We start from the raw sequence: 223,459 nt of genomic DNA on the forward strand, positions 1-223,459 counted from the left end.
TCGGACCTTTAGAACTGAGGCAAACTCACACCCGGACGAAGGGAGCTCTGAAGTCCTGCAGCTTGCAGACTGCAGGCACCTACTACGGCTGAGCGCAGCCAGGTGCTTCGAGGAGCCCCGCTCAGATACTGCACTGATTGGGAGCAAATGTGCGCCCACCCCCGTGCCCAGCACGCAGGTGTCCAGCAAGTGGGTGTCTTTTTAAGCTGGAATAAATACAAACGACTAACTTTAGCTCATCTTTCCGACACGACTAGATGAATGGACTGTTTTTTTTAGGGTTTGATTTTAAAAAGGCCTTTTGAAAGAGTTTTCCTGCCAATTTCTAGAAACTTCTACACTTCACTTCAGGCTTAGGAGCATTTCTGCTCGAGCTGGGACTGCTCGCACCGCCTAATCAGCCGCGCAGGTCTGCAGGATGCGCTCTGCTGTCTTCCCTCGCCCCAAGCCCACGCTCACGTGCGGTGTTTGTCAGCACACCTTAGAGCACAGAGCTCTCGGGCATCACTCTGACATCTCCCGGCCGCTCTCCCTCCGCAGCGCTACCGTGAGCTGAGGGACGGAGCTGCGGGCACAACGCCGGTTGCAGCCGGGGAGGGCTCGGCCGCCCCCGGGGGGACGGGCCGCGTGCCCGAGCTGCAGGCAAAGCCGCTTGGCCCGTCTGTTTTATTTTTAGCCGGCAACGCGGCGGGCGGGGCGGAGGCAGGGCGGGAGGGAGGAAGGACCGAGGCGGCACCAGGCGCGGGGTTACCGCAGGCGAGCCGCAGCCGCCGGGCTGTAGAGCTCAGCCGCCCGGCCCCGCCGCGGCAGGCAGCGGCACAGGCTGCGGCGCTCCCCGGCCGGCTGCCCGGCGCTCATCGCGGCTCCCCGATGGCCAGCCCCGCGCTGGAGCTGGGAGAAGCGCAGCCCCCGCCCGACTTCCCGCAGCCCGAGCCGGCGTTCGGCGAGGCGCAGAAGTGGATCGAGGTAAGGCGATGGCAGCGCGGTGTGGGCGCCGTGCCGCAGTCCCGAGCTGCCGCCTGGCCGCGGGGCTCCGGCGGTTCTCGGAGCTCGCGATTTGCGCTCTGCGGCATCCGCGCCGCAGCCCCCACGCCGGATTTAAGCCCTTAATCGTATTTCCCTCGCCCGCCCCCTGGCTCGGGCTGAGCGGGGCGGCCGTAAACAGCAGCGCAGGTGCTGGAGCCGACGCTTCTTCCCGGGCTGGGGGCACCGGGTCTCCCCGGCCCTCCTGGAGACCAGACCCCCCCGGGGCACCCCCGGCCGCAGAAGGGCCGCGAAGGTAACGCAGAAAGGCGCGTGGTGGTGGGGGTGCCCGCATCTTCTCCTGTGCCGCTCCCGAAAGCTGAGGGCGATGCGGCGCTGCCCCGCGGGTCTCGCTCGGGGTTTGCTCGCGCTGTAGAACGCGCAGACGGGCAGGTGGAGGTGAGATGCTGTAGTTCAATATTTTGGCATGTAACAATAGCGACGCTTTGAGTAGTTCCGCGCCGTATTGCTGGTGCAGAATACCCGCGAATGTGGCATAAACCGAGATAGCCGGGTAGGAGATCCCGTCAGCTGCAGGCTTTGAGTTTAATCTGCGGCTTTAGGTTCTGCTCTCCTGCGGTGGTTGGGCGAATGGTTGGTAAAGTCGCCGCGACTGTGGGACTCCTACATTCTCAAGTATATTCTCAGAAATAATGGTTGACTCCAACGTCATCTGAAATGGCAGTGCTGTGTCAGGCATTGACATAGCTGGCCAGTTGCTGTAGACCAGAGAGAGGACAAGTTGACCAGAGATGGGAACATAGAGGAATGGGGAAAGAAGGACTTCTGTGCCAATGTACAGCTCAAGGGAGAAGTGCAGTGTGTGCAGACAGCTACGTAGGGCAGATGAATGAGGTGGTCCCCGTGTATCCTTCCTTACAACAGAGGAGCAGGAGGGAGGCATGTGACCCTGCTCGGTGCGCAGCAGCTTATGACTGTTGGTTCTGGCTGCTAAGGATGCCAGGAACTCAGCAGCAAAGCAGGTCGGTAGGTAACGAGGCTGCCAGCAATCACTCCGGGCATGATGATAATGAAGGGAGTGTGAGCCTTCCTGTCTAGAAGCAGCGCATGTGGGTCAGGTGGAAACCTCCCTCCTTGGCAGTTCCCTGTCTTCCCAAGTTCTCATGCCTATGCTGGTGTGATGGGGCAGGTAAGAGGAATAGGAAGAGGCTTAACTCCTTGATGCTGGCCCAGGAGAGCCATGTGGATAGAGGAAGCTGGATGTAACCTCTCACCCTTCCTTACTCACTTTTTTCATCTTCTCGATGCATGGGTGGCAAACGTGTGTTGTGTGTGGTGAGGCTGTCAGCTGCCTGTGAAGCAGGTGTGGTCCCATGTGTCTTGTGCATGGTATTTCCTTTTGTGTTAAGCTCTGAGGTATGAGGGTTAACACCTCTTAGAAAAGTGCGGTCAGTGTTCACCATCCTAAATCTGGGGGACTTGGACTGAGCAAATGGTGTGGAGCGTGATACATTAGCCCAAGGATATTGAAAAGCAACATTAATTGTGACATCCTAAGATGTTATCTGTTTATTGTAGGTATTAAGCCCCATTGATTTGAGTGAAAACCAGAAATAGGGTTGTGCCATGCCTGGCTGCTAGGTCCACCTCGTTCAGCTTTGCAGTTGTTCCTCAGCTGTCTATGTGCTGGCCCAGAGGTGTTAGCAATCCTTGTGTGTGTGGTGGCCTCCAGCTCAGTGGTGAGCATTTACAAGGATGTCTCTCTCAAATGAAAATAAAACAAGCAGCAACTGCAGTAATCTGGCTGCTGATGTCCTTGGTATGGGATGTGGAGGATTGGCAGTGAGGGTGCTAGCAGAGATCTTGGAGTCTGTCAGACAGTAGAGCAGTGCCACACAAGGAAGCTGAGGCAGAAACACGCAGATCTGAAGCTGCACGTTGTTATTGGTAAGGAACCAGCTGTGTGGTTCAGGGATGGATCCTCATCCAGTTTAAATATCATCCAAGTCCTGTCTCTGCTGCAGCAGCATTCTGCTAGTCCAGGAGCAGGCTGGGCGCTGCACAGACAAGTGCTAAGGCTCAGAGTGAGTGTCCAAGAGGCCTGCCTTTGCTCCTTGGCATTTGATGTTTCACTAGAGCGTGTCAGCTGGGTGCTAGAAGTCATCTTTTTCCTCTCTCAGAGTTATTCCACTCTTTGAAGAATAGGAGAATCCTTCTTGCAGTGAACTGGGTGGTTCCTCATAACAATTCCATCCCCTTTGTGCCTCCCTTGAGCTATGGAACAGAAGCACTGAAGTCCATCTGAGTGTGCAGAAGGGCCCGAGATCTGGATGTGGTGGTGACAGGTCTGATGTGATCTGTGTGTGACAGGAGCTGGGATGTGGGGATTCTGTGGACTTTCTGCTCCAATCACAAGTCACTGTTGATAGGAAACCAAAATTCAGCCTTGCTCACATGTTCAGTTCTGCACAAATATCAGCCATACTTCCCCCTGTGTAACACTAAACCAGTTCTATTATTTTAGTTTGACTTGGCATGTGCTACTTACACAAAGAATGCCCTCTTAATGATAAAGTGAACCATATTAGTGGCACTCAGAAGACTTAAAATAAAGGCACCAGATGAAAAACCCTGCAAGGCAGCTCCATCAGCCTGCATTATTAAAGGTGCAGTATCTCGTTTCAATTAACACAGCTCAGTTTCACTGAAAGAATGTATCAGCCTTGTAAAGTGTAGTGGCTTACTAAAGCAAAATAACAAATCTAATTTAATCTAATGGCCCATAATTTTAAAATGTCAAGGTTCCCAGTGTGTTTGCTTAAACTACAATAACTGATGGTTGAAAGAACATCTGTATAAACAGTCGTTCTTGCTGCAAGGATTCGTAACAGCAATACAGTAATAAAGCCACATTTAATACTGGTGCAGCTCCTCAGGGTATTGTTATCTCCTCATCGCCTCATTAATATGCTCTGTCCTCATTGTTGAAACTTGGTTCAATTAGGGATGGCTTTTCCATAGACTTGTATTCCTTAGAAACTTTGCCAGCTGATAAGAATGCTTCCTCTATTGTTGTCTGGTAATAATAAACAAGGCGTGCTTTCTGTCCTCTGTGGTCAGTGTTTGACTTCACCATTCCCTATAGATGTGCATGGGCTAACGTGCAGTAATTTCTAACTCTGCCACTTTCATATGTATTTTCCTGGAGAGTTGTGTTGTTAAGAAGCTTGTGAGCCAGAGGGGTTTGTTGGTTGTGTGGTTGTTTTTTTTGTTTTTTTGTTTTTTTACCTCCAATAGATTTCTCTGAAGGCAGCAGCTTTAAGCTGGTTGCTTCCAGAACTGGGGCCAGGTGTATTACTTGGTGCTTCTGGAAGTGCCCTTTTGTGCAGAACAGCCATGCTACCATCTGCTCCACCATATCTAGAGGCAGTGTGAGAGGTATAAAAACAGTGATCCGGGCAAGTAAATTTCATGTTACTGTCTTGCCTCAGGAGTCTGGAAACAAGATTTTGTTAGGATGTCTCTCCCTTCTGCGGATGTAGTTCTAGAAGGCTGAAACTTATGTCTCCCATTGCTTAAAAGTCAGTGGGAGTAGCTCATTGACAAAATCATATATGATGAAGGAAGTGGATTGGGTTATCTACTGAAGGTGTCTAGAACCTGAGGAATACACACGTAGGTTTATATGGCCTTCAAAATGATTGGTGTGCCCTGACTTGGAGGAATATCAGAGATAAAGCTCCTTCTATTGAACATACTGGTTAAACCTACTCATTGGCTACGTATATGAGAAACTTGTCTCTTGCAGGATTGTATCTAGACTATCTATCAACTCTTCCTTTGCTTTCAAAGGGATTTTAAGATCTTTGATTACGGACTCTAGTCCCACAACCATGGTGCCCCCGCAAGACTGGGACCATCAGTCTTGTTGATACTCAGGTATAGATTAAATCCAGCAGATGTTTTCTGCAGCAGGCAGCTCTGGAGAAGCCAGTCTGACTGCCTGTGAAAGTATCTGAATGCAACCACTCACGTGTAGAAAGGTGCAATAAGACTTAGGACTACATGGTTTTATTAAGCAAATCTTGTAGGAAAGTTGGTGAGTTATGCTGCAAACAGTGCCTACAGCTGACTTTTTTTTTTTTTTTTCAGTTTCTAGTCTTTCCTGTTTTCTTTGTGTTTCTTTTTCTTCTCTTACTGGAAGAGTGTTTTACTTGTGTACTTTACATAATGTATTGGGAATGAACTTAAAGGGACAAGTGTAGTTATCTATGCCAACAGTGCCTGACCTGGTAATACTTCAGGTCTATAGCTTTGTACAATGAAGGTGTCTGCCCTGCTGGTAAGAGGGTCCAGCTTGTGGGAAGGCTGCTGTATGCAACCCCAAAATCTACTGGGGAAGTATAGCAGAGATTCTCAGTTACTTCAGTTACCTTGAGCTTTGAAAAATAGCTTCAATTGACAGATTAGTATCCATCTTGGCTGTCTTTAAGCACCTAACTTTATAGCTGATATGTGCTAGTCACAAATCCCTCATCATGGTGGAAGTTATAAAGCCTAGTATTAAATGTGGAGGTTGGCAGGCCAGCCTGCAGCAGAGGGGTTGAGCTTGATGGCTCTTGGTGTCCCTTCCAACCCAAGCCATTTTATGATTGTATGAGGATGTTCCTCAGAGTGGAATAAACTAATATGAATGGACCAGCTGGCTAATCTGTGGACAGCTAAAGTTAGATTAATATTTCCCACAATGTTTATAAGTCAATCATAAAGAGTCAAAAGATGGATGTGTGTTCAGAGTAACTTTACTGCAGTTATTATGACTGGGAATGGAATTCTTCATTCTTTCTCTACATCTCCAGGGCAGCATTTAGTGAGGGCAGATGAGGCTGATGGGGTGCTCTTTGTTCTGGCTAGGTCAGTCATTCAGTGGAATAAAAACTAAATTGTTTTAAAGGGTTGGAAGTACATGTCCAATCTCTGATGTACTTAACCATCACCTTCTGGAAATATTTTCCTCCCCTAGTTGCATGGCAGCTGTGTGTCCCGTGTACATTGACCCAATTCCCTTGTCATGAGATCTGTGTAAGCCATGTTACAAGTAGTGCGTAACACAAGGGTGAGAATAGTGAGAACAACACTATTGATAAAGGGATAATGTCAAGAAATGTAGGGTTGTGCTGCTAATTTCCTTAGGAGAAATGAATTCAGTTTTTTCATTACTAAAACTCTAAAATAGGTAAAAGATCTACCCTTAAAAACCAGAGTCTGGAATGTCTTTGTCTAATTGGTTGCAAAGATCTGTTGGATGCAACTATTCAACCTCTTTCCACTTGTTCTGCTAGTGTTAACTACATTTTTTATTTTAAAGAAAATTATCATCTAGAAAGCTGGAATCTTTCTTAGCTTGGAGAATAAGCAGATGATCAGTATGGCAGAATTGTTTTCTAGAATGTATTAGTCAATCAAGGAAGAGTTATTTCACACCAGGTTATAAAAGCTATATTATCTTTGGTTTGTAGAAACTGCCAGTCCATGAGCTCTTCATCCACCGATGAACACTTCTATGTATTAGTATTGTAAATATCCCAACAAGAACAGTTGTATAAGAATAGTACAATAAAAGCAAAATTTACTGGGGGTGAAAGCGTCATTGGAAAGAGTGCTTGATAAAGCTGGATGGGGGAAAGTGTGAGCATTCTGGCATACAGAATGTGAAGATCTCAGTTTTCCCTCCTTCAGTGTGTCATTTAAGAATGAAACTACTGAGCTCCCTTGCTTTACTCAGTCCCCTCGGTTATGATAATTACAGCTACTATGGTACTATAATATCACAGTTAATAGCTGAAACCTCTTCAAGCTATGGCAAGAACAGTATCAGGTGAAAGGGCTGCACCACATGCCCTAGAGGTAGGTTTGTAAGAATGTGATGAACTAGAACACACCCTGACTTAAACTGCCTCTTATTTATTAAACAGAAATGTACTTAGTGTACCTGGGACAGGCTGAATGACCCTTTGCTGTGGTGCAGTGTGTGGGGAGTGGCTGCCTGGAGAGGGCCTGGGGGGGACCAGCAGGGCAGCAGGCTAAATATGGGGCAGCTGCGTCCTGGCAGCAGAAAGGATTGATGTAAGTTGATGGAAGTGGTTATTTGTTTGCTAGGCTACACCTGCGATACTGCATCCAGTTTTGGGGCCCATGGCACAGAAAGGACATTGGGACATTGGAGAGAGATTGGCAGAGAGCCCTGGAGCTGGCTGGGATTGGAGTACCTTCCCTGGGAGCTAGGCTGGAGAAGAAGTGCATGGCAGGGAGCCTAGTAGCTTGAGGCAGGTTGTTGAGAGGACAGAGACATGGGGCAGGAGAATGAGACACCTGTCACACACTAAAAGAGGAAAGGTTCTAACTTAGCAAAGATGCTTCTCCTTACTTCATGAGGACAGCTGAGCATTGGTGCGGGCTGCCTATCCCTGGGTGGCTTGATGCCCAGCTGAAAAGAGCTCCAAATGAGTAGCTCTGACTGACTTCTGCCCTGGTGTGGGGAAGGAGTTTGGGCTTAGAGGCCCTCAGGGACCCCAGAAACCGGAATAATTCTGTGGGTCTGCGGTTTCTTGAAAGTAGGTGAGTGAATGTTGCTAAATTTTATTTTTAATCCTGCTTTATTGGATGCTTACAGTATCACCACATTTAAGCATCTATTTACATGAACAAGATCTTCTCTTCATGGAGGCAAAACTCCTGTGGCTTTTGATGAATGTTTTCTAGGTACGCTACTGACTTTCCTTTGTGGGAACTCCTCAAGGCAGCATAAAATGTATTTGGCTTCCAATCTAACTACTTCTACTAAACCTCTTTTATCTTAGAAAACTAAACATGAGTGGTTGTCTGGCTTGGTGAGATTCTGTTATTTAATTCACTTTGCATAGCTATTATTGACCAATAAAAAATGAGCTCCACTTGCTTTTTGGGTCTTGAGGAGATGATGGGCAAGCTTAATTCTTGAGAATTTGATTGTTAAATCCTTAAGTGGTTCTTTGTTTGTGGTATTAATTGGTTATAATAATCCTTTGCTTTCATAGATACTCTGATCAGGTCTACTATAACTTGCTCAAAACTGTTAACTCTTTTATATAATATATGTATATATAATGTTGTAGATAAAATTGTGGATGTCCCTCCCTGGAAGCATTCAAGGCCAGGCTGGATGGGGCTTTGAGCAGCCTGGTCTAGTGAGAGATGTCCCTGCCTATAGCAGGGGTTGGAACTAGATGGTCTTAGATTTCCCTTCCAACCCAAACCATTCTATGATTCATTCTATGAATGATTCAAAGATTGTTGGTAATAATCTTACCTTAGCAGAAGGGCTAGCTTAACGATGCAGTTATTAACAATGCTTGATCCTCATGTTAAAATTAATTTAAAATACTCTAGTGACTTCGATGTTAGAGAAAGGACAGAATTCTCTTAATTTTGTTATTTGAAGAGAAGCCTTGTTGTGCTACGTTCTGCCGCTTTTGGATATCTTGCCTAGTGTCAGAGACAGTTTGATTTTGAAATCAGCTTTGACAAGCTAAGGTTTTAAAAAATAATATTGCTGTGCCTTGTTGGCTCCGGCATCATTGGCAGTGATTCATGGGGCACTTTACAGACTGAGGAGCTGCGTGATGGAAAAGCAATTCTTTAACTCTGCTTTCTACAGTTGAATGAGTAGGGTAAAAGGGAAATTATCTCCATTAATCTCGCCTTCACAGACATTTCTCTATGATCCTTGTTCATGCTGGAAATAGCACAGGAATTCTTCCATGTTGTGATCCCACAGTGAGTTTCAGGAACAACATAAAAGGAAAAATTCTTTGTGACGTCTCTTCCAACCTCCAGAATCTCCCCACCTTCATTCCAGCCCTGTAGTTATTTACAAGCTACACAGAAAGTGGCCGTATGTGTTCAGTGTGCTGCAAAAAAAATGTAAAAGTCTTCTTCCTGAGAATACCTTACTACTGTTTCCTTTCCTTGAGGCATTGGTCAATTTTTAGTTCAGTATTGCAGTCATGAGCAGTGAAGTCTCTGGACAGATTAACATATTTCATTTTTAAATTAGGCTGTTACCTGCTTTCTGTTCCTCATCGTACTTTGCTGTGATTCAGGCTTTTCTCCCCAACATGAGGATTTGAAATCTCTAAAAAATTAATAACAAGTAACAGTTCCCAAAATTGATGTCAGTTCTGTTACATCCAACAAAGGTGCAAATCAATGCCTTTGGCTTTAGGAACTAACAGTGCTTGGTAGCATCACGTGAAGTTGCTTATACAGGATGGGACTGTTGGAGATATTGTGATCTGAAGATGAAAATAAATAAGTGTATGTTCTAATACTGGAACTTGCCATCTCCAAAGGTAGCAGAGTTGAAGGGGAAAAAAATCTCGAGCAACTAAAACTAGAGAGCCAAGAAACTCAGCTGAATTTGTACTTCAAGAACAGGCTGCAGATTGGCACAAGTAGTGGTAACCTTTACTCTGACTTGAAGAAGCCTTTCTTTTGCGTAAGAGTAGGTTGATGCCCATAAATAACTGTTTGCAAGTGGGAGGAGAATGGTTGCATGGCTACAGAGGACACAGGGCTGAGATTAAAATCTCTTCATGGTGCTTTGCTTTGCAAGCAGTATGTTCAGAGAACTCACAGGGCTGCATTATGCCCTTATAGTTCCAGCAGAAGGTCATGGCTCTGACAGAATGTGCAGGTCTTCTTCCAACATCTCAGAACAAATAGAATAGGTATGGATTTGGGGGTTACACTTTTGTTATTTTCCCTCCCAATTTGCTACTTGGCAGTGAGTATCTTCTGACTGGGTTTGTAGAAGGGTAGGGAGGAATGAGGAGAGATAGAAGTGGCTGACTTGTCTCTGTGAGGGCATCATAGGCAGGGATGGCAGTGTCCTGAACATTCAGCTGAATGCCTTGTGAGTAAATGTTGTTCAGATTCATTTCAGTGGGCTAACTTGCATGTATTGTAACAGAGAGGTCAAAGCTTTCTTTAAGTCCAGAAGCATAACTATAAACAAGTAATCTAAACAGGGGGAAAAAAAAAAATGCAAGTATGTAAAATTCTTCTGTTTCTCTTTTTCCTGAATCTGATGTGTGGTTTTTTAAGGTGGTGGTGGTTTGGAGAAAACGGAAGTCCTTATTTTGGAGCACACATGTGCAGTGTGCATCTTCTGCCAGGGTTTGGACTGACTGAAGGTAGCCAAGGGAATGAACTGTTTTCCAGAAAAATGGCACCATCAAGGTAGAGAAAAGTCTCAGAGTCAGTGAATTGTAAAGGTGACTCTCTCAAAGCTGAAAGAAATGATACAAACCCTTAGCCTTACATCCCACCCCTCCCAAAACCAATTCTTATTTTGACAAGGGGCCTTCAGTTTTGGAGTAACATGAAAAAAAGGCATAAATCAACAAAGCTCAAGCAACTCAAATTATCTTTTATTAGAAACAGCTTGCCTTTCTATGGAGAAGCAGAAATACCCTCGAAACATTTTAATTACGAACATGCAGATCTCCAGGCTTGCTGGGGCTGTATTTTCTCCTCTCAGATCAGTGCCACCCTGCCTGCGCTGCCCTTTGGCCAAGTGCTGGACTGATGGCCACCGCTTCTGGGTGAGCACTCTGCCCATGGACACAGGGAGCTGCACGTCTCTGTGGGACAGTGTGGCACACAGCCACGTCTGGCATGGAGGTGGTGGCTGCTGCACCACGCTTCCTGGCATCCTGAGCTTCTTAGATTGGCGTAGCACAGCTGAGGGGTCAGACATGCCCTGTGTGAAGGCAAGTGTAAGGGGAGCCGGGCGTTAAAAATAAAGCTGGTGGAGCTGCAGAGTAATTTCACCTCCCTCACATACCTCTCAGTGATTATTTCTCTTGGATAGCAGCAGCCACTTCCATTCGCAGAGGCGCGCTCCGTGCTGTGCTCTGCAAAGAACATCACATGGAATTAATTGCAGCTGCCCTTCTGAAGGATGTGCTTCAGTTGGTGCTGGAGTTCTCTCAGAGTATGCCAAACAAAAAGATTTGTCATTTAAAACTGTCTCTGTAATAAATACTTTGCTACTTTGTTCCTTCCCGTCATTTTGCTTCTCTTGACTAGCTTCAGGGGAGAAAGTAAGCAAAACTGCTGTAAATGGCTGTGGGATAACCATGGAAATTCACAGGGGTAGTTCTGAGACAACATTCCTGGCAGTTTGAGTCTTCCAGAGCTTGGGAGTCTAACCATTAATTTCTTTTCATTGTAGTTTGCTAGTCTCTCTGAAGTAGTAATGCAGTATAATAGGTTTAAGTCTTTGGTTTTTTTTTTTGGTTTTTTTTTTTTTTTTTGGATTTCAACCAAGACACTTGAGAGCACGTTCTAGTTGTAGGCGCTTCTGGTGTTGTGGTTCCCCACTTTCCTTTCAGCATTTGTTAGTTTCTCAGTGCAATGCTTAAGCCTACAATGCCATACAGGCTTTTCTTTTTCATTTTAGAGCTGTGTGGAGGAAACTTGCTTTTTAACTTCCCACATGAAGGGCCTTGAGGATATCAATACATTAAAGCCAGAGCAGACTTCTTCAAAGTGCTGCGATCTCAAACTGTGCTGAAAGCTTTTGTTTTCTGCATTTTTCCTGTTCTTAGCATCTCTCAGGAGGAGGAATGTAAGGGGTTGTCTGCACAGGGGAAGGGGAGAATCATGCCCCTGTATGGCCTGAGTACATGCTCTGTATGACTACGAGAAGCAGGCTACCAGAAGTAGCACTGCTGGCAGCCTTGGCACAGGATGGAGACCTCAATGTGAAAGTTTTCCATGGCTCATGCTACAAGGGAATAGGTGCTGCTGAAGAGCAGGGGGTTGGTGCTGACTGTGGGTAGTGAGTGTTTTCCAGTATATGCTTATGATAGGGGTGCTTCAAACAGAAGTGAAGCTTCAGGGTAATAGCATCTATTGCTATTCATAGGGTCCTGGAGGTCTCCTGGAGTCCAGCAGCTTCTAAGAAGTCAACATAGTGATTCTGCCACTATTTCTAACCTTAGTATACGGTGGCAAGCTCTGACCAGCTTGTGGGAAAGGGATGGATGGCAATTGATGCAGATAAACTGAACCACTTTAGAAAGAAAATGAAAGCTTGTTATTTTCTTTTAGGATTGAGAGGGAAGAGGTAGGTATCTGAAACACCAAATGGAATAGAGGAGCAAAACATAAGCTCCTGTTTTGTTGTGGAGGAAGAGGCCTTCAGATGTAATTACAACTGTGTACAAAGCATAAGTGGTTGGTAAAGCAAATATGATAGTGTCATTAGATCTGTGCCTGGCGGAGGGAGATTTGTTGGTACTTGGTGTTTACTTAGAGTATGAAAATGAAAAATGTGTTAGAACAATGACTCTTCTACGTGTAGAAAGCCGTTAGTCCAGGGAGAAGAGTGTATTCTCATGCCCTGTGTTCTCAGCCAGTATACTGTGCAGTTTTCCGCAGGACAATGGCATGAGATGAAAGGAGCTGCAGTCTGATGATTTCTCCACGTGCAATTGCATGTATGGATCTCTTGAAAGTATCTACAAAAAACACACTCAGAGCAGTGTGTGTGGATCTGCAAGATTGTCCTTCTCCTCAGAACTAGGATTTCTTGATACCAGAAGCTGTTGGAAGGAAAGAGCATATGTGGGAATTTCTGTACTATATTAAGTATAGCCTTTGCTCCTGGTGCTGTGATGGAAGATTTGGACTAATAAAATTGAGAGAATCATGACTTTGTTCTTGCTAATAAAGCAGAATGACTTTCTTGCTCATCAAAGCCCATCTAACTTTTGGATGGCTCAGTGCTTTGGGCCATTGTACTCACCATTTGTGGGGGCAAATGTGTGGGAACTGCTGAATCACAGCCTGAACCTCTGATTGATCACCTGAGGTGAGCAATGAGTCAGCCATGGGAGCACAGGTGAAGGCAATTCTCCTGTGCTGCCGGAAGGGTGGAGCCTGGCTGCACCTCTCCTAGAGCCATTTAAGAGCTGACTGCCAGTGGGAAAGGATCTCTTCTGGAGATCCCTGCTCTGGAGTTTTGCAGCGAGCCCAGGATGCAGGTAAGCTTTCTATCTATTCTCCTTTTTTGTTATTATAGTCTGCTTTGCCAAACTCTCTTGTTTGTTTCATAATTAGGACATCTTTATATTAATTAACTATACAGAAAGGTTGGGGGGATTTTGCCTTCTGTAAATGGCTGCCAAGGAATCTGTCAGTTAACACAGAGCAGATGAAGTGGCAAAAGGTGCATCTTTGTCATGTGGATGCTGCCAGTTGGCTGCATACTATGTGCCCAGAGTGTTTTAGATATCTTTATGTGGAAAAATGACTATTGCAAACTCTATGGAGTAACTTGTGTTTAATCATCCATTCTCCTTGTATCTTCTGGTGTGTATAATATCAAGATTTTTCTTACTGTTCCTGTGTTTTGGCATAGGTGGATTTTTTTATTTTTTTTTAACAACTGTCAAACCTGCTTCACCGATTGAAGAGCTACCATAGGAACTTGAGTAAAATTCTTATGTAAGACTTTTGTTATCTCTTATTACCTGTACTGTATGTTGGCACTTACCCAGGTGTGGGTAAGGTCTTGGCTCAGAGCTGCTGCTATTCCTGGAGCTTCTGATGAATGCATTTGAAATATCTTTATCCTCTTTCAACACTGGGGCAAGCCAGTCCAAATCTGATGTGGGGGGGGGGGGGGGGCGGGGAGGAGTTTTGTAAAGGGAAAAGATTAAGAGGAGGGGATTTTGGATAGAGAGCATCAAGAGAAGGCAACCTATAGTGAATGGGCACTTCAGAGAATATAACCTAAACCAGGCATTTTCTAATTCATTGTAAAATTATAGTTGTTGTTTATTTTCTCCTGCTCTGGGGGAGGTCTGGATGGCAGGCTTGATCACGATGCAGGGGAGGTGCAGGTTGTTCTGCTGGAAGTATGAGATTGCCATGCTAGTTTCAGTAAGATGTTCAAAAGATTCTCAAATAGCTTCTTTGGTAGACAGATTCTGTGAAGTTGTTTCCTTTCTTAATAGTTCTTTTGCACCAGCGTTTAGTATGCTTTTCCGCATTGAGAATGAATATGTACTAGCTTACTACATCTTCTCTTTGGAAGAGACTTGTATACCTCTCAATTTGTTCCTGGAGTTATGCTGCTATGTTTCTGAAGAGAACAGTTGTTTCCTTATGCCATCCTCTCTCATACTCTCATTTTTAATGCAGAAGATGATGGCAGATAGTAGTTAAACTGTGGTGTTAGTTCTTGCTCTTCACCTTGAGGTTGGCTTGAAATGTATTGCTTTCCAATTGTAGGCAATTGTTCCTCTATTCAAGATGAGCAGTGTAGCATCCAGGCAGCTGTTTTGCTGACATTATTCCCAGTTAGTTATTCACTTGGATTAAAGGCTTTCTGCTGTCAGAACTCTTTACTGGGAGCATGCCGTCACTTAGCAGACCCATTAAACAACTAATTCTGCACTGCTTAAAAATTTTTCACCTGTCTTGCATCCTTTGTATTTAGAGTTATAACCTCTCTGCCCTGTGGGCAAAGAGTACAGAGTTACCATAAATACCCTTTTTTTTTTTCCCCACCTCTTCTCTTTCCCACAATATTTTCAAGCCAAGAACTTAAAAGCCAGACTTTTGTTCAGCTTTGCTTGTTCTGGGGCACTACAGATACTGTCTGTGTGCTTGAGGCTCTGTATACAGGTGTTCCACAAACACTTAGTGAAGTCTTTTGGCAACAAGGAAGTCTCTCTCAGCATGTATTTGTATTGTTCACTTCCTGAAGACTGTTATTGTAGCTTCCATGGTTAGTCACATAGGTAACATAGTCCTGGGAAGACAGTTATTTTAATAGTGGTGTTGATGCTGCCAGTGCCTTTTCTGTGACTGTGTGCAGTCGGTGCTGATCAATGCCCTCCTCCTCATCTCTCATGGAGGTGGCACCATGTGTTCTTGCCAGCACAGTTGGGCCAGATGTAGCTAGAGGGAAGCACTTCTTGGGTTTTGCACCCTTGGTACTCAAATGATCATTCCTCTCTCTTCTCTGCTTCTTAGCAGTTACCTGGAAGTTACCTTGTGTGCTATTGTGTGGGAGCTCCAGTTTTAAGCTGAGGTACAAGTGTTCCTCCTTTAATTAAAATCAAGAATCAGTAATTTAATTGGAGCTGGCACTGATCCGTGCTGGATAGAGAGGTTTTATTTCCTTATGTGTTGTTTTGCTGCTGATCAGCAGATAGAAGGAAGATCTCTGATTCAATCCATGCCCTTAAAGCATCAGTTTCTTTTCTAATACATTTTTCACTGGCCTTGGATCTCTTGCATGATGAAGAGAATGTATCGGTCTCCCACGATCTGTATCTGATTTCAGCTTTAGAGACACGTATTCTCACATTGTGTCTGTATAATGTTCAGTAAAAATCTAGAGAGAATTGTGATAATACCTTTAATTTTTATCAAGCCAACACCCTTTCCCTGGCCTCATCAATTTGTTCTGGTTTATTCTGCTGCCTGAGTGCACTGAATAAATTCTGTATGCTTCTGGTGAGCAATTCTCTTGTGGATTTAATCATAGGTGTGAAAGGAGAAGAACAAAGGTGGTTTTCATTATTAGGAAGAACAAAGCCTTGAACAGAAAAGAACTGATGGCCCTTTCAACAAGAGATAAGTTTCCAGTACTCTGTCCAGCTGATGTATGTTGTATTTTTAGACTTCAAGTTTGGTTTTTAAGCTAATATACATTTGGAAAATATTTGGGTAAGTAGGTATGTGTTTATGAATATAATCTGACACAAAAGGATTCACTCTGTAGAAAGAAAGAATGGTGTTAAATCATATGTTAGTAATATTTCCTGCTACTCTGTTCGTAATACAAAAGTACATTTTGAAACTGAAGTCTATAAAAAGAAAACTGAATTGTTTGCTTAAATTTCATGAGCAAAAAGACTTAATATGTAATTATTGAGAAATGGATAGATCATGGCTTTCTGGGCCTTTGCATGGCATTCTCCTTTGCTGAATTTGTGTGCTACAGGCATTCCTGTGTAATTCTTCTGTTATGAATATCACCTGGAGTTTGACAGCCTTCAACAGTGGCTCAGGCTGGAGGCAAGATTCTATCTGCATGTGACCTTTTTAATTATTAAATCCTGGATTGAGATATTCCATAAGTGTGTGTTTTGGTAGAGTATGTTTACTCATTTCTATTGGTGGTGGTGATATCTCATTTCCATGTTGAGACAAGGCACTCTCTGGCTTTGTCCTCCCACACTCAGATTTTAGGGTCATGCTTGTAGTGTGATAGAGTGACTCCTGGTTTGTTGTTAGTGGTTTTTGTTGATTAAAGTTATACCTTTTAATCCTTTACAGAAGATGTGTAATTTAGGAATTCAGCACACTTCATAAGGATAACCTTGCTATCTTCTGTTAGGTTAATAGAAGCAAATTTCATCGCCCGAGGATAAACAATCAGTTATTTGGTATGGGAAAGTAAATGACTTGCATTTCTTAGATACATCAGTTTATTTTAAATTACTATTGTATTTTTAATCAATTATAGTGAATTTTATTACCATGCAGAATTGAGGATGGTTCAGTGTATTCATCTTAGGATACACAACTTTCTACACCAATAGACCTTTCACATTTACTGTGCAGAAAATCCAGCTTGGTACCCTTTTGAACAGCAGAAAATGTAAGAAAATGGATGAATATTAATGCAAATAATCATTTCCTGTATATGTAAATATCTCAGCAGTGTACAGGCTGCTGCTGGAATTTTAGCTTCTGCTAAAACCCAGTCAAGCTATTTGACTTCAGGGCAGCCCAAGAAAGCTTCTCTCAGTCTTTTCCCTCTTTTTTTTTTTTTTTTTTCCTTACTGTTTTTCTTTTGAGCATCTGCTTCCTTTGACTGTTTAGTCCTTTGGCCATTCATCTCCTGCCTGGTGCTCACAGCATTTGTTAGATTGAACTGCACATAAAAACTTAAAAACAGACAATTACCAAAAGCACTTCTGTATTCCTGCTATGGAAATAGATGGGTTTCTATTTCACTCATGCAATACCCAGAGTCTTGGAATCTGCTTTCACTGAAGACTGCTAAACATTCGTGAAGTGAGGGTTATTTGAATAATTACATTTGCAAGTTTCTGTCTTCAGCCTTGGAGAACATGATGAAATTTGCAGGGTCAGGGCTGCTAAAAGAATAGAATATTGTTGTCTCCGCAAGCTCAATTCCCCTTCATGGGCATGCATATTAAATACATGGTCACTGCTGTCTTTCTTCTGAGTATCTCTTTAGTGAACAAAATGAATGGTGCTGCTCTTAATGAACAGCTATTCAGTGTTTCACTTTCTCCTTACTGTTCAACATGCAGTCCTGTGCCACGTTTACTATGTGCTATTCAAACCAAATCCTGAGGGCAGAATTCCTGACTTTCTCAGACTCTTTTAGTGCTCATCACTACAGTATCTTTGCAAAAAATGTACTTTGCAAACAAGAGTCTTTTTCATGTCATTATTGGCACTGTGATGTGGAGAACATCAATTTGAGACTGTATTCTAGTTTGCAGCTCCTTAGACCTTGCATTCTTTGCAGCGTAGTTGGCATTCTGTAGCATTATGGAGGCAAAACTACAGCTCTCTTCTATGCATTAGGATGCCAGATGCTCCTAGTAAATGAGGGATGTGTGACTAGTGATCAGCTATTAAGACCTTGTTATAAATAACTTAATAAGAAACACTACTGAGTAGTGTAGCAAAAGCCACTATAGTCAAATCTCAGAGCAAGATACGTGATTATTTGACATATAAAATTATCTCTTCAGCTGCCTGCAATTCTTTCCTGCTTGTGCTCCATACACACAAATTATATGAGCAAAGAAATGTCATTGTCCTTGCCTGAACTGTTTCTCTGTAAGGCTCTCAATCTGTCTCCTTTGATGTGATACTAAATGACCTAATGAAGTTTTCTTGCTTTAATATCAGCTCTTTATCATTCTCAGGCAGTTTCCTTGTCTCCTGTTTTCTTGGTGACATTCTTCCTGTGTCTCAGTGGACTGTGTGCTTTGAAGCTGACGCTGACCTGAATGAGAGAGCAGTGTGGGTGCTGTGGCATCACAAGATTTGGAAATGTGTTCCAGTAAGTGAATCCTTACTGGGTCTAAGTGGAGGGAAGCAAAGCTGAAATGCCTTCAGCTAGAATTATATTTTTTTTATTCTACCAAGGTAGAATCCTTCTGCTCTGCTTCCCTTACTAACAGCTGCTGTAATTATGAGTATTGTTTTGATAAGCATTGTAGACCCTCTGTCTTGACCTTCCTTGATAAAGCCCATCAAAGTTATTTTTCAGTGTGACTCACTGTATGCATTTCATCTGGAATATTTTTCATCTTTATGATTGCTTTCTGGAAATAAGAAGTCATGAGTTAGGAGTCTGTACATTAGGATTTTGGAATGACCTTCAGTAATGGAGTGGTCTGGGACAGACTAGTCAGTAACATCTGTGCTCTTGTGTGGAATCATCAATTCCTTGGTATGCAGGTTGTTGGAATTCTTTGGCTGAAATTCAGAAAGTGGAGGTTAACGGATCAAAACTTGTCTGTCACAGAAACTCTGGAAATATACTGTTAATTTGTCTTGGTGGTGGATCTGCTTGATATCACTATGCTATTCTAAATCTGCTTTATCTCAATAACATCTTCACTAACTTGTTAAAATAACAAAAAGTCAAGCTGTAATGAGTCATTTTATACCCATCATTCTCATGGCTAAGGTTTGTTTTTTTTTTTTTTTTTCTTTGAAATCTAACACATTTTGTGGCAAATTTGAAGTAGGGATCTATTTTATTTTTATTATTTTTTAAATCTACAAATATCACTTCTTTTGACACTAGGGGGATGGTTTTGACTCAAGGGGAATGGTTTTAAACTGAGACAGGGAGGTTTAGGTTAGCTATTAGGAGGAAGCTCTTCATTCAGAGGGTGGTGACACACTCGAACAGGTTGCCCAAGGAGGTTGTGGATGCCCCATCCCTGGAGGCAACCAAGGCCAGACTGGATGTGGCTCTGGGCAGCCTGGTCTGGTGGTTGGCAACCCTGCATATAGCAGGAGGGTTGAAACTAGATGATCATTGTGGTCTTTTTCAACCCAGGCCATTCTATGATTCTGTGACTCTACTATGACATTTAAAAACTGCATAAAGCTATTGGGTACATTGAACAAGAACAGATGCATATAATTTTTTTGTAGTGGTGTGTATGGGAACTGTTGGATCATAACCTGAACCAGTGATTGAGGTGAAGAGGCATAGGCAGCCCCAGAAGCACAGGTGGAAGCAAGTTACCTGTGGGACCAAAAGGGGTCATCTCCTCCCTAACCTCCTCTAGGGGCTGGCAGCCATAAAGGAATGATCTGTACTTGGGACCTCTGAAGGCTGTCTAGTCCAACTGCCCCGCAATGCAACAGGGACACCACAGCCAGATAAGGTTCCCCAGGGCCTTATCCAGCCTTGCCTTGAAAGTCTCTAGGGGCAGAACATCAACTACACTAGGTAACCTGTTCCAGTGCCTCACCACCCTCACTGTAAAAAATTTTTTCTTTATATCTAACCTGAATCTACCGTCCCTGAGCTTGAAGCCATTTCCCCTTGTTCTGTTGCCACGGACCCTGCTAAAGAGTCTGTTTCCTTCTTTCCTGTAGCTCTCCTTTAGATACTGATAGGCCACTATTAGGTCACCCCTCAGCCTCCTCCAGGCTGAACACTTCCAGGTCTCTCAGCCTGTCATCACAGGAGTGATGTTCCATTCTATGGATCGTTTTTGTGGCTTCTCTGGATGTGCTCCAACATGTCTACTTCTGTACTGAGGACTCCACATCTATACATGATCAACAAGTCAATTCAGTATCACAGGAGTATGATCAAGAGTCCAAGCAGTATGTCTGGTGTGATCCAGAATACAACAGTATTTTGAACTTTTGAACTTAAAACACACTGAAGTTCACAGTTATTAGGAATTTGACAAAAGGTTATTTAAAGAATATTCAATCTGAACCAGTGTGCTTGGGATTTCTTTTTTTTGTCTTCATAGTACTACTTTGAACATGTACCAGTGTTGTCATAATACAGACTGTTCAGTGCATTTGAAAGGACAGTACTGTCTCAACATAAAACCTTTCAGTTAGAAAATTTCTGGAGTAAAATTGATGCAAACTGTTGATAAGATCATGTTCTTCTATTAGCTGGTGATTATGTTCCACCATGATACTGGGAGATCTAAAGAGGTGTGTGCCAAGAGCGTAAGTGTACACACATCCACACCCTACACCAACCATACATTTAAAAATTATGTCACCTTTCCCTCCAGCTAATTCTTGGAATACTCTGGAGACAGTAAAGCAGTAGTATCGAATTGAGGTCCAAGGTTTCTTCAAGTCTTGCCTTGGTGACTTGTCAGGTTGTAAAACATTTTGGCTATGTGGAGGGTACATGACGACGCGCTTATTGTTACAACAAAAGCTTGTTTCTTTCTTTTTAAATCTGCTTTTGCGCTGTGATTGTAACGTGAACTTATCTCCATAAAGGCTTCAGGGAATTGGGAAAACTGTATATTTAAGTTTTAGGATGTCATTATAAGAATTCTAGTACCATTTTCATAAGACATGCTGATAAAGGAAATGTTATCTGTCTGGCTTTGAAGCATAGGGTCTACATCATACTAGTATCTTTTGGTGTGCTGGCATGAAATCATCTCTCAAAACAATAGCTGCACTATGACAGTGGGCAGAAAGAGAGGATAGACTCCCAAATGAGGGCACAAGGAAGCAGAATGAAAGTTTTGGCTGGAACCCTGGGAAAATGCTTGCAGCTAGTGTCTCTTGTGGAAATGAGGAGAAACTTGAGAATTTAGCACAAGGTAGCTTTGTGCAGGTTTGTGTTGATGGCAAGGAGAATGTGGAAAGTTGCATGGCAGACACTTGATAACCAGGCACCAAGAAAAGTATCTTATAAAACTGAGAAATGCCCCCTTTTTCCCTGAAGTAGCTGACCTTGAAGTTAGGTTGGAGCTGGTAAAATGAAGCTAACCAGAAGAGGATTAAGCAGATTTTTCAAGCTGGGGTGTGCCTACTGCACTAACTTGATCTGGACTTCATTTTATGCTAACTTTAGAAAAAGCCTCAAATATAGTAAAAAGGGTAGCTGTATCCTGCAGATAAGAGTGCAATTATCATAACTGAGTCTTATTTCTTTCCCATTCCTTCATATACGTGAGCACCATTAGGCTTCTTATTCTTTAAATTGTGGAAAAAAGGCTGCTGACTATATCTCTCTGTGCTTTCTTGAGTGCTACTGCAGAAAGCCTTGGAGAAGACAGGCACGATTTACTAGTCTGTATGTAATTAACTTTAGCCTTCAATTTTTAGAGTTTGGGCTGTAGAATGTTTTTGTGGACTCAATAGATTTTTAACAGTGATGTCTCTGAGCAGATGATCTCATAGAATGAATCTGAAAATATTATGACTCTTCTGAAGTCCTATTGAAGTTTTTATTTAATTTTATACTAGAAGAACATAAAGCTTTTGCAGTTAAAAATAAGTAAATAAAAGCAGTGCTTTACTGACATATGATATTGAGTTCACCCATTTGGTATTATTGAGGATCCAGTTTCTAAGTACAAATATAAATGAGGAGCAAATAAGCAAGCAGGCAAGTGTGCATATAAAGATTTGCAAAAATAACTCTTGTAACAGACCCAAATTTGAATAAATTGATTCAGGTTTTTGTCACATCTTAGCACCTAGAGACTTTTTTTTATAGTATGTAAATGTAGTAAATAAAATAATCTAAATATATAATTTTTCCTACTCGACTTTCTCACAAATAAGATTTCAGGTCACTTCAACTAAATATTCGAGTTTTATGTAGAATAGATTTTTTTTGGTGTATTGATTTATTTATTTATTTATTTATTTTTTTAATACTCAAAAAATAGGGTGTCAAAGCCTAAACTTGTTCTATCAGTTCAGAGACTGGAGATTTTTGTGACTGTCAGATCATCATCTTCATCTCACAGGAAAATGAGTTTGAACATAACAGTGTTATGACATTCAGTTGAAGTTCATTTTGGAAACGTTCTCATTATTTATGAGTCAAAGCAGTACGACACACAGAGCCTGAAGTGGGATTCTGATTGCTTTTATTCCATCCAGCCATATAAGCAATGTTGAATATGTAAGTATGCGACACCTTTTACTATTCTCTGCTTCCACTCTTGTTTCAATCTTTTTCTTGTACATCTACTGATCAAAATGAGCCCCTTAGAATTATGAGGAACAATTAACTGGCATAGATCTCCTTATGGTTGCTGGACCCCAGAATGGGCGCAGCTATTGATGTGGGCAACCAGCAAGCCTCTGGCCTGACTCTTTGCTGTTCAGAAGCTTCCCAAGTGCTCTTGTGGCATGGTGCCTTTGACAGTGCCTGGATACCTCAGTAAAGCTAAGAACCTGCTATTTGCAACTCTTTCAGCCACACCATTGAGCCTATGTGAACTCCCTTGTTTTTTCTCCTGCTATTATTTTCATGCATGTGGTTTTTGGCCTTGCAACTGATATTCCTATGAGGCACATTCCCAGGGGGGTAATTCCTCCTGGTGTGAAAATCACCCCACTTTCTCTCTTTTTCATTATCTCTTGCTTTGTAGGTGTTAGCCTGTGTTAGAGGGGAAAAAAAAGGCATTGCACAACAAAGTATTTGAGTCCTTAAATACTTGATACTTGATGATATCTAAATACACAGGCAATCTTAACAGCTAATCAGCGTGCAGCTCTTTTGCCACTAATTTACATTCTCCAGTCAGCACTAGTAGCATCCTCCATGGGAACAACCACTGGGCTGTTCGAATTTTGGTGGACATTATGTAGTACTAAGCGAAAAAGCATGGCAAAAATCTTAGTGGTTTTTGGTCAGGGGACTCTGACATCTGGTGGGAACTGTGTAGAGGCCAGGAATGCAGTGAAGAATAGTAGCATCAAATCCTAAATAATCTGATTCTTTGTCGTCTTGTGGTTGCATCTTGATGTCTGGATTTCCAGTGGTAGTGGAGTCAAGCTTTCCTGTGAATGATGTTTACAGACACTTTGTGCTACATTTAAGGAGTGTTAGTACAGTTCTGGCTATTCCCTATGTAGGTGAGGGGCTGACAAGATGTCATCCTGCTGCTCTGGTCTGTGCCCCTCTATGCCTCTGCAGCTTGCCTACATTCAGATGGCCAGCAAAAAAATCCCACACTTCTTCTGTTTAGTTCAAAGATGAGAACAAATTATTTGGCTGGGGAAACAAACAAACAAATGACAACAAATAAAAGGACTGCCGGAGTATGATTGAAATATACACTGTTTCAAGGAAACTGAAGACAATTCCATCCTTTTCTTCTGAACATCAGTTGAAACAAAGTGAGTTTCTGACACGGACTCAGCAGATGCCCGACAGATGCTCTGTCTCAGCTCTTGGGAATTGGTAGTTTGGGCTTTTTTGTCCATGTGGCTTTTTCCTATATTTTTTTTTTCCCCTTTTGTTTTCCTTTCCCCTTGAAGGGACGATTATGAAACTCAAACTCTTGAGTATCAAGGTGTTCCTACTTGCAGTTGTGTTTGTATGCGTGTGTGTTCATTAAGCTATCCTGAGCAGTCTCTCAGAGGGCAGCTGAGGTAGTCTTGCCTGGTGCCAAGCCCTGCATTGTGCTCCTCCTTTGATGTTGCTTACAGCTGTTGGGCTGAAGTGTCTCAATTAGCTGTAGAATTAATCTGGTGTTTCTTTTTCTCTTTTGCGGTGGACATCTTCAAAATAATTCAGGTCTGTGACTTCTGACTATATCACTCTTTCTGTCCTCTAGCAGTAAGCCTTTGCAGCAGGCCCAAATGGCTTCTTTCTTATGGACAAATTTAGGAACTGCTATCATGTTGCTTGTAGTTCCTGGCACGCAGTAACTGGTAGATCTGGGAACAAATGTCTGTGCAATGATATATTTGATACCATTTGAACTATGGAATGCCACTCCACCCTCAGCCCCAGTTTATTTCTCCATTTCCCATCCCCCTAGGTCTTATGGAACTGCCTAATGGTTTAGAATTCTGACAGCTCTTAAGGATGACAAAGTCCAAATGTTTTTCCAAAAGATGGAGAAAATGTTCTATTTTCAGAACATGACACTGAAGCTTTTATTACAAAAAAGTTAAGTCCTTCAGAAATTCAAAATATTCAGGTTATAAATCTGGCCTCTGTAGTAAAGTGGAGTCTGTAGCGGACACGTGTTGAATCTGTGGTGTGAAAAAACACAGTGAAACTGCAGTTACTTAAGCTCTGGTCCATGATGTCTTGCTTTCCTGTGGGATACTGGAAGCTTTCATAGCTTCTCCCTTTGTGGCTGATACTGTGCCCCTTGCAGTTTCTAGCTCTTGTAATTTAAGCAGTGGAGAAACAGAAAAATAGAATCTTGTTCACAAGTTTACAGTCCCAAATAATTCATTTTAGGAAGGACTTCTACCTTTTTTTTTTTTTTCCTTCTCATTTCCTATTTGTTCAGTATTAGCAATGTGTTCAAAGCAAGTGTTTCTAAGTTATGACCTTAGGAAATATGAGTGCCAGCTGTATTGTGTGCATTGTCACTTAATAATTTTGAAATTATTAGTAGACTGATTTCAAAATTATGGTTTTCATTCATTTCATTACACTCAGCCTTACATGGCTTACTGATAAAGTGGTAGACATAAGGGTATGTTGGGGTGAAGTATGCCAGGGGTGAGGTAACGTGGTTGCATTTGACAGGATGTATACTAACTCAAGGGAGGGCTTGATTCAGACTGTTCACTAGTTTTTAAGGCTAGGAGGCCATAGAAAATGGAAAATTGTTTTTCTTTGAGACATTTGATCTATAAAATGCTGAAAGAGGACATTAAGAATGGAGGATGTTGTTGGAGAATGTTCTGCATGTGGTTCCTGTCGATCTTTCAGATAGTTGTTGGTTTGTTGTTTTTTTTTTTTTTTTTTCTTAGCTGCTCTTCATGTTTCAGTTTGTTCCTATCATGAATGATCTCTTGCAGTGTACTACACAATCTCTCACAGTAATGGCTTTTGGGAGTTTGAGACTTGAATAAAAATCAGACTTGTGGGGGATCCTGTGGTCATGAAGGTTTCTGCTGCTCGAAGCTGGACAGCTGAGGAAAGGGCAGCCAAGCTGTAAACAATGGATTTATGTTTGCTCTATGACTGTAAACGAAAACAATTCTTTTAAGCTGGACTATTGCTAAGGTTTAACTTTCCATAAGTCATATCTCACCAGTACTTGCCAGCATTTCTGGCCAGATGCAGTACAATGGCTTATGTCCTCTGGAACAGAATTTGGAGGCCTTATATACTTGGATGCTTCGCTTATTTCTGGCTGCTATGAAATGTCATCATCAAACTTATGCATTAGGCTTTTTTCAGTTGCACAGGTCAAAACACACATTGGCATGAAGGTTCTGTGGAATAGGGGGCAGGAAATCTCACTGGACAGGAAAAATGGCAAATGATAAAAACATCATTGCAGTGTTGGTCTTGATTGTTAAGCATTGGGATTGGAGAAAAAAAAAGTGGCTTTTGGTTTGTATTAAATGATGTTAAGGTAAAGGAGCAGAGTTTATTTGAGTATATATATGTGAGACTTTCTCAGGAAAGAGGCTAAAATTGCCTGCTGCTTTTTTCTGTATTATAAAATCACCCATATTTATGCGCTTAAATATTTATAATACTGTAAGTGTATATAAATATACAGATGCTTTGCTTCTGTTCCATGTTTGTAATAATGATTAGCACCTTCAAGTAATCAATGGAAAGGAAAGTTTGAAGAAGTGGTTTTTCTATTGTACTGAAGAAAATCATGATATGGAAGTAAATAACACATTATTGTAATCAAGATAATACTTCTGTTACAGATAATGTTATCATCTCTGCCTTATAAGCTACCTGATATTGTGTAAGGAGTCATGACTAGGAATTATCCAACATTCAGCATCTGTACTGTGCTGATCGTTAGACATTTTAAGCATTCTGTGTGAAATTACATCTCTGTGGTGTTTCAGAATATTTGAGAGAGCTCAGAAAATGACCTCAGTGGCAAATAACTTGAATAGTCACTTGATTCTTTGAATTTCACGTATACTGATGACTTGCTGTTGTTGTTGTTGTCCCCAGAGACTTGTACAAGGCATGAAAAGATCTGGAGGAGGAATGTTGTCCTGCCAGGAAAATTTTAATAATTAAAGCTATTTCACAAGAGCAAGGGACTGAAAAAATATTTGCATGAAGGTTTGGGGTTGGTTTTTTTTTTTTTTTTTTTTGTGCCTGTAGAATTCCAGTAGCTTTAAAAAATTATGCTGTTCCTTGCTTATTCCCTCCCAAGTAGTTTATGGCATTCATTAAAATTAATCTTGACTTTGACTTGGCACAGAAGTTTTCCATGAAGAAGAACTGAAAATGTAGGAAGATTTGACTGCTAAATACCCTACTAATGTAGCTGAGAACTAGCTGAAGAAGGCACAGGGTATCAATAGATGCGGGGCACATTATTTGTCTTCCAAAACTTTTTCTTTTGCTAACAGAATTATTTCAAATACCGCTCCCATTGATTGTTTAGACTCTCCTTCAGACCCTTGGTGCTGCTTCAAAACCAGAAATGGAGCAGTAATGCAAAAGTCTAAGTGTAAATAGAGCTAGGGAGTTGTCTGGCTTTCTTCTTATTACAAAATTACATTTTTTAGACTCAAAGTTTAGAAGGAGGCCTCCCTTTTATAGGACATGAAGTGAAGCTGGCTGTGACTTTCAGATCTACCCAAACTCTTCTATAAAACTATAAATAGGGTGCTGTCACCACTGAGATTCTTATGGGAGTGAAGTTGAAGACAGTCTCTAACATGCAGTTGCTTGTGATCAAAGTAGTTATTTCTTTTGCAGTCTGGTGCTAAGAGACATTTACGAGTATTGTTTTTGCCTCGGTTAATGTAACCACTGCTTGAATCAGCTTGGTAGCGTGACTTAGGCCCTCTGGTGATGCTTTGTGCAGAGCAGAGTCCTGCCAGGTGGATTAGAGCTGGGAACTGCTCTCATGGTTTGGCCCCTAGGATATTCTCCCACTTGAACCTGAATTGGCTTGTTATGTGACGCAGAGGTCGGTCAATGGGGAGAGCAGAGAGTGCTCTGTAGGGTTTTTTTCTAGTCCTTAACACTACAAGGAACATAGTTGGCCTCCCTTAGTCCCCCCACCTTCTGTTTGCGTATTATAGTCACACAGCTGCATAAAGAAAATCAGATCATCTTGCTTATTGCGTATCTACAGCTAGTTAATCAGATTTAAGAGAGGATCCCACTTATCTTCACAGGAGGTGGGTATAGCATGTCTCAGCTTTGAGTTGTTTCTCATCAAACTGGTGTGATGCCACTTGGTAGTTCCAATGAAGAATACCTGTCTGCTGTATTTTTTCATATTAATTTACTGGTTTCGGTTTCTGAACCAAACTTTTACTGACACTTCTGACACTTTAATTGAAGTAAAAACAGTCTTAGTATTTAGTGACTCATTTTTGCAGCTCCTTTTGTGAAAGGTAGGAACCCTTCTTCTAATGTTCTGTCTCTTTCGCACCTTGGTTCAAGTTGGAGTTAAGGACATTTAATGTGTCTGCTGTGTGGATTTCCTCAGTGTAGGGACTGAAAGCAGATGTGTGAGATGCTTATTCTCTCATACTCACAAACATGCATACAGTGCTAATGAATTTTGACTATGCCACAGATGATGCAATAAATCTATATGGCAGGTTTGGGAGTGTTGCCACTCGTAGATATATGCTATGTTACATCCACCTTTCTTTCTGTTCTCCCCTCTTCCCAGTGTTACTTATTTTTAAATAAAAGGCATATCAGAATGACAGCTGGTCATGTCAGTAGGAATGCTTTCTTTTTCATTCTGTGACTTAAAAAAAAATTTAGAGGAATTCCTTTTTTCTTTTTTTTTCAGTTGTGAAATGAGTTAGCTGATTGTATTCATGTTACCATTACACTACCTTACCATAACACTTTCTTATGGTACAGAATGAAACCAATGTATAAGCTTTGGTGGATGGCATTGTTTTGTTTTTGATGTGGAAGCAGTGCTCTAAAGAATTTGATTAAGTAGAGTTCTGTATTGAAAGATTAACAACATCCCTGGCAGCAAAGCTTAAAATGACATAATCTTCTGTCATTCATTTCTGTTAGGTTCATCCTTTATGTAATACTTTTGCTATGGACAAAATCACTCTTGAACATGGAGAGGCGAAACAAACTTCTTACATAACTTTCATGGCATTTGCTTTTTAACTTGCTTCCTGCAGCTTAGGCAGTTTTCTGGTCTAATTGAGCTCTCAATTCCATGTCAATTTTATAGTAAAGGCTTTGTAGTAAACATGCGTCAAGCATCCTAAGCTGCTTTTATCATTTAGAAAATCAGTTGTTTTTACCCTTCATTTTCATCCTAGGATCCTTCCCATGTTCAAACAGCACAGTATCTGTGCTGTGCAGGTTGCACTCTTTTTCTGTGTTAGCACTGCTGCTGTGAAGCAGAAGAAGGAAGCTGCAAGCCAAGAAAATACTGATGGAGAATTGACTTGGGACTTTGTTGTGGGTGAGGACTGTGATGAACGGTTTGGCTATCTGGAAATCTTTCAGATAATTAATGAGTCATACCACGCAGGGTCCCGTGTCTCACTCCCACCCATAGGCCGACAGGAGAAACACACTGTAATTATGTGTGGTGAGTCCAGGCTTATTTGATGCACAGCTGCTGTCCACTGCCAGTGAGCTCTGACTGGGGATTGCATGGGGTGGATACCAGTAAATGCTCTGACACTACTGCTGTAGCAGTCCATGAACTGTTTTAGTTTCATCTAAGAGGGGGTGCTTATTTGGGGCTTGATTTCTCTTGACTTTTAATTGTTTCATGTAGAATTTGGAGTGCAATGCAACTTAGGCATCAAGGGAAAGAGAGGATAATAATGAGCATGAAAATCTGCCATAAAGCATACTTGAGTTTCTGTTGTCTTATCAAAATTATCTCCTTAGAGGTTATACAAGTTCTGTAGCTAGCAAAGAGTATATGAGGAATTTAAAAGGTGCTGGGTTTTTTTTTTGTTTGTTTGTTTGTTTTTTTTTTTTGAGCAACAGAGAGCACTTAAAATTCTGTACCTCACACACTGCAAAATTCTAGGAATTCCTACTGCCACAGAAATTTCAGTGAACCTGATGTTCTACTGGACTTTGCTCTCACCTGAAAGATTATAATGGCTTGTGTATATGAATGACATACAGCTGTTGTAATATGTGGAGGGGATATTTTGAATGCTTTTTTCTGATCAGCTGCAGTATTTTCTTCTGCTTGCTGAATCCAGTAGCCTATGTTGAGTTTTGAATAAGCAGTTTTTCAGAGTTGATTTTTTTTTTTTAACAGTATTTCAAGCTAGGACTATTATTTGCAGTTGGTTGCATTTGAGTCATATCATGAAATAGACTGTCTCTTTAGCGTCTAATAAAGCATAACTAGAAATGCTTGGTGTAATGAGCATGGTTGGAAACTTTAACAATGTGATAAGCAGATATAGATGATCCCCAGTGCAAAATTATGCTTAAACCGATTGAGCAAAAACATTCTAAGTGAATGATTTAGCCCCAAATCCAATAATTTCATAACTTTATTATCTAAAATTGTTTCACCTTTCTCATTTTCTGGATACTGACTGTTGACATGGATTTGTGATGACTTCTGGAGAAAGTGCCCATGGCACAAGATTCAAATAAGTAGCTGAGTATGCAGTTTCAATTTTCTTGACACATTGGGAAACTTATATGAGCAAAATAATATTCTTTCTGAGAAATTAATGTGAACAAGTAAAAAAAAAAAAAAAAATCCAGAACTTCATCCAGATTTGTTCTCAGTGTTGTATGGCAGGAAAAAATGTCTGGCTTGTTGAAAGGTTGACTAATAGCATATTTTCTGTTGGAGAAAATAGAAGGCAGGTATGCTGTGAAGGGGTACAGGAATTGCTAAGAGTATAGGTGAGAATATCTTTTTTTCTTTAACCCAGGAATTTAGCTGAGAGTAAGCCTTATGAATTCTCTTGAACTTGGTCAGTAACTGGAAAACAGCAGTGTCTGCTTCATGCCTAGTGATGATTGCTAAAGCTTACAAAGAACAAGCTTCAGTAGGAATTGCTCACACAGCTGTCACAGCCAGTGCTTACTGATTATAGCACGTGTAATACTGTAATAATGCCTTGAGCAAATGTCTTTTCTAGTAATACAGTGAGGTGGCCCTCTGCCCCCTGAGAACCTTGCCCACACACTGAATGATCTGGTTCTTTGTTGGCCATTTCCCTACTGACCTGCAGTGCTAAAACAAAGACACTCTAAGCTTAATACAACAGGCCTAGTCAGCTGTGGGAACAGTACAGAAAGTCTCAATAAACTGTCTCAACCTGAAATCTCATTAATAGTGTTGGCTATAATGTGACTAGTATGTATGCTCAGCTCTGAAGCTCAGTTATTGATCCCTGTGCCTTCTGCAGTGGTTTTGTCATCAGAGAAAGGAGAAAACCTGAATGCTATTGAAGGGGAGACTTGCATATGCATCCCTGGCTTGGAGCCTGCACCTGTGGTTTTGGAGCCTGTGTTGGACATTCAGATATAGCCAAGTTTTCTCCAGAACAGCTGTTCTTATAAGATTTAGAACAAGAAGAGGAAATCTCCCAAGAACTGCTGATTATTGTGAAACTTCTTGCCATTTTGGCAGAAAACTTGCTTAAAAAATTAAGGACAGAACCTTAAGTGCTTAAGTGCATAAGAAACTTTACACACCCTAGTGATTGTACTGCACTGAGAGTACTTCCATCTCTGTGCAGAAAACTGTTGCACTTGAGTGCTTGCAGGTTCAGACTTGATTAGTTTTTTGTTGATGAGTATAACATTCTTGAAACTTCAGTCCACAGATTGAAGACATGTGGGCAGGAGTTTTCAAGTCATGAGAATATCAGCAACTGGAATACAGACAGAGTGTAAAACTGGATGCTGAAAGTATTTGTATATAGAAGTACTGGCATCAATAATGTTCGGGTCTCAAATTTGGGAAAAGAAAACAGTAGTATCAGATGCTGTAAGTTATATGGAACATCAAGGAATGGAAATGCCTAAGTTTTCTTAGGTGCCTGTAAGCGGGGTTGTCCCATTTAGGTAGAGCTGCCAATGGAGGAGTACTTTAAATGAGGTGAAACGTTGGTAAGAATCCTATTCCTTGCCAAGAGTCTGAACTTAGCCAGTGTAGTCAGCATTGAGAGAAAGCAACTCCTAGGGATGTCAAAAGCCAGGTTAAGCCATTATTTTATGTGGCTACACTACAAAGTAAGCAGTAATTGTCCATCACAATGAGTGAAAATGAGGAAGTGACTTCTTACTACGCTGATCATACTCAAGGGTAAGAAGTGACAGTGGGAAACATAAAGATGAGGCATCAGTGCTGGTACTGAGAGGGGGTCTGAAATTGGAAAAGGTGGGCTTCTTCATTGTTTGCATAACTGCATTTAGGAAGAGCTGTTTGTATTTGCTAGACTGAATAAAGATCTTTAACAAGAAAACAAGTCAACTGTGTTCTGAAGGCATATCTTATATGTTGTTTATTCTTTGAATTGAATATGGTGAGTTTGTAATTGCACTACTAGTTACTGTGGTGCTTGAGATATTAGTTTTATGTAGAAGTTCATAAGAGTAAGATCTAAGATTATTTTTACTGGTACTGAGATGTTAGAATAGTCTAGCTAGGCACAACTTCTCTCTCTTTTTTTTTTTTTTTTCCTTTCCCACACAATATAGAGGCATATTTCCAAAACACTGTACTAATGAATGTACTCATTTAACATGCAGTCTAGTATTGGATTTGGGAACTTTCTATGCACAGATGGAATTCTCCCCCAACTCCTCCAATGAACAGATGAAGTGAGAGACAAGACAGGCTTCCTGGATTTCCCAAGGGTTTTCATTGCTTTTCATTGCTTTTGTAGAGGTAGACTGGGCTTTTGTCAATCTTCCATGTCTGAGTTCAGAGTAGTCTGTGGCCAAGTCTGGTCTGTCTTGCTTCTTGAGTTCATTTTCTGAATATATGTGGCTTCCTATTGCAGACCTGCAATAATAATAATAAAATAAATAAAAAAAAAGCCCAAAACACAACACTTCTTAAAATGTGAAATGTTTGCAGCTAAAGCCAACTTGTGGAATTGCTCTGAAATGAGACAGCTTAGCCGCTCAAAGCACATATATATGGAGTTGCTTCTTTCATGCAACTCCTTGAAGTCATTGCAGGGTTATTTTAGTCCAAGATATTTATCTTTCCAAGCCAGCGAAATTTACTGCAGGAGTTACAGGTTATTGCTTCATTTGGCTGCCCCAGTCACATCTTATTTACTAAATTCTATAGGGGTGTCAGCAGAGAATCTCATGAGATGAGGGTGTTAGATTGACCGATGGAGTGGGAATGCTTAACTGGTTTTAATACAGTGGGGGTTAAATGGTAGACAAGACAGAAAAAGCCTTGTCTAGAGACAGTGTTATGTTAAAGCAAAATTTTTACACTAGTACACAAGAAGTAGGAACTAGTGGGGATTACTTTATTTCAGTATTGCAGTTATTCTGCAGATGTGATTCATTGGGATTTTGCAAGCTTCTTTCCAAAATGAATCTAGCTGCTCTGGTTTTTACAGATGATTTTTTTCTTTTGTCTGTGGAAGCATGTGGTATCAACTCCAAAAAAGGGAGAAAAAAACAAAACAAAAACCCCAAAAACTCCTTTACTGCATATTGCCGTTAGCAGTAAATGGTTACCAACTGTATAAACAATAAAAAAACTTTATGAATGTCTCAGTTTGCATGTCTTAGTGTGTAGCGCATCTCTTAGCTTTGAGTTACATGAACTGAGACTGTTATATGGGTATCAGGAAGTCCTGATCGAATTGAAATGTCTTCATGTTGTTGCCCAAGATAATTTTCTATGAGTTTACAGTATAATTGATGCAGTTCTATTTTATCTGAAACGTTTTCCGGAGCCTTTGCATTGTGATGGAGACAGCACTTTGTCCACAGATATATCCTGTGCTTTAGTCTCATCCATTTTTCAGAGGAAATTCATGGTTTGTTATTCCTAAACAATGTTTTAAGATTGAAATAGCGTATATATGTATAGCATACCAATTTTAAGTTTAGCAGGATGTCCCATTTTCAGCACTCTGAAAAATCTTAGATGTACGTTAGAACCTGTTTTACCTCTCCAGCGATTCTGGATTTTATCTGCAGTGAAGTGAAAGGAAAGCAAGAGGCAGCCAGCCTTTTCATCTGAGTGCGGTTTGTCCCTCTGAGTCAGCAGGACTGACTGTAGTGTTGACCTAGTGGTTGGGTTGCCCAAAATCCCATGTAGCCTGATCTTGAGCATTTCCAGAGGTGAGGCATCCTCAACTCTGTGCAGTGCCACTGCACCCTCTGAGTGAAGAACTTCTTCCTTGTATCAAATCTAAATCTATCCTCTTTGAGCTTAAAACAATTACCCTTGTCCTGTCACTATTGGCCCTGGTGAAGAGTCCTTCTCCATCTTTACTGCAGGTCCCCTTCAAGTATTGGAAGGCCACAGTAATGTCTCCCCAGGACTTTCTCTTCTCCAGACTGAACAAACCCAGCTCCCTCACTGTGTTTTCTTCTGAAACTGATTTAGATTTATTATTTGAGTGGTATTTATGTGAATTAATTTTCTTGTAGTCTTAATGCGTGAACTTTAAGCTTTCTGTTGTACCATTTGCACGAGTATCTTTTGGTAACGTAGCAAATTCAAGACTTTCTCTTTTTGGTTGTTTTTAACTAAATGAAAATAAACAGTCAGCTGGCTATGTAATGACATCAGAAAGTTCACGTAAGCCAGGAAAATGTTACACTCAGTTAACTTGAAAAGATGTTCTTAAAAAATTCTGTTCTGATGGAAGAAACAATCCTGCCTATGGAAGGAAACTGCAACATGGCTGTTTTTTATTGTTATTACGTTATTTTTTTAAACTGAAGTCTTAGCAGACTTAATAACAAAATGAATTTTCAAAATTGTGTAGCTTAAGTAGTTTCTTTTGATTGTGAATGTTTACTTTGATGCAAAGGTATGAGTAGTTTAACACTGCATAGTGACTGCAGATGGAGTTGAGAGGTTAAAACATGATTCCTAAGGTGAAATACTGATCTATCTATTCATCTATATGTCAGCAGTTGGTGGTAACAGCTGTTGGTTATCACTTGCAGAAATCCTCCCTATGACTGCACGTGTATTAATAAGAGGAAATTTACTCTGAAATTCTTTCTTCCTGGGTAGCCTCCAATCCATTCGTACTGTATTCCGTGGGATCTTTAAGATTGCACATTAATTTGTAAGACTAATTATGCTTGTAAATGTGTCTAGAGAATTTTGTGAACTGTTTGCTAATACTGCATGCTAGAGATATTTGTGTGAGATTAGGGGTGAAGAACTGTCACCAGGGAAACGTAAATCCATTTCTTTCTATCCATCATTGTGCAGAAATGCAGTTGAGGAAGAATGTTGCGTGAGAGAGGCATGTTACATCCCTTTTGAATAGAATGGTGCTCCCATGAATGGAAGATGGACCTTTAGAGATGCCCAGAGCTTTACCTCTTGTAATCTATTACCTTAACGTAAATATTCCCATATATGCAATTTTGAAAGGGGGAGGGGGAATGTGATTGCAGTCTTGCCCCCTCCTAAAGCAATATATTATTTTTTTTCACAAAACAAAGAGCATGAGCATGTAGAAGTGCTGTCACATCTTGAAATGTATAGGAAGGTTGTGTTGACATTTACATTGATGCAGAGCTGTGCTGGAATTATTAGGGATCTTACTGAGGATGGAACAGCTTTCCCATCATTTCTTTCTTTCAGTACTGTTTTCTTTTGTTACACTTTTCCTGAGTTGCACCCCAAGGATAGCTTTTTTTGTGATAGAACTGTAATAATGCTGTGGTATGCTTTGCGAGAGTAGAAAACAGGAACAAACATTATTCCCACAGCAATTTTGCAAATGCAGATCAGATGACTAAAGTTCCTTATTTATTTATTTTTAAGCCTCTTTGGCAAGGATTTATAGGTTTTAGCACTAACAGCTATTTTGCCAGGTGTCAGTAAAGATTATGCATTCTTGAAATTCTCAGTATATTTCACTGCTATCTGTGCAGTCTGCTTTGAACTTCCAGTTGGATGTTATGTGTGGAGTAACTTTCGCTAGAAGGAAGGTAGCTTGGGAAATACTCAAAGATTGCGTGCTACAAGAGATTGCTCCTGTGCATAGCTGCTCCAGAAGTCCTCTTAGAGGGGTGCATGTGTGTATTGAGTCTACTTACTGTCATACTGTATCTTACTGAGTATGGTGTGAAGTTTCAGTTCTCACCTTTATTTTGACTCTAGTACAGCTGTCTTTGAGCATAAGCTCTAAGTATGTCTAGGGCTGCCTGGGGAAGTCACTGGTTGAAAAATAGTATTGGTAAATGTGTCTGAGTTGAAGTGTTTTTATTCTAGACTAGCAGAGATGCAGACGTGAAGCCTCACTGAAAAATGCCAAAGTATGTATGCCCTCTAACAGTCTGGTCAAGCTAAGGATAAGATTACTTTGCAGGGAGCAAAAACCTAAGAAAGTGGAAAGCATTGTCCATGAAGGCCAAAACCAAAGCTAACCATCTAAAGTGCTTGCAGCTCTTTGAATCATGGCCGTATGAACCATATCAGTATCAATGTCCAAGCAGAGGAGTCTGTCATTTGAAATGTCTGAAGGGAAAAAGTCCTGTTTTTTTTAATAATATAAAGAAAACCTGCTCACAGAAGATAACCTTCATATTTAACTTTTCCTTAGTACATGCTTGGCCTTAAAAATGAACAACAAAAAAAACTACACATGACCAATAGTTAAGCCCTACTGCAGCTTATTTGTGCTCTCCAGTTTTTCAGAGGTCCAAATCTAAGCATTCATACAGTTTTCTCATCAGACAACTGTATTTCAGAATTCATAGAGAACATAAATATACCAGACTTCTTCCACTCTGACTCCCCAACAACTGCACACAGGCTCTGTTATTTGAGTATTGGACATCTGGACTCTGTTTCCCTTTGTGACAGTCAAATCCTTCTGAAAATTCCGTGTATGCCAGAGATCAGGATCCTCAAAATGATAAACAAAGACTATGTTGTCAAATTCCATGACTGCCTTTTTCATTTCTTCTTTCCCATTTTCTTAAAAATACTGAAAAGCTAGACTGACACCAGTTCATATTCCTTATGTACTTAGCCTAAGCTCTTCAGTTTCCTCAGAATGCAGATGGTTGCTAAAGGTACCTGGGACCTCTGTGGAAGTCCTGCCTGAAGCTGTGCCCTTGGAAATACAATGGGTTGACCCTCTGCATTCTAAACAACTGGTTGTTCTTTGTGTTGTGTAAGAAGAGCAATGTGATAACACCAGTTTCCAAAAACTGTTAACTTACTTTGTCTTTTCAAGTGTAATCATCGTGTAGTTTCCCATATGATGCAAATGCATGTTTCCTAGAAACTGCAGCCCACACCGCTTGTTGTTGTTTCTGAGTTTTTGATACAGATGTTGGACAAACTGACTCCCATAGTGGTTCTGCCAGAACTGCTGCTTGGGAAGAGGGAGGAATAAAGTTTTGGTATACAGTTGCTGATGACGGTTTTGGCAGCATCAACTACAAAACAATTATATTTAAAATTGTCATGATGATAGGGTGCATAGTAGATCAACTCCCTTGGGCTACAGGAGAACAGACATCTGCTTGCTCAGGAAACTGGTGGGGCTATCCTGTAGGAGGTTACTCTGAAGGAGAGAGACCCAGGGAGCTGGCTGGTCTTCAGAGATAATCTTCTCAGTTCCATTTCTCATTCTCTTTTTCTCTGAGTGCAGAAAGACTGGTAGTTGTCAGTGAGTGGGGAACACGGAGAAAGTGTACAGAAGGTAAAACAAAGAATGAGCATGCTGTCTGGGAGGAATAGGGCAACTTTACCTGGGCAGGCGGCAAACAAACAGAAAGCCAAAACTGAGCTGGAGTTGAGATGCATGGGGGATGTGAATAGCAACAAAAAGGTTTTCTACAGTGCACCGGCAGTGAAAGGAAGACTCTCTTCTGTCACTGAGAGGTCATGGTGTCTGGGAGAGGTCCACTCAGGCTGGAATTGGCAAATATCAGGCCAGTCATCATGAAGGACAAACAGACCTGGGGAGGCCAGCCTCACCAGGAAGATTATGGCAGAAACAGATCTAGTAGTTTCAAGTTACTTACAATCTGTGTTCCTTTATATAAATCCATTCTCGAACTAAGAATGTTCTTTGAATCTTTCTATAGGCATCTGCTGAGAAGATTCTGTGTCTGTAGGTTTCAGTCAGGAAGCTTGCAGGCTTTCAGGCTGACTCATCCTAGTCTACCTTGTTACATGCAAATATACTTACACTGTGTCTTCTGAGATCCCACGCCTGTCCTTCTTTCCTTACAACTGTTGGCACTCATCCAGCTTCCTTTGTATCACAGCTTTACCTTTTGCTTTCTACTCAACTGTGCATCGTGCCAGTGTCCACAGCCCGTTGCTTAGCAGGTTCTTTACGTTGGATTTACATCCACTGACGGTGCATAGTGTGTTTTGTTAAGCTTTGTATGGTTTTGTGGTGGTGTCCTTTTATTTTTTAATGCAGGGGTAGATGTGCATAATGCATCTAATAGATTGTGCGGTGCCGAAGAGAACTGCATCCTGTGTTACTTAGGTCATTAACTTGATCCTATGAGTATTATTATCATCAGCTGAGCTTGTCCAGCTTCACAGCTGCTTTGCACAGCTTGGTTCTGTTAGAGGCCTCTGTTTCAAGGGAGAAGGGAAAGATGAGGAAGAACATAAAGCTCAGAGCATGGATTCTCTGGCTTCTGTCCACAAGCAGTGTTTGGGAGGCACTGGGAGAGGCACTTCACCAGGCTGAAGATTTCAAACGCTCAAAATTGTCATTTATTTAGTAGAACTTCAGAATAAGGAAGAGAAAGCTTTCCTTTTATGAGGAAGCAATAACTCTCTTTAAAGAAAACCTCTCCATTTAGAGCTAATATTTTTGGATTCGTGCTTTAGTCAGGTCTGCAACACAGATACGAGAAGCTTTACATTTGGGAAACAGGAGATGTAATTCTGTGTGCAATATATGTCTTAAGAGGCACGAGTTCCAGAGCTCAGGCTGCATTCCATGCTTGGACTTCTTTGATGCCTGATATTTAAAACTACTGTTGGTTCCATGGCAGGTGAGCTGTAATGGCAAGTGATAGTTTTCATTACAAAACAAAAGAAACCTTATGTTCAGTGCAAACATCTGTTTATCCAGCTGCTGCTGTTAAGATGGTGACTGGTACTCTCGCAGGAGCCAGTGGGAGCTGCATGGTGTTGTTTTTCAGCCACTGGAGTGTTGCATCCTTATGTCAGCTCAGACATCTCAGGGACAAGGTGACTGCAGAGTCCTTCTGTGAGCTGATTGTGGAGCTTTGCAGCGGAGTCTTTCTGTTGTCTAACTACATCAGCCTTTTGGTTAGGCGTTTTATGTATTTCTCATAACCCTCCTGTAAAATTTTTCAAGAGGCTGTGATACTCTCCTCACCTTCCCTCTAGCCTATGGATAAGGCTTCAAGTATTTAAAAGCAGCCAGACTGGTTCTTTGGAAAGTGATTTCATACATGCTAAGTGATCCATAAATTGGTTTATTTGTTAGAAAATGGGACACGAAGTGTAGTGAAGGCATTTATGTCCTCAGCTGTCAAGGAGAAAAGTAACTTCTGGTTGTCATTTGGGGGAATTATCTTATTCTTAGCTTATCTAACTTGTTGAGCCTTCCTCTACTGGAGGCTTGACTGTGCTTCACAATTTAATCCTAACACAAGTGCGGCTTCATTTTCCAGTCTTGAAATACTTTGAAATAGTTCTGGGAAGACACGTACTGCAGCACAGAAACCTCAGGGTGCAGGACCAGAGAGGATGGTGTCCAACAGAAACTCTTGCTGCTATAGGCAGCTAAGGCATGTAAAGTCTATAAAATGATAAGATCATCAGACGTCACCTTCAAAGTAAGAGGAGCAATGAAGCAATGTGCAGAAGTGTTTTCTCATAGTGAGATGATAGCTTGGAAACTAGTATTACCATGGGATTCTTCTCATAAGAAATGAGAATGAATGTGCAAAGCAAAACTCACAGATGTGTGTACAGGCCATGCAGTCTTTTCCATGTAAGAAGAGGTGACAGCTCAGCCCCAAATTCACTGGAACATTCTTAGCATTAGTTCTAATGGGAAAATAGAAATAGACTGTGTCTGATAAGTAATTGAAAATCACAGAATCACAAAATGTCCTAAGTTGGAAGGGACAAAGATCTATGAGTCTAACTCCTGGCTCCATTACCCCAAATCCTTCACCTTCTCTTTGCCTGCAGCTTCATCCTGCACCCTTCATCCCACATCCTTTATCCTTGAACCTTCATCACACTTCTGCCACCATATCCTGAACAGCGAGGTGATATCTGTGGCCGCCTAAGCTTTTGTAGTAGGACATCCTTGTCTGGGTGAGCCAACCATCAAAATTGGCCCTGATGAAGCCTGGCTGTGCAAATGATGCAATGACCCCCACGTTCTGTGTGGCGGAAGCTACCCAGGCACAGCTGTGTCTTGCTGGGAGCCCAGGGTAGGGCCAGCCCAAAAGTCTCTTAAATCCTGCTGGAGGCTGCTAGTAGCTCAAGTATAAGACAGTTAAAAGTATTATGTATGTATAAAAATTGATTACGTACCATTTCTATTTAGATTACATATGTGTATGTGTGTGTATATATATATATACTTTTTTTCTTCTTAAACAGTATTATGAGCAACAGCCTCATAAAGCCTTTATTCCCTGACTCCTTACTGGGCAACATTTTCCAGTGGTTGGCCAGCTGGCTTTTGATTCCTGAGGGGTAAGGTTATCTTTGTCTTTATGTTTCACATTTTCTTGTAACCACTGTAAATTGCAACACAAACGAACAAACAAAACCCCACAACAGTATTTACTGCCTTGCAACTGTGCTTTTGTCTTCAAGAGTGTGATGCTTGCTGCTTACCACACACAACTTTTTTGCTGCTGTTGTTTCCCCAGCAGGCAGGCGGCTGTGTTAGTTGATGAGCCAATTTGCTCCTAGTGGATTAGAAGGACCTGTCTGAAGCTACTTATGGAGGAGCTGTGTGGAAGATATGCTTCTTAAGGGGTTAATGATGTGGAATTGCACACATAATGCTAAATGATTGTGCTGTATGCGTTCTCTGTGAATTTTCTCACCAATAACAAAAGACTTTTGCTTGTGTGTTAGAATGGTCTGCAGACTAAATGTACCCTGTTCTTTTAATTGGGTAGAAAATAACTCTGCTAATTCGAGAAAACAAGAAAGCAGTTGGTGCTACATGTCAAATGACAAACCTGTTACAAGAAATGTAGTTTATCCTTTATATACATCAGCAGAGTTCTAGTATGAACTCATCTAACTCAGAGTCATTTCTGTCATTTTGCAGAGACTTGTATGAGAAGGCACCCTTACCTGAGATGCATTAGTGTTTACTGTGGACGCTAAGGCAGGAGACGACTTTGTCTAAAAGAATGATTGATGGGAGTGATGGGAGAACAGTGGATTTTCTTTAGCATTCTAGCCTTCCTCCAGCGGAAAGACCGCTAGGGAAGAAGAAAAGAACAGCATGTTTCACCTGCCTTCAGTCTGCATGGCGAAGGGAAGAGCTGGATGCCCTTTGCAAAACTGACAAAGTACTTGACAGAGGGAGGGTCACAGACTTTTAAAATCATGTATATCCCTAGCTTGTACCACATTGACAAGAGCAGCTGGCTTTGTAAGCTGTTATTAGGGATGATTAATTTCATTAATGAAGGAGGCTCAGGAGGATGAAAATGCTCCTCTAGCATAGTTTTATTCATTTTATGCTGCTGTTGAGTAAATAATCACATTTGATGATTCCTAGGAAAGCATCTCAGTATCCTGGTAAAATTGCTTAATCCTTTTAGCTTTGTTCTGCAGAGTGAAAAGCAAGTTGGTGGTGACAGAGTACATCTTACAATGCTGCCTTCTAAATAAAACATTTTGGAGAGGATGGCACATCCTGCCACACTGAGCTCTTGTGCATGAAATCTGACATTCTGAAACCTTTTACACAGTGTTATGTGAGCAGACAGCTGTAGGTGATGGGTTCTACCACACAATCTATTATCTGTATTGTGTCAAAGCTCAAGGAATATTTATATATTTGACATAACAGTTAAAATGCTTGCTTCTCCATCCTGTGGCTTAGTGGCCTAAGAGTTCTGCTGATACTTCTTTGTACGTGACGTTTTTTTATAATGGTTTTGATCAAATATGAATGGGAGAATGGAGGTTTGCTGCTAGCTTTGCATTCACTCATTTATCAAACTAAATACTGCGTTAATATAACATTCTTTCAGAAGAAAAGCATTTTTTTCAGTGTGAGATCTTCATATGGAGTAGAAATGAGTTCTTAATAATGAGAATTGATCAATCTATGTCTGTTGTTTCAGGAGGAGGCTGTTCACTGACTTTGTTGCTAAGCACAGAAGGAATCGTGGTCTTCAGTGGTCTGTGCTAGATGCGTGTCGTCATGATCTGCTTCAGAGAAGAGGCTCTTGTAGGTCCTATAGTGAGCAGAACAGTACTGAGTAAAAAAGCAATTTCAGAATACAGTGCATCAGTATGCATCTGCTTACATGTTTTTTTCTTAGATGAAAAATTGAAGTATAAAAATATATCAGAGCTATATCTCTGAGAGTGCAGAATTGCAGAAAAAATTGTGATAATCGAATAAAAAAATCATTTAAAGATAAAGAAATTAGAGTGCTTTCCATCAGGTTTACTACAGGAAGAATAACTGCTGCCTGGTAATAGCTAATGTTGAAATATTGCTATGCAGTTTTATTTAACCAAAACTTGAGATATTTTGAGTTCAAAATATCTCATTCAGCTTTGAAGAAGGGTGCTAAGAAGTGCTTTGGCTTCTGAGGGCCTTCCGGACTATCAGTTTTTTCAGCAGAACATCTAAATGAGGCAAATGGCCACACTGGAATAATGCAAGATAAAACAGTATTTTTATCTCAGTGAAGAAAGAAATGCTTATACTCTTGTACTTAATTCCTCCGGAGGGCTTTTATTTCAGAAAGTGATGTGCAAACAAGCGGGATGTCTCTTGTTCTCAGCTTTCTGAATTTTGACTAACAGGTTAACCCAAATGTATTCTGAATTCAGGCATGCAAGTTAAGTATGATGCTTATGTCAACTCTACTTTGACCTAAACATCTACTGAACTTTGTAGCTTCATGAGAGTGTGAAAAGCAGTACTGTAAAATGCAGGAGCTGATATGAGAAGTGGGAACACAAAAAATGTGAGAATATGAAGCTGGCGGTTGGTGTCTCTTTGGTTTTTAGTTAGAACTGTGGAGCTCTTTTTCAGAGACTATTAGTAACTCAGATAGCAAATGCATATTAGTGCCCAAAACATGTTTCATGTTGTTTACATTCTTTCTATTTACTTATTTTTCCTGCATGACCAGTGGGAGCTTCAGAACAGAGAGCAGTTTGTTTTGAAATGTAGATGACTTTTTTACAACAGAATGGCCATTGTATTCTATATAGAGAAATAAATCTTAGCTTTCTATTTGTTTGTATCATTAAAGGAAACTTATGGATAAATACCCAGTTTCCAGAAGTTGCTTATTTTCTAATGAAGAGTACATTGGAGGAACTTTGGTATCTGTTTTTTCAGAACTGTTGGTCCGATTCTTGCATTCTTTTGTGTGTGTGTCCTACTTAATCTGACAGTTGTGAGCAGTTTTTGTTATAAGAAGGTGCCTCCATTTCTAATAAGGGAGTACATATGTCTGCAAATTGGGTGGCCTGATTTGTGCAAAGGAACTGTATTACATGAGTGGCTGGTCCAGAAAAATAATTAGATTTTAAAGGCTGGTGAGAGGTGCATTGTTTTATAAAACAATATGCTGATTAAATGAGTAAACTCAAAGATAACATTTAACAAAAAGTGTGTAAAGTATAGTTATTAAGGTTGGAAAAGGCTAAGATCACCAAGACCAGTCATCAGCCCATCCCCTCCATGCCCACTAACCAGGTCTCTCAGTGCCACATGTATACATTTTTTGAACACCTTCGTGGATGGTGATTCCACCACCTCCCTGGGCAGCCTGTTCTGATGCTTCACCACTCTTTCTGACAAAAAAAAAAAAAAAAAAATTTCCTAATATCCAACCTGAACCTCCCCTTGTGCAACTTGAGGCCATTACCTCTTGTCCTGTCACTGTTAGGAGAAGAGGCCAACCCTCACCTTACCACAGCCTCTTTACAGACAGTTGTAGAGAGCGATGACCCCTTGAGCCTCCTCTTCTCCAGACTCAACAATCCCATTTCCCTCACCTGCTCCTCGTAAGGCTTGAGCTCCAAGAGGAAGATGGGGTGAGGTTGTACAATGCATTTGATATGTTGAAGTTCTTTTTTGCCTGAGCTAAATGGCTGGAAAATAAACCCAGATGCCTGTAAGTCTCATAGCTCCAAGAGACATTGTTTAAGTAGAATGCCTGTTCTTTTCCTCCTGCTGGCTTTCGGACGTTGCAGGAGCCCATTACAGACCCTCAGGGTCAGTCTGGCAGTGGCTGCCAGGTATACCCTGCAGCTGGGCTGCCCTTGGGTAGAGGCGGCATGGCACAGGTGTCCAGTACAAGCCAGGGTGGCAAACATGGCTGAGAGAGCTGCTGGGTGCAGAGATCTGGCTGGGGCTGGGAGTCTGACTGGGTGTTCTCTATTTCCCAACTATTGGATCAGATAGCTGCTTTTATCTTGTGCCTTGGCCATATGAGTAATTATGAAATGGAAGGGGAAAATGGCCTATCCAGAGCACTTACACATTTTGTGTGGCTCTATATAGATTACAAGTTGCAAAGATGGATATTCCTAAACTTTACTTACGGGACAGAATTTTTGCCCTCTGTCCCAACAGCCAAAAAAAAAAAAAAAAAAAAAGACAGTTTTGAGGAAAATGCAGAAAAAGTATTAGTTGCAGGAAGCATTGTTTTAATCTGAATTTCATAGATATGTGTTTATCAAGTCTCACTTTTGGCTGTTTTGTTTTTTTTTTCCCTGGGCTTTCTGCTGAAGAAAAGTCAGAAGTTTAAAGCCTATTAGCTCCTTTTCAAAAATAAATTAAACTCTTAAGCAGAATTTTGAAATAAAGCTTTGGTATCTGTTTGTTAAATCAAATGAATATTAAAAAATTCCAAGCAAACCACAAACAGTTACATGGGAAATACTAAAAAGAAAAGCAGCTGAAATGTTTCCAAACACATTTTTAAAGTTTAAATTTGTTTTTATTTTGTAGCTTCCTTCAAAAATATTCTGTGCAGGTTGTGCTTGCTGTTGAAACCAATCGATTTCATCACTACTTTCTGCTTTACTTGCCACCTGGTATTTTTTTTCTTTATAGATTGAATATAAAAATAGCATTTAATGTTTGCAGTTATCATTATTTAGCATGAGAAGTGGCAGCCTTTGATACCAATGAGGTTTAAGTTTGGCTCGAGTCAGCTGCACGCTGATATGCATCCTGTTTAGTTGCACACACATCACAAACAGGAACTCAAGCTTCCAATAGTTAGCAGTGTAATCTAATTGTTTCAGTAATGCACGTGGAGATCACAGTCTTGGAATGGACTGTGAAACCATTGCCCTTTCCACTTCCTCTCCTCTCCCACACCCTCCCCAGTTCTGCTAGGAGCTGGTGCCAGTAATTCTCATCTCCCTCCTACCGTATGGGATTTGGTCAGCCTAAGGGCTGGCAGGTTTACTGCTAATGTTTCATTTATCCAAGCTACTTACCAACAGTCACATGTCAAGTTATGATTTTTTAAATTCTAAGAGGTACTGTTTTTGAGGTCTTTCTCTAGGTACTGATCACCCATCATTAAGGTGACTTGGAGTAGGTATTCAAGCTGTGCCATATTCCAGAGGACTTAGAGAGAATTCTGATTTCTTAAGCATGGGAAAAATAATTTTAGTGGCATTTGTTTATGCTAATCATTTAGTCAGCACACACCTTATTTTGTTTACTAAATATCTTGCTAAGAAGGGATGATTTTGTTTGTTTTGATTGTGAGACATGCAAGTGTGAGTCCCTGTGAGGCTGCTCTGTGAATTTGCAAACTGATAGAACCTGTAAAATGTGTTAGCTGGAAAGATTCTCAAATCTGGTGAATTGCTGGATGTTCTTAGCTGCGAATCTGTAGTATGAAGATTTTAAAGTCTTTTATAGGGAGAGATATAATAGATTATAAATAAATACAGAAGTGATTTCTGTGGGTAAAGCCATTAGGAAGATATATCAATGAGTTGGGGAAAAACAGCTGTTCCTAATAAAATCAATATAATCAGGAAAACCATTATTAAATTTATTTCTTTTTCCCTATCTGATTTCTTTTGCTACAAGAGAATGGAACAAAGGGTTTTGTTTATTTTAGGGCACTTAAAGAAGCAGCAAATCTCAACCTTTTTGCACTTCAGGAAAGCTGCTAGCTGCAGACAGTAGCGCCTTCTCTAACATAAATGGCCTGCACACAGCTGAACTGCTTCATGCAGAGGTGGTCCCTATCAAGAGCTGAGCGGGTTTGTTTCCACTGATCTGAATAGATGTTGGGATAGTTTTTATTGCTTTGGCATCAAAGGGATATTTAGCTAGACACTAATTTCTACTTCTGAGTGGAAATGCTTTTTGTTACTCTTATTACAAAACTGGGTAAAACAGTGTGTTATAATAGCATATAATAATAACAGTAGCAAGAGGAACATTGTCAAACAGAGGTGAGCTGGTACATGGGTTGCAACAGCAACCAGAAGTGTGTTGAAAGAGTCAGTGAAGATGAAGGATTCTGTGAGCTGACATTAAGCATGGGCAGAAATGAGCGCTACAAGTTCATCTCCTTCACTCAGTATTGTGACAGGTCACCTGGATGCATCACCTTGGATTGCTGTTGTTTATATATGTTTTTACTGCTCATTTTCCACATGTGGTTTATTTCGTCAGAGTAAATCAAGTACAACAGTCCTGGGTGCTGCATGATCATGTAGGTCGTTAACTTTCACAGAATAGCTTGGGTTGGAAGAAACTTCAAGGATCATTGAGTTCCAACCCCCCTGCCATAGGCAGGGTTACCAACTGCTCAATCACGTGTACATCAGATAGCCCAGGGCCCCATCCAACTTGGCCTTCAATACCTCCAGGGATGGGTATCCACAGCCTCTGTGGGCAACCTGTTCCAGCATCTTCAAGACCTTGCCTTACATATTAGAAACAACTTCTGCCCAGCTTGCTCAGTTTTACAAAGGTTATGTTGCGGAAATTGTAGTAGAAAGAAAAAAACGAATAGCAGATCTGGGCATCTAGAGGTAACAACCTGCTTCTACTCAAGAGCTCTGCAAAAGACATCATCATCTGTTGGTGATGTAGCAAGGGACAAGCTTTTTTTTAATTATTCCATTTGCCTGTTCAATATCATTTCTTAATTTTGGCTTTAGACAGGGCTATTCCATCTTGTCCTCCTGCATGAAGCAGGAATGAACATAATTTTCTGTAGAGTCAAAAAGAATGCTATTAGAATCTGAGAATCTCTGGTAGTAAGGCAATTAATCTGCAGTTTGTCTCTATAGAATGTCACTTTGGTTCTCTCAGAAATATCCTCAGTCCATTTTCTTGTACGGGGTTAAGCTGGGGAGGACAAGAGAGAAAATGACACAACTGAATCACAACAGGATGTGGTTTTGTGGAGCAGTTCAAGAACCAGTTGTGATGCTTTCACCCTGACGGGAAGCTGAACACCATGCTGCTCTCACTCCCTCTCCATACGAGAAGAGGTGGAGAAAATACATGGAGAAGGGCTCAAGGTTGAGATAAGGACAGGGAGATTGCTCACCAATTACCATCATGGGCAAAACAGATTAAATGTAGGGAGCTTAATGTAATTTATCAGTTATTACTAACACCCTAGAATAGGGAGAACTAAAAGAAAACTAAAAGCACCTTCCCTCCCCTATCCACACTCTTCTACCTCCTCTCCTCAAGAGGTGCATGGGAGGGCGGGCTGTAGTCAGTGCTTCATCTCTGCTGTTCCTTTGTGGTCAATCTCTGCCCACGTAGCTCATGGCTCAGCACTGCTCAGCAGTGGGTCCCTTTTGGAGCAGCTGGAGCTGGCTCTGATCTGACATGGGGCAGCTGTTGGGCTCTGCACACAGAGAGCACCCTGCTACTGAAACGTTGCCAGGTAAACCCCGTACAACAATTCCAGCCTGGGTGGAGGGTGTGCTGAGCATTATTCAAAACCAGGCTCCAGTTGCCCAATATTTCATTTGCATTCACTTGCCTGGTTCAAATTGCAAACCATGCTACGTAAAACCAAATTCTAAAGTGATCTGTCTGGTTTTAGACCAGTAACCAAAGACCACAAAGTAACCTACTTTTATTAGTCTTGGAGAAAATTCTAGCGTTTGTTGGCTTGTGGTTTGGATGTGAAACATGCAAAATATTATTTTTTCTGATGGTGAATCTTTTTTTTTTTCACAGTAACAGACATCCAATTTTGTTCCATTATATAATGATTCTTTGGGTAAGCCGTAAGAATATAGAATTAACTTTTGAGGCACAGTTTAATTAACCTGATAGATGTGTATTGATGGAAATGGCTTGTGTAGTTATGCAGTGTTTGTCCATGAGAACAGAAAAAGAATAACTGGAATGAATGCTGTAAGCCCTATTCTTGTGTTCCTAATGTTTGGACAAACATGGGTTTTGTAGTTTTTGGACTTGGCAGCTGTACTTTTCTGTCAGGAGTTAACTTGCACCAGAAGGATTTCTGTCTAGCTCCTCATGCGTTTTCTCTTGTTTTAACAGAAAGCTGATGTGGTGCAACACCATGCAATCAAATACACCTGCACTGCTTGCTCTTTCTTCCTTCCCATTTACACCTTTCCAGCATTACCTCTGCCATCCACTGGGCAAGGCAGCAGAAAGGTTATTCTCCTCTCTTTTAATGTACTTTCATTAAATTTATTTGCTCACATGTAAGTACTTGTAGTATTAAACATTTCTACCTGCTGCTGTTTGTTAGAGGGAACAATACCTCCTTTTATTAATGAGGGGTAATGAGTGATGACTATAAGCAAGTATCACTTGAAGCTAATGGGAAGAAAATCTCCAGCAGTTCTCTAAAGTGTGGAGTCAGAGTTCAGAGTATGTGAAAGGCTACAAATGTGCTGGACTTATTTGGCCACCTTTTGCAGCTGATGATAAAAACAGATGGTTGCAGTGTGCTGGTATTCCTATTTTGGCTAAAAAGACCAAGCTTATGCTCAGATACCTGGTGCCTTTCGTCATGTACAAAAACAAGAATGGTAGGATTGATACCAGGAAAAAAAATAGCTTTTAAAACAGATTAACTGGTGTAGCTAAGTCAGGCTGTGCTGCTGGTGTATCAACAGATCAGTCTTGGCAAAATAAGGTTGCTTTTGTGGTGGCCTCTGCAGCTCCGTGAAACACTTCAGTATTCTGCCCATAGTCTTGCAGTGAAAAATTAGAAAATGTATTCAGAAACTGGATTGGTCATTTGGATGGAACTGTCTTTTCAGTGAGGTGTGAACTGATTCTTTTGTAGCAAAGAAACGTGTGTTTGTTGTGTTTTCATAGCCTTGTCTTTCTCTAGAAGTGGAGATTTTGATGAAATTGGGAATATTATCTTTTTCATGTGCTTTTCCTCCTTCTCATGAGAAGCATTAAATACGGGCTCTTAATTCCATATAACAGTTTGGCGTCAAATGGCTCTTCCCACTATTTTGCCTTCCTCCTGTCTAGTGGGACAATATTTAGAATAGAGGTTTTAGAATTTGCACCTTTCAGAATTAGCTCGTTACACAATAAGCTTTTAATTTTAGCCAGGGAGAAAGAACCTTTGAGTTCTTCCTGAGTTTTGGTTTTTAAAATATCACGAGTTATTATTTTAGATTTTAATGTAACCTTGGTGTACGTAGAAGCAGAAAGGATTGAACAGACTATAAGAGCACTTGAATTGAACAACAGAGCTCCTGCTGCCATGCAGATACCTTTTCACCTTAAAGAACAAAGGGAGATAAATACACCTTCCTATGAGTGAGTGCCTTCTCAAATGAATATTTTGTAGTGTTCTCCAAAAAATGTTGGCTGATTCACTGAATATTGGTATTATTTAAACGTGTAGCAGTGTCAATTTCTTTTTCTCTTTTTATCTTTTTTTCCTTTTCTCCGTATCTTTTTCCTGAAAGTTGTCTATAATTTTGCTTGTAAATTAGAACAAACATTCTTATTCTGACAGATGAAATTCTTAGTCGGTCTGAACGTGTGAGAACAGTACTGACACATTAGGAGGAAGTTTTTCACACAGAGGGTGGTGATGCACTGGTACAGGTTGCCCAAGGAGGTTGTGGACGCCCCATTCCTGGAGGCATTCAAGGCCAGGATGGCTGGATGTGGCTCTGGGAGCCTGGTCTGGTGGTTGGCAGCCCTGCACATAGCAGGGGGTTGAAACTTTATAATCATTGTGATCCTTTTCAACCTTGGCCATTCTGTGTTTCTATGATTCTATGATTTTTCTGTTTGTGAAACAGCAGTACTCTTCCACACTAGGAAGTACAGCATTACTGAAGAGTGCCACATACTTATGCTTTCTAGTGGGGAAAAAAGTTTCTGATTATATTTATTTGCCTTTGGTTTCTTCTGCTATTTGAATAATGTGTGAAAGTCAAAAGTACTCAAATTATTTAGTGAAATAACTTGAATAAATTTTCTTTTTATGTTGTTGTATGAGGAATGAATTAATAGATAGTTTCGAGATCTTTAGATTTTTTAAAAAAAAATTTATTTCAGGTTTGGAGACAGTTGCCATTTGTACATGAATGCTAAGAGATACATGGAAAAGATATTTTGTGACAAGGAACTTCAGTCATGCTTTTTCCTTTGTTTTTGGCAGATGGAAACTGTGAATTAATTCTGAAAACTGGTTTGCTTTCCAGCCCTTATAATTTAAAGATACCTTTCAGTACTGGATTCCAGTGCTGCACATTCAGTGTTGTTGTGGAGTTGCCCTGCTGGCTCAAGTGAGGTCCTATGGATTGGTGGTGTAGTAGAAGCATGAAAACGTTCATGGGACAAGTCTGATTTCTGACAGGGCTGTGGCCAATTCCAGAGATTTTTTGAATTGTAGAAATGTAGCAAATGTTTTGAGACTTTCAGTTCTTACTGTTTAAGTTGGAAATGTTAAGCATGTTTTTAATAGGCTCCTTTTCCACTATTAAAGCATTACAGTGAAATAATTACATTCCTTTCAATCCATTTCAGACCTTACATGGCTTCCACTAACAGTAAAAATAAAAGTAACAGCAATTAAAATAGTTGTTAGATTTTCTTTTCTTTTCAGGAATTTACTTGCTACAAGGCTAAATAAGTGAATTTTGTTGAAGGCAGTTTCTTTTATTCCTGTCTGTATTTGAAGCAGATGCTTAATCTGATGGTTCCCAGTGTTTGTTTCACACAGCAATGAACAGCAAAGAAAATCATTCGTATGATAATGCAGTGTTGCTTGTTTGTTTCTTGAGCCTTGGTCTGGGTTTGTCATGGCTTCGAAGCTGCTGCTTCTGGAGCCGTAGCTACAAGCGTGCTGCATAATGGATGAGTTGGACGGATGGAGGCAGCAGGTGTTCCTGTAATGGAAAAGAGCAGTGTTTGTTATTGTTGTAAGCATCATCAATCCTGCTCCCTTTCTCGCTCTGTTTTCAGTGTCCTCCAAACAAAGACTCCCTGTATCTGGAGCAGCAGGGGAGAAAATAGCAGTAATCTACCCTGTGTAGTGTTGCTGTTTTGTATCTCAGGGGCAGCCTTTAAATGGATCTTGATTTGATGCTCTGGATCTATAAGTGGTGTGTTTATCATTGCAGAGGGACAATGATACAGATTTATGAATTATACTTAGCAGAAAACTCTATAAATGCCTACAAATAACTGTCCTATTCCAGCTAAATAGGATGAATGAAAAATAGGTTTCAGTTCTAGTGCTCATTGCACACTGCAAGATGGTCTGCTCCTGCGGGACTGATGTGCTGAAAGTTAGGTCTAAACACTCTTCACTTGGGAAAAGAGTAATTTTCAGGGAGAGCAGAGGGGAGAGAAAATTTTGCAGGAAGGGAGAAAAGGAGATTCTGCTGCTTAGTTTTGTTCAAGCCTACCACTGATTGTGGAAGTGTGATTACAAGAGCACTCTGGCATTTGAAATCTTACAGTACTTCATTTTCTATGTAAGGCAGTCAAGTTTAGCGTTGAATCATGTTAGCTTTGGGAGAGACTTGCTCAAATGCTTTGGTTCATTCTAGCTGTTCTTAACTGTTTCTTCTGTCTGGTGCTGTAATGGAAGCTCTAATTGCCTTCTGCAGAGATGTTACCTCTCAGGACACTGAGGGTGTGGAGCAAATGGGGGTGAACAGAAAACCAGTTTCCTTGAGTAGAGGCTGCAATAGACTTTCTGTTCAGAGTATAACGCCATCATCATTTTGAGAGAAATAGTTGTTCCATCTTACCACGACTTATTATCCTTTCCTTTTCCGTTTCTGCCTTTTATGGCACTGCTCTCTTTGACACAAAGGATGTGCCATCCTTTCCAGTTTTCTTATAAGAAGTGAGGAGAGAGGGAAGGTGGTGTGTTTTTTTGTTGTTTTTTTGTTGTTTATTTTTCAGTTGCCATACAATGGGCAAAGTGAATCAAAGGGTCTTTGCCTGTAGATTGCAGCAGCCTGACTTAGGGTCACAGTTTTATTTCTGCAGGAGCTCTTAAGGTTTCAGTAAATCTACACTGGCCACTGTAAGTCTTTCTCTGGATGAACTTCAAACCTGTGTTGTAGCCATGTCTCTAGTTCTGTCTCTGGCCCTGTCCCCTTTTAGTGAACTGCTTTGGTAAACCTTAGACCCAGTTTATCACTTTGCCACTCCTAGACTGTAGTTGTTAGCATCACCCAGCTTTGCCTGATATGCTCAGGCCCTGTGTGACTGTGTCCTGTTTTGAGGCTGGGTGTGATCTGCTGTAGGTCCTTGCTGCTCTCTTAGCACTGTGAGCCTGGCTCCACCCTGGCCTGGTGGCCAAATGGTGCTTAAAAGCTGGAATATCGTTCAGAGGGTAAATGCTTTTCCTTAGCTTGTCTCTATGGAGGCAGGAACAAAAGCTCACTTAATCTCATAATAAATCTACTTCCAACAGGTTATTAATGAAGACCTCAAATGTGTATGACCAAATTAAGGTTATCCTTTTTCTGCATTCTGTGGTTTTTGAAATGAGCATTTATTTTTCTTTTCCTGTTCAGAAGCTGATAGCTCTGCATTTTATTTTTTTTTGCACATGGCTGTAAAGTTATGGCATGCAGTTCCTTTCCTGCTGGAGAATGTGCCAGGTGATGAGAGAGAGAGTCTGGAGGGAACATTCAAGGAGCTGAGATAGAACGCTCAGAAGTGTTATAGTTTTTCTCTCTTTTTTGTTTGGAAGAAGCAAAGTTTTGCAGTTACTCTTGATATTAGATAAAATCTTTTCAGCTTTTAGCACTGTCTATGTGAAATGACTTATTTCCCATAGGCAGTTTCTTGCTTTGCTTGCTTTGGGCTTGTTTGCAGAACTAGATCTTTAAACATCTTGCTGAGCTACACTTTTATATATATATATATTTAAATTGTACAGACTGTAAATGGGACGGTTTACATATGGACTTGATATGAGTTTAAATTTACAAGCTTCAAGGTAGACTGGTGCCTAGTGATGCTCATCAGTGGCATTTCAGAGGCCCCACTGTGACCTAAAGGCATAGTGTCATCTTTAAATGGTTGGTTAAATTCCATGATGATTGGCTCAAGTGAGCACCTGATTTCTTCAAAAAAGGAAGCTAGTGTCTCTTGGCAGGCATTTTTCATTGTGTAATTACTGAATTTTGCAGTCTGTCAGTTGACGGCGGCTAATGACAAGCTCAACTTGCAGCTTCTTGTGTTCCTGTCTCTGTCTGGCTTCTAGTGTGTGTGATCTTGAAACTGCATGTTCCTGACACAAAGCAATGCACTGGTGTCAAAAAGTTCAAGTTCTTTGTCCAAGAAGCAGCAGACCAGTAAAACATAATTGCATTGGTAGTATAAAATAGGTTAAAGCAGTGTGAAGGGGTGATTAACCAATCTAGATTCTGTAGTGATGCCTCTCTTCATTGCTTTGAGGGAGAGATGAGCCATTGAGCTCAGTTTGGAATCTGCTGCTTGAGTTTTTGCTCTGTCTTTCCAGCTGTAATTAGTTGTCAGACAGCCCTGAATCAGAAGTGTGTGAAGTTCTAGGTTCTCTTCAAGCTGGAGGAGAGAAAATATAGAGTTTTACTAGCAGATGTCTTGATTTCAGCATTTAGATGATGCAGTGTAGATATTCTGGAGGAATGTTTTTTCAAGCATCTGTGGATTTGCTGCTGTCAGATTCAGCAGCTAGGAAGTGGGTAGAATGGGTGCAGGTTTGGGTTTTGTCTTCTAGTTCCTTGCGCTCCCAGAGATGCCCAGATGCCTGATTTCCTGTTTTGTTGGATAGTTGCTAGTGTAATCAACCTTAGGCAAAGGAAAAAATTTCTGCAGACCTCTGCTAGAAAAGGCTTTGCCTGATTTAAAAAAAAAAAAAAAAAAAAAAAAAAAAGAGACTGTCTTTTTTAGACTAACAGCTACACTGAGTAGCCAGAGTGGCCAGAGCTTGAGTTCTCTTTCTATCAGCACTGGTTCCAGCTTCAAGAAATACCATATTAAGGAAACAGTGAAGTTGAAATGAATACCTATTGATTTTAAGAGTAGATGCCTATGTAGACTTTTTCTTTCTACATTCATCAGAAGAGGAACAATAGCACGGCAGTGCAGGTGTTTGTACTGGCAAGTCTCAGGGAATCATAATAAAGAAGTTGGAAAATTTGTAGTAACTTTATCAGCCTTTCATTTTCCAATGAGCAGACTGTTTAGCCTGGTTCAGTAAGAAAATAACAAGACCCTGAAGAAAGGTAAGCCTTTAAGGTGTTTGCGAGAGCTAGTGATCATTAGTCATCTGCTCCTTTTCCCTTCAAAGGTGTGGCTAGGAACTTCCAAGAAGGACTGGTTTGCCCTGAAGTGCAATGGGCCATAATAAAGGGTGCCTCAACTTACTTAGTCGGCAGCCAAGAGGGAGCCTCCTCTAGGTGCTGGAGTGAGGCCAGGCTCTGTGGGAATGGCTGGGATGAGCTTTAACGAGTGCCTTGCATCAGAGTTCATTCTGCACTGTTGTTTTATGTTGTTGCACTTGTTGAGTCTACGTGGTATGTGCTAATCCTGGTTTCTGCTCTTCTCACATGCGTGTGGGTTTGTTCTTAAAGAAAGCGCTGCGAAACTACAGGATGTATCGTTATGGTTAGATGCTGCTGTTATCAAATAAAAGTTGTTTTCCTGAAGTAATACTTAATTTCTCCTTATTCTCCCAAAGAGAGGATGAATAAGCACCTGACTGGTAAATCTATGCAAAAGCCTGCAGCTCCCCCTTCTTTAAAACATATTGCTACTTAAAACAGATGATGGCTCCTACAGTACAGGAAATAAGGGTGGTTTTTTGTTGTTGTTGTTGGTTGTTTTTGTTTTTGTTTTTTTTCATAGATGCCTTATCTTTATTGTTTTAAGCTATAAAAAGATTCCTAAATTGAACCAGTGATTGAAACCAGATTTCTTAGGGTATTCTCTCATGTCTGTTGCCTAATATCTAATTTTGACAATACTGCATGAAGTGTACAGATAAGAAGTTAGTTACCTATATAAAGAAAAAATAATAACAAAAGATGCAATAGTAATTTACTGGCTGTCAAATACAAATTTAATGTAGCAGATGACCTGATGCTAGCTGAAGGGTTTAGGAACTGTTCTGCAGCCAAGAGAAGTCTGATGGAAGTTGTTTTTAAGTTCTCTCCTGCTGCTCTTTGCTCTTTCTCTCCACAGAATATTCAATGTTTAATTAAACATTTTCTGTTCCACCCTGCCCCTAAGGGAAGGCTGATACGTTTGGCAATGCACCTGAGCATGTATACAAACAGAACAGGGAGAAGAGATGAAAAAGGAGCCTGCAACTCCATATGTATAATACGTGTATTACAAATGAAGAACTTCAATACAGAAAGCTCTAGTGATGCGTGGAATTAATGAAATCAAAACCTTCTTGGACTTAATTTTAAAGCCTTGGATAGGTAATAGTTGCTGATGGCAGTGGTATGTTAATGGAGATAGGAGAAATTGTGATGCCTGTGCTTTATCAGCAGCAGTAAGCCTCATTCACCTGCAGTTGTCTTCTCTCATTGTGCCTTCGCCATTCAATGGGCAGAGCTACAGGGCAGATTTTCAGAGGCAGATCTCTCTTGGTGTGTTCTAAAACAACAAGGAGAGGTTGTCAGAGACCCAATAACCTCAGGACCCAAGTCACCAGAACAGGGGCTACTCTGTGGTTATTCAAAGTCACCTTGTGATTTGTCTTGAGCATAAGCAGAGCTCTGTTGTCTTCCTCTTGGGGGGGAAGAAAAAAAAAAAAAGTTTAATAGGAAGAGTAGAGATGGAGTGGGAGTTTGTTTTACTTTTCCCGTGTTTCTTCTGACAGGTTTCTTAAATGAAGTGCTAAGTGAACCTGTTGTTTTTTGTGCGCGTTAAATATAAATGTGAGTCCATTCTTAAGATCAATTGTTCACTAAACTGCGCAGAGGAACTAAAATTAAAAAAAAAATCAGATGTTACTCTTGATGGAAAATGCACTGATAGGATCCTGTAGCAAAGAAAAAATTCCTTTTTGTGGGGGCTTAGAACTGGGAGTGTGTTTGTGTCAGTTGCTATTGTTCTTTCATGCTGAATGTTGACTGTCGTCTAACCCAGCTGATAGAACTGTAGTGACAGAGGGGATTTTAAAGCAAGTAGAGGAAAATATTGATTTCTTAGATTTTATGCTATTGTTACTAGGAGAAACAGAATCCCTATAAAGTGTGATAAAGAGAAAGTCAGCTCTCTGTCACTTCAAAGAATGGTGTGGAGCAAGAGAGAACAAAGGAGACTTCAGAATGGCTAGTTAACTTTGCAAACTGCAGTTAAACTTCTGTAACCAAGAAGTGGGAGATCTGAAGATAAATGATATCAAGTGCTTTCTTTACAAGTTAATCTTACTACTCAGGTGTGAATTCTTATTCCCCTGCGTTCTTGAAACTTCAGAGCTCTGTACCGCAACATTTCAGGTGGTTCACTGATGGCTGCATTAGCCATTCTGATCTCATGCAGACTTTGTCCAGAAATCCACACCAAAGATACTTAAGTTCTTCACCCTTTTATTGATTTGATAGTAAGTTACCTCAACACTGGATAGCCTTGTGAAGCTTTCTGCAGAGTGCTTGTTATGATGCTGAAAGATAGGTACACCTGGACCAAGATGCGTTGCTCTGTGTTCATGCAGTCTTCACATTTCTGTGCTGGCTTCTAGCTCCCTCATGACTTTTATATATATAGCTGCTTAGAGCTGGCTTATATTATGATAAACATTGTAGCATTGATGTTACTGTAGCAATTTAAATCTCTGTTCTTTTCAGTAGAGAGAGAGCTCATACCGAGATGTTGCATTGTGTTTTCTTTTACAAACAGAGCAAAGCTTGTCAGAAGCAGGAGCTGGTGAAGGTTCTCCTTCCATTCAGTTCTTGTTCACAAATGCAAAGCAGACTTTAACTTCATCAGCATTGTTTAGTTCGGTACTATATAAAAGAGGAATTTAATTTGCATTATTGTGTTACTAGCTCAGATGTAATTCTGGAAATTAGGAGATAGGAATTTATTACTCTGGAAGTGCCTATCCTGTCTGATATCTTAAAAACAGCCATACATCATCTATTGGTGACTTGTGTTGCCTGCTGCTTATATGATCCAGTGCATCCTATTTACATACTTGTGATTGTTCAAGCCTTACTTTCATACCTCCCTGAAATAAAAGTAGCACGTATTCTGGTTTTGTGATGTGGACTTTTTTACTTATATCAAAATTGATATGAGAGGAATAAAAAGATTGTACAAAATGGAAATGCAGTGCACTTATAAAAAGAAATGAACAGCCCACCAAGTATCTTGAAAATCTGTTCTTTGCTGTCATAGAATCATAGAATCACAAGGTTGGAAACAACCTATAAGATCATCTAGTCCAACCGTATCCTCATCACCATTGCCACCACAAGCACTAAACCACATCACGCAGCACGTCATCCAGAAGCCTCTTGAACACTGCCGGGGACAGTGGCTCCACCACCTCCCTGGCAGCCATTCCAGTGCCTGACCACTCTCTGAGAGAAACAGTTCTTCCTTATGTCCAACCTAAACCTCCTCTGATACAACTTGCGGCCATTGCCCCGTGTCCTGCTCATTGCCTGGGAGAAGAGGCCAAATCCCTCTTCACCACAACCTCCCTTCAGAAGGTTGTAGAGTGCAATGAGGTCTCCCCTGAGCCTCCTCTTCTCCAGACTGAACAATCCCAGCTCCCTCAAGACTTGTGCTCCAGACCCCTCACCAGTTTTGTTGCCCTTCTCTGCACACGCTCCAGGGCCTCAATGTCTTTCCTGTAGTGAGGAGCCCAAAACTGAACACAGTACTCGAGGTGCGGCCTCACCAGTGCTGAGTAGAGGGGGATGATCACCTCCCTGCTCCTGCTGGCCACACCATTTCTAATGCAGGCCAGGATGCCGTTGGTCCTCTTGGCCACCTGGGCACACTGTTGGCTCATGTTCAGCTGAGCATCAACCAACACCCCCAGGTTCTTCTCTTCTTCACACTCATCCAGCCACTCATCCCCAAACCTATAACACTGCATGGGGTTGTTGTGCCCAAAGTGCAGGACCCAGCGCTTGGCCTTGTTAAACCTCATCCCATTCACCTCATGTTTCACAAACTCTCAAAAGTAATGAGTAACAAATACCTCTCACTGCTGTGTCTGTATTTTTGTTCACTGCTTTATGTGCTGTTTTCAGGCATGCACATAGAAAATCAAGATAGCTATTTTCAAAGTGTTGTCCGTGAAGACCTAGTGTTTATTCATCTACTGGTATCTTGTTGGCTGACATACATTTCACCTGAGGACATCATCTGCTAATTTGATGCCTTTCTTTTTCATGCCCTTAAGCTGTTTTGATACCAGAGGCTTTGCAGGCTCCATCTTATGGAGCACTAGCAGCAATAAAAAGTGCAAGGAAGGAAAACAATGTGAACTGAAGCTTGGTGAAAATAGAGTTGTGTAATATGGCACTGGTTAGTGGCTGGATGACAGCCACGAGAAATGACATAGATTTAGTGGCATGCGTAACTGCAAAGAACAAAGGAGTTAATCAGCAACAGTGCTGTATGTAAGAAGCATTACTGTGTATAAATGCATATTAAAATTGTTGCCTAAGCTTGTGATAGAGGGTCAGCCTGCTGTGGTTGGGTGTCCTAATATTCCTTTTGTAATAACTTTTGAAATTCATTTTAGGTTTGCTTTTCTGTGTTGCTAAGTGGTAGTGAATCTGAGAAACACATCCGGCAGTGGAATAATGGCTCTGTTTGAAGATGCTTGCAGCTTTTTAGAGAGGAAAATATTATCCAGATGATGGAAAACAAGAATTCCTCCTCACATAAATGAAGCACAGTAATATATTGTTTCACTTCTATTCTCTATTTTTGCATTACAGTATGATATGGAAAGACAACTCTTCCTATCAGCCTTACAGAACTTATTAAAGTGTCAGGCTTTTCTTTAGGACTGGTTCTCAAGGTACAGCTTTTTCCTTTTAAGACACTTGTAACTTTTGGGCTCCTGCACTGCAGAGAATTACAATGTGCTGACATTGCAGCAGTGAGTAAGGAACTCATCACTGGATCTTGCTTTCCCTGGGGCTGCCAAAGTGTGTTTGTCCATACCTGTGACATGGTTCAGTTCTGAACATCAGTTCTCTGTAGTGTGAAAGCTGGTGGCCTAGAAGTCTGTTACTCCATTATTCATTTTTCTGGACATGGCTGCAGATGTACAGCTTTCTTCTGTCCAGTATAGCTTGGCAAAAAAGCTGAGCAGCAGCAGCACAAATATGAGTGCTGCTTACAGCAGTCACTGTAAGAGGATAATCTGGTGGGAACAGAACGGTGCTGAGATCATATTCACAGTATTAACATAGGCCTGTGAAGCATGCAGCAGTTTTGTAATATCGTGGAAACACATGTTTTCCATGTATATGCATGCATGTATGTGTGTGTGTGCACATGCCAGGAAATGGAACTCTAATTTCCTCTGAAAAAAATGAATACAGCTGTCTTCTTCCTTTCAGTCACTTTTTGGGTTTATATTTGATATTTACGATGTCATCTTCACACTCACCTTGAGTTTTTAGCCTTTATCTGTTGAGCTTTTCATGCATGTTAACTAGCTGAGTCAGGAGACTTGTAGCTGATTAATGTTTCCCCTCTGCAGCTGGGGCATCTAGAACAGGCATAAGCCTCTTGATGCCTCATTTACATCCAGTTCCTTTTCAAACAGGCTTGCACTGTTTCTAGACCTTCCCATCTTTCTTCACCTGCTGTCAGTTCTTGTTGTGCCTCTCACTAGAGTTGTTGTTCCAGCTGTGTATTTCCATTTCGTGATTTTATTCACGCAGCCAGATAACATAATACTAAACCCTCCTACATCAGCAGTAATGACAGCAATACTCATGGGATAGCTGTTGGCAGGTTGATTCTTACTTAACTGTATTAACAGTTTTGGTACTGCTCCCTGGTGGATCTGGATGTTCAACAAACACACACAAAGATTGAGTTCTGCAGCTGGAATTTTTGATGTTGCTTTATGTTGAGGAGTGAAATACAGTGACTACTATCTCTTTTTTTTTTTCCCTTCACAGGGGTCTTCCCCTATGAAATAAGTTTTATTGAAAGAATTCTTCCTATTCTCTCATATTCTGTACTTTATTCTATGCATGAAATAAGTATCGGTTTTGATGTGCTCAGTCTCTGGTTCATCCCAAATGTTAATGATTATGTTGTTACAATTTCCCTCTGTCCCAGCAGATCAAGATTAGAGATGAAACTCTAGGACTAGAGATAGTTTAGGTGATTTCCGACTGGCAAATTGTCTGGTTTCTGCTGAAATATGAGGGCAATCCAGTGCATTGTTCTACTTCACATATTTGAATAAAGCATGATTGCTGACTTAAGAGTGTGAAAGAATTTGAGTTTGTAAATTATCATATCAGTTTGTGGGGTAAATTCTTTCATACTGAAAAAAGAATATGTTTATAAGTAAGCGGAGGATTAAGCTTGAGGCTTCATATTTGCACTTCAATTAAAAAAAAAAAAAAAAAGTGTTGTCCTCTGTCTAAGACTGTGTAGTCACAACCAGCATTTGTGAAGCTAGTGCAGCCGCTAATCCCGTGGGAAAGTGCCAAACTTGTCAGCTTTTATAAATTGCTGTCTTTATGACAGGAAACTGGGAGGGAAGGGTCTTGTATCTGAATGGAACAGCAAGGAGAAAGCTGGTATGTCAGGCAGATGTATCCCCGAGCCACTGTTCTCTGTGGCGAAAGCAATGCCAGGAGCACGGGTCTTGTTGAAAGATTGGATGGAGTCCATGAGAACTCAGTGAGCATCCGGTAAATGTTTTGACTGGATGAAAAGGAGGCTGGAGGAGAAGACCTCTTGGAGAACAATTGAAAACAAGGCGGGCCTTCTTGTTTCTTTTGTTCCTAGCATGGCAACTATTTTTACATATTTGTTGGTAGCAATAGTGTGCTTTCTCTACCTTTACCTGAACACATCATAGGTGGTAAATGGTTTGAGACTGAGTGTCAAGCCATTGTCAACATGGCAGTGAGTCATACACAGGAGTTCTATCATGCTTGTAGCATCTGCACCTTCAGGCAACGTGAGGGTTACTGGATGTTTCCTTGATGGCCTGCCTCTAAGCAGCAGAGGCTAGCTTAAGAGTTTTTTACACAGAACATACCCCCTGGTATAAGCATTCCTGACAGGGATGAGTAGGTGCCTAAACTTCAGCTTCCACTGAGTTTATATTCACCCTCACAATTTGTGATGTGAAATGTTTCATATGACAAGGAGTACTGCGGAGAGTGTCTGAAGGGCTACAACAGCGTTTCTGGTTGGATTTGCTTATTCCATAGAGGTGACAGATTAAAGACCTGAAGTTCAAGTCCAATGCAAATTTTTTAACGTGGTGCAGAAAAGCAGCACAAATACATAGGTTGTCTAGTTTGTCTAAATACATTAGTTCTGAAATTCATAGTGCTTTAGAATAAAATTTTCAAAATGTTCTGAAGGTTTCGGTGTCATCTTTGGGCTTTTTTGTTTTTTTTTTTTGTTTTTTTTTTTAACATCAAAGCAACAGCTCTATTATAATCTGTAATTGCATTAGCCAGAGTGGATACTTCACTCTGTGTTAAGCAGCTCAGTGGAATAGGAAGGAGGAACCTGGTTGATATACACGATGTAGCCCTTTGGCAATGCCTATCAGGTTCAGCTGCTTCCTTTGCAGCAGTTGCTTTATCTGTGTGCTATGAATTGCTCTTGAAAAGAGCACCTTTTAATGTATGCCACTCTTGTTTCCCTCTGTGTTTTTGCAGCAAGTGACTGGCAGAAGTTTTGGTGAGAAGGACTTTCGTTCTGGATTAGAAAACGGCATTCTTCTGTGTGAGTAAGTAACACAGTTTTGAATCTTGAACACATTCTTGACTATAGATGAAATGAACTTTAGCTAGTATGTCTGATTGCTGGTTTCCTTTTGCAAGTTTTGACATTGTGCATGCTGGTTATTTCACTGCAGCATCCTTTCAGTGCCAACACTATCTTGTTACAGTGAGAATCAAGATATGGCTTAAAGAAAACAAGTTTTACAGAGTGCTTCCCTCACTCCACCCCAGCTCCTTATTAGAGTTATGTAAAGTGAAAATGATGTTTTCTTTTTGGTTTCATTTTAAGACGTTAACCGCAGATTGGCTAACGGTGTTCCACACGTGCCTGCAGATTTCTCCGCTCCGGTGAAGTGTTTTGGACCAATGCCAGGTTCAAGCACTGTCAAGGGCTAACCATCTGAGCACCATCAATACTCAGCTGCTTTTATAGTTTCTGGAAAGTTTATACATCCTCTGAATTTTACCTAAAGGTGTGTTGGAATGATGTGTTTTGTAGTTTTTGGACAGGCGATGCAAGTTGGCTTCTTCATGTTTCTCTCTGTGGTTTTAACAGCAAGTTTTTCAGCAGTCTTCCAAAAACATGTGACCTCAGATGCCAAAGCTAGTGACTTTAAAGAGAAATTTGGAAGTGTGCTCTATGCCCCTAGATCTTCGAAAATCCCATGCAGGATGTCAGGAGTTTCGGAGAATTAACTGACCTGAATCATATGTATGCACTATTTTCTTTCCCTGGTAAGGCAGATTTGTCAATGAAGTGGGTAAAAGCTGTCTTTGCACACCAGAAGGATTAAACTTGTGCAGAAGAACTGAGTGGATATTGAAATTTATGAAAGAGATCTCTTGAGACACTTAGCCAAAGCACTTCAGCAACTGTTTTTTCTATACTACAAAAGGAGCAAGAGCATGGAGTTTGTTTTCAGTAGTATGGTTGAGGTAACATTCTGTAAGTCAACTGTAGGTAGCTTACGACAGCTTTGAAGCTTACTTATGCAAGTACTGCTGTATATCTCACAGGTGTAAGTAATCTTCAACTTCAGCAGCTAAAGAGTGAAAGAGCATAAGGGAACTGATCTTGTTTATTGTAGTTGCGTGTCTTTGCTGAGGAATGAATGGCTTTGAGAGTAGGGAAGTAGTTGTTATCGTTGATCAAATGTGTAAACTCAGGAGCAGCATTGTGTCCACCTCTCTGTATGGAAGGGCTGCCTCTTATACAAGGTCTCACTCTCCAGTGTTCAACAGAAGTCACCTCACAATGCCCTTTAGTAGATAAAATTCTACTAGGCTACAAAGCATTACCAAGATAGCTTCCACTTTGGCCTTGCTAATGATGAACAGTTTGAGGCCAGCAATAAAAACATGCTCCTTGCTGCTTCTGAGTTCACTGTATGAACTCAGAAACTTGGCAATATAACACTGAGAACTCTTAATGCATTTTTGAAAAGAACAAACTTTGGCCTCTAATTTTTTATCTCTTGCTTTGTGGAGCATTGCTAGTAAACTTACCACAGGCAGTGTCTCCCTTAACCTCGTTTGTCTCAGCTGACCTCAACAAGTAAATGAAAATTGTATCTCAACATCTCTAAGAAGCTGCTGAAGGCAAGAAAGGAATTCTAGGTGTTTCAGGTTTCTGAAGATATAAGAAGTCATTACCTTTAGCCCAGTTTATCTGATTTGTTACTCAGAAGTTTTAGGAAGAAGCTAAACTTGTCTCAGCTTACCCCCGTGGAATGGCACTAATTGGTAATGCCATTGGCTGACAGCTCTGCTGGATGTTTATGGGTGATGCTTGTCTGAGCTTGGAGTAGTGCTAACTTTCATGTGTTTTTTTTCAATGTTCTTGTTTATTATCGTGTTTTAAGATGAGACCTGAAAGTGAGCCTGGGTCCTGAGGGAACACAGCAGCAAGAAGGCTGGGAACTAATGTCAACAGGTGGAATCTGTCAATGTGCCAGGACTCTCCCAAATCCTGCTCCGGGCAAGCTTTTTGTACATAAAAATGGAGGGGAGGAGAGGTTGGCTCCATGGCAGAGTCCAGTCTGATAACAGTTGGACTAGCCATGTGCAAAATGACCTAGGGGACATCTTTGTCTGTCTGCAGCAGGTTGCTGGAGCCTTATGTGCAGTAATGCCCGGCCTCGCTCCAGTTAGTTGCAAAGTCTGTGGCCTACACTTGTTCAGTGCAGGTTCCTGTTTCAGCAGAGCAGTAACAGAAATCTTTCCCTCTTTTGTGTGCTCCTTAAAGGGATATTTCAAAACCTGTAGTGGCATTCACAAGCTGTTTGTGGCATTTCCCTTCTGTGCTGACAAACCCTAGACTAATAAATCTCTCCCAGCTGTGGTTCTGGCAATTAGCACACTACCGAGATGTCAGTGCTTGAGGTACTACTGTAGCAATCTACTGCAAAGTCTGGCAGACATCGTTATGCTGGTTATAAATCACTCATTCACATCTGAAGGAACTGGGGCTGTTTAGTCTGAGGATAAGGAGGCTGAGAGGAGACCTTGTTGCTCTCTTCAAATACGTGAAAGGTGATTACAGTGAGAGCAGGGTTGGTATCTTCTCACTGATGACAGGTGACAGGACGAGAGGAAATGGCCTCAAGTTGTGCCAGGGGAGGTTTAGGTTGGATATCAGGAAAAACTTTTTTACAGAAAGGATTGTTAAGCACTGGAAAAGGCTCCCCAGGGAGGTGGTTGAATCAGCATCCCTGGATGTGTTTAAAAACCATTTGGATGTGGTGCTCAGGGACGTGATTTAGCAGAGGGTTGTTAAAGTTGGGGTAGTGTGGTTAGGTCGTGGTTGGACTTAATGATCTTTAAAGTCTTTTCCAACCTGAGCGATCCTATGATTCTATGATCTAGCAACCATGCACATATTTCAGTACATGAAAACTAATATAACTGTGCCTTGCCATCAACATGGGCTTTCGGGAGGGCATTGTGCTCTGGCATTCTAATTAATGGGAAGCATCACACTCAAGTTAGCCACAGGCACCTGAAGACTCTTGTGCCTGATTCCCTGGTAGTGTTTGCATGGTTGCTGGCATCTAGATCTGGCTTCATTATGATACTTTTAAAGCTTGTTGCACTCAGTTCAAGAGCATATTTAACAATGCAGGATGCCATAAAGTTACACGCTGACAGATGGGAATAACACAAGTTCTTCCTTCTTTCTGGATTTGAAAGCCCACTTGTACAGTTTCCCTGACAGTACCAGCTCTGATTGCTCACCCAGCTGTGCTCAGAAGCCAATGACTACCACTTCTGTTTCTCTGAAATGATTTATTTCATGGCTTTGTAGCAAAGCTGTCTGACATCAGTGCAGATGGTGACTTCAGCAAGGGGCATCAACACAGATAGGAGATGCAATTCAAACTGTTCTTTCTTTATGTATTAAAATGTTACATGCAAAGACTGAGGAGCTTCCTGGCTGCACTCTGCATGAATAGGTAAATGTTCCATGCTGGGGACATGACAGGAAACAATTTGATGGAGGAATACAGCATCAACAGCAGCAAATACCCCTTGAAATCTCGATTTCTTCTCAGGCACACATTCTTTTTCTTTTAGTTGGTTGGTTTATCCTATTTTGTTACTGTTACATAGTTTTGATGTTACAGTTTGACCCAGGTATCATAAGAAGCTAGAATTACCTCAACAGTAAATTAGTTTGTTATTTAGGGCTGAGTGTTGCTATGCTGCATGTTCAGGCATCAGAATGAAAGTTAACTGCAACAGAAAAAGTATATGCTATCTTCCTTCACTTGTTGTACTGATATTTTAGTATCTCTCCTTGTCCTGTCCTTCTGCTGCAAGTTTTTTCCTTTCACGTTCAGAAGTTAAAGAGGATGTGAGGTTTGAAAAATCCAAGTTATTTATTTGCCTTAATATGACTAGCAAAGGGTGAAAGTTCCTAGTAAGTAGAGAAATATAACAGGAAGCATTTATTGATAAGCAATTAACATCATATTTTCTCTCAAGCTTTCTCTGGAATCAAGCCATATGAGGAGTCCAGCCACAGTGTAAGTTTATATCAGTGTTAATGAGATTCTAATGTCAGGAGTAGGACCAAAAGGTGAAGTTCTAATGAGTAGCAACAGTTGGGATGTGGACTGTAGACAAAGGGCCTTAAACTCAAAACAAATCCAGATTCATATATCTGCACCAGTGATTTGTCTTTGCAGTTAAGTTAAGCAGTGTCATGCTAAGAGGTATTAATGTAGATTCTATATGTAGAACAGATTATCTGCGTGTCTGCTTTGTCTGAGTACAAATCAATTTATAGCAGTAAATGCAGCCGTAGTAAGTCTGATTTTTCTCAAATGTGAAAGTGCTAACACATATTTAACTTTATACCTTGAAAAGCATTAATGCATAAAAGTGAAGGAGTAATAAACATACATGATCAAACATAGGTGCCACTTGTATGTGCAATTCTGGATACCATTTTATGAGCATTTTCCCACAGTTTTTTCTTTTTTCTTTTTTCTTTTTTCTTTTTTTTTCCAAGGCATTTATTTTGTAGATTAGTACATAGTGTTATGTAGCTTAGTAAAATGTGCAGAAACAATGTTTATTGTTTTTAGTTAGCACTATGACTCTGTAACCTCTACTCTCTTTTGTGAAAGAACAAATATAGAGGTAGTTTATTGCTCTTAGTCTTGGTAAAATTGGTAACAAACAGTGATGGAGGGAAAAATTTTATCCTTTTTCTTGTGCAAGCAAAAGTCCAGGAAGGGCCCTTACTTTCAATTGTGCATGCTCTTAAAAAAAAGCCTGCAATCTTTTTTGTACTTTTAAATTTGAGGGAAAAAAAAAAAAGAGAGAGAGAGAAAGAAGTTAGTAATATACATAGATTATTTGAAATTAAAGAAAAAAGTGAAGTGTGATTATAAATGTGCATGAGCTGAAAGTGATTGTGATTAAGATTTACTTAATGGAATTTATCATTTACTCTGTCATGAGAATAATTTTCTTCTATAAATAAGAAATCTCCTTGGCTTGTGTTCTTTATGTCTCTGGTGATGAATGAGCTATTTATTCTCGGAGAGCAGACTTTCTTAAGGCTTGCATCATGGCTATCATGCATCTGACCAAGCTTTGGGCTGGCATGAATGCTGTTTTCACTAAGAGCTGGATACGTGCCAGATCAGTGCAAGTGTAACGCTATGGAATAGAAAAACTTCGTTTCTGAGTCAATGTGGTGTTAGGTATGGAACTTTATTTCAGAGCAGCTTTAGTTGAAAGTATGGCATTTCGTTTTGGCTCTTGAAAAATCGGACTCTTCTTGCAAGCTAATGTCTTTTATTTAAAATTACCACTTATGGAGACCTGGGGAAAATAAGTACGCAGTTACTTTTGTAGATTGTAAGATTTTGGTATGTTGTTTTACTTATCTGTCACTGGTAAGAGCCCGACATCAATTCAGCACTCAGCTGTACAGTGTACAGTGCAGATACGTATGTTTAATTAAATTTTGTTTGAATTTGCTATTCCTGGAAGCCAAGAAGGTATTTGAGTTTCACAAGCGTACTTGAAATTTTGGATGTGTCCCATGCCTTAAGGTAAGAAGGGATTGGTGTTCTCCTGCAGTTTTCAGGCTATTGTAAAGCCAAAACATAATCAGCATTGTGTATTTGGCATGGCTCCAATTTAGAGAAACGGGCCCCAAGGCTCATTAAACATTGAGATTTTGGTTCATGTGAGGACATCTGAAGCAGTTTTATATGGACCCGAGGTTTTTCATCTGTAAGTTTTACTGCAACATTAAGATGATGAGCTACTTATTAGTATAGCTTAGTTTGAGGGGTTAAGGGTGATGGAAACCATAATGTTTAGCTGTGTGCATGAGAAGGAAAGATACTGTTTGCATGAGATACTCGAGTGCTATTAAAATGGCCTGTCTTTGTAATTATGTTGAAAAAAAAAATGCATCTCAGCAGACTAAATAGTGGGGTTTTTCCAGTGCAAGTTTGTGATTGACAGAGCAGAAGGCTCTGGAACACTGATCCATTCAAACTGAGTTTTGCTGAAGTGCAAAGCAAGGTAATCCTGTGAGAGGTTTCAGCTTTCCAAGAGTGTATGCTTAAAAGCTTGTTTTGAATAAATGCTTTGAGAAATTATCCATTCTTGTTGCTATCTTGTAAAATTGAGAGTTGTAAATGTGTAGGTATATGAGATGTTCTACGTGTCATTCATTGTGGTCGTAGGTTCTGTATAAATAGTCCTTTTAAAGGCACAATCTTCCCTGTTGCCTTCTTGAGCTGCTTTGCAAGACCTCTGTCTTATTCCTATTTCTAGTTGGCAGAGTATAGCCTGTGTTATGCTGTGTTTGGCTTGACTTTTCTTAGTCCTACTGGTTTCGTAGTTATTTATTCTCTTTTCACTTATCAGACTGGACTGTGAGGCCCTTATATGACAAAGGCAGTTCTGTCTTGCATGTTAAAAAAGCACCTTGTTCATCTGACGCTAAATAAATAATAACAGGGACATCATTAGCAATCACTCAAGAATGTTTTCCCCAAAATATTTTTGTGACCTCAAGAACGACTCTGTATTTTGAAACTTCTTTGCTGCTTCCTTTGCAACAAAATCTTGTGACTTTTTTGTTGTCTGCACTGTATCAATGTGTTTTGTTCATATTTAAGATCAACAGTGTGTTTTCTTCATCTTTTCAACTATTTTGGGCATGTTGGAGGCGCCACTTATAGCACAGGCTTAAAATCTGTAGATACTAAAACTGTCTGCACTAGTAATTGTCAAGAGCTGAAAAGCTGTTTGTTAAAATATACATTTGTAAAACTTAATTTTAAATAGAGAATTGTCTCCTTGAAAGTTTACTGTGAATAGGATTTAGTTGATAGGATTTCCTGAACTCTCAAATATGAAATACCTTTTTGCTTTAAGTGTAGGTCATTAGTCAGCTTTTCTTTTTAGGAATATGATCTGCAGTTTGAGCTAAGAACTCTGTTGGATACATACCCATCCAGCCTGGATTCATCTGTGAACCACACATCATTTCAACCTTTCATTTTTCCATTTCTGAAGCTTATTCTCCGAAATTTTTCCTCTTAGAAGCTAAGTCTTCTTGGAGGCTGGATTTGGCAGCCATCCTTTGAATATTTTCTTAACTGACGCTTTCTTGCAAGAATTTCATGTGCAGTTGTCTTGGTGCTTTTCAGATCTTTTTAGATCTTTTATCAGCTGTTGCCTGAAACGCCTTCTTTTCCTGGCAGAAGCCTTTCAAATTCTTAACCAGTGATAAACAACCCCAGGAAGGTCTCATAGGTTAGTCACACAGCGGCTAGTACTGATTTCAGCCTGTCTGTCCTACTGCAGAGATACCTTATCTCCTGGAATTTCAAGCCTTGGGGACGGTACCAAATAGAGCAATTGATTCTCCACATACGTACCAGAGCTGTTTTTCACAAGGGGAAGGAAGTGACCTACCTTCTCCCTATAAGAGTGGGAGAGGATCAACTTTCCATTGCCTCTGTGCCCTGATATTTTCATAAGGTAAGGCTGTTCCTATGCAGTCTTAGCAAGCTGCACCTAAGAGCTGACCACTAAAGGATCTAAGTCAGTGCCTGGTTGAGAGAAGGGGTGGATGGGATGGATGTGTGAATGTTGTGTTGAAAGTGGAAAGAGAACTTTAAGGAGAGAAGTGAAAAACAGGGCTGACTTGTCTCAGGACAAGTGCATAAATGCCAGAAAAGCTGGACAGAAATCCTAGCTGAGAGTTTGAAGGACCTTGGTAATGAGTTAGGTGTGTGCATGCAGGGACTGCTGTTTTACAAAGGGAACCTGTAGAGCTTTGGTTTTACCCTGTGTTGGATTGCTGTTTTGGGGGGGTTTGGTGGGATTTTATTTTTTTTTCCATCATATTATATTTGAATTCTTTTCAAGAACTATTCTGCCTCATGTATTTTCATTTTGCTATGTTTTTTCTTCTTTTACTTTAAAATGTTCCTTGAGATTTCCTTGTCATTTGTTCCTTTTGGTTATGTCAGAGAAGTACAGGATATATCAGAAACCAGAATTCCCTCAGAAGGAAAAGTATGTTCTTTCTTTTTCTCTTCATATCAATAGCTTTTAGCAACAGTAGTAGTTAAGACTCCAAAACGTTTACTTTGTGAAGCAAGTTGCCTGTTGCAAGTTTTTTTGAAGTCCTTCATAACCTTGTTTTGACAGTCATCTCCAATATGCTCGTGGGTCATTAAACCCCAGCAACCAAAAAAGGTCAAACTTAGGGAAGGTACCTATGATCTCCTTTTGAGAACAGCACTGAAGGGCACTGTTTCATAGTGTCTATTCCCTCACAATTTCGTATCAGACCTTAAGTTAGCAGTGTCTTACTGGAGGGGAAGGGAAAAAGGAAGAGTCACGGAAGACTTAAAAATAACCTTTTTTTTTCTTTTTTTTTTGCTTTTTCTTTTTTCTTTTCTCAAGACAACATAGGACTTGTCCTACTTGCATCTGGTTTTCTAGATTCTTGGTTACAGGAATATGAAATATATGAATATAGTACCAATACATTAACAAAAAATAAAAATCCAACTTCTATGCTTCAACTCTGACAATTTAAACAGTAGTTTACCAACTTCTACATAGCAGAATGCAGTACGTGGTGATGTAAAGATTTTGTTGTGTCTTTAGAGGATGAAAATCTGCTTGTGGGTTTTCTTTGTTTGAAGAACTCAACTGTACAAAAACCTGAACTAATAGATGTGTGCTTGAGAAAACCTGAGCTTGGAACTTGTGGACCTTTCTTTATCTTTGAGGAAGAACAGGAGGGTTGACATTTACCTTAAGAGCAAACTGCATGTCTGCCTTTGATACCCTCACAGGGATGAAAATACCTGAACTTTGATAATTTTTACTGCACAAGGAAAAGGACTGCTTCCTTGGAAGAGAAAGTGGGAGACAGGGTAAGTAAGAGCTAAGAGGTTCTCAGAGAAACAGGTGGTCATTCAGAGTCTGAGTACGATTTGGTATCTGTCTCAAAACTTCTCTCTAACTCTGCCAGCAGGGACCTTGGTGACTTCAATAAACTGATCACCATTGCTGATCTGGACATACTAACCAGATGTCTGAGGCAGAGGGTTGTATGTGTGTCATCAGTTTTTGTTCAGCTGGTGCTTTCAAGCTTTTTCCTGCTGCAAGAACAAGTGAGTGGCCAAGTCATTGGAAAGAAAAAAGTTAGAGGAGGCTTTCATATTGTGAAAAATAGACGACACACTTTTTAGTCTCAGTTTTTGTCACATGCTGGCAAAAGTGATGGAACTAACTTGTCTAACCTGACTGCAAGACAGAATCTTAGCACTTTGAGTTATGTTGATTTCCTGCCCTGTGACCTGAAAATGATAGGGTTAACTTGTGTAATAGAGGTAAACTTGTGAAAATAAAGCATAGAATACTGTGTATGTGATACACCAGATGTGGAAACTGATGGATTCTACCTTGTTCCTACAACATTTGTTCTGACAGAAGACTATGAAGTTGTTTTGTTTCTTTTGGGGGTTAAGGAAGGATGTTATCTCATAAGATTTTCAGATGACCCATGTGGCTGGACAACAGATGCTGGAATTGTTCCCCTATCTGTAGATGCCTGCAGTGCAATCATCTAGCCTTGCTGTGCAGTTAAGTGCAGAAAAAATACCTGCTTCTGGTTACAGTCATGTCATTTCATTCCGGATGCCTGCAGTCCATTAGCTAGAGCAGTGCTTTGCCAGGTAGCATTTGCCAAGGTTTCTGAGTGGTTCTAGTGGATTTTTTATGACATCTTATTTGAGTGGAAGGGAAAGTACTGCAAATGGCAAATATTTATAAGCAAATCAGATCACGCTGTTGTGGTCAGGGCTATGGCTGGGAGAGTGACAATGCCAAGAGCCGTAGCTGTAGAGGTCGTGCAAATAGAGCCAATGTAGTGGGGTTGTAGGAAGGGTTAGGCAGCAAAAATTCACTCTTCCATGAATTTGTTCCCTGGGGGTCATGTCTTCGACTCTGAATGCACCTAGGGATAGGACTGGGAGCATCACAAAGCCTGGAGCTGCTGCTATGGCAGGGCTGGAAAGGGGCTGCTGTAGGAAGGTCTGGATCAGAAAGCATTTTCCCAACAGCAAGATTTGCCCCTGGGTCAGACTTGCTTAGGCCAAGTCTGCAGTGCAGCATCGATGGGTATTTTGTTGGCTCTGTATTTTCACAGAAACCTGCTGGAGTTGATAGAATTTTACGTATCAAGACAGATGCTCTATATGAGTCCAAAGAGCACAGAAAAAATTAGTTTGTGTGTGTTGGCTTGTGCAGGAAGTGGTATGTTTGGTAGCTCTCTTGGAGAAATGAGCAGAGAGCATCTATGGGACTGAAGGCTGACACTGTGACATTGTGTAAACTGCTCAGCTTCTCAGCCAGGCTGGTGGCTGGGCAAGCTGGCGACACTCAGTACTTTGGCATCGGGACTGTTGCTCTAGATGAGGCAATAATTTAGAAGCAGCCAGACTGCTCTGGAAGAAATCTGCCTTTGGCACATTCTGCAGTGGGCCAGTCCTGGAGGTTTTAGTGCCAGACCATTTAGAGATGTTTCCAACAGGAGGTAAACATTTTAATAATAGAGACCTTTCTTCCTCAGGCTTTTCCATCCTGCCCTGGCCCATTTCCTCCCACTTCAGACTCCGAATGGTGATCTAAAGTGTTGTTTATTCCCTACTCTTTTCCTTCCTCTTGTCTTACCCCTCCCCCATATCTCACAGAGAACCCTGTACACACTAGTCTGAAAGTTTGCTGGGAACAAGCTTTGGCTTTGAGGTTTCCATTAAGACCTCTTTATTTTACTTTCTATTGTTGTTTATGGCATTTGATGTGCTCTTGCAGTATGTGTTATTGTGCCTGGTATATTCACATATTAGTAATAAAGAAAATTGGATACTTTTGTTAATATATAATTTTTTCCTTGGGACAGAATAGCCGCTGTAGATTGAAGTCTCAACAGAAGTAGAGTATTCAGAAAGTGCCGTGAAGAAAAAGAAATCTCACATTGCTTGTTGCAGCAGCTGAATGAAAAATATTGGTTTATAGGACTGCTGCTTTGCAAGTCTGAAAAATAAGTTTGTGCATTTGGGGAAAACAAAGTAATTTTTGTTTGTCCTCTCTGCAATAAAATTACAATCATAGGAAAAGAAATGTATTATTATTTCTATGCTATTCTATGTACCTAGGGGTAAAAAAAAAAAAAAAAAAAAAAAAAATTGTTGGGTTTTTGATATGAAGTATATTCTTTCATCATTTGTTTTCTAGGATGTGAGAATTCTAGATTTTATCATAAGCAAAAGTCGGGAGTAGTACAGCAGTTTTTATGAAGTTGAGTTAAAGTTTCTAACTGCAAAAAGATTTAAAAAATAAAATAAAAATTGCTCCCCCACCTCAGCTCATCTGAATGCCATTTACGTTGTGTTCTTTGCCACTCATGGTTATAGTAGGCTGCTGGAAAAGATGGTTCCTGAATGGTTCCTGAACCACTGTCAGCACACTGGGAGATTTCTTCTGTTTCATTGTGGGTACTCTGATCTGTAGAGTTTTAAACATAGTCCTTGATGTTGATCTCTTTCAAGATCTTGAATTTGAAGTGATTATCTTGATCTGATGATTTTCTTCTCAATGGTTGGGATGGAATTTTCATCCTTTAGATAAAAAGCATGAGATTTTCATTTGGGAGAAGAGTGGCAGGGAAACACGGTTTGTAACAAGAGGAGTTTATGATGAAAATGCCTCACCCTGCGGTATGGAAACTGTCAGGCTATTCTTCCTTGGGATACTGAGGGCATTTTTCTTTCTAGCTTTCCTTCATTTCAGTGATGGAACTTCAGATATGTTTGTGCATTTGCAAGAGAAGACAATGGGAAGAATCTCTTCCAGCCATACTGAAATGTTTATATGCTGGGAACAAATATTTGATAATTTGGGTTTTGTGATTTAGCACTCATAAATACTCCTTTCTCATAACAGGTTGCTGAATGCTATAAAGCCAGGATTGGTCAAAAAGATCAATAGACTACCAACCCCCATTGCAGGTTTGGTGAGTATATCAAATGGAGAAAAATCTTTTCCTGCTGTTTTTTTTGCACTTTGATTTCATGACTGTGTGATTTAGGTAGCAATTATTTCTGTAATTCAATTTACTGAAATCTAACAGTGCAGTACTGTGAAGACCTTCCTGTCTTTTTCTACCAGAAGTGGAAAGTACTCAGGAGGAAGGTTGTATTTTTAGAGTAAAATCATCTTGGTTACATGCTCTCTCACTTGCATGTTTTTCAAATGATGATCACAAAAAGATAACTTTTTGGAAAGAAAGGCAGATATATTTGTATATTTTGTCTCATCTGCCTTTTCTTCAGAATGCCACTGTCTGCAGGTAGCATTCATTGCAGGACTATCTAGGGAACCATTTCACGGTGACTTGAAAGACAGAATAAAAGTTGCCCATAATTTGTAAGTGAAAGCAGAGGGCTGCAGAGAAGGTGCTTACAGCCTGTAAGGGTTCTGAATCTGCCCCTTAAGGCACTTCACTTCCAGTTGGTGCTCAGGAGGTTGTCTCAGAGTGGCAAGGTCCTGTGCCCACTGCTAGGAAAGAATGGGGGGTAGGAACAGACGCTGGGTTGAGTAGGATTAGTGTTAGAAATATGGCTGTAATTATTTTTTTAATTTATTTTTTATTTGTATTTTTGCCTGGAGATGTGGCTGGGAATGAAAGATCCTCTTGGACATGTGGAGGGTAACCATCCTCATTTTAGACTAATGATACCTTTGCATACATAGATCCTTTCTGTTTCAACTCTACTGATGTTTTAACTTGGTTGTCTAAGATTCAGAACATATTATTTGTTGATATTTGAGATCCTTTATGAAAAGCACTAAAAAGTTTCAGAACCTTTAAGGCTGGGTCCCTCAACCTGTAGCTTGACAGGCACGTTTCTGCATGAATACTGCATGATGTTTCCTGGTGTGCTTTTCTTTTGTCTCTAAAATCCATCTAGTTCTTTTTCATATTCCATCCCTATTGAAAGGTGTATTTGGGATAAATTGCTGCAAAAGATACCATTAGAGCAATTCTCTTTTCTTTTCCTCCCTTTTATACAAGACTCCATTTTTGTTACAACTGTTCCAAGAGCACGATATTGAGTTTCATTGCTTTTTTTTCCTTGTTCATGATTAAAATCCCAAAGGTAAGTTGGTTGTACGAGGGAGGTCACGGAAAAAGTGATTGTGTTGCATTCTTCTCATTTCTTGAGATAAGTCTAGTGTAAGATGTATGTCTTCAAAGCAGCAGGAAAGTAGTGATTTTCAGACAGCAGATTATTAATTTTAATATTTTTAATTTTAATATTAATTTTTATACAGCAGATTAATTTTATGTTGGAAGGTGACTTTTCTTTTTGACCTTCGTACCCGCATCCTCTAGCTTCACTAATTATTTTGCTGAATATTTTTCCTAGTAAAGTAGTTCTAAATTCTAAATGTTTTCCCTAGTAGTTTTCCCCTAATAAAACAAGCTATTAGAGAAGTTTACTTGTGCCTCTGGCTTTTTGAATGTTACTTATTTTCCTAATGCATGTTTTTACCTGCAATATGTTTTCTTCCAAACACGGATAGCCTTCCAAATGGGGCTTGCTTTTAAACATGTCTTGCCCTGTACCTGCTGACACTTTTTGCCATTTTTACTTAGTGGGGGGTAAGTGGCTGCTTAAATGATCGTGTGCAAATTTTAAATGATTGAGTGTTCTACTCTGTTGAAATGTATTTATGGCATAATGTTTTAAAGTATAGATATCACTACTGTGTTTGAGCATATTGTGTATTCTTTTCTCTCACCTGTACCGTGTCCGTATGCTTGAAAAAAAAATATTGACATTACTTTCTAGAAACAGTTATAGCTCTTAGTTGGCTGCATATGAGGAACATTATTTATTGATGAATTTTCTTTATTATCTTAGCTTCGGTTGACTTGACATGGTATACATTAACTGTTCCAGTTATTTCACCTCAGTATGTGTGATTTACTCCGGTGCTCACAGAAATGCCCTATGAGCATAGCTATTTTATTTGCTTTGAGTAAAGTGTGTGCTTTTAAATTTCTATCCTTCTGCCTTAAAAATCTAGCTTAATCATTCTATTTTAATTTTATCCCAATAGCTGATATAGTATATAGCAGTATAGAGTAAGTATATAGTAGTGGAGGCAATAGATAGATTTTTTTTTTGAGAGAACTGCAGTTAAAGCTTAAGAGTAATTGTAAATTACACACTGTTATTTTTATTTCATCATTAAGCTCCAGAGGCATAAGCAGTCATACATAATGTTGCTTTGCAAAATGTCTGCTCAAATCTAGTTCAGTTCTCCAAGCCCTAGACTATTTTTCTCCTTTGTTATTGTAAGGACAAATGAAGATGTACGCTATATTGAAGGAGAGAGAGTAAACTCTAGGCATGTATTGTAGATATGCTGAAGCATTCGTCTGGGAATATTGTCAGCTGAAAAAAAAATTGCCCATATTTAGTGTTTGAGTGATTTCTTATAATGCTACTGTGAATTCTTATGTGCAACTGGTCTACTGTTGACAGCTTAAATTGTTCAAACTTTTCCTGGTGTTTAAAGCTATATGAATCCATAGTTACTCTGAAAATCTTACCAGTGATTTCCTCATGTGGTTTTAGAAGGAATGGCTTATTTTGCAGACCTTTTGTATACCAGAACAGCAATCATGTTAGCAAAATTTACTGGTTCATAGTGTTGTAGCGTTAGAGCGAGGACCCAAGGATTTGCACACCTCTGTAGTAAGTGCAGGCCATATAAATAGACAAAGATTATCTTTGTCTGGTTGCAAGTCTGAGTCAGGATGTGGATTGTATGCAACATTACATATAAAATTACATATGCTCAGCTTGGCAGGCCTGTTTGTAATTCGCTTTGATCTCCAGAAGCGCCGACTGGTTCTGTTATCACAATAGAGATGATGCATTGCCTTAATGAAATAAAAGATAGAACCAATGGCTTAGTGTTCAGACTTACTGTGAGCAATAAATTTGACGAAATGCTTTCTTATTCCTGCTCATTATCCATTAATCCAGAATGCTAATGCTCCCACCAAAAAGGAAATTCACAAAACATCTAAAACACATATTAAACACGTGTAGGAATAACAGACTTTGCTGAAAGAGCCACGTTACCAGAATAAATTTTCTCATGCTAGAAAGTGATACTTAACATCTATTTTTAGGGCTGTCAACTTTCCAGAAGTATCATTTCATGTATTTAATTGCTGGAAAAGTATTTTGGTCACAGTGACGGTTTATTAGAGTACAATGAATGTGATTACGTTGAAAGTGATTTTTACCAAGCCAGTTGCAGTTGGTTTCATTCACTTGGTAGGACATCCATAGTGGACACAACTTGTTTTTAAGGTTCCTTCCGACAGCAATGTTGTACAACTGTGGAATTGTATAGTCTATGAAAATAATGCATTTGCAGCATTTTAGGTAATTAGGTAAGCACTGCTCTCTAATGCTAACTATCCTTTTGCTTAAAAAAAAATCCTACTTCTTGCTTCCTGTCCCTGAATAATATCACTCTGTGAGAAAAGAAAATGTTTCTGCCTTATCTTTTGTTTGATAGGGTTTAGAAGAGTTTATAGCATTACTTCAGTTCCTTGACCAATCCCCACAGGAGCTGAGACACTTCAGAGACTGTGTGAAAGAGTCTCACATATAATAGAAGGAAGTAGCCAAGACAAAGTTAAAGGGCTAAACTTCAGCTTGTATCTTGGCTCATGTTTCATCACTACTGAATAAAAATCTGTTTACTGTGGTATCCGGTTTTCAGCTTGCGTATGGGCTTCATCCTTGCAATATTTGTATGATTTAGCAATGGAAAAACAAAACAAAACAAAACAAAAAAACAGTCCTGTGAAAATCACCTGCTTGAATAGTTATTGCACAAAGGTGAACGGAATTCTAACTTACTGTTTAGAAAAAGCTTCCTTTGAAAACAAGATTTTTATTTTTATTTTTTTTCCCCAGTGATTCTTTTCCTAGGAAGTTTCTTTTGGCAAAATATTCTCTGGGAAACTTGCTATGAACCTTATTAAGAATAGTTGTCTGTCTGATGGTGCTGGTGATTTGCTTTTATGCTGTCCTGTTGCATAAATCGATGTCATTTGGTGTCTCAACAGTATTTGAGAATTGTATTAGCTTTCAGGAATTTGTACTTTGAATTATGTTCAGAAAATAAGGTTATTTTTCTTCATGCAGATATGAACCTGAAAATACAATTACAAGAGACAGATATACCATAATGTTGTCAAAAATGATTTTAGAAGATAGCGAAATACATGAACTTCTAACTGATGTCTGTTATTTTTTATTAATCTTTCCAACTTGTACTTCAGTGGTGGTGTTTGTTTCCTTAAGGGAAGAATAAGAAGACAATTTTCTTAATTTCTCATTCTCCTTATAGCACCTCCTGGGAAGAGACAACTTCCATTGTAATATCTAAATTTGTAATACATGATAATTTCTGTTTTCTTGTTTTGTACTTTTGTTATCTGCTGGACAAATTCATTTGCTAGTACAGTCGTAAAATACAGAAGTCTTGCTGTGTAAGTTGTGGTACATGAGAAGTAAACAGAAGCAAAATTTCCCAACTGCCTAAAACCAGTAAGTTCTTGGCACTCATATCCCAAAAGCATTTTTGTGAACATTGATGAAGAGCAAAGCATCAAGCATCATAACAAAGCTCTGTGCAAACCATCCTGCTATAGCTTTTTTTGGATCTCTTTGTAGTAGTTAGCTTCTGTTCACCTCCTGTGCCTGCCATCAGTTCTGGTGTCTGAGTGTTTGACTAGAACAATACTTAGGGTCTGGCCAGTGGTTTGGAACAGCACTGTGTGCTTTGGCTCATCATATAACATAATGTAAAACGACACTACATCAATAATGTCCTTGGGAAAGGAAGAAAAAAAGTTTGCATCAGTAATGTCTTTGTAGGCTTATTCCTCCCCTCCCCCAAGTTTTCTACACTTCTCCTTTGAATCAACTTTTCATTTGTTTTTCCACCTACTTGATTTGGTGTCATCTGAGCTGGGCAGATTTTACCTTACGAAGTTCTTGTTTAATGAATTTAGCTGTATGACATAGTGATTTCTAAGTTTTATGAAGAATACAAAGTAAACTAGCAGGTGTTTCTTAACCAAACTGTTTGTTAAACTGGATCTGTGTAGAACAATCCATCTATGGTGATGGTACAGTTAAGTCATAGAAAAAGATGAAAACACCCATCAATTCAGACTTGGCAGCTCTGGGAAGACACAAACCAATAAAAACAAAAACTTTAAACTGAAATTCAACTGCTGGTTTTAGACTTAATTGAAAGCACATATTGCTTCCAATTAACATGCAAATGCTGTCCAGAAAACATTGTTTTCTTCCATTTAGATAAAAAGTTGTGAGTCAAATGCAGAGCATAATGTTGGCATTTTGTTTCACATTTTATGGGTTAAAACGATTTTATTTGCTGTGCTGTTATATTCGGTTCAGAAACTCACTTACTTTTGATGCTGAAAACTAATCATCCATTTGATCCACTGCTGCGCTTGGGTTGAGATTTTGTTGATGACTTCCAAGTTTGGACTTTAATGACTTCAAGAGTACAGATGTAAGAGAGGCTAAAATAATAAGAGGTGAGCCATCAGAAACCAACTAAGCAAAGAAGGAGAGGTGAATTATCCCATCTTATTTATCTGTTTGTGATTAAGCTGAATATAACTGTAAACCCCAGGTTCTAGCAGTTTTCTGTGTTTGTTGTGCCACTCTGTCTGATGAGCTGGCCTGAGGGACCCTTCTGGCCCTAACTACCAGCTAGACTGGATGGCTGGAGGTAGAACCTGGAGTGAGGGGCACCTTGCTCTGCTGGTTTTGAAAAGGAGATTATTCAAGTTTTTCTGTGCTCTGTGTACTGGACTCGCAGACCAGCCTCTCTGCCCTCCTGAAGTCCCCTCCTGTAGATGCTTCTTTGGCAGCCATGTTACAGCACTGGGTAAGCTAAGCTGCCTGTTGGCTGCGATCCCTACTTGCAACTCCAACAAGATTGCCTGTTTCTGCCATGCTTTCTTCCACTGTCCCCTATTAAAAGCTGCAGTCTGTAATACAGCACCCCGAGCACCTCACATGGTTTCTTTGTTGGTTAAGGTGGCACAAGCCAGTGTGTGGAGGTTTGTAGGGCACATGCTGTGCACCACAGCCATAGGCAGGTGCAAACATAGTTGTGTGGTCAAAACCTGTTCCAAAACTAGATGGGTTGGGATTCAAAGGTGCAGCTTAACAGACAGCTTAACCTCTGTCCTGAGCCTGTTAAGCACTGCCACGGGGAATGTCACGACTTGCTTTGGCCAAGTGCTAATAATATGTGTAAGCTCTTTGTGGGAAGGATCATCTGCTGGTCTGTTTTTGTCTAACACCTCACCCCATGAGTTCTGCTCTGCAGCCAGGACTCCTAGACAGTATGTTAATACAAATAATAAATAACACTTACAAAAATACCACAGGCATTCCTGTGTCATTCACAGCCTGTTTTTAGACTGCTCTCCCAACTTCTGTTTTCAAGTTTGGCTTTAATTGATAATTGATATAAAAGATATTAACAATTAACTTTATTCACATTATTCACATTCACAAATAATTTAAAATGTTGGCATGCAATTCAGAAGGAAGGAGAGCTTTTTGTGTATACAGACCTGAGAGGATGGCTGCTGTGAGAGCAGTTCCTTTCTGAATTTTTCTAATGTTTCACATTGATGGTTTTCTTGCTCTGTGAGGGGTTAGCTAACTCCCACACCTCAGAAAAGAGAGTTCATTTGAAACCAAAGGATCTACCTGTTTGGGGCTGTCAGGTGACTTCACAGAGATGTTTATAAGCTATACAAATAAAGACTTTGACTAATGATTGTTTACACTCTTTGTTTTGTTTTGGTTTTTTTGGACACAGTATGTTTAAAAAAGTGAAGGATTCCAAGCATAACACTTGAAAATAGCAAAAACAAGAATACTATGGCTGCTGAAAAACTAATGCTAGGTAGCTGAAATGTGAACTTGCCCTTATGGCACTAAACTAACCTCTACCATAACCTCTACTTTGCATTGATTTGTGTTGGAGGGCAACGGGGGTGGGGGGGGTTGGGGGGGAGGCAGCTGGTTTCCACCAGTAGCTCATTTGCATCTGTGGAAAGTGCAGATCGACTACTGCATTAATCTTGAGATTCAGCTCCTTCTGCAAATTCAGCCATGATTTGTACTGCATTGGTTTGCTGGCTTTAGTCACGTGACTGTTTTAAAAATGACAAATTTTTAAAGAACAAATTTCTAGTATCTTTAAGTACCAGAAGAATGATAGTTTCACCTAATGCCAGGAGATGCTGTCCCTTCTGGCAACCAGATGAACTTCCATGAGCTTAAAGCAGTTGCAAGGCTGTTGCTAAAGAGTTTAAACTTAGATGCAATCCTGAAGTTATTGGTCAGAATCTAAGGACATAGGGACCTGGGAAAGTCTCAGACTGAAATCTCCAGTTTAAAGGTTGTTTGTGGTTAAAACTGTAGTTAGTATTCTTGCTTCCTAATTCTGGAAAGCCTCTCACAGATTGGAGCCTGTAGGTCTGTGCTATAAATACAGTCTTATCCTCAACTGTCTTTTTCAGTGACATGCAGCCTCAGCACTGGGGAGCAGCTAGACCCTGATATTTATTTGTCAGAGTAAGAGCTAACTGTAGTGCAAATAGAGTTGATCAAAATGAAAATATTTGCTGTATTTACTGCTACCCCTCAGTATCTGTGATGTCGTGCTGCCTGCCATGTGATCAGATACATATCCCAAGGAATTTTGATAGCTGATGGCAGTGGCTTTTGGGATAGGTAAAGGAGGGCGCTTTCCAAATAATTCCAACCAGATCAACCCCTCCAGGTGAGCAGGGACAGAGGTTTCCTTGCTGCTGGCAGATCTGCAAACTGCTGGTGGGACAGGGGGCTCAAATTCTCTATTCCCAAATGCTCCTGGGACAAGAGAGCCAGGGCAAATTAGCAACGGTCTGTTGGGACCCCAGCCCTCGCATGGAGGATGGAGGAGAAAGAATGCTGCCTCTAATCTCCTTTTTGGCTGTGGATCAACTTGCCAACGTGAATTCTGTTGCACTTTCCATCCGCTAGCAACTGTCTGTACTGTTTCTATGCAGAAAACCTTTTCTGGTGGTGTGAGCAGATTGCTGTCAGATGCTGCGCATGTCGCCAGCAGGAGCATACGTGCTGAAGGCAGATGATGGGACGTGTCTCCCTCCAAAGATCACACTGCAGTTGTTTTCCTGGCTTCAAACAAACAAGCAGAAAGACCAGCTAGTAGAATATTGCCCAGGTGCCTTAAAGCTCCATGTGCAGAGCCCAGTGCAATTCTGAAGTCTGGTGCTGTAGTCAAGAGTTCATAGAGGCTGTCACTGAAGTCTCCTTGCCTTTTGCATTCCTCAGTGCCCCTGGATTGAAGCCACTTGCTTCCTGCTTGGAGCGGTATTCTCCAATTGTAATGTACTTCCTCTTAATGTCCAGAGGTATAATGATACAATTGCAAAGCTGTTAAAATTAATGCTGCGAAGGAAGCAGCTTAGTTAATTGCTTGTGCAAAAAAATTGCAGTGGTAGGCTGAGCTATCTCACTGAGGCACATCAAAGCCATTAGGTGTTAACCATTTGAAAGCTGTGTAGCCTTGTGCTACTGTGTGGAAATCTGCTCCACGCTTTACCTCCAAGAGTTACGCATTCATTTTTGGACAAGCAGTATAAGTAATGGTCTAGGTAATTAATACTGCAGTACAGAGGCAATCCTCTTCTGTTTGGAGTGGTGTCCTGCTAAAGTCCTGGCTCTGTTACCACTTTTGTTTGCTGCTGCCTCCTAATCTTCATGCACGAAATACTGTTACTGAGATGTGAATGTCTGTTTCTGTTTGGGGGCAGTACTGTGCCCTGATTTATTACTGTGAAATGTGTGAAAAGAAGGTCTCTTTTCAGACTTCAAAATGAGGGATGGAATTGAACTTGCTAATTGTGTGCATGCATGCATCTGCTGAGTTCAGCTTAACTTTTTTCAGTCTGTTCTGTATGCTGCTTCTTCACCTTGGTGTTTCTCTTTGAATTGCGCTAGTTCCTATGCAGAATTTAGAATTAAACTTGTGTTTCCCTATACAGCCAACTGTTAGCATGCTACCCCCAGCTCTCCTCCTTTTTTCAGCTGTGATGTGGGCTTTGCTGCCTCTCCTTTTACTGTGGCAGCTAGAGAAATGTTAGCAGACTTAATATATGGTATCGGTGTGCTGGGCTCCTCGCTGGCCTGAGTGCCAGATGTGAACCTCACCCTTGCACCTGTTGGAGGCAACAAACTTCAGGCCATAGATTGATGGAACTGAGGGTATTTTGCTCACACCTTGCCTTATATAACTGAACTGGGTGCGTGTTGTGTGGCTGGTTTCTGCAGCCAGCAAATCCCACTGGTGTTTCCAGCTGTCTCTGGATGTTTCTAATGCCTTCTCTGAGCAAATGATGCCTCATTGCTGTTGTCCTTTGGATACTGTTTTTAGTTCAGTTGGAAGGAGGCTTGCTGTTTTTTTCCAAAACCAATCCCAACTTTGCAACTCTTACCTAGCAACACCTTTAAGACCTTCGGGTACTGGCTGACCATGTGCAATGCTGGTTGGCCTTCATGTCCTCATCTTCACATTCAAGCTCCAGTGATGTAGTTCTAGAGGGTCTTGGAAGCTGCCTGATGGAGGCCTGCCTGCCAGATACGTGACACACATGAGGAGAAGGAGACCATGAGTCATATAGATGAGAGCTTAGGTGTCTGTGGGATGTACATGTACCGTGCAGGCAGCAGCTAGCTCTTGGCTGACTAGAGGAGGGACTCAAGGTCATTTCGTCAGCTGCAGAACTGTGAAGCAGCTCTGTCTCCTTGGTCAGTAATGCATGGATCAGGAATGCTGCTTTGTGGTTTTTGTTGTTGACCTGGCTGTCCTTCCTGCCTCCTGTCCCCTCCTGCCCTCAGCAATGTTGGTGGGTAGCACTGTTCCCAGCTGGGTCCAGGTCCCCAGAGCAAAGCCAGCGGATCTGCTGGGTAAGAGGTGTTCATGTATTACTTTCTGGAGTTACAGCTATACAAAGTATTACCACCACTATACAATATATCCTCTGTTATTTAAAAGGGAGGATGGTGAATAGGATCAGCTATTTGAGGTTTCAAGTAATCCAGGGTAATTTTCAGCGTAATTAATACGTGCCAGGAATGTGACCCTTGCTGGGATAACAAGAAGATCTGGATAACTGAGGTGATAGAGTACAAGTTGTGAAAATAGTGCCAGAAAACTGTCTGCATAGGTCAGTTGCACAACCTAATAAAACTCTCAACTGTTGATGTAGAAAAACAGTTTATACAGCTTTTGCCTGACATGTGCAGAAGTAGAAAAATCCTTTCTCTTTGTACAATTCTCGGATGTTTTCTTTCATTAAGTTTCTTCTGTTATCTCTGAAGAGGTCAGAAAGTAGTTGCTTCTTAAACGATAACAATTTCATGAAAAACATAACTTGAAATGCCCTGAGAACACCACACAGTGATCCTGACATGATCTTTTGCTGTACTGTTTGCTTTCAAAGAAAATATAAGCAAATTTTGATAAAATAAAAGTCACTGCAGACTTGATAATATATATTAAACACAATATATGTAGATCTCTCAGAAAGTAGTGCCTCCTATGTATTTCCATGGAAACTGCAACAGATGTGAAGAGCACAGTAACACTGATAGTGCAAATTCTCAGCTACAAAACACTATTTTTCAGTGCAGTCACCACCATTAGCTATGCATTTTTGCCAGTGATGGACAAGAACCTAAATGCTTTGCTTGTAAAAATCTGCTTCACCAGAGTTGACCCACTGTCACCACTGCTGAAATACAACACACACCACCTCACTGTGCTCACATCCACTGTTTAGTCTCCATAACCATTCAGCAAGTGTCAACGAATATCAGTGGGTGCCATTTTCTCTGCATGGAGGAACTCAGTGATACCCCTTTATATCATACGTACTTCCACATCGGATCCCCTTTTGTCAGACTGCCCCTCTGCTGCCATCTGTCACACAGCAACAAAATGTAGTGGGATATTGGCAGGAAGGTTCAACCTCTACTTCCATAGCATCAAATTCCGCCTCTGATGTTGTGGGCCAACATAATAAAATAAGAGGTGTTACTTTCAGAGCAACCGTTGTATGTTCTTTGATTAAACAAATTATGAACAAATGCAAGAATTTCGTCAGTCATTAGCAAAATTAGTTACAAACTTGCCAACCATGAAGAACATTTCCCAGCAATTGTTGTCTGAACTTCTGTAAAAGCCCATGAAGAGGTAGAAATTATTGATAAATGCTTTCTTTTTACCAAAAGGACACGTGACATTTGCTACTGAAGTCAGAGTTTAGTAACAATCCTGTGTTGAAATAGAAAAGAAAAAATGTGACTGTTTGTCTTTGGGGTCTGGATTTTGTTTTGGTCTGCTTTTTTTTTATTTGAGAAACAGGTAGGCCAGCTTCATCTTCCTTCTTAGTGTTCACAGTAGTGTTGTATTTTTGCAGTGTTGAAGATGAGCTGAGTACAGTTTGGTATTTCAGTGAGCAAGAATTTTAGACACGGAAGAAATGAGTTAATTACATCCTCTCAGAGAAGCATTGCTGTCACTCAAAGGTTTGAGTAAGCAAGGTATTATGTGAATTGTCTCGGGGTCAGTGATACTTTATCTTCATAAATATCCCACCGGTTGTTGCTTGCTCTTTCGTTCTGTCTATAAACAGCCGAAAGAGCAGAAGTCAACCCAATGCTATGATTAGTTTGAAGGAGTTAAGGAGCTATGAGGGCTGTTCTGAAAGCAATGCTTTCTATTTTATTACGTTGCCCAGGCTGTTAGAGTGGTTCTACTGAAATTTAGAGGAAGCTACTCATAACCATGAGGACTGCGTGAGAAGGTGTAAATTCCCAAATCTGCCTAGAGTCAGCACCCACAGTATTAGAATAAGTTGGCTAGTTTCCAGGAGTGTTTGAGACCTCAAATGCTCTTTAGTCCTTACTCTCTGGTTGATCATAGATTAATCACTTGCTTTTTTAAATACTATTACCCAATCTTTTGAGCCACTCAATCCTGATTAAAATTTACTTTCTAAAATACGATCTTAGAGAGCTGAAACTGCTCGGATTCCAGACTTTCACATATTTATTTTTTTTATGAACTTGCTAGTCATTGCAATCATGCTCTGTGTTTTCACGGTACTTCCATAAAAATTCTTTTGGTTAGTTTTATCTTCTGAATTGTCATTCACATTGCTTATTTCATTCTTTTTTCTGAAATTTAATGAGAAGTATTAGTAATCCAGCACTTAGGCATGCATACAAACTATTATGTAAGCAAACTGAAGATCAAAAAACTTCGCAGGTTGCTGTCAGTATTATCCTTTGCAGCTTCTAGTGTGATTTATTCTGCTGTATAGTGATATACAAGTATTGTTTATATGCTGTGTATAAATTTGTCCTTTACAACTATATAATATGTATTAGAGGAACAAAATTGCCATGCTCGGGTTAGGAAATAAATGGTCAGATAGCTCCACTTTACTTTTATTTTTTTCGGTGGGGATACATCCATTGACTCTGTAAGCCCTATGTGGCTCTGTAGTAGGGTCTGCACGTGGAAGAGCTGATGAGCTGGAGCACAGTTCTGAGCCTGAACAAACTGCAGCATTCAGTCACAGCATCGTGTACCGTGTCCTGTGTATATTCCCTAGCCATTAGGAAGGCCAGTGTAGAGGTTTTTGCCAAAGGCAAGGCTGGCCTTGAAATGATTTTGGGTAGTCGTGTGTAACATTTGCATTCTCCAGAAATCTGCATCTGCAGGAGAAGTTTGGAGATGTAAGCTGGCCTGGGGCTCTGCAGTGCTTTAAATCAGCAAAATTGCTGGCGATTTGTGTTGGCTCTGAAGTCAGTACAGCTGCTTTCATGGTCCATGAAGCTTTGGATAATCTTGCAGGACTCTGCTGCTTCTGCTGTCTAAATACACCTCTCTCTGATCAACTAACTGTAGTCTAAGTGCCTCTGTTGAGTAAAGAAAAAAATGATGGTTGCCTTAAGTTTACCCTTTTCCTTTATATGCTCTTATCAGCTCAGGAGTTGGAAGCTTGCTGTTTGTAAGATTCATGAGCATCACTGCTAGCCTTACTCACAACTGAAGTGTAAGCATGGTTTGGTTGTTTTCCTCTACAAACAAAAGGTCATCTTAAGTCTAGTTAGTGCGGAAGCTATGATATAATCTGAAATTATGGGAATGATTTATCAATGATAGCTGATTTTTTTTCTCCTTTCTTTTCCCACCACCAACACACATGACAAGCTATTTCTCTGCTCTCACCCCACAGTTCCTGTTGGTAGGACTTGGTGTAATATGTATTCCTTCTCCTACTCTTGTTACTTTTTGCATTCTTGGAGGAGAATTGAATGTAGCACTACACCTAAAATGTACCTCCGGTGGGCTCACAGTAAATGAAACAACAGCAATATCTGTGCTGTTTGAGGAAGTGTCTTTTTCTGCTTTACATACCACTGCCCAGAAGAACCAGAACCATTCTGAAAGAGCTGGGAGAAACCCTTGCAATTGGAAGACACTGTATTAAAGAAGAGTTTCTTTCTTTCCTTTTTGATTTTATACCCACAAACTTACAGAAATTCTTAAATACTGTATATTATTGCACTACTTTTTATTCTTCCTGAAAGCTTAGCCTGCAAACTATTCTGCCATCCAAATGCAGTCCATGATTCCTGCTTTTCAAATAGAGCTTCAAAAGTATATTTGCATGGTCTCTGTAGACTTAATCAAAAGTAGTAATTTAGGTTGGCTGTTCTGCATAGTTCACCTCAATTTGCAGTTACTCTAGCTTCATGAGCAGCTGTGTTGTTTCTCAAATTCCATCTAGGGAGGGCTTTACTAGAGGCTGAAAAGGGATGGTAAGTAAATTGTTGCCAAGCTATTGGGTAGCTCATCTTGACTTGAATGTTTACTGTAAAAAATCCCAAACTGGAGATAATCAAGATGACTGTCAGTTATGGAAATGTTATCTGAACATCAAATGGATGTTTTCAAATCTGAGAAGGAAACAGCAGATAAATGGTGGTGGTACTCAATGATTTAGGCAATTAAAATACATATCAAAGTTCAGAGTAGGCGCTGACTTACTCAAGATCTTTTTGCACAGATATTTTGGTTCTCTGTAAAACGTACTAGAAAGAAACTGAATTATTTCCTCCTTTTTCCTTTTATTCTAGCCATCTAAAAGTGAAATTATTTAATTATTTTTTTTTCTAACTGAAAGTGAAAATGTTGTAGGCTTTCCAACTGGAATGTTGCGGAACTTCATTCAGTATAAAAAGTCAATTAGGAAAAAGAAATGTTATTTGGACTTGAGCAGCTTTTTTTTTGGTATTTGCAAGGAAACCCCAACCTGTACATTAAAGAAGTCCAGTATGTTTTATGTTATGTTGGCATGAAAATGCAAAGCTGTGAGTGGGGGGAAATGTATGTCAGGTATCATGTAACGGCAGCAAAGAGATTTCTGATGTTTATCAAACCTTGAACACCCCAGATTATTAAAACATATTCCTTGGCAATAAAGAGTAGATGTTTAATTTGAAACAAGAAGAGGAATTTGTTGCTTTTTTTGCAGAGGTCATGAACTGAGCAGGAATGAGTCCTCCTTGGCTGTTTCACTATTTTGCTGTTTGCCTTCGGGAATAGAGATTTGGTCTGATCTTAACAACTACTGCCAGGCCTTCAGCTCCCACAGGCAGCTTTACTGTGTCTTTTGAGGCCCACCTACAGCAGCTGTAGTTAGATTTTGGGATGCAGAGGCCTCCCAACTGCTCTGGCTGTGGAGTATCCTGAACCTTGCATAGCTGATTGCTGTCTTTGCTGAGAGGAGTCCAAGTGCTGGCCAACTCTTCCTGCTTGCTGGAGTTAAAGAGAAGATAGCTTTGTTTAATATATCAATCAAAAGAGAACATATCTTGTAAAGGAAAAGAACAAGAATGTGAAGTCATGCTAATAGTTGCTGCTATTAGAAAAGATGAATGGTGTGCTGCATTCATTCACCTTCAGAAGTTTCACGTCAAATTGTTCTATTTTAAGTACCTGTTTCTTATGTACCTTTGCAGTTTCAAAGCTTAAAAATATACTGTATGAAACTTCTGCAGTTTTATGGCAATGGATTTCCAATGTTATATGCTCAGCTAGTTGAGACAGATGCAGCAAAGCCTTCTCCACCAAGATGCACATACTTTTATAAAAATCCTGTATTTTCCAAGACTGTATGACTTGAATGAGATGTGCTTCTGTGCCTGAATAGGAAGACAGTGTATAAATGACAAGGGTAGAGTGTGTAACCACAGTATTATAGAATCATAGAACATCTTGAGTTGATATGGTTGATTAGGTTCCCATGTTTCAGAATATTGTCAGGTTTAAATCTTCCTGTTGCTTCTTTCCAGTTACTCTTTTTGTCCCTGCTATCTGCTTTGATTATGGAGAGAGAAAAACTAAAAACAGTCTTTGTAGTGATGACAAGTTGAGAAGCATTTTTTCAGATGTGCTTTAAGTTACTTATGCTAATTCATTACTCAATGATGATAGATCACGGTAGTTCAAGTAATTAATCAGACACACCTTGTCAAGTGGAGAGGCTCATGATGCACAGATTTTTCCTAGTTTTCTTTTTCCACTAGCCCTACTGCATCTCAAATGACCTGTGACAAGCTGGATGTCATGGTTCAATGAAGTAGGCAACAGTCCTCTTCCTGGAAAATCAGGTTATTTTCTCCACAGTCAAAATATAGAGAGCAGGCATTGGATAACAGTGTCCTGAAATATCAAATGTGATAAAATGATCCCCTGTAACTTGAAATTTGGAGTCAGAGAAAGAGAGGTTGACTTTGTGAGAAAATACAGTATTTTTAATAGATCTACTAATATATTTAGGGCAAACATGGAGAAAAATTTAGTGCGCGAACTTGTTTCACATAACTAATCTTCATTACTACTGCAGTACAACATCTTAGCAGGAACCACATTTATAAATAGCTTTTGAGAAACATCTGTTGTGCTGTGGCTTAGCACACGATTGGCAGTCGGGAGAGGTAAAGGTTTGTTCAGCAGTATTTGACTGTAGTTGATTGCTGTCTGTAAAAAGATGTGTTTGTGTTGGAGGATAAGCTGTTAGCAGTGTTCCTTGAGATTACTCCCAGGGGTGAACTTTTTGGGTATGTAACTCAGGAGGTAATTCAACTTCATTCATCTATGAATTCCTTCTTTTCATACGCAGATTGATAAGCTTTCTTACTGTGATTTAATAGTTGTTATGATTTATAGCTCTAGTTTTAAAGTCAGTGTATTTTAATTTAGTCAAAGTTGTTTGGGGATGACTGCCTCTGAGATCTTTGGAGCAGACTGACATTCTGAGCACTTTTCTTAATAATTCATTGTGTCCTGACATTAAATCACACAAATAAATCAAACAGTGAAACCAGCATTTTCTTTATAGCTGTGAATTTCTTGCCCATTTTCTTGTAGAGCGCAGTCGTGAGAGAGCTGCCCCATGGGTGCACTGAGAACCGCATGTCCAGTTTCCCCAAGAAGACGTTCAGAGGAAAGCAGTGTGTCACTAGGCTCATGAAACCTGTGTTTAGGTTAGCCATGTTCCCGGCACACATAATGCAGTACCTAAATGTAAGAGTGAAAATGAAGATTGAATTTGTATTTCTGACTTTTTCCCCCTCCTTCAGGTAGCACAAATATTGCCAGGAGGCTGGTAAGAAGGGATATGCACCACAGATGCTGAGCTTCGGTTTGCACGTTGCTGTTGTGATGTTTCTTTCATTCTCTTCTTTTTTGTATTTCTCTGGCCAACCCTCTCTGCAGTAAATTTTCTACTGATATACTCCGTAGCCCAAAAACCAGAACAGAGCCTGGTAAATAACAGTCCTTTCAATCATAGTAGAAAGAACCAGGCTTTGGTTCTTTATGCTTTTATTTTCTTGGTGTTTTCCCTATCCTGGTATTTTTACCCATAAGACTCTAAATTTGCAAGCTGAATTCTCAGAAGAAGCCTTGGAGTGCTTGGCTGCACTTCACTGCACAGGAGCTTGTTTTCAACCCTGTTTTTGGTGAGGTTTATTATCAAAAATGTGTAAGGTGGCTAACAGAAGTCATGAAAATGAGGCCCAAACACTTAAAAACTGAGCACTATGATCTGGTACTAAACAGCTATGGAAGAGGAGGAAAAGGAAATTTTGTCCACTTTCTTGGCCTTAGCATGGCTGTTACCATAAAGTATGGCATCAGATATGCACCTCTTCTCCAAGATAGGGTGGATGCTGACATGTGGCTATGATTTCATCAGCATCAGAGCCAGTGAGTAGTCTGAAAATGATTAGGGATTTTTTTTCTTGCCTGCCTGAACTCTAATCTTCATTGCTGTAAACAAAGCCCTCTTACTCTGGGTGTATCTTGGGTCTGGCAAATCTGAAGAACTATGCATCATCTGATTGCTCTCTCCCCCCAAACACTAGGGTGCTGACTGAGCCCCTATTTGTTTACATGCTTTGTTTGTGCCTTGGTATAATGACCTGATGCAGTGAGATATTTGAGGACCTGCTTAATCATTGAAGTCATAGGGCCTGTGCTCATACTGCATGCTCCCCTCTGACTCCCATGTGGTTTGCTCTAGCCTCTTGAGTTGGAGGCTGCTCTTGCTCCTGTTCTTTCAAATGGACCCCCTTCTCTCACCCTCTTTTCCTCCCTGTTATATGTCCCCTTTCCTATCCATAGTTTCTTCCCTCCATATACATCATACCATACTGCTCATGTTTAAACTCTGCAGAAATAAGATATGCGATGTGTTTCGGTCACCCGGTACCCAGCATGAGGTTTTCATTGCCTGCCCTGGACCATTTTGTATTTTTGTGCCATTTTGTATTTTTGTGTTTGCCTTTCATTATGCATGGCTATTCCTTTTGGGGGATTTTGGTTACAAAATTTGGAGGAGACACATCCCCTGCTTGCTGACTGCCCAGAGAGGAGCAGGAGATGGCTTGGTGTTCTCTGCCAGGACAGTCCTCAGTGCCCATTGGCTGAGCCTTCAGAGCTACTGCTGGTCAGGCTTCCTTGCTGCTGCTTCTCCAGGCATGCTTGTCTCTTTTCCCTGCTACTTCTCCAGCCCCACCTTCAGAACAGTGCAACTTCATCTTTGACCACTGTGTTATTCTTGTCGTTTTAATCTAATCATCACAGGGCCTATTTTTTTTCTCATAGAGGCTCACATGGTTCCAAGCCCGGCAGTCATTTTCTCCTTTGCCCTTCTGCTGTTTTCTCTTTGTCTGGGTGCTGGGGAGTGCTGCTCTCAGGAAGGAGAGGAGCCAGCTCCTTCTTGTCCTGCCTGCATTTCTTAGTATTTCTGTTGGAGCATTTGAGACACGAACAGAGGTGGGTGGAGGTTTTATAGTGCTCACAAATGGCAGCTGTTCAGCCCGGGCTCATGGCTGTTGCTGCTGCAGGTCAGGAGGCATGGAGCAGGGCTGGTGAGTTCTGCTTTCCCTCCCTGCTCCCAAGGTCACCTCTCTCCTTTTATCGTCATGTTGTGTTTGATCTTGGTTAGGTGAGGCTGGGATCCTTTGCGGGAGTTGGGGGTTACCCCCCCCCTTAATGCCCCAATAGGGTTTGCCTTCAGGTCTGCTCTGCTGCAGTCTTTTATCTTTTATCTAGGTTCCTAAATGGATGTGTCCTGGCTGTGATCAAGTTGCTTCAAGCTACTGATTTGGAATCCATCACAGAAAAAAGTGTTTGGTGAAAGTGTTGTTTTACTGTATGCACAGTGTACATCCATACTCCGTATACAATAAAATATATTCAGGGGAGTTGGACTAGATAATCTGTAACGGTCCCTTCCAACTCAAATGATTCTGTGATTCTATATATATGAAAAATTCTTGTTTTTTCTTGTAAAAGTTCCTGCTGGGTGGATGTGGATCAAGTGTTTGTATGTTTTGTTTCAGCCCGTGAATCCGTCAAGATCCGTCACTTTTACATAAATAAATGATCGTCATTAATTATTTATATAAAATGGAGACATGAGGGAATGAGGAAGAAACGCTGAGAGTAAACACGAGGCTCTTAGGAGCCTGAATTTGAAATTGCTCAGAAAAGCAGTTTGGAGATGGATATTTTTAGAAATCTGCAATTTATTTTGGAGCAGAGAAAATTTCAACATTCCAGGGATGAAGAAGGCCACCTGTTTGGCAGCAGCTGTCCCACTGAGCCGGGCAGTGCTGCTGGCAGCTAATCATATCTCCAGCACTCAGATGTGGTGTGCATGTGGCGTTTCAGCCGTTGCTCTGTGCAGACATATAGCTCGGTTTTCTTTTGTTTGCCCTGCATTTATCTGTGCATCTCATCTGGGCTGTGTTGTAGTGCATCTGACAAATGATCATTCCACAGCAGTAAGCTGCAGTTCTGGTTTGCAGTGTGGATACAGCAAGAATACATAGTATACTATTGTGACAGATGAAAGCCGTGGAAGTGGGCCAAATTCAAGCAGTTTTCCATTGCATCTGATCAGCAGATCCTATGGAGGGAATTTGCCTGCTGTGAATATTTGATTCTCACTAGCTCAAACTATCTTGTGTACTGGCAGTGCTACTGTGTGAATTTGTGGTGGCTTTCCAGGGTGTCTGTCCTACACAGCTGCCAATTTCTGCTGGCTCTTATAGGGTTTAGGATTCGTGCTCTACTTTGTGTGTTAGGAAAATTACCTAATGCAGTATAATGATCGTGTCCCTTCACACCAACACAGCACTGAGGTTATCCATCTTTTAAAGAACAGCACAAACAAAATGGCAGGTGTTATAATCTCCCTCCTTCCACCATCATGGAGGTGCAGTCCCTCTGCCTTCAATCCTGCATGCGTTATCTGCAATTGGTTGTTCTCTGTTCTGACACTGAGGGCAGCAAAAAATTGATAACTCTTGCATTTCCTGTACTTATAAGTAAGTGACACTGCATGAAGTGCTGACCTCATCGTGACTGTCAGGACTCTGCTTAGGCAAGCACAAAGCATTTGGTTTTTATTGTCAGTGTATCCTCTGCTTGTGTCCTTAATCTGTCACCACACTGAAGCATTTCTCTTCTGTAATCAGCCTGTTTGTGCTTGAGGTAATTTCATAGATAAAAGCTACTTTTCTGCTTTAAAATCTTGTGCGATTAATGGAAGAAACTTAGGCTTTAAGCTCGCTTTTCCACTTGGTGTACAAGGACAAAACCAGAAGAAGGTGATATAAGGGAGTCTCTGAACAGTGTCATGAACCCAAATTACACAAAGCCAGAGGCAGCTGCAGGTCCCCAGGGCACATAGTGCACGATGTGCTGACCGAGTGACTGATGCTTCATCTACTCCATTTCTGTCACTGCAGCCAGGAACCACTGAGAGGAAGGCACTGACACCTTCCTTTAGTGTTTTGAGAGAATCATGTGGTACTGCCTTGTAGGAGGGAATTCGTTTTGGTCACGTTGCCCCTTGGGGCAGTGAGTGTTGCTTCCTGAGCCCACTGTAAAGGATACAGTCCTGCTAACTGAGGCATGCCAGATGACTGCAATCCTTGCCACTGCTCTGCGACCTATTTGCACGCCTTGTTTAACTTTGCCAAGTTGTAGGGAGCTGGACACGCACACTAGATGTGTGTTTTCAGTCCTTTGTGTAAGGTAAGAGTGTTTTAGATGCACTGCTACTTGTGTATGCAGCACCCTTTTCCTTTTTCAGCAACAAAGAGGTGCTACTTTATAAGGGACTACAAAAAATGTGTGGTTAGAGCTCACAGATACGGAGCTGTAATTTCTCTCAAAAGATGTAAGCAGAATTTTCTGAGAACTGAAGAAACCAGGACTTGGCCAGTGAATTGTGTGCTAATCCTAAAATAAAAGCCTTCCTAGGAGCTAAGTGTTAGTGGTAAGACTCCTTTCACTCTTCAATGGTTTAGGGGTGTTGTTCTCCAGCATCTCAATGTAAATACAAAATACAGGTTTCAACTGTACTGAAGCAAGCCAGGAAATGTTTAGTTTTGCAGTGTTGTGAGGTACATTTTGACTTGGGGACCGGCAAGCTTGACCTGAATATCTGTCACCTGTAAGCAATTTTTGTTGTCACTGTTTAGTCCTTGGAAATAAATTGCCAATTTTAGAATCACTAACAAAAACTCTGAAACTGTTAACAGAAGCAAAAACTTCTTTCAGTGCTCACTGATCACATCTTGTTGACATCCATGGTTATTCATGCCAGAATAAAACACCAACTGTGTAAGGAACTGTTTGTGTGATGGTGCTAGTGACTGTTGGCAAATGTTTTTATGATGAACATCAGAATGTAAGCGTGTACAAGAACAGGCGTAGGGTTATGATACTGTTTTGTTGTGTTTTGGGGTTTTTTTGAGAAGTGGACATTTGTTCATCAGCAGCAGGACTGTGTGTCCAAGCTAAAGGGCTGCCAAATGACTGATACTTTTGCTACTGCTTATCATAACTTGGATATGAACTTCTGGCATAAAAATGGTAACAATTAGTTACCCTTGGAGTTTCCCCTCCCTTGATTGTTTTCTAAACTTATTGGGTTACTCTACTGTGTGTGTCCTGTATATTTTTGTTAGGAAATGTTGTTGGCAACTTTTGTTTTAAAGGCTTTTGCATTTTATTAGTTTTACACATTGCTCCACCCACCACTTGGAACTGACCAGAACTGCCCGCCTTCAAAGGCTAAACACAAGAGTTATTCATGTTGCAGTTGGAAATACTGTGGAAAAATTATAATGCAAACAGCAAGCCAGATGGAGAATTTTACAAGCATCTTTTCATGTCATGAATGATGCTGTCTCTCAAGGTTATGGGCTTTCTGCTCTCTCAACTGCTATTTCTTTCCCTCTGGCTTTGTTCCAGAGCTGTTAAGTTTCAGTCAGAGAAGAAAGAGAGATTTGGACTCCTCTAAATTTCTAAGTCCTTATTTCTGTGTGGGGTGGCTGGTGACAGCAAGCTTTGTGTGTGAGAGTGCTGGCATGCAGAATCCCCGCGATTAGCATGCTGATGGCTGCTCCCTGCCAGGCTGTGTCAGGGGCACACAGACAAAGCCTTCCACCCAGCATAGGGAGGGCTTTGGTCTCCTGCTGAATACACTGAGAGCTACCCGGTATCTTCTGGCCTTTCCTTCCTCATTTCTATGGAAGTGGAATTCTCTGTTGTTCAAGTGTCACCACGCACATGGTGCTCCTCCTCTCAGTGCATAGGGTAGGATGCCTCCAATTGGAATTTCTACATGAGAGGCCTTAAAGGATACCAAGCTGTGTGCTGAGGCTTCACTTGTCTGCCCATCTATCATTGCATCTGCCGATTGAGCAGTACATATATCTAATAATTTGTTCTCTTGATCTTCAGCACTTATCTTGCATATAAAAGCTTCACTGGTTCTATAAAAGGGTGGTGGTGTACATGCATATGTGTAAGTATAAAATATATAGTAGACATATGTGCACACAAGCAGATTTGATCGCCTCCACACAAACCCATCTGTTATCAGCCCTCTTTGGTTTCAAAGTGGTTTGTATCAGATCGGGCTTACTCTAACAGTAACAGTCGGGCTTACTCTATGAACAGTACTGCAAAGGGAGGAGTTACTTCTGCTAACAGGCGGTGGCTGTCTGAAGTGTAGCTTCAAGCATCTATTTGTGGAGAGACCACGTATCTCTGTTTCCAGTGAGTGATTAAGTTCAGAGGGGCAAGTGGGCAGTTGTGTGTAATGGGAGTAACTGGTTTGAGTTTGTATTGACATACAACACATTTTATGAACTGTTTGCTTAAGTGGTGGATGTTCCACATCTGTCTTAATCACTTGTTTTAGAAATCCAGTTGTTTCTTTTCTGGCTTGTAACACTGTAACACACTGACAGCCTACAACAGTAGGTGAGGAAATTAGGAGGGCCTTTTTGTTTAAAGAAATTGCCAACATCTGGGTTTGGAAAGAGAAAACAAATTTGTTGCAGTTATATTTGGGGGGAAAAAAAATAAAGTTTTATTTAATACTTGTCTGGTTTTCAAACATAACCTATACTGACTTCCTAAGTTATGTAACTGGCAATGGCTTTGCTTCTTCACTTAGCTAACAATGTGACTCTTAGAGAGCTGTTACTGAACTGGGGAGATGTTGGTTTAATAAGATGACCTTTGCAACTGAAGAAAAGTTAAAACTGTTTTTGTGTGTGTGTGCCTCATTTCAGGATAATATCATCTTATTCTTAAGAGGCTGCAAAGAGCTGGGACTTAAGGAATCTCAGCTGTTTGATCCTGGTGACCTGCAGGACACCTCAAACAGAGTAGCTGTCAAGTAAGTACAACAGCAGTTTGTGATTAGCCTGTTATAATCTCACATGCATGCAGTTAGATGGTAAACATTTGAGAACGGGCAAAGAGGATATGGAACTGTCATTTGTATAAAGCAAATAGGAAGCTGAGGTTTTTGAAACCTTCAGCACTGGGAATAATACATTGTTCTCTTCAGCAGCCTTTCTTTAAAGGTTATTATATTTTTTCCCAGAGAAAGCAGCCACAGTTCTTTTAAAATACTGGTTTAATTTAAACAATGAGATTGTATGGGACTTAAGTGGTTTCCTGAGTCTAAATTGATGGCATTTTTTTGTCTATCCAACTAACAAACTATGTAAGCTGGGGGAAAAAAAAAATCACTGCTCTTGTTGCATAACTGTTTTGAAGATGCCTTATAGGACATTTGTGGGCCTCTCAGACTCTACAAGATGCAGACAGTGAGAATGGTTTGTTTATTTTCTATCAAGAACAGTAAGTTGTGACACAGTATTAGGGCTGAGGACTTCTGTCTAACCTGTATGAATTGAAAATGCCCTGATTCAGATAATTCTTGCCAAAGCCACACACCTTCTACCACATGGATTACCACATACATGCTAAGGGGTTCTCCTTCTTAATAACTAATTCAGTTCAAATTAGCAATGGTTTGTACACTCTTTGTGAGATGCTTGTATTTTGAACATTTGATTTATGAAGTGATGTAGAAGACAGATGTGAAACTGGCACAGAAGGAATTACTGGTCTTGCTGGAGGTAGCACAGAACAGTCTTTAGTCATAGTCTGTATGGCCCTAGATTGAGGGCCTAGATTAAACAGAAAATGTTCCTTTCAGGGAAGATTTTGTTATCATGTTGGAACAGAAGAAATCAAATTGTATTTTTTACTAGTTCATTCTAATGGCAGTCAAACTGCTCAGCCCCAAAAACAAAAGCACCCAACACTGCTTCACAGAATTAACAAGATACATACTTGTTATCTAGGTGTTTTCACAACATTTTTAGATGTGTCATGTAATATAAAAAAGTTATTGCTCTATAGACAGGGAAATACTGCGGAGTTGATTGAATGATCTTACTTCATTTGGCCAAAGTGATTGCTAATGAAATCCTGGTCAGACATATTCATTTTAGAAAAGTGTATGGAAACAATTTACTAAATCTCAGCAGCATTCTAGTTTTTTCCCCTCTGGCACTGAAAGCTGGGCAAGTTTTCATGGTGTTCAAGTACTGTCTGGGAAAATTCAAAGGTTCTGAAAATCACATTGGCTGCTTTCTTTACTTTGAGGAACAGTCTCCTACTTTTTGTTCGCTTCCAAGTTTCTGGCTCTGGTATATGCCGTTGAGAGAGGACCATGTAATGAGTCTGCAGCGAGCTTTCCCAGCCTTGTTCTGAATCTGGTGACACTGCCATGTTCTTCATGACATCCTGTGAAATATTGACCGTGAGTGGCTGCAGAGAATTGCAAAATAGTCCCTAATTTCCAGATAGAACCAGAGATAAATGGTCCTTATAAGAAGCTGCATCTTTAGGAGGTGAGGATAGCAGAGCATCTGGTAGCAGCTCCAGGGAGATCTACCCGCACGTAAACCTTTCCCACCAGGAATAAGAAACTGTAGAGTTGCCTCATCCCACAGCTGACTGTGATGCTCAAGAGATGTGAAGTGGCTCACTGGCATGGATATCTTTCCCTCATCAACTCTTCAGAGAAAGCAGCTATGGAAATGAGCCAAATGTTTTCCCAGGACTGTCCAAGTTCACACTGAGTAGCTGAGTGAGGTGTACGAGCCAAGTCCATGACTGTTGCAAAGAAATATGTTCAAGACTGTCTTCATCTAGCTAGATCTCAAAGTAGGAAGGTGATTTTTTTCCCCTCTTTGAAGACTTTTGGGTTATTTTTGTTAAACACAGTAAAAATTGTATTATTGCACATGATTAATGTAATGATGATTTTTAACTTTTTTCATATAGGTGCTAATTGAAGTATGTATTAGACCTATTTTTTTTGGATCATTTAACTTATAAAGGTTATGAGCTAATGCTGCAAAGAATTTCATCCTGATTTGTTAAACAAGACTTTTTTCCACTATTTTATTTTAAAAAGTAGGGCTGTTTTATATTTCTTACCATATATGTATCCATTGATAAAATTTTGGCTTAAAAAAAGTTATCAAAAACTCTTGGTTTTAGTTTTGCCTATATTTAGGCTTTTGTTATTCTCACAGATTTAAGTTAAGTATTTTTGTTTTTTGTCAGGTAACATTTAATGCTGGGATGGATCATATTATATAGAAGGCAACTGACAATTCTATTACATAATAATAAGGAAAAAATCTGTGCTAAATCAGAAATATTCTTTTTTCAGCACTTAAATGCGGTACACATTTTCTTTCTTCCTTTTTTCTAGTAGTATCTGCTGAATTTTGAATTGTTTCTTATGGTTATGCAAACTTTCTGCTTTATTGTTTCTGCAAACTTCCATTCTTTTTGATGAAAACTGGTGCCCAGTCTGAGTTCTAGAGTGTACATTCAAAGCATAGAATGTACTTTACGCAGCAGGTTCTGTTGTAAAGGTTCTGTCTGTGGCAGGATCTTTATTGCTTCATCTACCTGCTTTGTTCTTTATATCCTCAGAAACACCTGCTGTATTTCATTGATTTCCTTGGAGTCATATGCATGTTCTGTTGCTTTCAGAATCTATACGAGTTGCGTGATTTATCACTGAGCAAAATCTAACTTCTGGATAACTGCAAAGTTGTTTTTAGCAGTGGGGACTTTGGTCTTTTTTGAATGAATCAACAACACAGTTTAAAAGAAATATTTTTGGCACTGCCCTACTTCACTGTGGGATTGTTACAAACACATTTTCTTTTTGTACTTCCAGAAGTATCATTTAATGATTGAAATAATGGTGACAAAATACTCCCACTTTATGAATACATGAATGTGTGAACAACATCTTCTTAGCTTTCATGTCTTTCTAGCTAGCAGAAGCATTCTGCAGACTTTCATTGGGGAAAACATGATCTGCTGCATACATGCTTTTGAAAAATGGGTCTGCATTCTGATTTGTTTTCTTTTTTTTTTTTTCTGTGTGTGTGTGTGCATGTGCAACCAGGAACATTGACTGTAGTAGGAAGCTGAAAAATGTAAGTATTTGACTTGGAATATTTTTTTGTTGGGTATATTTGACCTCTGCTAGATTTTCTGTGTCAGAAAAAACAAGTATAGTTGAGTATTTCTGATATGTCCTCCTGCATACAAATCTTAACTGGGTTGTACTGGAAACTTAGGTAGAGCTGCTATGGCAGAGCAGCCATCTTTGGTTAGATAAGGAAGCAAACCATCTGACCTCTGTGCTGTCCATTGTAACTTTCACCAGAATGGTCTGATTCAGTCGTGAGGCTACGTCCTTGCAGCATTACCTGAATAAAAAGAAATTTGTGCAAAATATTTTAAATGAAGCAAAATGGTCGTTAGATCTGCACACCAGTCTTTACTAGCTTTCCCATTCTTCCAAATTAATATTTTCCCAGAAAGGCTAATTCCACTGAACTTTGTTGTTGATTTGAACTAATGGTAATGATAATAGATTCTGTAATTGTTAAGTAGAAAAGAAAATGGCTAAACTTCGTTAGAGTCAGAGTTAGTTATTCTTCCAAAGCTTAACAAGCTGTCTCTTCTTTATAGGCACAGAAACTGCTATAAATTCAATTTTATATTTAGCTCATATCCCTATAGACTGCTAAGAAATGCCAAGGCCTTTTCCTAATAACTTTTCAAGCTAGTAATCATGACTGCAGGTAAAAGAAGAAGAAAAACAAAAGAACAATAGTCTTTCCCACCAATATTTAAGTAGTATCTTCTGCATCTAACACACCAAGTTATAGAAGAAGAGTTTAGCTTTGCCATTTTAGCACCCTTATGGGCACTGGCTGTACGTATTTGTATAAAGGTAAAGTTCCAAAATTGTCCTCTACAATGTGTTTGTGGACAGCATATACTTTCAGTGTATATTTTCCAGGTGCATATAAATTAAATGCAGTCTCGGCTGGCAGCCAATCAGAATTGCTCGCAAATATGACATTATTTGGGGGGAAAAAGCCACAGATAAGAACAGAAGAGAGTGATCAAATGCTAGCAGAAAGAAATAGAAATACCACAACTTTCACCAGAGTACTGAGCAGCCAAATGAACTGGACAGCTTCCTCATTGCTATAATATGAGGTTTGCAAGTGTTTTCACTTGAGAACACATACTATAAGAGATATTACATAAATTTGCTGTTCTATGTTGAATGGTGTTTGTTGAATGAAAACAGTTCAAATACTTTTTTTCCCCTCAAAAGACTAAAAAAACCAAAAAAGAGTATTGGCAAAACTACCTCGTTTTCCTCGTGGCAGTAGTGTCACCATGTATGCACTTCTTAAAATGAGAAGAAAAAAAAAAAAAACTTTGAACTGTATTAAAAAATTTATTCTGCAATTTCACGGTATGTGTATTATTTATACAGTGTACCATGGCTGTGTTTTCCAACGGGCAATTTGCATGATACTCAGTGCTGTCTAGCAGGGCCTCAGCTGCAGCGCTGTGTGGGACTTGAATAAGAAATGGGGACGTTAGAGAAAGTTGGATGAAAAAAGGGCAATCAGAAGTCTAGTAAATGTGACTGAGGATGGAAATACTGAAGGAATTTGGTTGCATGTTTTAGGGAAGAACAGTACCTGTCACTGCATCCCCTCAGGTTGTCTTACATCCCTTTCATACCATGTTTTGTAGTATTCATTATACAGACCTGTCAGTACTTAAAATACTGTATTTCAGTTTATTCAGTTTTTGGAAGATTATTAATAGCAATTGTTACAGACAATTACAGTTTAGTATTGGTTGCACCAGCTTTCCACACCGAAATATTTCCTGTTTATTCTGCAGTTAAATGCTTTGCCATGCCATGGAATAGGCAAAAATAATGAGCATTATATGAGAAAATGCTGTAAGTTCTGAGGTGTTAGACATTTTTAACCAATCCAAAACAGTGACCTGAAATAATTTTGATGAGCAGTTTCCAGTTCAAATTGCTGTTTCACAGGTTCTGTTAAAGATATTGCTGCCTGATAACTGCGGACACATGTGGGTCCATAGAACTGTTTGCTTTCCTTGCATGACATAAACGTCACTGCTTTTGGAGGTGCTGAGTTTGACCATCCTAGGCACCTTAATGTCTTCTTCCCTAAAACAATCGCTGCACTGATCTGATGCACTGATGTTCAGTTCAGATCGGATTTCTTTTGCTGCCTAAAGGAGAGAGGGTACATAAACATTTGAAAGTGCAATTCTTGGCATTTCTTCTCTGCTGGTTTTGAAGTGACTCTTGTTTTATGGATAGAAATAAAGTCAGAACTTGAATGAAACCATGAACTCTTTCCCATTTAGTATATTAGAAACAATCAGATGTTCATGGCCTTTGATTAATCTTGCACTGAGCATTTCTTAAGCTAGCAGAATACTGGAAGTAAATGTTCCCATATCATCCGGTAAAGTACATTAAGATGATTAAAAGTTGAACTACCTTTTATTTCCTTGAAATAGGTAGAAATACATTTCAGATGTTCTATTTATTCCATTAGTTGTAAGTGTTTCAATTAACAACCACTAGTACAGGTACTCTTTAGGTGTTTGTTTTTTTCCTGTTGCATGTACAAATAGGCATATTTGCAAATGTCTTTTCTGGACAGTTTCAAATTTCTTGCCTGGTTTTTCTATTCAGATTTATTTTTGCTGTTTACTTTCCAGGCAGACATGACAGGACCATTTTTTATAAGAAATACCAGGAATGTAATGTATTAAATTACATCTTCTGCTGGCCTGATTGAATTTGCATAGTTGCCTGATGTGTTTATGCCTAACCATCGACAGGTTCTTCCCTTTTAACTGAGATTTATAACAAAATCTTGTGCTACTGGACAGTTTAGAATAAATGAGAAATGCTTAAGGGAAGTAAATTAAGCTAAGTAACTGTGAAGATGGCTTCAATTAATTCTCATTAACTTCTACAGGTATTAGTCACCATTTATTGGCTAGGAAAAGCAGCAAACAGCTGCACATCATATAGTGGATCAACCCTGAACCTGAAGGAGTTTGAAGGTTTACTGGCACAAATGAGAAAGGTATCTATCTTTTTGTTATGTTTTGGGAATAAAAATTTAGTTCAAAGGATTACTCCCATAAATAACATGTTTGTTGCTAAACGTAAGAGAAGTGGTGGATTTGAGTACAAATTACTTGTAAACCCCCACCTCCTTTGAAAATGTTTCTGATTGTACCAAGCCATAAACATGACTTTCTTTGGCAGCCAGCTTTGTGGTGATATTAATGTTGCAGCAGTTGATGTGAAACAGGGCTTGAGAATTGTCATCTGGCTCTGTCATCTTCATTTCCACAGTTTTTGGTTTGAATTATTTTCATTTATGACATAGAGCTTTAGCTAGAAGAGCTGAGACTCAAAAGTAGGCTGGTGGGACTCTGCAGAGAAGAGATTTATTTTCTTTAAAACATTCATTCTCAGACAGCTCTTTCTTTTTTAAGTTGTAACATAAAGCATCAAATCAAAGTATCTAAATAAAGCTGAAGGGTAGAAGGAAGAAATTATGCTTTACAAAGGGCATGGTTATGGTGAACCTGTGTTTTGGCAGACCCTAAATTCTGACTGAAAACATATTTGGTGGCTTATGATGAGCTGAGCTCTGTTGGAAAAGAAAAGTTGCTGTTGCTGTAGAGTGATCTGGGGACTTATGGCTGAGCCCTACAGCATGCCTGCAGCCTCGCTATGGGATGCAGCCTCAGCAGTGGTTGGCATTGGCATCCATTTATGTATTTTCTGGGATTGGAAGCAGCAAGCAGAAGACACCTGGTCCTGATGTTACATATGTTGGACATACAGCTCATGAAGTAGCGTGCAAGTACCTTCTCCGGTCCTCAGACAGCTTCCTGCCTGCCACTTCCTTCCCATCCCACAGGTTTGGGGACCATGGGAGACTATTTTCACATTGTCATCACTGAACTCTGAACTCCTGCATCTGCACCAGCTGCAGATCCTTACTCTTGGATTTCAGAGGGCTGGCACTGGGCTGCCCCTGGGCAGGAAGAGATATTTGGCTGATTGATATCAGTTTTTACATTTTCTACATTCTAGTGTCAGGAGGCTCTCAGATTGATAACGTCTCTGTTTTTGAGCACAGAGCAATGTGAAGGAAAAGAAACATTTCTCTTTCTCTGTACGGGTTTGTTTTGGTCTTCATTTGAAAGGGCCTTCACTATTCACTCAAGACTTCACAATACAGGAGCAGTACAACTGAGACTAAGCACAAAAGAAATTGAGCTAACACTTGAGTTGTTTTCTGCTCAGTGCAGGAAGGAGCAGTCCCCACTCCAAAGTTTGTAATCTGGAAGGCAAAACAAAGATAACCATCAAAGCTAAGGCAGAAAAAAGTGCAGGTTGATGGAGTGTTAGTGGAGCGTGGTGCTACAGGTTATCTTTTAATATTTAATCGACAACATGAGGCTCCTTTTTTTCCATGTCATTTTTACTCACCTAACAAATCATCTGAAGGGCATTTGGTGGGACAAAGGCACAGGACTCCAGAGGAAGAGATCTCAGCAGAGCTCACAGCAGAGTGCCTGGCAAGCAGGGCAGAGCCTGCAGGTTGAAGACAAAGCAAGAGACTGGGACTTGATTTGTTGCAGATGTTGGAACTGGGAGCAGAGCAGAGATCTCATAAAAGCTGAAAGCTACATACTCCTGTAATGTAAAAACAGAACATTTCACCATCCTGAAAAGTCTGTTCAGCTGGTGCTGGTAATGAGGGTCACTGGCAACTCATATTGAGTTCTGCTCCTGTTCCCCTGCGGTATTCCGTATCAACTGTCGTGGCCTTTTCTCTTTCTAAATTTGAAGAGGATTTGGTTGTAAAATGGAACATGTTAATCATGCTGTGTAACACTCTGATGTTCTTTATAGCTGAGCTTGAGTGCTGAAAAGGCACTTTATCACATTCTCTACAGGCAATTTTTTGCACAGAATTTAATAATTAAATCTACCATAAATTCAGTCTGGTTTGGTTCTTCCACTATAAATCCCCTCTGCTCTCCTTTTTAAATAAGGAAATCAAAAGACAGCTAGATGTAAGTTGTCTTGGATTAATCTTTTTCTACTTCCCATCCTGAAAAGACTATTCATTTCTAATTTTATTCGTACTGCTCTGTTTTTAATTTCATTAACTATTTGGATATGTGTCTCTGTTAGTTTTAAACTGGAAATTCCCAATGACAAAACATTCATAGCTTCTGATTATATTCGGGGGGTGGAATTTCCTGCAGAAATACATCTTCTATTGGACAGCCACCCTTCTGCTACTGCAAAATGACATGCTATACCGTTGCCATAGTATGGTGACATACTATGTTTTTAATTCGATAAGGTGAAAAGCAATGAGCTGTTCTGAGCTATCAGTCCTGCAGATAACCACTTTCTTTTTCCCACTGACAACATCTGGGAGATGACGTTCGTTCAGGGCAGGACAAGCACCCATTTGTGAGACAGCATTTGGCTGGGAGGGATGTTTGCCAAGGGGAAGGCATAAAGGAAGTGTTTGCAGAAGTCTAGGATACCATCGTGGTGCCTGCCTCCTAATTCCTGGTGAGCTGCATGCGGAATTAACATAAACAGGCTTTTGAAAGAAAGGCCTGCAGAACTCATTAGTTCACAATTGGACTGTTTTCAAACTCTGGAAGATAGCAAGCACAGGACGGGGCTTTTTTTGCCTGAGTTTAAGTCCTGTGGCTGCTGAGCATTTCTGTGTCACTCAGACACAGTAGTTCGGGAAAATGGAAGTGTGCCTGAGGACTGAGAATAGCTGATTGGTATGAAGAGCCGAGGGGATTTAGGGAATTTGGATTTTAAAAGGATTTTGGATCATGTCACAAACAGGGTTTGATAGGATTTCTAGTTTTGTTCTTGGGTCTGTGTAACCCATGCAGATTTCTAGGAGACAAATCTTTGTTGTCTGGCATTTCTGGCAGTATTTTAACCCATGTGCTAGGCAGGAGTAGGGAAGGAAATGACATAGGGTTCAATTACTACTTTGTTAGATATGTTTTTATTTTAGAACATATTTCAATTTTGTTTGCAATGAGGTTACTCACTGATGTTATCACAGGTTAACTTGGTCTTAGGTGTCTGCTGCTGTCCTTAACATGGTATTTTGGCAGCATAATAGTGATAATAGGCATTCATTGAGCCTTCTTCCTGAGAAGTCTGCAGGATGGTGAGTCTGCTTTCTGCAGTCCTCGAGCCTCCTGTTTGTGTGTTCCTGCAGTGCTCTCCTCCTGTAGTCACTTCTCCAGCAAATGTGCTTTGTCACAGGGGTGCCAGAGCACATGGGGATGTTTGAGGCTGATCTCGTCATTGGCTGTGCCAATGATGGGTAATGCCCGGGCAGTCAGGGCTGGTGGGAGCTGAACTGAACATAGCTTTTGTGCTCCAGTGAGTGGTGACCAGGGGGTGCTTCTTAATTAGGAATTAATATTCAAGTGCTTCTGGAAGGAGAAAGAAAAACAACAAAAAAAGCACATTCCAACCTCCTTGGGTCACAAAATGTCAGTCTGATAATGGCACCCACATTTTTGACTTTGCTTACTGTCGAGGGAAAAAAAAAAAACAGGTTTATCTTTGAATAAAAGTTATTTTTGTTTTTCTCCGCCCGTGCTATTGTAATTAATGTTAAGACACTCTCTAAAACAAGGGATTTATTATAATACAGGGGTGAGGATGGCTTCTATTGACCTTTTTCCTCTGCTGGAGTTTCAGTGTTTTAGTATGTGCTGCTTGCACTGGAAAGAATTTATAATCACAGGGCTGTCAAAGACAACCATTGTTCTCACTGCTCTGAACATGTGGGTCAGCTACAAGCGCTTTCATATCCCCCAGAGCCAGGAGCTGGCAAAGAGTAAAGAGCACAACTGAATTCTTCTGAGGCATCAGGAAAAGCATTTTGCATATTTTTCATTGCTGATTGCTTCAGAAAGACATCCCTCTTTCATAACAGGAATTTCTCTTCAAGGTAGAGGGAGGCTGGGGCACACTGCTTCATTATTTTGCTGAGCTGAAGCAGCAACAACAAATGCTGTCTGCTGGTGTCCCAGCCAGATACAATAGATAGGCAAGGGGAGGGGGAATCCTTTGCAAAGCAACAGACTTAAACCTGATGCAGGCGTGATGTTAGAATTGTAGTACTTTTGTTGCTGCTATGGACTATGAACGACAAGTCACGTTTCAGGTTTCTCTTGGTTTTGATCACTTTATTGACTTGGTTGTTGCAACTTTTTCACAGCTTATAGATCTAATCTAATATGCGTACTTGGCTGTTAATTAGCATAAAATTGGGTTTATTGCAAGCTTGCACTTCTGTTTTGAAGGGGAAAGGGGACAGAAAGCAAGGAAATCTTTTTCAGGTGAAGAGGTTTTTATTTGGAAGATGCTGCGTTATCTGATGTGTAATGAATCTCATTGGTATGTAAGTGGCTTCTTTCTGAAGAGGTACCTACTGTACTTCATTTAGGAAACAGAGGATATTGAGAGCCCAAAGCGCAGCATTCGCGACAGCGGCTACATAGACTGCTGGGACTCGGAGCGCAGTGATTCCCTCTCCCCCCCGCGCCATGGCAGAGATGATTCCTTTGACAGTCTGGACTCCTTTGGCTCCCGCTCACAGCAGACACCATCCCCAGATGTAGTGCTCAGGGGAAGCAGTGATGGTGAGTACTTGTCGCCACGAGGCATGCGTTGTCTCTGGAGTAAATGTGCCTTTCAGAAGCTGGGCACAGCGTCTGAATTGCGCTAATCCTGCAGGAGAGCTTCACTGTGAATGCTGATTTGTGCTCCCCGAGGTTCAGATGACTTTGCCAACAGCTAACTTGAAGTCTGCCTCAATTTGGATAGCAGAGTTTTGGAAAATGAGTTACATCATTGCAGTGTAATTTTATTATTGGGATAGTGCTTTTCTGGGTTATGGTGTAAGAGGATGTTATGCAGACTCATTTTAACTTTTAAGCTAGGCTGGAGCAAGAAATAAAAGTGCAGGAACAGGGGAAATATTGAAGCGAATAAAATGTTGCCTAAATAAACCCTAGACAGATAAATGACCTAGAAATATCTTGGAAATGTCTGATACTTGTCTGAGCTTTGAAGTCTGATATAAAACATGCCACCAAGTGCCATGTGTGAGCTTTCATGATATTTAGAAAACTGGGCAACTGAACAGCTCCCAGCATCAGAGCTGTGGCCATATCTGTACCCCTTTGAGTCCAGGTCTTGCCTGGCAGATGGTATGCTGCTTCTCCATCTTTCTTGTTTGATTCCCAGATGCTTCCTGAGGCTTGCAAATACAGCATGCAATGTGGGGAAGGGTATTGTAGAGGCAGGTGTAGAGCATGCACTCAAGTTGCCTGCGTTGAGCAGGATTCTAGGTCAGAACAAAGGACGCTTGATTCAGACTCCATCTGCTTGATTGCATTTATGGTGAACGAATGAGTAAGTTGAACATCATCAGATGAAGTTATATTCAATGCATGAATCACTTCTCCTTAGTAATGTTATTAATTTAATAAAAAAGGAAGGTCAAAAAGATATTTTGGTAGGAACCAGATGTTCATACTGCTTTTGGCAGCGTGAAGGAAACTGGTGCTAATCATAACCGGATGCCTGAGAGATTTCCTGAGGTGATGGGGAACTCCTTAAAACCGAAAAGTTGGCAGGGAGGGCCAGTAACACAGATGGGTTGTAAAGGAGCTATGGGGAAAGTATGGTTACATTCTGCTGCTCAGCTGTTTTGAGTGGCATGTGTTATGTGACTGTTGCTGGACAGCCATCCAGAGCCAGCCACTGGGACTGATGGCTTGAAAAAGCCTGTGACCCCTCAGACACAGAACTAAATTCAGTCTCCATGTTAGAAGCCATTTTTCTGCCTTCCTAAACAAAAGTGTGTTGTTGGCAAATAGGAGCACCTTGCTTGTCCTAATTGAAAGCGTTGCTTCCTTCTGACTTCTTCCCTGCCTGTTGGGAGCTGCTGGGCAGCCTGTTACACCCCTCCTGAAACTGCTTCCAATGAACTTCTGCTGCGTTAGCAGGTTTTTGTAAGGTTTTTTGGTTGCTTGTTGCTGTAGCTAAGACATACTGTCTTGTCACATTCTTGAGTCCATAACAATCACAAGATAAGATGCAAGCGTACAAAGCTTGTTCTTAAAAATTCATCTTTAACCATCTCCAGACTGGGGGTGCATACAGATGTAGCATGCATGTGTATGGCTTATTGTGAAGACTCTTTCTAATGCATCCCATTTTCCCTACTTGCTGCTGCCATGACTTCACAGCTGTCTCTTCCAAGAGTTGCAGCTGAGGTGTCGCTTGGCTGACCTCTTTTCTATCTAAACTCTCCCTTGCAGCCCCAACAGGCCAGTGTTTCACTCAGCTGCATATGTTTGTTGATAGAAATACTATATATGCAAAGCTGGAGGGAGGAAAAGATACTCTTCACTTTGCTTTTCGCAGATAGGATCTTTATAAACCTAAGAATAGGAAGTAAAATGAAATTATGATACCTTGTACTCCTAGAAAAAAAATGGATGGAGATCATGTAAGTGATTGTAAAGCAGTGATGAGTTAAGCTAGAAGCGTTAAGTAGTACCACCTTCCCTGTTGCCACTTGTGATCAGCATCTCTGTTCAGGTACTGCTCTGGTGTCCTACGTGGCCTCTGTCACTTGGCAAAAAGAAACAAGACTAGTGACAGAGCAGAACAGTGTGTTAAAATCAGTAGAACTGCAATCTGACCTGCTCCAGAGTCACTGATGTATCCAGGAGCATATAAATCTTTTGCGTGGCTGGCAGTTGTGCACAGTGCCTCTTATGAACTCATGTAGGTCCCTTGACACACTGTTGTGTGCAAATCTGTAGTATATAACTGCTTGTTATGGGCTGTGGAAACTGGCTGCTTCTTCTGCTTGGAAATACAGAAGAACAAAATGAATGTTATAAATGTAAAGCACAGCTGCATCTTCTACTGAGTGCTCTGGCTTAAAGGGATGATTTTTTTTTTTCTTTCAAATCTCAGCTGAAAATAATTTTATGAGTAAAAGATGAATAATTAAATAAGCTGCTTTCCTTTGAAGTACCAAGTGTGGATATGCTTGTAGGCACACAGCTAATGAGGAATTTGTCTGCTACTGTGATTATCTATTCCAGCATTTCTGTCCGCTTCTTCAAGACTAGTTTCATGCAATACAAAAATAAACACCAAAAGGAAGAGTAAACAGAATAGCAAATAATGTGAAGGGATCTTCTCACCTACTTTGAGGTCCTCTATGGCCCTGCTTAATCTAATGGTATTACAGCTCTTCAAACCTTTGCTGCCCTCAGACGTTTGTGATTTTGTGGCTGTCTCCAATTTCTGCTTAGACATAGGCAGAGGCTGCCAATCACAGTGCTAGCTGTCATATGCTCTTAACCAAAACTGTCCAAGCAAAACCTTTCTGACAAAAAGTACATTGTGAATTTTGTCTTTCTAGTTGATTTCCATTGTGTCGTCTTGTCTTGTTTTACTGTTCCCTTTCCTTCTTCATCTCTCTCCATGCAAACACTGAATCATGAAATCTGCTGTAAAAGCTCTTTGCAAATAACATTCCTGCCATATTTAGACCTCTATTCCTTCACCCTGCTTTGAATTACATGCAAGCTACTTGTGATTTTTATGACTTCATTGTTTTCAGTTTTTCATGAGGTAGCTCAGTGAATTAGCTAGTAATTTATTAGCACAGTGAATTAGCAAGAGGACACAGTCTGGGTGGCTTCCCCCTCTCCCCAGGCAGGGAGAACAGCTATTGCATATGCTAGTGTTGCCAAGGGGCCAAGTGCCAGAGAGCCAGCGCTCCAAAGCTGGGAGAGCGTTTGAATGCTGGTGGGAGAATTGGCTGTGTGTTTCACTCACTTTCAGTCTTCAGATGAGGGCCTGTGATGAAGTTGCACTTCTGGGAGAGAACTATTTGTACAGCTTGTTTGTGAATTACTTTAAAAGGCTCATGATTGTGCAGGGAATCTAGTGAATGTCTACAAAGTACTTTCCAAAATGTCTGTGAGGGCAGTTCCACTGGAAATGCTCTTTAACATATTTGCCCTACCCTTGGGGAGTTCTATTTGCAACTGTATTTTCAAGCTGAAAAACCATTTTCCTCACCTTTGTGAATACTGTTTTTAAGTGGGTTGTGAATATCGGGAAGCTTACTTCATTTGTACAAAATAATCTCTGAGTTCTGTTCATCTCCCACCTTATTCTCTGCAACTCTTTATTTTTCTCTCACCTGTTTTCCTTGTCAACAAGTATTATTCAGTCTTCGCAGAGCTGCTCTAACCCACAAACTCTACAGCTTTTCCTTTTACATCTGAGGATGAAGTCTCTCTGTTTTTGTACTGGACTGACTAACCAGGTGAGGCTGGAGACAGACCACCTGAGTCTTCTGATCTGTAGCAGCTGATGCTTATTCTAAAATTTTGATCTAGGATGATGCTGTGCGCATTTAAAGTGCATGCAGAAACATCCACAGATCCCTGCCATTGTGGTGATGCAGGGTGTTTGAGCTTGGGATACGGAATTGTAAGTCTAGATTCAAGAGAGTGAACCAGGTCAGGTGTACCCATACGTGCTGCCAGCAGTCAGTTGGACATAAGTCAGGTAAGCTGCTCTAAGTGTCCTGTGTGAGTAACAGATCTGGACTAATGTGACCCAGAGTAAGTTGGAATATCCTGCATGGTGACCTGTGGCTGAAGTTTTTCAGGGGTATGTAGGTACTGCAGCTTCTACCTTCACTAGCTGATTTTAAAATGCGAACACAGATAAAAAGAACTTCAATTATTGGTGCTCACATGCTGTCATTTTTTTTTTTTGTTGACATCTCCTCTGATTTATGATTTTTTAAAAACCTAGATGGAAAAGAAGAGAAGAATGATTATTTTCTCCTTCCTCACTAGGGAGAGGAAGTGACTCAGAAACTGACCTGCCACACAGAAAGATGCCAGATGTGAAAAAAGATGATATGTTGGCGAGGCGGACCTCACACGGTGAACCTAAATCAGCTGTGCCTTTTAACCAGTACCTCCCAAACAAGAGCAATCAGACCTTCTATGTACCTGCTCCACTTCGGAAAAAGAAAGCTGAACGAGAAGAGTATCGAAAGAGCTGGAGCACTGCAACTTCACCACTTGGAGACAGACCTTTCAGGTAAGACTGGCCTGTTCAACTTCTCCCTTCCTTGGTGATGATGGTTTAACCCTTAGCCAGTTTGTTGCCTTTTCACAAGATACGTGAAGTGCCTTGCACTGTAATAAATCTCTTGCTGAGATGGTACTGATAAACTGTAGCAATTAGTGAAGACGGTAGAAAAGCAAAGAGTGAAAAATCCTTGTCTCGATGTCAGTATTTTACTATACGATGTACTGTATAACTTGTGTTTGACAAGATATTGTTTACAGTGAATATCATGATTGTGATCTCAAAATCAAGGCTGGATGAAAATATTGTGGATAACCTGTTTCAGTTCTCAAGACAGTTGCTCAATACCAGATGATACTGATAAGTAATATTTGATGTATCTAATCAAAATAAGTAATGTTCGTGCTGTGGGGTTTTTTTTAATTGATTTGTTTGTTGTATCTTAAACATTGATATGGTTTATGTAACTGTGACTGTATGCTTCTGCCTGCTGTTTTTGTCAACTGATATTTCACTTCTGATTAGGCTGTAGAGCAACTTCTGGTAAAGAGCATTATCATCTTCCTGCCTCATTCATCAGAATATTGTTTGATTTCTTGATAGAAACTGAATTTGCTAATCTATGTACCAGGCACAACATGCATTAAACTACCTTGTATGTATAATTCATTAGCAAACCTGAAACCATAGAAGAAGAACAAAGTGAAACATCAGGACTGTGTGAAAAGGAGAAAATGGGCTCCATGGCTCCTGAGGAAAGCCTTGTTAAAATACAAGCAGATTTGAATCAAAATGAAGCAAATTCCATAGACCAGTCTCCTTCATGTAGTGTAAAAGAAACAACATCACTCAAGGGAAAAGATGAAGCAGAGATCAGAAAGTTAAGAAGACTTGAACAAGCTGGCATTAAGGTCATGTCAGCTGCCCAGCGCTATGGCAGGTTAGCCCAGCAGTGTGGGAATTTGTGCACGCTTCACATTTTTAGGATTGGCTGTAGTGTGGGCTTCCTCAATCCATTGCAGTTTTACTTCTCCTAACAAAAATCCAGCGTGCTAAGCACTCACATGGCTAGCCTTTTAGTGAAGGTATTGGTATGGAAAAGCTTGTGATGTGGCAGTAGTGCATTGGAGAGTTGTTTGATGCTAACTGTGTTTGTGTTGAGTGGTTGAATTATGTTACAGCATAATGTAAACAAACACCAAGGAAACTGCTACACAAACTACTTGTCACTTTCTACTTAATGCTTTCTTGCATTTAATTAAAAAAACAAACATGTAAATGTATATTGAAAATGCTTTCCTTGGGCAGAAGTTTCATAGACATACTTGCTGGCAATGCAATGTTTTAGTTTACTGACTCACACTTCTAATGTGGTTAATATTTTTAGCTGTGTTAATAAATGTTGCATTTATTTTTAAAGGCAGGAACTGTAAAAGTACAGTGCTTGTTAATACATGTACTAGTTAAAGCATGGACGCATAGTTCAGCAATCATGATTTGACTGGCTTTGGCATAGAGTATCAGTAGTTATTCACTTATTACTTGCATTATTTATTTTTGGATGTAGTTCAATTTGGTTGTTTCCTGTTCTTTAACTGAATAGCTGAATGATGGCTAGGCTCACTGCCCATGCCTTTTCATGATCTGATGTCAAATCCTCATGGGGATGGCCTGCATAAACAGAGTTTTAGCATGTCCAAGGGGTATGCTCTAACATATGATGAAAACGATTTAGCTAAAGGGTGAGTATCCAAGTGTCCTCCCATCTGAAACATTTTCTTTCGAATTGTTAAGGAAAATCTTCATCACATTTCTATTCTGATAGAGGCAATTTCCTGAGATCCAAACTGGTGAAACATGGGGTGAAACCCTGACAGTGAGTAGTTTAGCAGATGCTGGTCTACAATCTGGGCTTTGGAGTGTAGCAGTAGTTGAAAGTACAGCTCGTAAGTTATACAGCTTGTTTGTAGATACAATTAAGCTTGTCTGCAGCCTTATGCATGTCACATAGTCGTACATCCTTTTCTTTGGTCACTCAGAAGCTGTCAAGAGCCAGTGTTTGCATGTGTTTGTGGTCTACTACTTACAAAGACAAATACTAATAAGGAGTAAGTGTAAATTATAAATTAGTCCCTCACTAAATTATAAATTAGTGGCTCAGTTAGTGTGCCAGTTGATGTGGAATCTATAAACCAGTAGACTTCGAAGTCCAAGTCTGTGTTGTTCAAGGTGATCTGTAGCATTAGCTCATGTTTAGCAGTTCTGCACACAGCAAAAAGCACTATTTGCATTTGCATCAGGAGGATGTGCGCCATATTAGTTGAGAACCCCTTTTCCAACCCTGCATTTGATCCTCTTTCTTCTTTTCCAAGTAAGAAGTGCATGTATGCAAATGTTTGGGTCTCTTTGGCATAGAATTGATCTTCTCTTTCTTTGGACAGTCCATTGTTCTGTCTCAGTTGAAGGAAGAAAGAGCAGGTATAACAAGCATGTTCTCAGGAAAAGCAAATCCTGGAATTCGGCAGCTTGGAGAAGGAGGAGCCACTGGTTTTCTACCCAAGCCGAGAGTCAAGAGCAGAGCTTGGCAGCCCAGGCTTCACTGTAATGAAGTAGAAGCCTGTTCCCAAGGGCTGTAGAAAACGTACTGAAGAGGGACAGAGGTTTGGAAAGAACAAGGATATGTTTGTGAAAATGGAAGACTAACAAGTGAGGGAAAGAGAAGAATTGAGTGGTGATACTTGAGGACACAGCAGAGGGCTTGATCACCTTTCTTAACGCCTCATTCTTATTCCCTCTTCTTTGAACTGCTCAATTTCTATCTTTTTGGCATCAAATTCAAATTTCTGTGCACTAAGGGCACCGAATAGTTCTAAGTCTCTCTTAATTCTATACTGTGACCTTTTCCTTTTGCTCTTCCAACATCTTTCTACAATGTCAGCTTCTTTTTTTTTCACTTGAGGTGCTCAGTTGTTTTCCACTTGTTCTGAGTTGTTTACAGGCATTTTCCTCTCAACTTTTTGACTTCTAGATGACACCGGCTGTGACTTTGTGTTCTAGGAGCCATCTAATTGTTCCCTAAGCTGAAACTCAGCGGGGATGTTTCTGGGTTCAGCACAGGAAGAACTTGAACTTGTATGCAAATACATTGTTTGCTCAGAATCTAAGTACTTATCTCCATTACTGTAGTACTTTGTAGGAAAGGACTCAATCGACAAATGCATGCCAAAAGGCATTCATCCTTCCCAAAGGAGTGTGTCATCTCTTTATAACACAATGTTTTGTTGCCATATGATCCTCCATGCTTGGCTGTGGATCTGTCTCTTATTTACACTCCCTAAAAAGAAGAGAACTTATAGATGACGGAGAAGGGGAGGGAAGGAGAGAAACGTGAACAAAATCAAGAGTTTTTGACACATTCTTTGCAAAAGGAATGTGGACTCTAATTTTGATGGTGCATAAGCATGCAAAAGCCTCTCATTATTCTGACATGCAATACAAGTATCCACGAGCCTATATGGGACCCTGTTCCATGGAGCACAAACACCCAGGGTCTGACACTCGGGAAGGTAGCAGCTGCTGTATCAGCATGGACCATGTGGTGTTTCTGTGAGGGCTGGAGCTGGGTGCGCAAGCACAACTGGCCAATCTGTAGTGAATTCTGATCCACTGCAGGCTTCGCAGCAACACTCTGCTTTCTTTATTGCAAGTTGACCCTTAAAAGTACTTCTGGAACTGTCACACACTGATTCAGGAGACCCAAAAATGTCACAGCTTATCTCTGACTCCAGTAAAAACAAAATGTAAGTGAATGGAAAATATTATTAACCTAGAAACTATTGTGGAAGTCTAGTTATGTAGGAAAAGCTGTAAGTTGTTCAGCTACTCATTACAGTGACTCACAGTTGTTATTTTTTGCAAATTTTAAGTCCCAATTTGTTGGTTGCTAAAAACACTAAAAGTGGCTAAAAATGCTCTGTAGCATTGGTGGACATGAGACTGGAAAAATCTATTTGTTTTTTACTAAAGAATCACTTGGTTACACTTAATCTTAGAAACTAAAAGCATGAAGGAATGCCCTCAACCTACCTACACAAATAATCATTCATCTTCAGATCTTTACTTAACAAGTAAATGTAAACATGATTTAATGGAGTACTATGTGATTTTACACATCTTGTGTGTCTGGAGTTCTGAAAATTGTTTCCAAATTGTTAGTTTTAAAAAGGAAGGGTAGTGGAACGACTAGTAAAGTCCAATGGAAGATTCATCAATTTAATCATATTCCCTGGCTTACTTGGCAGAACAAGTCCAAGTGCATATAACTGGTACTTGTTCTCTTTTGTGCCTAAAACTTTCAGAAGAACAGTTCATCTACCTTAGATTAGTGTATTTTCTCTAAAGCTTTCATAGTGGGTGAACCAAATTTCATAAGCAACCATAACTTGAAAGGCAAACTTTTTTTTTTTGTAACTATTATTTAAGCCTCTTTCCCCAGTAGTCAGTTTGTACTTCCAGTATTGCAAGTGTGCAAAACAAAGTGAATTTGAGCACATTACAGCAGTGTATTTGTAACTCATTATTTAGGATTGAGTGATGTGACATACCTGTTCAGCTGTGAAATTTGAACATGAAGATAACCTTGTAGGCCTCTTCATTTTTGTGTTTGCAGAGACAACATCCAAAGTAAACTACTGACCATGGTTTACAGGGGAAAAAAAGTAGAAGATATTGTTGTGAATGGAAGGGATTGGACAGTACTTGAGTATGGAGGGTTGGAAATCTGGAGCGAGAGTTGAGATATTTGCAAACTACCAAATAGCTTTGTGGAATATTCTAATTCTTGAAATTGGAGAAATATTCGAAATATCAGTGATTACAATTTTGGTTTCAGACAGGAGAGTCACCTAGCTCTTGCCATCTGTCTCTTCAGTTAAGAATATTGGCTGCTACAAGTTACAATAAGCTTAGTCTTTCTAGGCACCAGCTGTCAAGGGTATTTGTGGTAATCTTCAGTAGCAACAAGGTAGTGGTGTAATTTCTGAGCAAGGCAGATGGCCCTGTGCTCCAGAATAATGTTATCGCTAGCACATTGAACACCCTATTGTATATCAGCATGGGAGCTGAGGGCTTATTTAGGGGGGCAGGGGAGGGTGGTTAGGGGAAGAATTATGTGTGGATGTGTATGAGAAGAAAAAACAGTTAGCAATATATGGGCATGCAGCCTCAGAGATTACTCAGATCTTAAAAATAAAATAATTAATAAATAAGCTGAGCCTAAGTTCCAAACCTTGGTATTGCAGGATTCAGCAGTGTTGGCTGGGAATCGGGTATTTGCATTGAATCTTTTTTGCTTTGAGGTGTTTGAGAAGTTTAATAATGCCATTCACAGTACTGCATTCAGTGCATTTTGTATGGTAAACTAGTTCTTACTGTTTCTTCTAGCTTTAGCTAAAATAAGTAAAGGTCCAACATGGTTTATTTTCTGTGTGAAGTCCTTGTAGATTTGTAACCTGTAAATGATTCACTTTATTTATAACAAGTCTCTGCCAAGTCTAACAGCAGCTTGAAGCGCATTTGATTAACTGTGCTTGTGTTATGACCTGGAGATGCCTGTTGCCACTCCCCTCTCCTTCCCTGGTGCACCAGGAGCTTTCTTTAATTTTGATTTGTGTCAGTAAAAAGCAAACAAGTGAAGACAACGGAAGCACCCCAGACATCATCCTTCGCAGGGAAAACCCCTTCATGACACGTTACCAAGGGAAGGATTCTGGTTCAGAAGATGAAGCAGCAAGCAAAGTTCCTGATTTAGAAAAGGATGACTTTGCCACTCGGAGAGCCAGGATGAATCAACCCAAACATGTAGTTCCATTTAACTCCTTTATAATTGGACCCTATACACAGAAAGATAAAAGTAAACTGGAAGACAGTAAAAAGCCGTTGAAGGTGGAAAAGCAGGAACGTGCAAGGTGTGCATTCATGTTCTTTCTATTATAATGCTTAATTTCACAATGCATGTCACTGGGTAGGGCTTAGAGCTGTCTTGTCTACAAAAAACTGACACAAATGCTTTATCAAAAAATGATCAGGAAATAGATATAGCTTACCTACTGTAGCTTTCTATCAGAGTATCAATACCAGGAGTGCTTAACCTGAGGCAGCTTATGAGTGTGACTAGTGTAAAATAGAAGATATGCTTTGTGTGTCCGTGCCATCTTTTGCTGAACATTTTAGAATCATGCTTTTGAGTGCAAGTTTTTCATCTAATGCTTTTTTTTTTTTTTTTTTTTTTTTTTTAATACTCTGCATGAATCATGGGCTCAGATAAGTCTTAAGTTAATGCACTGAATACCTGTACCTGCTACACAGACTGAACTGTCACATATAAACCTGGTATTTCTTTTATGGTAATGCTTTTGTAAATGAAGCACGGCTTAAAGGTTTCAGCCTAGAAAATCTCTTCTTTCTTCAGATCAGTGATACTAACCTTTATTAAGTTGCTGTATATAAGTATCTGCAAGGCACCCATCTTTTTCAGGAAACAAGTATTTTGATTATTTGTGCAAAGAGAAACGATCCTAGATAAGACCACTATATACACATTGCATGGGGAACTTGATTGTAATAACTAATACATTCCAAAAATTCTTTTAATATCTAGTAGCTCTTTTCAGTTATGCAAAATCTGTCTCTTGGTTTCTGGTTTGATTATATTAACATTTTTCAATGGGTGGTTTGGCAGGGCATCTGAAGAACTCACAACCATATTTTAGTATTCTAATGTTATTGACATGACTCTAAGATCAAAGAAATTCTCTAGTATGTTTGCAGGCAAAACTTGAATTCAGTTTGCTAATAATATGCAAATGACATATTTGTAACAAATCAAGAGAAGGCTTATTACAGAAATGCTTAATACAGTAATAACTCCAAGATTTCTGTTGCTTGAACTAGAAACAGGAGTCGTGCAATGAAGTGATCTCAGTGGACCATGAGCAGAGCAGTGTAGATGAAGTCATTGGATGTTGAAACTCTTATGTTTACTTCCTAAGCTAAATGTAAAAATAATCTGCTATAAATTTTTTCTTCTTGTGCTTTGAACCTCTTCTATTGATACTGACTTATCATTGCTCCTTCACAATGTCTTTTCTTGCTGAAATGGAATGTGTTAAATTAGAGGAAGCCAGGTGCACATGGCATCAGCAAGACAAACAGTGACATGCAAAGAGAACCCACCTCTGCAGACTGAGAAGAATAAGTCAGAGGAGGAAGAACAGGTGAAAGTAGTTGATGCTGAGAGAGATGATTTGGCTAAACGGAAATCTCAGTGTGTCTTTCCTCACCTACAAGAAGATATGATTTTTGTGAATGCCTCTATAACAAAAGCAGATCTGGAGACATGGAAAAGATTGAAACTGTCAGGAGAGCCCAGGTATAGTTTCTCCCTGTGGACGACAGGATTGGCACTGTAGGATGAACACTGCATGTTCGTTTTGTCATGGTCTGTTTGTGTGCATTTGTGTTTTTAACCTTGAAGATGCCTTGATGACAACCAGTCTTCACCTATTAAAATTTTCATGAGGCATCCAAAAATCCTTGTAGGAGTGCTATCTATCATGAAACAGAAACGTGTCCATTATTTAGAAAATTACAGTAGTTCCCCATTGAGCTTTGCTCTTAACGTCATCTCAGCAAAGTTTTCATTTTGTCTTGAGAATCAGTCTGCTCTGAAGCTGCTGTAATCTGAACAGCACAAAGGTTCACATGGCACTGCTAAGTCAGTAGCCTGATGATGCTGCTAATAGAGCTGTCTGCAGAACATGGGGCATTGTATCTTGGGAGAACTAACTGAGAATCACAGAATCATTAAGGTTGGAAAAGACCTCTAGGATCATCTAGTCCAACCATCTACCCACCAGCAATATTGTAAACCGTTTCCCTAGGTGCCACATCTACCTTTTCTTAGGTAGATGTGACTCCAGGGATGGGGACTTTACCACCTGCCTGGGCTGTCTGTTCCAATGCTTCACCACTTTTTCTGAAAAGGAATGTTTCCTAATATCCAAACGGAACTTCCCCTGATACAACTTGAGGCCATTCTCTCTCATCCTGTTGCTGTTACCAAGGAGAAGAGGCTCACCCCTACATCACAACCTCCTTTCAAGCAGTTGTAGAGAGCCTCGTCTTCTCCAGATCAAACAATGCCGGTTCCCTCAGCCGCTTCTCCAGACCCTTCACTAGCTTTGTGTCCTTTTCTGGGCGCTCTCCAGGGCCTCAATGTCTTTACTGTATTGAGAGGCCCCAGACTGATCAGCATCTCTTTGTCTTAATATGTCTGTACTGCGTTTGAGACCTGAGCTAATGTATCTACATGGCATCTTACTGTAAAGCAAGATGCTGAGTAAATATGCCATTACTCTTTGTCACTGCAACAGTGTCTGCAGGAGCCTTGTCATATGGCATCAACATGCTTATATCACAAGCTAAGGCTCCACAAAGGGAACTGGTAAAAAGTGGTTATTCTAAGCTATTTCCCTGTGGAGATGGACCATAATGTATGCAGGTGATTTGTGACTTCAGGAGGAAAGGGTAACAACTCCTGGGCTTCCTGTTTAGGCGCATGCCATTTTCCAATTAAAGGTAGCCATCTGTTCAGGCATTCTGTTAACAATGTGAGTACTGTATGTAATTCTAGCTCTATTACAAACCACCAAAAATCAACCATTCTCTCATCTCAAAGATATTAGTAATCTCTCCATTACATTTGAGGTCAATTATTAAATTATTATTCAAATCAAGATTCAGTTCCCCCTTCTCAAGATGGGTGAATTGCCCTTCGTGATGCTCTTGTGCCACTGGCACCCCTGCGTGACAGGTGGGGTGCACTGGTGCTGCCGTCCCAGGTCTGTGTGGACTGATAAGGGAGCTAAAGCTTTATCAGGACAAAGTCCCTGTTTCTGAGTGGGCCATGGCTATCTTCCTTCCCCTAAGCAAGGGCTTTCATTAATGTAACCCTGGAGTTTTCCCAACAGGTCCATGGACTTTATCTATCAGATCACAGTGTGCCACACCTCTTTTTATCTGTGTCCTTGAATTTTTAAAAAAGACCCTTTTAAAAGCTTAGGGGCATTTAATTTGCTTTAGTCTGGGGTCTCATTTGGGATGAATTCTCTTATTCCTCATTCTGACTAGTGAAGAAGATTGCAAATGTCCCAGTGACACTCCACCAGCAGCTGAAGTCACAGTGGAAGCAGCAGTCCAGGATGATTTTGCTGTCCGCAAAGCCAGAGCAAACAGAAAGGCTGGTAGCCTCAAGCAGAAATTTGTGCATTTTGGGCCGGTAACTGAAATTGATCAGCAGAAGTGGGACAAGCTCAGTATCGGCAGAGCTTCACGCAGGTGTGAAGCAGAAGAAGAAAGCGGGAAAGACAGAGTGAAGGTTCACTCGGATGTTGAAAGCTCTCTTCCAACCACTTCTGGCAGTCTCCAGTTTGCTGAGCACAGTGATGCAGTATCTAAGCCACAGAATGAGCCCAGGTATTTGGTGTGGCTTAGGATGCACTGCTGAGCTGGAATCTGGACCTGTTCCCACAGGAGGCTGGGCTGCATGGGGGTGGCACATGCCTAGGAGCTGCTTGCACGCACAGCCCTGTTCAGAAGGCATCTGATGCTTTCCCAGCATCATAACATGTTTGGAGTTATGGAAAACAATGCTGTGCATATGCCTTCCAAGCATTTACCTCAACAGCTCTGGCTAGTGGTGAAATCGCTGGTGTCTCAGAAGCTGAGCTATCTTTAAAGCTTTCTGCCTCATGATCTTCAGCAGTATTTCTCTGTCTGCTTTCACTGCATTAGGAATTTGTTGCTCAGCTTTCTGGCCTCACTGCTGTTCAGAAAATGCTTTCTTCAGTCCTAATGGATTTACTTTCTTTTTGAAGATGTAGTGCTGTAAAACTAAGGTGTATTTGTGCTCTGTGTTTCTGGCATTTATCTGGAGAGAATGACAGCTCAGGGAAGTTAACATATTAACAGAGCCTAAATTTATTTGGCTTTTCTTTAATTGCTTAGTCTGCAGCTATAGCAAGATTTTTTTTTTTAATGAATGCATTTAACAAGCAATTCTTTCCGTGAAGTTTGTGTGCTTATAAACCATTTAGCAAGCTGAGTTGAAGGACTCCTCCCCTTTTGTTTCATTTGACCTGAGAACATTTTGTCTACCTCATTCTCTTCATGACCCCCTCACTAGTGAAGTAGCGCAGCCAGGTACAGATGAACATTGCAGGAGCATGCCATCACCTGTTGCTACTACTGATGTCATCTCTGAGAAACAAGCCCTGTGCAGCTCAAACAAACAGCAAGAAAGCACCAAAGAAGACAGCAGTGCACATTTACCAGACATTGAGAGAGACGATATGTTGGTTAGAAGGATGGGGACCTTTCAGAGACGCACGACTAGCACTGTTCCAATACATTGTCCTCCTCTGTCAGTAGCTCAGGAGAAGGATTTGAAGACTTCACGGGAAGCAGAGAGGTCAGAGAACAGAAGCAGATCACTCTGAGCTTCATGCCTGGTTTGTGTGTGGTGTGAACTTGGATCAGTCAGCAGTGTTATTCCATTCTGCATTCAGCCTTTAAAGATGTGTTTTACTCATTCATCATGGCATGTGTTCTGTTTTATGAAATTACTTACAAGAATGTATCCTATGAACATAAAACAGTCTGCTTTCTTTCATAATATTTAAATACTTCAATTGTTAATTGCTGCTCAGCATGAAAACAGTCTTTCATCTTTTGGGGGGATTTTTGCAATCCATGGTGCTTTCCCCAGAGTTTTGTGCCAATTTCTAAGAGAATAATTCCTTGCATATATTTTTATGCAGTCTCCAGCTTCTAACATAACACCTACATAAGTGTGGCATTCAGAGTAGTTTCCTCTTGCTCTCACTCCTTGCACTGTAGTTAAAGATGCCTAGTTGTTCATCACCCTGCAGCTGTGTTTTGAGTAGCAGTACCCCACATTGCCTCAACAGCCGCTTTCCTTTGGGCTGTACAAGTGAACATTATCATGGAACAGTGTCACTTGTCTCTCTGAGCAGTACTGTAACGCAAGAAGAGAGCCAAGAACAGCTTGAAATCCCTCCTCAGCAGAGTGGTGGAACAGAAAACAAAGTGAAGTTTCCAGATCCGCAAAGAGATGACATGTTGGCCAGAAGAACTGGAGCTTTTCTAAAACAGCCGGGGCCAAGTGTTAAGCAGTTCCTTCCCATGCCATTTTCAAAGCAGCAGAATAAACAGGGCACAGCTAGAGAACTTGAAAAGAAAACTGTGAGGTAAGAAATTCTGTTCTCTCTTTCCCTTGCAGTGAGTCCTGTGGACTGTTTGTCGAGATCTCTTGATCTGGAAGAGTTGCTGTTGGCCCAGCAGTCATTTCTTCTATACTCATCCTTGAATCTATGCTAACTCATTCTGCTCTAGTAAGCAATGTAGGTTTTCTGGCCTTTTTGGTAGAGCCTTGTAAAGTCTTAGACCAAAGAGGTAGCGGATGCAAAATTCTAACAGCATGTGAAAATAGGTATTTATGTAGCAAGATTGTGTGACATTTGTAGAGGTTTCTATTTAAATAGGTGCTAATCATTAAAAATATTTCCAGCTAGAAACAGAGGTGGTGGATACAGTAGATGAATGTTTGTCTATAGCTTAGATAGTGTCAATGACTCCTAAACAAGATAAGAAAGTTCTGGAATTAGATTCCTCCTGGTAAGGTTTGGTGTCTTTGTTTAGATGAGCAGCACAGTGTGGGGAAGATGGAGGTTTAAGCCTTTGGACAGAGCCATGTGTTGGCTGTTTGAGCTATGTGCAAGCAAGACTGGAAAGTTATCGCTCATCAGCCTCTTCAAAGTGCATGAGAGAGGAAGGATACACAGATACCTGTGCATACATAAATGGAAAATAATGTGCAGCTTAGCCAGGAGTGGCTTGGTGTTGAGAAGACCTTCATTTGAATAGCTTAGTTAAAAAACGTTCTCAAAATATGAATCTTTAGGAATTTTATGTTACTGGCATAGAAGAATGGAAATGCAAGCATTTTGCTCTAATTGTTTTGTGTACCTAAAGCTGTGAGTTTGTAGAATTTTCTTATTAACTTGCAGTCACACTTTTCATTATGTATATGTGATTTTTCAAATGTTGTTTAATACATTTCTTTGCACTGCTGCCTTTGGCTCACTCAGGCCTGAACAATGTCCACAAGTCTGCATTACTAGCTCTGGAAAACCTGTAATTCTACCTCAGCGAGAGCAGCAGCAAGGGCAGGAAAGATGCAATCTCCCTTCTGCAGGACAAGAGGATACTGTGTGCACTGCCCAAGTGGGTGATCATATCCTTAATGAAGTCCACCTTGATCAAACATCTAAGCTTCAGGTGGTTCCTGAGGAAAACAGAACTGAAACATTGTCATCCAAGGATGAGCATCTGCAAACGTGAGCTCTGAATGGTGTGAATCACGCAGCTTGTACACTCTTTGCTCTTCTACTGTGTGTGCACTTCAGAATTCAGATTTTGCATTGCCTGGTGTGTTTTCAGTCCAGACTAAAATCCTGTATGTCTGTACACACTTCGAAAAAACAAAAAGAGTATTTGTGTAATGTTTTCTTTTCTACAACTAATGAAAACAAATATTTGATTGCAATATTTGTGCGCATACAAGAATCGCTTATGAGTAGCAGAAGTTCAGCCAGACTCTGCTGGGCATCTCTAGAGATGCATGTCTTGCTTTTTTGTGATCAGAAAATATTGCAGTGTTGACTTTTGTATTTGATGTTGTTTTATGATAAATGCCAGATACGGACATGTCATTTGCATGACAGGCACTCTAAACAAGACAGGCACTCCAGTGAATGACACTGACTTGTGTATTACCAGTACCTTTTTTCAGCTGCACCAAAACAAACAAAAAAAGGAAATCGTATGGTAATGTTGATTTGAGCACTGCTGTGGAATATAACCATTAAGTTTTGTCTCCATTCATCACATATGTGGCACTTTAATGTAAATGTCAATATATTGTCTACTTTCAAAAACTATTTTCTACATCCACTTTAGGTATACTGTAGCACATTTTTATAATGGAGATATTAGGCAGGGATTAATGATGTTTTTGGGCAGTCTGACCTTTGAATGATTAATAAGGTAAGTGCTGTGTATTGAATAGACCATCTCTGAACAGTATGGTACATTTTCTTTTGGTTTGCTTTACCAGGACAGGTTGGATGTTCGAGGGACTGTTAACCAGATTTTATGGGTCCAGTTGCAATTAATATATAATGTGTTTATCAACGCTCTAATTTTATATTTGGTCTTGTAGATTCGGCCCCAGAACTGCTGTGTCTGATGACGCAGAGTAAGTTGTCTTGTGTTCACAAGATTCTCTTTTAAACAACTTACACTGCATGCTTTCCAGTCTTCCTACTAATTTAAAATGCAGTTGATGCCTCATAATTATTTTGCAGTGTTTCAGCAAATAAATTTTTCAGAAATGTACTGAAAAATGGAATGCAACGTGGCTTACATTGCAGCTAAAAATAATTTATACATAGAAACTCATAAAAACTGAGCATAACACCAATGTGCAGCTATTGCTTAAAGCATTATTTCTTCTCTTTTTTTTCTTTTTTTTTTTCCTTTTTTTTTTTTTTTTTTCTTCTCCTGAGTTTTCATTGCCTCTAATCCACTGTAGGTTAGGAGATTTGGGTTGAACTTGGACTGGGTATTGGAGGGAAAAAAAAACCAAGTGTGACCTATAACGAAGCCCAAAGCAAGATAAAATTCATTGTGATCTTCAGAATAATTGTCAGGAATACAAATTTTCAGCTATTCCATTATTGTATATTAAAGCTTTCTTTTGAATTCTTCTAGGTTGGGTTTACTTTAATAATACACTAAACTTTACTTCTTTAAGCTTCTCACCTGTGTGCTTTACATTTAACCAAAGGAGTAGGTTGGGGGCATTTATAGCAATTAAAACTTTCGTCTGTGGATGAATATGAACAGAATAATGTATAGTGTTACTTAAAAAGCCATGTTGGAAAATTACAAAGTACAGGAGTTCAGAAGCAAAGAAATAATTAAGAACTACTCACATAATGTGTCTTTAATATCCTTATTTTGTTCACAGAAATGCATGCACCTTTCCTGTCTCCCAAATTAAATCAGAAAATAAAATGGCATAGAGGCTTTTTTTTTAGTTTACAAGATCTATAGTGTACAAGTGTATCTCTTTCATGCTGTTCAAAGCCTGTGTCCACTGCCCATAGAACCAAGGAGTAAATATAATTATTTTCAAGAAGCAGAAATCCTATCGATCAAAATGAGAGATTAGATAGCATAGCAACACAGAATTGTGCTTTACAGTGATGCCTCTCCTGCCATTTCGTAGAGCATTACCTATCTCATTGATTTGCTTATTTGTTTCCCCACAGTTTTGCATGCCTGTATTAAATGGAAACATGAGAGAAAGTATACATGGAGGCATCAGAGTGTTTTTGGTTGTATTATTTGAGAGTAGCGAAGATATGAATAAATCATATTGTTTATTTCACATGCATTTTGTTTAAGAAGGCAAAACAATACATGTTCAAGCCTTATTGTCATCCTTTCCAGATATGCCACAGTTTACAGAGCAACTGTTTTCCTAAACTGCCTGTAAAGTTCTTACAAATGTAAGATTGCATTTTTCCTTCTGAAGTACTTGCAAAAAATCTAATATAATGGGGCTCACAAGTAGGAAAAATAAATTGAACTGACATTTTAAATGCTTCCAAAATGTTTGTCAAGTCTCCTTTGAAAACTGTGACTTGTATTCAGCCCTAAACTTGGAGCTATTCCGGATACATAACCGGCAGCAGAACTGCCATGTTAGACTAACCAAGTTCCCGTTGCTGGTTGGTCACCACCAAATTGTGTCAGCAACCCCAGGGCTGTCTCCAGCTCCCGAAAAGGCAGTCCTCAGCATAAATTGGAGTAAAGGAGACAGCCCTGTCTAGATGTTGTGATTGCTTGGAGTCCTCAGCCTTTATTAAAGGCAGAGGACAAGTGTGTGAACACTGCAGGAGGGCAGCAAAGGTGGCTTGTGGTTCCCTCTTTTCTTTCTCTGCTCCCAGACTCTTCTGTGGCCTTCTGTCAGGTTTCCAGTTCCTGTTGCTTTTCAGTGCTTTTCCTGTTGTGTTCTGCCCAGCCTATGAGTTAGAGCCATTTTGTGTCCAGCAGGGGCTGTGCCAATATTCTGGGGCATCTTCGTTTCTCTCCAGATTAGACTGAGCGAAATGGAGAGAGAAAACTCTCTCTGTGATATAGCTGAGCACTCTGTTCTGTGGCAAACTGTTGGCAGTACAGTCTCCACTAAAAAGGAAGAGGCACAGAAGAAGGTTAATTTCATGTGGTTGAAATTCATGGATGTATCTCTTCTCCTTGGAGTTGCCTTCCACATACCTAGCATGTTGTTGCTGATCGGTCCCTCTCCCATCTCTCAAAGAGATCCTTTGAATTTTGCTGGCAGTGTGACAGCCCAGTGTTCATTTAGGCTTAGACTGACTTTATACTTTAAGACCAACATATGAATTATAGTGGACTGAGAATTTTGAGTATTTATTTACTGGAGTCTGATCCTTTAGCCATCCTGTCTCTTTTTTATGTTTGGTTAGGGTTTTTTAAATCTTACTGTGTTTATAAATGGTAATGCAGCCACATAATAAATGCTCTGCATAAGTATTTTAACATATTCTTATAAAAATTTTTGCCATATTTCTCATTTTTTGAATTAAATAGTCTGACCACTCAAGTCCTTGAGGACGTTTTTATTCAATACTTACTTGGACTTGTTTTTTTGTTGTTTTTTGTTGTTGTTGTTGTTGTTGTTGTTGTTTTCAAAAAAAGAAGCTCTATAGCACCGCTGACAATAACTGTAATTTGAAAGAACAAAGTAGTGTAACTTAAAAACAATCACAGTATTCCAAAGAATCAACCCTTCAAATTATAGTGTTGGTTTGCACAATGTTTTTTTCCCAGATCTTTGTCAGAACAGCATATCTGATACTGGTCAGAAGAAAGGCCTGTTTCATCCAGACAGTGTAGATGCTATTCCAGGAGCTTTGCAGAAGATTTGTGATTATGAGCTCTGTATTGTTAAATCTCCTTATTTACATGTATGCTCTGTGCCTGTTGATCTGGCATGTGATTGAAGGAAGAAGTAATTCTATCTATTCATGCAGGTGTTGACAGACTGGAGACATTTATATCTTATATAAACAATTTGTAAATTATATAAAAAAGGGAGAGGAAGAAATGATGTTGGACTCATAGTGAAAGTCTTCTGATGGAAGCTATGAGTTCTGGCCTCTGGTTTTCTTCTGTAGATGAATTTGCATGGCAGAGAAATCTGTGTAGGCCATCTGGTTGGCCTTTTCCCCATGTTCAGGAAATGAGGTGGATCTTGTCAATGGCTGTTAAGTGTTGGTCATTGCAGGAAAGAATGGATTGAGATGACTCCTTCAAATTGCTCCCCTGGGGAGGCAGATTTGCACAGTAACATGTTACTGGAGCTGCTGTTTGGTTGAACCTATCTGGTTGCTAATCCATGGCAGTGAAAACCCAGCAGCATGAGGGAATGGCTAAAACAGAAGGTGCATATGGGGATGTAGTGTATGGCTTGATTCCTGGGGTAGGTTAAAGCCTTTTCCAGGGTGCCTTTTGTATTGCACTGTCAATAGCTGTAAAGTCTTTGTTCTGTTATTTTTGCTTACTCCAAGTGAAGGTGGGGAAAAAGAGAAGCAAAAAATTAGCTTCTCATTGGAATGTCAGTATACCTGGCAGAGAGTATTTTTATTTTTATTCTCCCACCCCAGATGACAGAGGGCTCACACCCTCTGCAGGAGCAGTTATCAGCACTTCAGGTCCTCTGTTTTCTCCTACTCTATGCGAATGAAATATTCTTTGATATGGGGGAGTGGTACGAGAAGGGATCTATACAGTCAGTCAGACCTGGCAGGCACAAAGTGGCAAATACTTAAGACTAAAGGTTTTTCCTTAGTATGAGTTTCAAATGCACTTAAACTGGAATAAATCCACTAATGGGTTGTGTTAATGTATCTCCCAACTTACCTTACTAGTCTGCAAAACAGAACTGAAATTTAAATGTTCTTTAGTAGACTTTCAGTTTTAAAAACAACAAAATTTGCAGTTTCTTTGGGTTCTATTTCTTCAGAGTACTCCAATCCAGCCCTGAGCAATGCAACTCTTAAAATTACCCACAGAGAAACCCAAAGAAGTGTACCCCTCTCAGCATTCTTTTTAAGGGATGAAGCATGGTAGTGTGCTAACCTTACCTTTTGTGCTTGAAGGCTATAGGGTGTGTATTCTGTCTTGTGTTTCTGAATATATGCCCACTAACAGGATGGGATCTGTGCATGTCCTTTTCTGTCCACTGTCCAGACCTTTCCATTTCCCCTGAAGAGTGAGTTGTTCACATCTTTGCTTGCCTGAATATAAATGCCAGCTAAATACATGTATATACAGCTTTCAGTGTCTATTCACTTCAATTACTGTGTTCACACTTGCCTACAACTCTTCTTCATTTGGTGCTTCTCCTGCTAGTTTGCTCACCTACAGCTGCAGATAATCATTTGGAAACTGCTGTGAAGTCACCTCCTGTGGAACTGCATGGCTTTTTCTCCCCCCTTTTTGCTTTTAATGGCCCAGCTGAGGTCATGTCTCACTAATAATCGGTAGTGGGGGGAACTAGTAAGTACATTATCTTCATGTGAAGATCTTTAAATAATATGAATGATGGTATAGTATCAAACCATGACCTTTTTTTCCTTTAACTCTCCAAAGGTCAGAAACAAAAATAGCATGTGTATAAAGAAACTGTTTTGTCCCGAACACAATTGTTTGTTGTACAGTCAGCTTTCCCTTTGTTAGGTCAACCTATGAACAAGTTGCTGCTGATAGCATTGAGTTTCTTTGAGGCAGGGAGGGGAGAGGAGGCAACATGCTGTGCGCGCTGCATGTGCTTCTCTGGGCGGGCTCTCCTGGTTCCTGTAGCAGTAGCATTTAGCCAGCCACACTACCCATGATGTACTTCTCAAGCCTCTCTTGTTTTACAGTAAAATGGAAGCTTCTGTCTGCAATATAGTTGCAGTGGGTCAGTGAGAACCCAATAGGAAACATCTTCAAAAACTTAAATATTCTGAACCCACCTCTGAATAGGATAATTTTAACAAAAGCCACTGTCAGAGTTTTATGGTTAGAAATGCTTCACAGTGAGAGACAAAGTTGCTGTTGGCTAACAAAAACAAGAGAAAATTGAGGAGTACAGTGCCTGAAGTACTGCGTGGAAGTTGTATGGGTGCTAATTGATCTTTCTCAGGGATTGCTGCACTGGGAGCTCCGTAACAGTGCAGGTGTCTGATCCTGCTGCAGCACCCTCATGTGGCTTTTGCTCTTACAAAGCTGAAGAAGTATAAGATTATAAATAACACTGTGCTTCTTATTATTCCCTCTTTGTTTAGGAGCGTGAGCATGTTTGACATGAGAAGTGAGGAAGAAGCCATGGCTCAGCCTCACAGCAAAGCTCGCCATGAAAAGCTGCAGAATATACACAACCAGCTGAAGGAGGACGAGACCAGGTGGCAGGATGTGAGTGTACCACTGTGTCTGCAATGCTGGCATTAGGGCCAGCCAGCTAGGCAAAAAAGCAAGGCTTGCTAAATCTATGATTGCTCTCTCAATCAGAACTCTTTTTTTTCATTTTTTTCAGTGCTTTGTTGAGAAAAGCATAGAAGTTCCTATTTTGTTGTACTTTACAGGACACACAGATGAACCAGCTCTTTTGCTTTTTAAGAAAATGTAATTAAAATCTAAAATCTGATTGCATAAAAATGAAAGCAGAACACTCCCATTTGGTAACTTCTCAAATTTTTCTAAGTAGAAAATTCCTGAAGTGTCAAAGTGATAAATATATAGGTTGGACTTGGCTTCAATAGATTTGGTTACAGAAAGATTTTCCATCTTATTCAAGCAAACACATTCCCCTTTAAGTTAGATACACCTTGCTTGCATTGCAAGCCCTTTCCAAACTGTCTTTATTCTAAGCATTTTTAAGTTGTCGTGGCAATTTTGCATTATCTTCAGTAAACTGAAAGCATTAGAAAAACATTGTTCACAATTTGCAGGCAAATTAGTATCAGAGCTTCAGCATCAATCCTGTTAGTTCCTAAAGACTGATTTTAAATGAGGAATATTGGAGTTGCTTTTCTTCTTTTAAATCTCTTCAAACAGCTAGTACAGTAATTTCCAGTTGTGAGGACAGCTGCTATGAAACAGGTTTTTATAGAAAATTCAAGGCAAAGCCCCAAAAAAGAACAGTATATACAACTAATAAAAAACTTTTAGTAGAACAATGAAGGATTTCAGCTGAGTGGTCTGTATGTGTGGGAAGCCATAATTTCCCAGCAGAGATAAGAATGAGCCCAGAGGAATTCAAGAGGTTTGAGAACTCTTCGCTATTGAATGGAAAATCCTCTGAGCGAAAGTGCACAACTTTTCCAGGCCCTTAGCACCTTACGCACCAAACTAAAAGTTCTGAAGAGCTACTAAATATTCCAGCAGTGGAATGTCCTTGGCATTCCGAGGGTTTTGTAGAGATGACACTACATTCATGGTCTCATATTCTTCACGTGCTCATGCTGTAAATTTGCCAACAATTAACAGTTTCATAGCTTTTTCTATTTCCGTTGTTTTTCTAATGAATAAGAGCTGAAAAATATAAACCTGTCTTCTATTTAATTGGAGAGAGAAAGGCTTATGTTATGACATTTGCTAATGAAAAACTAATTTCCAAACAATAAGCAATAGTGGGAGTAGCTGAATAAAGAAGTGCTTTTGTACTTCAACGAGAATTATTAGTAACTGAGGAAGAGGAAAGGACCATGTTTCATGAAGGGTTTATGAACTGATACATGTAGGTCACGTGAAGAAATACTTTAATGAGCACTCCCTTGAGTGTAATGCCAATAATTTGTGGCTTTAAGCTAAATTAAAAGTGACAAGGTTTGTTCCTGGTTTTAATAAAATAAGTTATTCTTGCAGTACCTTCTGCTGTTTACCGATAGAAATGCAATTAAAATATTTGGAAAACCATGTAATTAATGAAATAACCTTTGAATTGAGTATGTGTGCAGAATCTCTGTTTTTTATTAAAACCAGAATTTGTTAGAGTGCATGAAATATAATGTGTATACTAATCTCCTGATGTTGTGAAGTTAATTGCAAATGTGCCCCCATGGTTTCCTATGAGGTTATTTTTCTTTGCAAAACTGCTGTGGAGGTTAATTTTTACTGTAAAATTCTGTTTCTTTTCTAGTTGATTATTGAGAAATTTTACAACTTAGAAACACTTCTTCGCTTGTTTTATTATGAAACAAATTCTTTTTCTGTATGTATTGCTCGTGCATTCATAACCCAAGCAGGATGCAGACATAGGTGTGTCCCACATGAGGTGCCTCCTCTGTATTTTTTTGTTTTAGAGTCAGGCTGATTTTGCAGGAAGGATAAGGAACTAGAGCCACTGGGTCTTTTTGGCATTTTTGGACAGGTGGCTTCCAAGTAGAATATGATTAGTACTTCAACAAGAATGTATTGTGTATTCAACAATAATTCTGTATTGCTGCGTGCAAATGATAGTCTTGTTTCTCTGTCATATCACAAGTCTACCAGATGTGAGCCACTTTAGTCCATAGTGTTGCTGAGATCTGGGCCCAAAATAACTGGGGGACGCTTGTAAGGAAGATACAAGTAACATTTTCATTTTATGGTATGATCACCGTTTCTCTTTAAAGCAAACACCAGAGCCTGGTCTACAGGCAGATGCAAGCATTACAAAGCTTGGCTGGCTGGATTCATTGATTCTTTAAGGCTGGTTTTTAGCTATTTGCAATTCTGCATTCAGCTGCCTTCTTTCTCTCACAGGACTTGGCTAGGTGGAAGAGTCGTCGAAGGAGTGCTTCCCAGGATTTAATTAAAAAAGAAGCTGAGAGAAAGAAAATGGAAAGATTATTGTCTGGAGAGGGAACAAATGAGCGCAGAAAAAGCATCAAAACCTACCGAGAAATTGTGGAAGAGAAGTATGTTTTCTTACTGAAGTGCAGAGGCATGTCTGAAAATGCTGTATGCTTCATAGGGGATAGGTGGTTGTGAACAGCCATGCCTGCAGGGCTGGAGTAAGGGAAGGAAAAGGATAATGATGGAGCAGAGGAAGTAGGAATGATTTTTAGTGTGAATTTTAATGTGATGATCTCTCTTGTGTCATCTCCTGTGCAGAGAGAGAAGAGAACGGGAGCTTCATGAGGCGTACAAGAACGCAAAGACCCAGGAGGAGGCTGAGAGCATTCTCCAGCAGTACATCGAGAGATTCACCATTAGTGAAGCTGTCCTTGAGCGTTTGCAGATGCCAAAAATCCTGGAAAGAAGCCATTCAGTGGAGCCAGATTCCCCACTGAAAGACCCAAATCCTCTGAGATACTTAAGGCAACAATCGCTGCCTGCTCCAAAATTCACTGCCACCATTGAAGCAACCATTGTTCCCACCACTGATCTAGAGCCCAGTGCTTCGACAGGCCGCACATCTCCCAGCAAAAGTGTTGTCTCCAAGGCTGTGCCTATGCTGACACCCAAGCCTTACTCTCAACCCAAAAATACACAGGAAGTTTTAAAGAACTTTAAGGTAGGATACATCACACTCCTGTAAGTAAGTTAGGTAGCAAAGAGATCCTGATTAAATAATCACAACCTGTAAATGATTAATGCAATTCAAGTAAAAAAAAAATTAGAATTATACTGAAATATACTGTTAAAAAATTCAGCTGCATGCCTTGTCCTTTTCAATTTAATGGTCTTTTCTTGGTTACCAACTTTCTTAGCAACTTGACTGTTCAGACAAGAATATTTGCAGTGATCATTTTTTATCAGGCTAAATTTCTTCAGAGGACAGAACAAAGAAGGGGCATTTTGTGTGGAACAGGTTAGGAAGGAGTATGTTATCATGCTTTTTTAGTTTTTAAACAAGGAAGGGAGATGCAGAGAATGAGAGTAGAATGCTGAAACAGTGGAGAAAATGAAGACCTGGGATGTGTTAGAACAGGCTGGGATAAGCTAAGTTTGAAGAAATCTGCTTCTAACAGTGCCTGTACAAAAGCTGAGGCTTCCCCAAGTCTCATGGCAGCCTCTGCAATTGGCAGTGTGAAACTTACTGGCAAGAGTGTCCCAAACCTACATACGTCTGGTCCCTTGTCTCTGCCATGGCGATTTGCTACTTTGATTGTGGTCCCTGCAACCCTTCTGATGTCCCAGTAGCATTGCTACTGTGTGTATTCAGGTTGCTTACCCTTACAAAAAGTTAGCTTCATACAGATGGTGAAGAAGCACATTGTGATGTTCGTAAGTGCTTGAAATCAGTCCCAGCTCTTGTGAAATCACCTCCCACACAATGCTTTTTTCAATGAAATGTGAAACTGACAATTCCTATTTTTCTTCAACCTTGTTTGGTCTTCTCCTACAGTATACATTTTAGGACCCAGTCAAATTTTTTTGTGTGTAGTTTTGTTTTTTTTTCTGTGATCTCTCGTGGGATTTGGACATTACATTAGTCTATATATAGTTCACATATACAGGGAGAAACTAACACGTGAATGCTCCTTCACCCTAGCCCCCACTAAAAATCTGTCTAGATCTTGTTTGCTTGATGTCAAAGAATGTGACTTGGTTAGAATGACTCCCTAGACTATGTAGCTATTGCATTATTTTGCACCCAAACACCAGTCTTCAGTGATTCTTGGCTCCAGTGACAATGTATTGACTTGCTCCAGATCAGGAGAGGAGTGTGTTTGTTTAACTTTGAGGCGAGGGCATCTGTCCTGATCATTCAAACATTTGGTTTTCCTCTCTAATATAAATAGAGAAATGTCTTAGTCTAAACAGAGACATTAAAATGGATGGTGTGCCCTGCCAGTGTTTTTCTGGCTTTTATATTTCTGAGGTTTTTCATGACCTGTCTCTCTAGTAGATAATCCAGCACACAGTCCCAGAAGACTTGGGGATCAGTGTCTGCCCACGCTTGCATTTGGAAATAAACCCTTAAACTTGTGCAGAGGGGAGTGATGGCAGTGAGGAAAGGAAGGGAACTTTTCACTTGAAAAGCAGTCAGTAATGGTAAAGTGCTTGCGGAGCTGTTTCTCCCCAGTATGGGGACCAGTGGTGTGAGGTGCTGATTACCTTCACCTCCCTGAACTCCTGAGGATGCCCCGAGCCTTGGGAATGGCCTCTGGGTTAATCATCCTGAGAGGAAGAATGAATCTCTGGATACATGCATACAAGAAGTCAGCAGGAGTAGTTTGCACTGATTGCATATATTGAGTTTACTCCAGTACAGTACCAAAATTAAATGAAAGGGAGCTAAGGAGTGGGAAGAACTTTTCTTAAACTGCGTTTCAGTTTGATAAGGTGATTTTGACACTTCTTGCATCAGTTTTCCATAACAGTGAAATAAACAGAAAGTTTCCAAAGAAAGATGTGCCTTAGAGCTTGTTTTTACTTGCTTTTCATTTGTGTGGCACCTGTGTAGAAGTTTGAAAGAACTCATCACCATATGTGTCCCGTACAGCTTCTTAAAGAAATCACTGGTCTGTGCTGTTACTCCCCCAAAGTCCAGTCAGTAGCAGGGAACAATTTGTCTACATTTACTCTACCACCTTCATGTCTCTTGTGGTGATCCTCTTGCATGGAAGGATCTCTGTGCACAGAGTTGCAAAATCCTTCTCCAAATCTACCTAAAACTGAGCCCTGCTGACAAGCCTGTAAGTATCTCTTGCTGCAGGTAAGCAGGAGCAATGGGGTGTACTCATAGATGGTGCTCTTCTGATTCCTCTGTGGATTCCAGCTGGGATCTCTTACTGTGAGTAACTGTGTATGGCTGCATTTCTACAGACAGCTTGCCAAGTGGAAGGAACTGTTGAAGCATTACCAAAGCATCATTTAAAATGTAATTCTCTCCTAAGAGAAAGCTGAATCAGTGCAAAGGAAGAAACTAATGCTTATTTTGTATTTTCTTCCTTGTTTAAGAGTGAGAATGTAGGGCTGTCAAGGTGTTTCTTAGCTTACGCTTAAGGAAAAAGTAGTTAAATTGATTCTACTCTCTCCTTTCCACAGTGACTGCATAAAGTCATTTCTTGGGGAAAGAGCTTATTTATTTTATGGTCTCACAGAGGAGGTGGAATGCCCACTTTTATTTGTTAGTTTCTTGCTTCCCTGTTATAAACAGTAGATAAACAAGTAGATGAACAGTGCTGCTCCTGATCCTTCCAAATTCACGTGGCTGAAGTACGATCTAGTAATGCTGTGGTGAGGCTGTCAGGTTACAGAGTAGGTCACCCTGGAATGCATACTTGCCTCTTGCATGACACAATGTGAAACCCTGGAGTTTTCATCTAAATATAACCTAAAGCATTGGTTTTCTTTTAAATCCAGGTTTTGTGCATTAAGGTTACTTTTTTGTTACTGGGAGAACAAAATGTGGGTAACTGGGAAATCCAGGAAAATCCATAATTTCTGCTCTGTATTTTCTTTAGGAACACCATCTAGACTGGAGTTTTCTGCTGTCTTGTCCTGTTGAAGTGTGTGCTTGTCTCTGTCCTGTAATTATGGTGTAGACTGTGTTAATGATGGTGATGTTGTATTGAATTGCTGATTCCCTGAGCTTGTTTGAGTGCTGATTTCCTCAATGTATTTATTTAACTGTATTCTGCAGGTAGATGGAAAAGTCAGCATGAATGGAGAGAATTTCAACGGCGTTGAAGAGAAGGATAAAGAGTGTACAACAGTAATATTTACTCAATCGCCAAGCAGATCTCTGAAATTTGACGGAGTAGCCAGCGGGGACAGGCCCCCCATGGAGATGAAGAAGGACCCCACAAGTGTTGAGCTCAGTTTACAGAGGCCTGCCACTCAGAGTGTGCACGGAGAGCCAACAGTAAGAGCAACACGAACAAACCAGCCTTACTTTCTTTGCCAATTTTCTGTCTCATGATGTATTTAATCACTAACTAATGAATTCCAAATGGTTATGTTTGTTTTATTTCGAGAGGGTGTGCCCAGACCAGGAAAAAAAAATCCTTTGTAAATTAAAGGTTTCTTCCTTTGGGATGTGGGTACAGAAATGGGAAGGGAAGGTTCAAAAACTTTTTGCAGCCAGCGTTTCTTTTTTTTTTGGATGGCATGCAACTGATAAGCATACTTCTAATATGCTGGGCCAGGGAGAAATTGACTCTGTGTCCCAGCCATTGTGCACATTTATTCAACTCTTCTCCTGATGCTAGCTGATTAGATCAGCAACATAATTGGACTGTGTGAGCCATTATAATTAGTCTCAGTTTTCAGTTTTCAAATGAGGATTTGAATGCGCAGGCAGTTTTGAGCGTTCATTCTCCTCTCAGAAATATTCAAAAAGGGGAGAAGCTATTGAAATACTCGAAGGACCAATGTGCTTCTTAACTGCTTCATCAGAGAAGCAAATTAATTTTACCTTTTCATTTTTCTCTCCCCTTCCCCAGAGAGGAATGCAGAAAAAAAAAACCAAAAAAACTGGAGCATATCACAACAGGAATCTAGAGGCCACAAAGCTGTAATAAAAGTAGATGGTTAAAAACAAAACAAAACAAAAATAAGGACTGGACTATTAATAATGCATGTTAAAGGATTGCAAACAAGTGTCAGGAATGGGAATTTTAACATTCCTTTTTTGTATAACTACAAAGAGAATCAGAGATGTGGTGAGAGTTGGAGTATGATAATTTTTGCTTTTATCTAGGTTCCTTTCAAATATCGTCCAGGTGGATAATAGGGAGTAGGCGGGAAGTGATGGTTCATTCATGTCAAATGTTGTACATCTTACCTTACTTCTCTGCTTCATGACAGTCTTTGGCCACAGGCCGCCCAGCACACATGGACACTGGAATGTGTCTTGAGCACAGACTTGATCCTGTCAGGGGGAACTGCTGTAGAGTCAAGAGTTAACGGTTTGCAGGAAAGCAGATGGGTGGCAGAGCTGAGACTAGTTTCAGAATAAATTGGGTCTAACAGAGAAGCCAGGTAGGCATTGCATCTGATCTGGGAGAGCTAGTAATGGGAATGGTTGGAGGATGGAGAGAGTCCTCAGCTTGCTCTAGATTAAAAGCATGATGGTAATCAGAATAGTAGCTAATAAAATATTACTATTTCTTCTTTTTACTATTTCCAGACCAGCATAGTTGTGGCAGATAAACTCATGATAAAGTCATCTAGAGAGAATGAACATGCACACAAATAGTGCAACTTCTCTGTTCTTAGAAGAGATTTCATATCATTAGCTTCATGATCTGGTCAGAACATGACTGACTAGTGCAAATTGTAATAATTACTCCAAGTGCATCAGCCTCAAAGAAAGATGTGCATGTCAAGCACAGTAAGGGCAAAGCAAGGTGAAGAGGCTGCTTTGAGGGAATTTACAGTGGGGAAAAACAAATGGAATGTCTTGGGTATTGTGAGAGAAGAGAGAGGGGGACCTGCCTATGGCTGGAAGGGAATTTGCTAGTTTGAGGTGAGATTTACAGTTTTGTTTCATCTGGCAACTTATTTCTCTTTGCCCAGATCCTTAGTTTTAATTTTCCAGGCAGTAATTTAGTAATTTACACAGAAGTGGTCTAGTTAATGGCTATGAAGGGCTTAGGTACCAAGTTACAGAGTTGGGGTATGGTGCTTACACTTGGCTTCATCACCATGTGTTGGTACGCAGGCCAGTGCTGCCAGGCAGCTCGATACAGATAGGATCAGTCTGGGGCCTTACCTGCTGAAATTGAGCTGCTACTGTGGGGTCACTTCATTCAGCCACCTTCCTGTTTTCCCTTCATTTCTGAACAACTTTGTACAGTGATGTCAGCCTATATCTGCAGAGTTCAGAGCATTAAATGCATTTCTGAAGGTACAGCTCATCTTAAGAAGGCTGAGAATCCACGTGTCGAAAGAAAAGAGCCATTTGGGCTTGTCCCACTCCTTGTAAAACACCTTGGAAGTAGGAAAACCTATGAAGCTGCCACTGCATCTCTGCCAGCTGGGGAAACGAGGGCAAGGCTGAAGTTAAGACTCTTCTAGCTAATGGTAATGTTGCTACTGTCACATGAAACAGCAGCTCAGTTGGCCACTCTGTCCTTCTGTGAGAAGGTAATAGTATGGCATTTTTCAAAAGAATAGTTTTTCTCTGTAGCAGGCTGATCAAGCATATGCTTAGTTTGACCCACTTACAGAATTTCTGTCTGATGCTAAACCCTACTGTATTTTGAGGAGAGGAGAAGATGTGAGCAGGGATAAGAAACAGCCAAGATGAAAAAGCAAAGCTAGCTAAAATGAAAGAAGCAACTAATGTATTTTCCATTGAGAAGAAAATTTACAAATAGATGCAGTATTTTCAGTGCATGTTTTCAAAGGCTTTTCTAAGCTCACTTTCACTGTGTTTATATCTATGCTTTTCTTGATTGTTATAGAGAATTGTTAGTTATATCCTTCCCAAGCCTGGAGTAAGAATCAGGCTGTTCCTCTGTCTGCTAGGAGATGCTGTTTCTAGGGTAGGGTGTTTCTTTTTCCCTCCAGTTGCTCTGGATTTGTTTTCTTTTTGTATTTTATTTGTTCAGTTTCCTCCTCTTCTCTCTGTTGTGAGAACATATATTCCTTTTCATACACATGTTACCTTTGTCCCTCCTGTCCTCCTCATCTGATTCTCTTCCTGTTCCTTGCGTGCCCCTTCCTCCTCCATCCCTCTGCTGGCTGCTCCCCTGCTGTTTCAGTTCAGTTGTCAGAGTGGCTGTTCCTGTCTTCTCTCTGCCTGGCAGCCTTCCCTTTGAAGCTCCATAGCCCCGCTCTAAATCTGTTCGGCTGGCCTCAGGCACTGTCTGCAATATGGGTAGATGCTGTGCAGCTGTACTTCAACAGCTCTCTTGGCCTGAATTTTGGAAAAAAAAGTTCAGTTGAGTTGTACCTCTTGAAACGCCAGTATGATTTAGGAGTTTGGGGAGTAGACATAGGAGTCTTTTTGTAAGGGTAATACCTCAGTGGAGGTTGTGCTTCTGACAAAGAAGCACCCTCACGTGTATGTGAACCCTGTAATGACTGGTGTTCAGAGACTGAGTAGGAAATAGAGGCAACTCCTGTATGAATTCATTATGGATTGGGATGCAAAAGGTGCAGCAGGTAGGATGAATGGTAAAGAAGAATATTTTCAAGAAACTGCTTGTTGTCTGTATTATATGTTTAGGGTTCTTAGATTCTTTTGGATTTTACAGCAGACTTGCCCTGATTCAAAGTAGCTTGTCATATTTTGTCTCTGATTGAAGGGTGACTTTGCATGGAAGGGAAAATTTGGCCTATCAGCAGAATGAAAATATCCCACTAGTATTTGCGGAGCAATATGCAGCTAAGAGAGGTGGCAGAAAAAACACAGCTCCCTTTTACAGTTGCAAAAACTGGGGCAAGGGCCCCAAAATTGAAATGCTCAGAATTCTCTGGTCAGGCATTGATAGTGCCAGCAACAGTGTGAAAATCATCTCCAGAGCCTGGTCCTATCTGTCAGCCATTAGGTTCTGTTTTCTTTCTGATATACATAGCAGTTACATACATTACAAATACTGAGAAATTGTATTCTCTTACTCTTTGAATTAGAAGTTGGCAAAATAAATGTTTTGTTTTAAAACAATATTCATGCAGATTTTAGTATAGAGGGAATAATTTGTCAGAGTTACATCACTTTACTTTAACCAAACTTTGAATAACAATTTAGAAATGACTGGTTTGCTATAGTTCTAATTATAGCTTTGCTCTGATCAACCACAAAGAAAATAAATGTAGACAGCAACTTTAAAACAATCAGGGTCTGGTGGGGGGAGATTGAGGCTTTCTTCTAATTTTTAGTTAGCCGGTTTAAACATGTCCATTTCTACTCACTGCTTACTTGGCACAAGAAGAAACTTTTTTCTATATCCCAGTAACACTCTCCTTCATCTTCAAAAATCCACTGGTTGAACTGAGATTAAAGTATAAGCTTTCTTGTGGTTGGGGATTGTTGGCCAAACTACAAGAGAACAGGACTGAAATCTTGATTTGTACAGATCTGGTAAGACAAGTCTTTTTTCTTTGATTCATTACAAGAAACACTTGCAGAGTAAGTAGATATGTTCCAGATTGACAGCTTTTCCTTGAGCCATGTGCAGGAGGATGCAAGGAGGGCTGGGTTACCTGAATAGTTAGGGTGAGATATAGGAGCAATGAAACTTTGAAGTAGGTAGAACAGAACTCTGCTTGAAATGTGGTTATGAATTTAATATCCATATCTCCCATCCTCCAGGCCCCCATCCAATTTTCAATGTCTGTCAGTGATGGGAGATTATTTTATGCCCCAACTGAGCGATAATAACTAGAACAAATAACTCTAGTAGGAATACTTGACACTGTTTCTTTCAACACTTTGAAGTCTTCTCTGTCAATTACTGATCCACTCTGTCTTTGGCTGTAAGAGCTGATCTGATTATAGTATTATATAGCTGCCAGTAAAAGAGGCAGATGATTTAGCATGTCAGAGCAGTGTTCTGGCGGTAGTACTGCATGGACATGGCACACACAGCACTTGGCTGTGGCAGCCCGCGGTCATGTTAGTGTTACTATTCAGAAGACAAAATGCTGGCTCTGATTAGAAAACTATGTTATGGCATTTTAAAATCTTACAGTAGAACATGGAAAATAATGCTATGTATACAATTTCCATTGAAGAAGTTTAAAAGATGTATTGGGTAATTTGTACATGTGGCTATTGATACTACAACCATTACATCTCTGAATGGTTTTACAGAACTCAAACCTCAGTTCTAACCTGATTCTTCCATATTTCTCTGTGTTCTTGCTGGTTCTAGACAGCTTGCTTTGTCACGTTTTCATACAAAATACAGTATTAACATTTTATGTGATCTCGTGTACAAGTAGTGTCAACTGACCTACATTTTGGTTTAATTTACAATAAGGTTTAATAAAGTTCTACTGTAACTTCATTTGGAGTTTGAATTCTTGTAGAAGTTGTGAAGTTCAGTGTTTTGAGAGTTCCTAGTTAGAGTATTTTTAGGGTTTAATGATGATCTGATGCAGCAATATGCATTGTGGCTGTTTTTGGCTTGTGCGGTCATAATTAAAGAAATGCCTGTTCGTGGGATGGAAGTCCTTTCTGCCATGAGCTGAACTGATTTATTGTCACACCAAGCAGGCGTTTGGTAACACGGCGTAGGAGCTTCCCTCTGAGGTACGTGTAGCAGAGTAAGTGATGCCTCTTCCCACACAAATACCTGTGGTGCATACAGTCTGTGTAGGTCCTTTGTCCTCAAGTGTGAGATCTGTGAGATTTCAGTGGCCATGTCAAAACACAGACTTTGCAGCTGCTATTAAAATGTTTAATGTTTTTAACATATTCAGTGGTAATATCATACTTTGACTACAAAATACTTATGAAATGCAAGTGATAATCTGTGGTAAAACGTTTTTAGAAGTATCATATACCTGTGGATAAAAGAAAATATTACATCACTTGGAATTTTAAATAGAATTAGATATACTGGGAATGAGCATTCCCCAGTGATGTTCATTTAATTTTTTTTTTGTAAATTACTTACTAATCAGTTTTATATTTTTAGCTTTATGTTGCCAACATAATTTCTCAGTGGAGAGAAGAAGAGACAAGTCTCATGAGCAGGAGCAGGGGTTCTGCAGCAGCGTGTCATTTTCAAATTCATTTTTCCTGCAGCAAGTAGTAGTTCTTTTCTTTTCTTTTCTTTTTTTAAACTTCTCTTTTCCATAAATAACATCTGTACCTATACCCTATTCAACCTTCGTACTGGATATTAAGATTGTAGGTAGATTTATTTGTGCTTTCACTTATGGAGGACAGCAGCAGCACATAGCACCATGTGTAGGTTCTCAAGAGAACCCTAGAACTGGAGAAGGTTGCATCAGCTCAATGCATTTGCTCAACCTCTTAAATTTGCAGTTTGAGCAGCTGCTTTTTGAGAGGGGAGCGTGAGTTCTGTTGCTTTAACAAAAATAATAATAATCTGAAGATTAATGGTTGAAACATGCAACAGTTGGAAGATTTATGCTTTAGGGCAGTGGATAAAGAGGATTGATGGGTAGGTGCCTTTTGAATTTCCAGTTAAAATGTGCTTTGTTGAGGGCAAACACTGAGTTTTCAATGTCAGCTATTTAGTTTTAAGAGGTTGTAGCACCACAGAATAACTCAGATTGCAGGTCTCTAATGGAGTCCTCTGCTTAAAGCAGAGAGAGGTGTGGGAGCAGACCGAGTTACTATTCACTGAAAGCCTCCTATTCACTTTGAAAGCCTCCAAGGATGGAAACGGTAATTTGTAACGCTGCCTGGTCGTTCTAGAGGAGAAATTAATACTTATATCTGTTTTGGGCAAGGTTGGAGGGAAAAGGTGAGCTGGGGAAGGCCCAGATGTGTTATGCGGAAGAAGAGAGCAATAGAATGGCACAGGGCAAACCTGCTGTGTTTGCCTAGATTTGCCACCTCTGCCTTGCCTGGAGCGTAAGCCTTAGGTGTACAGGAAGGCAGCAGGCAGTGCTTGGGGCAGCCCTCCCCAGCGAGCACAGGTGGGGATGTGCTGCCTCTTGGGATGCTCAAAGCTGCCGTTGGTGTCTGTCCTGCTGCAAGGTGAGGGCTCAGCTCCTGGCTGCTCCTGCTGTTCCCTGCTGCTGACTGCCTGTGGGCTTGCTCTGCTCACTTCCCTACCCACAGCCCTGCACTGAGACCTTGCTCACAGAGTGGTTTCCCAGACCATTCCCCACCTCTTGTACACTTCCCCAAGAGGAGAAAGAGGAGAAGGGCAACAGGGATTTGCTCCTGCTGCTGACAGCAAAGCTCTCCAAAGCCAGTGTGTATCCATGGGCACTGGCATACTGACCAGATGTTCGTGGTGACACAGCTAGGACAGCCCATGGGGTGTGAGGGTGTGAGTGTGAGTGGCTGAGGGCTGTAGACTCACAGTTGTCTCTGAGGATGCAGAACAGATCCATGCAGAAGGTAGAAGTGTGAATCTTGCCCCCAGAAAGGAGCAAATTTCATCATTCCACTCTTGCAGCTGTTGATAAATGAGAGACAGGGACAGGAAAGGACATCTACGATAGGCCAGCGATGATATGGTTGCTTTTCATTTTGAAAAGTAATCTGCTTTTTTTCCTTTCTCTTTGAATGCGCCATTTTCTCTCTGTGTTAGATCAGCTGCTGATCGATTTGCTGCAGTGTTTCTTCATTTGCCTACTGGGAAATGGGATGTGAAGTGGAAGCTGCTAAATCAATCAGCTGGAATGTTGCTGGTGTGTTGCTGATGTGGTTAGCTATGCAGCAGGCTGTGCTGGGGCAGGAAGCTGCCTTTTCACAGCAATTTGGATTATGGGCTTGATATGGTCTCACCGTATTTTTCAGCACTCTTTCAATAACTTTTCAAGTATTTCATTACCTTCAATACCAACTCTGGCTTTTCCCTTCAGATAACAGATTGTTTAGACAGCCATGAAATAAGGGAAGTATTTAATTCCATTGACACTTTTAAAGCCCTCCTATGTGCTGTTTTTTCACTGATGCATACATTTTGGTGTTATTCTGGAAGAGAAAACTGGGGGTGAAATGTATGCTTATCTCCAGCTAACACAATTCGAGATATCCTACAATTCTAAAAGCTGTTATGAGCTGTTCTAAAGCAACTGCATAATGGCTGCTGCTGAACTTTCAAAAGAGGAGATTAAGGCCCAGTGACTTGGTGCCAGAGCAGCAGAGCTGCTCACGAGCTCATTCTGCGTGCTGCTTCCCAATGAGCTCTAAACAGCCCGTTAGGTTACAGAGCAGCAGCAAGCACCTGACCTTCTGTCATACATCTTTCCATTTCCACTGTACTGACTGTCTCACTCCTCCACAGACCTTGCTGGGGGAAGCGGATCCGGCCACCAGCCAGCAGGCAGAAGGCAGCCCTGGAGCTGTGGGACACAGGAGCCCAGCAGAGCTGTCCCCAGGTGGGTGGATGGCTGCTGCCCCAGGCTGATTGCCCATCCAGGGAAGTGCCTCTCTCATGTGGGGAGATTAATTTGCTCGTAAAATGCAAATGCTGCTCATGAGGGTGTTTCTGAAGCATTACTCAAAGTCTCAAAATACGAGTTTTATCATACTGAAATCATGAACTTTTTTTTGTCCATTTTTTTTAAATGGATCTATCAAAGTTCAGCTTGATGTGGGTAAGCTAAAGGTACTGTTTGAAATAGGTGTTTAAAGGAAATCTCTTCCTGTAATTGGCACGTAAATACACTGATCTGATTTCTGAGGATAAATGTGGCCTAATGAGAACTTTGCTCTCAAGCATCAATGGATACCATCACCCCAAGATCAGAAGCACATCCAGCCTTTTCTTGACAGCTGTGAGGCACACTGGCTGTTAGCAATGTCAGCTGACTTAAATACTTGGTCTCATAAATGGAAACAGACCAGCCTTTCAGGTAGGAAAATCATTGCATAGCAGCACAGAGCTTAACAATCTGGAATTCCACCTGGTAAGTCACACAGAAGCTGCAGTCTAGCATTGAACCAGCCAATTTTCTTCTCAACAGTCAGCAGTGAGAAGCTGGGGATGTTTGTCTACAAATCACAAAGCCGCATTTTGTCGGGCTCCACACCTGTGAGAAACACTAAATGTTAAGCACTGATAGCAAAGGAAACTGACTAAGAAAACTGAGAGAATGTAAAAGCTAAAATAGTAAAAGGGTGGATTTTCATGGTGTCTGCTTTGCAGGGGTAGATGCCGTCCAAGCTGTGTGATCTTGTAGAGTAGGGAATGTGCGTAACTGGATAGCATGTTAGAGAAGGCTTCATCACACAGCTTTGGAATGTGCAGCACAGAGATCTGTACCTCAGCAGGCATGTTGTAGGCTGCAGCTCATTTCAGAGAATGAGAAGTACCTGATATAATAGAGTGGTTCCTTCCCCCCACGAAGTGCCTCTGTGCTTTTGTTGACTATGACAGATGTCCCACAGTGGTGACCAAGTGAAGTGTCAGCATCTACTTTCTGTCAGGTGTATTTCATCCTTAAAGTTTTGTATTCCCTGAGAGATTCACTGTACTTGTGTTGCAGAAAGGAGATTTAAAGTGTATGTATATACATAACCAGTTTATGGGCTCAAAATATGCTCAGTAAGAAACTGGACTATAAGAAATAAGTCAGTATTTTATTTGAAAAAATATCGTACCCTAATGACATTCTTTTGTATATGTGGAGTAGGTTCAGAACAAAAGCAATTCAAGTCAACTGTAGTTTGTGCCAGCCCTGTTGTGAAGAGCTTAGAATTTTCTCCTAGTCCTGTCCCTCCTGAGGAAACTGCTCCATGTGAGAAAGATGTGAAGAAACCTGAAGTGGAGAAGCAGAAGAAGGCAGCGCTCCCTGCTATGCAGGAGGTATGTACAGCAAGAAAGGGAGTGGAAAATGAAACAAAGGTGGACCTCACAAAGAAATGTGTATTGTGCAAATAGCTGGTTGATATTTCCTCTCTGTGTAACGTTACATCGGGAGTTCCTTCAAAATATGTCAAGAAACGATGCTGAAGGTTGATCTCTGTGCCAAATCCTGTGATCATCAAGAGTCCCTCCTTCTGGAGGAACCTAGAAACTGGATGCTTAGCCTGCAAAGCCCAGTCCCTCCACTGTTGGGAGAGCAAGACATTAAGAAGGCGTAAGCAGTGCGGCTTGCCTGCATAGTCTCCTTAAAGTGTTGAATAAGCACAGCATTAAAGAATGGCTGTGACCATACTGATAACACTAGTTGTTGGTCCTGGGTTAGAATGAGCTTTGGTGTGCAGGATAGTGTGAATACTGAACTAATGGTTATTTTCCAGAACTTAATACTGCAAGTCTACGTTGTAATTCTGGAGACAGAAGCTTACTGATCTTTAATAATGTTGTTTCAGAAAATAAAAGGAAAGGGTTTTAAGTTAACCTTTGATTGTATCTGCTGATTTTTCAATGCAGTTTTCTGTTCCAAAATGTCTGAACAGGTAATGAAACCGAATGCCCTAGAACAAGAAGGGAGTGTAGTATTGCCATTTTTGAAGAAATTGCCAGAGACCAGCCAGGTCACTCTGCATAATTCTGATCTGCAAGGTGAGCAAAAAGAAAGGTTGGAAGCTGCAAAGAACTCAGCTGAACATAACTAGATGTGTGTGTTGTGTTCAGGGGGAAATGCCTAATTATTGAACTGGAGATTTCAAGAGATAAAATATTTTATTTCTACATGCATCTGACTGATAGAAGTCTGTCTTCTGTGATGCAAAGGACTCTTCTTGCTGTTCCCTTTAAATGCAACAGCAGGATTGTGACATGGAGGAAGGGGAACAGGATAGGCACTAACTTGCACTTGTCAAGCTTAGCAATTGTTAGGATGCAGTGTTATGGCCATGACTATTATATTTTACTAGTACTGCTGCTCACAGATGAAAATGGCTTAGTGATTGGTTTTATCTCACAACAAAAATTCCCGGAGATTAATTCTGCACTCAGCTGTAGCTCGTGTTTATAGATAAACAATGTTTGTATCTGGCCACATCTTTGACCTGTGCAGGTCACAAGTTCTGCAAAGCAGAACTTTTTCTTTTGCCTTCCTGATGAAGTTTTGCTTGAGATTGGTAATGTTTAGTTGTTTTATTTCATCTTGATTTTAGAGATGCATATATGTGGGGATCGTGAAAGAGGAAGGGAGTAATTATCTGAAGCTGTCTTGTTTGTGTATGTGTAAGTAATGTAATGATTATCAGAGTGTTTTCAGGATAGGAATAACTGAAGGTAATACTGTTTAGTTTCAAGCACAAATCAGTTCAAATACTGGATAGTAGAGTGTAGGTCTCCCTGGCATGTTCTGAGTGATGCTGAAACACTTGGCTGCTCTCTAGTGTTCACAGCACGTATATTACAAATAAGGTTCCACAATCCTTTAAAATGTGCATCTCCAATAGAAACGAATGTAAGAGTGAATTAGCACTATTGCTAGAACTCATACTGGCGCTTGGAACTACATGATCTTTAAGGTCCCTTCCAACCCAAGCTGTTCACTGTAAGATATAGGGTTAGGGACTATATTGCAAAAGTAGCATTCAAATCTGTGTTCTCCATGAGATCTACAAGTCCTTCAAGAGCTAGGCCGCTTTTTACAAAGCTATTGCAGTAAGAACCCTGCTGATGGGTCTGATGGCCCATCCTCACCTGTTGACCACAGTTTCTTGTTCTGACCCTGTGCCGTTCCTGCAGAGCCGCCCCGCGGGGTCACAGTTCCGCTCAGGGTGCGGAATGACTGGCGGCGTTCCCGGTTTTTCTCACAGCCAGGTAATCACGATTTGAAGGGCAGAGCAGCTTAACCCCTCCACTGCCTCCAGTGCGAGGCATCCTGAGCTGTGGGGTGGGTGAGAGCCAGCAGTCACGGGGACTCATCCTTCCTCTCGCCTTTGTAGAAAACATCTATTCCTGTTGCACAGTTGACAAAGAGCTGTTGGGTTACGTACTGCTGTGGTGCTCTGGCTTCAGCACCCGAATGGAATCACTTACCTGTAAATACTTCTTCCTCAATTTCTTCTAATCAACCTAATCCAAAGATGTCTCAGTAGAAAATGGCAATGGTCCTCTTCGTAACTGTGGCTCTTGAATAGTATAGTTCTATCCTTGTCGCTTTGCTGTGCTTTTTCCTTTCTTGCACAGAGCCTGAAAGGGAGAAGTAGATCAAAGCAGGTAGCGCTCAGTTTCCAGATCCCGCTAACGCTGTGGCCAGAAGTAGATGGCAGTAGCTAGTTTTAGAGTAGCATCTGATGTTAGTTACAATCATGCTCTTCTGTATCCCAATCAGAAGTAGTTTTGTTGGTGTTGGGCATGATCTATTTTTCTGGTTTCTTTGCTTGCAGTTCCTCTCTGCATTTGGTTGCAGGAGCAAGTAGGAAACTAACATGAAGCTTTTTTGTACAGATACAACATAGCATTAATTGCAGACTGAGCTCTTTGGGTTCTTTTGCTGTGTTTTAACTTTTCCTTTCCCTTTTTTTCTTTTTTTAATAGCTGATCCTGGCAGTAGTGACAAATCAAATGTGAGTACCTTTTTTTTGCATTGTTGTTTTGGTTTAGAGATATGTATTTAACAAAAATGAAGTTTTTATCCAAACTGTCTTGTAACATCCCCAGTTAAGAATGAGAGAAGAAAAGCAGAACCCAAATCAAGACATCATCTGAATCCATAACTTAAGTCTTCTTTTCTGGATAAAAATGTAAAGCAATTCCTTAAGCTGTTGTGCTGGAAGACATGAAATGAGAGAATATATTTTACCTTCACAAATTGCTTTACATGTTGAAAAGAAGATTGCAGAGAAAAAAAATAGAAGTTTTTCTTAAATTTGGGTACCTGCAGGCATCTCTGTTCAGCGCTGCTTAGAGCTTTCTTTCAGTTCTTTTTCTTTCTCCCCCCCAGCTGTAGCTTCCCAAGCTTTTCTTTGCAAACCAAATGGTTATTGTCTCACTTAGATACCCGCAGGCAATCCCAAGTGTCAGTGAAGCTCAGAATATTGTCTGCTCACCAAGAGAACCATTATCTAGTTCAGAATTTGCCATTCTAGCATTACTGTCAGAGCAGACTAGGTGAAGTGGTAGCCTTGTGAAGTGTTGAAGTCTAACAGCTTGCTTTTCCTTCACCCCAGCGTTTCAATTTCTGGTCCTGGGACCCAGAAGAAGAGCGGAAGCGGCAGGAGAGGTGGCAGCACGAGCAAGAACGCCTACTTCAGGTAAGGAACACGATCCTTTTCTTCCACTCCATGGCTCAGCTGTTTCCAGCTGCATTGTCCCTTTGCGCTAAAGTTGAGTGTTTCATGTCATGTCTTCCACGCTTGAAGCATTGGTAAGATTGGCTGAACTTTTCAGTATCAAAACGTAGATCACACCTTAATGAATCTGGCAGTATCACGGCCAGCTGTATTTATCACCACTCCTTGTGGATAGTTAAGTGAATTCTTTGGCAGGTAAATGAGCCGTGCACTCTCTGTGGTTTGGGCATTCTTACTTCTCCCTTTCCCACCCTCAGGGAATTTGGAAGGTCTTAGTTCTGGGTTCCATTACAGAGTTCAGCCAAGTGTTAATTTGCCACTATATTTAAATTACCTTCAGTGTAAACTGTTAATTACTTTGAGCCTCTTTCATGAGACTGATATTTTACTAACCTTGACTCTTAACATAATTCTTCTTTAAAATGGTAATTTAATTAGCTTCTTGTAGACTTTTGCTTCATTTACATGTTCTTCTTGGAGAACATCAAACAAAATCTGTACACAGAGGTAGTGGGTTTTTGTGTTGTTTGGTTTGGTTTGGCTTTGTTTTGCGAGGGGAAGAAACCCATTCTCAACAATCACTGTTTTTGCCTGGGGTGAAACTATACTGTAAAAAAAAATTTGCTTTTGTCTTAGCTGGGAGAAGTGCAATGTACCTGAGAACTTGAGTTTCCCTGTCTTTAAAATCTCTTTCAAGATCTCCTTGTGCTAAATCTTCACTTAAAGTTGTGTGAAAACTGTTCTCGAGAAACGATCCCATCAAGGAGGAAAAAGAATTGCGTAGCAATTACGAGTATACCTTCTTCAAACCTTTAAACACTGTCTATTTATCTTCTAAACTTGTGCATGCCTTCATCGTTCACGAAATTGTACTGGCATCTCTCTTACATTAGTGCCAATACCAGCATCTGTAAAACCTGTTTGTTTCTATGCTACTTTGCTGAAATTGTTAATGCCAAAATGCATGCTTAAGTGCCTCGGGATGTGTGGTAGCTTTTTGCAACTCTTAAAACTTTATAACAAACAAGGAATTATTGACATTGTCTAGAATAAATTTCATTTCTTGCAAAGTGTATAAAAATATCTAACAAATTAAATTTCTTGTGGTTGCTTGTATTAACTGTAGGAGCTAGAAATTAGTAGGAAGAAGAAAGGAAACTTTTGAGACGCATGGATGTATCTAATCTTCACATTTGTATTTCATCATGTTTCTTATAAAGCCATTCTTGACAGGCTTATTTTCACTATGGAGGTGCTACAGAATTTACTTCTAATACAAAATGCCTTGTATTCACCTCTATTTGTCTCCACTTACAGGAGAAGTATCAGAAGGAGCAAGACAAACTGAAGGAGGAATGGGAAAAGGCACAGAGAGAAGTTGAAGAGGAGGAGCGTAGATACTACGAGGAGGTATAAAGCTGAAAGGAGGAGGTTATTTATTGACTTTTTTCTATTTAAATGCACTCAGTTATGAACAAAAATAAAAATCCCATACTAAGTTAATAAGCAAAAAGTCTTCTCAAGTTTGAATTCTCAGGAGAATTATTTCACTTGCATACTACCATAGGCACTGGGGAAAACTATCTGAATATTTAGATAAGTATCCTCAGAATCTCTGCACAGGTGGGGGTGCCTGATTGCTGTGCAAGTCTGGTGAGTCATAACGGTTGTTTTTGGGCGTGCTCAGGCTCCCCTCCAGAGAGAGCCTTTTGTGCTTTGGCATATACCTGGTGCCTTGGTGGAATTCCAGGTGAAATTGTCTGCCTTGGGCATCATCATGTAGATGTGTTGTTAAACAGCCTTGTTTCTCAAAAACAAACAAACAAACAAACAAAAAAAGCAGAAACTGTTCAAAGCTTGCAGCTGTAGAGTAATAACAATATAGACAAAAATGTTTTTATTCTGTTGTATGTAAGTCATTATTGCAGGAAATTGGAAAATATCAATGTTGTCTGTCTAATTGTGCATTACACAAATTAATGCTTTATCATCTGTGCTTGAGAATCATGCTTGTGGTCTGAACAGGAGGTAACTTTTTTCAAGTTCTGGAATACATTTCTTATGTACCAAGTGTAATTTCATTTTTTTTATATGTAATTTCATTGACTGACGTTGTGAGAAACAGTGGTGTCATCCCAACTGGAATATTCTGGCTAGTTTTGGACATCCCATTTCAAAGGAGTAAGATGAAAGGAAAAAGAGTACAAAACATTGAAGTAAATTAAAAATTGAGTTATTACCATTATTCTTGTTAACACAAGCCCTTACCTAGCCATTTAAATACAAAAATGTATTCAAAACTTAATGCTTCTATTTTTTAGCATATAGGTGACGTTCTGCTTATTTGGTGTTGGGCTTTTTTTGTTGTTTGTTGATTTTTTTTTTTAATCTTGTTCTCTCCTGGTTCTCTTTTTTTCTTAGGAACGTAAGATAATCGAGGATACTGTAGTTCCATTCATTGTTTCTTCAAATTCTGCAGAACTCCTATCCTCTTCTTCCTCTACCACTGAAGGAAATAAAACAGCGGTGAGTTTCTTGTGGAGTCATAAGGCAATGAAAGTCAAAGCCATCTTGAGTGCAGAGTTTCAATCTTTGCTAAAGGCTAACAGTGTGGGAACAATGAGAGTAAGAGTATTTCCTGGATCCCTTTCATAGCTGGTGATACCTCAGATTAGTGTAGCTTGTGTATTTTTACAAGCAAAGAACTAAAATCCCAAGCCAACTGCCATAGTCCCATTTTTTTACTAGAATAGAAGGTGAAACTTTCTTTTGCAGCTGCTTCTCTTCTTTGACTGGTGCTGTGAAAAAAGTCACCTGTTACAGTTTGTTTTACCTACTTTCTCAAAGCCAACAAAATCTGAAGTTGTTTCCCTGCTTCCAAAATCATAACTGTAGGACAGTGCTTTAAGCACATCTAAGTTGAGATTGAATCCGGCTTTTTCACTTTTCCTCCTTTTCTCACTGATCATCCTTTCTAGAAAGCAGCAAAACAAACAGGGGATGTTCACTCTCTGATTCTCTTATGCATTCTGCCCTGCAGAATGTTTAACTTGGTGCATCTTGCATATAATTGTTTGCCACAGAACAGAGAATGACACCTCAGAGGATATCAGTAGAATAAATGCAGGATTCCCAGACCAGTAAGGTCTGTTTAGCTTCTCAAATTCATTCAAGCTTTTCTGCCAGATGGGAATTTTACTTGGTTATCTTGAATGCTGTCTCATAGTTGGTCAATATATAACTTTTTGTTTCACATTCCACTTAATATGATTATTTTATTATTTTAGCTTATTTGTTATTTACAATGCTACACAATATACCTCAGTGCAGCCTGTGCGGTTTTCATATGTGTGCTAATGCTGAGTTCAAGAGAGGCTCCTGGTTCCATCTCCTGCTGTTTTCCAGAACACAAGTGATTCAAATGGCTCTCCAGAGGAAGGCAAACCAAAAGAAGTTACAAGGCAGAAAAAGCTGCTTTGGGAACAAGACAGTATGCCATCTCTGAAAAACAAGGAAAATGAACGCTGGCAAGAAAAGAGGAGGTATGGACCCCATGGAGCTTTCTGTTCTGTAGAGTTCTGGAACATCACATTTGCCCATGATTGATGCTGGAGCATCTGACCTCTTTGGCTTGGTGTTAGGTGTAATACAGCCTGATCAGGCTTACACATGTATGGCATACACAGTGCTAGTATCAGAAACCTCACAGTTTCAGCATTCAGCTTTGTTGAGAGGTTGTCACATCATCCAGATCAGAATTAGATCTTACAGCTTAGATAGAACAGACATCTGAGTATGGCATTGCACTATACTTTGCATGTGAATTTCACTAGGCATTTGGATGAATGGAGAAGCAGTAGCTATTTTCACTCAGAATCTTTCTGAGATTACCTGGTTACCTTGGAAATGCCATATTCAGACTTGCTAGGTGGTGTTCAAAGACCTGGTCTTCATCAAACTAGTAAACACAGCTTTCACAAGAGAGGCATTGATGGTGCTGAATAGTATATAATTAACACTGAGAAAAGCTGTTTCTGTGTCAAATAAACCATTTCCCACAAATCCAAAGTGATTTCTAGTGCATGTAAGTGTCAATGTATGAAGGAGGAAGGACGCATGATATGTTTAGAGTCAAACCTGACTGTTACCCATTGGTTTGTCAGACAAAAATTGTGCACGTAGTAGACTTAAATTCAAAAGTCTGATTTTACCATTATAGCGTTGCTGGATTTTTTTTTTGTGGCTTCATCTATACATCTATATACTTTTCTTAGCAGTGGAAATAAGGTGCTCTCAGGACTCCCAGAGATGGGTATCTTGAAAGGAGGTGACCAGGAGCACCAGGTGCCAGTGATGGAGCGCTGCTCGCCTGCCCAGTTGAATCTGCCACTGGCTCAGGGTAAGAGACATGTGCATGTATTCTTTTCCAAATAGGAATCTTGTGGGTATTTACAGTGGTTAGCAAACTAACTCAGGAAAGTTCGGAAATTGCAGTACGCTTATTTCCTCAAAATGAATATCTTGGATTCAAGTATTGTTTTCTGTTAGTAAAGATAAGCGTGTTGAGGTGAAATTTAAAACCTTATTTACATCAGCAATTAATGCTTTGGCTGTAGGTAGAAATCTCATTTTCAATAATTTCACTTGGAGTTATTTTCCATCTGTTATGTAATCATCCATACACACAGAATTTATCTTAATACATCTCTTTTGAGCATCCAGGGATATTGCTGGTTTGGGAGTGAAGGAATTTCTCCAAGGTATTATTGTCAACAGGGTCACCCTCAAAAAAGGGAAAAATTTTCTCTGTGAAGAGAAAATGAGTAGGACAAAGTATAGGAAGCAAATGTAGATTTTGAAAGCAAGTTTTTAGGTCTTTGTTTTCAGTCTGGCATAAAAATTGATGATGCTAAGAAATGAACTGTCTATGGATAGGAAAGGTTTCTGTATTATTACTTGTTCCAAATGCAAATTCAGTTTATTAAATTTAACAGGCTTACTCACCTTGTTGCAACTTTATTGTGTTCTTAGTGCTCTGGTAAATGTTGCTTAAGTAAAGAAAACAGAAGATGCTGCCCAGCATGTTGGTTTTGTAGTTGTGATTAAGCAAAACCCAAAGATTTGACAGCTTAACATCTGCTAATAAGGCTTTTTCTAGGTTCTCTTCCACAACTTGTTCCACCATTAGTATTCTGACAGCTCCCTTCTTTTCCCTTGACACATCACATCTTGTTCTCTCCTTAAGACATTGAATAATCAGGATTAGGACTTTTTTGACATTGATATCAAAAGTAGGTAACGGGCCTTTCATCGGCCCAAGTACAGCTTTTTTTCTCCTCTAACCAGTTGGTTGGTGCTTTGAAAGGTAAGGCCCTTCCTGACCAGTGAGCCACAAAATTGGTCAGGAAGGATCTGCATGGCATGCTCATCTCACAGGCGGGATGCTCTGCTGCCTGTGCACTACAGTTCACTGCGTATTGCTGTTGTCCTTATGCACCCATCTGAAACATAAGTAACTTAAGTGAAGTAATAGAAACAGCAGTGCTTTCAAAGAGGTGTGGGTCATCTGAGGAGAGGTTTGGGAATGTGAAAATACTCCTCTGTGTAACTGAAAGCTCCTGGTGCTTTCTTACAAGAGTCAGGATGGTTGTCTTCACCTCATTCTGACTTTACCTCTCACACGCTTTATGCTGCGCCCACAAGTTGTACTGGTTAATCAGCACTGACAAAAAGCACTTTGTGTTCAGCTTTGAGATGTCCCCACCTCCCATTTCAGATGTCCCATGGAACCAGCAGCTGCTGACGAAGCAGTCCCTGCACCGCGCAGAAGACGCCCGGCAGAGACCACTTCTGGGGCAGAGTGCAGGGCAGCAGCCAACCTCCACAGGGGAAGGGAGGAGGTGAGGATACAAAATAAAGGTTATCGTAGAGTGTGAGGAGTCGTTCTGGCTCCTCTGTATTCTTGCTCAGCATTCTCTGTAGGTTAAGTTGGCTCAATAAAATCTGCCTCATTGAAGTCAGTATCTGAGAGCTTCTTCCCCAGCTTCTAAACATGCAAAGATTGTTTCATTCCAGTTCTTTAAGGATTATGACATTTAAAAGGAGACATATAGAGAGTAGTATTTTCTTTCTGATGCAAACTTTGGTTGATGAGGTTTTTTCCTTCTCTGGTGTTTTTCCTTTGTGTTTTGTTTTGGGTTTTTTGTGTGCATGTGTGTAAATCTTATTGAAAGGGAATGCCAGTTCCTTCACTAAACAAGTGAAATATTTGCCTAATATTTGAAAATTATCTTTAGTTTTTTAATCTGTAAACAGCTTTAAGCAGTGAGAGATTTAATCAATTCTGTGGTTTCTGATGACAGAAAACACACTTGACTTTTCTCACCAAATTCTTGCAAGGTAGAATGGGTGCAGATTGCAAATCACTTCGCAATGCTGATAGCTTTACTTTCATTCAGTGAAGGGCACAGACCCTCTGTCAGTGACCCCACATTTGTTCTACCAGCGTGCCTCCACACACATCTTCTTGGCTTGAGCCTCCATCATCAAGGTGTGACGTGTTGTGTTGATAGGTGGATAGGGGTCAACACGTGAATGAATGCCTTGTGTGCAATAGCAAGCAAACTGAGGTGCTGAACCAAAATATGTGTGTTGTTTTTCATTGTATCAAAACAGCAGGGGACAGCAAATTTACTTTGTTTTCCTTCAACAAAATCTTTGGAGCTGGGAATCCTGACATTCATTCAGTAGAATTTCTCAGTACGAAACCTCAGTTTTTGCTTGTTTTTCAGTTGTAGCAATACATTTTCTCTCCTTTGCTTTAGGGCAGGCTGTCATGAGAACTTTCGATCCGGGCCTTCGTCTCCATGCTCACCTGCTGCACCAAGTCAGTCACCCAACAGGTACAAAAGGTCAATAAGAAATTCTGCAGACTGAATACATTTTGTGGTCACTGGTGAACTGCTACAGTGTAAACTATATTTGTGTTATGTAGATGCGCTATTAATTCTTCTAAGTGTTGCAGCTCATAACCATCTACATAATAAATTTGTCTCTCCCTCTCCCTTATTTCCTGCCTACTTCAGCAGTATTGTTATGTTTTAAAATAACACAGTTCAGAAAGCAGCTATAGGACTGCTTGATCATTGAAACTTCAGTGAAATTGAAATGGGATAATATAAGCCCCAGTCAAAAGCAGGCAGTTAAGCGTGAGTTCAGAGCAGTTAAGCCTAAGGATATTGTCTTTATTGTCAATAGTCACATGCTCAGGAGTAAGTTGTGTCCCTGATTCTGTCAGGCAATGAGCTGTGCATTTTGCAGTGAATAGATGTTCCAGCTCTAAATAGATAGCAGCTGTAGCTTGACTGAATCACTGATAACTTCTCATGTATTAAATCAATTGGTTTATTAAATAGCACAATCATACAACACAGAAACCTTAGAAAGACTTTGTTCTATTTAAATTACATTTTTCTTCAGGCTTGACAGCCACTGTCATTGTCATGAAACTGTTGGGAATTCTTAGTGTTAATAATTTCTTCATTTCTTTTCTGACAGTAGCTGCAGTTTTGGTGGTATTGCACGTTGTTTATTGCTACACATTACAGCTAATCATGACAGCTAGTTCATAGTATTTAAAAGTTATAACCTGACATGTCTCCGTTTTCTAAGATCTCCTGAAATAAATCTGAGTTTTGAAAATAATGGATAAGATGTAATTAATTCTTACAGAAAAATGTTAGAAAACGTCCTTTAAAACTTCCTTTAAATTTTTTTCCCAACACACTTTATTCTTTGATTTGACATTTGACCTTGGCCATATAGTAACTCTGATAGTGGAAAAGAAGTGAAGACAAAGGTGAATACAAAGATAAGGCAATCAGAGCAGAGTGCTTATTGTTGTAGGGAAGAGAAGAACCCAAGGAAATAATAAAAAGAATGAAACATGAAAAGGCAGTGAAGTGCTTGTGCTATCCAGTATATGTGGTGGGATAAAAAATTATAAGTGCAGTAGTGACAGAGATTAGGTGGAAGCAAATGCAGTTTTCTGCTTGTGATGAGTCTTTCTCTGCTTCTATCTCTTCTGGGGGAAAAAAAAAAAAAAAAAAAGTAGCTTTTTAATCGTGATGCAGCCCAGATCTGTCTCTGTTGGTGGTTCATTAAGTTGCTGCACTGGAAACATGAAGCACAATATTGTAAACTTGCTTATCTGTATATAATTTCATCAAACCATCTCCTCAAAGTTCTTGACATATCCTGAAATTTCTCTCTTGGTTTCAGCTCTGGCTGAAAAAAAACTTGTATGACACATAATCACAAGAGATTCCAGTTGTTCTCAGGTTCATCTCATCAGATGAACATCAGTTCTGGCAGGCTAGCACACAGGTGAGAAGGGAAGAGCGTGAAAAGCGAACAACTGTACACCTGTACTGCCATTAAAAAAATTATGAAAAAGAGTGTGTGGGGCCCAGTTGTCATCAAACAGCTGATCTATTAGAAATGTCTAAACAGTACTGAATCCAAGGTGAAAGCTGAAGTATTTTCACATTGCAGATGGAAGTCTAACTTCAGCTCTAATCTAACAACTTGGAGTATAACAGGCATGTAGCTGCAGCACCATAGGCTAAAATGAGTTAGTAAGTGCCTGAAGCTTGGTCTGTGTCACCACTTATGCTGCTGCTGTTAACTTAGCCAGCTGGTTGAGGTGTAAAAGCAGTATTCCTGCCTTTTGACTTGCATATGGAAACCTATCTGTAAACAAATGGAGAAAATTCCAGGCTGAGAATCTGAGTCAGGTAATATATGTAAGTATCTGCTCTGATATCTTCATCATTGACTGAGTCCTGCTAAGACAACAGCATTATCTGAGTGTGAAAAAGCTGAAAAAATAAAATAAAAGCAAAGAGGCTTGCATTTCTCTTGATGTAGCACAGATACTGATAGGGAAATGGGTTTGAGCTCCTGCGCATTTGAGCATTTGAAGCCTTCTGCTTGGTTGGCTGTGTGGCAGATGCAGAGGCTAACGCAGCAAAAGCCTGCTTTAATCTCAAAGCTCAGTCAGAATCTTTATTTCAAGCAATATTTTGAAGCATATGTGTCTTCTGTTAAACTAATAGTCTTTTCCAGTAGAAAAATTCTAAATGATTGAAGGGCCAGTGTGCATCTCTGATGTGAACCTGCTCCTAGTGCTTCCTTCCCTCATTATGTCCTTCCCCTTAAGCACTTGGTTGTGTTTTAGTTTCTGGTCTGTTTTCTTAAAGCAGTGTTTTTCTCCTAGGTCTGTCAGTGGAAAGAAGCTTTGTTCCACCTGTGGGCTTCCTCTTGGCAAGGGAGCTGCCATGATTATTGAAACGCTTGGTCTTTATTTCCATATTCAGTGTTTCAGGGTATGTCTCTTACTGTGTCCACCTGCACAAAATCTCAAGTCATCATTCAGCGTGAGGAGAAAGTGTGTTGAGGTCTACAGATATGGAACTGGAAAAGAGAATAGAGGATTGCACGCTTGTTACATTTGTTTGTGGACAAGTGAAAGTAACATTAACTGTAGCTAATGTGTTTGTTGTCAGACATATTAGGTTAAACCTATCACTTAGCAAGTAGACTTAGCTTTGCTTGCAGAGGGAAGCATCTAATAACTTTCCAGTTATTTCCACAGAAATACTTTGTAACCATGTCTCAGGTAATGACTCAAGATAGTGTTGGCTAAATAACTCAGAAAGAGTCCCTTGGAGATATCTCTATCCCAATTGATATTAAGTGTTTGTGAAACCTTACTTTTAGATATCTACTCAGAATAAACCGCTGGCCTTTCTAAGCCTTGTCCTGCACAGATTGGCTCCAGAATGCAACGTAAAAATCAAATGTCCCTTAAAATCACTAGACTTCATTTTTGTGTGAGTGGTGACTGCTGAAGTCCAGTCCTAAAATACCATTTGGCCTAGAGCAAACTTGTCACTGCTTTGCACTGCTCTACAGGACTATGGGTTGGGTTTTGGGGGGGGTTATTTTTTCTGACCGTTCTCAAAGCTATTGAAACAAAAGTCAAAATGTTGGGAGAGCTGTGACAGATGCTAGGATGTGATCTGTTGTCCTTTACTGTGCTTCAATTGGCAGTGTGGCATTTGCAAGGGACAGCTGGGAGATGCAGCAAGTGGGACAGATGTCAGGATTAGAAATGGTCTTCTGAACTGCAATGATTGTTACATTCGATCCAGAAGTAAGTACCAAATCCTGTCCTACAGTCTCTGTGTATTCTTTTTTTCTGATTTCACAGTGAATTCTAATAATACTGTCTCCATGCTTTTAACTGATGGGCTTTTCTCCTCCTAGAAGAAGTGCATTATGCCCAAATGGCTTTGCAACTCAGGCATAGCTTTGCCTTTGGAAGGGGAACATCCCAACCTCATTTGAGACATCCTCTTGTAACATAAATACTTTCAAGCCCAGTAAATCTTGCCCAGAAAATATCTGTCCAGCAATATTAGGCTTAAAGGTCGCTCCAGTGCATAAACACAAGCTTTATACTGTGCACACACTATGTGTCCTGGAGGCTTGGATCTGTCACCTCATGTGAAACAACACAGATACTTCCACTAGGTCTAGAACTCTGGGCCTTATTTGGTGAAGTTTTTGTTTTCTTTTGTTTTGTTTTTAATGTTTCTAAACGTCTATTTGTACAGAAATAAGTGAGGGAAGATATTAGGAACTATCTGTAACTTCCCATAATGAACCCTTGTGGTGGGATCTCCAGGCATAGTTTGCTGCAAGTATTGAAGACTGAGCCAGATAACTGCATGTCAAAGAAATCCTAATGTGTTTTTCAGTCCTGGAGTCAGTCACTTGAAAATTCTTTCTAGTGCTGGGTTTCTAAGACTTGTTACCAAATTGCTGGAGCATTTTGGAAGGCACAGAAAAAAAAGATGGGAGTAATCTTTGCCTTCCTGTTACCTGTCAGTGTTCTGTGTATACACTGCCTACAGCTGTAATTGAGGAGTAGGGATATAGAGCACTTTTCTCCTATTCCTGCTGTTTCTCCTCCTCTCCCTCCAAAGCAGTAGACATCCAGGAGTCGGGAAAGCGCCTCTGATTTTTTTTCTCACAGCTATTTCATGTCAGCGACATTTCCCCATCAGCAGAGCTAGGGGGTGCTGTTGTATAATTATTTCCTTCGTGCTTTTTTTAAATTCTACTGTGAAATGTTAGCGACTTTTTGTATTAACTGTTTAACCTGGTGCACTTAGAAACAGTTTTTCCCTCGAGTCTTGATACCATAAAACTCCCTCCTGTAGGTCAAGTCCTCATCTTTACAATGCACATTTAGACATCTGCATCTACAGGAAAAAGAGAAGAATGTGATAAAAGTCATATTCTTTTCTTCATAATCCTTTTTTGCTTAAACAAGAATTGAGGTCCCATAGGGATAGCTGAAAGCTTAATTAGATTATGTGTCAGCCTGTATGCTGTAGAAATCATTCCATTATCATTTCTACTGCAGCATTGCTAGAAGAGGCATCACAGAAGTGATGTACAGTGTTTTGTGCTGGGAGATTTTGCATTTGTGCATTTTGAACACAATAGGAATCAGGCTGATGACTGTAGGAATAGGTTTTGTGGAGATGGATACTTTCTGAAAAATAATAATGGCAAAGGTTTGGGTTTTTTTTTTCCTGCATACTGCCTCTTCGTGCTGTGTCTGTGCCTCATGCAAAATCTCAAAAACTGGTTCATGTTGACAAGCTCAAAGGGACCTGCTTTGATGTCATCAACCTGCAAACATGGTTACACTCTCATTTTTAACTTAAATTTGATGAACTCCACTTCTGAAATGAAGAACAAACTGATGCAATGCTCATGTGCTGCTTTCTGGTTCGACAGAGTCTGCTGTTAAATTTAAAATGATTTTCTTTCCTCTGCCCTGTTGAACTCTAAAAAGCCTACACAGCAGTGTACACAGCTGATGATTTCTGACAAACCCGTGGTTGATCAGTATTGCTCTGAAATGCTTACAGACATCTCAGTGAAATATTTTGACTGCCAGCATCTTGCTTATTTGAAACTGGGGGTGATTTTTGTTTTTATTTTTTATTTTTCCAAAATCAAGTCTGAAAAACCTTAAGAGAAAAATGCATTAAAGATTTTATAGCAACCCAGGGTATATTTCTGCTTTCTAAATGAAAACGGATAAGGGATTTTGGTAGATTATTTCTCTACCCCAGAACCTCCTCATGGCAATTACTGCGGGGAGCTCAATATTGAATGATAAACATACAAACAGTTACAGATCTGTGGATGTTGAAGTCAAAGGCGAGCAGCAAATTGAAGAGATTCTCTGTGTGGCCAAGTGACACAAGGGCTCTGTATTGTCACATAACACAAACCAGGCACAGCTGAAGATGACTCACCAGCCCTTTGCTTCACTGTTTTGCCACTGCAGAGCCTAAAAGTAAATGTACCCCCAAGTACTTCCAGAGCAAATGAAATAAAAGTGCGTGCAGATCGCAAATGGCACGGAATTCTTTGCAGTTGGTGCCCCAACTTTGCGGGGAGGAGGAGAATCAGGGCACAAACGATACATATTTCCCGGTTGTTTTTTTGGGTTTTTTTAAATGATAGAGATGGAAGGAAGAAAATCCTTGGCATTCCATTTTCTTCAGGAAAAATGTTTGTTAACATTTGTAAGCTAACAACTTTGTTTTGTTTTTCCAGCTGCTGGACAGCCAACTACATTGTGACATGACTTTCAGTGCTAGTAACTTTCAAGGAGGAACTCTCTTCTCACATGTATCGGCTGCCTCCAGACAATCATTTGTAAGAGCTTGAATTCATGGACATCGTGGCTCTCATCTCATTTTGAAAAGCTCATACAAGTGCTGCACCTGCTCCTTTAAAATGCAATATGTTGGTTTTCCCTTTCTTAAGAAATGTGCAGAGTATGTATGACCATATTTGTTAAGGCAAAGCCTAAGTACTATAACAACAAAAACAAATCCCACCTTTTCAGGTATGTTTATGATTTTCAGTCTGTTACTTTGTTCTCCTGAAAGTAATAAGAAAATAAACATGCAATAAAGCTGTTTTGTGTTAACATTTCTAGGAATTAAAATTTTGAGTTTACAGAGCCTTTATAGAATATGCCAAGTTGAGATGAGAAGTAATTTTAAGATAGCCTCTAATCATTGCATTTGAAAAACTAAGCATCACAGCACATGACTGCTCTGTTATAACTGAAGCTATAACTTTTTTTATACAGAGACTAGTTTGATAATACATCCTGTAATTCTGAGACGTTTTGTGTTTATATTACCTTCAGCGGAGGGTAGGAGTTATACAAATAAATTATTGCACCTTTAGCAATAGGATTTTTTGTTTGTGTACCTCAAGTAATGTTCATGACTATAGCTTGGTATTCTCTCAAATAAAGATTTCTTCATTAAACCTAAAGACTGTATACCGTTAACGACTGCAAGGTTCCTGTCAGGAGCAGTCCTCCTCAGCAGGTTCAGAAGCCAGTGTTGTTATGAGGTTTAAGGATGGGGTGATTCAGGGGGAGGCTGCGGCATGGGCGGACATTGTGCAATGCCTTGTGAGTCTGTGAGCTGCAGAGCAATGGTTGCAGTGAAGCTTTCCCGGTTGTGCAGCATCCCGCTGAGGGGCTGAGTTGTTCTGAGGCCTGCTGTTCCACTTGCAAACACTGTGCATGGTTGAAATCTCATGGGGAGAAATACGCGTGTGTTTGGCCCTCTCCAGAGTTCTCCTATTAGTTCGGCACTGAATTACACAGCTGTGAAGCTCTGTTTTCCATCCTCCCAGACAAAATGAGCAAAACCGACAAGCGTGGAACACGGGCACGGAAGCTGATAGCGACAGGCAGTTGCTTGCTCCAGTGTTTATGCTTTTTGGTGAAGTGTGTGCTCCTTGTGAAGAGTTCCTGCAGCTTGTGGAAACAGCAGCTAGAGCTGTGTGAGCTTGTCAGAACACACAGATGAGTTTAGGTGATGTGGTACAGCTGTAAAATACAAAGGAAATGGTTATTTGCAGTATCCCATTTTAGCTGTTCGCAATGCAACTTAAATGGAGGGAAAAACATCAACTTATTTTGCCTTAGAACCATGATTAAGTTATAGAGATTTATGTATGTGCTCATCCATTTTCTTTTGATTTGCTGGGAAACGGAAATCAAGTTGTTATTAGGACAGCAATAATTTGGGGTTGTAACATAGCTGACAACGATTTGTTTAAACAAAGGCAACTGCTTGCATGTGAGCTGCACACCGATTGAGAACTGCACGTCACTGCCAACACATGGGCAGTGCTGTCATCTGGGGACATTGTGGCAATGGGCTGGGAAGTGTCACCTCCTTAAATTGTGCCTTAGAAAACACAAAGCTGTTGCACACCGTCAGCGATGACTTACGGATGCAATATATCCAAAACCCTGAAGTCCTTCATGGGCTTCACATGGGGAATAATTTTTAAAAAACTGAAAATCAGAAAAATGCTTTGGGAGTACAAGAGTGAAGCCCAATATTTTGATTAACATGATTTGTGGCATGATTTACTGTAAGCAGGTTTTGGTAACCAGCATGGTTACCCTTTGCATGTGGTCAATGTAATGTTTTCCTGCAGATAATGCATAACATGAAAAAGCAAAAAGCAGATTTTATACACTGCTTTGTTCATCTGTGCAGTTCCATGTGCTGCATTAAGGGTATGTGAACATACACAGTGCCTGGGCCTAAGTTTTGAAGAAGACCTTTAGTGCATGCGTGTGTGTCTGTTTGGTCCCAGACACAGCTTCCCCCTGTGCTGTAGTGTAGGTGTGCAGGAGAGCTGGCATCACAGATGGGGTGTGCTTATCCTGAACCTTGTGAGGAGAGCCCCAGATGTCTGGAGCATGCATGGGACTGAAATGCATGAGCAGGGATTGGGCACAGCATCTCTGGGCTGCTCAGCTTATCCCATGTCTGTCCACAGTGTCAGATGTGCATGCTGTAGTGAATATGATTGTATGTAAAGCAAAAAGAAGCAGCAGAGTCCTCAGGCTTCAGATTTCCCCTTAGTGATCATCTGTTCACCAGCACAGAATAGTTTTCAACAGTTTTCTAAATCATACATACCAACAGCTTACATTTGATTTGTATTTCCTTTGGAGTCTTGCATGGCAAATTCATTCAGGCTAATTTCTTTGGTTTTATTTCCATTCTTTCCTGTTTCAACCCATGACTGTGATACATTTCTTATCAGGAACTTTAAGCACAGAAAGAAAATAACGCTTCACGACATTTGAATTACAATGTAAATGCATTCATTGCAAAAAGGATTTATTATTGCTAAGCACGTACAATGTATGTAATGGGTTCTAAATGTTTCAAAACTTATTTAGCCTCTCATTACTCCAGAAAACCTGACTAGGTGTCATAGCCCATCTGTGTCCCACTGTCCCTCTCCCTGTGGTGTGTTTTCTTTGCTGTGTAGTGTTACTGACACCGCACATCTGTAGTTTCCAATCAGTGTCCCAAAGGTCAGTGCACCGGAGGGGACCATCCCTATGTGCGTGTCCAGTCAGGGCAGGGGTTGCTGTCCTTGCTGTGCTGATATTGAATACCATTTACACTAATCTTTCCTTCTTTTTATTTATTCTAAAATGCCTCTGGAAATTGGGAAAACTTGTCTAAAATGCAACAGCTTTTATAGTAAATGTATGTTTATAAATAAAATGTTGATTACCTTTGGTGGTGTCTCTTTACTTATTGTAACTAATTTGCTGTGCTGTGTGTGGTGTATTTGTCAAATGGGACTGTGGGGTGTGAGCATCCCACAGTAAAAAGCTGCCACATGGTTGGTATGGGCTGAGCCTCACAGAAGTGGAGTGGGACAGGAAGGGAGGCACGCAGGGGAAGGACACAGCTCCAGGGCTACTGCTCCAGGGTATGTAGAAGGGCACGTATGCCTGATGTGAGAAATAGCAAGCACAGATGGCTTCCTGTGGCTGTTGTGGCTGTGAGTTGAACCCAAAGCCTCTGAAGGCTTTTCACTGATGGCAGTGGGCTGTGGTTCAGATGATGGCTCAATAAAACACTTTAGATTTGCAGAACTGAACTTGTGCTTGGGTAATTCTGTTTCTAGGTATTTCTAAGAGTTTGTGCTTGGCTGTGCATGTGCTCATTTGTGGATCCCAATCAGTCTCTGGTTACTTCAGCAGTAACCAGCAGAACGCTCACACCAAGTTCTAAGCCCCTTTCTCTTCCTTTTATCTGGGCAGTCTGGATGGCCGGTTTGATTCTGTGCCAGAAGCACATCTCAACTGTTAGATGAGTCACAGGGAAGCATGGACAATTTGATTTTTTCCAAAAGTAGATTTTTATCCTGATGCCTGGATCCTAGCTGCCTTAATGGAACTACACCATTTCTGCTTAGCTGAGGGCCAGGAGCTGTGGGTGCACCAGGTGTCCTAAGGGGGGGGTGGTGGCTGGCACCAAGGCTGCTGGGCACAGCTTTGGTGACTGTTCATCAGGGATAGTGGTTGCTGCCTGCTTTCAGCTCTGTGACAATCAGCTGTAGGTGCAGCTCTGGCTGTCTGATTTAGCAAAGTGATATATGTGGTCAAATGTTCCCCTTCCTGACGGCAGGCAGTTGTTAGAGATGGTGCTCAAAGAATTTGGGGAGGGCAATCACTCTTCTCTGCTCTCCTGGGGGCTGGGTGGCAGCAGCGCAAGGTGACAACAGCTCTATCTCAGGGACACGTCCACAATGAGGGTAGGAAGGGCTGTGGGCACTGGGACCAATCAGGTCACCCCCTCCCCCCACGTTGGAAAGCAAGTGCCAGAAAAATGCATCTCCTTTAAGGCTGAATAGGGCTCCACTACACTACTAAAAGCCTCCGGTAGGAATGTAATTTCATCTGAATTTCCTGATAAGGGGAAATGACTAAACTGGAAACTGCTCAAGTTTTGAGAGCAGTAAGAGCCCAAAACAGAGATAGGAGGCACTGCTAGGCTGTGACTGTCCTCACAGTGTGCTGCGGGGCTGCAAGCTGGGGATTTTCACTTTTCTTGGTCATCTGTTTCATAACATATAACATGAATGAAGCAAGGAGGTTGGATGCTTGCCTCAGTGCTGCTGCTGCTCTGCTCCAAAGCCCCTGCACTCTGCTGGAGGAGTCATTGGAGTCCTCCTCCCCAGACTAGAGCTATCCTCTCCAAAGCATATGGGATTTTCAATCATTTTGGGTGAAAATAATCCATCATTGGATACAATGTGATGAGTCACTGCTAACTCATCTGTAGAGTCCATCTGCTTCACCGCATATGAGGCACTGCAGATTCTCCTAGCTAATGCTGCATCCATGATTCGCAGACCCATGTGCTCTAAGCAGGTCACATGCTGCTTAAAATGTGCTGGGGGCTGGTTGCATGTCTGTAGAAATTAAAGAAAAAATAATAGAAATGCTAATCTTTCCTTGAACAATAAGATTTATCAACAGAAAGCGGAAAATCAGATTTGAAAAAATTCCTTTTCTCTGTCACTTCTGATTATGGATAACACACTGCTCCAGTGACAAGTATGGGGACAGAGATATACCACCCACATCTCTGGGAACTATGGGAGCTTCAGAATCACCAGAAATGAGCCATCATTCTAGTCCTTAAGAGGTTCGGCGGTGTAAACTATGAAGATCAGTATTCTCTGCAAACAAGAAAATTTTCTGTATTAATTCTATCTGAGAGAGCATGAGTGCTGCTGTTGGGAGAAGTCTTTTGCAACAGAAAACAATTACATGTGTGTACCCAGTACCTGAGGGTGGGATGTTGTGCTCAGCAGGGCATGGCACATATACTGCTGCGTCACAGCATCATTAATCTCCTAAAGGACGTATTTTTGTGTGAATGTGAGACATCATAGAATATGTACTTGGAAGTACTCCTCAGGATGCTTGTAGTTCCACTTGCAGGACTTGCATCATCTCTTCAGATGATGAACACCTGATGGATGCTTGGTGAGGCAAAGGCAGAGTGCTGGGGATGCTGTGCTGATGGCGGTGGGAGGTGTAGGGGAGGAAGAGGCCTGGGCCAGTCACCAACCTCCCCTCAGATGCCAGGCGTTCTGCAATTAGGGCAGAAATTCTTCCCAATTTATCAATGCAGCATTTTTCACCTTATTGCTGTCCAATCCCAATTAGGAAAAGGGGCCAACAATAAGTATGGCATCTACCTGATGGGCTTTGGAGAGTTGCAAGCAGCCACAGCCTGTAGTGGGAACTCCTGTAGGACCATATCAATAACTGAAGCAGCACCAGTCTGGCAAAGCTGCATGCATGCTGCATTGATAATTTTTATTAGATCCCTGTGTCTAGCAAGGACAACGTGGTAAGATGCATTTCTCCACTGTCTGCCCTCACACCTTTCATCATGGAAAGAAAATAAATCCTACAACATCCTTCCACTGGTTTGCAGTTTTAACAGTTGTCCCCATTTTGACAGTGAGCTGCAGCCTGAATACAATATCAGTTGTTTCCTTTGCACTGCAGTAAGCCAACACAATTTGGACAAGATTCTGAACAATTTTAAGTACCACAATAACTGAGCACCCAGCCTCTTCAGCATGGAGTCAAAAGCAGGCAGCAATCTGAATGAACACCTTGGAGAGCAGACATTTATGTTTGTCTGGTATTGTTCATGCTTGCTTTGCAGGGTTTTCTGATATAATATCTCCATCCTTGGAGAGCTCTAAAAGCCACCTGGATGTGGGCCTAGGCACACTGCCCTGGGTGTCCCTGCTGGAGCAGGAATTGGGCCAGGTAGACCCAAATGTCCCTTTGCACCTCAGCCATCCTGTGAAAAGTCATCACATGCACTTCTCACAGGACAAATCCCTGCTTACACAGGAAGATGATGACCCACATGAGGCTGGGACTGGCCACAGCTGGAGCAGATGGCCCTAGTGTCTCAGCATTGGCCAGCAAGTAGTCTGACATATCAGTAGCAAGGAGAAGCCAACCAAGGCAGGGCTGAGATGAGAACATGGGGGTCCAGAAGCTTTCTGAACTAACCAAAAACAGAAGAATACCATAAAAAGCATGATAAAACCTAAAAATAAATTGCACAGACCCTACCTATATTGTGCACCAAGAGTTCTATGCTTGTTCTAGAAGAATATCCGCTATTTCTTTTGGAGTGTAGCAAACACAGCATGACAGCAATCATTAGAAGGGGTTTATTGATACAGAAGGATACCGTAGAGTTAAGAAAATTAGTTCATCTCAGCAAATCCTCTAGCTCCACTAGCAGAAAACAAGCACACAAGCAAAAGATGTCCCTCCCCTAAGACACTCAACATGTGCTCCTATGTCGAGCCATTGATGCAACTGCTGCCATCCAGCTGAAGGACTGAGGCTTTGTAAATCAGATTTCAAGTAAAGAGATTGGTTTGAGAAACCTCCTCATTGCAGAGTCACAGGCTGTCAGAGTTTATTAGCATTATGGTACTGGAGTAAAAAGCAAAACAAATTAAGATGTTTAACAGCTGAAATCTGAAACAAAATTGTTTTTAATGCTGAAAATCTTGTTAACATATTTTCAGGCTTCCCTTTCCCAAGGTATTAAATCTCAGCACATGTTTGCAAGCATCTTTTTACCATCGTGGCAGCAGGAGAACACGGGCTGCAGTGCAGTGCATGGAGCGAGGCAGTGTGACCTCAGCCATGGCAGAGGGAGGGCCTGGAGGAAGAGCAGGAACCAAAGCTCTGTATCTGTGCAGGCAGGGAGCATCACCAGCAGCCAGGGGCCCGCCTGTACAGGGTCTGGCTCTTAATGGGAGGGGTAATCTGAACTCCCAAACTGATTTCCTTTCATGTTGGCTCCCACAATGAAAGAACCATTAAGGGTTTTAGTGATCTTCCAAGGCTCTGCTTCCAGAAGAAAATTGGCTCCTTTTCCTTGGACACAAGACCAATTTTTAATTGAATTTCAAGAGATGATGGATGTTGTGCTTTATTCCAAGTCTATATGCTAAATTAACAAGGCTGTCTGCTTAGTTTCCTCTTTTGAAACCACATTGAGATGAGTTTCTGCTAATTCTCTTGCACAGGGCATTGGACATGTGAACCAAGCCCTTATTCAAGAGCTGAAATAGGCATTTTGGCCAAGATTATTACCCTGGGTAATAAATTGGTGCTGTGAGGCTGTGACAATAATTCACTTTCTGAAAAAGTCTTATAGATTTAATTATTTCAAATGGATCAGTGAAAATAAAACTAAACACGTCGGATATTTTCACCAAAGTATTTTAAAAATTATTAGTTAACACTTAAAACATCTCTCTTCAGGGAGGGAATATCCCATTCATTCTAGATATTTACGATTTGTCCCTCCAGTCACCTCACAGCTAACAGAAAGCCCCAAGGAGTACACTGCAGTACTGCTGGAAGAGCTTGCAGCCAGGAGTGATGCTGCATGAGTGCTTATTTAAAAGCCCCCTATGTGCGATTTCAGGGTGGTTCAGGAACACTAAAGAGCATCAGCAGTTTTCTTGGGGCAGCACATGCTACTGCTCTTCCTACCTTGCAGCGAGCTCTCTGGATCAGTTGAACAAACTGACCACATGTATTGTTTCTTGCACTTAATTTATCAGATAAATGTAATTTCTCCACTGTCACCTTCCTACAGGTGATGCAGTGTGGAAAAGCAGGTTGAAATCATTAGCCAGATGTGATGATGCTTCCAGGTGAGAGCCTGTTAAACATAATAGAAAAAAAAAAAAAAAAAAGAAAGAAAGAAAAGACAAGTGAATTCTGTCTCACAGCCCCAAATCCCAAAGATACTTCAGCCCCAACCTGCGGCAGACACCAGCCTGAACCCAGGCTGCCCTGAAGCTCTTACAGATGCACTTTTCCCAATGTTAGTGTTCTGCTCTGCACCAGAATGACTCAGGACCGCCTTAATGACAGCTGCAGCCTGAATGTCCTGCAGAGCACATCCTTGGATCCTGGCAGCAGTTAATGGCTTATCTGCTTTGTATAATTGTTCAGATCTCCTTTTCTATCAGTTTTACCTCAGTGCCATCTCTTTTGTTTGAGTTCTATGCTGGTGAGACAACTGTCCAGCTAGGACTTTGGTTACAAAAATAAATCACATCATGACGATAAAATAAGGCAACTTTTGTAGCTACTTCTTCAGCACATCACCTTGGTGTGGTGTCCTTGTTAAGTTACACCCATTAGCAGTATCCGATTCTTTTTTACACCCATTTCTTGCCTAACTCCAGAACACAGTGACTTGTGCCTCCCAACATGGCACTGTACAAAACTTATTTCTCAGTTCTCTTGGAAACACTGACAGCGAGTAATCATTTCAGTATGTCCAGCCCTCAGTGTGGTTAATTATGAGTTTGTTAATTCCACAGATCCCATTGCAGAGGTGCCACCAGACTGAAGCACCTCACTCACACGTGCTCCTTTCCTAGCTGTCTGAAGCACAGGTGGGGGCTGCTAGCAGCCCATGTTTGTTGATATCCATGGGCTGTTCAGGCACTTGGAGAGCTCTCTTTGCATCTCCCTGCAGGGCATCACCTGGGGCCTCGCAGACGTTTCTAGTGGAAGCAGCATGATAACAATGAGAGAAGAATTAGTTAAAACAGGATGGGATAAGTCATATTCCTGGTGCATTTTTCCCTGAGAAAAATTTGATGCTCTTTGAAGGACATGTACTCAGCTTTTGTGTCCCTGCAGAAAAAGTTGTCACTGTATCAGAATGAGATGGGAGAACTGCTTCTCCCTGGATGATAAAATACCACCGGCTGAAATCTGTGCTCTTCTTGTCCTGGAACTGCTGTGCTGGGAGAGTGCAAGTACTGTGTGACAGCCTCTCCAGAGAACACAGCCCTTGTGGCTAATTTATCACCGGGAGGAAAAGGTGGCCCACTTGAGGGGAACAGCTCCGGGGAATGGGAACGAAGCTGCAGCTGAGCCCTGAGAGCTCACACACATGGGCTGAGGAGCAAGAGGAGGCAGCCTGCCACAGTGACTGCTCTGTGCTTAACGGTAGAGCCCAGCAGTGTTGTTGGCCAGGTTGGCCCCTAATCCTCCTGTACCTGTTGATGGGGTTGTGTTGCCATTGGTGCATTTGTCCCCACAGTGGGAGTAGATTTTCTTCTTCTTTAAAATAATATATGAAGATGTCTTGTCCAGCATAGTTATTTTCATTCCTTTATGGAAGTGATGGTCCACACAGAGCTCCCCTTTATTTCCAAAACCCCACTGCACAAGAAGATGCTCAGCTGTACCAACAGTTTTCATGTAGGCCAGCCTGAGAGTGAAAGAGCAGTGACCTCAGCACTGGCAGAAAATTAACTATATAATCTAATAGGGTTTCTTCATCCATTTCTAAATAATGGGATTCTATTAGACCAAACCGTAGTCTCGTCTTAATGATAATTTATTGTATAGCATATCTGAATTTTGCCTTTTATAAAGTACTGGGAATTACAATACACAGTTATATAATTGAATCATCTCTTGTATCATTAGTATTTTTCATTGCTTAGAGAGACTCCTTTTGTTCAGAACTCACAAGTAAAGATTTAGAAATTACGGGTTTTCACTGTAGTATTCGAGTGATTTTTTTTCATTCTTAGTGCTTCGAAATATTTTCATAAAAATACCTGAGAAAGAAAGTTGTTCAGAATTATTTTAAGCATACAAGGTTTTGTACGACCGATTCTGAACAATTTTAAAGATAAATCTGGACGTGAATTTGTGTACATATCTCAAAATCTCAGGAAAAAAGTTTGATTTCATGATCTTCTGAAGGAAATACATGAGAATAATTAATTCCCACATTGGCATTTAAATGTATTAGTGGTATGCAGCGGTGAAAGTACTGATCAATGGAAGCAATCGGTAATAATAGGAAAAATGAATTACTTTGCAGGCATGAGTATTTGACTTCAGCTGTGCAGTGTACTTTCTCCTGAGCTGAAACTGACCCTGTGGAGGCAGACAGGACTGCTGCCGGCCCTGCAAGACAATGGAGAGATGTAAATGAAGCAAATTTGGGTGGACATGCTTTCATTTACTGTTAAATACAGAAACGTTGCACTGCCTGATATTTGTGATCTACAGCGTGGAAAATTGTTTCTGGAATTGAGTAACAGAAGATGATTTTAGGAAAAAAAAAAAAAAAAAAAGCACACAAACATGTTTTGGGAAGGAAATACTTGTTGAAGATCTCACCTTTAATAAGTTGAAGTTGGCTTAAACCTTGAAATGGATGGGTTTATATCAGCTTTAGAAGCTTTTATTAGCCCTGACTGTGCTGGCTGTACATTCTTACTCAACATTCAGCTGTTCACAGAATCCAGCTGCAACCTTCCCCTGAACAAATCTTCATAGTGATGGGTCTCAGCCTGATTATTTGAGGGTTGAAGCACCTCCTTTTACCTATACTAAGCCTGCTTCTCACTCAGGCAGAAATGATCACACTGCCTTATGATAATGTATAGATTTTTTTCCCCCCATTATATGAGCAATTCATGGTTCTTGGAACAAACATACCTTATTCTTGATGTTATAAGGTTCTGAACACAGGCATCTCTGAAGGAAGAGGTATGCAGAAAAGACAGGAGTTTGCTTTCTCTGCACACTTGTATGCTGTCAGCAGTCTCTGGGAGCACTTGGAGCTGGTCCAGGGTCCCTAGGAGGAAGAGGTGCTCTGCACAGGGTTTTGCTTGTGCGAAGATGTCATTGGATAAGGACACCTGGTTTGTGGAGGGAAGTTAATACGTGATTGGATAAAGATTTGTAAAGGATGTATGTAACTTTGGAATTAGAGAGAGTGCTGGTGTACTGGATTTTGGGGCATTTTGTCTGCAGCACTACCCCTGGTGTTGGCTCTTGTCAGAGCTCACCCATTTTGGGAACCCTCCTAAGGCAGCACAGCAGGAGCGTTATAGTGGCAGCTGCTTCCAGAAGCAGCGTGATGCAGTGAGATCAGCACTTCGAGTTCTCCTGACAGCACTGATCTGAGGAGGTTATTTTGAACTGCTTTGTCAGACCCTACATGCAAAAAATCTAGGTAGAATAACCCGCACCTTGTGATAGACTGTGGTGTATCTGTGTTACTGCGTGTTGCATCTGATTCTGTTAACACGATGACACACCTCAACGAGAATTACAGCTGCTCTGTGTAGCAGCTCTCCCAGCTCCCAGTGTTGCTGAGGAGACATGGAACGTGGGCCTGGCTGAAGCTGAACCCTGATGAGCATGGTGTTCTCTGCAGGGGTCCCAGCAACACCCTCCTGGGAGAAGATCTGGGAAGCAGACTGACTTCTCAAGGTGCTTAGTACACACCACATGGAAGCTGTGCTTTGATTCCTGGGTAGATCAGGTCTCCTACGGGTAAAATACTCTGGTTCTTTCCTGTGGAACAACCCAGCAGGCAGCACTGCTGCAGGTCTGCCTGCAGCTGGTAGTACCCCGGTGGCTGGCCAGGACCTTATGCAGATGCTCCATTTCAGAGTCCTGGACAGGCACATCTCCTCCCACCTACACTTCTCACTGCTAATAACCTGTTCGCATTCAATCTTCTTCCTCTTAGCCACTTGAAACCTCAGTAATTGACTCCATTTCAGAAGGGAGCAGGAAGGACCCTCACCTCAGCATGCAGCAGCAGTGAGAAATTACATTCCTCTTCACATGCAAAAGTCGTGATTCTGTGTCAGTATAACAGTCACAGAGAGAGTCAGCTCCGGTGATGATTTCCTTTCTCCATGGGAATTTTCCTCCAAGGAAATGGGAGCATGAGCTGAAGTTCCTTGAGTTGTTGCTGGATGAAAACCCACACAGTGAGATGGATTTCTCTCAGGTTCTGCCTTGTCCCATCTCATGGCCTCTCGTGCAAAGTACAAAGAGAAAAGCTGGTCTTCTAAGGAGGAGAGGGGTTTTTGTAGTGCTCCAATGAATTTCCTAGCAGTTGTCAGGTACCAGCTGATAAAGGGCCAAACAAAACTGGTGAAAGGAGCAGAAGGCATCTGATCCCACTACGTAGGGTGGCCCTCGTAGGACTGCTCTGCCAATGGATCATGAGGGAGGTCTGCAGAGTAATGTTTGACTCTTAAAACATGAAAAATTGATGATAATGTTTGATAACTTTATTAAGGACATATAGATATGTAAAGATTAAGCCATTTAAATACCCTTGTTTCTCAGTGAAAATTACTTTTTAATTAATTGCAGTGTTCCTTCATGACAACTGTATGTTCTATACTAGCAAAATTAATTTTTGCAGTGGCCTCCATCCATCTCAGAGGCTCATCATACAATATGTATGTAATGGAGAGCAGGAAGTGACAGCACATGTAGAAGTGCCCAGAGTTGGGTGCAGTGTAAGGCCTGAACTCTGGTCCTGGAATTTAGAAGACCAGACAACAAAACACTGCAGTTGCTGCAAAGATGTCTGAACTCACCATGCTGGCCATGCAGATCTGTCTTTGAACTCTTCAAGAAGCAATGCATTCATACTGGGTTGATGCTGGACTCTCAGACAAACTGCTTTTTATTGGAATACAGTGAGGAGGGTCAGAACACTAGTCACAAACCTTACCCTGCTTCTGCACTAGAGCATCCTCTGACTTGCCCCATCACACTGCCTGGAGCTGTTCTTCGAGGTTGGGAGCAGCTCACCCCTGTGACTCTCACTGCACAGCAGCCATGTGGCATCTTCTGGCCAGGGCTCCTCTCCTAAGAGGCTGGAGCAACAAGCTTTGTGCATTTTCAAACCATCCACCTCTACCTGCCTGAGCAGACACTAAGGTTGTGTGAATACACAAATACACATTCACATACATTTGTGAATGTATTTGCATGCTGGTGCTTGGAAAGGTGCATCCCGTGTGGCCTGTGGTCCCTGCGTGGCTGACTGGTGGTGACCAGTACATGAGAAGCAATGGTTGGAGAAAGGCTTTAGGGTTCAGATGGATTAATTGGCCAGACAGAACATTCCAGCATGGCAGAAGGACTAGGGAAAAGCTTTGCTGCATAAATGCAGAATTGTAATCAGTCAGAGAGAGGTGATTTTTGCACTGCGTGAACCATTACTGAGAGACACTGCAGCACTTAAGGCTGCAGTAACAACTTAAGGCTTAAGTTGTTATGGCTCTGGAAAAGATTTTCAAAGTTTGAACCTTAATGAGGGAATATGGGAGGATTTAAATTCACAACCTACTTAGTTAGTCAGGACTAAGGTAGATCAGGATGTAAATCAGCTTTCAGTGCAGTAAAAATTAGGAGTGAGAATGATCTTTGGCCTAGCAGAAACAGATCTGGACTCAATGTGCAGAAGCTGAAGCCTTTGTATGGAGCAAACTCCAAGTTTTAGAGACAAAATAAAGAACAGGTGACAAGAAGTACCCAAAGACGTAGTATGATGTCACCTCCTCATGGAAGCAAGCCATGAATGCATGCTGTGGAATGGCAGCAGTAGGTACAGGACTCGTGGTAGGGCCAACACAAGTGCTGCTGCACTCTCAGAGGGAAGCCTTGCCACCATTTGCCACCATCCGTTGCCACCAGCAGCACCGCAATCCCAACCCAGACCAGGGCAGTCCCAAACACAGCTGTGCTTACATCCAAATGGCTTTTGAAAGAAAGTAGAAAACAGCAAAAGCGAGCTACATTACAACAAATCGTATATTCAAGAAATGCATACAGGGTTGAGCTTTTGCTTTGTTTTGGTTTTGGTTTTGTTTTCCTCTGGAAAATAGACTGCATGTTTTACTGCAGCATTTTAAAACAGTTCTATTTTCTTTAGTGAAGCAGCACTGGTCCCACTTTCCTGGCTGCGTTTGGCTGTGGCACTCTCTCCCCACTCACTCTCGCACTGCATGGGGTTGCCTCTGCCACATTCGCTCCTCAGCCAGACCCCCACCACTCCCCTCCCCCAGACAGAGTCAGGCAGGGTTCAGTGTCCCGCCATCCCCGCTGCTCACCCCGCGGTGCCCCCAGGAGCGGGGCTGTCCCGGGGCAGTGCTGGGGCCGCTCTCAGCCCGCCCCATCGAGGCCGCGGCAGCTCCCGGCTGTGCCGCGGGCACTGAGCAGCCGTCGCCTTCCGCGGGTCGGTGCGGGCAGCCCGAGGGCGCGGCAGCTCTGTCTGACGGGGCGATCTGCGCTTTGTTCCCCACTTTTTAATGTTAACGTATATCGCTTAATTTTGGCCGTTTCCGAGGGCCGAGGCAGCTACAAAAGGTCAGAGCTGACGCATCTTCCGCCCTGCGCCCCCAACCAGCCCGTCTGCCGCTAATTAATAACGGCATAATTAGGACCTAATGATGGAACCGCGGTTCTGGCCTTCCTGGTGCGGACGCGGCTCTGTCTCGATCCCGACGTCCTCCATCAAACCAAACCCGGCCCCAGCGCGCCCCGAAGGGCAATGAGTCAGGAGAGCTGCGGTGCCGTATTTGCTTTTGGTTTTTATTATCAACAATCAATTAATGGTACACTCTTGGAAAACTATATGCACATGTAGAAATATTTCCCCTTTTAAATAGAAGCATTCATTTGAACCACATATAAATAAATCTGAAAATCCTGAACATAATTTATGACGATTATGCTCACAAACATATTCCAACAGGAAAGGAAAAAAAAAAAAAAAGAAAAAAAAAAAGAAAAAAAAAGAGACGACATGCAACTGAGAACAGAAAGATCCCATGGCCTGAACGGGGCCTCGCTAAACGCAAAGGGAACGGAACCCGTGAGAACCTTACTTCTCCATAAAGACACGCCATAGAGACTACGAGAAGGGAAAACGTTATTCATACGGCCAACTAGACACGTCTGTACTGATATAACACTATACAGCTGGGTCACGGAACACAGTCGTAGAAAGACACAGAAAAAGAGAAAGCATACCTGCCAACATTCAACTAAGAGCTATACTTTGTGCCTCTTCAAACAAAATTAGAAAACCCTAACGGAGATGCCTAAAAACTGCGGGAACCGTGGGATAATAATAATTAATAATAATTAATATTTCATAATAAATACAACTCGCCCGCCGAGCGGGGCCCCGGCCGCGGCCCGGGGACGGCGGCGCGGGGCGGCGGGGGCGGAGGGGCGGGCAGGGGGAGAAGACACTTGGTGGCCCGGGCGGGAGGCGGGGAGGTTCGAGCCCCGCGGGCTGGCGGTCCCGGCCCCGGCTCCCCACCTGCCGCCTCCCCGCCGGAGCCCGCGGTCGCGTCGCTTGGCGGCCCCGCCGTCGGGCCGGGCGGGGCGCGGGGCGCGGGGTACCGGGCCGGGCCGGGCACGGCCCGGATGGTTACGGCGGGGCGGCGGGGACCGCGGAGCGGGAGGGGCCGCCGCCGCCGCCGCTCAGAACATGCCGCTCTTGACGAGGCTGCCTTTGGTGCCGCCGGGCCGCTGCAGCGAGGAGAGCACGCTGGCGAAGGGACCGCCTAACGAATCGGGGATGGAGGTGATGGGCCCGGGCCCCGGGGCCCAGCCCTGTCCCGGGCCCGCCGCCGCCAGCCCGCCCGGCCCCGCCGCCCCTTTGCCCGGCTCTCCCCCCGGGCCGCCGGGCCCCGCCGCCCCCTGCCCGCCAGCGGGACTGGGCCCGCCGCCGCCGCCGCAGCTGGGCGCGGGGTTGGGGTTGGGCCCGGGGCCGCCGGTGCTGTCGGGGTCGGTGCTCTTGGCCTCCTTGCTCTCGTCGTCGCGGGAGGCGTCCGACTTCTTGCCGGCTGCTCCGTTCTTGGCGGCAGCCGCCGCCGCCGCCGCCGCCCGCTCCTGCTTGCGGAACTTGGCGCGGCGGTTCTGGAACCACACCTGCGGGCGGCCGGGGACGGCGGGTGGCGGGGTGAGCCGAGGCCGCTCCACCGCCCGCCGCCCCCAGCGGGCAGCGCCCCGCAGCCCCCGACCCCACCGCCGCCCGCGGCCGCCCCGACGGCGCCCCCCGCCCCGTTGCCGCCCGTACCTGCACTCGGGCCTCGGTGAGGTCGATCTTGAGCGCCAGCTCCTCCCGGGTGTAAATGTCGGGGTAGTGCGTCTCTGCGAACACCCGCTCCAGTTCCTTGAGCTGCGCGCTGGTGAACGTGGTGCGGATCCGCCGCTGTTTCCGCTTCTCGTTCAAACCGCCGTGGTCGGTGAAGAGTTTGTAAGGAACTGAAGAAGGAAAAGAGGGAAGAAGGAGGAGGAGGAGAAGAAGCCGTGAATCACTCGTGGCCCCTCTGATCCGGAAAGACGGGCGGCGGCTTCAAAAAGCGTCCTCGGAGCGCTCCTAGCGCAGAGCAGTGCGGTGGTCATCCGGGCTGCGACCGCGCAGGGGGGAACGCGGGGACGAACGGACGGACGGACGGATGGAGGGAGGGAGCGGAGAGCCGAACGCGCCCGGGGCCAGGGCGAGGTGCTCTCCCGCGGTTGCACCCAGGGAGAGGGGAAAACGCTGTAAAGTGCCGGCGAGCGTCGGAGAGGCATCGGGCTGCCCGCCGGCTCCGCTCAGTAATGACATTACCGAACCGCTCCGGTATTGGGTTGCGTTTCCCCGGTCCCAGCGGCTGATCCCAGCCGGAGAGGTTTCGGTAAAAATGCTGTAAAAAGAATGGGCAGCGAGCAGCGGGGCTGCGCGCCCGCCGCTGGGCTGGGTCTCCTTTTTTTTTAAGACAGTGTCAGTAATGAGCTTTACTCTTTGGTTATTTAATTATTTTCTAAGCTTTACGTCTCATCGCAAAGTAAATAAATTATGCCTATCATTTTGGCAGCTTAAGATAATTTTGTTGGCGGTTCGGGTGTGACTAGGATAGTGTAACCCTGTAAGTGAATTACCCCTCCCTGCAATCGCTTCTAACGTGATAAATTCTTTCATTTGTGTAAGCAAATTTCGTTTGGTAAATACTAAACACATTTCCATTTTCAAATGCAATCAAGGCTTCCTATATACCAGCGGCGAGGCGGCTGCCGGGGTAAGAAAGCCGGAGGTCCTTACCTGCTGCGTAGGGGCTGCTCTGGTGGTCCCTGAGCGAGCCGAGGCTGCAGGATCCTGGAGTGAGGGACGGGCAGCCTGAGGTGGCCCCGAAAGTGGTCCTTATGGGGTTATACTGGAAGCCACTGGCTTGGCTGCAGGAACTGAAGTCAGCATACGCTGAAGCCAGGCTCGAGGTGTCCATCCCGGCCATACAGGACTCGTAGGCGGAGGAATTGAGGTAAGAATATTCCATTTTATACATTGAAAAGGCTCTGGATGGCTCAGCCAAGTGGAAGAAATGAGACCGGAGCTGGCTATGTGGAGAAGGTGCCTGTGGTGGGGAGATGTGCACAGCTCAACGCCCGCTTCGAGAGTGGCCTCCCTACTACCAGCAGAGCCTAGTTTTATGAAAAAGCCTCCTATGAGATGCCTTGCCTGAGGTCTCTAGAGCATATAGTCCTCATAATAAACTTGGCTCTTTCCACTTGGACAATAGCAAAGCGGTTGGTCTTATTGCTGGCGCTTTTTACATGACAATAACTCATCAGTCTATTGGGCTGGCACTGGGGGACCGAGCTGTCCAACCTCCCTATCGCTGATTCCTGCATCTCTAATTAGAATTTAATACCGCACCATTACGCACCGAGCCCCTCGATCCTCCCTTCTAACCAGCTCCCTGCCCTTTAATTCAATCACACTACTTGGAAATAATGAAAGTTGGGTGACGATTCTCCCTGATCCAATTTGCCCGTGCTTTTAAGCCTTTTTAACTGATCATATACCTTAGGCATAAATTGAGACAGTGTGGTTCCCCGCCGCCCCCCTCCCGCGGGGGATTTATTTTTTTTTTTTATTGTGTGTGCGCTCTCGGTTCGGGAGACAAACCTTGATGTCATCGAGAAACCTGTTTTGTAAGAGCGTTACACGCTCAATTTAACAACAACTCTACCCCCCGAAGTGCATGAAATGCTATAAAGGAGCGGGACATTAGCAGGCGCGGGCACCCTGTAAAATAGAGCAAGTGGGCAGTGGGCTGCTTTTTTTTTTCCTCTTTTTTTTTTTTTTTTCTTTTTTCTTCCCTTTTTTTTTTTTTTTTTTTCCCCTCAATGCGGTTTGGAGCTGCTTCTTTACACCCACCTGTCTGGGGGAACTGCGCTTCTGCCCCGGGGCTGCGCGCTGCCGCGTTGCCTTGCGCCCTCCCTTTGGGTCTCTGCACCGCACTGTGGCTGCGGGATTTTTTGCGCAGGGCAACGAATAGAGCCTCTCATCGGACTGCACATAGGTGCGTTCGTTGGGCTCGGAGCCGCGGCTTTCTTTCGTTCGCTCGCACGGAAGGCTTTATTAAATTGTCCTTATTGATATTGATCGTTATTAGCGTTTATATTGGGATGGTAACAGCGATCCGCGCAGGGTCTGTGTGCGCGTCGCAGCTCATCCCGGTTTGCGCCCTTTTTTCCTTCCTGTGGGAAAGAAGAGGAAGAGAAGAGCCACAAAGCAAGCAGTGCGCTGGAACGGGGCTCCGAGCCCGAGCCACACACGCACATCCGCGAGGGACCGACACCCGCAGGCACCGCCCAGGCACCGCGCAGGCACCGCGCAGGATGCGCGCAGCGGACGGTGCCGGCAATGCTGCGATTGCCTGGTGGTTGGCTGGGTTTCATTAAATCTTTCCTCTCGGTGGGCAGCGTTGAACTCTCGGCTGAACTTCGCCGCCGCATAAACAAATAGGGGATATTTTATATGATTTAAATGTGTGGATAATTAGTTTTATTACATTCATTACCCCCAAGTCGGCAATTAAAGTAACAAAGTCATAAAGTCCTTATAGGGGCGTTTAAGCACGCGCAGCGTTTGCCGAGAACAGTGTTCAATTCGAGGCTGCCCATCGCGCAGCTTCACCCCACATCAGGCGGTACTCAATGGCAGCAGTATTTCGGGGCATGTCGCTGTGAGTTACCGGGGGGCAATAAAACGACGCGAAAGATTCTCGAGCCGCTGAGGGGCCGGGTGAGGGCTTTATGGCGAGAGCTGACGGCTTTATTGCGGCTGCATGTTGTACAATGTGTATTTGATAAAGAACGGCCTTTGGTGGCCCGTGGACACTTTTTGTGCACCGGCGAAATGAAAATAAATGTGAACACGGTTTTAGTGCGAGGGCGGAAACAAATTGCGGGCTCTAAATGGTCCTCCCTTTATGGCCAGCAGACAAGAGGAGAAAGGCGCTGCCAACATCTGTCTTCCGTCCCCCAAATCTAAAGGGCACCAAAGAATGATGCGAATCCAAGTGTTTCTACAGCGGAGATTTGTCTTTATTTACCCGCGCTCTCATGAATATGAATACTCAGCTGGGGCAGCGAGGTGCCTCGCCCCCTCTCCAACAACGCGGGGCACTTTCAAACATTTCCAAGTGCGTTTCCTGCGGAGGGAACCCTTTGTCCCGCGGTTTCTTCCCCTCTCTGCCCACCGCCGCCCGGTCCCGGCCGCGCCGTCGAGGCTGCGGGGCGCTGCCATCGGTCCCTGGCGCCCGGCGCTCGTCCCGGGACGCTGCCCCTCGCTGCCCCCGGAGCCGTCCCCGCGCCCCCTGCCCGCGGCTGTTAGCTTTGCCCCCCCGCCGGGGGCCCGCGCTCCAGTTGTTCTTTCTACACGCGAGCGGCTCTGCCGAAAAACTTGTAGCAAATGGGTAATTTGATTACGGCCACTATAGGCCAACTGCCTCAGCGGCCTTCCCCCACGCGTCTGGCTGGGGGCAGAGAAACCATCTCCAAGGAATAATCAAATCAAGGCGAAGTGTGGAAAAACCCCTCCTGATTTCCAGGCGACACAAATAGAATTAGAGCCTCCCGGTTGCTTTCTCTCTCCCCCCCACCCCCCCTTTCTCCTCTCATTTCTTTCTTTTTTCCCCCTTCCCAAAGAGCCCCTTTGTCTGGCCACCGGCTCCCGCGGGGCGCTCAGGGCTGCGCGGCCGCGCAGGGGTGCGCGGGGTGGGCGCCTGCCAGCGGGAGCCGGGCAGGGACGCGCCGCTGTGCGAGAGCCGCTTTTCTTCCCTTCTTCCCCATTCAGAGAGGGCCGGGGGGAGCCGCAGGAATGCTCGAAGGCAAACGGGGAACAGCGCGCCTTTGTGCGGCCGCCGCCGGCCATGGGAAAGCGGCTCCTGGCCCCCCGCCCCGCGTGTTTCTGCCGGGTTTGCGCTGCCACCGCAGCTGCGGGGAGACCCGGGCCCGGCCCGGGGCTTTCCGTGCCCCATCCGAGCGTCCCACAGCAGCGCCGCTGGTACAGTGGAGCCTCGAGGGGACGGGGCCAGGGAGCACCCGCGGTGGTGTGCCCTGCACGGATCACAAGGGCGCGACCGCATCTCCGAGCAGCGGGGACACTGCGCGGCGCATCCCCAGCGGCTGCGCGGGGCGGAAGAGCTGCGCCGTTAATTTCAGAGCCGAAACTGTGATATTTTTCTTTCTTTTCCTCCCGCAGGCCGGGTCGTGGCGTTCAGGCGGCCGCCAGCAGAGGGATCTGCGCTTTGCTTTTTTTCCCCCTCACTGCTGCCGCGGCGGCAACATCTGCTGGGAGCAGGAGCCGGGCGCTCGAGCAGACGCACAGATGTAGAAGTGACATCTGCTTGTGACAAAGGAGCAGGAATTAGATTAGGCGGGGAGGCCTTTCTGCCATTAAAGGGGGAAAAAAAAAAAAAAAAAAAAAAAAAAGCGAAATGCGAGCTGTAAGCTGTGCAAGCAGGGGAAGAGGATGTGAAAGGCAGAAGTGCTCAGCGGGCAGCTGCTGGGACAGCCGGGGCAGCACAGGTCCTGGGATCTGGAGAGCCGACGGAGAAGGCTCTGCATTCCCCCTGAAGCAGAGCTCGGCCAAGTCACAGATTTCTGCCGCTGCAGCCAGGGGCAACTGGAAGCCGGGCATTTGGTGCCTTCCGAGACTGCGGCCACTCTTCTCACACCAGCAAAGAGCAGGGTCTGGGGCTGGATGCTGCTTTTCTTTTTTTCCCTAATGGAATAAATGTAGGGATGCTCCTTGTATGTATTCGGGCTAAACCCAGAAGCTAGAAGGCCTCTCTCACCTTATGAACTTGGTGAGAACTCAGCCTTCTCTTGGTCCCATAAAAAGCAAAAATGACAACACCACAGCCTTAAGTTTAAGCACTTTTGTGAAATCAGAAACATACAGCAAAATTGTACTTGTCTACTCAGCTATGCCCAGGAGAGCCTCCAACGGCAACACCACAGGAACAGCCAGGCAGGAGCACTGCCCCATGTATTGTAAGCTGATATGGCATTTCCCTCCTATTCTGGAAGCAATGCTTTTCCCACTTACATATATACTGATATTTAATGTCACATCTTTCTTTAAACCCTACCACTTCTTATAGCCAGGGATACTTCCTGCCCCTTGCAGAGCAGCACGCAGAAGAAGGAGCAGGACTACATTCCATTTCAAGCTGTAGGAACATGTACAGCTTTGCAAAGATAGTGTGATGTGCTGTGCAATGGGAGCAGCATCTATTACAGGCCTCAGAGCTCACTAAAGTTGGTCAAAACCTCCAAGACCTTTAAAAGATGGTGGTTTCAAATGGGTTTGGCTTGAACTCTTGGTGTTGAAAAGCCTGCTGGCTGCGAGCCTGCTTGTGCGAATCGATCTTTATGGTATGGAGCACGACATAAATAGGTATGGAGTGTGACCCCTTTGTCAGTAATGGGGCTGGGAACTACGATGGATCACAGAGGTTGTGAAGCCCCTCATAACATGCACAGAGTATGGTGAAGGGGGAAGAAATGAAGTGAAAACATCTTTAAAACGAATTGAAGAAATCCTAGTAGTAGGAAAAAAATACTTTATGTCTTTAATATGGTCAGAAAGTGCCAATCCTTGTCTTTTCTTGTAGGTACAGAAGCATGTTGACATTAGTAACCCACATATAAGACTCTATACCACATACAATTGCAGATATATTTTTGTCTTATTTCATAGAAAAGGATGTGTATGAGTTTAAAAAACTCAAGGTTCTGTCATTCTCTGGTATTTAGTATTTTGGTATTTGCATCATAAGGTGATGGATGCTGGCTCCAGCTCCACGCTGGCCTTTAACCTGCTGGCAGCTGGGCAGATCCACCAAGGAGAAGGGCCCTTCTCTGTGCACTTCTGTTCTTTCTCTAAGCAATCATCTCTGGCCACCATCAGACCTATGGCCTGACCCAATTATGGCAATTTTATGTTTCTATGCCTGTTTGTATCAATGACTCCAGTGAGGTTGAATGAGGCAGTAAGAAAGATGGAAAGGTATGTTCTTCCCACAGCAAGATAACTATTTCAAGTCAAGAGGTCACAGGAATGTTAAAGAGGCCTCTTTTCTCAGAATAGGCTGCCAGTGACAAGGAGGCACAGGGTGCAGTCCTGAATTCCTTCCTATAAAGACATGCTGCCTTCAGGCAAGGTACTCCAAGTCCTGCTTGAAGAAGGGGCTGAAGGCAGGCAGTGCTGCTCCACTGGTTAACAACAGCAGCTCCCATGGTTCTTCTGAGGCACACAGCAGCTCCTGGGAGATCTAGAGGGGTCTTTAAGGGTCTGGAGGGCAAGATGTATGAGGAGCAGCTAAGATCCCTTGATTTGTTCAACCAAGAGCTGAGGAAGCTGAGGGGAGGCCTCTTCACAGGGAGCAGAGGGGCACTGCCATTGTCTGCTTTCTGCTGACAGTGCCTGAGGAAATGGCTTGTTGCTTTGTCAGGCAAGGTCAGGTTGGGTGTTAGGGAAAAGTTCTTCACTACAGGATTGCGGGTGTGGAACAGAATCCACACGGCAGTGGTCATGACCTCAAGCTGCTGCAGTTCAAGGAGCATTTGGACATCACGTTCAAACATAAGGTTTGATTTTTTGGCATGCCCTGTGTGGAGCCAGGAGTTGGACTCCATCATCCTTGTAGGTCCCTCCTAACAACTTACGATATTTTGTGACTCCTGCATAAAACTGCAGTCTTCCCTATTCTGCTCTGCCTACAAGAGCAAGAAGTCAAAGCAGTGGCACATACCTGAAAGACTGAGGGAAATTAGCTAGTCTTCAATGGTGGGCAAGAAGCACCTGGTCGATGGGGTAGGACCTTTCTGGGGGCTCAGGTGTGGGCAGTTTGCTCATGGTTAAAGGAAGAGCTGTGCACTTCTTGCCAGCCTCTGGTATTTCCTGGCAATGATGTTAAAGCCACAGGTAGGTAATAACCTGAGTGGTGTGGTAGCTGCTCCTGTCTGGATTGGCCTTGCTCTGTGGCTCCTTGTTTTTTGTTTTTTTTTGTAGCTGTCCTGTTATTTCCATAAGGCAGCCTGGTAGAGTCTGACTGTACTTATTCTGCTGTTACTTAAGCAGCACTCTCATTTGCAAGTAGTTTGTGATGGATGATCCCAAGCTTCTCTGTAAAAGCAATGTAATGCTGGCAGCTGCTCGTTTTTAGCCTCCCAGTAAAAAAATATTCCAATCAATCAATTGAATTGCTACCATCCAGCCCCATGTGCTAACTTGGGAAGTACAACAATGCCTTCCTGCTAATCACATGTGACAGTCTCTTGATTTCATTGTGATCAAAATGAAATTACAGGCTCAAGTTGGCTTCTATATGGTCAGTTTTTGCTAAGGACATGTGAGAAGGGTACTTGTGGGGATTCTTGAGCCTTGATGGCTGAGCCCAGACTTGCTCTACCAGGGCTTCAGAAAAAGAGGGATAGTGCTGGCTGAGGAGAAACAGCAGAGAGAAGGAACAGAATGCAGTGCTGAACCTGAATGAAAAGCAGTAGATGTAAGATGTGAAGCATATCTTTTTTTATGCTGACCACATGTCTTCTTTAAGCTGATTATACTTGATGTGAGGGGTCCTTAAGTTAAGGGTAAATTATTTTTTTGCGTTGAGAATGTGAATGGATATTACCTTTAAATGAAAACAAGACTGCAGATTTCACTGAAACCTTTTATGTAATCCATGATGAAGCCTCTCTTGGAAAATGTGGGTTTATGTGTGTACTCTGGGAACTTGTGTTGTGCCATTAAGTAATATAATTGTCTATATTCCGACAGGCGCTGAAAGGATTGGCACTGGGTCAGTTCTTAAAAGTTTATTTGCTATTTGTAGGAAGGCATTTTTTTTCTTAATGCATTTATAGGCATTGTTCTAGTTAATACTCATGTAAATAGCACATTAATTGAGTTTTCAGGTTCTGTAGTTGTATGCTGCAATATGCTGATATCTTCAAAAGTAAAGAAAGTGATGTGCAAAGCTGAGTAGATGGTAGGGCACAGAGTAATACACACTGCATTCACACACAGCCTATCAGAAGAATCAAGCAGGAGATGGCAGAGCCCTGGCAAGCTCACAGTATAATTTAAATTGCTTTGGATAACCTGTTGGAGTTTGTCCCCTGCCCCAGTGAAATTTTTACCCAGTAATTGGACTGCAGGTGTGTGTGTGTAGATAAGTGAGGAGATGCTTTTTCTATGTAACATAAACTCATCACAATTGCCCTTGCTTTTATTACTTTCATTGTTATAGTGCTGCTTTAGAAGACTACTGCTTATGGGAAGGGTCTGACAAAGTTAGATGAGCCTGAAGTTCTCAGGGATTCATTTTCCTGCATGTGGACTCCAACCAAAAGTGTACAGGAAAGTGGCGTTTGAGATTGAAGGTAAAGGTTGAGACAGTATTTACTTGTCCCATACCGTGACTGGATCTGTGTACCTTACTTAGTCTTATTGGCAGTCTTCAGCATTAACTGTAATTTCACTTAGAAAGAAGGGTCACAGATCTACCATGTCAACAAAAGATATGGGGGCCTCCTGTGGTAAAACCGTGCCCCAGGAACAGTTACAGTTTTATCTGGATTTTGAGGCTGTGGACAACTTTCAGGTCTTGGCAGACAATGGAACACGTATCTCACCTGAGGAAAGTGGAAATCTGTCTGTTCCTTGGGTTCTGTGGCTTCTGTGAGGAAACTGGGATAGCTGGTTTGGGGATAAATCTGGGATGAACCCAGTAACAGCTCATTTTAGCACATTCCCCAGACAGTCTGCATTCTCTTCATCAAGCTTTCTGCATCAGTAAGATCCAGGTCTGCTCTGACTAAAAGTGCTGTCTTGATCTGAAACTGTGTTGGTTCTGAGGGTATATGTGTACAGATGGGAAAGGGAATCTCTTTGTGGGTTTCTGCAGCAAAGATGGATCATTAGCTCTAAGCACTGGGTAGACTTCAACCACTAGGAGAAAAATAAAAAGGCTAAAACTTCTGGGTAATGTTGCTAGAGACAGATTTAATAGGAAGAACTACAGCAGCAGTGCTGAAAAAAATGAAAGGCTGTTTGAATGTCATCTTGTGGGTCTGCCTAGTGGGAGACAGGAATCATGGCTGTGGGATCCATGTGATTTTTGGTGTCTGCACATAGAAACTGCTAAAGCAAGAACTGTTTAAAAGAAGCTTTATTATTTACATACTCTAGAGAAATTCACTAGGTCACTATTCCAGCAGTCTTTGTCAGGTCTTGAACAACCACACTGAGAATGGGAATAAAATTTTGAGGGACTCTTGCTCCTAAATAGCACGATCACTTTTTCTGCCCAGATTCTGTCTTTAAGATAATATGTTTCTAGACAGCAGACAATACTGGGGAGACACTGTTATATCAAAGAAGGAAAGATTTTCATGTAGAACAGCTGACTCCAGTTCTACTAGTGAAAGTAGTTAGGCATTGGTATGTATATATTTCACTCAGAGAAATCCCACTTGTCAACAGATCACAGAAAAGTCATATTAGTATTGATGTGAAATCAAATGTTCATGCTTGGATCAATACCTTATAATATTATTATGATGTTTGGGAGATATGGAATGCAAATTAGCAGTGATTGAAATAGCATTTTCCTCCTACATTTTAAATTATAACTATTCTGTGTTTTGCACATTGTTAAATCATACCAACAAACTCACATGCATATAACACATCTAACAGGATATCACGACCAACACATTATACCATGGGGCAGCTGTGAGTTGTCTGTAACACTGTGAAAATTGCAGAGAAAATGATGAGGCCAAGGGGAATTTTCCTGGAGAAAGCCTTGGTAACTACTGAATGAGGGTCTTTGTTTTTGACCCGACAAAAAATTTTGGCAAGATAAAGCAATTAGAGTCCTGGGATAAGCAAAATTTTTTTGCTCCCCCTCATTTTATATAATGCACAGTCTTCATATTACATGGAGATAGAAAACCCCTCTCAGGATTATTTCATTGTTTATGACAACCCTCAAAATTATTTAATCATAATGAAAAATATTCTTTTAAACTCCTTACTAGTCATAATTTTTACACTTCCCTTCTTATTTGTTATGCTAACGTAAGATTGCTGTCAAACGCGTAGTTGTGGGGTGAAGTGGTATAAAGTCTTCTGTCTCAGGTTTTTCCTTATGGTCTGAATGATTACAGAATATTTTTGCCATCAAGATAACCTCTTCATATAAATGGAATATTACCTATGTATTTCACATTATTCAGTTTGATGAACTTGTGAACTAGAGATGTTTTTACACAAAGAAGCACAAAGAGACCTTGTATTGCTCTGACACAGTGAACCCAGTGACAAATAATGGCATCTTCTGTTATTATGTGTCTCATCTTTTTCAATGCTAGTGGGATGGCAAAAAAAGCTGCAAGAGAAAACAGGCTCCTAGGAGGTGTTCAGAGCCAAAAGAATTGGGAGTAAAAGTTTGCACTTTTTAATTGCGTGTTGGCAATTGCTGTGTTTTTTTTGCTATGCTGTTGGTGAAATGGGAGAAGACATGGACAAAGTTGTTCTGAGAGTTGAAGTACAAGACAGAAAAAAGGTAGGGAGGCAGGGGGACAGCAGCGTGCTCAAATGTTTCCTGGAAAATACTTGTGCAGAAAGAAAGAAGCAAAGAGTCAGCAGAGGACAGAACAAAAGACAAGCTGTGATGGCTGAGGGGGAAACACTCTTGGAAAAACCAACTCCCTCTCATACAAGAACTTAAAATCTAAATGCTCCCTTCTTCTTGTAGATGCTGAAGAAGTTGGGGTATTTACTATAGACATGAGATGCTGGGATGGATTTCATGGTGATGATGTCCATGGCAGGAGCTCTGAACTGATTTCTCTTTCACAGCCTCATGCACACATAAAAAAAGTTAATGTAGGCCACTCCTACTTCTCTGAGAAATCATGGGGAAGAGGGCTGTCACTCTGCCAAGTTCCTGAGTTCTATGATCTTTGTTGTACCTGGCCTTTGTGCAGACCAAAAAGGGTTTTTCTTTTTCTCATGCTTGTGTAACTCTGTGTTGCCTGAAACAGCTGAGAATCCTTGACATATATGGCTGCAAGTCAAAGGTTCTTTTCGTATAAAAGATGATTCTCTGTAAGGATAAGTGGCAATGTACAGTATTTGCATCTTATCAGCCACTCCTGACTTGATGTTGTAATAATGGAACTTTTATGATGCAAATTGCTATGTGGAAGGTCCATAGAAAATCAATTGCTAGGTATTTTAACATCTTGTTTAAAATAAAAATTATTTCAGAAAGCATATAACACTGCCAAGGAGCTACTTTTTAATGCAGGCTAAAAATGACTTGTTTTGTATGAAAGCCAAATGCCTGTATGTTTGGGTTGACTACTGGAGAGCTCACGTGAAACATTGTGTTGCCCTGAACTGAGACTTTTTTTCCTAGCCTGAAATTAAGCTCAATTTCAAGTTAATTTTTATAATAACTAGGCAGAAATCTGGACTGATGGGGTATATGGCCAGTTTCAAACAAGCATAGATTTAATGTGTCTAATAGACCAGAATACCAGGCTCTGACCAAATATTAGGTTTCAATAATATTGTGCACTTCTGAAGAGAGAGGCAGAGTTCTTCAGAAAATTGCTGAGTCACACACTGCTGAAGATGAGCTGTGATTTCTTAGATGTGTTAGTGTACTCTCAGGTAAGGGAAGCACACAAAATAAATTACTTAACTTGATTTGTGCTTCTTCAAGAATGATACAACCTTTCTAAGCATCCATTTACTTTCATTACTTTCCATGTAAGAAGCTCTTGTAATCTTCTCCATCCTCAGATTTAAAGGCACCTGAGAAAGCACCTTTGGAAAGCTTAGTTCTGGATGGTATGCTTTCTCAGATAGTAGCAGTCTCTGTAGTGTAATGACAATTAGCAAATGCTAATGAGTGTCATACGGGAGAGAAGCAAGGAAGATGTAGTCTACATCTAAAATGTAGACCTTGCATATAGATTTCTGCAGGAATTGCATAAATGGGATCTCCAAACTGCAGGTCTTCTCTGGTGATGCGATTTCACTCTCTATTACACTCCTATAAGGCAAACAAATGTAATGAATCCTCAATGGTGATAAATGATACAGATGAAATTTCACCATGTCTAACAATGGCTGGAAGGCTCTGAGTCAATGCTACTTTACCCGTGAGCTGTGAAATGGCTATTTCCATAATATCACTGCACTAACTGTTCCTCCTATAAGTTGCTTTAATGACAATAGATCCCTATAAACCAGGGATAGCCAGTAATGAAGAATAAATAGCTTTTTGATAGAGGGACAGACTGGTGTTACTAACTGCAGCCTCGATGGTTAGAACTGGGCATCATTGATAATGCTGCTTAAATTTAATTACTTCATTTTGTGATGCACAGTATCCCCCTTGTCTTAGCCTAATTATTTTGACTTGCTATTGTGGGGAGAACAGTTTGTGCCTGGAAAGAAAAAGAAGGTGATCTTGAAGTTATAAAAGAATGTGAATTAGTTTTCCATTATTTATAGCAGAATATAAGTATTTCAGACCGTACAGCATCTTTCTGATATTTGAAGCGCTCATGACATAATCATTGTATTCCCTGAGCTTACTTACAAGGAGATTGTCCAGCAGTTGCACCAGATAATCTAATAGCTGGGTCAGAAAAGCCTTTTGTTATTTATGTTGGAAGATGAATATGTTTATGTGCAGTTCTAAAGCATGAGCTCCTAGCTGTGTTGTGCAGAGTAGAAAGCTGAGACCAGTCCATAGAAGCAATTTCATGCATTAAAGTAGCCTTTTCCTTAGTATCTCCAGAAGAAAGTAGTTATACCATACAGAGGATAGAATATTACGAATCCACACAGAGTCAATTTGTTTAGCACAACAGATATCTTCTGTTAAATATTTTTCATATTTTTATTCTAAATGGGGCCGTTCTGGGATTTAGACAAATATGTTACTTCATTTTCCCTTTTGTTTCATTAGGTTGACTCTATTTTTGTGAAGGAGAGATGGCAGATTTAATGTAAGTTTTCTTATCAGAAGGCTTAAGTTAGAGTCAAATTTATGAATAGACAGAGTTTATTTCTATTTTAAATTCCCTTATTTACTGTTGTTGCCATCACTGTTACCATTATTACAGCATCTGTAGGGCTAGAGAATGTGACATTTTAAAAATAGGCTTCCTAGTGGCTTTTTGAATTTCTGTTTAACTAAAATCTTTCCTACTTCATTCAGCTACCCTTACAATTTACATTAGACAACACTCCATCAATAAAACCATCAAAATGATCTACTACATTGTAGACAAAAGTTATTGTGTCAACTTGACACTAATCAGTTAATTCCAGTAAACCTTCAGATAAACAAAAGCTTGTTGTCTATTACTGATGTGTGTGATTAGCCCCCTGTATGTCCTATAGCTATGCACATCTATAGAGATGTATCTGGCAGACACTTGGCCCGAGGGCTCTATATGTAAACCAGGACAGGATCTATAGTTAATGATGTTGACCCTGACTCCCTCAACAGAGATTGGATTCAGTCCTCATAATATCCCGACAGCTGATATGTATACTGTGCTAATAATATTATCAATTACTTATGCTACTGCGATTCCCACTGTTTAAAGCTGATAAAAGGTTCTTTCACATTTCTTTTTACTGCATCCCTGCTGTCTAACTGGGTGTGTTTCGCTTGGATTTTTTTAGTTTACTTTTTGTTTTGAAGCTCCATAACTATAGCTGAGGTAACGAGAAAGAGCTGAAGGTAAAATGAGCCACATCCTGTATTTTCTGAGTAACACGGTATTTTTTTCTCTCTTGCCCTTCTAATCCAGTAAAGATGGACTGAGCAATTATTTACACTCTGCCTTGAGTCTGTAGGGGCTGCCAAGCAGCCAGAGGTCTCCAGGTGCATGCACTCAAATGGACAAGCTTCCAAATCCTGGTGTTGTCCAAGTGCCAATGCCTGTGGCTAGGGCACCCAAAAGTTCTGAAGTCTATGGTCACTTCCAAAAACTTAGCAAAAATAATGCACACTCTTCTCCTTCTGACATACTCTGTCACTGCAGAGTGCCCAGCAAGTCAAATGGGTGGCAAAAACATATTTTGTGTATTTTTGCCAGTAGTGAAGATGAGAGAGTTTGACCTTGTTTAAGCCTAAATTTTGGGGGAACCCCTGACTATGCAATGGACAGCATGATGATGCTCTAGAGATCCCTTTTCCTATCATAATCATACTAATTCATTTTTTTTTTCCATATGCTAGAGCAGGTAACATGAGGTCTTAGCCACAACTGTGAGTTCTGCACACTGCATGTGTGCACTGAACAGCCCCCAGCTGTGTTCACTGGGAGAGGAACCTGCCTTTTCTTAATGTTTTACAAAGCAGTAAGCACATACAGGAGCAAGAACTGCACAGAGGAAGGGTTTGTGCTGGCACGGCTCTGTCCATCCCCTCTACTTGCATACTGCTGGCTTCGGTCCCCATGCAGTGCCCCCAACCTCCAGGAAGCTGAGCAGGAGGGCTGGGCTCCACAGCTCATGCAGCACTGGTTGAAATGATGACAGGGACCACTGTTAAAAATTAAATTCTGCCTTATTTTTTGTGCAGTTCTTGTGAGCCACATTCGCGAATAGTAGTGAGAGATTTAATGATCGCATATTTTTTATCTTATTTCACTTTGGTCGATGCCAATTTTTTTCTGTTACTGTCGACTTAGAGCTCAAAGTAATTTAGTAATTGATTCTAAGCACGGCAGCTCGCCAATGGCAGCTATCCATTCAAGGGAATATCTCTGCTAATTTTATCCATCAGAATGAGATTACCATGCTAATCTCTCCCAGCCCCGGTACCTTGGTCAGTTGGGACACACTGATGCAAACGATGTTATTAAACACAAACCCTTCACTCGGGACAGGAGAGAAATGAAAGCAGGGAGATGAGCGCATCGAGATGTACTGCAAGGATTGCTGAGACTGAGCTGGCATTGTTTGCTGTGTCCTCTTCGTCACCCCTGAGATCTTGCATGTGCAGCACTCTTTTTTTTTTTTTTTTTTTAAGCAATCTATGGTTGCTTGCTTGTTTGTATCCAATTTTTTTTTTCTCTCAGGAAGATTTGGCTGCCTTCACAGATTGTCAGCTTGTGAGGGGCAGAAATCATGGCTCTTGTAACATAACCGTTCTCTCTGCAATGCTCTAATTTCAGCCTGTGCCTATTAGTAAGGTCCACCAGCATCTTAGATCTCTTTTTCTTTTAGGTTAGAAAAGCTGCACCATTTATGGCTGTGCTGAGTGGCAGTGCCACACTGCCCTTTCTCTTCACTATGAGGGCTTTAAGAGCACCTTCTGCTCTCAGCCAGGGAGGAGAAAAGCAGCCTTCAGCTGAGGGCTGTAATCTGCTGCTTTTTCTGCTGCACAGCCCTGCTTTGGATCACTTCCATCTGCCTGGTAACTCCATCTTGTAACGGGCAGAGATCTCTGGCACAGGTCCTGCAGAGCACTAAAGCATTTGCTGGAGGTGTGGGGGCTGTGCTGAGCTCCAGCTGCAGCCCCTCTGTGGCATAATTGGACCTGCTGATGGCAGGGCCTCTCCTGCCTCTGCCTGAGCTCAGATCTACTTTCAATCAATAAGAACCCATTTAAAATCAGGCAAAATCTGACCCAGCTGTAATGTAGATCAGCTCCAGCCAAAGAGCAGGCTGCTCTGCAAATGCTGTTGGAAAAAAATAACACAGGAAGACTGGTGTCTGTTTTTGCAGTGTGCTTCACTAACTCTTGGAGCATGGTGATTTATTAATTATTGCTCATGGATTTTCTTCAGGAAGGGAAGCAGGACTTTTCTCTGAGTCACGCCTGATCTGGAACCTATACAGCTCTCACCTGCTCCTCTCCAGCCCCTGAACACTGTGCTTAGGGGAACTGAACAGCAGATCTCCTTCTCTTGTGCTAACACATCAACCCGTTGTACAAACCGCTGTGAGTGACAGAAAGCAATTTGTTTAATTGCATTGCATTTTTAATAGAGATCCACAAAAGAACTGTGTATAATACATGAAGTTGTTTTCTGCCACTCATTTTTCTTTAATTCTAATTTATTTTTCACTTGTTTAAATTTTTTAAATTCTTCTGGAGATAGCTTTAAGACAAAGTGGGAAATGAAGGTAAGCTTTCAGAGGGTGAGAAAATAGAAGGTACAGATATTTACACAGGAGATTAAATCAGCCCAAATGTACAGAACATGGTTAGAAGAATAATTTCTAGTTTGCATTTGAACAACAACAAAAAAAAGAAAATGATCTCAAAATACTCAATTCAAAGGTAAAATATTCAAACAGAAATGGCCTGTAGAAGCTCTGAGCTCCCAAGAGTTAATATCTGAAGGTTTAAATTCTCAAGGGCAAAGTAGGAGAAACACTTGTGACAGGTGTGTCACCGTCTACTTTTATCAAGCCAATATTTTTGACAGACACACATCTTGTGTTGGCAGTTTAGAGAGTTCACGAAGCACCCAGTTTTTGAGAAAAAACTTGGAAATTTGCTTAAAATCCCAGTGTTTGTGGCAGTGAGGCCAGAGGTTAGACAGGCCAGGGGATGCTCCCATCACTCCTCCCAGCTGGGGCACCACATCCTGAGCATTGCCAGGCAGCAGTGTCAGCACCAAGGTGAGCAGGAGCTGCTGAGGATGAGGAGGGGAAGCAGGAGCTCACTGGTTTGTGACAAGCCTCTCAGAGCCTGAGTCTGTCACCTTTCCAAATGCCTTCTGAAACCTCTTTATTTTTCTGAAATGCCACATGGGAGAACAGTCAGAAGGCTTGACATTATTGGTACAGGCTCATGCACTGTCCTAGGCATCGCTTTTGAAACTTAAACTGAGTATTAGGAGTGAGTCTCTTTGTTGAGTGGGAGTTCATAGAAAGACAAGTTTCAAGGCAAACTTAGGACAAGCAGGCATAGTATTTTCCACACAGGAAACAGCTTGTGTGCTTTTACTCAGCTGGTAGTGTTTGATGCCATAAGCTATTGGGCTCTTAGGTGTGGTTACTTGCATGTCTATATCCATCACAGCAGACTCTGGTGGTCTGTTGGATTTTTTTCCCCCTGTTCTCACCTCTGAATAGCATTACTGTATGTCAGTTCCATGATCTGGAAAGTGGTCTTCCTAATTAAAAAAGTGCAGTCCCTAATTTTTGCCCCAAGCCTGTCAGTGTCCAAGAGGCATGTGGACAAAGCCCTCCTGAATGTGCCGTAACTTCTGGCTAGCCCTGAAATGCTCGGGCATTTGGACTGGATGATCTTTGAAGGTCTCTTCCAACTGAAATTTTCTATTCCATTCCAATCAGGAAGCCTGATTTTTCTTGAGAGCTGATCCTTACAGCCCATTTTCTCCCCAGCCTGTCCTTGGCTTGCGGGCTGCCCAGGGAGGTTGTGGATGCCCCGTCCTTGGACGTGTTCAAGGCCAGGTTGGACGGGGTCCTGGGCAACCTGATCTGAATGTGGATGTTTGGTGGCCCTGCTAGGCAGGGGGGTTGGAACTACATGATCCTTGAGGTCCCTTCCAACCCAGGTGATTCTGTGATTCTGTGATTCTGTGATTACCCATCCCCTTTAATAGACTCTCTGTGTCCAGCTTTAGACAAGATTATTCCTTGCTGTGTCTGTATGTTTGTGATGCCACACTACTGTGCATAGCAAGAAGCAGGAATTATAGAAATGCCATATAAATTGTAGGGGTTTCAATTATTCTCTGGCAGCACATGGAGGGTACATGTGCCTTTAAATATACCCAAGGAAGACACACAACTAGTCTGTGCCTGATTCTGCATCATCTTCTGAAAAATTAATCCTCAGAGGATCCTGCTACTTCCAGTTTCATATTCTGCTACATAAAAACCTAGAGGACCCAGGCCAAAATCTACTGGGGGGCAGTTACTGCTGCACCATTCATTTGCTCACAATGAGATGAAAAGAACAGCAGGAGGAAGATGAGGTTATTTTTTTTCCTGTGGTAATAAAAGAAGAATATTAGAATTGCTGCTGTGCAGAGAAAAAATAGTGCTGAAAGAGAGACGATGCTGATACTGTGGTGCAGGGGATGATATGCATCTACAGATAGACAGGGATGCCTGTAGGTGGAGGTTTGGCTGCTCCTCCCCCTCTTTGCACACATGACCCCCCATGCAATCCTGCTGGGTTTATGTGACGCTGAGCTATGCAGAGCAGCTTTCAGCTCAATGCAGGACCACAGTGCTGCCATGGGTGCCGTCTCCACCATCAAGATGGGGCTCCCTTCTATCACCCCAGCAAACACAACTTCCCACACAGCAAGGAACAGGAGAAAACCCTGAGCAGCAGTCCATTATTCTCACACCCCTGATGTGTATACCGTGGAAGAGCATTTTGACGATGGAAGTACAGTGGTCGATTTTCTATACGGCCTGAGCTTAGCTTACCTCGAAAATCTGTATGCATCCATTGATAACTCCATTATGAAATCCAGGAGTCCTAATGCAATTGTGTCAAGGAAGATTTACTTGTTAAAGGGAAAAAGTCTTTCACATAAATAATTTACTACAACAAAAAAATAATCCTCTGTGCTATCATCCTTACATTGAAACTAATCGAATGGAGTTATTTTTAAATTGCTTGGAAGCGTACTGCTCTCGTTTCATTGTCAATAAATATGCCCTGTTTCAGCACTGCACTTCACTCAATGCATCTGAATCTTCAAAAGGGGCAGGAATTGGTCAGAATTTTAAAAAAATGCAGAAAAATTCCTACAGAAAATTTGTGTGCTGTAAAATTCACAATTCCTTTAACAACCTGAAAATGGGCCACATTTCCTGTATTGATTCAAGTCCAGCTTCTGCTCTGTGATTGAAGTTTTGCCACTCATCCCAGTCCTCAGATCTTTAACCCTCTGCTGGAATGGATTCTGTCTAAATCCAGAAAAAAACAGGAGAATTTAACCTTATTAAGCAGCACCTGATATTTCTACAGAGGAAGTAACAGCCTTATTTGACTTCTCATTCTTTCAGAAAATAGAAGTAGAAAGATGAAATTACTGTCAATTCCCTTTTTCTTTTCCTTTCCCTTTCCTTTTCCTCCTTGTTTCTTTTGTGTGTGTTCGTGTTGTTGTTTTCTTTAACTTTTCATTCATTTCCCTGAATTAGCTAACAGGATCTACAAGGACTACTAATAGTCACATTTGCATTTTTAAATATCCCCTTAATGTATGTCAGATCAAGTAAGGTTCCTATTCAGTTAATCTAAGCAATATTCTTTATTACTATTAATGCCCACATTAATTTCTTTTCTGATTTTCCTTTCTACTCCACGACCTTGTTGTCAAACCACTCTGGTTCTCCCCTAACACCATTGTCCCCTGTGGAGGCTGCAATTGCTTGGAGGCTAAATCAGCATCTAACCCTCGTCAGATCTCAGCTGGACTGCTTGGCACTTCTGTCCCACCTGAGCCTCTTGGTGAGTCAGCCAAGCAGGGGGTCAGGCCATGATTCCACTGAGCAGCCTTGAGTCCAGCAAACAGAGATACAAGAGCAGAGATATGAGCTGAAGAGCCACAGGTGGTGCCAAGATGAAGCCTATGCATGTGTGTTCTTAAAATTAATCACTAGAAATAATCACCATTGTTGCTTAAATAAAAGTTTTGGATAAACAATTGCCATTTCTGTACATAGACAAGTCTTCCCTATCATTTCCATTCTTCATTTTTTAATAAAAATGGCAGTGAGTAGTTTTGGTTTCTGAAAGCTGACATTTTTCATTAAAAAATATACAAAAGACATAGAGAACTCGTGGGTGGACAGATGAGTATCTTGATTGAAAAGCCTCTTTTTAATGACAGTAGTTTGCTTTATTGGAAAATGCTCACAGAAAAAAGTGCTTGCTATTAACTTGAAATCTCCCTGAAAGACTGCTTTGATTTTATTTAGCAGGTGTGAAGTTCCCAGGATTCAGCAATAAGTGCATGTCCTAGCACAAACATTTTGGAACATTTATGCATATTCAGTGACTATAAAAGGGCAGCAAACCCAGGTTTGTATGGGGACTGTGGGATATTAGATGTGTCAGCACAAGAAGCATTCTTGTCTCTTAGTTCTGTTCTCACCAACTCTATATGTCAGCCCTAGAGGTCTTTTACAGATAGCTATGTTTTCCCTAAGTAAGAAGGGCTGCTGGTTTAACTATCGGAGGATAAACTTCAGCTGGCATGACTTGAAGATGTAGACAGGATAATTCAGTTTAAGTGGAAGTCCCAGAAAGGCACTTGAGAAGTCACATCCTCTCCTGTAGCTCCTGAATGTCACCACTTCAGAGGGTGTCACCTTCAAGAAGTCATTTCAGTGTCTCTTCTTTTCCCATTATGTCACGGCTTGAATCCTCACGCTGTTAGAACTGACTTTTTGATAATTTTCTTGAATAATCTAATAAATGCACAGGAGTCAGCATGGAATGGTCCCATTCACAGCTGGTTATTTTGTGTTTCTGTAATTAGCATCACAAGTGCAGTTATGGCTGTCGATACTTTTATGCTGAACATACCTAACAACTTGCTTGCTCTGACAGGGTAGAATCACAGAGTCAGAGATTAATAGAATATCCCAAACTGGAAAGGACCTGCAAGGATCTTTGAGACTGACTGCTGGTTTCACACAGCACCACCCAAAATTCAAAACTCTATGTCTGAGAGCACTGCCCAAATGCTCCTTGAACACTGGCACTTGGGGCAGCCTGTTTCATGCCCCCCATCCTCTGGCGAAGAACCTTTCCCTAACACACAATCCTGACACAGCTCCATGCCATTCCCTCATGCCCTGCTGCTGTCCCTGTGAGGAGCTGTAGGCTGCTACAAGCCCTCTCCTCAGCCTCCACTACTCTGGGCTAAACAAATCAAGGGACCTCATCTGTCTTTCATACATCTTGCCTCTAGAACCTGCTAGATCTTACCTTTTGTCACTGAGAGGCACCATTTGAACTTCTTATTTTGAGAGTCTTATGTTCATGCCGTGTGTGGAAACATTTATTTTTGAGCCTGTTGCCAATCAAACTCAGCTGAAATCAGCTGAGGAGCTTAGAACTTATTACAAGGAGGATAAAGGGGGACCCAGACAGACACACAAACAGCTTGATTGCAACAAGCTTCATTTCCTTAGGAAGTCAGGCAAAAAATTATTTTGCATGGACAAAAAAAATTTTGCATGGACAGAGATACCAGAACACTAATGCATAAAAATTACAACTAACGTAGAGGCTCTGCTGACAGACAAGAAAAATTCTAGCATGCTGTTCCAGACGAGTTGTCTCTCCTCCTCAGCATGCAGAAAGACAGTGTTATTAGTGTGTGCAGGAGCTGTCAAGGCAAAACATCTGCTGTAATGCAACTGGTTTGTCTACCACAGCTGCTGCAATCTGTTCCCAATACTGCTCTAGCAAACCCAAGAAGAGCCTGCCCTATGTGTAGGTGATCTTCCTGCACCATGAAGATGCTGTAATGCCAGCCAGGGGTACTTAGCATCCCATAGGACTGCAGGGCTCACTTTTTCTATAGCTACCTTCATCCTATCCTTTCTGCAGTTCAGCTTCAAAAACTGACCAATTCTGTTGAATAAAGTTATCTGCAGCAATTCTACCGAAATGTTTTGGCAAGAAATACATCAAACGATCTAAAAATACATGACTTGCATTCTTGAATTAATCTGTGATGGTGTAAATGTGGTGATGACAGAACTGGCTGCCAGCAGCCAGGTTGTGTATCCACTGCAGGCACACTGTTCTGGATAGCACCCACAACTCTGTGAGGGCTGCATACAATAGGATGCATTGTGGTTCTTTGTGTCAGGCAGGCACTGTTTCCCAAGTACAGCAGAGTCCTCTGGCTCACTTACAAGCAAATTTGATTTTTCAGAGCACCTAGGTCCAGGCATGGTTCCCAAATGCTCGGTTCATGACTGAGCAGCAGCACTGTGCCACAGGCCTGCAGAAGCTGCCTGTCTATGAATCCCTCCACTTGTCTGGGCCATGATCACCTCTAATGCTGTATCCATCACAAAATTATTGTTATTTTTCTGTTTTTATTTCCTTGCCAAATACATATTACTCCCTCTGGAGATGCCTCAGTGGGTCCTTACAGCAACATATGCTGTGCTGTCACTGCTGTCCCCCAGCAGGCAAACCTCATGTCTGCAGCAAACTGAAAAACAAGGGTGCATCTACACTCCAGGAAGATAACCAGGAGTGAGGAGGGCTTACAGTGCTGTTATGACATCAGTGCACTCCCTCTTGTCTAGCAGAATTACTCTCTGCAGCTGAAAGGTAATTTAACTCCTGGGCTTGTTCACCTCTTGGCCTTGATGCTGCTGCTCTGAAGATAATGGAGGTGAGCACAGGTGACACCTCTAGGAGAGCGGACAGTGTCTCTGTAGCTCTACACGCTGCCTGGGGAGCTTCCAGAGGGCCTTACTGTCTGCTGCTGGCCTGCCCAAACCAGAACTGGTAGGGAAGAGGTGAGTGACACATCCTGGTCCCAGTCCTCTAAGCTGCTCTGTCCCCTGAAGGGGATTTTGAAATGCAAAGTGCTTTTATATTTGCTGTAGCAGCACTATTTAAAGCACAAATATGGCTTAACTATTTGAATACACAAGTTGAAAATATATTGGAATTATCAGCCTGCCATGGCTTAACTCCAGCATAAATGAGAAACTTCAGCCTGACTCAGTACCACTGGGGTATGTAAATGATGTTCTGGTCTGAAAGCATTGTGCTGCTATGATCATTGCTACAAGTTTCTCCATTAGTACTGCTGGGGAATTGGTACAAAAAGTCACCTCCAGAGTTTTTGATTATTCTGCTTTGAATGCTTAGGGTATTTTTAAAAAATACCAAAAAATACTGAGTGTTGTGGCTTTTATTTGGCTCTTCATTTTACTTACTGGATTTTTTGAGAAGCAGTGAGTTCATTCATAGAGCTGCTGATATGGAGGTTAAGAAGGTTCCCTGAAGAGGCTCCTCTGACCATGCTAGGTCCTTTGAAGGCGGTGGGAGTAAGCCCTGCAAGGAGCAGCTGCCCTCACTCCATCCCTCCCCAGGTCCCCCTGCTGTGGAGGGAAGTCACCTTCTGTGCTGCAGCCTATCCCCAGCTGTTCCTTGCCTGTTAATTTGATGGAGACTGTGACACCAGTAGTGTGAAAGCTGTGGGTCAGTCACAAATACAATGGCCATCAGCTGGACTGGGACAAAATGCACCAAAAATGTTACAAATTCCTAAAAAACCTGGTTTTGAGTCTGTAGGTTGGGCATCTAGGTCTTGACCTGTGATTCTCAGTTTCCATCCCAAAAAATAGAACTAACTCTATCACCTATTTTTTTTTTTTCATCCTTTTTTTTCACATGTGGCAAAGACAAATCCACAGATATTTCATAAAGCACTGAGGTGCTGGGGTGAAAGCTATGCAAGAATACCTACAAAGAAATGAATGCTTTCCCTTCTGATTTTAAGTGGTGAATGGTACATGGCACTTGGAGATCAAGAAGTGAATATATATATATATATATATATATATATATAAATTTGCAATAATATTTTTTTTTTCCCCCAGTGAATAAGGCAAAAAATCCTGTGGAGAAAACACTGTATGATTAAGTAATAAAAGACTCCCCTATGTATAGGTTTAAGTTTTCATTTACTGTTACATGGGCAGACTTCACCCAAAATTTAAGTTTATGGCTTTTTCCCCTCAGCACTCTGAGAACTGTAGTTTCCTGAATGGAATATGTTTGTGCCTCCCTTTAACTGCTGCTTTCCCACCATTTATTTAAGAAAATATTTGAATTGCTTTAGATGTCTTATGAAGTTAATTGGATAAAATTAGGGATAATTAAGTGTCATAAAACATGATAGAAACTTGCTGATGTCAAGGGGGATGTTTAAAAGCAGTGACAACGACAGGTAAATCTGACATATGTCAGTAGATTTTCTGTGAGTTCCGTAAGCTTTTCTAAGCTTCCCTGTCCATATAGTCCAGATGGATTGTATTCTGGAAATTGATTATAATAAACCCATTCTTATTTTTTAAAGTTAAAAATATCTTCTAATCCTGTCCTGAAGTGCCTCCATATAAACACCATTTTATATTCACATTTTAGGAGATATAAACGACTGGGCTGAATTAATTGAAATATATGATTAAGAGTGTACTTTCCTATATTTAAAAATTGATTGCATTTTACATCTTCGTTTCTTTTGTTAGAGCAGCTCCACTGCAAGTTGCTGTATACCAGCCTGTTGTCTACGTCTCCACACATTGACCTTTGTTGTAAGATCTGCTATAGACATCACAAACTCTCACATCAATTTACTACAATTGGATGTGGCATCTTCCAGCTAATTTGATTTAGGCAGAAATGCACCTGGCTCTGTTTTTCCCTATAGAATGTTGAGGGAGTTCGGAGTCCTCCCAGATGCCATCTATCTGAGTAGCCCATGTGTTTTTCAAGGTCTAAGCAGTTTGTCTTCATCTACCAAAATACAAGCCACTAGAATGGGAGAGTAACTACATTTTTAATGTAGAGATCTGTTTGATTTTAGGTGCAAAATGCATACATGTAAATGTATATATGCCTGTGTTTTATGTATAGAAATATAAAGCATATAAATGGCATATATATGTAGATGTGCATATTAAAGTATGCAGATAATATGCATAGTCCTATGTTGCAGCATGGATTTAATATTATGAATTTTTAATGAATATTCTTAATTTTTTTTTTTTTTTATATTAAGCTGCTTCAGGAACTCTTCACAAGAAGAAAAGCATTTCAGGTCTCAGTGAAACTTTCCAGATACTGAATTAGGTCACATGGATCAGGCAGGTGACAAAGATCAGTCCTGCTTGAGCAGCAGGAACAGAAAGAGAACAAGCCACAGACTTTTCCATTTCATTCCATGAAAGTAAAACTGTGATTTAAGTATATATATTAACCTTGCATCGTGAGAAATCAGCCAAATTAAATTACTGTGCATAGAGTTGCAAATTACTGCAGTAATTAGAATTAATCTGGACAGTTTAATGGAGAAAGTTGGTGTGGTCCTCCAGGATCAGGAGCTTCATTGAGCAGAGCCAGCAGAGCCATGGCCTCTGGCAGTCAGCTGTAGGCTGGAGGGCTTTACCAGTTGTACTTTGCAAAGAAGGGCTGGAAGGAGAAAAATAAGGCTACCGGGGGGATTTGGTTTCCAAGTCCCAGGGTTTGCAATCTGCTCTCCCCTGCAGCTCTCCACTTACCTGCAGCAGGACTCCATTCCCAGCAGCTCTGTGTGTCACAAAACTAACCCATGGGGTAAAATCAGCTCCTGTAAGGGGAAATCAGAAGTACCACAGAGGTACAGATGTTAAAAGCATAAATATTTGCCCATAATAGCTACACCAGGTGTTCAGAACCAAATATGGTCTCGGAAACATGAAAAGAAATATTAAGGTGTTACGATGGCAACATCTTGCAAAATTAAAAAAAAAATAATAATAACCATACGAAAGCTATAGTTGTCTTTGGTACTTTGACCATGATAACTGTGAATCTGTGTATAGCAGAAAAATGAAATGGCTTTGTTGGGGCTGAAGCTGGAGATGGGCTATGCTGAAGTACCTTAACTGCTCCATCTGCTTTTTCTTTTCCAGTCTACTGCTTCATGAATACACAAACCCACCTGCAATACAATAACAAAATTTTGCGAAGCCAGTAATAAAGAAATACTGGTTGCACCTTTTAAGTTTATTTCAGCCACTCCTTTACAATGAGATCCCTAAATACTTTCTGGAAGTGTTTAGAGCAACGGCCTTCTTAAACCATTTAGGACCCTGGGAAGTTTAAAAAACTGCTTGTTGTTTAGAAAAACTGATGTATGTACAAGGTGCTCTTAGAATACACACATCGTTTACTTTATAAACATATTTATTTATTTTCTCACCGAACAATCTTTGGTAATGGTTTCTCTTTTCAAACCATTTGTCTGTAATTTCCATTTACTGCAGTGACACCTAATGGTAGGAGAAGAAGAATGGATCTCCAGCCGCCTTGTTTGCTATGGAACAAAGGGGTTTCTGCATTTTTATCCAGTGGGGAATGTATGGATTCTTTCCTCTCTCCTCAAAGAGCAAACAGACTCTGCTGTGATCTGGAAAGCATTCAGCTGCAAGAACAAAGGCATCTACACCAGAGGTCTAAAGCTATGGTCTTTAGAAAGCCAAAAACCTCGCCTGACTATTTTTATAAGCTTTTAAGGTCTAAACTTCCATTACAAGGAAGGAGGGACAGCTAGGGCTGAATGTTAAAATGGCCAATAACAAAACGATATATAATCTCTCTCTGTGGCATATGGTCCTGACTATACATCTGGAAGTTTCAGGCTCGAGGGGGCTAATGTTTGTGATGGGTATTTTAAATTCATCTACGCTGAATGCTGCCAGAAAGTGAGTTATTCAGGTCAGAATAAAAGTTGGCAAGATATATGCCAAAGATGTTCAAAATTTTCTTCTGTATAACAAGCTTATGAAATGCCTTTTTATGCAGCTAAGACCAGCTGGGCGAAAGTTAATCAGCCAAATGCAATTATAGGAGGTGTAAGTCTTATTAATGTATTAGGAATTCTCAGGGTACCACTGGACCATTCCAGATGTGCTGCTGCATAATGAGAACAGCATAACCTTGATCAAGAAGCCAATCTGCCTGATCTCCTCATCTTTTCTAATAATCTATATAATATTTACTTGCAATGGCTCAAAAGGGAGTAATAGAAGTAATAGACTCTCATTCAAACTTTGAATTCATTTTATAATAAAAGTGCTTCAGGATAAGCCCAAAATGATGAAATTTCACTTAATCTTGAGTAGAAAATGGCGTTTCTTTAAACATATGTCTAATCAAAGGCAGGTTTTATTTAATATTCCACTAGGACAGGTGTATTTTTGATACACAAAAGTCAAAGTAAATGATGGGTTTGGTGTTGGGCTAGGAGCTCCCTTCGAGGGATATTTTCTGCAGAATGCATGAGTTAGTTTTGTGACATGCAGGGCTGCTGGGGTTGGAGTCCTGCTGCAGGTAATGGAGGGCTGCAGGGGAGAGCAGATTGCAAACCCTGGAAGACAATTTAGGACATGTGAAGACATCCAGAGGTTTGTCTTTTAGGGTTTTGTTTTCTTGTACTGCCACAGGGCACAGCTTCATTGGTTGTGAGAGTGAGGATGGTGCAAGCTGGGTCTCTTCTTCCTCTGACCAGAAAAGAGACTGAAACAGAGGAAGAGGCATGAACATGCCCTGCCTACTTCAGCTACCCACAAAAACAACCCTACTCAGTTTTTACCTTCTGTGTATTAACACAACATTTATAGATCAGCTTCCTTACCTGTGGATGTGCTGTGAGCTGGGTAGCCAGGAGAGCAGCCCTCTCCCTCAGACATTTGTGCTCATCACCGGCCCTCGCTAATTACCCCTATGCCGCAGCCTCCATGACACACTGTTGTTCTTGTAGCATTCTGGCATCTAAAGAGACCACAACAAATCTACGTGTCTTCCCCATTTGTACTGACAGATTCCCCAAAGGAGACACGGCTTGTCTTAGGGACCTATTGTCCCCTTTGTACATACAGTCAACTCCCATTAATCTCATTAATGAGACCTACATTCCCAAACTCGGAGGAAAAAATTCAGCTGGTAAGAAACAAAGATCTCCTGGGGAGGCAAGCAGGGAGCTCAGGAGACCCTCAGCCCTCCTCCCCCCTGCTGCCCTCCCTGGGTACTCCAGAGTGCCGGGGTGCAGTGGGAGTACCCACAGAGCTGTGCAGGGCCACCCACCCACCAGCCCCATCCCATCCAACTCAGGCCATGACGGATGGCACACAGGGGCAGGGAAGGAAGGGGGAGGGAAGGAAAAGAGAGCTGGTGACATAGTCCTGCTGCCCCCTGCAACAGGGAGCAATGTCTGGAGGCATTTCTTGCAGTCCTCAGAAAACAGACAGGCTTGGGGAGGGAGGGTGAGCATAGTACCTCCGTTTGTTTTGTCTCAGGAGAGGAAATATAAGCAGCTATTTAACCTTTTGTATTTTGTACTACATTTCACTGAATCAAATCTGGAAACGCTGTTGTGGGCTTAAAATAACCCTCATTTAGCTAAGCCACTTGCGAACAAACCTAAGCTCGATATCTGCTGGAAGGGATGGATGGGTTCTGCAGAAAATGGGGCTGAGTGATCACCATGTGTCACTGCAGGGTGCTCCTCCTACCCTGCTGCTGCCACCTGCACAAGGATCTTCTCCAGCTGCTGTCTGCGGGTGGGCACTCCTCACTGCTCCCTGCCCAGCAGCAAGACCAAGAAACAGGCATGTGTTGAAGACAGACAGCTGCCTCCTGGGTGCCCTAAACTACCCCTTTGGTACCTGCCCTTAACCTTAGCTGGATGATCAGCAATGAGAAATGCCGTCGTATGTGTACATATAGCAGAAAGCTCTCTGAGACCCATGGCCAGGGGGACCTTCTGCAGCTGGGTGCTGGTGCAGGGAGCAGGGGTGGGCACATGGTGTGTGGGGCCGTGGGAGCACACCCAGCCTGGTGCTCTGAGTCATCCTGCAGGGCTGGAGCCAAGGAACTGCTCTGCTGCAAACGGGAAATTGAATTCTGCTTGTGCTTACTGGGAAGCCTTGAGTCAGCCCCGGCACTGCTGTTCTGCGTGAGAAAAAATGAGAGCTGCCCACATTATGTGCTATTATTGCCTTTATTACCTACGTCATACAAGTCGGATGGCTTTCAGACTTCATAGCCCAGTGATAGGGCGTGCTAACGTCTGCATTCAGCGCCAAGGATTGGATTCAGTGTCTGACAGCTGTCAGACACGCTGCGATGGGTGGCTGCAGCCTGGGCAGGCGGCAATCGCGGGGGCTCACCCTGGGGCAGGCGGCTGAGGCACTGGGCCTGGACAAGCTGCTGCCCTGTGCTGCTCTGAGGCACTCCTGGTCACTGCTACTTTGGCTTCTGCTGAGAGAATGGAAGAGGAGGGCTCTGCCTCAGAGCTGTGCAAAATGTGCTCGTCTGGAGATATGCTGAAACATTATGGAGAGCAAGGGAGACTGAGAACCATGAAATTTAGGTTTATGTCTGGAAAATCAGTTCCTCTTCCTCAAGCAAAATTTAGCCAGAAATTTAATTAGTAAAGATTTTATTGTTTAATTTATATATATATATATATATATATATATATATTTTTTTTTTTTTTCACAAGTTTTGCCTATCTCGGTTCCCAGTAAGGCAACAGATACTCAGCCACAAGCCTTTCCATGGGGATATGTCTGCTTCACTACCAGTTGTTGAGAAAACCCAGAAGTCCACATGAAAAGAAATAAAAATAAAAATTAAAGCAACTCAATAATTCAAAACATTTAATAAACTTTTACCTTAACTTTAGTTCAAGAAAGGTTCAAAGAAAGGTGTGGCAGGGGGTTGGAGAACCTTGAGGTCCCTTCCAACACCAGCCGTTCTGTGATTCTGTAAAAGGTACAAAAGCTGCTCAAACATTACTATTCCAAAATCACAGGTAAATGAAGTGGCCCATGCTTTGATTTGTGTGATCTAGGACCTTTTCATTTCAGAAAGGAGAATCAGCTGCACAGCTGATACCTGTTTACAAATATTTAGCTGCAAAATGGTGAAAGGCAGAAGGAGATGGCAGAGTGGTTTTAGTGAGCCAGTCCAGTTGCAGAGCTCATACTGCAGGGGAGGTGCCTTCTGCCCAGAGCCCTGTCTGATTTAGGGCTCCTTTGTCACCAATGAGAGGAACCAGCCCAGGTGTTGAGAAAGACTGAGCTGCCCAAAAATTGCTGGTTCCTGCCCCTTTTGCATGCATATCCCATTTATTCCTAGAGGAAGAAGAAGGTTTGTCCGCAGTTGGCTCCTCTGCAATCCTCAGTCTCCTGAAGTGATGTTGTAAGGATGCAGCCAGGTGAGTGATAGTGTATGATTGCTGTGTGTGGGTTATTCACAGTTTTGGAAAAGGGAAAGATCTTCAAACAAAGTATTCATCTTTTTCTCCATGTTTTGAAACAACACTCTCTAGGTTTAAAAAAACCAAACAACTTGTAAAATCCCAGGCAATATTGCTCCTTCTAGAGTTCTGATTTTACCTTTCAAAGTCAGCTCTATTACCCAAGCATTACATGTCGTTCTCGGAGTCCTGGTTTTACATAAATATGGGACATTTTCCCCTATTAATTGAATTACTTATTTGTTACTTGTATTGTGAAGGACAGGGCCTTCAGATGAAAAGACTTTCTCTCTCTTTCAACTACAACAGTAGTTCAGAACTTATATAAATATGTCCTAGTTGCCATCTTTGGAAAGTGTATTTTTAGCCACACTGTCCTAACCAGACCTTTTGGAAATAGAGGTTATGGTGCAGAACTGTGCTGCAGCAGAGTCAGTTCTGTCCAAAGTAAATGCTTCTTACAATCACAGCCTTTCCAAGGAAGCTCTAAAAAATGGATACAGCAAGCTCTTATCCTGGTACAGCTCTTCTTCCTGGGGAACTTTCTGGGTGCCTGGCTTTTCCTTTTCACTGCAGGGTTCGTGTCCTGACATGAGCCCTGAGGCATCTCCCTTCCTCAGAGCACCTGGTACTGGGAACTAGCAAATTGCTTTCAAGTATTTCTGAAAGCCAGATTGGGATCAGCTCTACTTGCAAATTGACCACCAGCTGTTATCCATCTTTTTTCCCTCTTTTTTTTGTTTTTTGTTTTTGTTCTGTTTTACCATTAGTTAAGAAATTGGAGGTAGCTTCATTCAAGAAGCTGGAGCTCTTCTGGAAAAGAGGCAAGAACATTTTTCTTTGAAAAATGGGAATGGTTACTTTATGGTCCTATCTCTGTTATCAAGCAGCTGGAGGCTGAGCAGTAGGAAAGGGGGTGAGAGTGCAAGGATAAGAGACAAGCATGGCCATGGCCCTTGCCAACAGTGGTATGGAACTGATGGAACCTGTACTGCTCAGTGGTGACTGATGTGGTGCACAACTTGAGGGCTATGAACAGTCTGTTCCTTTTAATATCTATAATGATATTGTAATTAACTGAGTGTAGTCACGACTGCTCTTAGTTAAATGTGCTTATGATAACACTGTTTTGTATTATAGAAATGGTTTAATTTAATCTGATTTTAAGTAACAACATATTTCCCATCAGTATTTCAAATGAAACACAAAGCACACTGCAAATCTGCTAACCTGCTATTTGCCGTGCTTTACAATCTTTGAAGTCAGTGTTGCTTCTGACTGCATGCATCAAGTAAGCCAGAGACCTCCATCCATGGCAAAGCCAGTGCCATAAGGCTCACACGTAAGATGCGTGCTGAGAGGGGAGGACGGGGAGAAAGCAACAAATAATGATAAAATGCCAAAAGTTGCAGAGGGAACCTGAGACAGAGGCTGGAAGGAGGCCTGCTGCTGCCTCCTGTGGCCGTGCTTCAGGTGCAGATGGCTGAGGGCCGCCTCGCACAGCCTTAGCAGCCTCAGCCTCTTATACAATGACGGAGCCGAGGGTGTTAAGTTCAGGAAGAGCAGGAATGAGCCATTGACGCTGCTCGAAACAAGGGAAAACAATAGGTCTTTAAGACAGCTTTCCTTGCTGAATGTAAATTGTTTTTTAATAAAATGTAGACAAAACCAGATGATGTCAGAAGAATTCCTCCTTTGTGCCACCCTGGAGATTGTTCAACAAACCGCTGGAAGTGCATACATTTTGGGGAATGCTTCTGTGTTTGCCATGCCCATTGCATCTGTACATGTGACCTGATCTTGGAGGCCCTTTCTTGCACACTCAACTTGTTTTTTGCAGCAGGGCTGCAGCTGTGGCGATGCAAGGCAGCAGGGCTGCGGGCCGTGGCACAGAGGCAGCATGCACAGGGCTGGTCTGTTCCTGCCTTTAGCTGTGACTTGGGGGATGTTCCGTACTTAATATGCTGCTTTAATTGTCCACTTCCTCTCATCAGCATTTATTTTCCCTTGATCCTGTTGGTGGTGAGTTCTTCCTCTGATTAACAGCAAAAAATCCCCAACCACATAAATGTACAGATCCATCTGTGATTTACGTATGCATATACACAGAAAATAATGGCATGTGTGTGAACATTAGTATTTCTACATGCACATTATGGATTTGTGCAGTTGTCTGTGTACCCACACGGTCATTTTTTGGAGAGAGATGCATTGTGTTGGCAAATTGTGTTAATGAGAAATATGTCTTCAGGCTGTTAAAAAATGCCTTCCTAAGACAACCCACACATTAGCTGTTTGTGTCTGGTCGTCTTCTTGAGTGCTACAACCCAGCAGTTAAAGTCATCTGATTTCATGTGTTATATCTGTATTAAAAATAACACAGTTCCCTGTAATTCCTTCTGTATTTTCCTCAAGCACAGGGGAGAAAGCACATTCCCTAATATGTTTTATGGGCACACTCTCTTTGTAATATTTCCTTTGCAAAGGTCCTGCTCATATTTGTATCTTATTACTTTTCTTATACTGGATTTATTGATAGTTTCTAACAAAAATATGATTTCAGTATATTTACGGAACAAAACTCAATATAACAGTCCCCGATTCAATTTTTTTCATCAAAATGGAGAACAATAAAGAATCTAAAGTCTTCAGTTCAGACACATAGCATCAAAAACCCCTATATTGTTAAAAGAAATAACTCAATAACAGGGAAGTGATAGATATTACTTAAAGAACAGCATTAGCTTTGTTTACCCTATCTGTGTTTCTAATAATCCAGGCTACAACTTGAAGAGTTACAAATATTTTGCTCCTGAAACATGTATAAATTCAGTCATCTCTTGTAAATGGGGAAAAATAACGCCCATAAGTTAAGAAAAATTTATTGCATATTGTTACAGCTAGTGAGAACGTTATATACATTCAGATGCATTTCACATGAAGGGGATTTTTGTTCTTGTTCTGCCAGACTTCCTCCATAAATGCACTTTGTTTGGGTGGTTGAATTTTTTTGGAGAGGGTTCATATTCTGCAATTCTAATGGCTTACGTTCAGAGCAACATTGTGGAGCCGGTTCAGGGGGCGTTTTGTTTGTTTTCCTATTGACCACTAGCTAAAGATTTGATTAATAACTTTGGCTAACAATAGATTTTTAGTTAAATGGATGGATGAATTCATTATTTATCTGTTCTTATCCTCGTGTGTATTGCCCAATGATGATTATAGCTGTTTTAGAAATGATCCTCATTTATGGTATGTTGCATCATCCGGAGAAGTAGTAATGATTTTAGATTTTCCACCTAAATTACAGGGCACTTTCCACTGAAAATGGTAAACAATATTACAAACTTAAAAAAAAGAAGTAATCTGATTTCAGGGAAGAGGGAACCCAGTGAAAGATGTGTGCTTTTATAAGGATGGACAATGGAAAGCAAAATAATAACTCCTAAGTTTGATTGTTCAAATATATTCTGCAATACAGAGAGCTGCATGCAGGCTGGAGCAGGCATGGGGCAGGAAGGTTAAGTAGAAGAGAAGGCACAATACTTCAGATTGGCAGTAGACTGCAGCAAGAATAATCTAATCAAAACTAAATTAAATTATCTAGTCCCAGGGCAGGCTCCTGGGACTGCTGCACTGAATGCTAGCAGAGCTCCTCCTAGACATTTTTCCCCAGTCAAACTCACATGATGAATGCAGATGAAATTTGAAATATGAAAATCTGAAATAATTTATGGAAGTTGTCAGAAATTTGGCCTGCTTGTGGTGTAATTTCCTCTGAGACGAGGCAGGCTGGCTCATTGCTTCTAGTCTCAGAGCAGTTGCTGGTCTTCCAGTGGATGGATCAACCCCTTTAAAATGCTCTTCCAGACAAATTACAGCTCATTACAGACAGCCTTGCACCATGCCATTATGTCAGAGGAAATCTTTTTTCATTTGCACAAATTTGCTTGGAATTCTCATATTTATTTGAGCATCCATTATCGAATCTGAACATTGAATTATCCACAATTATTTTCTGGGTAGGCGGATGTTTGTGCATATGGAATAGATAGTGACTGTGTAGATATAAAAATATTATAGCATTGCTGAAAACCCTTCGTATTTCGAACAACTGCATTTATATAGAGAGTTGCTATGTATCTATAGAAAGGCTATTTCCTGAAGTCGCTCTTTTATGCAATGCATTTGTTGTTCGAGAGGAGTCATCTACAGAAAGCTACTCACTTCCCAGTGACTCAGAGTCTGCTCTTTGTAGTTATCACAATTAGGACTTCTGTCTGTGCATTTGTAATTTGTGTATGGTCTGGCCCCATGTGAGACATCTCCAGTTGTTATTTACTTTGAATTACATTCTGTAACAAGCACACTGTCTTCATTACCACCGCAGTCACATCTAGCGTGCCTCCTACCTTTCCATGTGCTGAGAAGGGAGGGAAGTGTTGATGTGCAAGAAAATGGAAGGGCCAGCATTGGGACTGAAGTCCTCCTTCCGTTGCTCCCAGATGGATTTTGCCTAAAATATGAATGTGAGCTAAATGATGTGCTAAAAGATGGTTTCTAGCCCTTCTACTAGGATACTGATATTGCAACTGTATGATTGTGTAACATTAGAAATATTCTCTGGAGGAAAAACTTCACAAGCGGTAGATCTGGTGAAAGGCTGTCCCCTTGGTTTACCTCAGCAGGGTGACTCCCAGACTCCTAGATACGCACATTTCTTAGGATAGCATTAGCTGTAGAAATCAGGCCAATGCACTGAGATCATTTTTCTTCTTTGATCATGATCAGTGTTAAGAAGCTAAAAACCCTGGCTTTGATCCTTCTAAGAGTATATCTCCAGTACGGGAGAAAGTTTGGAGTTGTTGTCTTTGTTTAAATGACATTCAACTGCAAACACTCTCAGCTCTCCATATAAAAGTTAGATTGTATTAAACTTTTCAAACTGACTTTTGTGTCTCATTACACAGACAGTCGTTAGCTAATTTCTGATCTATTCTAGCAACAGAACCCCAGTGCCATCGTTATTTATGGCCTATGAACTCCCCATGGAAAGCTTTGTTGCAAACCTTTACAGACCAAGAGCTGTAGGAGGACAGAGGGCAGAACTGTTTCATGATCATATAAACTCATTTTTATTGTTTACTCAGGCTATTGAGCACTGAGAAAAGGCACAGATCTCCCGTAGACAGTCCTCTACAGGTGTGCATTTTGGACTCTGGCATTTTTATTTTCTCAGAAGTGAACTGGCTGTGAGCTCCCCATCTCGAGGCCCTCGCAGCTGGCCTTCAGCTGTCCTTCAGCACCACCGGCCTGATCGGCTTTGGCGGAGCAATCCCTCTTTGCTCTGTGCTAGCTGGAAGATGTGAGCAGCGGCAGGCACTAACGCGCTGGTGCTTCTTGCCCTCAATACTGTAGTCTGTCGTGGTGACGAATTACTGAAGGTGTGCTTTTATCATTTTTTTTTTTTTTTATATCCATTTCAACTTTTTTTGATGCTTTTCTAGGAAGCAAAAACTTTTTTTTTTTTTTTTTTTTCCAGGCTGGAGGGATTTTTTCCAGTCATGCAAATTTTTTACTAAGTCCTCAAAGGATAAATTTTATGATGTTGGTCAAATGTGTGCTGCTAATGATCAGAAAACATTCTGTCCTAGAGTATTTGACAGGTTTTGTGATGTACTAAACTTCCCAGCTGATACCTTTACCTTGCTGCTAACTCTACTCCTATGCCTGGATGAGGAGATTCATCCTCATCTGCCTCTTCAGTCAGTACAAGTGAGGTGTGGTGGGACTGTCTGATGGGTGCACGGTGTTTGAGACTCACTGAGAAATATAGACAGCTTAACGATCTCAGGACAGTTTTCTGTGCTTTGGAAAAGGTCTCCATCCTCATTAGGAGAACTACTGCTCACTGTAGTAAGCACATAAGAGTAAGGAATGATGGCAGGGTTTGATTGATCATAGGTTGTTTTCATAGTGCATAGTGCTCAGTGACCTGCAGAAACAAACTTGCTGAGGTCAGGTAGACACCTTGGTTCCAGCAAAGAGACTCGAAAGTTCAATTCAGATAGTGGAGGAAATGCTCTCATTGCAAGTGTCCTTGAGTTATAACAGAATCACAGAATGGTTTGGGCTGGAAGGAAGCTTACAGCCCACTCAGTTCCAATTCTGTGCCACAGGCAGGGCTGCCACCCACCCATCCATGGCTGCCCTGGGCCCCATCCAGCCTTTTAGCACCTCCAGGGATGGGGTATCCACAGCTTCTCTGGGCAGCTGTGCCAGTGTTGTCTGTGCGTGAGTAAGCCCAAGAGGTGTGAGTGTTTGTACAGGGTAATTGGCAGTATGTCAGGGTGATAGCAGAGCAAGAATGAACCCTGACTGATTATGAGGCATGTGAACGTTAGCCAACTGCAGTCATTTGTGCAATTAATGCAATGATGCTGAGAACAGCAATATCTATTACTTTATGGTAATCCTCTGAGCAGAATTTTGAACTAAGAAGAGGTCATTTTGCTACTACGGAAGTTATTTATGTTAAAGATACATAATGATATTAGGACTTCAAAAACTAAAGCCACAAAATCATTAAACTGAGAAAGCTCCGAGCTATTTTGTATGAGTTGTATTTGCATTTTACTCATAATAAATATAAATTGGGAAAATTCCATTTAAAAAACGTCAGAAGGAAAAATAATTACTTTGGAATCAAGGATTGTGTTTATTAGTATTTCTGCTTCTTTTTGTGTTATGCACTTGGAAATATCTGTGAGGTCACCTCCCCACCCCCGCTCCAGACCACTCGGTGGTAGTTTCAGGATGAAAAAAGAAGTCACAGAAACACATAATTTGTTTCAGTCACCACATTCTTCCTTTCATCTGGATAGCTGTAGCATGACTGGAGTGAGCTGTAGCCTCCCAGCTTCTCTTTGCTGCAGGAAACTTTGTAATAGCACTTAAATAAATAAAGAAACTGGGCAGGAGATTATTGCTTTCATTGTGCTATTGTATATGTGTATTATAGAGTCACCCCACAGATTGACACCAGTAGTTGAAAGCGGGACAAGACAAATGTTGTATATGACAGTGGGGTAGTATTGAAAGATGACCCCATATCTGCAGAGCTGGAGTTATGGATCCATTGATGGCTGTTAGCAGCACTTGAAGCGTGGCTGTTAGATTTTGCCTGCCGGCTGCTGGCTGCTGGCCTGCCTGCCTGGGCAACCGCAGCTGAATGGAGCGGCAGGGGCCTCGGCACTTTGTTCTCCCCACAGCAACAGAGCTCTGCGAGGCCGGCAGGATGCACAGCTCTGAGCTTTGTTGCGCCCTGCCCTGCCCTGCCCTGCCCCTGTTGTTGGAGTGGTCGGAGGGCTGGGGAGTTTACAAACGCTGCGCGTGGAGTGCTGGTGGGGAGAGGAATATGTGGGCACAACGAAAATATTTGAAATACAAGTGTGAATTCTAACAGTGCTTCAGTGTTTGCTCCATAGGGACAGATGCTAGGGAGGAAACTCGAGAATAAGGCCATGAAGAGATACCTGGCATTTAATTAGATGTTCCATATATTTATCATCAAAAATTTAGGAAACCTTTCAGAGAGTTCTGTCTGACTGCCTGGATGTATGCAGCCCCACTGTCTGAGCGTATGCACGTTCGTGTGCACACATGTGTGCTTGGGCATTTCCCCCAGTTTTGGCATGAAACAAAAGGATGGTGAAGCAGGGGGTGATAAGTTCCTCACAATCCCGTGAAATGGCTCAGAGCTGGATTTTTCCTTATAAATTAATAGCAGTTTGAGTTTAACCCAGGCGAAAGGCAAGAAAGATCTTCCACAGACCCTGGCCAGAGAGGTTGTGGATGCCCCATTCCTGGAGACATTCAAGGTCAGGCTGGACAGGGCTCTGAGCAACTGGATAGAGCTGTAGGGGTCCCTGTTCTTTGCAGGGGGTTGAACTAGATAGTTTTTAAGGGTCCATTCCAACTCTCATGATTCTATGATTCTGTGATATTAGTCAGAAAAAGAGTCTGGAAAGTCTGCAGTCATAAACCTCTGCTTAAAATAGATCAATAAATAAATAAGTTAGAGAGAACTGTCTATTTGACTAAAGCTAGACACATGGCTGACTTCCTCAGGGGAAACCACTTCTGCCTGGGATCATACCACGCTGGTTATAAGCATATTCCTCACGGGATGTACTTGTGCCAGCATAGGATCTGTTGAGTTTTGATGGAGGAAATTCTGCATTTCAAGGGAATTAGATATTTTGAGTGGACTTTTCTAAGTTAGCAGTTGCTTACAGATGAATGCTACTGGTTAAACAGGCAGCTGTGCTCTCAGTGCAGATTGTCACTTGGTCCCACGCTTCATCAGGGGAATATTCCAGCTGCATCCACATCTAATGGAGATACGTGGCAGTCCGTGTTGACATAGGCTGAAAAATCCTGATATTGGTGTGGGAGTTCTTTTACTGCTGATGACAGAGAAAACATCTTAATTAAAGGACTAAATGAGCCTACCCAACTACGGCCTTTCCCACCAGCAGAACACTCAACATCAGCAGTGGTAAAGGAGAGAGGGGGTTTTACTGCTAATGAGACCAGAAATCAGCAGGATTCTCATCTTGGTTTAATACAAGAGAGCTCTACACCCCAAGTCAAAGTAATTTCTTACAGCACTTCTTTTTTTTTTTCCCCCCATATAAAATGTATGTGAATTGTGTTTGCCCTGAGGCTGTTGTCAAACCATGAAACTTTGTGTGCTGTGCTACCTCTGGGAAGAAGCTGGCACCTAACATGAAACGCCAGGTTTGGTTTATGCCCCACTCATTCATTAATAATGGTAAAATGCCATGAGATCTTTGGATGTAGTGTAAGATAAACTATGCTGTAATGTTACTGTTAATAATAAAATAAAGATAAATTAGAGATAAAATGAGATTGATAGATGTAATAGAGTTCTTGTCTGAGAGGAGACAACCATCAGTTTCTCTTCCCATTGTCCCAAATGTCTCTGTTTTCTTTTCAGAGACAAATCACAATGTACTAATAATTTCATTTAACTCATTATTTCCTTCATCCTTTTTTTTTTTTTTTTTTTTAAAAAGCATTTTTCTGTTGCTTTTTCAAGACAACAATCATGACTAACCCTTCATCCTCATTTCTTAATAAAGTTGTTCTGGTATTCTTTCCCAATTTCTTTGCACACAGGAACTTTTGTGTGGGGTAGATCAGTGGAATTATTCCACTCGACATGTTTTACTTATGCCAGTGCAGAAGTTCTCACAACAGGCAGCTGGGGAGGAGGAAGAGGCCTTCCATGTCCATGAGGATCATGTCTTTGGTCTCCCTAAGATCTCCTCACTCTGTTGATGGAATACCTGGAATCACATGGGATTGCATGAGGAAGGTGAATGAGATTTTCACCTTGCTGACTATGGCGAGAACTTCATCTGATTCAGGGTTGAGGTATTGGTCCCAGAGGTGAATGATCAAAGCCAAAGTGATGGAGATGAAGTGAAAACATGAATAGCTATCCTTCTTCCCCTCCAACCTGTTCTTATTGCTTTATTAAATTCTGTCTCTGTACAAATAATTTGAACAGTCTCTTTTCATAATACACTTCCAAGTAGTATAAAGGGGAGAAAGGTTGTTGCTGGTATTTTGCTTTGGTGACAAATACAAATGTAAGGAACTTCTAATTTATCCCAGGAGCCCTAACAGCAGGGACACACAGCATTCTTGTCCCTGATTCCAACTGTGTGCTATTGTTAAGGTATAGACAAGGTTTAAAGGATCATGACTTATGAGCACACATTTGCACATAGGACTTTTCTCCTTTCCACTAATTTTACACAATATTCAGGCACACAGAAGGTCTAATCCTACATATCTGAGACACCAGCATGCCTGTTTTAGCCGATGTTTGGCTTACTTCTGTGAGACTTGAAAGAGTTCATCGCTGTGGAGTATCAAGCTCAGTGGGACCAACATGCAAGTTGGGTTTTATGAACATGGGCTTTTCCATCCAGTTGTTATGTGGCATTGATTTTTAAGAGGGGAAAGGAAAGGAGGTGGGGGGGAGAGGGGGGAAGGGAAGGGAAAGAAAAAGGGAAAGGGAAGAGGATGGGAAGGGAGCTACTTCTCACTCCTTACAAGAGAGAAGACAGGACTCAGTTTCACACCCTTTCCACCAACATCGCCCATTCCACTGGGACTACCAGAGAAGCCTGCTACAGCTGCCCTCTCCCAGGCCCCTGGCTTTGGCTTGTATCTCTTCTAGCCAGAAGTAGCATGGCTGGCTCAGCTGAGGAGCCTGGAGCAGCTCACACCACCAGGGAGTATGACAGCAAATTTACAGGCCATGTTTCACTATTGGAACATGGACAACTACAGATCATTACTGAAATCTGTTTGCTTTATTATTGTTTTAGTATTTGTTTGTTTCTCTGCTTACTTGTAGACTGTTGTATTACCTTTACTCACGTTTTTCCTGTCACGTGAGTACCCCAGGTGTTACAGTCATACTGCCCAACACCAGAGAGATGCCCAGAAGCCTTGCTCCAGCGTCGAGGCCGGCCCCCAGCAGTGAGTGCCTGCCAGAGCCGGGCCGGACCGGGCCGAGCCGTGGCAGGGCATCGCAGCCAGAGCCGCACCGACGGCAGCTGCACAGCGCGGTGCCGGCGCTCGGGGGGGACGGGCGGGGGGTGGCAGCGGTGCCCCCGTCACCCGCCCCGCTTCCTCCGAGCGCTCCCCGGCCCGGCGGCTGGTGGCTCAGTACTGGCGCTGATTAGGTAACAACAGAGCACCTTCCCCGCCTGCCCTCCCTCAATGCGCTCGGGCCACGGCTTTTGAAGGAGCCCAGCCCCGCCACTATCCGGCCATTATGAAGGGATGTATGGGGCTTTATCCGGAAAAAGCTCAGCCTTGCCCTAGGCTTCATCAATCATTTAGACCGGTTCAAATCCCCTTCATCGCGTTCCGCCTCATTAAACCTATCAAGGGGGACTGAAGAGAGTTTGTATAGGTCCAGAATGCCTGTACACTCGCTAGCTCGGAGAGCGCGGACGGAATAAAGGAGAGAAAAAGGCAGGGAATCAATTAAGAGGAATTTCGCTGCCATGGCTTTCCCCTGCGTCCCAGCCCCGGGCTTCAGCCCCCGCGGCGGAGTGGAGTCTCCGGGACATGAAATCGGGGCCGCGTTGCAAAGGGAGATCACAAACGGGACGGGAATGGGGGCCCAGGGAGGCGGCGGGAGCGTGGGGCACCCGCGGTCCCTGCAATCGGATGGAGCGACCCGAACTGTGAAGCACTCCTCAGTCCGGAGGACAGCGGGACAGCATCGCGCATCAGCATGCTCCCGCTGGGTCCCGAGCCTGCCTCTGGAAATGACCCTGTTACTGTATGCCCTGGGAAAGGGAGAGCTAGCGGCTCCGTCAAAGTGGCGAATTATATTCCCAGAGTTAGTTTCATTCTACAGGAGCCAATCACTGCCCAGGCTCTGCCTGTTCCCCCACTTCAGTCTGCGGCCGCCCCGTCGAGGCTCCGCTCCCAGCAGCGGTGCCGGGCTGCAGCGGGCACGGAGCGAGGCGGCAGCACCACTGCAGGAGCCTTTTGGTGTAGAGCCGCGGAAAGAGGAGAGGAAGGCTCTATGGGGTAGAGCTGGGCTTAAAATAAAAAGACAGAAAGGACAAAGGGGGAAAAAAAAAAAAAAAAAAAAAAAGAAAAAGAGGAAAAGAAAGAGAAAAAAGGCAACGCACCGAACCCAAGTCTGTATTTTAACTTTTTTAATAATGATTTTTCCTGTGCTGTAAGCTTGCACCGAATCCTGGAGGAATTGCTAAATCAGATTAAGGTTATATTTTGCAACAGACTGGATGGAGCAATAAAGGAGAAAGCGCGGAAATGGGACTTCACCCATCAATTAGATCTCTATTAGCAGCCAATGCAGGCTTCACCACAGGAAATGTCACGTCCCGGCAGCAGCAGCTCTCGCTCCCGGGCCGCAGCCATCCCTCACGCTGCCGCGGGGCCTTTATTGCGGGCGGAGGTGCGCGCCCCGAGCACCTGCTGCCCCGCGCCCGCGCAGGGTGCCCGCACCTGCGCAGCGCCCAGGAAACGCCGCCCGCGGAGGGAGGTTGCATGAATATGAAAAGGGCGATGGCAGTCATAAGCGGGCAATTACCAACACAATGGGCAATATTTTGAATAGCGGGGCGGCTCATCTGCCGTCATAGATCATAACTGCCAAAGCCCTCCCCGCCGCTCCTTGGGGCTGGGGGACCGAAACTCCTCGGCGGAGCTCCGACGGTTCCTCCGCCGTTAGGAGCTGAGCTCGGGGCTGCTCCTTCCCCCTGCTAGGCTCCCGGTGCGGGGCCCTTCCCGCACTTCACTCCACCTCTCCCGCGCTGAGCAAAGAAGGGAGGAGAAGAAAAACCCTCGAAACTGCTCATCAGCGAGAAAGGTGCACCAGGGAAGGAGTGACAGAGCAGAGGGAAGTGAAGGCGGGATAAAGGGAGCTCTGTTGCCCGCTCCTTGTTGTCCTTGCCTCTTTTCCATTCAGGCACCGAATTCAAATGGATATTTTCCAGCTCGACCCAGCTGAACGGGCGCTCAATGCCTGAAAGCTGCCGAGCTGCCGTAGCGGACATGCTCCGCGCCCGAGATTATAATTTTCATAATACGCTTTTATGTCGCTGCCGCCCCCTCCGGTGAGCGGCCCGCAGAGCGCCTGAAAGAGGCTTTGAGAGCCCGGGGAGCGCTGAGAGCCCCCCGCCGGCCCCGGTGGCACCGCATGCCCCGCGCCGCCCCCCTGGCCCCGGTTCCCGGTCCCCAAGCACGGCACCGCCCGCATGGGGCAGCGCCCCGGGGAGAGCTCAGCGGTGCGCTCCCATCGGCTGGGAAAGACATATATGTGTGTATTATGCCGTGCCGGGGGGGAGGGGAGCGGCCCCTTTTTTTGATGCGGGCTGCCGGTGAGTGGTCAGCGGCTGCGGCCGGGGGGGGCGCTCAGAAGTCACGGAGCTCCCCCAGGGGAAAAGGTCCCACGTGTGGGTGGCCGTGAGGCACCCGAGCGGCCCTCAGGGGAGCCTGAGCTGCCGGGGGAACAGTTCGTGGGTGGCTGTGATGGGTGAGCCGTTGGCACGGGAAAGGGACGGGTGTGTCCGCAGAGCGCTGGAGCTGGGAACGAGCCCTTAAGCGTTTGCCTGAGAGATTGAAAGAAGAGAGAAAATGATAATAATAATAAT

At 41.6% G+C, this 223,459-nt stretch overlaps 2 protein-coding genes across 13 annotated transcripts; one reads left to right on the forward strand and one right to left on the reverse strand.

Moving 5' to 3' along the window:
* Nucleotides 1-736: 736 nt before the first annotated feature.
* Nucleotides 737-166,671, forward strand: LIMCH1 (LIM and calponin homology domains 1). Of its 12 annotated transcripts, none has more exons than XM_052682499.1 (34): nt 739-966; nt 61,977-62,047; nt 74,046-74,115; nt 97,511-97,617; nt 100,732-100,762; nt 103,670-103,780; nt 108,230-108,425; nt 112,689-112,938; nt 113,603-113,869; nt 118,605-118,895; nt 120,104-120,358; nt 122,119-122,463; nt 123,173-123,457; nt 124,023-124,256; nt 125,157-125,405; nt 126,290-126,325; nt 131,490-131,616; nt 133,948-134,102; nt 134,299-134,701; nt 137,780-138,001; nt 146,025-146,118; nt 147,376-147,548; nt 148,145-148,250; nt 150,186-150,214; nt 150,818-150,901; nt 152,258-152,350; nt 153,362-153,466; nt 154,346-154,482; nt 155,218-155,339; nt 156,717-156,840; nt 157,765-157,851; nt 160,218-160,326; nt 161,054-161,156; nt 163,646-166,671. In XM_052682499.1, the coding sequence occupies exons 1-34, from the start codon at nt 871-873 to the stop codon at nt 163,669-163,671; spliced, it is 5,193 nt and encodes a 1,730-aa protein (XP_052538459.1). In that variant the 5' UTR covers nt 739-870; the 3' UTR covers nt 163,672-166,671. The 12 variants fall into 12 exon arrangements, with proteins under 12 accessions (XP_052538464.1, XP_052538459.1, XP_052538458.1 ...); XM_052682498.1 differs by having other exon boundaries at nt 741-966; nt 155,215-155,339; XM_052682500.1 differs by having other exon boundaries at nt 741-966; nt 155,215-155,339; nt 157,765-157,842.
* Nucleotides 166,672-179,300: 12,629 nt separating this feature from the next.
* On the reverse strand, nt 179,301-181,456 carry PHOX2B (paired like homeobox 2B). Its single transcript, XM_052682519.1, has 3 exons — nt 180,907-181,456; nt 179,899-180,086; nt 179,301-179,750 (listed from the first exon to the last, which is right to left on the reverse strand). The coding sequence occupies exons 1-3, from the start codon at nt 181,145-181,147 to the stop codon at nt 179,301-179,303; spliced, it is 879 nt and encodes a 292-aa protein (XP_052538479.1). The 5' UTR covers nt 181,148-181,456.
* Between the last annotated feature and the right edge of the window lie 42,003 nt (nt 181,457-223,459).

The sequence above is a fragment of the Tympanuchus pallidicinctus genome, unplaced genomic scaffold, assembly GCF_026119805.1.
Source record: "Tympanuchus pallidicinctus isolate F22 unplaced genomic scaffold, pur_lepc_1.0 scaffold2, whole genome shotgun sequence".
Classification (NCBI taxonomy): domain Eukaryota; kingdom Metazoa; phylum Chordata; class Aves; order Galliformes; family Phasianidae; genus Tympanuchus; species Tympanuchus pallidicinctus.

Bases quoted from the DNA above. Each gene is read 5' to 3' on its own strand.
- PHOX2B (XM_052682519.1), bottom strand. From the start codon at position 181,147: ATGTATAAAATGGAATATTCTTACCTCAATTCCTCCGCCTACGAGTCC. The intron at 180,087-180,906 runs GTAAGGACCTCC...TTCCTTCTTCAG, and splicing joins GAGCAGCCCCTACGCAGCAG to TTCCTTACAAACTCTTCACC. The intron at 179,751-179,898 runs GTACGGGCGGCA...GGCCGCCCGCAG, and splicing joins TCACCGAGGCCCGAGTGCAG to GTGTGGTTCCAGAACCGCCG.
- LIMCH1 (XM_052682498.1), top strand. From the start codon at position 871: ATGGCCAGCCCCGCGCTGGAGCTGGGAGAAGCGCAGCCCCCGCCCGAC. The intron at 120,359-122,118 runs GTATAGTTTCTC...CATTCTGACTAG, and splicing joins AAACTGTCAGGAGAGCCCAG to TGAAGAAGATTGCAAATGTC. The intron at 146,119-147,375 runs GTGGGTGGATGG...TATGTGGAGTAG, and splicing joins CCCAGCAGAGCTGTCCCCAG to GTTCAGAACAAAAGCAATTC.